Source organism: Rhinoderma darwinii, chromosome 3 (assembly GCF_050947455.1).
Source record: "Rhinoderma darwinii isolate aRhiDar2 chromosome 3, aRhiDar2.hap1, whole genome shotgun sequence".
In the NCBI taxonomy this organism is placed as follows: Eukaryota; Metazoa; Chordata; class Amphibia; order Anura; family Rhinodermatidae; genus Rhinoderma; species Rhinoderma darwinii.
Genome location: NC_134689.1, coordinates 350,389,560 through 350,677,917, shown reverse-complemented (window position 1 = coordinate 350,677,917; position 288,358 = coordinate 350,389,560). Strand labels below are relative to the sequence as shown.

The window sequence follows — 288,358 nt, the reverse complement described above, 5'->3', positions numbered from 1 at the left end:
TGAACGCCATTTCTTTAATAAACAGGTCAGTCGGTGTGTTTGGTGTAACTTTCTAATTCGTTTTCATTAAAAATTTGTTTTACTTTTAAAAATACAGCTGCTCTGAATTCTCTATGCACAGCTGCTGAATGTAGCGCTAAATCCTGTCTACATGTCCTTCTCAATTAATTAGAATATCATCAAAAAGTTAATTTATTTCAGTAATTCAATTCAAAAAGTAAAACTCATATATTATATAGATTCATTACACACAGAGTGATCTATTTCCAGCATTTTTTTTCTTTTAATGTTGATGATTATGGCGAACAGTTAATGAAAACCCCAAATTTGGTGTCTCAGAAAATTAGAATATTAAATAATTTCAAAAATGATTTTTAAAACGGAAATGTTGGCCTACTGAAAAGTATGTCCAGTATATGCCCTCAATACTTGGTCGGGGCTCCTTTTGAATTACTGCATCAATGCGGCGTGGCATGGAGACGATCAGCCTGTGGCACTGCTGAGGTGTTATGGAAGCCCAGGTTGCTTTGGTAGCGGCCTTCAGCTCATCTGCATTATTGGGTCTGGTGTCTCTCATCTTCATCTTGATAATACCCTATAGATTCTCTATGGGGTTTAGGTCAGGCAAGTTTGCTGGCCAATCAAGCAGAGTGATACTGTGGTTATTAAACCAGGCATTGGTACTTTTGGCAGTGTGTGCAGGTGCCAAGTCCTGCTGGAATATGAAATCAGCATCTCCATAAAGATTGACAGCAGAGGGAAGCATGAAGTGCTCTGGAATTTCCTGGTAGACGGCTGCGTTGACTCTGGACTTGAAATAACACAGTGGACCAACACCAGCATATGACATGTCTCCCCAAACCATCACTGACTGTGGAAGCTTCACACTGGACCGCAAGCAACTTGGATTGATGCCTCTTCACTCTTCCTCCAGACTCTGGGATCTTGATTTCCAAATGAAATGCAAAATTTACTTTCATCTGAAAACAGGACTTTGGACCACTGAGCAACAGACCAGTCCTCTTTCTCCTTAGCCCAGGTAAGACGCTGGGTTGCTGTCTCTGGGTCATGAGTGGCTTGACATAAGGAATGCAACAGTTGTAGCCCATGTCCTGGATACGTCTGTGTGTGGTGGCTCTTGAAGCACTGACTCCAGCCACAGTCCACTCCTTGTGAATTTTCCCCAGATTCTTGAATGGCCTTTTCCTGACAATCCTTTCAAGGCTGCGGTTATCCCTGTTGCTTGTGCGCCTTTTTCTACCACACTTTTTCCTTCCTCTTAACTTTCCACTAATATGCTTGAATACAGCACCTTGTGAACAGCCAGCTTCTTTAGCAATGTCCTTTTGCGGCTTACCCTCCTTGTGGAAGGTGTCAATAACTGTCTTCTGGACAAGTGTCAAGTAAGCAGTCTTCCCCATGATTGTGTAGACTACTGAACCAGACTGTTAGACCACTTAAAGGCTTAGGAAACCTTTGCAGGTGTTTTGTGTTGATTAGCTGATTAGAGTGTGACATCATGAGTCTACAATCTTCAACTTTCACCCAATATTCTAATTTTCTGAGAGACTAAATTTTTTGTTTTCAGTAACTGTTAGCCATAATCAACAACATTAACCTCTTCCCGCTCCTGGACGTACTATTAGGTCATAGTAACTGTATCGTTCGCGCTCCATGCTCTAATAGTACGTCACGGGAGGAACGGCCATTTCAGCCGTCTTCCCGACACATACAGGAGCTGTGACAGCTGCTGCCTCATACAGCAGTTGCCGCAGCTCCTATAGTGGGGACTGATCGCTGTGTCCTTGCTGATTAACCCCTTAAAAGCCGTGTTCAATAGCGATCGTGGCTCTTTAGGGGTTAAACCACCATTGACGGCCCGCTACATGATAGCGGGCAGCGATGGTTGCTGTGGCAACCAGACGCCTAACAATGGCATCCGGCTATGCCATCTAAGGAAGCCTAGTGAGTCCTGACAAAGTCAGGACCCACTATGCTTGCTGTCAGTGAGTAGCTGACAGCTCTAATACACTGCACTACGCATATAGTGCAGTGTATTAGAATTGCGATCAGGGCCTGCTGCCCTCAAGTTCCCTAGTGGGACAAAGTAATAAAGTTAAAAAAAGTTAAAAAAAAGTTGTGTAAAAATAAGAAAAAAAAGTTTTAAATGTAATAAAAGTAAAAATCCCCCTTTTTCCCTTAACAGTCCTTTATTATTATTGAAAATAAATAAACAAATAAACTATACATAATTGGTATTGCCGCGTCTGGAACTACAAAATTATTTCATTATTTATCCTGCGCGGTGAACGCCATAAAAGAAAATAATAATAAACCATACCAGAATGACAATTGTTTGGTCACTTCACCTCCCAAAAAATGAAATAAAAAGAGATCAAAAAGTCGAATGTACCTAAAAATGGTAATGATTGAAACTACAGTTCGTTACGCAAAAAACAAGTCTTGATGGAAAAATAAAAAACGTTATGGCTCTTAGAATAAGGTAACACAAAAAGTAAATGATTTTCTACAAAAAGTATTTTATTGTGCAAACGCCATAAGACATAAAAAAAAACTATAAACATAAGGTATTGCCGTAATCGTATCGCCCCACAGAGTAAAGTGAATATGTCATTTAAAGTAAAAAACAATAGTAGAATTGCTGTTTTTTAGTCACTACGCCTCTTAAAAATAGAATAAAAACTGATCAAAAAGTCTCACGCATCCCATGAAAACTACAATGAATTCCTCAAGGGGTCTAGTTTCCAAAATAGGGTCACTTTTGGGTGGTTTCCACTGTTTTGGCACCACAAGACCTCTTCAAACCGGACATGGTGCCTAATAAAAAGGAGGCGTCAATATCCTCTAGGTGCTTCTTTGCTTCGGAGGCCGGTGCTTCAGTCCATTACCACACTAGGGCCACATGTGGGATATTTCTCAAAACTGCAGAATCTGGGCAATAAATATTGAGTTGCGTTTCTCTGGTAAAAACTTTTGTTTTACAGAAAAAAATGGAATAAAAAGGATTTTCTGACAAAAAAAAAAAAAATATGTACATTTCACCTCTACTTTGTTTTAAATTCCTGTGAAACACCTAAAGGGTTAATAAACTTTCTAAATGCTGTTGTGAATACTTTGATGGGTCTAGTTTCTAAAATGGGGTGTTTGATAGGGGTTTCTAATATATAGAAGAGGCTGGACAGCAGCATGGAGGGCTTAACGGGAAGCCTCCATGACTGCCATAGGAGGGACAGCCGATAGGGGAAGAGAGGGTTAGTTGAGGCAGGGAGAGGGAGGAGATGGAGCGGGGAGGAGCTGGGGGTGTTTCTGTTCTTCCCGCTGTTTTCGGCATTGAGCCGGAAGCAGCGGGAGGAGCAGCAAGTAAAATAATCAGCTCCCCTGCTCCGGCTTACCTGATAGGCGAGCAGCAGCAGTGGATCACGATCCGGGCTGGCTGGAGGAATCAGGGGCGACGCTGGCCCGGATCCTTCAGGCGGGCCCGTCTTCGCGCCGAGCCCGGCGCTCTGTGTCGGCGGCCCACAGGGATGCGCTCCCCTCCCCCGCCCCTGTCTCAGACGCTGGTCACAGGGCTGTGGGGGGAGAGGTGAGGATCACTGCCCCTGCTCCAATAAAGCAGGGGGTGTCAGGGGAGCGGCGGTCACCCCGCCGCTCCCGGAGGTCCCGCCACCTGATCGGGTGAGTCCGGATGTGGCCCCCGCGGGCCCGCGTCGCAAGGGACACCCTTAGGGACGCTGTAGGCCAGGCTGCTGGGACGGGCGCCTCCTCCCAGGGCCTGCGTCCTGGCAGGAATCCCTGGCCGCGACGGAGCTCGGCGGTTAACAGGGAGTCGCAGGCCGGGCTCCCTGTCACACTTCCACAATCAGAGGCAGTTTTCGGCATGCAGTCCACGGCCGCCCCGCATGGTGATGTTCCGGCCAGGGGGCAGGCTTCCTCAAGAGCATCGGTGAGGACGTCAAGATCGGCGACGACGACGCGGCAACAGGTTCGGTCGGGAATCTGGGTCTCTGAGGTCGGGCGGCAGGTTGTCGGCCCCTCTGCCAGCGTGCCTGGATCCCTGTGTCGGAGATGTCGGTGCGAGTACCAATCGGCAGCAAGAGAGGATCTGTAAGATGGGGGAGCTGGATGAGTCGCAACGCGGTCAGAATTTTCCGGCTGGCGGGAATACAGCGCCTGGGCAGCCTGGTGAGTGTATAACTCTTACTCTACCGTATTCAGCAATTTTCATGTCGGGTGTTGGGGGTGGGGGCAGCGAGCGCGGAAGTATCGGATGTCGGTGGCGGATGCATACCAGTTTTAGTGGGTTGTTTGCGCGAGTTGGTCGGGCGATTGGATAGGGCAGCGGCGCCTGTAGTTCCAGCGGGGTCCTCGTGGGAGGTCCGTGACCGGATTTGGAGGACAATGTACGTGGTAATTTTCTTTTCTGCCGCTTGCTTAAGTCAAGTTGGAATGGCAGGCGGGATGAGAGTAAGAAGGGGGAAGAGGAACGTCGGCGGTATAGGCTTATCCCGCAGACGTTCGTCAATTGGTCCCAAGTTTTGCTATTTGGCAAGCGTGAGCGGAGAAAAGGTGCCGAAAAATTTCTCGGCGTTGTTTTTTATGGGTATGCCATCGGGTTGGCCTATCGGGCGTACGGGGGAAGGGAGATTGTTCAGGGGCATTGTACGGTGTACGTAGCTACCAAAACATGGCAGTCTCCACTTCTCGGTGTTGTCTTTTTGTTCTAGAAGTTGACTGGCCTCTATCCTCTTTTGCCAGGCTTGGTTGCGGCCCGGCCGGCGATCAGGGGATCAAAAAGGATACGAGCTACGGCCCGGTTAAGCAGTCCTTTCCCGGGAGCGTGGGCAAGGTGGTCAGTCTAGTCAGTCCGGACAGGGCTCTGGGTCAAAAGTTGGGGTTCTGATGGCAATTCCGCGATGGCCGATGTAAGTTTGGTGCCACATGTAGATTTGAGCGTGTCTGTGCGGAGCGCAACGGGTACTGGCATTGGGCCGGAAAAGGCATGCAGAAAGGTAGGCGGCTGGGCCCTCAGTCTCCTGCCTTTGGTCCAGGGGCGGCCGCCGGTGAGGGTGAAAAGGATGGCCCGGTATCTAAGTGAGGGTCCGGATAGAGGTGCAGCTAGGATAATTTACGAAGGGTTTTTGTGTGGTTTTTGTTATCCCTCCTCCTCCACACGAGGTTCCGGTTACCCGTCGCATCCTTGAATCGGCTTATTTGCACTCGGCGGTCGGCTCGGGTGAACTTTGGAAGGAAGTGTCGTTGGGTCGCGGGCCGGGCCGGTTGCCGATCCGCCCATAGAGAATCTAGTGGTATTCCCCTTAGGGTTTTGGGCCAAAGCGGGGCCTCATAAATTCCGGCTGATTCAGCATTTGCTTTCCCAGGGGATCGTACGTGAATGAGGGGATAGATAACGACTTATGCTCGGATTGTTTACGGGTTATTCGACACGGCGGTGCATTAGTGCGGTAGGCGGGGCCTGGGTCGGTGGTGGAAAAAACTGACCTATAGGCAGCTTTCCGGTTGCTGCCTGTACATCCAGGGAGCCAATGGCTGTTGGGTTGCTTCTGGAACGGGGGGTTTCATGTCGATAGGTGGCTTCCGATGGGATGCTCTCGGTCTGGCGCATGCTTTGAAGCAGTTAGTAGTTTCGTGGAATGGGTAACGAAAGGCGTAGCTGGGGAGGATTTATTAATACATTAGCTTGATGAGTTCGTGCGTCGGCTCTAGCGGTTCCCCTGTTTGCGGTAACGTATTGTATTCATCGCAGAAGGTTGTGACGGATTTTGGAATCCCTCTGGCGCCTGGTACAACCGGGGGCCCGGTTTCTACCATTTGTTTTAAGGGATCGAAATGCATTCAGTCGCAATTTAGTGTAGGCTTCCTGAAGGAAAAAATTACTGCCATTGCGGCAGGAGGTGAGGCGGGCTTGACGATTGAAGAAGATCATTTTGCGCAATCTCCAGTAGCTGCTGGGGAAGTTGAAATTTGCCTGTCGGATTATGCCAAGGGGTAGAATTTTAGTAGGCGATTGGCGGCAGCAACGGCGGGTATCCGGGCATCCCGCTATTTTTTGGGAGGATTGGTTTGGATCACAAGGCTGATCTGCAGGTCGGGGATGCGTTCCTAGGGCAATATAACGATAGATCGCTGTGGATGTCACCGGTACATGATATGGGCAAGTTGGAGCTGTTGACTGATGCGGCGGGGCCGGTGGCTTTGGCGCATAGGCAGGAGGTCAATGGTGTGCGGGGAACGGGCCGGATAGCTGGGTGACCAGGGTATTACGCGGAATCTGGCCCGTCTTGAGCTCTCCCCAGGGTGGTTGTGGTGACCATTTGGGGGGGGGGATAGGCCCAGGGATAAAAGGTTCGGTTCCACTGCAATGTATGGGGGTGGGTTAGCAATTAACAACTTATCAGCTTCTTCTCCACCTGTGGTTTCAGTTTTGTGTCATCTAGTTTTGGTGGCTTGTCTTAAACACGCGGGTTGTTGCGCTGCATGTACCAGGGGTTTCCAGTTGTATTGCTGATGCTCTTTCTCGCTCGCAGGGGGATCGATTTCGCTAATTGGCACCGGCAGTGGAGCTGTTCGGTTTGGTTTGCCCGGAGCATCTCTGGGATCGGGTTTTCGGTACCGGAGAACGGTTGATGGGGCGGTCGCTGGCTAGGGTGACTTGTAGCACTTGTTCGGCTTGTTGGCAGCAGTGGGAGGAGCGGGTGAGAGTTTGGGGTAACATCAGTACGGAAAAGGACCGGTTGGTAGCATGGTTGTACTGGGGGATGTTGGGGAGGTGGTGGGGGGGTCGCATCGGGGGTATGCGTCCCCCAAAAAAGGTACATGGTTTGAAGACTTCATTGGGTGTTATCCCTTTGAAGTGGTCTTCTGGTGGTTGGAGCCATCTGCAGAGGTGAGTGGGGCCTCCGAGCTGGTTCACGGCTGGAGGTAAGGTGTTGGTGGTGGTTGCAGATGGCTAACTCGAGGTAAAGCATATCTAAATAGTCGTTCCCTGGCCAAAGTGAGTAGTTTGTTGCTGGGGGGGCGTTTTGATTTAAATCACGGGGTTTCCAGGATGTTTCCAGGAGGTGTCCAAGATGTGACCCAGATGTGGGTCTGTGGGGGGATAGACTGGAGTTGTTTTGCGGCGGTCCAAGACTGATCAAGTGGGTCGGTAGTGTTTTGCCCTTCCGGGGTCGGCGATGTGTCCGGTTGCTTTTACGGTTGCTTTCAGCCATGCGGTGGGGTGCCGGAGTCGCCATTACTCCGTCATGAGAATGGCTCGATTTTGTCCGAGTATCAAGTTGGTGCTAGATGTTAAAAATGCTTGGCTGAGGTTGGCGTGGGGCAGGGGTATTACCCGTCCCACTCATTCAGGATCTGCGCTGCTACTGAAGCGGGGCGTTGGGGGTTGGAGGATGAGGGTGTTCGTCGCAGTAGCCGATGGGAGTCCGATAGGTTTCGGTCTTACGTGCGCCCTCATTTGTTGGGTGTGGGTAATGGTGTTTGATTGTTTTCATATGAGGGGTGCGCCCGTTTCGGGAGTGGGTGCGGGAGATTAAGCGCAATTTATTGTGTTTATGGGCATCTTATCCTCACCTAGTGATTGTGTGGTCGGACATAGTTCCAAGGAAGATTTGGCGTTTAGCGAGATCAGCCGAGAAGGTGAACAAAGCCCGCAGTAAGGTGAATCGGGCGGTGTCACGTTTTGTTGCCAAGAACGGGGGCATTTGTGTTTGTCACATGGACCTGGAGTCAGGAGTCGGGAATTATTTGGAGGGGTGAGGGGGTACATTTGACCGAGGTTGGAATTGATCCTGGCCTTAGCAGACGGAATTGAGAGGGCGGTGGTAGTTTGGAGGGACTCACAGGCTTAAGGTGGTCAAGGCCCGTTTCGCTGTGGCGGGGGGAGTCCTTGAGGTTGGTCAGTACAAAATGGTTGGGGGGTCGCATCGGGGGTATGCGTCCCCCAAAACGGTAGATCATTTGAAGACTTCATAGGGTGTTATCCCTTTGAAGTGGTCTTCTGGTGGAAGGTATATCACTTGAAGGCTTCATCGGGTGTTATCCCTTTGAAGTGGTCTTCTCGTGGAAGGTATATCATTTGAAGACTTCATCGGGTGTTATCCCTTTGAAGTGGTCTTCTGGTGGTTGGAGCCATCTGCAGAGGTGAGTGGTGCCTCCGAGCTGGTTTACGGCTGGAGGTAAAGAGTTGGTGTTGGTTTTCAGATGGCTAACTTAAAGGAAATCCGGTGTTAAAAGGGCTTCAAGGACTTCCCCTGCTCTGTTAAGTGTTAATAATGTTGATTGTTATTTATGATTCTGACCCATGTTGGGTCATGGAATTATAGGAGGAATTCTCTGGTTGAATTCCTAAGGGAGTTATCCGAATGTTTCGGATTAAATTGCATTAAAAAATAATGTCATTTAATAAACGGCTGCTGTGGCCATTTCACATCCAACCTCGGTTGTCACGTGTCTTTATGGGAAGGGAAAGGGGAATAAAAGGTTAACAGGGTCAATCAGCACAGGACTCTACTTAGGCCAGTCAAGAAGAGGCTGGACGGCAGCACGGAGGGCTTAACGGGAAGCCTCCATGACTGCCATAGGAGGGACAGCCAATAGGGGAAGAGAGGGTTAGTTGAGGCAGGGAGAGGGAGGAGATGGAGCGGGGAGGAGCTGGGGGTGTTTCTGTTCTTCCCGCTGTTTTCGGCATTGAGCCGGAAGCAGCGGGAGGAGCAGCAAGTAAAATAATCAGCTCCCACCCTCCCGCCCTGAATTAGGTGGTAATTTTGGGGGATCTGGATTGGTTTGTGGGTTTGTCTATTTTATCGTGCTTTTGAGGTATGCTTATGTAACTTGTGTTTTCTTTTATTTCTTTTGAGCAGGTCCGGGTGTCATGGCAGCTGGCGGGGGGAGTCCTTGAGGTTGGTCAGTACAAAATGGTGGGGGGGTCGCATCGGGGGTATGCGTCCCCCAAAACGGTAGATCATTTGAAGACTTCATAGGGTGTTATCCCTTTGAAGTGGTCTTCTGGTGGAAGGTATATCACTTGAAGGCTTCATCGGGTGTTATCCCTTTGAAGTGGTCTTCTCGTGGAAGGTATATCATTTGAAGACTTCATCGGGTGTTATCCCTTTGAAGTGGTCTTCTGGTGGTTGGAGCCATCTGCAGAGGTGAGCGGTGCCTCCGAGCTGGTTTACGGCTGGAGGTAAAGATTTGGTGGTGGTTTGCAGATGGCTAACTTAAAGGAAATCCGATGTTAAAAGGGCTTCAAGGACTTCCCCTGCTCTGTTAAGTGTTAATAATGTTGATTGTTATTTATGATTCTGACCCATGTTGGGTCATGGAATTATAGGAGGAATTCTCTGGTCGAATTCCTAAGGGAGTTATCCGAATGTTTCGGATTAAATTGCATTAAAAAATAATGTCAATTAATAAACGGCTGCTGTTGCCATTTCACATCCAACCTCGGTTGTCACGTGTCTTTATGGGAAGGGAAAGGGGAACAAAAGGTTAACAGGGTCAATCAGCACAGGACTCTACTTAGGCCAGTCAAGGCCCATCAAACTAACTTCAGAACTGAACTGGAACCTAAAAAAAAGAAAAAGTGGCAATATTTCGCTTCTTACATTATGCTGATAATGAGCAGTGCCCACCCCGAGATGACCCCAGTTTTGACCGTTTGTATAAACTGAGACCCCCATTAGACCATTCCAGTGCCTGGTTTTCCCAAGCAAACACCCCCGAGAAGTGTGTCTCTATTGATGAGTCCTTGGTACATTTTAAAGGGAGGCTTCAATTCCGCCAGTACCTGCCGAGTTAGAAGGCAAGGTATGGCGAGAAGATGTATAAGCTGTGCGAGAGTGCATCAGGGTATACCTACAAATTTAGGATGTATGAAGGGAAGGACACCAGTATTCAGCCCCCGGAATGCCCCCCCCCCCCCCTTACTGGGAGTTATGTAAAAATTGTGTGGGATTTGGTGCACCCACTGCTGGACCAGGGTTGCCACCTCTACCTGGATAATTTTTATACCAGCGTCCCACTCTTCAAGTGCCTCGATTCCAGAAGTACTGCGGCATGCGGCACTACTAGAATAAATCTGAGAGGCCTCCCTAAGACACTGCTTGGGCAAACACTCTGAAGGGGTGAGAGCAGGGCACATTCTAGCAGCAACATATTGTGTGTCAAGTACAAAAGATATGTCCTTGTATTGAGAACAATACATGGCCACACCAGTATCCATGTACCTGTACGAGGTACCAGTACAGAGACCCCCAAACCAGATTGCATCCTGGACTATAATAGGTACATGGGAGGGGTGGACTTGTCAGATCAAGTCCTGAAGCCCTACAGCGTCATGCGGTGTGGTATAAGAAGCTGGCCGTGCACATCATACAGATGGCATTGTACAATGCGTACGTGCTACGTCGATGTACAGGCCAGATGGGAACTTTCCTGGAATTTCAAGAGGTTGTTATCAAGAACCTAATCTTTAGGGACCAAGAAGGGGGGGCACCCAGTACTTCTGGAAGCGAGGCCACACGCATCGTACCAGGGCAACACTTTCCGAGAGAAGTTCCCCAAACTGGCAAGAAGGGAAAAGGTCATAAAAGGTGCAAAGTCTGCTATAAGAGGGGGATAAGGGAGGACACAATATATCAATGTGACACGTGTCCTGAAAAACCAGGGCTCTGTATGATAGTGTTTTAAAATTGATCATACATCCCTTGACTTTTAATCTACCCAAGTTTTACTTACCCTGATGCACTCCGCACAGCTCATCCCTCTCATCTTTCCCTTCTGAGCCCTGCTGTGTGTCCAGGCAGCTGATAACAGCCACATGGAGTGTATTGCCGTACCTGGGAGAACCCACATTACAGTTTATGGGGTGTATGTCTCTGGTCAAAATGCTCACTACACCTCTAGCCTTAAGGGGAGTCATCTTTAAAACGGGGTCACTTCTCGGGGGCTACAACTGTACTGGTACCTCAGGGGCTTCTGCATTCACGACTTAGCACCAGAAAATCCCCAGTAGGCCAAATGGCGGTCCTTCCCTTCTAAGCCCTGCCATGTGCCCAGGCAGCAGATAACAGCCACATGTAGGGTATTGCCGCACCCAGGAGAACACACATTACAATTTATAGGGTGTAAGTCTCCGGTGGCGCATGCTGGGCACAATATATTGCACACTGAAATGGCATACATATATAGAAAATTGCAAATCTCACACTGCACCATCTGCTACGCATTACCTTTTAGACAATACCTGTGGGGTCAAAATGCTCACTACACCTCTAGATGAATGCCTTAAGGGATGTAAATTTTAAACTAGGGTCGCTTCTTGGGGGTTTCCATTGCTTTTATACCTCTGGGGCTCCGTAAATGCAACATGGCACCCGAAAACCAATCCAGCAAAATCTGGACTCCAAAGAACACATAGCGCTCCTTTCCTTCTGAGCCCTCTAATGGGCCTAAATTGCCGTTTTTCACCACAAATGGGGTATTGCTGCACTCAGGACAAATTGGGCAACAAAATGGAGTATTTTATTTTTTATGAAAATAAGAAATTTTGAGGCAAAACTACATATTATTGGAAAAAAATATTTTTTTTTTAATTCACAGCCCAATTCAAATAAGTTCTGTGAAAAATCTGTGGGGTCTAAATGGTCACAACACCCATAAATGAATTCCTTGAGGGGTGTAGTTTCCAAAATGGGGTCACTTCTGGTGGGTTTCCATTGCTTTGATACTTCTGGGGCTCTGCAAATGCGACATGGCACCCGAAAACCAATCCAGCAAAATCTGCACTCCAAAGAACACAAAGCGCTCCTTCCCTTCTGAGGCCTCCCATGGGCCCAAACTGCCGTTTATCACCACAAATGGAGTACCGCCGCACTCAGGAGAAATTGGGAAACAAAATGGGGTATTTTGTTCCCTGTGAAAATAAGAAATTTTGATCAAAAATGACATCTTTTTTGAAAAAATGTCATTTTTTAAATTTCCAAAATGGGGTTACCTTTGGTGGATTCCTACTGTTTTGGCACCTCAACACCTCTCCAAACCTGGCATGCTGCTTAAAATATATTCTAATAAAAAAAGAGGCCCCAAAATGCATTAGGTGCTTCTTTGATTCTGGTGCTTGTGTTTTAGTCCACGAGAACACTAGAGCCACATGTGGGACATTTCTAAAAACTACAGAATCTGGAAAATACATATTTAGTAGTGTTTCTCTGGTAAAACCTTCTGTGTTAAAGATTTTTTTTTTATAAAATTGAAATTCAGCAAGAAATATGAAATTTGCAAATTTCACCTCCACTTTGTTTTAATTCCTGTGAAATGCCTATAGGGTTAAAAAAAACTTTCTAAATGCTGTTTTGAATACTTTGAGGGGTCTAGTTTGTAAAATGGGGTGTTTTATTGGGGTTTCTAATTCATAGGCGCCTCAAAGCCACTTCAGAACTGAACAGGTACCTTAAAAAAAGGCTTTTGAAATTTTCTTAAAAATATGAGAAATTGCTGTTTATGTTCTAAGCCTTGTAACGTCCAAGAAAAATAAAAGAATGGTCAAAAAACGATGCAAATCTAAAGTAGACATATGGGAAATGTGAACTAGTAACTATTCTGCAGCAGCATCAGCGTTTGCAGGTAAGTCAATGTAGCTACTTACCTGCAAACGCTGATGCTGCTGCAGAATCAACTGTAGCCTCTGGTGCCGATGTGTCCTCGCTCGTCTGACACGATGCAGGACCTGTGAGTGACGTCACAGCGTGATCTCTCGAGAACACGCTGTCTGCACTGCCAGAAGCTGGGCATTCTGAAGAGAAGTGGATGATACTTCTCGTCAGAACGCCCAGCTAGTAAAAGAAGTAAAAACGCCCCGATGTACGCACATAATACACGCCCAGTTGTACTTTTACTTTTCAACACGCCCAGTTGTACTTTTGCAAGCCTCATTTGCATAAATACAAAAATGGTCATAACTTGGCCAAAAATGCTCGTTTTTTAAAAATAAAAACGTTACTGTAATCTACATTGCAGCGCCTATTTGCTGCAATAGCAGATAGGGGTTGCAAAATCTGGTGACAGAGCCTCTTTAACCCCTTCCCGACATTTGCCGTACATGTACGTCATGGAAAGTACTGACTTCCCGCATCTTGCCGTACATGTACGCCAAATGTTTGGGACCGGCTCAGAAGCTGAGCCGGTCCCATCATCACCGGATCTCAGCTGTATCTTACAGCTGACATCCGACTGTAACGGCGGGGACCGAAATTAGCTTCGATCCCCGCCATTAACCCCTTAAGTGCAGCGCTCAAACGCGATCGCTGCACTTAAGGTGTTTGCAGCTCATCGGAACCCCAGTAATGAAATTGCCGGGGTTCCGGTGGCTGCAATGGCAACCGGAGGCCTAATACTGGCCTCCAGGTCTGCCTAGCACCGAAGCCGGTCAAGATCCGCCCGGCGGCGGAGCCTGATCGGCTTCCGTAGCTGTCGGCAAGATGGCGCCGGGTCAGGAGCTGATCCGGCGTCATCAGCGGTGGAAGTCAGCTGTACTGTACAGCTGACATCCACCTGTAACGGCAGGAACCGGAGCTAGCTCCGATCCCTGCCATTAACCCCTTCGATGCAGCAATCGAAAGCGATTGCTGCATCGTAGCGGTTACTAGCAGATCGCCAGCCCTGACAGGCAATCGGGACTGGCGACTGCTGTTATGGCAACAGGAGACACAATGGTCTCCTGCTCTGCCATTACGGAAGCCGATTTAGGCCCCGCCGGGAGGCGAAGCCTAATCGGCTTGCTGTCAGTGAATGACTGACAGATCTAATACATTGCACTACATAGGTAGTGCAATGTATTAGAAAAAAAAAAATCTGACCGTTGGAACTTCAAGTCCCCTAGTGGGACTTGAGAAAAAGTGTAAAAAAAGTATAAAAAAGTGTAAAAAAAAGTGCACAAAATAAAAGTTTGAAAACAGTAAAAGTTTCAAGTAATCAAATAAAACACAATCCCCCTTTTACTCTTATCAAGTCCTTTATTATTGAAAAATAATAATAAACCATATGTATTTGGTATCGCCACGACCGTAACGACCGGAGGTATCAAAATATTATATTATTTATTGCACGCGGTGAACAGCGTAAAAAAAACCGTAAAAAACGTTACCAGAGTTTCTGTTTTTTGGTCACTTTGCCCTACAAATATTAGAATAAAAAGTGATCAAAAAGTCGCACGTATCCAAAAATGGTACCTATAAAAACTATAGCTCGTCCCGCAAAAAACAAGCCCTCATACACCTCCGTCGACAAAAAAATTAAAAAGTTATGGTTCTCACAACTTGGCGACAGAAAAAATACATTTTTACAAAAGTAATTTTATTGTGCAAAAAAGTTGTAAAACATGAAAAAGTTCTATAAATTAGGTATCGCCGGAATCGTACTGACCCGCAGAATAAAGTTAACATGTAATTTATAACGCATGGTGAACGCTGTATAAAAAAAAACCGAAAAAAGCTGTGCCAGAATTGCGTTTTTTTGTTTACCTGGCATCCCAAAAAATAGGATAAAAGGTGATCAAAAAGTCGCATGTACCCCAAAATGGTACCAATAATAACTACAGCTCATCCCGCAACAAACCAGCCCTCATACCGCTACGTCTATGAAAAATAAAATTAGTTATGGCTCCAATAAGTCAGGAAATAAAAAAATATGCAGTTGTGCCCGAGGGGAACATTTCTTCTGTTTGAAGAGGCGATTTTTCAAGGACCTAAAATTAGGGAACCAGGAAAGGGAGGGCCCAAACATATCCGCTGGAAGCGACGGTGCCCGTATTATACCAGGACAACACTTTCCCAGCAAAATTCCCCAAACTACAAAGGCGCGGAGTGTGGACCAAAAGGGGGATAAGAAATGACACCATTTATCAGTGCGACACCGGCCTGTGCAGAAAGGATTGCTTCACAGCGTAACACACATCTATGGATTATTTTATTGTTTTTTTTTACCCCGTTATTATACCACCTGACTATGCCCCTTATATACTCCGCTCGGCTTACATATGCCCTACATTATAAACGGAAACACCAGTAAGACTCCAAACAAAACTACTACCAAGCAAAATCCACGCTCCAAAAGCCAAATGGCATTTCCTCCCATCTGAACCCTACAGCGTGCCCAAACAGCAGTTTCCTTCCACATATATGGCATCGTCATACCCGGGAGAACCCTTTTAGCAATTTTTGGGGTGTGTGTCTCCAGTGGCATATGCTGGGCACGACATATTTGCCACTGAATGGCATATCTAGGGAAAAATATAAATTTTTAATTTGCACCATCCACAGCGCATTCATTTATGGAAAAGATCTGTGGGGTGAAAATGCTCACTACACCCCTTAATAAATGCCTTGAGGGGTGCAGTTTCCATAGTGGGGTCACTTCCCAGGGGTTTATTTTTATTATTTCACATCTGAGCCTCTGCAGTTGTGAACCAATACTTTGTAAATCGCCAAATTAGGCCTCAATTTTACATGGTACGCTTTCACTCCTGAGCCTGGTCGACTGTCCAGGCAAGAGATTAGGGCCACACGTAGGGTGTTTCTAAAACCAGGAAACCCAGCATAATAATTAGAGAGCTGTCTTGTTATGGTGGCACAAGCTGGGCACCACATATTGTCCACATATCTGTGGAAAAAATCCCATTTTCACTCTGCAACATCGAGTTCACACTAATTTCTACAAAACACCTGCAGGGTTAACATGCTCACTACACCCCTAGGTAAAAGCATTGAGGGGTGTAGTTTCCAAAATGGGGTCACTTCTGGGGGGTTTCCACTGTTTTGGGCCCACAGGCGCCCAGAAACCAATCCAGAAACATCTGCACTCCAAATGGCGGTCCTTCCCTTCTGAGCCCTGCCGTGTGCCCAAACAGCAGTTTATGACCACATATGGGGTATTGCCGTACTCGGTAGAAATTGCTTTACAAATGTTGGGTTCTTTTTTTTCCTTTATTTGTTGCGAAAATGAAAAAATTTGCGCTAAAGCTACGTCTTATTGAAGAAAAAGGATTGTTTTTATTTTCACTGCCCAATTCTAATAAATTCTATGAAACATCTGTGGGGTCAAAATGCTCACTACGCCCCTAGATGAATTCCTCAAGAGGTGTAGTTTCCTAAATGGTGTCACTTTTTGGGCGTTTTCATTGTTTTTTCCCCTCAGGGGCTTTGCAAATGTGACATGGCCGCCGCAAACCATTCCTGCTCAATGTGATCTCCAAAAGCCAAATAGCGCTCTTTCCCTTCTAAGCCAAGCCGTGTCTCCAAACAGCCGTTTATTACCACACGTGGGGTATTGTTTTACTCGGGAGAAATTGCTTTACAAATTTTGTGGTGCTTTTTCTCCTTCAGTCCTTGTGGAAATGAGTAAAAATAAGCTAAACCTACATTTTCTTTGAAAAAATTTAGATTGTCATTTTCAGGGCCTATTTCCAATAATTTATGCAAAAAACCTGTTGGGTCAAAACGCTCACTATACCCCTAGATAATTTCCTCAATGGGCGTAGTTTCCGAAATGGGGTCACTTGTGGGGGGTTTCCACTGTTTTGTCCCCTCAGGGGCTTTGTAAATGTGACATGGCCTCCACAAACCATTCCTGCTAAACTTGAGCTCCAAAAGCCAAATAGTGCTCTTTCCCTTCTCAGCCTCGCCGTGTCTCCAAACAACCGGTTATTACCACATGTGGGGTATTGTTTTACTCGGGAGAGATTGGTTTACAAATTTTACGGTGCTTTTTCTCCTTTAGTCTTTGTGAAAATGAGAAAAAAAAATCGCTAAACCTACATTTTCTTTGAAGAAATGTTGATTTTAATTTTCACGGCCTACTTCTAATAATTTCTGTAAAAAAGCTGTGCGGTCAAAATGCTCACTGTACCCCTAGATAATTTCCTTGAGGTGTGTAGTTTCCCAGATGGGGTCACTTTTGGGGGATTTTGACTGTTTTGGCACCGCAAGAGCCCTTCAAACCTGACATGGTGCCTAAAATTTATTCTAACAAAAATAAGGCCCCAAAATCCACCAGGTGCTCCTTTGCTTCTGAGGCCGGTGCTTCAGTCCAGTAGCACGCTACGGCCACATGTGGGATATTTCCTAAAACTGCAGAAACTGGGCAACAAATATTGAGTTGCATTTCTCTGGTAAAACCTTCTGTGTTATAAAAAAAATTGTACTAAAAATTTATTTCTGCAAAAAAATATGAAATTTGTAAAATTCACCTCTACATTGCTTTAATTCCTGTGACATGTGTAAAGGGTTAAGACATTTTCTAAATGCTGTTTTGAATACTTTGAGGGGTGAAGTTTTTAAAATGGGGTGACTTTTTGGGGGTTTCTAATATATAAGGCCCTCAAAGCCACTTCACAACTGAACTGGCCCCTGTAAAAATGGCCTTTTGAAATTTTCTTGAAAATGTGAGAAATTGCTGCTAAAGTTCTAAGCCTTGTGAGGTCATAGAAAAATAAAAGGATGTTCAAAAAACGATGCCAATCTAAAGTAGACATATGGGTGATGTTAATTAGAAACAATTTTGTGTGGTATAACTGCCTGTCTTACAAGCAGATACATTTAAATTGAGAAAAATGCTAATTTTTGCAATTTTTCGCTAAATTTTGGTGTTTTTCACAATTAAATGCTGAACATATCGAGCAAATTTTGCCAGTAACATAAAGTCCAATGTGTCACGAGAAAACAATCTCAGAATCGCTTGGATAGGTGAAAGCATTCCGGAGTTATTACCACATAAAGTGACAGATGTCAGATTTGAAAAATGAGGCTCGGTCAGGAAGGTCAAAAGTGGCTAAAGAGGGAAGGGGTTAAGGTCCAAACTAGGCTGCATCCTTAAGGGGTTAAAAGAAAAAAATTCTGGAAATAGATCACTCTGTGTGTAATGAATCTATATAATATATGAGTTTCACTTTTTGAATTTAATTACTGAAATAAATTAACTTTTTGATGTTATTCTAATTCATTGAGAAGGACCTGTATAAAGTTACACCACACACTGACTAACCTGTTTTTTTTTTTGTTTTTTTTAATTGGCCTGCAAAGATGTACATAGCCTTTAAGTCTGTAGAAGTGAAATAATGTGTTTATTTTTTTAAAGTTGCAGCTATTTATTTTTTATTTTTAAAAAAGTTCCCCATGGGTAAATTTGAGTTTATGGTCAGAAAACTGGTAATAGACTAATACAATCTTCAGGAAGAGTGCAACCACCTCTCCCAGAGAGCAGTAGAGATGCATACAGAGCCTTATCTATGCATATAATGTATAGTGTTACTATCCTGCCTTTTTTAATTAAACAATTAGTGTATAGGTGATTAAACATTGTTCTAATTTTTTTTAATTTTTTTCACGAGTCACACGAGTCAGGAAATATTATAAATTAGATTCTAATTTATAATATTTCCCAGTGCTGGTCACTAGATGGGGCAATTCCCAAAATTGCAGCATTGCATGTGGTAAAGCAACCACATTGCTTTATGCTGCGAAATTCGAGACAACTCACTCGCTCTAGTGAGCTCTCAGAATCCCCCCCTCCTTTATCCTGGCTAGTGCCGGGAGAAACGAGGGGATCGAACGGTCAAACCTCCTACACTGTGTGTCGCCATTTTTTGAGCTAACACACAGTGTAGTAGGTTTACATACACTAGTAAACACACAGTAAAACACTTAAATACACAGAAATAACTTACCTGCTCCAGCCGCCGCCGCTCCCTCCAGTCCGTCCGCTCCGTCTGCTACCTCCCGCTCCAAGTGCACAAGTCCGGAAGCCGCGACCGGAAGTAGTAATCTTACTGTCCAGCCGCGACTTCCGGTCCACAGGAAAATGGCGCCGGACGTCGCACAGTTCAACTTGGACTGTGTGGGAGCGGCTCATGCGCCGTTCCCACACAGACGGCGTACAGCATAGTGGATGGAACGGGCCCCGTTCGCATTCACTATGGGACTGTAGCTGCCGTATTCCATGTCTGTATGTGTCGTTAATCGACACATACAGAAATGGAAAAAAAAATGGCAGCCCCCATAGGGAAGAAAAAGTTAAAAAATAAAAAAAAGTAAGACACAAACACACTAATAAATATAAAAGTTTTGAATAAAACACTAAAATCAAACTGATGTAAAAAAAAATAAATTTGTGACACTGTTCCTTTAACTTGCCCATACTCTAATGAGAATGAGATGACTCTGCTGACCCTCTGTCCCAGTTTGTGAGTGGCAGAAAACAGATGTCAACCTATTGTATGTGCTTTAGTGACCAGTGTGGAAACTGTAATATTTCAGGACTTTTTTTTTATGCATAGTCCTATATAAAAACAGAAAAAAACATCAACAAGAATTTTTAAAACATTTGTTTTATAATAAAGACCTGATTTAAATAATATGTCATTTTCTGATTATGCATTCCCTTTAAAGTGGTCATAGACAAAAATTGTCTGGCAAAACGAAAATGTGAGCATTCAACAAACATCAATCATCAACTTCTCATGTGAGAAAAATCTATTGCTGCATATTTGTCCATGGAACAATGTGTTGGGAACATGGGGCATGGGAGTCTGACAATGGGAAGATGTCTAACTAAGTGTAGGTGCCTGTAAGGCATATCAAGACATACGGACACTTTTAGGGCATGACCACACGTGGCGGATTTCCTCCGCAACTGTCCGCATCAATGCCGCACAGAATCTGCGTTGCAGATTCTGCTGCGGATCTGCACAAAATGTGCAGTAAATTGATGCGGACTAGCTGCTGCGGACTGCGGTAAAAGTACTTCCCTTCTCCCTATCAATGCAGGATAGAGAGAAGGGACAGCACTTTCCCTTGTGAAAGTCAAAGAAATTCATACTTACCGCCCGTTGTCTTGGTGACGCGTCCCTCCTTCGGCATCCAGCCCGATCTCCCTGGATGACGCGGCAGTCCATGTGACCGCTGCAGCCTGTTATTAGCCTGTGATTGGCTGCAGCCGTCACTTAGACTGAAACGTCATCCTGGGAGGCCGGACTGGAGACAGAAGCAGGGAGTTCTCGGTAAGTATGAACTTCATATTTTTTTACAGATACATGTATATTGGGATCGGTAGTCACTGTCCCGGGTGCAGAAACAGTTACTGCCGATCGCTTAACTCTTTCAGCACCCTGGACAGTGACTATTTACTGACGTCTCCTAGCAACGCTCCCGTCATTACAGGAGCCCCATTGACTTCCTCAGTCTGGCTGTAGACCTAGAAATACATAGGTCCAGCCAGAATGAAGAAATGTCAAGTTAAAAAAGCAAGACGGATCCGCAGCACACATAACATGTGCATGACAGCTGCGGACTTCATTGCGGAAATTAGAATCTCCATTGAAGTCAATGGAGAAATTCCGCCATGAGTCCGCCACTGCTCCGCAACAGACAGAGCATGCTGCGGACACCAAATTCCGCTCCGCAGCCTATGCTCCGCAGCAGAATTTTACGCCTCGTCTAAACGAACACTGCTAAATTAAAGTGTAAGTCAATGGACAAACGGCTCCGCTGCGGATTAACGCTGCGGAGTGTCCGCAGCGGAATTTAAGTGAAATTCCGCCACATGTGAACCCAGCCTTAAGCTGGCCATACAATTACGATAAAAAACTAGCTCTAACAGTTAGGGCATGACCACACGTGGCGGATTTCCTCCGCAACTGTCCGCAAAATGTGCAGTAAATGTGCAGTAAATGTGCAGTAAATTGATGCGGACTAGCTGCTGCGGACTGCGGTAAAAGTACTTCCCTTCTCCCTGTCAGTGCAGGATAGAGAGAAGGGACAGCACTTTCCCTTGTGAAAGTCAAAGAAACAGACAGAGCATGCTGCGGACACCAAATTCCGCTCCACAGCCTATGCTCCGCAGCGGAATTTTACGCCTCGTCTAAACGAACACTGCTAAATTAAAGTGTAAGTCAATGGACAAACGGCTCCGCTGCGGATTAACGCTGCGGAGTGTCCGCAGCGGAATTTAAGTGAAATTCCGCCACGTGTGAACCCAGCCTAATTTTCCCTGACTCCCCCATAAATATGCACACTCATTGCTTAATGCCATAGGGAGAGGGGGATAAGTTATTGCCAAACAAATGGTTAGAAAAGTGTTAATGGACTAATACAGTCTCTAGGAATAGATGAAGAACACCCACCATTCCCAAAAAGCAGTAGCCATTTTGTGATAATACATTCCTTTCAAAGTGGTCATAGACAAAAATTGTCAGGCAAAAAGAAAAAATTGGAGCATTCAACAAACATCAATCATCAACCTCCCATGTCGGCTGATTCATAGGGCAATTGCATACTTTTCCATGGAACAAAGTATTGGAATCATGGGGGTGTGATAATTGGAAGATGTCTAACTAATTGTAGGTGTATGTGAGACATCTCAACACGTACGGACAGTTAAGCTGGTCATACACATAAAATAGATAACTGGCCGTAACAGTTATTTCCCTTGACTCCCCTATAAACATGCACACTCTTTGCTTACTGCCATAGGGAGTGGGGCAGCTACCCTAAGGCATAAGCCCTGGAATTTTGACCCGGTGCCCTGGATTCCCAGACGACTGCCACATTCAATTGTATATGCATCTTAAAAATGCAGATACAATTAAATACAATGGTGGAGCAGGGAGCTGTCAGCTGTGTGCCCCACCATTTACTAGGCTACGGGCCACATTAGGCCTGCAGTCTGTAAGGCGCTGGGACAGAATCCCTATGCAGGTCGGCACACTGACATCACTGCATCACGTCGGCCTATGCAACAGTCCGATCTCGGCGTCTTATAGGCTGCAGGCTTAAATGTGGCTGAGGAGGCCTGCTGTGCAGATCCGTTCATCATGGGAATGTGGCTAGGTGAGTTTAGTTTTTATTATTTGTTTGGGGGCACCATTACTTAATGGGTATGCTAATTACAGGGGGCACAGTGTGTGGCACTATCTACAGAGGGAGTGTGGCACTATCTACTGGAGGCTGTGTGGCACTCTTTACAAGGGGACTGTGTGTGGCACTTTCTACATGGGGACTGTGTGAGTGACACTCTCTACAGGGGGCACTATTTGTGGCACTATCTACATGGGAGAGTGTGTATAACACTCTCTACAGGAAGGACTGCGTGGGGCACTCCCTCTAGGGGCACTGTGTGTGGCACTCTCTACAGGGGGACTGTTTGTGGCACTATCTGCAGGGGGGACTGTGTGTGACACTCTCTGCAGGGTGGAACTGTGTGTGTCACTCTCTACAGGAGGGACTGTGCGGGACAATCTCTACATGGACACTGTGTATGGCTCCCAGGCATAACTTTGCTTGTGGCCCAAAAAATTATAAATCTACCACTGAGGGTAAGTACAAGAATACTTACTGCTGGCACCCTGTAGCTAAGCCTATCATTTGTGATACTGTCTGCTGGGGCCATGAATCACACATTATATCACTATCTACAGAGGGGACTGTGTGTGGCACTCTCTGCAGTGGGACTGTGTGTGACACTCCCTACAGGGGGGCTGTGTGCGGCACTCTCTACAGTAGGGACCGTGTGAGACACTCTACAGGAGCAGTGTGTGTGATACTCTCTACATGGGGCACTGTGTGTGGCGCTCCACAGGGGGACTGTGTGTGACACTCCCTACACGGACACTGTGTGTGGCAGTCTCTACAGGGGGCACCATGTGTGGCACTCTTTACAGGTGTCCTTAAGGGCTCCAGGCATAACTTTGCTTGTGGCCTCAAAAAATGCTAAATCCACCCCTGAGAGTAAGTACAAGGATACACTTACTACTGGCACCCTGTATCTAAGCCTATCATGTGTGATACTGTCTGCTGGGCCAGGTATCTAAATCGGCAGCATCCATCAGGATTTACCTAAAGGGGTTTTCCCAAACTCCCAGAACCTTATTAAGATGTTAGAAGCATGCCTACTGTTTGATCTCTGTATTCCACAGCTCGCTCCTTCCTCACCAACGTGACTCCCTTAACTTTTTTTCGGTGCAGATCCTGAAATGGGTGTCCAGAACACTGAGTCACATGTCCCCCATTCAAATGCTTTACACTACATTACCCGTGATGGTGCATTTCTGCCCTACAGTCCTTCACAGTGAATGGTAATATGTCTTTCTCTCTTTTATTCAGAAGTACAGTGGCATCATTTAAATAAAAATGTACCAATACTAGGCAACTCCCTAGGTTCAATCTTATGGCGCTGCAGAGCAGAGATCCTGACAGGTTGAGTTCGGTGCTGCCGCATAGGACAGCGGCACTGAACTCTGCCTGTCAGATTCAAAGCCAGAAAGGATCAGTATCCAACGGAATACGGACGAGTGCAGCCTGAAATAGACCAGCAATGATATCCAGCTGCACAACAAATCACTGTATTTTGTGGCAATTACCTCAAAATCCAGTTTTCCCAAAATTACAGCAATGGCAACTGAAAACCGAGATTTGACCTTACTGCATGAATGAACCCTAGGGGTCTTTTGACACATGTAAAGTTAATCCCAGTAATATTGTCCAGCTGTAAATGCCTGTCCCATGATGCTCTTCCATGGGGCGGGGGCAGCGTAAGTTGCGCTGAGTGCTCCACTGCGTATGCCCACCCTGTACTTACAGGATAGAGCTACTGCACAGGTCAGATACAGCAATCCTCCGATAGATGGCACTGAAACGAGATAAGAATCTGAGCATGAAAGTGAACTACAGCTAGACGTAGCCAGTGGCAACGGGATCACAACAAGGATAGGATTTTCGGTACTTGGGGCAAGGATTTCTTTTTAATGCAGCAACTTTGTCTAATTTATGTGCATTGCAAATATACATTTTTTAAAAATGCTATTTATGAAGACATACAATTTTTTTGTGGGAATTACCATTTAATATGTCAGTTTTATCAGATGACGGATTCCAAATTGCATTTGATTACAGTTGATTGGTATTGTAAAAAATGCAACTTTTTATTGTGAAGCTGCTTCAATTATATTCTGGCCTTGTGTTTTATGTTTTCTGTCAATACCTCTCCCATGTAACCTGCCCCTTTCTATGTGAACATCTAGAACTGCTCCACCTGTACAGGTCAGGCTCCTCATAAAGTAAAATCTATAGAATGCCATGACAATAATATTTCTGTTTCAATATAACAGTTGAGACATCAGAAAATATATGTGAGCGATTCTACTCGCAGGTAGAAGTAAATAGTTAAAGTCTCAAATAATGATTAAACACTTAATTCCTATGAGTTTTAACATTTTGAGAAAATGGGAGTCAAAATAATATGGATAATAAAAGAAAGATAAATAAAATAAATAGCGTTCAGATGGAAAACATGTAACGTCCCGACCATTACAGACATCATTAAAAAAGTCAATACAAACTATCAATATGAATATATTTATGCCTGTAGCATACAAAGACATGACCAGTTCTGTACAGATTGGATGTGTTGGAATAACTCTGCATATGCCGTACCTCTCCATTTCTAGTGGGAGCTCATACGTTGTCTGTTGTATACATTTTATTTTTCTTTATGATGACCTGTATATGACAATAATATTTCAAGTGTGATCTCTTGGTCTCCTCAACTGAACTGCTGTGTTAAGATGTTTTGAACCCTATAATATCAAAGCCTCCATGGGAGAGTAATGTGAATGTAAGAGGTTTGGTATTTAGATCCAGTTTAACTGGACCGTCTTCCAGAAGTCATGTCAGGAATCTTATACTCTAACAATGCCGACTCCTGTATTTATTACAAGTCTGCACAGTGCACTCCCTCTGCCAAGCTTCGGTAATTTGGGGCCATAGAAATAACATCTAAGTACGTCTTGCGTCTGACAGGCCGCCCCTCCTAGTGACATTCCAGGAGTATACGGCACAGTGCTAATTATGGCAGTGGAATGACGAATATAAACAGAAGAGAAACGCAAGCTAACCTCTTTATTGTGATACCCAAATATGACTGGCTTTTTAATAATGTGTCTGACACGTGCCTGAGGTCACATGACACTAATGGGCACTTGAGAATCAACCATTTGACACCTTACTTCTATAGACAGACGTATCTACATCATCAAAAGAAAGTGCTTTCCACAGCTGTTGCACGGCCTAACCACGAGGTCCAAATAATCATTTTATTGCATCGATAGAAAATGTTTTCTATACAGTAAAAAAAAATGTCTCCATCATTCCTAAGCACCTGGCATGTGTTGAATTATTATATATTATAGATGACTTAGAGTAATAAAAAAGAATGCTTCCTATAGCGGCTCCGTCAGGACTCCTATGTTACACTGTCTGAGGACAGTATAGGATAGAGGAGAAGACGCTGAGCTCACGCATATATAGTTGTCTATTATTTTTATGTAAAAAGCTGTTTAAATGCTGTCTGGGCTTCTCTTCGTCCTCACATCGTGATTGACCGCTCTCCCTGTATGCAAACTTATACAGTATATATCCCCAAAAGGGGTATGGACTTTGTGCAGGGAATCTCCAGGTCATGTCCCCGGAGTAAGCTAAATGAAACAGATAAAAAAGCACAGAGCGCACATAGTGCATCAACCGGTATGGGGATGAGAAACAAAGCAGTGGTCAAGTGCGCTAACCTGGTTTGGTTGTGCTAGGAGCACAAAGTCCAGCACCTCGCCTCGTTTCATTTAGCTTACCCCGGGGACATTTGTCTAAGTACATCCAGTGGGATATGTATCCAGATGGGGCTGCAGCCTGGGTTCCGGTCTGGATCGAGATCGTCCAGATGCATATATTTAGCAGGTAGCTGAGAGAAAAGATCCAGTTGTAACCCTGGCACTGGCAGCGGTGGAAGTCCTCTTTCCATTCCGGAAGACCGAGGAGACTTCAGGTAATTTATTTATTCAAAGTTTTTTTAAATGTATACTGGTACGACGCGTTTCGAGGCTGGACCGGATTCTTCATCCAGTAATGATACAATCCGTGAGAACATTACACAACACACTGTCGTGTTAAATAATAGGTTCTAGATATTTAAATGCTTTCTTTCTAATGGCATGAAAACAATGATTGCCTCATTGGCCGGTTTGGACAATCTAATTCAGAAAGAAGTGGTGGCCTCAACAAGACCACCCTATTAGGATATAAGACAAACCTATTAGGACATAAGACAACGATATTAGGTCATGTCCCTGGAGTAGTCTCTAATAGCAACTGCTGACAGCATGCAGATGGTCTGGTACCAGGATCGATAAACACAAGCGGGGTCGTACATATCCGAGGTCAGGGCTGGCACAGTTCATGCTCATTTGATAAAGCAGATACAGGTCAGGAAAACCGTCCTGATCAAATCCAAAATAGCAAACAACAAGCACATTCACAAATAAATAGGAACTGCAGAACCTTGTTGCTCAGGCGAGGTGTGGCAGTTCTGAGCAGGTTTAAATAATCAGAGGTGATCAGTTGACATGTGCCTGTCCCTTTAAGATGGAGTGCCCGGCTGCAGTGAGAGCTTCTTGTATTGGGGTACTACTGGATGCAGGGCAAAGGACAATTACTCTATTCCATTTACTTACTTAATAAAGTCAATCATTTTATTTTTTTTATATCCGTATTTATTCATTTTCAAAAGGACATACAGAGTGGCCTCATGAAGAATTGTATGGCTTGTGACCACTCAAATGACATCCTGTTGTCTATCAATTTCACCAACCCCTTTGAACCCCTCCTCTTGCTCACCAACGAAACAAGAAATAAAAACTCCAAACTACAAATTTTAAATAGAATCTGTCAGGCCCCTAAACTGCTGAGAGCGATATAGAGGAGGGGGAGGGCATTGCAACCATACCTTTTATCCTGATCATGCAAGTTGCATGACTGAGAAATGTAATAAACTGACGTTTAATTTCCCGGTGTGGTGGACGCAAGTGCCACTCTCTCCTCTGAGTGACGACTTTAGCGGCCAATCAGGAGTCCGATAGAGCCGCCACTCAGAGCAGATAGACGGGGCTGGCAGCGTGCAGTGAGGAAAGCCAAGGAGCGCTTGCACATAAAGTACCCGCGTCAGTGGCACTTGTGACCGTCGCGCTTGGGGAATTAAACATCAATTTCTCGAACATGCAACTTATAGGACCAAGACAAAAGGTATAGTTACAATGCCCTCCTCTATATCACGCCGTCAGCAGTTTTCAGGTCTCAAAATATATGGTCCTAAAATATATGGAATAATGACAATATTACAGAATAATTCACAAGACATGATGTTTATAGATTAAAAGTACCTCAGGTGCTAAACACTGTGGTGTTGCAAGGTAGGGGGGCTGGTGGGGCAAGTGGGGCACCAACAAACCACTCTGCCATGGCCAAGGTATTGAGATAGAGGACAAGGACAGCAAACTAAATCTTTGCCCCAGGTGAGGGAGCTTAGCTGAAGCACTGGATATGTTTCCCACCCTGTTTGAAGTCAAGTCAATTTCAGTACATCAGACATATTTCCGTTTTAAAATGTCAAATTAAAAGGTATAAAATATTAAAAACCAAGAGGTCGCCAAAGTATTGGTAATATAAAACCCAAAGTTTAGACAGTCTATCTATCTATGGTCCAGATGGATGGTGTTTTTAGAACATTCCAATGAGTTTTGAATACCCTTGCTTTTTGTAATTAATAACTGTATATGGGTATAAATTCATTATTCTGTAAGGTTCATGAGGAAAAAATGCCCACAAAATTACTTTCCTGAGGTCAAACATTTGTATTCTGATGCTATGTCTAACGCCGTTGCAGCAAATGCTATTGTTCTGGAGCCCTAGATAATCTGGATTTTGGAATCTTCTGGCAAATTTTTTTTAATTTTTTACCTCACGACAGCAAAAATCATATATATATTTGGCAGGGACGTGGTGTCCGAGGCACAGTTACCTCTGCCCACAGCCCGACCTGCAAGAAGCCTGTGAGAAAGGAGATGTGAGTGCTCAGTCTGTCTGTTGTTTGTGCCTTTATTTGTCTGTGTCTCTGTGTTTGTGTGTGTATAAGTTCCAGTGTGTGTGTGTGTGTGTGTGTGTGTGTGTGTGTGTGTGTGTGTGTGTGTGTGTGTGTGTATTTACCTACAGGGGGCTGTGTGGCATTACCTAACCTACAGGGGGGCTGTGTGGCACTACCTACAGGGGGCTGTGCGGTACTACCTACAGGGGGGTCTGTGTGGCACTACCTACAAGGGGGGCTGTGTGGCATGACCTACAGGAGGGCTGTGTCAGTATCTACAGAGGGCAGTGTGTGGCATTATCTACAGAGGGCAGTGTGTGGCATTATCTACAGAGGGCAGGGTGTGGCATTATCTACAGAGGGCAGTGTGTGGCATTATTTACAGAGGGCAGGGTGTGGCATTATCTACAGAGGGCAGTGTGTGGCATTATTTACAAAGGGCAGTATGTGGCATTATCTACAGAGGGGAGGGTGTGGCATTATCTACAGAGGGAAGTGTGTGGCAGATGTACAAATGAAATGTATCTGTTTTTAAAACGGACAAGGAAAGAAACGGATGCAAAACGGGTTAAAAACGGAAACACGGGCCAGAACGGAAACGGAACGGATGCAAAACGAATGCAAAACGGCCGAGAAAAACGCACCAAATGGTCGTTTTTATCAGCCGACACTCAGACCCTGTCGTGTGAATAGAGCCTTACGCCTCATGCACACGAGCGTTGTGCCACTCGGGCCATTTTTGTCGGCATCTAAGTAGCATCCGATAGTCTTCACGGACCCATTCACTTTAGCGGGTGAATCGGGTCCGTGAAAAATGATCCGAGTCTCCAATCCGAGGAAAGATAGGACATGTTCTATCTTTCCTCTGAACACTGGCAAGACTCGGCCGGCGCACACGGTCGTGTGCATGAGGCTTTAGGCCTCATGCACACGACCGCAGTGATGTGCACATCACTAATTTGCGGAGTGTCACCCGCGGGCTGCCCGCAAATCGCGGGCCGTGCACATGGCCATGTAGATTCATTTCAATGAGCCTGGACCGCAAAATACGACCGTAATAAGACATGTCCGATGTTTTTGCGGTCCAGGCCCTCGGGCAATGCACGAATTGCGGTCTGCAAAAACACGTTTGTATGCATGGGGCCTTACATAGCACTGCAGGTAACATCTACATTATCTGTACTCAGAGAGTTATCACTGTGTTATCTGTGATGTTACATAGGACTGCAGGTAACATCTACTACATTATCTGTACTTAGAGAGTTATCACTGTGTTATCTGTGATGTTACATAGGACTGTAGGTAACATCTACTACATTATACCTTTACCCTGGGTGAATAATCTATTATTCAGCAAACGCTTACGCATTTTTCTTAAGTTTCAAATTTTGGTAATTAGGTTTTAAAATACACTTATATTTTTTTATAATATATTTTACAAATACTTATCATTCCTTTTTCTAGCAAACCCGTGTTTTCTATACTAGTACTAGTATATGCCGTGATAATTTGACTATTGCACCATCCATCTGTCGACTTCTAATGAGGAGACCGACACTGCTTTGTTCATAGTAATCTTGGCAGACGCTTGACCTTAGAAGTATTATTATTTAAATCTCAATGTCTGCCGATTATGCAGAGATATCATTGCAACATACAGTTCTAAATTCTGAATCACTCATCACAAATTCAGTTCTTGACTTTTCACCTCTGGTTATGGAAGTAGCCACTGTGGATGGGTGCTAGACATACAGCAGGTGCTAAGTCCTATTGGTGGAGAGACACAAGATTTGTCAAAGAACCCCATGTGGATTCTTATGCAAGGGGGTCAGTTGGGTGCTGACAGGACCCAGTAGTCCTGGTTTAGGGGGAAACTGGGGCAAATCGGTACTTGTCACTGTCACGATCTGTGGGTATGTGGACCCACTAGGCCGTACCGCCGTAGCGGGATAGCAGCTCAAACAGTGTACCAAGTCAATGTATAGATAGTCCAAACACAAGGGTACCTGTAGTAGTTCAGACAGTAGCAACGGCTAGGCTCAAGTGGAACCTTGGCAGCAGACACCAGGCGTGGTGTAACACAGCAGGCGTGACCGGTGGAACAACACGACTCCAACTTTCTAAGGCACAGGAACAAGGTAGCATGAGATACAGTATATAGGTAGCAGGTACGGGAAAACTGGAAACAGGATAACACTAAGGGACCATTTGCAAGACTAACACGGGTAAACACAACAACGCTCAGGCAATGATAAAGAGGCAGGGCACTTCTTATAGTCCAGGGTGCTCATGGGCTAATAGATGAATATTGTCATGTGCACACACTGGCCCTTTAAGGCCAGGCATGAGCCTGCGTGCACACCCTACGGGACACAGCAGAACGGAGCGGAAGTGAGCGCTGGCATCTCCTAGGAAGGAGATGTTGGCCAGCGCTCACAAATCCATGGCTTCAGCCGTCGGGGGGTGAGTAATCCCGACGGTACGCGGCCGTGGACGCTACAGTCACCAATGAGTATCTTTCGTTAACTAATAAAATGACTCTAAGGGGGGTATCAAGTGAATAGTTAATCTTCTGACCCTGCAGTCAATATTTTGCTAGCCAGGGAAAGAAAATCACAGGTGACAGCCAGCTCTCTGATGTGAAGACCCTGTGTAATGATGGGGTAGGGAGACAGACAGGTGAGCCCTAATCTACCCACCACTCAGTCCCTGCCTACTTGCACGGCCCGTCCTAGGCGACGGCGTACAACTGGGCGACGGTCCCTATGCTCAATAAGTGCACGACTGACCAACAGACAAGGGTACACAGAAGCTAAGGGAAATGGGGCAGTTGCCCACAGCAACACCGTGAGCAACAAGAGTAGTGAACGAGCCGAGTCAAACCAGGAGTGTACGAGGTACCAAACACAGAGCAGGACAGTAGTCAGTAAAGCCAGGGTCAATTTGAAGCAGAGGTCAATAGTATTAGCAGGAGCAGCAGAGCCAGGAAACCAGACAGAATCACAGGCAAAGGAGGAGCAGGAAATGAAGGTATAAATAGACAGAGGGCGGGAGCTAGCTCCGTCTGGCCAGGCTGTGATAGGTTCTCCCACTCCTCAGCCTCCCAGCCTGAGTGGTAGCAGATCGAGTCACTCTAACAGACCTAGGCACAGATGCAGGCTGATTAACCATGGGCGTCGACAAAGAAGCTGTGTCAGGCAAATCCATTACACCCTGCCCAAAACTCCTCATATCCCAGCTTTTTGGACCCCTGTGAGTATGATGGGGGCTAGTGAGACATTGGGGTTAACTGCAGTTAAACTTACATTTTAACTACCCCATTGAAACTTCATTAAATTATACTAGCATGTGACCAAGTAAACAGAAGTAGCAAATTACAAAGATGTCTATTGCTTCTAGACAAATAAATAATACTTTTCTGCACTCTGTAAATATAGCTTGGAACATCTCAAACTAGCAGACACTGACATGAATGATGAGGCAGTGGGCGTCTTAATTTTCTTATGTAGGAACAGACTATTTGATTTATGACCCCCATTTTTTTTTTATACCACCTGACTGCCATTCCTGGACCCTATGCTCCCCATGTGTTTCCATGACCGCTCCTTGGAAGTCGCACATAATTCTTTGGAGTTCTAGGTTACTATGAGAACCTGTATTCAGACACACTGACAACATTATGATGTCTTTGGACTTTATTGCTACAGCTCATAGTAGTGAAGATGAATTATACCATAGTACTTAATTAAGTTAAAAAGGGATGGCAGCATCATGTTGTCTGGGCACAGACTGCATCTCCATCCAGTGGCATCATTCACCATTCATTTATATTCCATTGCTTAGTATTTATTGAACATTAAAGGGAAGATATTATGAATATGCCCTAATGTGTCTCACTTCTGAGTTTCACACACAAAGTGTTTGCTATTTTTAGCTAAATCCCAATGCATATATATATATATATATATATATATATATATATATATATATATATATATATATATATATATATATATAATAGAGTCAGCCCTTGTGGCTGCAAGGTGCCCCATAGAGAAAGGAGCCTCATCTCTGGCTGTTCCCATCCATCTTTTCACCTACACAGGGCTCCCTCCTTCCAAAGACACCACAATGTTTTACGTGTATAGACAGATGACAAGCTTCTTAGAATTGTGCGCTATATTGCTACAACCTCATGGATTCAGCACTCGTAGCAGGAATACGTACATAGGCACATAAGGCCATCTACTGGGCACATAAGAGAGATACTTACTGCCTGCCTATACTTTCTAAAAAGCAGAAAAAAAATCCTGACACTAGTTTTGAGAAATGGTAGGATTAGTATGCCTTTATTTTACTTGAGAAATTGTAGAAAAGTTATGGTGTGAGGAAGTGTCCATAAATCTGACCATGCTTTTAATAAATAGAGGTAGGAGTCCTCTTTTCAGAATCCTCATCTCTTGGCTATATTGGAGAGTGGTTACAAAGAACGTCTCCTGCTCTGGTGGACCTGTCCTGTCCTACAAATCACAGACAACCCATTGGTTTAAATAGTAGTGTGTGGTACTTAATTTTCCCTGTGGTGGCGCCGCAGGAAAATGAACACTTATTGCTAGTTTTTCATTTTGATTACAGTCAATCACGGGGGGTTCCAGCAGGAAGAACCTTTGTAATCAGCTCATTGTTAAGGGATCCTTCTAACAAGTAGGTATTGGCCAAAGAAGACAACCGCTTTAATAAGATGATATAATATAAAAATAAAAGTGAACAATAACAATATAAATTAGTGAAAAAGTGTAAAATAAAAATTACATATTAGAAAAATCCACTAGCATAACTATTGTAGTACCATAATTTAGGTACACTAAAGTTTAGGGTTAAAAATGGGAAAATATTTTATAACTATATCACCATATATAGTCCTAATAACTTAATAAGAGCAGGTTTTTCTGTAAAAAATATTATACAGATATAAAGCCATATCAGCCCATAAATGGACACAGACTTGACAGTTATATACCTGCCCATCAGGGATGTAACTATAGGGGGTACAAAGGTTGCAGTCGCACCTCAGATCTGTAGCCTGAGGGGCCCAAAACGTCCCTCTGCCCCATATATGGAGACCAGTCCTATAAATTACAGTTGATAGTTGAGGGATCCCGTTACAGATTTAGCATTAAAGCACAAGAGCTTCAGGTTATCCCTCTCCCGCCCATGCTTATAATCATTAAGCTCTGTTAGGTCTGATCCAGTGGGGTACTGATAAAGGTCTATAAGACTAAGACCTCATGCACACGGCCATTCCTGTAATCACGGCCTACGATTGCGGGCACGGCCGGCCGCTGACGGCCGCCCGCATTTTCGGCCAGTGATCCCATACAAATTATAGGGGCACGGCCTGTAAGAAATATAGGACATGCTCCATAATTCCCGGCACGGACAACCATCCATAGCAATACGGAAAGGTGTCAGCGACCAATAGAACTGAATGGGTCTGTAAAAACCACGGACCATTTTACGGTCCGCGGTTTTACGTTCGTGTGCATGGGGCCTAAGAACCTGAAGTGCAGAAAGTTTTTACTATTTATGGGGTAAGCACAAAGGATGTTGCAATGCCCGTCAGCAAACCAAGCTCCCCTGCTTACCTGAGAATACAGGTTGCCAAACATGGTGTCCGTAAGCTGCTAATGGCACCAAGAGGGCATCAGCAAAGGACATTATACAATTTGTACTGATATTCCTATTACATGAATCATTCCTACCCATAAGGAAAGGAATTTGAGAAACAGATATATATTAAGGAATTGCTGATAATGCAATTCCTTAATATAAGGCTTATAGTGGCTTCAAAGTGTGTCTTCACTTTAAATTTTGACATCTCTGATATATGAGGTGACTTGCATTTTTAGGTCAATGTTTTTGGAAATATTAGACATGGATTCCTTATATAATTATTTAGTTATAATAAGTTATATAAAGTTATTTCTGCTCCATGTATCTGATTTACAAGAATAGTATCAAAGAACAGTTCTGAATTGTAATATGGGAACAGCAGAGCTGCTGGATTACCCAATTTGTGTGCAACATAAACAGAGAGTAATGAATGTCCTGATGTTAATTAATCAGAAGTGTTCTGGGAAAGTGCTATTTTGGGCCCTGACAAGCTTGAGTCTGTCGCCTTTTATGATGAAGATGACTATATTCACATACACACCCAATGTTGTACTAAATCTCACTGGATGCATGGGAATAAAAACTGGTTGGGATACATCTAACTCTGAAATTAAAAGGGCATGGAATTTTAAGTTTTATTTCACTTCAGCAATTGTACACACTCGAGTTTAATAAGTATTACATGCCTGATTAGAATAAAAGAGGACCTGTCACTAGGTCATATAAGTTGAACGGGTTAACTGACCTGAATAGCGCTGTCTCCCTGATTCCAGCAATGTTTTTCTTATTTTCCTGGACCCTCCAGTTCCAGAGATATAGCCCACTGCTGTATTAGTTCCTTGTATGCTAATTTTCTGTAGTTAGCCAATGGGGGTGGAGCTAGCTTCCCTGTCTCTGATGCTGACCAATCAGCATGAGGCAGTTTGAGGGTAGTTCACGCCTTTTTGGCTAACTACAGCAAATTAGCATAGAGGGAGCCAACACAACAGTGGGCAATATCTCTGGAACAGGAGGGTCCAGGGAAAAAAAGTAAAACAGCGCTGGAATCAGGGAGACAGTGTTATGTTTATTGCTTCTACACAGCATGCATTAGGTAGACTGTAGTGCTGCAGATTGCTTAACAACTCCATGACCCTGCCAGGTTGACCACCATTTAAGTACATCTTGATACATATGGTCACATGGAATTGTGTTAGATTCCTTCCACTCAGGCAACAGGGAGCATTTAAATATTTCACAATAAAAATCATTAAGCTAATCAAACATGCAAGATAAAAGAGAAAATACTTAGAAAGCAGAAATATTCATTCTATATGTGTGGTTTCTTCTGCACTCTACTCTACTGTGTCTTCTTGGATCTCACCAGAATTTGTTCCAGTTCAATTTTAGCTCCCAATTGTAGCAAAAGATCCAGCAAGGAACGGTATCAACTGCCTAAACTAGCCATACTCATCCTATTTTTATAGACCAATTTTACTAATGGGTAAAGTAGTGACCGGGCATAGGATAAACAAATGCTCCAGACAATCCGAAGCACACAATATTACTCACGTCAATTTTCCAAAATCTCTCTAAAGAAAAAAAATAGATAGTGTTCAAAGGGGACCAGGGTTGGGAAATTGTCTTACCAACCAACAAAAAAATATAGTCTAGCTGAGTAGATTACAGATGCAACCTTTCAAGACAGCATTGGGCATTGTGTGACCATGAAAGCTTGTAATCTACTCAGTTAGCCAACAAAGATATATTATACAACTATAAATCTTGTCTCTACAGGTGGCTAAGATGGTACAACACTAGTACCAACCAACAAAGACCAATATGTAAGCACCCAAATTCAAGAAGATATTTTATTGACACCAATGGATATGTGCCCATCTTTGGACCTCATATGCATGAGCAATGACCATCATCTGAAGATTGTGTAACATATTGGGAAGTCTTTTGTGTGATATTGAAAACTTTGGATAATCAGAAGGACATTGTGCCGCCCTCTGCATGGTGTAAATCTCTCTTGTTTGAAAGGGCGTAGAACCAAGTTGTGTATGGCTGTGTTACTTTGAAGTACATGAATATACAGAAACGGCTTCATTGATCATGTTCTTTAGTAAAATACAAGTGTAATTTAAAAACTTATCAAAGTACTGAATTTGGTTAATACAGTTTACTACACATCATTTGCTTTTATTAATAACATTTGTAATCTAAAACAAACATAATGGTTGCCCAGTATTGTAATATAACTCGGAAACCAAGACTGTTCCTTCATTACGAAATCGCCGGTCCCTAAATATTATCATGATGACAGGACTTGGTAAAAGAGTCAAGTGTCCTTTCTGTGAAGCTGATAACATTCCTAGGTTTAAACAAACAAAATATACACATAAAAAGCGAGTCTTAACAAACACAGTGTCACGTCGGGTTTCGTATCAGACATCCAAATGACTGGAACCAACTATATCTTGGTTACTTCAGACATTTCAGTCATCTTTACAGATTGCATCAATGATTGACCCATTTCCTGTGTGTGAATCTACACGGATGCTTATTATTCATGTTGACTAAGAGAAAAGTAGATACACAGAGAGCAGAATTGTGGGATAGCAGTAGATGTTGTGGAGTTTACCTTGAGAACCGCACCTGTCTGCTGAACTCAGGTCAAGGGAGGAACGCACCTTTTTTTACGCACAGATATTAGTGTGGAAATTTATAAAAATGCAAATCCCACCTACATTAACAAATCTGTTACATATGCTGGAGTTAATTCAATGTTATTGAAATATGGGTTATATATACCTTAATTGGGGGTCGCTTATTAGCATACCTGTGAATTGGGAAGGAGGAGAGGAATCCTTCTTCTTCTGCTGCTTCATTCCACCACTCATTACATGTAGAGGAGGACGTGGCTTTTTTTTTGCTTACTTTTTCTCCTCCATCACGGTTTGCTACAGTCCATTAATTCACTTACAGTTCATAAAAATAGGAAACTTTCAGCGAGCGTATGCAATAAAATATTAAATTGTCCATAATTTTATTAAACCTCATGGTGCTTTATTAAGAATGTTGGTGACCCTGCTCCCCATGGATTGTAGGGCAGCATTACCATTGGATTGCTTCACTCATCTCGGTATTTGTTAACATTGTAATGGCTTTAAAGGGTAACTAAACGTTCAACAAACTTCTGACCTGTCATTGTGACAGGTCAGAAGTATTGATTTGTGAGGGTCCGAGCACTGAGACCCCCACCAATCGCTAAAACGAAGTGGCAGAAGCGCTTGTGTGAGCGCTGAGCCGCTTCTTTTCCATTCTTCTTTTTCCGGAAAGCCGATGTAGCGGTGTACGGGCTCATAGACTTTCTATTGACCCCGTACACCGCTACATTGATTCCCAGAAAAAGCCGAACAGAAACGAAGCGCCTCAGCGCTCAATCGAGCACTTCTGCCTCTTTGTTTCAGCGATTGGTGGGGGTCTCAGTGCTCGGACCCCACCAATCAAAACTCAGCAATGTCACTATAACATGTCAGAAGTTTGTTGAATGTTTAGTTACCCTTTAATAATGAGTACATTTTCATATTATTTATAAAAATGTAATTTTCGTATTGACCTACATGGGAAATTCCTGGTCAACCTTTTCTACTCAAAGTTATTGTAGCGATAACAACTAGTGACCATGAATAATTTTTAATCATGTCTTGAACTTTCAGACTTTTATTGGTATGCTACAATTAGGTCTAAAGAGCTTCCTCTAACCACTAAATTTCTACAAAAACTGTTCAGGGTATATGTATCAGGGTGTACAATAAAACACAATTACAATTTCAAGCAGTTATATCCCAGGATGCTAAGCTAAATGAATTTCTATTGAAACCCAAGAAGAGGGAGAAGCTAGTTACTTATTTCCTCATGGTTGTCACCATTGAACTACACTTCTCAGCACTCACTGTTTTTCAACTTGTTTTCAAATAAAATGCTAACTTTATAGGCTATAAATTGGGGTGACATGTCTAAAGGTGGTTTTACACTGGACGATTATTGGGCAGACGAGAGTTCACATAACGCTCGTTGCTGATAATTGCCCTGTGTAAACGGGAACGATCAGCAGATGAACGAGTAAACGCTCAAGACGCGCCGCCGACATAATAATGTATGGGGACGAGCGATCGGAGTAACGACCGCTCATCACCATCCATAGCTCCGTGTGGCAGGAGCAAACGAGCACTGATTATCAATGTCTCATTGATCAGTGCTCGCTGCACCGGCCGCTTATCGGCCAATGTAAAAGGTCCTTAACACACCCTGATGGACCAATAAAAATTTGGTTTTGATATCAGATCATGTTTTACATTCTACGAGGAATAGAGCATATTTAAAGGTGGTTGTCCCAGAACTAATGAAAAAAAAGAAAATATAATGCATGACAATCTCTTTGTAAAAAAGCGAGAACCAGCCCAGAATCTTACATAGACACAGAGATCTCCCCATTTATTGCTCCAATTGCTCTGCTCCATTTTCTTCAGACTGGGAGTTCAGGAGGCGTGTCCTTTCTGCTGCAGCTCCTCCCCCTCCCTGTCATAACTTGTATAGGCAGATCCTTCTGTTTCATTGCCTCTGCCTCCTCTCTAGGAGATGCTTTATAAATATCACCCATTACATGTCTTTTTAGAGTGGGAGCCCAGTCCTATATAACTGAAGAAGAGGGAGAGCCTGCAGCTTATACACAGTGAGAGGATGAACAGAAATGGGGAGAGCGCAACATTGTATGTAAGCAGTGCTGTATGCAGGCTCTCTCCTCATCTAAACAGACTGCTGGCTCCCCTGTGTGTTTCTGACTGTGTGAGTCTCCATTCACACTACAAGCCGTGTTTCAGAATAAAATCTTCTTCTCTACTTCTTTACTGACAAGCAGAGAAGACATTTTCTATTGGCTGTTGCAGTTGGAGAGTGAAACTGAGCATGGGCCTCACTAATTCAGCTCAGTAGGAGGACGTACTATACAGATTGAACAGCAGGGGGCGCCATTATAATGAAGTAAAATAAATATCTTGCAACTGGAGAATTTTTGTAACATAAGGTAAATTACAAAATTAATACAATTTCAATTCTAAATTACATTGCAATAACATTTAATACTGGGACAACCCCTCTAAGAGAATGGGGATGGATCTGTCTCTGAGATTGACCCCAGAGAGAGCTTTAAGAGGGAGCAAAGGACTTCTTGGGACCTAATGACATAGAAATTAGACGCTGGAGAACTAAAATGGCTAACAGCCAATCTTATCCACTGAATTTAGTTTGGACTACACAATTCTTCTACAAATAGAGGTTAGGGGCATATTGGAAAAATTTGAATAAAAAAATAAAGTATCATTCAGAAACCTGTTGCTCAAAGCTGTGATCCAGCACGATATTATAAACCATCAGGTTGAATGGTTTCTATACATTGGCATGAAAAGCTCCCAGCATATACGTCTGACGGAAGCCTGTGACAGATGCTATACAGTGGCATCTATCACCCATAGGCTTCCACGTTAAAATTATATAGCACGCTATATGTTTTACTACTAGATTCTTTAGTATGGAATAAGATAGTCTACTACGCTATTACATACTGTATTTTTAGTGGTATGTACCAGCATATACCGGCCCGAGGAAGGCCAAAAGGACACTCCGTTGGGCTAATGGAGTTCTATGGATACGTCTAACATGTATGCTGGGAGCTTTCTCATCGTACATGCTAAACGTACATCACAAAAATGATGGGAATAGGACCTAACATGTAACTAATGGCAAAAAAAAACTGTAGACTTAGATATCAGTCTTTCACAAGGATGCTGAGAAATTGTAGCTCTCCTTAAGGCCCTTTTAGACCGACTGATAATCGGCCAGTGCAGCGAGCGCCGATAAACAAGACGTCGTTGATCGGCGCTCGTTTGCTCCGGTCACACAGAGCTATGTATGGGGACAAGCGGTCGTTACTCCGATCGCTCGTCCTCAGACATTATTATCATGCCGGCAGCACGTCTCCCTGTTTACACAGGGAGATGTGCTGCCGACAAAGATAATATTTAACTTTTTTAAAACTATACGACCAGCAGATGATCGAGCGTTTGCTTGTTCATCTGCTGATTGCTGCCCTGTTTACAGGGCAATTATCGGCAATGAGCGTTCTATGAAACCGTATGAAACTGCTTTAATTCAGACCCCTTTTCTATGCTATTTTACATGAAATACTTGTTTCCAGTACTGACACAGTATTTCTATTGGGTCAGGTATCTGCTTACTATCTCACTACCACCTCATTGTTTACGGCTGGTACGCTGTTCTTACTGTGGAGTCTTATATTTTATTTACACCCGATATAATGGGATCTGTTTTGTCCAGTGTTTCACTTGTGACCCATCTAACCATAGAACATAATCCTAAATAGTTGGGGGATTATGCAGTGTATTTTTTGCAAATATGAGATGAATATTGATGTTACTCACGGATAGCGATGGTGCCACGTAGGGTACGTGGACCCCTTGACGGAATGGCAGCTGGCCAACAGAACACAGTTGAAAGTTTATAGTTCAATTGGTGTACCTGTGGCAAATCTCAGACAGTAGCAGACAGGCTCAGACGGGACTTTGGCAGCAGGCAGGCACCAGGCTTGGTGTAGTGGAGCAGGCATAGACTCAGTGCAGAACGACTCCAATACTTCACGACACTTAGACCAGGATAACACAGGATACAGGTTACAGGTAGCCGGAACGGGGAACACTGGGAACTGGGAAACCATTTGCATAGATGAACATAGGTTAACGACAACAAAGCTCAGGTAATGCAGGGAGGGGCAGAGCCCTTCTTATAGTCCAGGGTGGTCTGGAAGCAATCAGCTCAATCTCACACATGTGTGTGCTTTGGCCCCTTAAGGCCTCGTGCACACTTCCATCACCGTTTTCCCAGCCGTGTTTGACGGATCCGTGTGCCCGTTTTAGTGGCCGTGTGATTTCCGTGTGCACTCCGTGTTTCCGTTTCCGAGCACCGAGCATGGTACTGTCCAGGGTGCTGAAAGAGCAGGGTTGTTCAGCGCTAGTCACTGTACAGGGTAACAGATAAAAACAAGGACATTTATTCAAAAACACCGAAAAAGGCCATACTTACAAATGGACACAGCCAGGTCTGAAACGCTGATGAAGGCGAGTGAGCAGGTGCTTTAAATAATAATAGCCACTCCCACTAGTCTTGAGGGGAGTGGTATGTGGTGCATGGGATGTGTAGTAAGAAATAATAAATGAATAATGAATGAATTGCACATACACTATTCATTTATTATTTCTTACTACACATCCCATGCACCACATACCACTCCCCTCAAGACTAGTGGGAGTGGCTATTATTATTTAAAGCACCTGCTCACTCGCCTTCATCAGCGTTTCAGACCTGGCTGTGTCCATTTGTAAGTATGGCCTTTTTCGGTTTTTTCACTGTACAGGGTGCTGAAAGAGTTAATGGGCTGCACTGATCGGCGGTAACTCTTTCACCACCCTGGACAGTGACTAGCGCTGAAGAATGACCATGCTCAGCGCTCCCTGCATTTTCCTCCTGTCCGGCCTCCTGGGATGACGTTTCATCCCATGTCACCGCTGCAGCAAATCACAGGCTATAGTGGCGGTCACGCAAGTCTGGATGACGTAAAAAGGCCGGCCTCCAGGATGACGCTTCATCCCAAGTGCCCGCCTCTGCAGCCAATCACAGGTTGCAGCGGCCACATGGACTGCCGCATCATACAGGAAGGTCGGACTGGAGGAAGAAGAGGTACTCGTCACCAAGACAACGACCAGGGTACGTACGAACTTCTTTTTATTTTATTTTTATCAGCAGCCTCTTCTCTCTATCAGTGATTCATAGAGACAAGTGGCTGTTGTTTAGGCCTCGTGCACACTTCCGAGACATTTTTCACGGCCGTTTGTGACGGATCCGTGTGGCCGTTTTAGCGGCCGTGTGCACTCCGTGTTTCTGTTTCCGTGCGCCGAGCATGGTACTGTCCATGGTAACTCTTTCAGCACCCTGGACAGTACCATGCTCGGCGCAAGGAAAATATAATTTTAATGTAATAAAAATTAAAAAAAATACATTTCATACTTACTTTCCTCCTGTCCGGCCTCCAGAGATGACGTTTCATCCATGTCGCCGCTGCAGCCAATCACAGGCTGTAGTGGCGGTCACGCACGTCAGGAAGACGTCAGAAGGCCGGCCTCCAGGGATGACGCTTCATCCCACGTGACCGCCTCTGCAGCCAATTACAGGCTGCAGCGGCCTCTGCAGCCAATCACAGGCTGCAGCGGCCTCTGCAGCCAATCACAGGCTGCCGCGTCAGAAAGGAAGGCCGGACTGGAGGAAAAAAAGGGACTCGCCACCAAGACAACGACCGGGTACGTATGAACTGATTTTTATTTTATTTTTAATCAGCAGCCTCTTTTCTCTATCAGTGGTTGATAGAGACAAGTGGCTGCCGATTGGTGTAATATTTCTGTTATGTTTTTCTGCCCGGCCGGCCGTTGCTAGGCAACGGCTCCGTCACACACGGAGGGCACATGGATGGCACACGGATGCCTTCCGTGTGCCTTCAGTTTTTTTCACAGCCCCATTGACTTGCATGGGCCTCACGGTCACGGAATCCCGGACCAAAGTAGGACATGCTCTACTTTGGATCGGAACGGAGCAATGGGACCGTCAAAAAAACTGAAGTGTGCATGGCCCCATTGAAATAAATGGGTCAGGGTGCTAGCCGTCAGAAAAGCGCCTAGCACCCTGAAGAAAAAGACTGACGTGTGCACGAGGCCTAAGGCTGGACTGAGCTCGCGAGCATCACCCTAGTGGTGGCTCCGGAACATGACGGCCGCATGTGCAGACATCTCTGGAGAGAAGGGCGTCGACAGGATGGGAGGAGTTCACGGACGTTACAGTATCTTACGCCCCCTCCTCTTGGAACCAGAACGAGAGAGAAACTTCTTAATGAGGGTAGGAGCATTGAGATTCTCCTCTGGCTCTCAGGACCTCTCTTCTGGACCAAATCCCTCTCCAATCTACTAAATAAAAGGTTCTTCCTCTTACTTATTTGGTGTCCAGGATCTCCTTAACCTCAAATATCTTGGCAGAACCGCTGGGCGCAACTGCAGGGCTAAGAGTCTTAGAGTAGCGGTTCAGGACCACCGGCTTCCGGAGGGAGACATGGAAGGAGTTGGGTATCTTGAGGATAGGAGGCAGCCGAAGCTTGTAGGCAGCAGGGTTGATCTGCTGTAGAATATTGAAGGGTCCGAGGAACCTGGGAGCAAACTTGTATGATGGCACTCTCAGTTGGATATTCCTGGAGGACAGCCAGACCTTGGTGCCTGGAAGAAATTGAGGAGGTTCTCCTCTCCTTCTGCCTGCCTTCTGTTTCATGCAGTCAACCACCAGCAGAATGGAGGATCGAGTCTGCTGCCAGATCTGCAGGAAGTCCCTAAAAGCAGAATCATCTGCGGGTAACTCGGACATAATGGACATCGAGAGAGGAATTTGTGGGTGTTGGCCATAGACAATGAAGAACGGTGTGGTTCTTGTGGACTCGCTAGTGTGATTATTGTACGAGATCTCGGCCCACGGAAGAAGCTGCACCCAGTCATCATGCTGCTTGGAGATGAAGTGGCGTAGGTAGTTCTCCAAGATCTGATTGATCCTCTCGACTTGACCATTGGACTGAGGATGGTAGGCTGAGGAAAAGTCCAATCTTACATTGAGTTTACAGAGGGCTCTCCAGAACCTAGAGGTGAACTGGACCACCTGATCAGACACAATATGCCGCGGCAAGCCATGCAGGTGGAAGATATGTTGGATGAAGAGGTTGGCCAGTCGATGAGCAGAAGGAAGGTCGGTCACCGGAAAACAAAGTGGGCCATCTTCGAAAATCGGTCCACCACCACCCAGACAGTACTGCATCCCGCAGAGGGAGGCAGCTCCGTAACAAAGTCCATTGCTATTTGCTGCCAGGGAGCATCAGGCACAGGCTGTGGTTGGGAGTGAGCGACCTTGTTAGCTGCACACACCGAGAAGGAAGAAACAAAGTCCATGATGTCTTTGTGAAGCGTCGACCACCAGAAATGACGGGTACCCGTGTGACCCGCCAGCCCAGTGCAGTGTCCCCAGTGGAGGATTTTCCCTCTGTCAGCCAGGCGCACAAAGGTCCTCCCCGGAGGAATGTCCCTTACTTGCAGAGGGTTGACAGAGACAATGCAATATGGATCAATAATATTCTGTGGAGATTCCATGGTGTCCTCTGTCTCGAATGACCGTGACAACGCATCGGCCCTCACATTCTTGACGGCCGGGTGATAATTGTAGCGTCCGTGGTCACTGACCACGAACTCCTTCCCTCAAGTCGACACCCTTCTCTCCAGAGATGTCTACACATACAGCCGTCCTGTTTCACAGTCACCACCACGATGCGCTCGCAAGCTCTGTCCAGACTTAAGAAACAAAAGTTCACGCAGGTGGCAGATTGAGCTGATTGCTTCCAGAGCACCCTGGGCTATAAGAAGGACAGTGCCCCTCCCTGCAATGCCTGAGAGTTGTTTGTCATATCCAAAGTTTGTCTTTGCAAATGGTCTCCTAGTGTTTTCCAGTTCCCAGTGTACCTGTATCCTGTATCTTGTGCTATCCTGGTCAAGTGCCGTGCTGAGCTGTAGTCGTGCTGTGCTGTATTCCACGCCTGTCCTGCTACTCTACGCCTGACGTCTACCTGCTGCCTAGTCCCAGCCGAGCCTGCCTTGCTACTGTACGAGCTGCCACAGGTACACTATACAAACTATAGACTGTGATCTGCACCCTGTTGGCCAGCTGCCATACCGTCAAGGCGGTATGGCCCAGTGGGTCCAAGAACCCAACGTGACAGTACGCTCAGGCCATGGACCTCGCTGGTCCATCCAAGACTAAGATGACGTCGCAAGAGATGCGGACGAATATGCTAGACCTCCGGTCTCGACAGGACCAACTCCTCCAGGCCTTGAACATTATCGCATGTCGGCAGGGGGCGCTAGCTTCCGTTCCTCCTACTGCACCTCCTGGCAGTATTGATCCTCAGACTACACCTCCTGGCAGTGTTGATCCCAGTTTTCTTTGCCACTTCCTGACCGCTATGATGGAGATGCAGGGACCTGTCGTAGATTTTTGAATCCGTGCCAAATCCACTTCAGCCTGTATGCAAGGGCATTTTTGTCTGATGGCGCAAGGGTCGCTTTCATTATCTCTCTCCTCACTGGTAAGGCCCTTGCATGGGCGAATACTATCTGGGAGAGACAAGGACCAGAGACCCGTGACTATCAGGGGTTCCTCCGGACATTTTGCACGGTGTTTGAGGAGCCTGGATGAGTCTCGTCTGCAGTGTCTTCCTTGTTAAACATACCTCAAAGAGACACCTCCATGGGCGAGTACGCCATCCACTTCCGCACCCTGGTGGGAGAACTGTTGTGGAACAATGAGGTCCTGGTGGCTACATTCTGGCAGGGACTGTCTCCTAAGATTAAGGACGAACTTGCCGCTCGAGATCTACCATCTGCCCTGGATGACCTCATCCTTTGGCCACCCGGTTTGATATAAGGATCCGAGAACAGCTCCAAGAAGCTCGTCGGGAGGGAGGCCTCCCTAGTCCGGTCTTTACCTTGCAGTGACCCCGGCTGTCCTCTGATGCCGACCCTCCTATGGAGTCTGTGAGAATGGACCAGTGTAACCTTTCTACCCAGGAGAGACAACGCAGACGCACTTCGGGACTCTGTCTATATTGCGGCCTCGGAGGCCATCTTGTGTGTCTGTGTCCCCAAAAGCCCTAAAGCCTAGGGTTGGTAGGAGAGACAACCTTGGGGAAATAAGGACTTCCGTCTAAATTATCCATCCCCGTGACCATAGTGTCCGGCGAGAAAACGCATCGGGTCTCTGCGTATCTGGACTCTGGATCCGCTGCTAATTTCATTTGTAGAGACCTGGTGAATCGTCTCCAATTGCCCACTACTCCTCTGGAGAGGCTGTTGGTGGTTGCATCTGTGAATGGACTACCTCTGCCAGACTCAGTTATTGCTGTGATCAAGCCGCTGAGGCTCCAAGTAGGAGCTCTCCACTCTGAGCTCCTCTCGTTCTTTGTCTTGTCCAAAGCCGTTAACCCCGTACTGCTGGGCCTGTGTTGGCTCCGACTACATGCCCCAGTCCTGGCCTGAAACTCTGGAGAGGTTCTCCAGTGGGGCCCCGAGTGTCACAACCTTGCCTGGTACAGATTAGTTCGGCTCAGCATCCTCTGTCTCAGTCATTGGCAGGATTACCTGGTCATTATGCTGCAGTTTCGGACGTCTTCAGCAAGAGGGAGGCTGAGACACTGCCCCCCACCGGGCGTATGACTGTCCTATCGAGCTGATTCCTGGTTCATCCCTTCCCTGTGGTAAGGTATATCCTCTCTCCTTGCCAGAGACTCTGTCCATGTCCGCCTATGTTAAAGAGAACTTGGAGAGCGGCTTCATACAGAAGTATTCCTCCCCGGCAGGAGCCGGGTTCTTCGTCAAGAAAAAGGATGGTTCCCTGCATCCTTGTATTGACTTCCAGGGGCCTCAACTAGATTACGGTGAAAAATAAGTATCTGTTGCCGTTAATCTCAGAACTGTTTGATCGTAATCGTGGTGCGAATATTTTCTCCAAACTAGACCTGCGTGGGGCTTACAACCTAATCCGGATTTGCCGGGGTGACGAATGGAAGACTGCATTTAACACCCGTGACGGAATATCTAGTAATGCCCTTCTGGCCTGTGTAATGCTCCCGCGGTCTTCCAGGAGTTCGTTAATGACATCTTCCGTGACCTCCTCTATATTTGTGTAGTAGTCCATCTTGATGACATCTTGATTTTTTCTCCAGATCCTATGACTCATTAGACACATGTCCGTCAAGTTTTGCTGCAGTTAAGGGAGAATCGTCTGTATGCCAAGCTGGAGAAGTGCATGTTTGAGAAAGATGCTCTACCCTTCCTGGGCTACATCATCTCGAATCGAGGTCTCGAGATGGATCCTGAAAAGGTAAAGTCCGTTGTGGAATGGCCACGCCCTCAAGGCTTGAGGGCCATACAGCGCTTTCTGGGGTTCGCCAATTTTTACAGACAGTTCACTACTTTTACTAGCTGGGCGTTCTGACGAGAATTATCATCCACTTCTCTTCAGAACGCCCAGCTTCTGGCAGTGCAGACACAGCCGTGTTCTCGAGAGATCACGCTGTGTCATCACTCACAGGTCCTGCATCGTGTCGGACGAGCGAGGACACATCGGCACCAGAGGCTACAGTTGATTCTGCAGCAGCATCGGCGTTTGCAGGTAAGTCGATGTAGCTACTTACCTGCAAACGCCGATGCTGCTGCAGAATCAACTGTAGCCTCTGGTGCCGATGTGGCTGACACGATGCAGGACCTGGGGCAGGAAGTGAGTGACGTCACAGCGTGATCTCTCGAGAACACGGCTGTGTCTGCACTGCCAGAAGCTGGGTGTTCTGAAGAGAAGTGGATGATACTTCTCGTCAGAACGCCCAGCTAGTAAAAGAAGTAAAAACGCCCCGATGTACGCACATAATACACGCCCACTTGGACTTTTACTTTAAACACGCCCATTTGGACTTTTGCAAGCCTCATTTGCATAAATACAAAAATGGTCATAACTTGGCCAAAAATGCTCGTTTTTTAAAAATAAAAACTTTACTGTAATCTACATTGCAGCGCCTATCTGCTGCAATAGCAGATAGGGGTTGCAAAATCTGGTGACAGAGCCTCTTTAACAGTTGGGCCACTCCTAGATTAATGGCATATAGAAGAACCGGAGTACAAAGCCATATATATATATATATATATATATATATATATATATATATAAAAATACAACAATTTTATTGACATGAAAGTTAAACAAACAATTAAAAATAAAATTGGTATCAAAACAGAGAAGACTCTATAAATGTTCACATGTACATGACAGGATGGCAGAACCTATAATGTAGACAAAGTATACTATAGTCTCCATATTAGAGATGTAAAGAGTAGGTGGTGCAGTAGCCTGAGAGTGGAGACACCCTATCCGCAAGTGCATGTAGTTTGGACAAAACAGTCCATATAAAGATAGGAGAAGGGTGTGGTATCAGGAATAAAATAGCACCTCACCCATCTCAGTGGTCCAAAAAGCCTGCATGTCATGTGCAAAACACCAACGCGCGTTTCGCGATCAGTGCTTCCTCAGGGGGTGTATAGTGTCCTGTTGCAGCGATTGCTATTTAAATAGGGTATGTCAGAGGTGTTTTGAATTAACAAAGCGCCAATGAGTACTCGGCGCATGTCCATTGGCGCAATCTGAAGCGAGGTATGCCTCACTACCGGCCCCCAGTGCTGTAGCGTACATCCGGGTTCCTGACGAACAAACAGAATGCGCACCTCATTGGTCGGCTGGAAAAGGTAAGTAAAAAATAGAGTGTTAATGGCCCAACCCCTCTCCTGACTCCTCCCACCTACTCAAAGAACGTATCTCAGTGCAAACAGAGTGCTACGTTGTAGTGTTAGTGATCTATGGAAAGATACATATCTGCATATGATTGGTGGCAACGTAAACTACAGAAAAGGGGAAAACGACAGAAAATATATAAAACTGCCTCCTCCACAGTGCTACATGTGTGATCATATTTACAAAGGTGAGAACAGGTTATCCCATAAGGATAAGTATTTTAAGAAAAACTAAGTGATATTACACAGAAATTTACATGTCATTCTGCAAAATTACATTCAAAACTACTTTCAAATATAGGTAAAATAGTGCTACGCAGTATCCATAAAAACTGTTGCTGTAAATAGACATATCGTTGCAATAAAAATACCATTGCAACAAATAAACAAAAAACAAACTGTGCTGTGTATAAATAAAAGTGTACAAAAAAAGAGCATATTATTTTGGGGAGGGTAAAATCAAGAAGGGAATAGTAAACCCATATCATCAAATACAATAACAAAGTTATTATCAAAGGATGTATATATATATATATATATATATATATATATATATATATCAGTAGTCCCAATCTTGATGCGAGGAGAAGAGAGGTTTTTTGTTTTTTTTTAAACATTACATTTTTATTGTTTACTGTACATATGTTATGTTTAAAACATCAGGTGAGGTACAAGGTACAGTCGGAACAGCATCCATGCATTAGAACAAACAAAACCAAACAAAAATAAAGCAGAAACAAAAAGTTACTTGTGACACTCCGACATCATATTACATAAGGTCAATTGTGTGAACTTGAAAGAGTGTTTAGAATGTGGGTCAGACTACGTATTTACTTGTGAGGTTCGAGATGTGTTATGTGACATAGTTGAACAATTATGAGTACTTGAGAGCCATAAATCCCATTGTTTGAGAAAAAAATCTTTTTTGTGAAAAGCGGAAGCGGACATACCTTCATACCAACAGTTATCATTGACTCTTTTTATCAAGTGTGATACAGACATGGAGGGATTCTCTTTCCATGTGGAGGAGATAATTTGTCTAGCAGCAGTAAGAATATGTTGCATTACTGTTTAAAATTCCCTTGGGTAAGTATCTAAGTCAATCGATAAGAGAGCTAGCCCTGGGTCCGGATTTATGTGTAATCCAAATAGGTCAGAAAGGAACTTAAATACTATAATCCATAGTGATTGAGCTTTTTTACAATTCCACCACATATGGAAGAGAGATCCGTCATGTGCACCGCAAGACCAACATGTAGGAGAAACATCAGGAAAGAATTGTGATAATCTCAACGGGGTGTAATGCCATCTATAGAATATTTATTTTGCAATTTCAATGTGGTTAATGCATTTAGAGTGCTTGGAAACCATAGTTAGAGCTGATTCCCACTGATCATTTGAAATTGATCCTGTTAGATCAGTTTCCCACCGGGACTTGATAGCGAGTAGTGGATCTGAGTTTGGGGTTATCAGGATTTTATAGCATTTGGAAATACCTTTGTTGGAAAGGGGGACTGAACTCAACCGAGTTTCTAAAGGTGATGGTAACTTTGTATTACATGGGGGTGGAGAAAGGGATGTTAGAGCATGAAGCACTTGTAAATATTTGAAAAAGTCTTGTTTAGGGATGTTATAGAGAGAGGATATGTGAGAAAAGGGAGACAAAGGATCGATTATGCCATAATTGATGTAACTTAGTAAGATTATTATTTTTCCAATTAGCTAGAGATAAGTTAGGAATGGCAATTTCTACAGGGTCCAAATTATCATAAGGATCCAAACGGACCAGTTGTTTTTTGTCAGATATGATCGGCCATAGGGCTGACATGGCTCGTATGGTAGAAAGTGAGTGATGAGAGTGTCCAAGATGCGATACAGCCACTAAAAAGTGTTTAAAGTGTTGTTTTCTTCATAGACTGAAGTTCGACTTGTACCCATCGTTTAGACATATCTTTAGACTATAAAGGACGAATCTAATCCAATATGGCGGCTCTATAATATTGTAGGATAGACGGGCAATTCAGGCCCCCTAGTCTAGGAGGTAAAAACAAAATATCCGCTTTTATATGTGATTTCTTTCTGTTCCAAAGGAACTGTAGGATTAGTTTTTGGAGATTTTTTAAATATGAAAAAGGAACAAAAATTGGGATATTACGAAACAGGTACAAGATTTTTGGCAGGACGATCATCTTTACTGCCGCTATCTTTCCTAACCACAATATACCGTGAGTGCGAAAGTTAGACAGGTCTGTTTTGATTTTTTCAAGAAGAGGTAAATAGTTTGATTTAAATAATTTAGAAGGGGGATAAATTAGTTTAGTACCTAAGTAGGTTAGTTCTTCTTTCACCCATTTGAAATGAAATTTGTGAGTGAGGTTAATACGTTGTGAATTTGGAAGGCCAAGGTCTAGAATTTGACTAATGGAAAGGTTAATTTTATAATATGAGGCATTACTAAAGTTTTGTTCAGGATAGCTTGTAGGGATATACTAGGATTGGAGACGGATATCAGCACAACATCCGCAAACAATCCTATACGGTGTTCCGCATCTCCAACTGTTATACCAGTAATAAGGGGAGAAGATCTTATATATTGTGCAAAAGGCTCCATCATAAGGGCAAAGATGAGGGGTGACATAGGACAACCCTGTCTTGTCCCATTAGAAATTGGGAATTTGCGGGACAAGAAACCTGAAGAGTAAACTGTAGCGCTGGGTGAAGAATATAAAGAGAGAATAGCTGAAAGAAAGGGACCTGAGAAACGAAAATGGCCCAGTACCATACGCAAATAACCCCAATGGAATCTGTCGAACACCTTCTCCGCATCCAGGGAGAGTAACAGAGAAGGCGTCCGACACGAGTGTACAATGTCAATGATATGAACAAATCTCCTCGTACCATCTAAGGTCTGCCTGTTTTTAATAAAACCCACTTGGTCGGGGTGGATTAGTGAGGGAAGAATACTAATAAGTCTGGACGTCAACAATTTGGAAAATATTTTCAAATCTGTATTTAATAATAAAATTGGTCTAAAATTCACAGGAGAATCTGGGGATTTGTCCGGTTTGGGTAGTGTAACAACTAATGCATGCAACATTTCTTCTGGAAATTTCCCGGATGAAATGATAGTTTGGAAACATTGTAGGAGATATGGGGCTAATGTATTTGAGAACTTTTTAAAGTATTCGTTTGAAAGACCATCTGGTCCTGGAGATTTGTTAAGCTTTATAGTACGTATAACATCCAAAATTTCATTTATGGAGAGATCTCTGTTGAGGGTTTCCAGCAGTTCAGAAGAGATGATTGGTAGGTTTACTCCTTTTAAAAAATTCTGTATGCACTTTGATGATGGTTGAACGGTTTGAGGGTCATCTTTAAAGGGAATGTGTCGCTAAAAATTTTTTTTTCTTTTTTTTTTAGTTAAACATTATTATTATTACTATTATTATTATTTGAGTGATTACACATTGTTTTAATTGTTTTAATTTTTTCACAAGTCAGGAAATATTATAAATTAGATTCTAATTTATAACATTTCCATGTGCTGGGCACTAGAGGGAGCAGTTCCCAAAATTGCAGCATGGTCAATGTGGTAAAGCAACCTCATTGCTTTATGCTGCAAATTTGGGGTAGACACACTCTCTAGTGTCCTCACACAATCCCCCCTCCCTTATTCTGGCTAGTGCCAGGAGAAGGAGGGGGTTTGAATCGTCAAACCTCCTACACTGTGTGCCGCCATTTTCTGAGCGACTGCCCAGTGTGGGAGGATTAGATACAGTGCTCAGCAGACAGTATAACACAGTATAACACAGTATAACACAAACATACACGAACGTAAAACACACATCACATATACGAACATAACTTACCTGCTCCTGCCGCCGCTGCCGACTCCGCTCCTATTCCTTGCGCCTTCGCTTCATTGAACACATGACCGGAAGCCGCGGCCGGAAGTCGTTCCCACCCAGACGGCGTCCGCTATAGTGAATGGAACAGCTCCCGTTCGCATTCTCTATGTGGATGTATGTGCCGTATTCCATCTCTGTATGTGTCATTAATCGACACATACAGAGATGAAAAAAAAATGGCAGCCCTCATAGAGAAGTAAAAATTAAAAAAAAAATTAAACGTAGAACACACAAACACAAATAAATACATTTTATTTTTTTATCATACTAAAAGCAATATGATTAAAAAAAAAAATAATGACACAATCCCTTTAAGGGCATGACCACACGTGGCGGATTTCCTCCGCAACTGTCTGCATCAATGCCGCACAGAATCTGCGTTGCAGATTCTGCTGCGGATCTGCACAAAATGTGCAGTACATTGATGCGGACTAGCTGCTGCGGACTGCGGGAAAAGTGCTTCCCTTCTCCCTATCAGTGCAGGATAGAGAGAAGGGACAGCACTTTCCCTAGTGAAAGTAAACGATTTTCATACTTACCGGCCGTTGTCTTGGTGACGCGTCCCTCTTTCGGCATCCAGCCCGACCTCCCTGGATGACGCGCCAGTCCATGTGACCGCTGCAGCCTGTGCTTGGCCTGTGATTGGCTGCAGCCGTCACTTAGACTGAAACGTCATCCTGGGAGGCCGGACTGGAGACAGACGCAGGGAGTTCTCGGTAAGTATGAACTTATCTATTTTTTTACAGATACATGTATATTGAGATCGGTAGTCACTGTCCCGGGTGCAGAAACAGTTACTGCCGATCGCTTAACTCTTTCAGCACCCTGGACAGTGACTATTTACAGACGTCTCCTAGCAACGCTCCCGTCATTACGGGAGCCCCATTGACTTCCTCAGTCTGGCTGTAGACCTAGAAATACATAGGTCCAGCCAGAATGAAGAAATGTCATGGTAGTAAAACGAATACGCTCCGCAGCACACATAAGATCTGCGGACTTCATTGCGGAATTTTGACTCTCCATTGAAGTCAATGGAGAAATTCCGCCATGAGTCCGCCACTGCTCCGCAACAGACAGAGCATGCTGCGGACACCAAATTCCGCTCCGCAGCCTATGCTCCGCAGCGGAATTTTACGCCTAGTCTAAACGAACACTGCTAAATTAAAGTGTAAGTCAATGGACAAACGGCACCGCTGCGGATTAACGCTGCGGAGTGTCCGCAGCGGAATTTCAGTGAAATTCCGCCACGTGTGAACCCGCCCTAAGGTTGTATAAAGAGGTATAGTAAGTGGCAAATTCGTTGGCGATTGCTTGAGTGTTTAGGATTTTGTGGTTATTGCTGTCCAAAATATATGGGATTCTTGACTTTGCTGCTTTTGTTTTTAATTTGTTTGCTAAGAGTTTTAATGCTTTGTTGCCTTGCCAATAATGTGTGACTTTCGATCTGTGAAGATACAGTTCGTAGTTATTTTGCATAATTAAATACAGCTGGTGTCTGAGAGATTTTATAGTTTTAGATATTTGGCTCGATATGTTAGTTTTGTTTTTATCCTCTAAATCTTTTATGTTATCTGTAAGATCTTTTATCTGGGAGATTCTATTTCTTATTTCTAAAGAAGCCATTTTAATGAAATGACCCCTAATCACCGCCTTATGAGCGCACCACAAAGTTGTTTTGGTGACATCTTCAGTGTTGTTAATTGAGAAGTATTCTAACATAAGGGATTCTAGTTTGGAGGTATGAGAAGAGTTGCTAAGCAAAGAGTTATTGAGTCTCCAAGGAGAGGACGGGTGTGAGTTATAAGCTTCTTTAATAAATGCAGATACTGGAGCATGGTCTGACCATGTGATTATGTCAATATTAGTATTTGAATTTTTTTTGAAGCAGCCATTTATCTACTAAAATTAGATCAATTCTAGAATAATTATTGTGCGGGTGGGAGAAGAAAGTAAAATCTTTCTCTGAGGCATGGGTGACTCTCCATACATCATATAGCTCCTCTTTATGTAGTAAGTTTCTCAAATTGTAGTTTTTATCTTTAGAATTAAAGGGATATCTATCCAATATAGGGTCTATTATTTTATTGAAGTCTCCGCAAATGAGTAAAGATCCTTCTTTGACTGTATGAACTAAGGAAATCTATTTTTTTAAGAATTTATGTTGATGGGTATTGGGTGCATATAATGTTACTATGGTGAAAGGTGCATTATTTAGGAGGCATTTGACTATTAAGTATCTACCATCTGGATCTTGAACAGTGGATATAAGTTGGAAAGCGATGGAATTTTTGAATGCTATCAAAACTCCTCTCTTTTTGTTCAGTGCAAAGGAAAAGAAAATGTTTGGAAAATTCTTATTCTGAATTCGAAAGGAATCACTATCGTTTATATGAGTTTCCTGCGCACAAATAATGTTGCATTGCTGCTTCTGACATTCCTTCCAAAACAGAGATCTCTTGAAAGGGCTATTGAGGCCCTTGACATTTAAAGTGCAAATTTTAAAAACCATCAATGCTTAGGATAAAATGCCATCAGATAATTAGGATTAGAGATAACATCAGCAGATAGTAGTACGATATAGGCAATAAAGGATATAAATAAATTGTCACATAAAGTATTAATGACCGTATATGGGACATAATGAAGCATATAAGTGAGTCACGAGTCAGTAACCTGCAAACTAATAAAAAATTAGAACAAAAACAAAATAGTAAAACTTTACAATAGAACAGTTCTGGTTCTAAGTGAACCTGTCTGGTCATTTAATATGACCTAGTGACTTTGAGGGTCGAGGAATACTAGAAAAATTGTGGTGGAAGGAGATCCAGCGTTTCGTTGAAAACTTCAGGGTTATTAGGAGACATATCCAATCCCAACATAGAGAATGTGGTAGGTGAGAGTTTCGGCATAGTGATCAAGTAATAGGAGATTGCAGAGATTTGTTTTCATCCACTTTTATCCATTCAGGTGGTATGGTCCCTCTTTTCCTAGGAGAAGAAGAAGTTGTGCTATCCCGAGAAAAGGTGAGATTCCACGTTGACAAAAGAGATTCTGTTTCTTTGGGTGAGGAAATGACATGGGTTATACCATCTCTTCTGATTACCAGCTTGACGAGAAATCCCCACTTGTAAGGGATGTTATGCTGGATTTGGCGAATTCCCTTGTCTCGCCAGGGTAGCTATAGAGAGATCGGCATATAGAGCAATTGTTTGAAATCGCTTTGGTAGGTCTTTATTGAAAGCGGCAGCTTTAAGGAGGGCATCTTTAAAATGAAAGAAATGCAAGCAAGCCAAGACATCCGTTGGAACTGAGGCAGATAGGTGTTTGGGTTTAGGAACCCTGTGGGCCCTATCAATTAGGAAGTCTCTTTCATAAGCATAGGGTACAATGGCAGCACATAAATTTGACAGGAATTCTTTCAATTCGGTATCTGAAATTGATTGAGGAATATTACTGAAGTGGACATTATTCCTCCTTGACCGGTCTTCTAAATCTGCCAGTTTCAATTTGATGAGTGATAAATCATCTTCAGCTGCATCATGTACATCTACCAAGCTGTTATGAGCTGTGGTGAAATCCTCCATTTTATTTTCAAGGTGCGCTGTGCACTGTGTAGTAGATATCGCTGTGTAGATATCGCTGTGCAAATTTCGCTATGTGTAGATTCTTTGAGGTCAGTCAGCAAAGATCTCATGTCAGATATGGTGACAGGATGATCAGGAGGAAAAGTAATGCGAATCGATGCATCACTCCCAGGAGAATGGGCATAAGTGAATTCATTTAATTAATTTACATGCTTAGGAATATCAGATGTAGTGAAGGAGAAAGAGCGTTTACAGATCTCACCTTGCTTGCTTTGAAGACCACTATCCCTTTCAAAAGCGTGTTCAGTGTTGGAAGTGAGAAATGGCTGCTCAGTTGTTGTTTGCAGCGTGGCTGTGGAGGGTCCTCCCTGACCGGCACCATCTTGGGAGGCTGCAGCACCAGTGAAGAAGGAGGTGAGTTTTGTCGGTCCTCCCGGTTTTCGTCGAGTCAATCTCGGCATGGCCAATGCCTGGTCTTTTTAGCTGTCCCTAGAGGGATTTTCTGTGTCCGGAGAAGAAGTTATGTGTCCGCTTTTAGCCGCTCTTGTCCCGCTGGTGCACGGAGCTCACCGCTAGTGCTGCTGCTCCGGTATACATCCTGCCACGCCCCTCACAAGAGAGGTTTTACTGCGACCTTCCGAATCTATAACATAAGCATCATATAAATTTCGGATGTTTGTATATTTCTTATGTAAGAGCAATCAAGCTGGAAAGAGTTGGTACATCAGATAACTAATAGAACATAATACAAGACACATAAAAATTAAAAAGCATGCTTGGTGATAAGGATATATTACTATAAAAATAGAGCAAAGCTGAGTTTCTCGTTGAGTCCAAAAGGTGTCATTGAACCCAATTTAACGATCCATCTGCACTCTCTCTGTGCCAAGACCTTTTTCAAGTCACCCCCTCTGATGCCACAAAGTATACGATCTATACCTCTAATTTTTAGGGACTTAGGATTACAGCCATGGTGTAATTTAAAATGCCTTGGTAGAGTTTTTAGTTGAGTAAAATCATCTATCGCACTGGCTCCTCTGATGTCCCGCACATGTTCTCTCATACGTAATCTAAGTTCTCTAGAGGTCAGGCCTATGTAGAAGCCACACACCGCGTAATAGATTACATGGGCCGTACTGCAAGAGATGTAATCTCTTATCTTGAAAGATTTCTTGCCATGAACTGAAATAAAGTCAGTTGCTCTAATGATGTTGGAACACGATATACAGTCACCACAAGGGTAACACCCTACTCTCGGTCCTCGTGATCCAAAGGGATTCGAGGCTTTAGGTATGTAGTGGCTCTTAACCAAGAGGTCTCTGAGGTTCTTACTTCTTTTGGCCGTCATCATAGGTCTCTCAGATATATTAAGAGCCAAGGTAGGCTCAGATCTTAATATTGGCCATTGACGCTCCAAAATTGCCCTCATTCTCTCCCATTGGCCATTATATGTGCGGGGCTTACATCTTAATAGGTCACTGCGTGGTGTTGTTTTAGCTCCAATATATCCTGCCTTTATTGACCTTTTACTATAGCCTCTATCCTCAAATCTAGACCGCAGATCTTCAGACTGTTGTTCAAAAAGACTATTCGTGGAGCAGATCCGCCTCATCCTGAGAAATTGGCCAACCGGGATGGCTTTGATAGTGGATCGTGTATGAGATGATGAGGCATACAGTAATGAATTCACGGATGTAGACTTTAGAAAAACGTCTGTTTGGAGATATCCACACTGATCAGTAAAGATCCGTATATCCAAAAATTTGATTCTATGTCTGTGGAAAGTATATGTCAATCTGACATTGAATTGATTTGAATTCAGGTACTGCATAAAACTCGCCAACTCAGACTCAGATCCTTGCCACACAAAGAGAATGTCATCTATGTAGCGTAGCCAGCACTGCACATGGTCCGCGGCATGGGCGCCGTCCCCCTGGAAAACCTGTCTCTCCCAAAATCCGAGAAACCGGTTCGCATAGGACGGCGCGCAAGCCGTCCCCATGGCAGTGCCCTGTGTCTGAAGGTAAAAGTTGTCCTTGAACACCAAAAAAATTATGGCTTAGAATGTATTATAGTAGTTCTAGATTTAATTCACACATCTCGCCATCCCGGTTGCTGGTCCCCAGGAAGAAGCGGACCGCCTCCATACCATCATGGTGTCGTATACATGTGTACAATGATTCCACATCTGCAGTCTCAAGATACATGTCTGCCTCTATCTGAATCCCATCGATCGTCCCAAGGACGTCCGTTGTATCTTTTATATATGATGGTAACTCAGTGACTAAAGGTTTACGATAGTAGTTAATAAATTTACATATGAGGTCACAAAGACCTCCTATACATGATACGATCGGACGTCCCGGGGGGTCAGTGAGATTTTTGTGCACTTTTGGCAGAAAATATATAGTTGGAATCTTGGGATCTGTGGTCAAAAGTCCTTCATAGATTTTTCTTGGGAATAATTCCTTTTTCCAAGGCTATATATAGGATTGTAGCCAATTCTGAGGAGAATGAGGGCAATGGATTATATGTTAGCTTTGTATATTTGTGTTTATCCCGCAATTGTCTGAATGCCTCCTTTTCATATTTGTCACTAGGCCAGACCACAATGTTGCCCCCCTTGTCTGCGGCCTTGATTACAACATCATCAAAAGATTGAAGCTCTTTCAGAGCTTTCCTCTGAGGTATGGTTAGATTGTCCCTATTCAAAAAGGTGGATAGTTGTTTAAACTCATCCACCACCATTTTTGTGAAAATGTATACTTGAGGGCACACAGACAAGGGGGGAAACCTTGTGGATCTGGGTAAAACAGACATTGGAAACTTACCATGGTTCGTATTGTGTCATTTTGCCACTTTCGGTTACAGGTCACAGGTCGCTGTCACAGGTGAGTTTCGGTTACGAGCTGTCACAGGAGAGTTTCTCACCTGCGATTGGTCTAGGGAGGTTTAAATGGCTTACTGTTACTCTCTGACACCACCCCCAGACGAAGGCTTCCGGGCCGAAACGCGCGTCAGGGTTGATGCCAGATAGTGTGGATCATGACATGGGTAAGGTGTTCTAATGCAGAGCTAATATATGATATAGGTACTATCACACCTTTGTTTAAACCTTACCATGTTCATTTGTTTACCTATTCTTGGATAAATCTGGTTGCTGTGACTACATTTCTTATGTCTAGATCCAACTAATACCCTGTGAGCAGGCTGTTTTTGGTCTTCTGTGACTCTAATAAAACATATATAGATGCAATGTGTTATGTATCACAGTCCTGCCCCTCTATTACCCATATAGCACCATCTATATATATCCTGTGCATTATATTTGCACACATCATTGTCTGGTGTCCATCCACACTGTGGCAATCATCTCTAAGTTTTTAATGTGTTTTATGTCATTTTTTGTATATCTGTTCCAATAAATTTATACCTTTTAATTTATTTCCGTTGTGTCAGACTCCAATCTTTAGGTTTTTGTTTCAATTAGCGGGCGTTCCATCGTTACCACCATGCTTATTATGGCCTTTCCCCTCCAGATATTATATACCAATAGGGACATACACTTATTATACATATTCTTGGGGATCATGAATTAATAAAATTAGTTTTTTTGGTGCTCATCATATAAGTATGACATTGGAAACTTACCTGTTGCCTCAACGCAGTGGCGTAGCTATAGGGGTCGCAGCGGTCGCGACCCAGCAATGTATTTTAAAGCATTGGTGGCAGCTCAGCGGTGAAATAGTCATTGCACGGAGGGGGAAGACTCTTGCCCGCCCACTGTGCTGTCCAGCCAATCAGCTCGCTTCTAGCTGTTTCCCTCTTCCTCGTGGCCTGTGCAGAGGGAAAGGAATGGCTACAGCAAGAAGATCGTGTGTGTGGCGGCTCCTCCCAGGAATCCTGACTCCTGCTGCTCTCTGACCCCACACCCGATGTATGTAAGTAACTGCTAGTAATGCAGCTATTAACCCCTTCATTGTGTATGTCTGTCATGCTGAGCAGTCACATGTCAGTGCTGACTGTTTAGCATAACAGACAAAGTATATCTATCTATCTATCTATCTATCTATCTACAATACATCTATCTATCTATCTCATATCTATCTATCTATCTATCTATCTATCTCATATCTATCTCATATCTATCTCATATCTATCTATCTATCTATCTCATATCTATCTATCTATCTATCTCATATCTATCTATCTATCTATCTATCTATCTATCTATCTATCTATCTATCTATCTATCTATCTATCTATCTATCTATCTATCTATCTCATATCTATCTATCTATCTATCTATCTATCTACAATACATCTATCTATCTATCTATCTATCTATCTATCTATCTATCTAACTATCTATCTATCTATCTATCTATCTATCTATCTATCTATCTATCTATCTCATATCTATCTATCTATCTCATATCTATCTCATATCTATCTCATATCTATCTCATATCTATCTATCTATCTATCTATCTCATATCTATCTCATATCTATCTATCTATCTATCTATCTATCTATCTATCTATCTATCTATCTATCTATCTATCTATCTCATATCTATCTATCTCATATCTATCTATCTATCTATCTATCTCTTATCCAATCGCGGTGTGACGGCGTTTCACAGAGTGAACAAGTGACCGGAATGAAGGGGAAGCAATGCTCGTACGAGAACTGCTCCCCCTTCAAAATAGCTGATTAGCCGGGGTCCCGGCGGGTGTCTGCTAGGCACTGTATCTAAGCCAACTACATGGTAGGCTTAGATACATGGCCCATGTGTGATCCTGTCTGCTGGACCCTGTATCTAAGCCTACAATGTGTGTTACTAATGTATTTTTTGTTTGCTTGTGTGTTTTTTTGCAGGTTCGGTCATTGGACTACTTTGGATTCCAGGACTACTTCAATGACAGCTTTTTTTATTTTGAATAAAATGGTTAATGAGGGTTGTGTGGGGGCGACAATTACGAAGGCGGTAGTAATAAAGTTTAAAAAAAATACAAATATACAGAAAAAATATTTTATTGAAATAAAAAAAAAACACAGAACCCTCATTAACCATTTTATTGAGAATAAAAAAACGGCGCCATCAAAGTAGTCCAACATCTGAAGTAGTCCAACATCCGAACCTGTAAAAAAACACAAACCCAAAAAGAATTTGTAACACAAAAAAGCAAAACAATTCTTATACTTACGTTTCCGGGGTCCAGCGCTGGAGCCGCAATGTCAGTAAATGGGCCCTGTATCTAAGCCTATCATGTGTGATACTGTCTGCTGAGCCAATGTAGCTAATCCTATCAATATCTATAGGGTCGTAGTGCTATAGATATGCTGTCTCATATATATATGTGTATATTGCCCCTGATATTTTAAGTCCTTAGTGACGCCCCTGGCCTGCTAGTGTTGCATCATTGAGTCACTTAGGAGACCCATTGATGCAGCTGAAAGCTGCGGAGCGTCGGCCATGAGAAGAAATTGGGGGGGGGCCCAAGAAGAACTTTTGCACCAGGGCCCATGAGCCTTTAGCTACGCCCCTGCCTCAACGGTCTGTTCCCGTAGTAAATACTCCAATCCTTGTAAAGCCTCCCTCTCCATTCCGCTAGTAATTTCCAATGACCCAGAGCCCCTACAATGCAGTTTTTTTTTAGCACCAATTTATGAGAGAATAAGTGTAGGTCCTTTAAGGCTGTAAAAAAATCAAATGAATTAGTGGGTGAAAAACTCAACCCTTTACTAAGAACCTCACATTGGGCATCAGAGAGGGCACGACAAGACAGGTTAATTACCTCCAGATTGCTGCCGGACCTTTTGTCCTGATGATGGTTGGGCGGGTTCTTTCGTTTAACGTGTCTATCGTAGTGCCTCCGTGGACCTTGAGGTCCCAGGTTGGTTCCAGTGTTTAAGCTGGTTTTCATTTCCCTGACTCTAACTCCTTCATCACCTGAGGTTCGGGATGATATAGAGGAGGATCTAGAACGGGATATAGATCTCGATCGATCTCGGCCCATACGCCACCTATATACTCTGTTCTGTTGATAGTCTTGTACATCGCGTTGAAATTTGCTTGACTTCACAGAGCATATATCCTTCTCCCATTTGACATATTCTTTGTCTAAATCCTCCTTTACTTTAGCTAGGGCCCCATTAGGGAGATCTTTTTTAATGATAGTTTGAGTCTCCTTTATATTTTTTTCAATTTCCACTAATGTGGTTTGATTGGACTGAACCAAAAGGTTCATAAAGCCCTTTGAGCAAGTATCAGAGAGGTCCTCCCATTTTCTTTTAAACTCCTCATTATCTGTTTCGAAAGAGGGAAATACCTGGACCCTCAAGCCCCTAGGTACAAGATTTCTAGAAATATATTTCTCTAAGAATGCTTTGTTCCACTACATTTTTGTTCTTCTATTTAGTAGAGATTTCAATTTATTGCTAAGTTCTCTAATGTCCCTATCACCAGCGTTTAAAAACAATATAGAGACTTCCTTAAGCATCTCGTGCAATTGCAAGAGCCATGTTTGATCACGAGCCCTAAAATCCATATGCTGGGAGCCAGTAGCTGTGAAAAACACAGAATATAATATTACAAATATATAAACTCCTAGAACAGTGTGATAACGGACTAAGTTGTGTTCGCCTGGAACACCTTCCCTTTCTTAATAGTTGGGCCACTCCTAGATTAATGCCATAGAGAAGAACCGGAGTACAAAGCCATACATATAAAAATCTAACAATTTTATTGACATGAAAGTTAAGCAAACAATTAAAAATTGGTATCAAAACAGAGACTCTATAAATGTTCGCATGTACATGACAGGATGACAGAACCTATGTTGTAGACAAAGTATACTATAGTCTCCATATTAGGGATGTAAAGAGTAGGTGGTGCAGTAGCCTGAGAGTGGCGATACCTTATCCAAAACTGCAAGTGCATGTAGTTTGGACAAAACAGTCCATATAACGATAGGAAAAGCCAATGGTATCAGGAATGAAACGGCACCTTACCCATCTCAGTGGTCCTAAAAGCCTGCATGTCATGTGCAAGACCCCAACGCGTGTTTCGCGATCAGTGCTTCCTCAGGGGGTGTATAGTGTCATGTTGCAGCGATTGCTATTTAAATAGGGTATGTCACAGATGTTTTGAATACACAAAGCGCCAATGAGTACTCGGCGCAAGTCCATTGGCGCAACCGGAAGCGAGGTATGCCCCACTTCCGGCCCCCAGTGCTGTAGGGTACATCCGGGTTCCTGACGCGTACCAGGAATTCCGGGCATGCACTGCACTATAGGAGGCAGGAACAGGGCAGATATCACCGCCGGCCACACACAAACAGAATGAGCACCTCATTGGTCAGCTGAAAAAGGTAAGTAAAAGATAGAGTGTTAATGGCCTAACTCCTCTCCTCACTCCTCCCACCTACTCAAAGAATGTATCGCAGTGCAAACCCAGTGCTATGTTGTAGTGTTAGTGATCTATGGAAAGATACATATCAGCATATGATTGGTGGCAACGTAAACTACAGAAAAGGGGAAAACTACTGTAAATATATAAAACTGCCTCCCCCACAGTGCTACATGTGTGATCATATTTACAAAGGTGAGAACAGGATATCCCATAAGGATAAGTATTTTTAAGAAAAACTAAGTGGTATTACACAGAAATTTAGAATAACATGTAAATCCTGCAAAATTACATTTAAAACTACTTTCAAATATAGGTAAAATAGTGCTACGCAGTATCCATAAAAACTGTTGCTGTAAATAGACATATCGTTGCAATAAAAATACCATTGCAACAAATAAACAAAAAAAGCAAAAAACAAACTGTGCTGTGTATAAATAAAAGTGTACAAAAAAGAGCATATTATTTTGGGGAGGGTAAAAACAAGAAGGGAATAGTAAACCCATATCATCAAATACAATAACAAAGTTATTATCAAAGGATGTATATATATATATATATATATATATATATCAGTAGTCCCAACCTTGATGCGAGGAGAAGAGAGGTTTTACTGCGACCTTCCGAATCTAAATCATAGGCACCATATATATTTCGGATGTTTGTATATTTCTTATGTAAGAGAAATCAAGCTGGAAAGAGTTGATACCTAATAGAACATATAATACAAGACAAATAAAGAGTTTCTCGTTGAGTCCAAAGGTGTAATTGAGCCCAATTTAACGATCCATCTGCACTCTCTCTGTGCCAAGTCCTTTTTCAAGTCACCCCCTCTGATGCCACAATGTATACGATCTATACCTCTAATTTTTAGGGACTTAGGATTACAGCCGTGGTGTACTTTAAAATGCCTTGGTAGAGTTTTTAGTTGAGTAAAATTATCTATCGCACTGGCTCCTCTGATGTCCTGCACATGTTCTCTCATACGTAATCTAAGTTCTCTAGAGGTCAGGCCTATGTAGACCTTGGGACAGCCACACACCGCGTAATAGATTACATGGGTCGTACTGCAAGAGAATTTTTAAAGATTTCTTGCTATCAACTGATATTATCGCCCGACTGACAAGAATGTGAGGGCCGATGCCTTGTCCAGATCTTTTGAAACAGGGGACACCATGGAAATGCCACAGAATATTATTGATCCATCTTGAATTGTCTCTGTCAACACCCTGCAAGTTGGGGACATTCCACCAGGGAGGACCTTTGTGCGCCTGGCTGACAGAAGGAGAATCCTCCGCTGGGTATACTGCTCTAGACTGGCAGGTCACGTGGGGACCCGTAAAACCCGAGACCTGATTGCCCGTCATTTTTGGTGGCCCACGCTGCCCAAAGACATTATGGACTTTGTTTCTTCCTGCTCAGTGTGTGCAGCTAACAAGGTCGCTCACTCCAGACCTGTTGGTCTGCTCCAGCCATTGCCTGTGCCCGATGCTCTCTGGCAGCATATAGCTATGGACTTTGTTACAGACCTGCCTCCCTCTGCGGGATGCAGTACTGTCTGGGTGGTGGTGGACCGATTTTCGAAGATGGCCCACTTCGTTCCGCTGACCGGTCTTCCGTCTGCTCCTCAACTGGCCAAACTTTTCATCCAACACATCTTCCGCCTGCACGGCTTGCCGCAGCATATTGTGTCTGATCGGGGGTTCAGTTCACCTCGAAGTTCTAGATAGCCCTCTGTGGACTCCCCGGTATGAAGCTGGACTTTTCCTCAGCCTACCATCCTCAGTCCAATCGTCAAGTCGAGGGGATCAATCAGATCTTGGAGAACTACCTACGCCACTTCATCTCCAAGCAGCATGATGACTGGGTGCAGCTGCTTCCATGAGCTGAGTTCTCATATAATAATCACACCAGTGAGTCCACAAGGAAAACACCGTTCTTCATTGTCTATGGCCAACACCCACGAATTCCTCTCCCGGTGCCGATACGTTCGAGGTACCAGCGGCTGACTCTGCTTTTAGGGACTTCCTGCAGATCTGGCAGCAGACTCGATCCTCCATCCTACTGGAAGTCGACCGCATGAAACGGAAGGCTGACACAAGGAGAAGAGAACCTCCTCAATTTCTCCCTGGCACGAAGGTCTGGCTGTCCTCTAGGAATATCCGACTAAGGGTACCATCATACAAATTTTCTCCCAGGTTCCTTGGACCCTTTGAGATCCTACAGCAGATAAACCCTGTTGCCTACAAGCTTCGGCTGCCTCCTACCCTCAAGATCCCCAACTCCTTCCATGTCTCCCTCCTGAAGCCAGTGTTTCTGGACACTAAAAAAGTAAGATTGGAAGGAGTTTGGTCCAGAAGAGAGGTCCTGGTATTTAGTAGATTGGAAGGAGTTTGGTCCAGAAGAGAGGTCCTGGGAGCCAGAAGAGAATCTCAATGCTCCTACCCTAATTAAGAGATTTCTCTCTCGTTCTGGTCCCAAGAGGAGGGGGCGTAAGAGAGGGGATACTGTAACGTCCGTGGTCAGTATGTCAATATGGATCAATAATACTCTGTGGAGATTCCATGGTGTCCTCTGTCTCGAATGACCTGGACAACGCATTGGCTCTCACATTCTTGTTGGCTGGGTGATAATTGTAACGTCCGTGTAATGTCCGTGGCTGCTGGCCGTCAGCTCCGATCTCCTCCTGACAGCCGCAGCCACGAGTCGGCAAGCGCTGGCCCCAGGTTCCTCCTCAGGAGATGCCAGCGCTCGCGTCCACTCACCTCAGCCGGATCCTGTATGGTGCGCGGCCACGCTCATGCCCGCTCTTAAAGGGGCAGCACGCGCACCGGTCTTCTGATGAACTTGAACCCGTGAGTACCCTGGACTATAAGAGGGCTCCAGTCCCCTGCTTCTATGCCTGAGTGTTGTTGATGTTTCCTAAGTTTGTCTATGTGATGGCCTTCTAGTGTTTTCCTGTTACTGTTCCCTGCATTCCATACTATCCTGGTCGAGCACTGTGCTGTGCCAAAGTCATGTCGTGCTGTATCCCACGTCTAACCTGCTTCACCTCGCCTGACGTCTACCTGCTGCCTAGTCCAAGCCGAGCCTGCCCTGCTGCTGTCTGAGCTGCCACAGGTACCTATATGAACTATAGACATTGACCTGTGACCTGTTGGCCAGCTGCCTTACCGCCAAGGCGGTGCGGCCTAGTGGGTCCACAGACCCTTTGTGACAGTACGCTCAGGCCATGGACCCCGCTGGTCAATTCAAGACTATGACGACGTCTCAAGAGATGCGGGCGGATATGCTAGACCTCCGGTCTCGGCAGGACCAACTCCTCCAGGCGTTGAACATTCTTGCACGTCGGCAGGAGACAAAAGCTGCCTTTCCTCCTACTAAACCTCCTGGCAGTGTTGATCCTCATACTACACCTCTTGGTACTGTTGACCCGCGTGTTACTTTGCCACTTCCTGACCGCTATGATGGAGAAGCAAGTACCTGTCGTGGATTTCTGAATCAGTGCCAGATCCACTTCAGCCTGTATAATATGACATTTTGGTCTGATGGCGCAAGGGTCGCTTTCATCATCTCTCTCCTCACTGGCAAGGCTCTTGCATGGGCGAACCCTATCTGAGAGAGACAAGGACCAGAGACCCGTGACTTCCAAGCCTTCCTCCGGACTTTTCGTATGGTGTTTGAGAAGCCTGGTCGGGTCTCATCTGCAGCGGCTTCTTTGATTAACCTTCACCAAGGAGTCACCTCCGTGAGTGAGTATGCCATCCACTTCCGCACCATGCGGGAGAGCTAATATGGAACAATGAGGCCCAAGTGGCTGCATTCTGGCATGGACTGGCTCCTAAAATTAAGGACAAACTTGCCACTCGGGATCTGCCATCTGTCCTGGATGACCTCATCCTTTTGTCCGCCCGGATTGATATACGGATCCGAAAACACCTCCAAGAGGTTCAACGGCAGGGAGTCCTTCCCAGTCTGGCTCCTACTTTGCAGCAACCCCTGCTGTCCTCAGATGTCGATCCTCCTAAGGAGTCTGTGATAATGGACCAGTGTAAGTTATCCACCCAGGAGAGGCAACGCAGACACACTTCTGGACTCTGTCTTTATTGTGGCCTCGGTGGCCATCTTGTGCGCCTGTGTCCCCAAAGATCCCAAAGCCTAGGGTTGCTAGGAGTGACAACCTTGGGTATGAATGGACTTCTGTCTAAATTGTCCATACCTGTGACCATAGTGTCCGGTGAGAGAACGCATCAGGTCTCTGCGTATCTGGACTCTGGATCCACTGCTAATTTCATCCGTAGAGACCTGGTGGATCTTCCTCAATTACCCACCACCCCTCTGGAGAGCCCGTTGACAGTTGCTTCAGTAGATGGACTACCTCTGCCAGACCCAGTTATAGCTGTGACCAAGTCACTGAGGCTCCAAGTAGGGGCTCTTCACTCCGAACTTCTGTCGTTCTATGTCCTATCCAAAGCTGTTAACCCCATGCTGCTGGGCCTGCCTTGGCTCCGACTGCATGCCCCAGTCCTGGACTGGAATTCTGGAGAGGTTCTGCAGTGGGGCCCTGAGTGTCAAAGCCGTTGCCTGGTGCAGATTCGTTCGGTTCAGCCTTCTCTGCCTCGGTCATTGGCAGGATTATCGAGTCATTATGCTGCATTTTCGGACATCTTCAGCAAGAGGGAGGCAGAGACATTGCCTCCACATCGGGCGTATGACTGCCCTATTGAACTGATACCTTGTGCATCCCTTTCCCGTGGTAGGGTATATCCTCTCTCCTTGCCAGAGACTCTGTCCATGTCCGTCTATGTGAAAGAGAACTTGGAGATCGGCTTCATACGAAAGTCTTCCTCCCCGGCAGGAGCCGGGTTCTTCTTTGTCAAAAAGAAAGATGGCTCCCTGCGTCCTTGTATTGACTACCGAGGTCTCCACCAGATCACGGTGAAGAATAAATATCCGTTGCCACTGATCTCTGAACTGTTTGATCGTATACGTGGTGCCAAGATTTTTTCAAAACTAGACCTGCATGGGGCTTACAACCTAGTCCAGATTCGCCAGGGTGATGAATGGAAGACTGCATTTAACGCCTGTGATGGACACTATGAGTATCTAGTAATGCCCTTTGGCCTGTGTAATGCTCCCGTGGTCTTCCAGGAGTTTGTTAATGACATTTTCCGTGACCTCCTCTATGTTTGTGTAGTAGTCTACCTTGATGACATCTTGATTTTTTTCTCCAGATCCTATGACACATGTTAAGGTTAAGGGAGAATCATGACCACTCTTCCTCCATTGCTGTTATCACAGTGGCCGGATGGACCCCTGACTGGACGCCACCTAACAACACAAAACCAGCAGATCTTAAAGGTACAGTCCAATATTATACTTGTATACTATTTACAATGCCACAAAAGGTCCAAAATGTAATCAAGCATGTAAAAAAACATTTCTCTGTGACTTGGTAATTTATCCCCCGCACTTTACAAAGTGTAAGAGATGTCTCATGGAGGCCTGCAATGTGCTGTACTTGTACGTTCTGTGTGGCTAGACAGTGTAGGATAGGACCACACCTTTAAGTCCAGTCACTTTTCTATAGTGTGTAATTACATTGCTGTAAGGAAAGTATGCAGACATTAGCCCATGCTCCACTTACAGGTTAAACACTTAGCCACAGATTAATCACAGATCACACACAGGATGGAGCGTAACTTCTACATTCCAACATAACCCAGACATAACTATCGACTTGTGATCAGCCTCAGTGTAACTGTCCTGTGCCCACAAACATCTAGTCGTTTATTTTCCTCATGGTGATATTATAGTTTATATTCGCATTTCGGTATATTACATTACAAAAATATAACGGGGTGTTCCATCGTTTTTAGCGGGCATGTAAGTGCCCTGATTACCCAAATATTGACTGAATTTTTAGTTTACTTTTACAGGGGTTGAATATCACAGTCCAAAGTGTCTGCCTGTAAGGGGGTAACCTCATATTCCTCCCTTTTTTATGGTAATTATTTGTGTTCCCCTTTAAGTTGCTTATTGCCCGTGCGATATATCCCTAATGCTGCCTGTTGTAGTACACTTGTTTGCCCTGTGCATAGTGATGTCTGGCTGGTCATTGTTTCCAGTGGCACCACATAGCCTTGCCAATGTCGCTAGCGTCCGGGAGTAGCCATCTTGCAGAAGGAGGAGCCCAGCGTCAGCACAGGTCCACGCAGGGCTTAATACGTATGTTCAGGGCAATATGATAGCGCAGAGGTGTTGCGCCAGGGCGCTGTTGTGTAGGGAGGGACCTATGCAAGAGATATAAGGAGGAAAAAGTCTACGCAGTAAGTGGGAGAGACTACGTGTGATGCCAGAGCAGACTGCTGCCAGTGGGCTGATGCCTGAGGGACTTTGGGAGCCATTGCCATGTCAGCAGTGGGCTGATTGAGTGCCCAGTATTGGAGTGTCCAGTGGCCAGAATGAGAGATTGGTAGCCCTGAGGCCTACAGAAGGGGCCTATTCCTCCAAGGGGAGGGGAGTCAGTGGACTGGTGAGGCAAAAAGGATCAAATTCAAGTCACAGTAAAGTGTTATTCATCCTACTGCGTATAAGTGTGGAAGTTTAAGTGTTGAACTGTGTTCTGCAAACAAAAGGCATCCTGTGTTAAAGTTCAAATTGAACTATTGCTGAAATCTTTGTTGGGCGGTCTTTTAAAGAGATGGTAACCCATTTCCAAAAATAACTTGTGTTGGCCCCTTTGTGACCAAGGACTGTACTCCTGTGTTGTGCAGGGTATTATGCAAAATGCCACCTTGGGGAGGTTGGGATTCAGCAAAATGCAGTGGCATAGTGGCCACGAGCACCCACAGAGTAATTCCTTTACTGGAACCTTGTGAGTTGCAAGTAGGTTGGGCAATCTGTAGGAGAGAGTAGCCTCTCAGAGACCCATAGTGCCACAGTAGGTTGGTCTGTGAGTTGACAGTCACTTTGGCGCAACCCGGCATGAGGGACCTCGAAGTAGTCGACAGCCTCGACCCAGGTTCTAGAACCGTTCAGTAAGGTTGTGCCACTGTTTCAAAGTTATTTGTTCCACTGCAACTGAATCGTTTGTGTCCTTAAAACTTGAGAGGAGAGCCACATTTACTAGTAACACCAACAATGCCATCTTTTGACTGCGGTGCTTGCATGTTGTGACATGGGCCAAAGACAAAGAAAAAAAAACCTTTTGAAAACTTCTACATCTGAAGGGGAGTAAAGAAAAAACTAAGTCCCCTGCTTCATCTGCAGTCCAGCCTTCCTGGATGACGTTGCAGACCATGTGAACGCTGCAGGCAATCACAGGCTGCAGTGGTCACATGGCCTGCAACGTCATCCAGAGAGGCCGGAGCGGACGTCAGAGGAGGGAGCGGGTAAGTATGTGAGATAATTTACGCAGCGGAATTTACACCCGAAAAAACGCACCAGTGTGGTTTTCGGACAGCATTTCCTGCGGTGTTCAGAGCAGATACGCTGCGCAGTTTAACGTAGTGTATCCGTCCTGAATACGCTGTGTGTGTTCGCACCCTAAGGAATCTTTCAGATTACCGAATAATTCATTACAATTGAAAACTCACATTTTACCAGAGTTTCCCTTTATAGGAGAATGGATAGGACCCTCTGTTGGGACAATGCCCATTCCCCCAAATAAAACAGATGCCAATGTTTGCCAAACCATCTGTACAACCCCATCTCTAAATAAGAAGCTGTTAGCGATCAGCTGATCAGTGCAGGTCCTGCAGCTACTGCAAGAGAAATGTGGTATTACATTGCACTAATTCAATGAATGGGCGACCATGTAATACATGGCCATGCTGAGTCCTCTAGAGTAGGAGCTGCTCTTTGCAGCAGATCACCACTCTATAGCTAATAGAATATGGAGTGAGGTTGTCTTAGGTTCACACAGAGTTTTTTGACACGCGCCAAAAAAACGGCCAAAATTGCCAGCAGAAAAAACCGCTTGCAGGAAAAAGAAGCGACATGCCCTATCTTAGGGTATGTGCACACACACTAATTACGTCCGTAATTTACGGACGTATTTCGGCCGCAAGTTCCGGACCAAACTCAGTGCAGGGAGCCGGGCTCCTAGCATCATACTTATGTACGACGCTAGGAGTCCCTGCCTCGCTGCCGGACAACTGTCCCGTACTATAATCATGTTTTCAGTACGTGACAGTTGTCCTGCAGCGAGGCAGGGACTCCTAGCGTCGTACATAAGTATGATGCTAGGAGCCCGGCTCCCTGCACTGAGTTCGGTCCGGAACTTGCGGCCGAAATACGTCCGTAAATTACGGACGTAATTAGTGTGTGTGCACATACCCTTAAGGTGTTTTCCGCCTCAAAAACCCCATTGAAATTTTTCATTTGCCTGTTGAAGAAATAGGTAAAAACAAATGCACCAAAAACCGCTTCCTATAACGTGACAAAAATCGCGTCAAAAACGCCTGTTGTGCAAAACCACTTTAAAAAAAACGGAGCAGATTTTTCCAGGCAGAATTTTCTGCCTGCAAAAAAACTCTGTGTGAACACACCCTTAATGTGACAACCCTTTTTACCAATTGTCTTTTTTGGCAGGAATCTAGTAATGATACAAGTCCTGTATATTTTAGTTTGCCACTATTATTATTATTATTATTATTATTACTATATTTTTTCATGAATAAGGAGCAAAAAATAGAAATGTTTTCAGTTACTTTCAGAAAATCCCTCCCTGTAATACTACTATTATGATGGGACCAGGTGGGCAGCAGGAGGTTAACTGTGCAGTGACGGATGCAATGATCCTGTTGTGGGTGAGTCACGCTGGTGTGTGACAGTTCAGAGGAATGCGGCTTTCATATCTAGGCATGTAAGGAACCAGAATCCACGTGGGCAATGGGAGCGTCCTGACAGTTTCAGGATCCAAGGAACCCACTCAAGGGCGGTATTCGGAAAACAAGAAACCACACCATGTCAGAGATATGGGAGAATAATGCAATGAGTGGGCTATAATACTAGGTTCAGTAGTGAAACATGATACATTCATCTCTCAGGGACAGTTGAAAGTGATCTGTTCTTTTTAGCTCATGTAGGTTAAAGGGGTTTTTACATCTCGGACATTTATGGCATATCTATAGGATATGCCAATTAATATCCGATAGATGCAGGTTCCACCTCTGGAGCAGAACCACCTGAACCCCGTCCTACATACTCCTGCTGTCGCTGGGTTCTGGCTCCTGAGTGGCCGAAATTAGAGAAATAGCCAATTGCCTTTTGCTGCGCTGTTTCTGGAACTCCCACAGAAGTGAATCGGAGTTAGGGTATGTTCACACGAGGTCATTACGTCCGTAATTGACGGACGTATTTCGGCCGCAAGTACCGGACCGAACACAGTGCAGGGAGCCGGGCTCTTAGCATCATAGTTATGTACGATGCTAGGAGTCCCTGCCTCTCCGTGGAACTACTGTCCCGTACTGAAAACATGATTACAGTACGGGACAGTTGTCCGGCAGCGAGTCAGGGACTCCTAGCGTCGTACATAACTATGATACTAGGAGCCCGACTCCCTGCACTGTTTGGTCTGGTACTTGCGGCCGAAATACGTCCGTCAATTACGGACGTGATGACCTCGTGTGAACATACCCTTAGGGTAATAGTGAGGCACAGCGCGCTATGTTGTTTCCGTAGCACCAGAGTTCTGGAGACAGAATAGCTCCCAGTGCTATGTTGTTTCCGTAATTTCGATGTACTTCTATGAGAGTTACGGAAACAGCATACCAAAACGCACTGGGCTATGTCTGGAAATCCTGGCCACCTCGTCAGATGTTTCTGTCCACCCTTCTGACCTGACCTTTCTCAAGCATATATAGGCATGCTTGCTGAAGGATTTCTTTTGGTATATTCTACAGTCCTTGGATCGGGATTACCTGATGTGCATCCTCTGCCGTAGTGGGATTTGCTAAAGAGTGCTGCAGCTGGACACAAACACAAACACACACACACACACATATATATATATATATACATACATACATACATACATACATACATACATACATACATACATACATACACAGACACAGTGGATATAAAAAGTCTACACACCCCTGTTAAAATACCAGGTTTTGTCATGTTAAAAAATCAGTACAAGATCATTTCAGAACTTTTTCCAACTTTAATGTGACCCATAATCTCTACAATTCCATTGAAAAACAAACTGAAATCTTTTAGGGTGGAAAAATATAAGTAAAAAACTAAAATAATGTAGTTGCATAAATCTGCACACCCTTAGGGTGGATTCAGACGATCGTGTTTTTCACGTGGTTTTCACGCGGCCTAGAGAAGTCTATGGGGCAGTGCAGACAGTCCGTGAGCTTTGCGCAGTTAGTCCACTGCGTAGAACTCGCGACATGTACTATGTGTCGGCGTTTTTCGCACATCACGCACCCATTGAAGTCAATGGCTGCGTGAAAATCACGAATGCCCCACGGAAGCACCTCCGTGGGTCAAGCGTTATTCGCGCAATAACAGTAAAATAATGAATGTAATCAGAAAAGCACCACGTGCTTTTCTGTTTACAAACATCCAAACGGAGTGTCATAAAGATGGCGGCTGCGCGAAAAGCACGCAGCCACGCATCCATATGAACAGGGCACACGGAGCTGTCAAGTGCCATTTGCGCACGCAAAACGCCACGGTTTTTGCGTGCGCAAAAACGGCACGTTCGTCTGAATCAGCCCTTAAACTAATACATTGTTGAATTACCCTTTGACTTTATTCTATCTTTTTGGGTAGAAGTCTGTCAGCATGGCACATCTTGACTTGGTAATTGTTGCCCACTCTTTCTTGCAAAAGCGCTCCAAATCTGTCAGATTGCGAGGGCATCTCCTGTGAACATCACTCTTCAGGTCTCAAATTTTCAATGGGATTCAGCTCTGGGCTATTCCAAAACTTTGATCTTCTTCTGGTGAAGCCATTCTTTTGTTGATTTGGAGGTATGCTTTGGGTCGTTGCTGAAAGGTGAAATTCCTCTTCAGCTTTTTAGCAGAGGCCTGCAGGTTCTGTGCCAATATTGGCTGATATTTGGAACTGTTCATAATTCCCTTCACCTTGACTAAAGCCCCAGTTCCAGCTGCAGAAAACCAGCCACAAAGCATAATGCTGCCTCCACCATTATTCACTGTGGGTATCGTGCTCTATTGGTGATGTGCAGTGTTGGCTTTGCGCCAAACATACGTTTTGGAATTATGGACAAAAAGTTCAACCTTGGTCTCATTAGACCATAACACGTTTTCCCACATGCTTTTGGCAGACTTGATGTAGGTCTTTGCAAAATATAGCCGGGCTTGGATGTTTTTCTTTGTTAGAAAAGGCTTCCGTCTTGCCACCCTACCCCACAGCGCAGACATGAAGAAAACTGGAGATTATTGTCACATGCACTACACAACCAGTACCTGACAAAGTCCTGCAATACTGCTGTAGCCCTCTTGATAGCCTCCCGGACCAATTTTCATCTTGTCTTTTCATCAAATTTTGAGGGACATCCAGTTTTTGGTAACGTCACTGTTGTGCCAAATGTAATCCACTTCTTGATGACTGTCTTCACTGTGTTCCATGGTATATCTGATGCCTTGGAAATTCTTTGGTACCCTTCTCCTGACTGATGCCTTTCAACAATCAGATCCCTTTGATGTGTTGTAAGCTCTTTACGGACCATGGCTTTAGCGGTCACATGCAACAAAGAAAACGTCAGGAAAATCCTAAAAGAGCAGCTGAACCTTATATGGGGTTACTCAGTACACAGTTGTCATTATTTAAAGTGATTCTAACTACTATTTAAAGAGAACCTTTCACCTCCCCATACATGTACAGCTGAGTGCAGCATGTAATGGGCAGGGCTGCACAAACCCTGGGGCACTTTACATTTTTTTTCTACCTCCCTCCGTTATTTAGATATCGGTGCCGTTATATTTGAACTGAACTGTCAACGGGGCGTGTACTGGCAAGGGGGCGTGTTACTATGGCTATGACACTGTCCAATCAGCTATGGATAGTGTTACAGCAAGAGCGAGGATAGAGCGTGTGCACAAGCGCGCTCTCACTCTTTAGCTTTCAAGATCAGTCTTCTGCCGTAGCCATCTCTTACACTGTCCGCAGCAGTGGCACGCCCCCTTGCCAGTTCGGAAGACAAAGTACAAGACTGATCTCTCGCAAGAGCTGAAGAGATGAGAGCGCCCCCTTGCCAGTTCGGCAGAAGACTGATCTTGAAGTCTGAAGAGTGAGAGCGCTCACACTCTCCTCTATCCTTGCTATTGCTGTAACACTGTAAATATCTGATTGGACAGTGTCACAGCCATAGTAATACCCCCCCCCCCCCCTTGCCAGTACGCACCCCGTTGACAGTTCAGGGGGTTATTTAAATATCGGGCGCCAACTAGGATGGCACCGATATCTAAATAACGTAAATAAATGTACAGTGCCCCAGGGTTTGTGCAGCCCTTCCCATTACATGCTGCACTCAGCTGCACATATATGGGGAGGTGAAAGGTTCTCTTTAACATGAGTTTAAATGTGATTGGCTAATTCTGAACACAACCACATCCCCGATTATAAAAGGGTGTTCAAACTTATGCAACCACATTATTTTATTTTTTTATTTTTCTCCTTTAAATGATTTCAGTTTATTTTTCAATGGAATTGTACAGATTACGGGTCACATTAAAAGTGGAAAAAGTTCTGAAATTATTCATCTTGTACCAATTTTGTAACATGACAAAAACAGGCATTTTAAAGTGGGTGTGTAGACTTTTTATATCATATATATATATATATATATATATATATATATATATATATATATATAAAATGGAAAAATTGTTGGGAAGCAGCACTCCGGTAAAAGGATATTAAATCACCAAAACATCAGCTAGCACGGCAACGTTTCAGTCTCTTAGGCCTCATGCACACGGCCGTACCCATAATCACAGCCATTATGGCCAGCATTTTCGGGCCGTTCTCCCTTACAAAGGAGGGGGCAGGAGGTGAGAGCTGGAGCAGAAAGAGGAGACACAGTCATGCTGCCCATATAAATCTAAGGAGAGGGGAGGGCCGCACGCATAGAATGAGAAAGACAGACAGAAATGTGCTGCAGTTTCCTGGTAAGTCTTATATTTAACCTCAGTTCCACTGCTCATTACTGCTGCATAGTGTCCTCCATGTTGCGGTGCATATATATATGCGCACTTTTGGGGTCAATAAAGCACCCACTTTTTTAACCATAAGCCTTTGTGAGTGCTGCCTATTTACTGCATGCATATATATATATATATATATATATATATATATATATACACTACCGTTCAAAAGTTTGGGGTCACCCAGACAATTTTGTGTTTTCAATGAAAACTCACACTTATATTTATCAAATGACTTGCAAGATGACTAGAGAATATAGTCAAGACATTGACAAGGTTAGAAATAATGATTTTTATTTGAACTAATAATTTTCTCCTTCAAACTTTGCTTTCGTCAAAGAATGCTCCATTTGCAGCAATTACAGCATTGCAGACCTTTGGCATTCTAGCTGTTAATTTGCTGAGGTAATCGGGAGAAATTTCACCCCATGCTTCCAGAAGGCCCTCCCACAAGTTGGATTGGCTTGATGGGCACTTCTTGCGTACCATACGGTCAAGCTGCTCCCACAACAGCTCTATGGGGTTGAGATCTGGTGACTGCGCTGGCCACTCCATTACAGATAGAATACCAGCTGCCTGCTTCTTCCCTAAATAGTTCTTGCATAATTTGGAGGTGTGCTTTCGGACATTGTCCTGTTGTAGGATATAATTGGTCCAATCAAGCGCTGTCCACAGGGTATGTCATGGCGTTGCAAAATGGAGTGATAGCCTTCCTTATTCAAAATCCCTTTTACCTTGTACAAATCTCCCACTTTACCAGCACCAAAGCAACCCCAGACCATCACATTACCTCCACCATGCTTGACAGATGGCGTCAGGCACTCTTCCAGCATCTTTTCAGTTGTTCTGCGTCTCACAAATGCTCTTCTGTGTGATCCAAACACCTCAAACTTCGATTTGTCTGTCCAGAACACTTTTTTCCAATCTTCCGCTGTACAATGTCTGTGTGCTTTTGCCCATATTAATCTATTCCTATTATTATTCAGTCTGAGATATGGCTTTTTCTTTGCCACTCTGCCCTGAAGGCCAGCATCCCGGAGTCGCCTCTTCACTGTAGACATGGACACTGGCGTTTTGCGGGTACTATTTAATGAAGCTGCCAGTTGAGGACCTGTGAGGCGTCTATTTCTCAAACTAGAGACTCTAATGTACTTGTCTTGTTGCTCAGTTGTGCAGCGGGGCCTCCCACTTCTCTTTCTACTCTGGTTAGAGCCTGTGTGTGCTGTCCTCTGAAGGGAGTAGTACACACCGTTGTAGGAAATCTTCCTTTTCTTGGCAGTTTCTCGCATGGAATAGCCTTCATTTCTAAGAACAATTATAGACTGTCGAGTTTCACGTGAAAGCTCTCTTTTTCTAGCCATTTTGGGAGTTTAATCGAACCCATAAATGTAATGCTCCAGATTCTCAACTAGCTCAAAGGAAGGTCAGTTGTATAGCTCCTCTAAACAGCAAAACTGTTTATAGCGGTGCTAACATAATTGCACAAGGGTTTTCAAGTGTTTTCTAATCATCCATTAGCCTTCTAACACAGGTAGCAAACACAATGTAGCATTGGAACACTGGAGTGATGGTTGCTGTAAATGGGCCTCTATACACCTATGTAGATATTGCATTAAAAACCAGACGTTTTCAGCTAGAATAGTCATTTAGCACATTAACAATGTATAGAGTGTATTTCTGATTAATTTAATGTTATCTTCGTTGAAAAAAACTGTGCTTTCCTTTCAAAAATAAGGAAATTTCTAATTGACCCTAAACTTTTGACCGCTAGTGTATGTGTATATATATATATATATATATATATATATTATTTTTTTTTTATTAGATAGGGGAGCAGGATTCACCTCTTTTCTATCTCTGTGTGCAGCGTATAGAAGACATCATAGTCATTAGGCTCAGCCCCCTAACCCAGAGAAAATGGAGAACTAGAGATAGAGCCTGCAGAGGAGAAAACTGCTAAAAAAAATGCAGAATACAAGTCATATAATGGTCAGAAATTGTGCTATTCCTCATATACACACACACATACGACAGCTTATTCTGAAAAGTTAGGCCTATAAAAAAATGTACCCCCTTGTTTGTTTTCTTGTGTAGAATAATAGTCACAGTGACTATTCAATTAATTTTTTTCAGATTGACCACCCCAAAAAATTATATATATATATATATATATTTTTTTTTTACAGAGTCTTAGGCACACCATACTGCACCATATGCTTATTGTGGAGGATACCACCATAATGCAGCGTGTGACGAAACATGTGATGATTTTTTTTTCCTCTATGGGCTTCAGAATCGAATATGTAGATATATAAAATAAATCATTAGACAGATCTCTGTACTGTCCCTTGACATTTTTGTACATAGTGATAAGATTACTATGAAAGGTTTTCTAAGCTGAATACCCCAAGTTTAATTACTTGCTTTAGTACTGCAATCCACCGGTTCCCTTAATTACCTTGGTTGCCCTCCTCTGCACCTGCTCCGATTCAGCTATGTTCTTCTTATACAGAGGTGCCCAAAATTCTACACAATATTTTACGTGTGGTCTGGCTTTTTAGAGGCAAAACAATTTTCTTTTCATGTGCATCTATGCCTCTCGATTTTATTTGCCTTGGCAGCAGCTGCCTGACATTGGTTGCTAAAGTTACGTTTTTCTTTCCACCAAAGTCCCTTTGAGATCAGCTTTAACATTGAATATGTAATTTATTTATTTTTTTCTCATCCCTCATGTATTACCTTACATTTATTTGCATCAAACTTCATTTTCTCACTTTTGTGCCTAGACCTTGTTTCTCAACTCTTTCTGCAATATTCTCTTCTGTGTAGACTACTTTATATATCTTAGTATCATCTGCAAATAATGACATTTTTGCAAGGCCATTAATATACATATTGAAAAAAAAATGTCCCAATACCGAAGCTTGTGGCACTCCACTTGTAACTGTGACCCAACATGAACATGTACCACTGTCGGTATATAGATCTTTTTTAAGAATGATTGTGCTCCCTGTAAAAGGAAAAAAAGCTAGTGAAAAGAAAGGTGAAAAGAGCGCCATCTTCTGGTCAGGAGTAAAGATGTTAGTGCTTTATAAAATTATTATTTATAATATTATTAATCCAGGATTCAAAACAACTGTCAAAAAATGTGTGATATTTCTAACATAGCAAGAACCACTGATGAAAACAGAAGGGATTAAAAAAACAAACAAAAAAAAAAACACAACCACCACAGGACCACATAGGAAAGTAAATTTGTTTAAAAAAAAAAAAAAGATAAAACCAGATTACAACTTTTTGGATCATTTCATTTGATGGATCACTTAGCGACTATGTACTACCACATGATACATTGCTATCACAGTCAACGTGACAGTTGCTGCAGCTACAATGTCCATGCTCATTTTCACCAGAAATTCATCCTCAATTCTACATATTCAACCATGGGAGAAAAATAAAATTCCACATAATTTAGGATTTACCAAATGGAGCCAGACATTAGTGATGGGCTCTGTACTGCATACATTCTCCTAAACTACGGACAGTATTAGTCCTATTCATTTCATCAGAAATCATCTGACGGGCCGAGACGAGGCCCAGACCCTGCTACAGAGCGCAGTATGGGTAACACCTCGATCACAATCTCATAAACACATCTTTAGGAGGTCTTTTTATCGGCTTCAGCCAAAGCCTCCTTCAGCTTCTTGGTCATACTGGGGATGAGGTCCATGTGGTCTTCTGCACACTTTATCACACAGCTCTCCAGCTGCGCTCTTGCTTGCGATTCTTTACTTCCATAATCTAGGGAATCCTTTGCTTTGTCGTTGCAGTGCATTGTACAGCGGCCCAGGCGATCCTAAGGTGAGGGGAACAAAGATCAGAGCATGGGTAAACAGCTGACTTTTAAATGTAGCTTTATATGTGAATGGAGAACATCACGTCGTATCTTAATATGAGAAGATATTGGAATCTATCCTGTTCTTTATTCTATTCTCTTGTAGCTGCCATTTAGAGAAATGTGACACCAGGCATGCTTCCATATTGATTGTCACTTATAAATTAAAGGGGTATACCACAGGATATACCATAATGCCTGATAGGTGCGGTGTGGCTCATTGGGGAGAGCAGTGGCAGCTCCCTTTAAGAGGCTGTCTCACAAATACGACGTCTTACCACATTGAAGCGGCGGAACTAGCTGATCGCTGCGGGAGCTGCATCCCACACCCATGGAAAACAGATGATGTGCCGGGTGATGTCGCCGTTGACTATTTTTCTCCTCTAATGCGTCGGCCGCAAAGGCAATAGTGAACTACATGCGTCCATTCAAACCAGAGTGACTGCCGCTGTTTGTTGCAGCTCTCCTTTTTGGCTCATATGGTATATCCTGTGGATACTGAACGGGACCCACCTTCTATGACGTTCATATACCCTAATAGGGCATATGGACAGAGGTTTGTCTTTCCTTATAGAAGTGCTTCTCAAACTGTAGAAGGGACCTCACCGTTGAGGAACCCCCCAGTTCTGACAGCTACGCAGAACTTTCTCTGGCTGCAACAATCTCTGGTTTATCAACATACGTACACACATATATATATATATATATATATATATATATATATAAACTAATTTTGTGCTATTTCTAATGTTATAATGGGTCCAGGAAACAAGTTAAATTGAGCAAAATAAACTGGAGAAGCCCTGCTTTATAGTATTGTCTTGGGGTCTATGAACATTTCTTACAATGGAGATTTGCTGCCCCCTACTGGATTAGACAGAAAGCCTTGAAATGGCATTAAATAATATTGGGATGATCTACAAGACTCACCTGAAATCTCTCCAGCTCATTGGTGACCAGACTTTGTGCTTGTGCCAGGGGGGCATGGCAGCGTTCTATGCAGTTGTGTACCTGCTGCATGGAGGCTCTTTCATTATCACAGCACTGGGCACTACACTGGAACATCTTCCCCTGCAAGAAGAAGCAGAGTGGAATGAAGCAAGTTCTTGGACACACAATATACACAGTTATAGTTTTGTGTATTAACATGGAACCCAAATTTGTGCATAATTATAAGAACCTTCAAAAGAAGAAAATCACTTCAAGAGTGACACAGACCACCCCTAACATCGACATAAGTCTGTTAGTCCCTGCAACCATAATGGGAACCTAATACATCAGTTGTAAAGGAGCCAGAAAAACTCTACTTTACCAATCTAACAAACCCCTCGCTCTATGCACATTATCACCTTTTTTTGTTCTACATTTCATCCTCTAGGTCATTCAGGTGTCCTCCTACCTTTGCCCAGGACTGAGCCCCATCATCCATAACGGCTTCTGGCTTCATGGTTGGAGCCCCCCTGTTCTGTCCCAGGCCCCTATGTGAATTATTGTCTGTGACCACAACAGTTATGTCTATTAGGTGACTAGACCGAATAGTCACCGAGACTAGAAGTGCGGTTAACGAGTAGCCATTGCTTCCGGTTAGTGACTGGGGTACCATGTGCTCCACAGACTCAAGTAGGCGAATGTCGGGAATCTCAGGGGAGAATGCTGCAGACCAGAATATCTCAAATAGTCAATGTTGGGCCAAATGCAGAAGTTGGGCACAGTGCTTCAGGAAGAAGCTTGCCAAGCACCCCTCCATATGGTTTCAATCGAAGAGAACAGATATTCACTATCAGGAATAACTCCAAAGGATGAAGATGTAAAGCTGGCCATACATGAGTGATTTCCGACGTTTTCATTCATTGTTGCTCCATGAAAATTTTTGTAAGTTAAAACGACAAATTGTCAATCAATTTTTGCCTTTATCTGTGGCATGGTCTGGGTTTCTTTTGATGGGATGCGTGAATCTATTATTTTAATAATAATGTGTACGAAGAATTGAGCATAGTATGTGGTGTGCACACCACTCGCCAGTTTCAGAGTTCTGGTGGGAGCATTCGAAACATGGTCTTGGCAGTAGGTAGAAATATACCATGAGCTGTCAAACCCTCCCGGTCATCAAATTCCTCATCAACAATTTTGACATTACAGTATATTAAAGATTTCACAATTTATGACATATCAAAATAGTATGCCGTGTTTGATCAGCGGGCATCTGACTGCTGGGACCCCCAACAAAACCCAGAATGTGGGCAGCTGGCCGTTTCTGTAACTCCATTCCCTATAATGTTAACCCCTTAAGGACACGGCAAATTTTGGCCTTGAGGACAGAACAATTTTTTTATATTTCCAGACGCTCATAACTTTTTTATTTTTTGTACGGCGTGGTTATAAAGAGACTTTGTTTTTTGCGGGACGAGTTGTACTTTATGTAGGTACCATTTAATGGTGCAAATATATTATGGTTTAATTTATATTATTTTTTATTTTGGCAAAAATGCAGAAAAAAAAAAACAATTCCGCTGCAGTTTTATTATTTTATTTTTTTACACCACACACCGATCATCACAAATAATTTTATACATTTGTTGTACAGGTCGTTACGGTCATGGCGATACCAAACACGTCTTCATTATTTCAAATTTTGGGACTTCTATTTGAATAAGTTTATTTATTGTAAAAAAAAGATTGATTGCTTACAGGTAATCGGTTTTTTAAGAACCTATGACAGCACCCCTGTAGACGTCCCATCCGCTGGACAGGAAACCTGAGGATATAAAAATGGACACACCTCTCCACACACCCAGTCTTTAGGAAGAACTCAGGATGAGAAGTAGTTTAGTTTTGTGGGTTTTTTTGGGGGTTTTTTTTGGTGAAAATCCCTCACACCTTTATATGTACGATATTTACAGAAGTGCTTAAATTAAAATTAGCGATCCAGCTTATGAGGGTAATTTACTACGGACATGGGAGGGTAACAGCGGAGTGCTGTCATAGGTTTTTGAAAAACCGATTACCGGTAAGTAATCAGTCTTTTACCTATTCACCTATGACAGCACCCCTGGAGATGTAAAATAGAAACCAATATTTTTAGGGTGGGACCACAGCTTGTAGTACCTTTCTACCGAAGGCCAAGTCAGAGGCTGTATGTAGTTGTAATTTGTAGTGTTTAAAGAAGGTGTGAGAACTCCATGTGGCAGCCTTACATATTTGGTCTAGGGATGAGTCTGCTCTCTCTGCCCATGAAGTGGACACGGCCCTGGTGGAGTGTGCTCCGAAAAACTCTGGGGGCTTGAGCTTTTGATTTATGTAGGCTAGTCGTATGGCCTGCTTGATCCACCTTGCTATGGTAGCTTTGCTGGCTGCTGAACCCTTGTTGTGACCCTGAAACTGGATAAACAAGTTTTCTGAGGATCTCAGATCCTGGGTAATCTTTAGGTACTGGACTAGGAATCTTCTTATGTCTAGGCAGTTAAACTGTTGTACCCTCTGATTCTTTGGGGAGTCACAAAAGGAAGGAAGGACGATATCTTGGTTTAGGTGAAAGGGTGAAACCACTTTAGGAAGGAATTCTGGCAGGGTTTTTAAGATGACTATCGTCTAGTAGTAGGGTATGTGGAGGAAAGGCAGAGAGGGACAGAATCTCACTCACTCTACGGGCTGATGTAATGGCTAACAAAAAGGTCATTTTGAGGGTCATCATTTTCAAAGAAATAGAGTCTATTTTTTCGAAAGGTGGTTTTATCATAGCCTGGAGAACAAGGTTTAAGTCCCAGGGAGGAACTGGGGATCTTATCTGGGGTTTAAGTCTGCAGGCGGCAGTTAGGAATCTCTTGATCCAGGGGTGTTCTGCCAATTTAAAATTGAAGAAGGAACTTAAAGCAGAAATCTGAACCTTTAACGTAGTAGGCCTAAGGTTTTTACTTAGTCCCGCCTGGAGGAATTCCAATATTAAGGGAATATCTGGCTTGGTTAAAGGATTAATATCCCTGCCTGCAAAATTCAAGAATGTATTCCATGACCTCAGATATATTTTTGAGGTAATCGGTTTTCTACTGGCTAGTAGGGTGGAAATGACAGAATCTAAGAATCCTCTTTGCCTAAGGATTATCCTTTCAGTTTCCATGCTGTCAGATGGAGTTTCTGAATGTCGGGGTGTAATACTGGGCCCTAATATAGAAGATCTGACATGTTTGGAAGAACCCATGGTTGGTGTGACGACATTTTTGTTAACCACGTCTTTTTGGCCAGAAGGGGGCTATCAGTATCACACTGGCCCTGTCTTCTCTGACCTTTTTTAAAACTCTTGGGAGGAGGTTCAGGGGGGGGGCGTATCCTCTCTCTTGATTCCAACACTGGGCGAATGCGTCTGTTACTGTTGGGTGGTCTGAAGGATTTAGGGAGAAGAACCTCTGGGTTTTTCTGTTTCCTTTGGATGCGAACAGGTCTATTGATGGGGTTCCCCATCGGAGGATGATTTCCTGAAATATTGTTGTATTCAGGCACCACTCTGATTGGTGAATCCTTTCTCGACTTAGGAAGTCTGCCACCTGGTTGTCTTTCCCTTTGAGATAAACGGCTGACAGAGTCAATAGGTGGTGTTCTGCCAGAGAAAATATCTGTGTGGATAAGTCCATCAGCGAGGCCGATCTCGTACCCCCTGCCGATTTATATAGGATACTGTAGTTGTGTTGTCCGAATAGATCTTTAGGTGCTGACCTGAGATTGCTTGTATGGATCCCTTCAGGGCCTGAAGAACTGCTGCCAGTTCCCTGAAGTTGGAGGATCTCTGAGTGGTCTGCTGGTCCCACTGACCCTGAAGAAAAGAGGAGTCGTAATGAGCTCCCCACCCCCAGGGACTCGCATCTGTGGTCATGTTGAGAGTAGGGGTTATCTTCCATGGAATACCCCTCGTGAGGTTTTCGCTGTTTAGCCACCATCTGAGGGATAGTCTTGCTGTGGAAGAGATATGTAAGGGTTGGTCCAAGGAGAAACTGCTCCTGTCCCATTGATTTAGGATGTCCCACTGCAATGGCCTGGATTTGAAGTGGGCCCATAGTACGGCTGGGATGCATGATGTCATGAGTCCCAGGACTGACATAGCCTCCCTGAAAGATGTCGTATGGCTCAGGTAGATCTCTGATATCCTGCTTATCAGGAGCCCGATTTTTTCTTCTGGAAGCAAGGACATCTGATTGGAGGAGTCCAGCAGGGTTCCTAAGAATACAGATCTTTTTGATGGAGTTAGATTTGAATTTTTTAGATTTATGTTCCATCCTAATTTTGTTAGAATATCCCGGACTATTTGTATATGTAGGGTCAGAGTTTGAACGGTCCCTGCGACCAACAGGAAATCGTCCAGATATGGAATCAGGAGAATGTCGTTCATCCTGATGTAAGAGGTCATTTCCGCTATCAGTTTGGAAAATACCCTTGGGGCTTGTGAGATGCCAAAGGGGAGGGCTCTGTATTGTAGGTGAGATATGGACCCGTTGAGTGTCACTGCTACCCTTAGGTATCTTTGATGACGATGACATATGGGTACGTGATAGTAGGCATCCTCTAGGTCTATTGAGGCCATCACGCAGTCTCTGGAGAGGAGGTTTATAGTTGACGTGATGCTCTCCATGCGGAATTTTTTGTAGGTCAGATAAAAGGTTTAATTTTTTTAGGTTTATAATGACCCTGTGTTTGCCTCCTGGTTTGTTCACAAGGAAGAGAGGGGAATAAAAGCCCTGACCTATCTCTGTGCTTGGAACCTGGATTAGGACCCCTTTTTTTTATGAGTGACAGAACTTCTATTTCTAGAATCTTATGTTGGTCTGGGTTCCTTAGGGCCCTTGTGGGAAAAAAATCTGTCTGGGGGGAAGAGATCTGAACTCTAGTACGTACCCGGTTTTTAGGATTCCTAGAATCCAAGGATTTGCTGATATATTTTGCCAATCTTTGAGAAACAGGGAAAGGCGACCCCCCACTGCCCCCGTGACGTCATTGTTGGTCCCTATTTTTAGGGTCCCTCTGGGGCCTGAAGAGAAAGGACTTGTTTTTCCTAGGAAATCTCGAGGGTCTAAATTCCTGTGCCCTAGGGTTAGCGTACCCCCCTCTTTTATTACTGGGCCCTCTGGGACGAAAGGACTCTCTTGTGGGCCTTGCTTGTGCCGGGAACCCCTTCCTACTATCCGATGCCTTTTCCAGCAGGTCATCAAGTGGGGACCCAAAAAGGTAATCTCCTGAGCAGGGGATAGCGCACAGCTTCCCTTTGGATCCGGTGTCCCCTTTCCAAGTCTTTAGCCAGATAGCTCGTCTAGCCGAATTTGCCAGGGCTGATGATCTGGCGGAAAGGCGTACAGCGTCTACTGAGGCGTCTGCCAAGAAGTTTGCTGCTTTAGAAAGTGTTGGGAGGGAGGCTAGGATCTGATCCCGAGGGGTCTTGTCTTTCAAATGTAACTCCAGTTGTGCGAGCCACACTTTCAGGGATCTAGCCACACAGGTGGCTGCGATTGCTGGTTTAAAACCCCCCGTAGAGGCTTCCCAGGTTTTCTTAAGGTAGAATTCGGCCTTCCTATCCATAGGAGCCAAGATCTTCAAAGGGAAAGGAGTGCTTCCTTGATATCTTGGCTACTTGAGCGTCAAGCCTGGGGATGTTGTCCCAGTCCTTGCATGCGTCCTCCTCAAAGGGATACTTCCTTTTGAGAAATTTGGGAATACTTGTTTTCCATTCCTTCTTAATAAGGTTAGATATGTTCCTATGGATGGGGAAGGCCTATGTCCTCAGTTGGGAACAGATTCCTTTCTCCCTCCTCCTCAACTGAGGAATCATAGGAGCTGTACTCCCCTTCTTCACCTAGCAGGGGATCCTCTTCAGCTGAGGAATCGGAGTCCATCCGGCTAGAAGAGGCGACCTAAGGATCTCTTTTCTTTTTAAGGGATTTTAGTGAGTTCCTAACTTCAGCCCTTACAATATCCTTAATGCTTGTGGCTAAGTTTGTGGACTCTTCTGAGATGATATTATCTAGACATTTTTGACAGAGTCTTTTGTTATAGGAAGATACGAGTTTCTTTTTACATATCGCACATTCCTTGTTATGGGCCTTATCCTGTTTTTTTCTAGGACAATCCCTGGCCTAAACATATGCACAAGAGAAAGGGAACAGTATTAAGCAAGGAGGGGGGTTTTCTTTCTTACCCCATATCCTGGCGTCCTCAAGTACCGGACTGGAGGACTTGGCATCCGAGCGTTCAGTGCGTCCTGGTGCTTCTCCTGGCGATTCCATAATGGAGGAAGAAGACTGGAGGACAAAGCTCCTGCTGTTTCTGGCCTAAATAGGCCATGGATTGGCTGGGAGGCCCTCGGCTCCCCACGTGGGCCACCTGAACACCGCCCCCTGGAGTGTTGGACACGTCACCGTCCGGAAGAGACGCGTCGCGTCGACCGGACATGCCAGTGAGAGCGCCGGAAAGCCCCCAAAGCTGGGTATGGTCCGGCCCCTTCCCGAGCCGAACGAGCCCCGGGAATCCGCTCCCCGCCGGAAGAAGGCCCACCGTGTGGACCTTAAACCACCACCTTGCCTTGCAGCAGGAGGGGGACGATGGACCGGGAGAGGAGGGAGTACCTATCCAAGACTAAGGTTGCTCCCTCCGAAGGAGACTTATACCTTTCCAGAGCACCCCTAGTGGAATAAGGTGAGACCTTGCTAGGGGGACTGCAACCCCGGGAGAAGTGTTTTTCCTCAGGACAATCTTCCATCCATAGGACAGGAAACCTGACTGGGTGTGTGGAGAGGTGTGTCCATTTTTATATCCTCAGGTTTCCTGTCCAGCGGATGGGACGTCTCTCCAGGGGTGCTGTCATAGGTGAATAGGTAAAACAAAGTGTATTTCTGTGTATTTTTTAACTATTTTTTTATTTTTATTTAAAGAGGCTCTGTCACCAGATTATAAGTGCCCTGTCTCCTACATAGTCTGATCGGCGCTGTAATGTACTGTAGATAACAGTCGTTTTTATTTTGAAAAACTATCATTTTTTAGCACGTTATGACCAATTTTATATTTATGCTAATTAGTTCTTAATGGCCAACTGGGTGTGTGTTTTACTTTTTACCAAGTGGGCGTTGTAAAGAGAAGTGTATGACACTGACCAATCAGCGTCATACACGTCTCTTCATTCATGCCCAGCTTGTTTCACTGAACAGCGTGATCTCGCGAGATCACGCTGTGATGGGACTTCCTCCCACTGGTCCTTCACCGGAGCGATGGAAGAGTCAACAGACATCGCCTCCAGCCGTGCCAGGACGTTTATCCGAATCCGAATCTGCAGCGGCTGGAGGCAATGTCTGTTCAGTCTTCCATGGCTCCGATGAAGAACCTGTGGGAGGAAGTCACTTCACAGCGTGATCTCGCTGTGCAGTTAAGCAAGTGGGCTTGAATGAAGAGAAGTGTATGACTGATTGGTCAGCATCATACACTTCTCTTTACAACGCCCATTTGGTGAAAAGTAAAAAAACACTCAGTTGGTCATTAAGAACTAATTAGCATAAATATAAAATTGCTCATAACTTGCTCAAAAATGATCGTTTTTCAAAATAAAAACCACTGTTATCTAATTTACAGCGCCGATCAGATTAGGTAGGAGATATTATAAACTGGTGACAGAACCTATTTAACATTAATTTTTTTTTAATTAATGTAACTTTTTTTTTTTATCCCATAGAGGGATTTTTAACTGTAATGTACTGCCATATATCTATATGCCAGTACATTAGCCTGTGTACTGATTGTTACGGCACAGATATATGGTCAGACAGCTCTGGGGTCCTTCAATGGACCCTGGGCTGTCTGGCCATGAAAGTTATGGGCTTTGATCGCGTCACAGGGATTTTCTGTGATGCGATCAAAGGGCAGTCGCCCCTTCTCTTATTTACAATGAATGCCGAGATCAGCTTTGATCGCCGCATTCAAGGGGTTAACGGCGGAGAGGTTTCTCTTCTCTCCGTCGTTAGAGCAGGGCTGCGGCTGTGTATTACAGGCGTCACCCCGCTCCCGATCACGCAGGGACATGGCTGTCACAAAGGACGAGAATACTCGTTCTAATGTGCAAAGTACCCGCCGCTCAGGACGAGTATTCTCGTCCTGTGTTGGCAAGTGGTTAAACTATTCCCTACGCTGTTGGACACCGCTCAGCTAGGTAGGAAGACCAGATACCCCTGTTCTCAGGTTTGGTAATCCTATTAATATCCTATGAATGTCTAGGACAACAAAACCTACTGCTATTTATGTTATTCCTAACTATATTGAAGTGCTCCCAAAGGTGGGGCTTCAATTTTAATATCTAACAATACAAAGAAAAGACCGGATTCCTGCAGGTGAATACACATAGATAGCATCATGACAACCATTAACCAGAGAGTCAATAATAAAGGACAGGACGTTCATGACTTTTTGACAAACAGAGCACAGGTCACTAGTCCCGACTAGAAGGTGCTGCCTGTTATTAGAAGAATAATGCTGTGCCTAAGAGGCTCATTACTGCTAATATAATGACACCGTTCAGCCATTACATTAAAACCACTGACAGGTATAGTGGATAACATTTATTATCTCATTACAATGGTAACGGTCAAGCGTAGAATATATTAGTAGTAAGTGAACAGTCAGTTCTTGAAGATAACATGTTGGATGTGGAAAAATAGGCAAGTGTAAGGATCCAAGTGACTTTGACAAGGGTCAAATTGTGATGGCTGGACGAATGGGTCAGAGAAACTCCAAAACTGCAGGTCTTGTGGAGCGTTCCTGGTATGCAGTGGTCAGTACCTACCAAAAGTGGTCCAAGAAAGGACAACCGGTGAACCAGGGACACAGTTGTGTGTACCCGAAGGCTGAGCGAATTCTAGTGCGTCTGATCCTATTTCACAGAAGAAATACTACAGCTAAATTGCTGGAAACATTAATTGCGGCTATGAGACAAAGGTGTCAGAACATACAGTGCATTGCTGCGTTTGTGGCTGAGAAGCTGCAGACTGTCTGTGCTGCCCCCTGTCCACTGCTGAAAGTGCCTACAATGGTTATGTGAGCATCAGAAACGGACCATGGGGCAATGAAAGAAGGTGGTCTGGTCGGATGATTTACGCTTTCTTGTACATAATGTGGACGGCCGAGTGCTTACCTGGGGATGAGATGGCACCAGGATGCACTATGGGAAGAAGGAAAGCTGGCGGAGGCGGTGTGATGCGCTGGACAATGTTGCACTAGTGAAACCTCGGGTCCTGGCATTCATGTGGATGTTACTTTGACATGTGCCACCTACCTAAACATTGCTGCAGTACACCGCTTCAAGGCAATGATTTTCCCTAAATGCCGTGCCCTCTTTCAGCAGGATAATGCGCCCTGCCACACTGCAAAAATTATTCAGGAATGGTTTCAGGAACATGACAAAGAGTTCAAGTTGTTGACTCGGCCTCCAAATTGCCCAGATCTCAATCCGATTGAGCATCTGTAAGATGTGCTGGAAAAACGAGTCTGATACATGGAGGTCCTCGCAACTTACAGGACTTAAAGTGTCTGCCGGTGACATCTTGGTACCAGATACTACAGAACACCTCAGAGATCTTGTGCAGTCCATGTCTCGACGGGTCAGAGCTGTTTGGGCAGCACAAGCGGGACCAACACAATATTAGGCAGGTGGTTTTAATGTTACGGCTGAACAGAGCAGATTAGGAAATTGCCATTTACATTTAAACTCAAATCATGTTTTTTCCTTCCGTCTGAAGTATACGTCGGAAGGAGCCCAGACGTATGCCTCCAACGGAAGGTACCAACGTATCCCACTGAATAGGCATACAGTGTGATATGTCACCCGAACTCCCTGGGCACAGTGCTACTTAAAGCAGCGATTCCAGGGAAGCCCCTGACGTCACGGTCCATATATGCAGTGACAATACGAGCATAAAAACCAGGAATCCACGGCCAGAGAGTCGGCAACGCTCTGACTGGGAATTCCGCTCCTAAAGGAGCCTCTTATGTCACTGTCCATATATGGACAGTGACTTAAAGGGCTTTAAACTACAGCGTCCCTGGCCAGAGCATCGAAAGCGCTCTGGCCGGGACGTGTGGGACTGGAGAAGCCCCTGACGTCACTGTTCATATATAAACAGTGACGTCAGGAATTTCAACAGGGCCGGAATCCCTGCGCCAAGCTCTACCTCATGTTCTATCCGGGGAAAGCCCCTCAAGGTATACCTGTGATAGGTGCCATACAGTGGCATCCATCACACATAGGCCCACCCCCATGTTAAAAAAAAATGTATACTGCGCGGTACAAGGTTTTTTTGCAGGACCCCTCAGGATGGAATAGCTTAGTTTACTATGTTACCCCAGCCTCCAAAAAAAAAGTAAACCGACATATACCAGCAGAACGGAGGCCTAAAGGCCACGCTTTTGGCCTAAGTCAGGCTAAAGGAGCCCTATGGACACGTTTAGAGTGTACAGGAGGTAGCTTTAGCAATGTACACGCTAAATGCAGGACCAAAAAGTGATGTGAAATGTGAACAGGCCCTAATATTATATGTGTATATATATATTGTTTTATGCATATATGTGGTTTTACTACTTTTAGGGAGCTTGAGACCTAGTATTCCTGTGGGCTCTGCAGGGTCTCTGGGTTAGGCCTCATGCACACGACCGTAAAAACTCCCGTTATTACGGGTCGTGATTACGACCCCTAATAACGGGCTCATAGACTTCTATTGGCGACGGGTGCCTTCCCGTTTTCTCACGGGAAGGTGCCCGTGCCGTTAAAAAAGATAGAACATGTCCTATTTCAGGCCGTAATAACGGCACGGACAGTCCATAGAAGTCTATGGAGCTCTCGTAATGACGGGTGGCTACATGTGTGCACCCGTCATTACGGCAGCGTTGCTAAGCGACGTCAGTAAATAGTCACTGTCCAGGGAGCTGAAAGAGTTAACTGATCGGCAGTAACTCTTTCAGCACCCTGGACAGTGACTACCGATCAGTATAAAAACCTGTAAAAAATAAAAATAAAAGACTTTCATACTTACCGACAACTTCCTGCTTCCTCCAGTCCGGTCTCCCGCCCGTTGCCTTGGTGACGCGTCTCTCTCGACATCCGGCCCGACGTCCTGGATGACGTTTCAGGCCATGTGACCGCTGCAGCCAATCACAGGTCAATCACAGGCTGCAGCGGTCACATGGACTGCCGCGTCATCCAGGGATGTCGGGCTGGATGTGAAGAGAGGGACGCGTCACCAAGACAACGGCCGGGTAAGTATGAATTTCTTTAACTTTTATTACAGAAAAGGCTGTCCCTTCTCTCTATCCTGCACTGATAGAGAGAAGGGGCTGCCGATTAGTGCAGTGCTATTTTGCTGCCAAAAACGTGCTCGTAAATACGGGTGGAATACGTGTGACACCGGACCCATATTTACGAGCACGGGTTCGTAAATACTGGTGCAAAACGGGTGGAATACGTGTGACACCGGACCCGTATTTACGCCAGTATTTACGGGTGGGAAAAAATACGGTCGTGTGCATGAGGCCTCAGTGAGCTTTCTCCTGGTAATAGACCCTACACAGCGAATCAAATAGGTAACTAGAAACAACTATTGTTGACAATAATCACATTTATTTAAAGGGAACCAATCACGTTGAAAATGAAGTCCACTCTGCGGGCAGCATGTTATAGGGCAGGAGGAGCTGAGCAGATTGATATATATCTTGTGGGTAAAAAAATCTGTATAACTTGTGTCGGTTTAAGAGTCAAGTAGGCAGTCCTACATAGTGATTGACTGCCTTCCCTGTATGAGTGTGAATAGAGAGCTGTCAATCAGTAATTAGGACCACCCATTGGACTCCTAAGCCCAGAACAGATTCCCTTTAACAACGAATAGGCTAAAAAAAATGAAATATCCCACTACAAAGCGATTAGTCTAAACACTTTCTAATCTTAGACACGGTCACACCATTGTCATCCACTAATGCATAAAGTCACAAAATGAGCAGACCAATTGCTGCCGTAGTGCTGACATGATAAACAGGACTAACCCTTCTAAAGAGCGGTCTTTACTCTGGAGGACCCCCTTCATCTGTACATTATATGGGCAGCCATTGATTTTAATGTAACGCTTAATTTCTTTAGTAATGTCGGTGCAGGGAATGTCACAACCCAATGACTAGCTGTATGCTGAAGAAAACATCACATGACTAGCGGCTGTTTAAAGTGGACAATCCCTTTAATGAATAATTACAATGGCGACTCCTGTATTGCCTTTTATATTAGAAGCATCCCATGAGCACATTTGATCAGTACACTGGATGCTCTTGTGATGTGAATATATGTCTGGATGATATGTATGTGTAACACGTCACATACTTCTTCCCACCTGCATTTTTCTTATATTCTCCCTCTCCAGATTCTTGACCATAGAATCCACCGCATTCTGTAGCCGGTTCTGATATTCCTCAGCCATTTCTGTATGACAGCATGCGCCAGCATGGGATCCAAGGGCATGAAACCAAGCTTCCGCCCTTCTACGTCACTTCCTGTATCCTAGGACGCCTCCGAATCACAATCCGCCATATTTGTTTTAGGCAGAAAAGGGCATTCGTAATATGTATAATAAAACTGACCAAAGTTGGCACGTATAATCTCAGCTATATATATTGTAATAAATGTGTGCCCGAAATTACAGTGTATTTTATTTTATATTCCTGTCGCTTACATTTTAGGTTTACTTGCCCAAAACAAATATGGCTGACCGGCCCAGTTGTTTCCGCCTTTTCCGCTTCTCCTTACGTCAGTAGTGTGCGTCTTTTGTATTACGTCGCTGATTTTCTGGCGGCTAGAGGTGCTGTGTGATACGAGCCGGCCACACGAGGAAGGAAGATGAGTAAAGCGCACCCGCCCGAGTTGAAGAAGTAAGATACGCCGGGGAAGGGCTCTGGGGTTTAACTGAAAGGAGACGGGTCTCTGCATGTTCCGGTCAAATCATTCCTATTATATTCCTGGTTGTCCTGAGGCCCGTGGTGAGGGAACAGCGGCAGTGCGTCTACATGACGTACAATAGGGGAGAGCAGTATCAAAAGTAGTGCCCAATCAGGTCACAGCTTTCATTCCCTATAGGATCTGTAAAAGATGAGAGCCGGAATCTGATTGGTCATTTGCTCTAGTTTTAATACATCTCTTCCACTGTGCTACATATGCGTGGATTACTGTGCAGGACTTGTCAGATGTGGGATCCGTTCCTGCACCTTCCAGGCATCACGACTAGTGCAGACATAAGGTGGAGAAGTTACTTGCCCTTAGCTATCTATATAGTTAGGGTTAGAGAATGAACTAGTGTTCGTTTTTCAACCATATTCCCAAGATATAACATAAATGTATGGCAGGTGCCCCCACCTATACAAAGAGAAGGGTTACTCTATTTCCTATGCAGAAGCTTCTGCCCCTCATGTCGGCTTGAACAGGAAGAATGTTCATGTAGTATGGCAGTTCAGGGTTGTCATAGGGGCGTGGGAGGTGGAAAAGAGAGCAGCTTTTTTTCCCAAGGATGAATGAAAGCAGAAATGTAATTGTTTTCTGAGGGCATCTATTCCAGGTTCTTATAAGCCTAAATTGTAGGTCTCCAGATAACCATCCACATCAGTGTCTACTAATTACTGTGAACCGTGATAGTTATCATGTGGACATCGCTGATAGTGACTTGGATTGGGGAGATGGATCAAAGCTATTGTAAGGCAAAATTCTGTCAGGTTTGCTAAATCTCCCCCAAAGATACTATGACAACACTTAGAGGGGTTCTATGGGACTTTTATATTGATGGCCTATCAATGGCACCTTTGCCGATCAGCAGACGGGGCCGTGGCGATAAATGCCGCGGCCTCTTCATAGTTAACCAGCCACAGTGCCGTACACTTCCGGAGCCGCTGTGCTTTGAACTGCAGACGCTACAGAAGTGTACAGTGTTCTTGGTAAATTATGAGCGCTTCAGTCAGCTGATTGGTGGGGGTGTTGGGAGTCGGACCCCTACCGATCTGATGTTGATGACCTATCCTGAGAATGTCATCAATGTAAAAGTCCTGGAAATCCCCTTCATCTGCCAGGGCATGCTGGAGAAAATAAGCTGCAGGCTTCAGGCCTTGAATCTCCGCTGCCGGTTGAGCGCAGGTTGCATGCACAGTTGCTCTACATTGAAATGAATGGGCGTTGTAGAAAGTGTCGTCACTAAATGTGGTGGGAAACCTTAGCTAGTTTGACACAACCGTTATACGTGCACAGAAATGAGTCCATATTCCGCTTGTGTGAAACTGCCCTAATGCCTCATGCACACGACCGTTGTGCCACTCGGGCTGTTTTCGATGGCATCCGAGTGACACCCGTTAGTCTTCACGAACCCATTCACTTTAGCGGGTGAATCGGGTCCGAGTCTCCGATCCGAGGAAAGATAGAAGACGTTCTATCTTTTCTGGGATCACTGACGGGAATCGGACGGCACACTCGGTCGTGTGCATGAGGCGTAAGGCTTTAACGATACGTAATAGTAATACCGCAATGAGTAGATGTTACGTATATAAGTACACACATCTGTCCTTTATACATGATTAGATTATGTCAATTTTATCTTCCATGTATTAACTCTGGCTCTGTCTTTTTTCCAGGTTCATGGACAAGAAGCTGTCATGTAAGTGTCAAAATATAAACCGCGGAGGCCGCATGAGGTGGCACTGTAGAAATGGTGGTAGAATCTCACCTATCAATTTTTTTTTTATTTTTTTTTTCTTCATTTAAGCGTCTTCCTTTCCATCTTATGTCTCTTGGTTGTGTAGGACTGTGGATTGTCATTTCTGTTTATGTACATACCTATGTATTTTTTATCATTTATCTTACAGTGAAACTAAATGGCGGCAGACATGTACAGGGAATTCTGAGAGGGTTTGACCCATTTATGAACCTGGTTGTAGATGAGTGTACAGAGGTGTCTGGAAGTGGGAACCAAAACAACATTGGCATGGTGGTAAGTGTGGCAGATCCTCAGGCCTGTGACTTTGATGGGATTATATAAGAGAATTTCTACCTATTTTCATTGCTTCCCATAAGGCCTCATTTACACAGCAAAGTTCTTGTAGTACGTGTGTGCTGCCATATGGTGCTCCGTGCAGCACTGTATTTCATAAATATTCTACTCTAGAAGCAATGCTTCTTGGGAAGACTAGCTCTCTAAATCATCGTCCAATCACAACATGGCACAAATGTTTTTCTGTCAAATTTATGTGGAACAAAACAAAACCAGCTACTTCTGTTTTGTTCGGGGTTTATTTCTCCCTGCAGAGCGATGCTGCCAGCCACACGCTGTGCAGGGGCTACAACCCAACCGCATCTATTTGAATGGAGTTTTGTTGCCGTCCCCTGCATAGGGAGTGTTCTGGGTCGCTGTGAACTGGGGAGGGTGGGAATTGCTAGGGGGTCTCAGAGGTTGGAAATGACCCTTCAAATGTCCACTAAACTTCAAAAAACTTCTGTCATGTCCGAGGTTTTGATCGGTGAGGATCCGAGCACTGAGACTCCCACTGATCGCTGAAATGAAGCTGCAGGAGCGCTCGGGTGAACGCTGAGCCGCTTGATTTCTGATCAGCTTTTCTGGGAAACCTGAGCAACTGTACGCGCTGAATAGAAAGTCTCAGCCTGTACACCAACTGCTCGGCTTTCCGAGAAAAGCCGATCAGAAACAAAGCGGCTCAGCACTCACCCGGGCGCTCCTGCCGCTTCGTTTTATTGATCTGTGGGGGTCTCAGTGCTCAGACCCTCACCGATCAAAACCTCGGACATGTCAGAAGTTTTTTTTGAAAGTTTAATTACCCTTTAAATCTCAAGCTGAGAAATTCCAAGCTGATCTTGCTATTGTTAAATTTTTAGAAATCTCTAGGGGAGACCATTGGGAAGATGTAGGTGGGAAAACACATCCATAGAAACGGTCTGTCTACCAAATATAACGCAGGTACCTAATGCAGTGATTACTACTTGTGATATATTATCCATGCTTCTCATTTCAGGTTATAAGAGGGAACAGCATCATTATGTTGGAAGCCTTGGAGAGAGTATAGCATTGTAGATAGACGCGTGGACACCTGGAAGATCTCCGCTCTGCCTCAGCCAATACACAACCGGAATCCTGAATGAGTGATGTGTGTGGAATACTCTTTACTTCTTTGTATGACTTCTGCTTTTTTTTCTTTTTTGTATTAAAATTTTTCAATTAGATGTTTGAGTGTTGTATTTTATTACATACTGTAAATGTCAAAATAGCACCAAAAATATATCCTGCTGCCAGAAGCAAATGTGCCAATGTTTAATATTTCAGTGTAAAAGAAACATGTGGATGGTTCACTCTGAGCAGATGTCAAAGGCCCTGAATGTCAATGCGCACATACATTGTGGATTGACTGGCGTTATTTCAGTGCTCCGCGACATGTGACTAGAGCTGGAAGTTCACATGGCTGACCGGAAGTAGCCGCTTCTTGTGTCCGAAACTGGAGGAAGCCGAAATCTGCATCACTAAGGACAAAACTTACAAGAAAACACTGATCATACAAATTTAGGCATCAATCACACAACCGGTTTTGTTCTGCGGACTGCAAAATGCGGATCCTAGTGCTTTTTGTGTGCTGTCCGTTTTTTTTGTTTTTTTTTCACGGACCATTCATTAGAATGGGTGAGTCAGCACAAATATGGACAAGACTATGACCTGTTCTATTATTTGCAGAACGGACACACTGATCTGCAAAAAAAATAAATTGTGTATTGGCCCCATAAAAATGAATGGTTCAGTATGCTATCCGCAAAAAAACCACAGGACAGAAAGCAACGGTCGTGTGCAGGAGCCCTCAGGAGAACTCTCAAATGTTTGTTTGGGACTGAGGTTTACCTTCAGTTGTGACGTTGATGGCCTATTGCCTATCCTCCCATTAGCAGAAAGAAGCTGGTGCCGGTTTTTTTCTATCCCTTTTCAATGATTTGATCCAGTATCTTCTTGTAAAAAGCTGTTTAGCTGCTGCCTGAGAGTCCTTCCCCTGCCCACGGACTGACCGCTTACCCTGTATGAGTTTTTATGAGCTGTTAAAGGGACAGGCCAAGCAAAACAATGTAGTTCAGGGCCTGAAGGGGGTGGTTACACTGGGCATAACATTGTATCTGTTGTTTTTACGAAGTGTTCCTTTAGGCGCGGTTCACACAACGCATGTTTGTTGCAGAAGCTGAACCAAAATTCTGAAACCAAGTACAGTACAATGTGAGGAGGGTTTTAACAAACCCCATTCACTTACAGCGTAAAAGATCTGCAGCATACCCTGTCTGTAGCAGCTTTCATCCATTGCTACGGGCGAAACCTGCCTGCAGGTATCAATGCGGACTTCACCCACTGCATAGAAGTAGTATAACACGTAGATTTCCAGGTTGCTTTAACAGCGTTCTATTTGATGCGTTCTGTCTTAATCCGCAGGATGTAGGTGGGGGAGCAGGACTTGCAGGTTTCCTGGTATCATTTATAGTATACTTTATACCGAGTTATATCTCACCCCAGTGATCGAGATGTGAGAGCAGGCTTCCCCTCTTCTGTGTGCAGTGTATAGAAGCAATGATGGCCCTTAGGCTCTTTACACTAGCTCAGAGACAGCTGAGAATTGGGGTATGTTCACACGCAGAGTCAAAAATGTCTCAAAATACGGAGCGGTTTCAAGAGAAAACAGCTGATTTTCAGACGTTTTTTGTGCCACTCGCGATTTTCACAGCGGTTTTTACGGCCGTTTTTGGAGCTTTTTTCAATAGTCTATGGAAAACTGCTCCAAAAACGTCCCAAGAAGTGTCCTGCACTACTTTTTCGCGGCCGCTTTGTTGCGCGTAAAACGCTCCGTCGGATCCGAAGCCGTTTTTCCATTGAAATCTATGAGCAGATGTTTGGAGGCGTTCTGCTTCCTATTTTTCGGGTGTTTACGGACCGAAAATAGGCCCTGTGAACATACCCTTAGAGACAGACCATGCATAGGGGAAAACTGCTAAATGCAGAATTCAAGTCCTGTAACGGCCAGGGTAGATTTACACGCGGCATATTTGTTGCAGAAATTTCTGCGACTGAATCTGTTTCATACATACATGTAAATGGGGCTGTTTCTGCATCATATGGATGGATTACTCCAAACCCTATTTAGAAGAATAGGAAAGTCTGAGAAATGTCTTCTGCCATGTGTGAATGTACCCTAGGGAGAATAGCTGGTCAAGTATAGCCGACCAGAAGCCTCTTCTTCCAAAGCCCTGTTCATTTATATAGGAGCTCTTACAAATACTGAATCAAATCATGAAGAACATGTATATCCCTGAGCTCCGCATCTGCCAGGGCCAACAGTCACTTCTATTGTATTCGAGGTCCATGGTTTATCCGATCTCAATTTTGTTAGATCAATAGTTGTTGATGTCGGATGATGTGTCGGACTTGTTTTATCATGTTGGCTGCTGGTTTCAAATAGAAAAAAATATTGTAGCAATAGGTTTCATGCGGAAGTGAACTGCTATATTAGACTGATCTCAAAGGAAGCCATGTAACTCTTCCCTCCAGCAGCACTGCAGGCAATATGAAGATGTACGTTGCAGTTCCGCTGCTGATATTGACTGATGGCGCTGGGACATGGCAACAGGACCCCTAGCTATAGGTATGCAGCCCAGGGTCTGGCAAAAAAGGAAAAGGGCTTCCAAAGTAGACAACTTCTTCATTTCATATCCTTAGTGTACATCAGGGTTAAAAGTGCTGGACATTACATTTTAGAGAGAGCATTAACCGCAATTCCCAAATATATTCACAAAATAGTCACACTGCAAGCAAAAATAGAGGTGAACAGACCATTATATAAACCATTTCTCATGTTTTTTGCGAGTTCGGCTCTGCAGATTTCATTTTGGCCCTACATTTAGAGTATGTTCACACGGCTTATTTTCGGGCCAAAAACGGCTTAAAAATCGGAAGCAGAACGCCTCCAAATATCTGGCCATTGATTGCAATGGGAAAACGACGTTTTGCTCCGACGGGCCGTTTTTTTTACGCGGCCGTTTTGGAAAAACGGCCGTGAAAAAAGTGCATGTCACTTCTTCAGCCGTTTTTGGAGCCTTTTTTCATCGAGTCCGATGAAAAACCGCTCCAAAAAACGGCCGTAAAAAATGCGAATTGCTAAAAAAAAACAACTGAAAATCAGGAGCTGTTTTCCCTTGAAAACCGCTCCGTATTTTCAGAAGTTTTTATTTTGTGTGTGTACATCGTGAAGGCTCTTGACGTCCACAGAAAACATGTTCGTAGGGCTATATTAGCCGGACTGAGGACAAGTGTGCTTTTGGCCTCTGTCCAGCTGGTTTACGTTGGTATACGGTTTTATTTTGGAGGATGGAAAAGTGTTGTAGACTGCGTCTCCATCCACAGGGATCCCACAAAACACGTTTACCACTCTGTGTACATATATATATATATATATATATTTATTTATTTATTTTTTAAACATGGGAGTCCACGGGTGACATATGCCACAGATGTACATTTAACGTATATGTCATGGACTTTTCAATAACATTTCAGGATATATATGTTAAACGGATGCCATTATAGTCTATGGGCGATGTTTGGGTTAAATGAATGAATAATAGTAAAATCCATAGACTATAATAATATCAGTTTATATACATATACGTCCTGACTTAAACGCACACTATGGTGATGGATACCACCGTTAGGCCGGATTCACACGAGCGTGTGCGTTTTGCACGCGCAAAGAACGCTGTGTTTTACGCGCGCAAAAGGTCCATAACAGCTCCGTGTGTCATCACCATATGGTGCGCGGCTGCGTGATTTTCGCACAGCCGCCATCATTATGACACTCTATGTTTGTAAACAGAAAAGCACATGGTGCTTTTCTGGTTTCATTCATACTTTTTACAGCTGTTGCGCGAATCACGCGCGTCACACGGAAGTGCTTCCGTGTGCTGCGCGTGATTTTCACACACCCATTGACTTCAATGGGTGCGTGATGCGCGAAAAACGCACAAATATAGGACATGTCGTGAGTTTTACGCAGCGGACTCACGCTGCGTGAAAATCACGGACTGTCTGAGCGGCCCCATTGACTAACATAGGTCCGCTCGAGGCACGTGAAAATCACGCGCGTTGCACGGACGTATTATACGTTCGCCTGAATAAGCCTTTAAGGTATCAGTGACCGCCTACATTTTACGTATATGTTGGGAGCTTTTCCTAGCCTATAAATTAAAACGTTGGCCAAAAGATGTGCACAGAGTCTTACGATCAGCAGATGGTATGTCGCAGGAAATGGATATCCTGTAAAGACAATTCCCTAATATTTGATGTAAATCGGAGATACTACTTATTGCGGTCCTCCAGTTAAAATACTTGCCAAGTTTTATTATTTATTGCTGTTGCCTATATAGGGGAAACGTATTCCGTAGCGCTGTATGGAGGTTGTCATCATTCACTGGCCCAAGTGGGGCTCCCAATGCGTGTGGGAGGAAACAGAGTACTTGAATCTAACACACAAACACGGGGAGAGCATACAAACTTCATGCAGATGTTGTCTTTGGTCAGATTTGAATCCAGGACTCCAGCACTGGAAGGCTTCATAAAAAACGCCTGTGGGAACTGAAATGCCGTTTTTCCCATTAAAATCAATGGGCAGATGTTTTGAGGCGTTCAGCCCCTATATTTTCAGACGTTTTTACGGGCATTTACGACCTGAAAAACAGCTAAAAATAAGCCGTGTGAACATACCCTCAGACGACAGTGGTAACCGCTGAGCCAACCATGCTGCTCATCTTTCTACCTGTGTCCTGCATATCTTCTACGCTGCAATGTTAAACAGGTTGAATGTATTTCACTATATGCTTTAATATTGCAATGGGTTCTGACTGCAAAACCTCTTAATATACTGAAGTTGTGCTTGTTATCACACTACAGCAGTAGATCCGCACCCAGGGTAGAATAGAAATGACCACTAGGAGGCAGTACAGTGCTGTTGTTCAGATCACTGGCCTGTCCTTACATAAACCCTTGCAGATACTGCATTACTATATGTATTGTACCTGCTTTATGTACTCCAGCAATTTCCTGTCTGGCGTAAATAGCCCTATATGCAAAAATATGACCCTCTACGTCAGGGGTCAGCAACCTTTGCCACCCCAGCTGTTGTAAAACTACAATTTCCAGCATGCCCTGACATCCTTTGGCTGGAATAATAAAGCCTTTGACTGTCAGTGCATGCTGGGAGTTGTAGTTTTACAATGGTTTCTGACCCCTGCTCCACATCATACCAAAATCTAGTTGTCGTTATGTTAGTCTGTCAGGGCTCTACACAATGAAAATGACTACAAATCTCAATACCATTTTGTTGAGGATAGGCCTCATTCATACGGCAATATTTTGCATCAGCATTTGCCAGCCAAAACTAGGAATGAAAAGATGCACACGACCGTAGTGTTTTTCTGGTCCGCAAATTCCCAGACCATGGTCCGTATTTTGCGGATGAAATGTCATCTGTAGTGCATCCGTGTTATCCACAAAATGCGGATCATATAAAAAAAAGTGCAAGGAAAACAATGATGCTGATTTCCTGTCGTCGCTTAGCAACACTTCCGCAAATTACGTATGTCACACAGAGGTGTATCTGCAGTTTCCACGGGCCCCTTGACTTCTTGTCCGTAGCGAATTTGCGCGCCGTTCTAAGACATGTCCTGAGTTTCTACGGCTCATATTTGCGGTCCTGGAAGGAACCGTGAAAACCACGGTCGTGTGCATGGTGCCATAGCAATGAATGCGTCTGCAATTCTCCCGCAGATTTGCGGGTGAATTACGGCCACAAAAACACGTTCGTGTGCATGAGGCCTTACACCTCTTTTGTCAGGGGCCCCCCAAGCTACGAGCTTGGGGGACACATGGTCACATGAACCCCAAAAATATGTGTTGACAGTTATTTTATATGGTTTTGTGTTGTGTATTTATCTTCCCCTTTCCCTTCTTTTTTCCATATGTATTAGAATGGTACTTACCATACTGATGTCTCCTATGTAAGCTGTACAGGTGGTACGAGCAGGTTCCAGAGGTTTCTATCTCCAGGCAGATGTTTCCTGGAGATCAGCTGATTGGACGAAGGTCAGCTGTGCCTTGGCACGAGCAGGTTCCAGAGATTTCTATCTCTAGACAGATTTTCCTAAGGACAGCTGATTGGCCATTGGAATTCCTAAATGGCGGGAATCCAAACTATAAATGACCGTGTTTATTTGTGGTCAAGCAGTCGTCTGGAAGCACGGACAGTCGCCGACCCACCCTCCCTATTATGTGTATTTCCTTCCTGTGGCGATGTTTATTAGAGGGGTTTTGTCGCCCAGCTAATGCTGGGCGGACTTGGTCTTTTATTAATTAAAAGCTGGAATTTTATTGGTGATTTTAATTTATGGTTATTTATATATTTTAATTATTATTTATTTGATTACCCTTAATAAACATCGTGGCCATTATTATCCAAAAATTCTGTGTTGTGTGTTTATTTTGGTTTATTATTTTGTGGGTTGTGTGCTACCATGTGTTTTGGAGCCACTCCAGGTTTTGGCTTACAAATACTGATGCAGAATACTGACCGAAATATTGCCGTGTGAAATTGCGTTTGTTTTTTTTAAATGCCCAGCATGCTCTATCAGATATATAGAGAAATTGATCAACTAAGGCCTAATTCCGTGTGTGTCGGCCGCATTTCCTGGACCAAACACAGTGCAGGGAGCCGGGCTCCTAGTATCATAGTTATCTATGACACTAGGTGTCCCTGCCTCGCTGCCGGACAACTGTCCCGTACTGTAATCATGTTTTCAGTATGGGACAGTAGTTCCGCGGAGAGGCAGGGACTCCTAGCGTCGTACATAACTATGATGCTAGGAGCCCGGCTCCCTGCACTGTGTTCGGTCCGGGAAATGCGGCCGACACACGGACCGTATATCACGGACTGAACACGCTCGTCTGAATTAGGCCTAAAGGCCAGTATAAAATGAGTAAAGCAAAGTATTTGCAAAATGTCATAACATAAGATGTAGATTTTAACAAAAAATTAGGTTTGAAGATGGAGTTACGCTCTTATTTTTTCATTGGTCTTGTATAAAAGTAGTTGAGAAGCTGTACATGCAGAACTTTGAACTGTATGTGTATCATTTGGATTTCTGTATTAAAACATCGCTATTTTATGTGATATATCTGTAATTTATTCACTGAATCAGTAAGAGATGATTACAGCTTTTATAGCTTTTTCTGTGACCCTATTTGAGATTAGTCACCGTTTTAAATACTACTACCTTATCCTGAAGTACAACACCTGCTATAGGTTAGCTACGCAGTTTTTTTTATAAGTTATGCCCCTTGAAAAAGGCCACTCCCACTTTTACCAGGACCCACTCACAGTTTCATCCCATGAGGGGCTCTCCAGGTTAACATCTCTGCACACAATTTTATTTGGGCCACATACATACTGGAATTCAGTAACCGGCCAAATCAGCAGTGCTTTCAGGGGAATTAGTACAAAGAACCAGTGGCGTAACTATAGGGATCGCACCGGTCGAAATTGCGACCGGGCCCCGAAGCTAGGGGGGCCTGCAGCCACCCGCAGCACATCAATGAAAAGTTACTATAGTAACTGGGGCCCATGTAATAAACAACACGGGCCCCCGTTACCATGGTAATTGACAGTACTTACATTCCTCCTTCTGGAGCTCAGCGCATGACGTCACAACGCTATGCTCTGCGTACAACATCCCGACCCTGGGTGAAGTCATGACCTGCCTAGGTAGAGTCGTGTGTTAACCTTAACCATACTATCCCCCACCCCCATTTAGTAACGACACATGACACCGAGGTTGGATGTGAAATGGCCACAGCAGCCGTTTATTAATTTCACAGTTTTATAAAAACAATTTAAATCCGAAACATTCGGATAACTAGTTAGGAATCCACCAGAGAATTCCTCCTAATAATTCACATGACCCAACATGGGTCAGAATCATAAATAACCATTAAACGTTAACATTAACCCGAGCAGAGGAAGTCCTTGAAGCCCCTTCAGATGTTCCTTTCAAGAACACACCGAATTAGCCATCTGCAAACCACTAATTACCTCCAGCCGTAAACCAGCTCGGAAGCACCGTTCACCTCTGCAGATGGCTCCACCCACTAGAAGTCCACTTCAAGGGGATAACACCCGTTGAAGCCCTCAAGTGATATACCGACCACTAGAAGTCCACTTCAAAGGGATAACACCCGATGAAGCCTTCAAGTGACATACCTTCTACCAGAAGACCACTTCAAAGGGATAACACCCGATGAAGTCTTCAACCATGTACCTTTTTTGGGGGACGCATACCCCCGATGCGACCCCCCCACCATTTTGTACTGACTGGCCTCAAGGACTCCCCCCGCCAGCTGCCATGACAACAGAACCTACTCCGGAAAAAAGAAAAACATGTTAAATAAACACACAAAATAAAACACAACGCTCATATACGGACGTACAGAAGACCTAAGGAGTAACAAAACAAGGGTGGGAGGGTGGGAGCTTTGCTTCTTGTGTACTACTCCTCCCGCTGCTTCCGGCTCAATGCCGAGAAACAGCGGGAAGCGCAGTAACGGCCCCCCCGTCCCCCCTAGCTCCTCCCCGTCCCTCCTTCAGCTTCTTCACCTTTCCCTCACCTCTTAACATTAACCCTTTCCCTACCAGGACGGTCATGTCGGCTTCCCTCAAGCCTGCAGCTGCGTCCAGCCTCTTCTTGACCTGCCTAGGTAGAGTCGTGTGTTAACCTTAACCATACTATCCCCCACCCCCATTTAGTAACGACACATGACACCGAGGTTGGATGTGAAATGGCCACAGCAGCCGTTTATTAATTTCACAGTTTTATAAAAACAATTTAAATCCGAAACATTCGGATAACTAGTTAGGAATCCACCAGAGAATTCCTCCTAATAATTCACATGACCCAACATGGGTCAGAATCATAAATAACCATTAAACATTAACATTAACCCGAGCAGAGGAAGTCCTTGAAGCCCCTTCAGATGTTCCTTTCAAGAACACACCGAATTAGCCATCTGCAAACCACTAATTACCTCCAGCCGTAAACCAGCTCGGAAGCACCGTTCACCTCTGCAGATGGCTCCACCCACTAGAAGTCCACTTCAAGGGGATAACACCCGTTGAAGCCCTCAAGTGATATACCGACCACTAGAAGTCCACTTCAAAGGGATAACACCCGATGAAGCCTTCAAGTGACATACCTTCTACCAGAAGACCACTTCAAAGGGATAACACCCGATGAAGTCTTCAACCATGTACCTTTTTTGGGGGACGCATACCCCCGATGCGACCCCCCCACCATTTTGTACTGACTGGCCTCAAGGACTCCCCCCGCCACCGCGAAACAGGCCTTGACCACCTTAAGCCTGTGAGTTCCTCCACACCACCACCGCCCTTTCTATGCCTTCTGCTATAGCCAAGCTCCAAATATCAATGCCAACCTCGGTCAGATGAACCCCGTCACTCCTCCAGAAATTCCCCAATCCTGACTCCAAATCCCTATGCCTCACGCAAATGCCCCCGTTCTTTGCCACAAAACGGGACACCGCCCGGTTAACTTTTATCCGAGCCTTATTGACTCTCTCCACCGATCTAGCTAACCGCCAATGCTTCCTTGGGACTATGTCCGACCACACTACCACCAACTTGGGATAAGATACCCACAAACACAACAAATCATGTTTGATATCCTGCACCAACTCACGAAAAGGGCGGACTCCTAAGTCATTCCCACCCACGTGCAACACTAAAACCTCCGGAACCCTATCAAGCCGCACATATGTCTGGAATTCCGCCAACACCCTGTTCCACGACATACCTCTAAACCCCAGCCAATGCACAACCGCATCCTGTCGCGGAATGCGCAACTGGCGACCATCCGGGCGGACGTCCGCCCTCAAAGCCCCCCAGTGCACGTACGAATGACCCATCAACCACACCAGACAAGGAGGCGAATCTGAAACGGAAAACACAGTTAGGCACCACCATATACATTTGCAAGCATAAACAACAAAATTACAACATATGGGGGCGGACATAGGACTTAAACCTTTTAGACTCCCAACGACCAATACGCCTCACCCCCTCATCATCCAACCCCCAGCGCCCTGCTTCCGTTGCTGCGCCAATCCGGAAGGAATGAGATGAATATGAGCCTGCCGCAACCCCAACCGCCGTCAAACATTTTTTAAAAACAGCTCCAAACTGAAACCTGGACAAGAACGACCCATCCACATGACATAACAAAGGCAAATCTGGAGACCCCCTGTTTTTTGTAAAACCACGCATGCACTCTACTGGGCACATGACCGACCCCGGGAGAGCGAACAAAACTATCAGTTTTCCCTTCCCTAATTGGTCAGTTTTTGATCTACGCAACCATACCTCCAACCGATCTGCAAAAAGGCTCACCTCCCCAGATCTCAGCCCCCCTGCCTGTTTAGTACTTGGCGACACCAACTCACCTATTCTAAATGCTCCGAAGAACGCCAACGAGAAAGCCAACCGAAACAAATCCATTTCCTCTGAAGAACGACATACCGATGCCAATGAACCACCCAACAAGCCCAGCAAAGCAAACGACACCGGCCTTCTACTATCCGCCTCCACCCTACCTCTGCGCAACCCCTTCAAAGCCTGCGATACCAGAAATTCCTTCGATACATCCCGCAAGCCCCGCAACTTAAGCCCAAACGCCACCGCGGATATAAACCGGTTCACCTTCGCTACTGAAAACCCCGCCTCCCAGGCATCCCCTAACCAATACAAAAGTGCCACCAACCTGTCTCTATCCGTATTGACATCACCCAACTCTCTTACCCACTCCTCCCACTGCCTCCAACAAGCAGCATAAGCCCTCCACGTCGTGCCCGCCAAAGACCTTTGTAACAGCTGCTCTACGGGACCGATACCAGATCCCATAGATGATCCGGACACGCCAAACCAATACGTTCCGCTCCCGGAGCCAATTGCCGAAACCGGTCCCACTGCGAGCGAGAAAGAGCATCAGCAACACAATTCCGTACACCCGGGACATGCACCGCCACCACCCACGCGTTCAGCGACAAACACACCAACACTAAATGTCGCAACAATTGAACTACCGGAGGAGAGGACGCCGTGATGTTATTAATGGCAAGCACCACACCCATGTTGTCGCAGTAAAAACGGACCTTCTTATCCCTGAGCCTGTCCCCCCAAATGGTAGCCGCCACCACGATGGGAAACAGCTCGAGCAGGGCCAGATTCCGCGTCAATCCACTGGACACCCAGCTAGCCGGCCATTGACCTGCGCACCACGGACCTCCCCCGTAAGCTCCAAAGCCACCCGCCCCAGCCGCATCCGTGAAAATATTCAGATCACTCGTATCCTGCGCTGGGGCCATCCATAGCGAGCGACCATTGTACTGTCCCAAGAAGTCATCCCAAACCTGAAGATCAGCTCGGTGCTCCTCCTTGAGCCTCACAAAATGATGCGGCGCCCGCACTCCCGCCGTTGCCGCCGCCAACCTTCTACCAAACACCCTCCCCATCGGCATAATCCGGCAGGCGAAATTCAACTTCCCCAGCAGCGACTGAAGCTCCCTCAACGACATTTTCTTCCTTCTACAAGCCCGTCGCACCTCCAGCCTCAAAGCACCTAGCTTATCCGCCGGGAGCCGACACTCCATTGCCACCGAGTCAATTTCGATTCCCAAGAAACAAATCGTCGCTACCGGGCCCTCCGTTTTTTCCGGCGCCAAAGGGATCCCAAAATCCCTCGCCACCTTCTGCAGGGCATGAAGCAAGTTACCGCAAACCGGCGAACCCCCCGGGCCAACGCACAAAAAATCATCTAAGTAATGGATCAACGAATCGCCCCCGGATACTCCCCTCGTTACCCACTCCACGAAGCTACTAAACGCCTCGAAGTATGCACAAGAAAGAGAACACCCCATCGGAAGGCACCGATCCACGTAAAAGGCCCCATTCCAAAAACAGCCCAACAGCCGTTGGCTTTCTGGATGCACCGGCAACAACCTGAACGCCGCCTCGATGTCGGTTTTTGCTAGCAGCGCCCCCGGACCCGCAGCCCGCACTAACCCCACCGCCTTATCGAATGAGGTATAAACTACGGAACACAACTCGTGATCAATCCCGTCGTTTACCGACGAACCTTTGGGATACGATAAATGTTGAATCAAACGAAACTTTCCGGGCTCGCGTTTAGGGACAATACCCAAAGGGGACACAACTAAATCTTTCACCGGCGACTCCACAAATGGCCCCGACATGCGCCCCAACGAAACTTCTTTTAACAACTTTTCCGACACGACTTCCGCATGCACGTAAGCCGATTTTAAATTTCTCCGCGTAACCGGAACCTCATAAGGAGGCGGAGGAATAACAAAACCAACACTAAACCCTTCATAAAGCAACTTAGCCGCCGCCCTATCCGGATACTCATTTAGATAAGGGGCCATCCTTTCCACCCTCACCGGCGACACCCCCTTGACCAGCCCCGTGCTGGTTCCCGGACCTCTTTTTACGCAGACATTTTGCCGCCCCGTGTGATGCACCATTACACTCGGAGCACACGTGCTTGAACTTGCACGTGGCCCCGAACTTACACTGGCCTTCATTGAATTGCCAGCAAAACCCCGCCTTTCCCCCGCCGCTTGGTCCACTCTGACTAGTCTGGCCTCCCTGGCCACCGCTCCCGGGAAAGGGCTGCCTAACCGGAACCGTAACCCGTAACCAGAGAGCAATATCCTTCTGGTCCCACCGAATCGCCGGCCGAACCGCCTTCCGCTGACGGAATTGCTCATCATATCGCAGCCACGCCTGACCCCCATACGCCCTATGAGCCTCCCCAATAGCATCAAAATAACAAAATAACGCCGAACAATTTTCCGGCGCCTTTTCCCCTATCACACTAGCCAATATGGCGAACGCCTGCGACCAATTAACGAACGTCTGCGGGATAAGCCTATACCGCCGCCGTTCCTCCTCGTCCTTTTTACTCTCATCCCGCTTGCTCTTATCCAAATTGAATTTAGCCAGCGGCAAGAGAGAAAAAATTTCAACATATTCATCTTTCCAGATCCGATCACGCACCTCCTGCTTTAAATGCGCCCCCAACGGACCCTCAAAACAAACATACACCTCCCCCCGAGCACGATCGTCCATGCGCACTCGATCGCCGTCCTTCTGTGCCTCAGACTGCACCGACACCGCGACCGCCTCTCTAACCGCCACCACAGGACGCGCCTGCAACGATCCCACTTCCCTGGAGCCTTCCCAAACTACCGCAGGGGACACTTCCGTTACTACCGGCGCCGCGGCCCTATCCAGGCGCCCCACCAGCTCCCGTAAGCAACCCACTAAATCTGCCAAACCCGCTCCGTCGCGTCCGCCCGCGCCACTACCGGCCCCCGATGCTATGCTAGCAGCCCCCCCGCCGACACCCGACATAAAAATCGCTGGATAAGACAATAAAGGAGTTATACACTCACCGGGCTGCACAGGCGCTGTGTTCCCGTCAGCCGGACCATCCTGACCTCGACGATAGACGTCCAGTTCACCTTCCTCCAGTTCTTCTCTCGCCGACGACTGTCCCTCCCAACGACCTCTTCGGAAAGGGGATGAGGACGCGCTGACCGATGGGCCGGCAACCTGCCGCCCGACCGCCGGGACCCAGACTTCCGACCGGACCTGTTGCCTCGACGTCGCTGCAGATCTAGTCGTCCGTCTAGACGATCCTGACGAAGCCTGCCCCCTGGCCGGAACATCACCATGCGGGGCGGCCGTACCTTGCTCTTGACATCTTCCATCTGATGGGGGAGGGGTGACAGGGAGCCCGGCCTGCGACTCCCTGCTTACCGCCGGACCCCGTCGCGGCCTGGGATTCCTGCCAGGACGCAGGGCCTGGGAAGGGGCGGTCCTCCCAGCTGCCTGGCCTGCAGCGTCCGGGATCGGGCTCCCTCTGCGACGCCGTGTCCGCGGGACTACCTCCGGACTCAGGCGCTCTGGAGGTCGGGACCGCCGAGAGGGACGGGTCGACACAGCCTGCATCGCCGTCACCCCTGCTACCGCTCTCTGCCTGCCCAGCGCAGGAGCGGTTGTTGCCGACTCCCCCCCCGCCGCCATAGCCATGCTCGTAGGGGGGCCGGGGGAGGGGAGCCTGTCCCTTACAACAGACCCCGAACGCCGTGCCCGACGTGGCGAAACGGCGTCCGGGATCCGCGTTAATGCAGCCACGGTCTCCTCCAGCCATCCGGGACCGTGGTGCACAGCAGCGGCACGCAGCCGCTCTAAAATCAGGGCCTCTGCCATACTAAAAAGCCGGGCAACGGGGAGCTTTGCTTCTTGTGTACTACTCCTCCCGCTGCTTCCGGCTCAATGCCGAGAAACAGCGGGAAGCGCAGTAACGGCCCCCCCGTCCCCCCTAGCTCCTCCCCGTCCCTCCTTCAGCTTCTTCACCTTTCCCTCACCTCTTAACATTAACCCTTTCCCTACCAGGACGGTCATGTCGGCTTCCCTCAAGCCTGCAGCTGCGTCCAGCCTCTTCTGGACCTCCGCTGAGGCCAAAGAGGAGGGCAAGTTTAATACCAACGTCTGCTGGAGCTGATAGGTCAGGGTCCGACTCCCGGGACCCCTGCTATCAGCAGTTTTGAAGGGGTGCAGCACTCGTACGAGCGCTACTTCTTCATTCCGGTCACTTTCTCACACTGTGAATCGCCGACATGCAAGTAAGGAAAACAAAGGGGAAGTAGAGTTCGTACAAGCGCTGCTCCCACTTCAAGACACCTGATTGTTGGGGGTACTGTATAAGATTACTGTCTGCCGGACCCTGTAACTAAGCCTACCTTAGGCTTAGATACAGGGTCCAACAAACAGTATCACACATGCACATGGGCCCTGTATCTAAGCCTACCATATTTGTTCGGCTGTATTTACATCACCATTGCCCTTCCATTGAGGGGTTCCGTTGGAGGTTTCTGTTGAGTAACCCCTCAACGGAATGGCAAACTGAAACCGCAGCTTCCGTTTCCCTCACCACTGATCTCCATGGTGATGGAAACATTGCTAAAGGTTTCCGTTTGTCCCCGTTGTGACAGGGTTCCGTTGTTCTTCACGCAACCAATAGCGCAGTCGACTGTGCTATTGATTCTGTAAAAAAAACGGAACCCTGTCACAACGGGGACAAACGGAAACCTTTAGCAACGTTTCCATCACCATGGAGATCAGTAGTGAGGGAAACGGAAGCTGCGGTTTCAGTTTGCCGTTCCGTTGAGGGGTTACTTGACGGAAACCTCAGACGGAAGGGTAGCGGTGATGTGAACAGGCCCTTAACGTTTTTTTTTTGTGTTTGTGTTTTTTTAAGGGTTTGGTCGTTGGATTCGAGGACTACTTCGATGACTGCTTTTTTTTTAATCATCAATAAAATGGTTAATGAGGGTTGTGTGTTTTTTTTTTATTTCAATAAACCTATTTTTTATATGTCTTTGTACTTTTTTAAAACTTTATTTCTACTGCCTTATTAATAGCTGCTGGCTGATTGACAGCGTCCATTACTAAGGCGGGGCTTAGTGTTAGCCGGTGCAGAGGCTAGCACCATTATTAACCTGGTACCAACCGCCACCAGGGGCCGGTACGATCCAGTACCCAAACATCTGTAGTGATGGTCGGTCACTGGGTGGCCGCAGGCTGGTATTATTAGGCTGGGAAAGGCCAGAGCTGTACCTGGCTTGTAATATAAAATGGGGGGAACCCCACGTCATTTAAAAAAATAATAATAATTGGAAAGAACATTGTGGGGTTCCCCCATATTTATAACCAGCCAGATACAACACAGCAGCAGCCTAGCATTACCAGGGTGGGAAGGGACACTGTTTTTGGGCTTTCCCAGCCAAATAAAACCAGCTGGCGGCCGCTCCAGTGCCCAACCATCACTACAGATGGTCGGGTACTGGATCATACCCGGCTCTTCTCGGTACCCCTGGTGGCGATGGGTACCGGGGTAATAATGGGGGTCAGTTATAGCCTCTTCATGTCTAACATTAAGCTCCGCCTTAATAATGGACGTTGTCAATCAGCCAGCAACTATTACTAAGGTGGTAATAATAAAGTTTAGAAAAATACAAAAAGACATAGAAAAAATATTTTATTGAAATAAAAATCCAACACATCCCTCGTTATCCACTTTATTGAGAATAAAAAAACGCCGTTATCGAAGTAGTCCTCGAATCCAACGTAGTCCAACAACCGAACTTGTAAAAAAACACAGACAAAAATAATTAGTAACACAAAAAAAAGGAAAACAATTATTATTCTTACCTTTCCTGGGTCCAGCGCTGGAGCCGCAATGTCAGCGAGCTGAGCCCTATATCTAATCCTATCATATGTGATACTGTCTGCTGGGCCCTATATCTTATCCTATCATGGGTGATACTGTATGCGGAGCCACTGTATCTAATCTTATCATGTGTGATACTGTCTGCTGAGCCACTGTATCTAATCCTATCCATAGCTATAGGGTCATAATGCTATAAACATGCTGTCTCCTATATACACATATACATGCATGCACACACTTTTTTTTGGGGGGGGGGGGTATATGTATTGAGGCTATTTCCCCTTGGTGATTATAAAAAATGTTTAAATTGACTTTTATTAAAAATTTTGCTTTCTATGTAGCCTCTATACATAGATGCTGTGTTGTTCTCTATGAGTCGGTTCCTTCAGTTGAGCGGGTCCTGTGCGTCTGTCTAACACACAGGACCACTATAATATCGATCACATCTAAGCACACAATACCCCCATAATATCGATCACATCTAAGTTCATGAACTTAGATGTGATCGCTATTATGGTGGTCCTGTATGTTAGACACACACAGGACCTGTTCTCAGCCAATCTGTCAGTTCAGCTAAACTTGTAAGAGTGGGTAAACCGGATTTTTGGTGGTTGTTCAGGAAACTACGCAGAGACACAGGCCGGTACGTAGCGTTGCGGTAGCCATGGCAACAACCTCTAATGCTGGGAGCCATGATTCATGTGCTCCTGTGCCAGAAGACAAGGAATTCTCGTGATGCAGAGACGTGTGGGCGGCAAGGAGGACTAGAAGTGTCGGCACGAGAAGAGAGAAGGGCGCGAAAAGAGGAGGAAGCGGAGTAGATGCAGCGTGGTGGAGGAGTGGAGTTGCAAGGCAATAGGACGGCAGTGAGAAGGAGGAAGAGTTTGGTGCCCCAGGACCACAGCTCAGTGGTGATTAGAGGCCGATAAGGAGGCAGTGAGCAATATCGGAGGACCGGACCAGAGTGGAAGATACCAACCACAGCAGTTACAGGTACTGGGCACTGCCCAGCATAACACCCTGATAGGGAACCAGAGGGCTACAGAGTCTGTACCAGTCCTGCAGTCAGGGGCCCGCTGAAGATAGTGCCGTCCCACGCCACATTTGCACAGCACCCTTAGTATACACGTTTTAGGAGAAAGACACGAAATAACCTGTATATTGGGCCAAGTACAGACTTACTACCTCACTTCTATTGCCATTACCTGTGTCCCTGCTTTTACCCAAGAGTGCATGCCTTCTGTAGTCACCACCCTGTAAGGAATACTTATATATGTACGCTGTTGTGACTAGGAGCAGACAGAAGGAACGGTCAGGTTGACAAAATCTTTATGGACTATTAACAGAACATTGAACGAGCAGTACTTGTCAACCTTGACTGTTTAGTTGCGTCCTAGGCGTGTCCAACACTTGGGCTGCCGACTGAGGAAGAGAGAGGGCTGGTCACGAAAGATAGCGTGGACCCGTGGCGGTGCCAGTAGGTATGGGTAGTCCACTGATTCCCACGACGCAACCCCTGGGGGCGAGAGTGTGACTCTTACCTGAGGGTATGACACTAGTGGGTAGCTCCCACCGTGACTGACAGCGGTGTGTCGCTGCAGAGCTTGGCAATGTGGGGATCAGGTACGACCTCCCTCAGGGGGACCTGCAGCAGGCTCGACGTCCCCAAACTCAGTGTCCCTGTCTGCTCCGCAGAAGCGAATATCCTGTTTCGATTGCCTTATAGTAAAAAGTTGAACCAAGAAGTTGTGTCTCCTCTCTTGTAATTCGAAGAATGGTCACCTACCTTACAAACTGACGGAATCATGTCCTGGTGAACTATACATTGTCTATGCATATAGGGATGAGTAGAAGCTGCATCACAAAAACTAAGCAACATTTTTAATAAAAGTCAATTTAAAAAATATGTTTTAAATCACCAAAAACATTGAGGTTTTTTTCATTTTTATTTTTTAAAATCCTTTGTGCCATGCATGGCATTTTTTAAAAGTGTAGGAAAAAGTGGCCATAGAATACGGTTTGTTCGGGAATTAGACACATTTATGAAATGCAACTTTTTTTCAGTCACATCTCCACTACACACTGGACATTGTATAGAAAAAGTGTAAATCTCTGTTTGCTGTCAGTAGAACAATTCTTTACAGTCGAGGGCTAAAAACCTGTCCTGACATAGCCCAACAGTAAGGGCAAAGCCCCACGTGGCGGAATTGCTCTGGAATTCCGCTGCGGACACTCCGCAGCGTTAATCCGCAGCGGACCCGTTTCTCCATTGCCTTACACTTCTTTTTAATAGGCTTCGTTTAGACGAGGTGGAAAATTCCGCTGCGGAGCATAGGCTGCGGTGCGGAATTTGGTGTCCGCAGCATACAATGGATGTTGCGAACGTGTGGCGGACTGGTTGCGGACTCATTGCGGAAGTTTTCCATTGACTTCAATGGAGATTCTAAATTCCGCAATGAAGTCCGCAGATGTCATGTACATGTTATGTGCGGATGCGTATTGGTTTTTTAACATGACATTTCTTCATTCTGGCTGGACCTATGTATTTCTAGGTCTACAGCCAGACTGAGGAAGTCAATGGGGCTCCCGGAATTACGGGTGACTACGTGTGTGCACCCATTATTACGGGTGACTACGTGTGTGCATCCATAATTACGGGTGACTACGTGTGTGCACCCATAATTACGGGTGACTACGTGTATGTGCATCCGTAATTATGGGAGCGTTGCTAGGCGACGTCAGTAAATAGTCACTGTCCAGGGTGCTGAAAGAGTTAAGTGATCGGCAGTAAGTGTTTCAGCACCCTGGACAGTGACTACCGATCACAATATACATCAACCTGTAAAAAAAAAATAGAAGTTCATACTTACCGAGAACTCCCTGCTTCTTCCTCCAGTCCGGCTTCCCAGGAGGACGTTTCAGTCTAAGTGACGGCAGCAGCCAATCACAGGCTGCAGCGGTCACATGGACTGCCGCGTCATCCAGGGAGGTCGGGCTGGATGCCGAAAGAGGGACGCGTCACCAAGACAACGGCCGGTAAGTATGAAATTCTTTTACTTTCACTAGGGAAAGTGCTGTCCCTTCTCTCTATCCTGCACTGATAGAGAGAAGGGAAGTACTTTCACCTCAATACGCAGCGGCTAGTCTGCATCAATTTACTGCACATTTTGGGCAGATCCGCCACAGAATCTGCAACGCAGATTCTGTGCGGCATTGATGCGGACAGTTGCGGAAGAAAACCGCCACGTGGGGCCATGCCCTAAAAGTCTGTCACGATGTATCAATGTAGGCAACATTTTTTAACCTGGAGTACTGGGTAGGATAGCACTTTGTGCTGCTGTTGTATTTAGCTCCCATAGGTTTGTCAACCCTAGAGTAATACATTTTAACAAAGCATTAACTGCACCCTCTTAGGCTGTATTCACATCACCGTTCCTTTCCGCTGAGGGGTTCCGACTGAGGTTTCCGTCGGGTTAACTCCTCAGCGGACTGCGCTATCGATTCCGTCAAAGCAACGGAATCCTGTCACAACGGTGACAAAAAGAAACCTTTAGCAATGTTTCCGTCACCATTGATATCAATGGTGAGGGAAACGGAAGCTTAGGTTTCCGTTTGCCTTTCCGTTGAGGAGTTAACCCGACAGAAACCTCCGATGGAACCCCCCCCCTCAGCGGAAGGGCAACGGTGATGTGAACTGGCCCTTATAGAGGGAGTGATACATTTTATATACGTTTACAAAATTGGAGATTTATCAAAAATGGTTCAAAGGAAAAGTGGGGCAGCTGCCCTTAGCAGCCAATCAGCTTCCAATTCTTATTTATCAGCAGCAAATGAAAGCTGCAACCTAATTGGTTGCTAAGGAATAAGCTTACCTTTTCTTTTTTTTTCCAATTAACTTTTCTTTTTTTCTGCACCCTATGCACCCCCTATAGTTTTACCCATCGTAATCTGGAGTCTGAGGGTTCCACAAAGATCCCTCTGCTACATATGAGTAGACCAGTTAGGAATGACATGTTGAACTTACATATGTTTCATTGGGGCCCAACACCATCACATTTTGCCTCTCCCTTTTTCATCAGTGGCTCAGATTGCTTCTCTGTCCTTTCCTTATACTTTATACTACAGTTCTTCTTTGCAACTGGATTTGCTACGTAACATACTATTCACAAAGTTAAAAACAAAGTAAAATGTCTCAATTTCAATGTTGTTCACAAATCTATTAGAATTGTTTCATAAATGACATTCATATTATAGAAAACAAAAGCCAAAAGAATCACCATTCAGGTAGTGATTAATAAATTCACTAAAAAATTGTTACACAGTTTTAGGGGTTATCTTGAAGCCCATACTATTTTTCGATCTCCCAAGAAAGTAAGGTCTGCAGAATGTTAGACACATACAGAAGAATGCGTTTTATTAAAATAGTAAAACGTTATTAATCCAGAATATCAAACATGAACAAATTCTGTTTTAGGGATATTTAGGTTCCCTAGACAACATGATTGGCCCTGATTGGTTCCTTTGAGTAACAAGGCCACCATTTAGATATAAGAGACTCTTAGGGTATGTTCACACGGCCTATTTACGGACGTAAATCGGGCGTTTTTGCCCCGAATTACGCCCGAAAATAGTGCCTCAATAGCGCTGACAAACATCTGCCCATTGAAAGCAATGGGCAGACGTTTGTCTGTTCACACGAGGCGTATATTTACGCGCCGCTGTCAAATGACGGCGCGTACATAGACGCCCGCGTAGAAGAAGTGACCTGTCACTTCTTTGGCCGTAATTGGAGCCGCTATTCATTGACTCCAATGAATAGCAGCGCTAATTACGGCCGTAATTGACGCGGCGTTCAAGCGCCTGCACATGCCGGTACGGCTGAAATTACGGGGATGTTTTCAGGCTGAAACATCCCCGTAATTTCAGCCGTTACGGACCCCCGCCGTGTGAACATACCCTTACAAACATGGCACGAAAAACATATCCTATTTGAAATAGCTGTTAAATAAACAAAAACTCTAAGGCCAATTTTTACACGTGCATAATACCGGCACATTTGTATTACGTCCACAAATTGGGGTGCAGAAATGCGCAAGTATTACACTCGTGTGAAACTGGCCTATAATAGTCATTGGCTTAATCCTTGAATATCTGTTAATGGAGTTAAGTGTATATAATTATGGCTAAAATTACATGGTACATATAGCGCTGTGGTGGACACAATTTCACCAAAGATTGTCATGGTTGGCGACCGCGGTCATATGTTGTCAGCCACTGATGCTGCAACAGGTGAAACGCAGCAGAATTAGTACTAGGAGTATAACAAAAACCTTATTGCTTTTCTATTGAGACAGCATTTAAAGGGGTTGTATGGTTTTTACAAACCATTTAAGTTAGAAGGTACCTGGTAAGTAAGCTGATCACAAGTGTTCCCGTTGTTGGGAATACCAGTGATCAGCTGTATTATGTGAGGGAACACAGCAGCAAGTGTTCACTTTCCCTGCAGCCCCACCACAGGAGACATAAAGAATTGCATTGTACCCATTGAAATAGGCAGTCGTGTAATGCACAGATGTGCTAGGTCCTCCAGAGAGTTACATAGTTTGTACGGTTGAAAAAAGACACATGTCCATCAAGTTCAACCAAGGGATGAGAAAGGGGAAGTAAAAAAATTCTATACATAGGAGCTAATATTTGAACTCTTTGTAATTGATTGTGGTCTCCCTCTGTTCGCATTAAGGGATTCTAAGTTGTTTTTGAAAATGGGCTTTCTAAACCAGACAATCCCTTCAAGGGTTTTTTTTTTTTCTTTTTAAATGTATTAGAATCTCGGGAAACCAATGTAAGAATATGATATTAGGCTGCTGTTAATTCCACTATGCTGTGTACGAATGAGATACAGACCACTGACAGAAATCAAATGTCCCCAAGCTGCCAGGCTATATCATAAACTAGAAGGATATCTGATAAAATTATTATGTATTCATGCTAGTGATTTGAAACACATTGGGTCTCATCTATCAAAACTAACATAAAAACTGGTCTTGTTGCGTATGGCAACCAATCAAAGCTCAGCTTGTATTTCTGAAACCGTTCTGGAGAAATTAAAGCTGCACTGTGACTGGTTGCTATGAACAACAAGGCCAGCTATTCTGTTCATTTTGATAAATGAGGCCTAGTTTGTCTTTTGCCATGTTGTTATTTTATTTGTTCACATCAATTTTTATTCTAATTTCATGTATATGCCCTGTACTATTTTATAACCGTTACAATGTATGTGTTTAGTTCAGAGTGTAAATATATCCATGAATATTGTGCTAATATTTTAAGATTATTAAGATTTTTAGTTTAGGATTTTTTTTTCAAAAGTATCTATTTATTCTTCTGTATTCACTATTCGTTATAAAACTTGTAGTCCCCCGGCTACCAGCTGAACATTAAGGACTGCTGCTAGCAACTACTGTGATCACATCTTATTGCTCTTATTTATAGCTTGCTTTTGTGATTGCCCTTAGTGGTCAAAATACTTGTAGCATTTATTTTTTTGGGCCAAATTCCACCATTTTTAGGTCGAATTTAGATGACCGTGGTATACGTCCGTGAGAAGGCCTTAGGGTATGTTCACATGCACTATTTACGGACGTAATTCAGGCGTTTTACGCCTGGAATTACGGCCAAAAATACTGCTTGAAAGCGTCGGCAAACATCTGCCCATTCATTTGAATGGGTTTTACGATGTACTGTGCAGACGGTCATTTTTTTTTACGCGCCGCTGTCAAAAGATGGCGCGTAAAAAAGATGCCCGCGTCAAAGAAGTGCATGTCACTTCTTGGGACGTAGTTGGATCCGTTTTCCATTGACTCCATAGAAAAACAGCTCCAATTCCGTCCGTAATGGACGCTGCGAAAAACGCCTGCACATGCCATTACGTCTGAAATTCAGGAGCTGTTTTCACCTGAAAACAGCTCTGTAATTTCAGCCGTAACGGACGTGCACGTGTGAACATACCCTTAAAGTGATTTGCCAACAATCTTAAAGTCTATGTCCACCTTTGCAACCATTTTTTTTTATTTCTCCAATACATCTAGATTTAGTAGATTAGCAAGAAGTAGGGGACAGATGGACAGGAGTATGACTGTAGGATCAGTCTAAGGCCGGATTTACACGAGCGTGTGCGTTTTGCGCGCACAAAAAACACGGCGTTTTGCGCGCGCAAAAGGTACTTAACAGCTCCGTGTGTTAGCCGCGTATGATGCGTGATTTTCACGCAGCCGCCACCATTATGACACTCTGTTTGTATGTTTGTAAACAGAAAAGCACGTGGTGCTTTTCTGTTTTCATTCATACTTTTAACTGCTGTTGCGCGAATCACGCGCGTCACACGGAAGTGCTTCCGCGTGCTGCATGTGATTTTCACGCACCTATTGACTTCAATGGGTGCGTGATGCACGAACAACGCACAAATATCGGAGATGTCATGAGTTTTACGCAACGGACACACGCTGCGTGAAACTCACGGACAGTCAGCACAACCCCAGAGACTAACGCGCGTTGCACGGACGTATATCACGTTCGTCTAAATAAGCCCTAAGAGGGTCGTTTATAGCATGTTACCATGAAGACACATAGGTCTGAATAGGAGCTATAGACACAATACAGTAGATTTTTAATCAAAACTATTTGCAAAGTTGCTTCATTGTTATATTTTAGAAGCATTGGCGCAAAGTCTATGAAAACCGATTGTTAGGAGAAAAAAAAACACTACAGTTTTTTGTCCAATTACATTTTTCCCACTAGATAAAGGGTGCAAGTTGTGTCTGATAGTTGCTTTTATACCCCTTGTTCCATAGAATAACATGCATATTCGTCCAAGGTCAATGTGTGTGTTTATATAATTTAACATAGTAGTTGTCTGCAAAAAGATTTTTCAGGCGAAATTAACTTTTCCATGTTTGATCGAGGGTTGTTGTAATGCCCACGGTTGCTGATTGCCGGCATCCCCTACCTACCGGCAGCCGCGAGACTGCATCTCTCCACTGCTTCTGCTAGGGTAGCGCGTGCTCGTTCCCGGTCTTAAGGGACCAGTGCGGCACAAGTAAAATTGTCTCTGCCCAACCCCAACTCACCCTGGACATTAAAAAGGACTCTGACACTTCCTCCTTGCCTGAGCACATTTGTGTCAAGTGTCCGTGTCAAGCCAAGTGTCTGCTAAGTCAAGTGTCTCCCAAGACTTCTAGCCAGGTACTCTTGTCCCATAGACTATCTTTGACTCCTGTTAGGCCATTAGCTACTCCGCTACGGTGGAGCGACACAGTGGGTCCACATACCCCAGAGTCGTGACAGTTGTAATGATTATAAGCAACACAGAGACAATCTGGATGCATGCGTTAAAACACACTGCAAATGATGACCTAGAACAGGGCTCAGCAACCTATGACACAGCTGTCACGCGGGGCATATTTGCCTGGCACGCTGAGTCGTAAGTTCAGCAAGTGCTCCCCAGCCTAAACCAAAGCTCCTTGGTTTGATTAATAAGAATTTTAGTGAGCGCCGACGTCATTGGTTTCTTCAGGGCCAGTGGTCGCACAGCGTTTGCGTGAGATTTTACTATAGAAACCCGTGACGTCTGCACATTCTAGTGCCATCAATCAAGCCAAGGGGCGGCGTTTGACCAAGATGAAGGCGCCAATCCTATGTACGCAGTGCAATTTTTCTATGAACAGCGACTGCAGCCCCTAATACAACATGTCCACGTATCCTTCATAAGCCACATAAGCCATGGAAGGAACAATATCTGTGTGAGCAGGTCGTCGTCTCACACATGAATTCCATCCTCAACCCCTCATGAAGCAGGCTTACTGCAGAGCACTGTGAGGCCGAAGCTCAGCTCAGTCACCTTGTATGCACCACAGGGATCATCTATGCAAAGAAAGTCAATTACTGAAACGTAAGTTTGATTAATTGATTAAATGGTTTATGTCACATACATAGTAACAGTGTGTGTTATATGACTTTCTTGTTACATGAGTTGTGCAGCAAAAAAGATGAGGGAATGGCGGCGCTCCTCCGAGACTATATAAAAGAGGTGGAAAAATTTATGTTGCCGGCTGCCACCCACTGCAGTCCCTCGGTACTAATTCCTTGGTGCCTGGGACAAGATATATATAGGAAAGCAAAAAAAAAATTGCAGTCTAAAGACGGGCATCGGCACCAGGCTCAAGAGGATAAGGAACAGTCAGGTAAGTACTTACCTGACTCTGTTCCTTATCCTCTTGAGCCTAGCGCCGATGCCCGTCTTTAGACTGCAATTTCTTTCTTACCTTCCTATATATTTCTTGTTACATGGCACACTAAGTACTTTTTCTTTGATTTATTTATTTTTTACATTTTTAAATCGGCACGCTGTACAAAAAAGGTTGACCCCTGAGCTAGAAAAAAATGTGACGACTATACAGTATAACAGGGGCGGTTTAGCAGTACCTTGCACTTATTTACCAGGGACATGATACTTACACACTGGGATCATCTGCACATTTTAGGTAAATTATGTCAAAGGGCTATTCCCATCTTACAATATTATGGCATATTTGCTAGGATATGCCATAGGGTCCGCCCTCTGCAACCCTCACCAGTCCTAGTCCCTTTAGCCTTTTCCCTGCACAGCTGTGCAGAGAACTGCAGCACTGCTCCATTCAAGTAAATCCTGCACAGCGGAAGGGCAGGATTGCCTCTGAAAAGCTGTGAAGGAGCCGCAAAGATTAACTTCATATCACATTACAGGGAATGTATGGTATCAGAAAAAAAGGTCTTAATCCCTAATATACCCTTTTTACAGAAATGAGTAATTCTGATAATAAGTCACCAAGGTGTTTATTCAAAAAAATTAGACTGCTGTTGACAGATCCTGTATTCTGTTTGGGCAGATTACAGAGGTCAAAAACGATAGATCCCTGGCAATGAGTCTACAATTCAGACTTAAGACGCTCTGCTAAATCATCTTGATCAACGTGGGTGTCCATGTCGTACCACCGATGGTAAGATAGAAGTGCCACGTTCTTGGCAGAGACTGCACAAATCTCCATGGCACTTGCTGCCCACTCTATACTGTTCACGTAATAAATCCCATGATGCAGCATTATAGGGGGTAGTTTCTCTGGAGCATTGGTATACTGGGGATAAGCTAGCCACTTTTTAGCACCAACTCCTTCATAAGACTCAAAGAGAAGGCCCAACTGGTCATCTGTGAGCAACTCTGGAGAAAACATTCTCCAGATTTCATAGCCAGAGGAGTTGGAAAGATGTGATTCGGGGACAAAGGTGACTGGAGAAATGCGGCTAATGCTACTCACAAAATGTTTGGGGTTATCAGTGGTAAATATTTCAGAAACACCAAAATGGCATGGCTTTGAACATCCAAAGAAAGAAGCATTGATTTTACCATGAACAACTGTGGTCACGACCTGTATATATGGCTTTGAAAATGTTTCTATGGGTGGATTGAAGCCCTGGAACTCAATCTTTGAAATCGCCTTGTTAAGTGGTGTTGCGATGATTATGATGTCATAGAAATCCTGTCCAGCGCCATTGCTTGTTTGATACCTCACTTCATACAATCTTACTGTATCTCCTGGAAATAAGGGAGGTGACAGTTCATCAGAATATTCAATATCGGAGGAAATTATTTTACAATATAAAAGTGTAAACTAATCTCTAGGAGTACATTAAAGGCTATGTACACCTTTGAGGGGCATTTTTATTTTTTTAAATAAACAGTTCAGTGTGTTTTATGTAACTTTATAATTAGTCTTTATTAAAAAATTAGTTTTACTTTTTGAGATACAGCTTCTCTGTATTCTCTATGCAAAGCAGCTGTATCTTTCGTTTTGACCTGAATCCATCAGTCCCGCGGATCTGATGGATTCAGTGTCAGCGGGTCCTGAATGTCTCTCACGCAGGATCCACCTGTAATCCATCACGTCTAAGTTATCCAACTACCGGGACCCCCCGCCGATCAGCTGTTTTGAAGGGGATGCAGCGCTCGTGTGGTGAATGGGAATGGGAGAAGGCTGTGATATTGTGAACCGACGCTACTGCTGTGTCAGCAATTTACAGTACGAGCAGTGACCGGAATGAAGAAAGTAGCGCTCGTACGTGCACTGCGGCCCCTTCAAAACAGTTGGACTCCGAGCGATCAGCTATTGATGGCCTATACGGAGGCTAGGCCATCAATTTTTAAGGACTGGAAACCCTTTTAACAGTTGCTTCCGCCACCCATATGCTGTTATGGCCTCCGTTTAATATATATGTCATGAGCTTTTTATAAAATATACGTTAAACAGGAGCCATAATAGCTTATGGGGACGGATGCCACTTTATGGCATCCGTCACGCATACAAACACAACATTTTTGGCTGTGATACATCTAATACACGTCTACACCTGCCAAAGAAGTTCATAAACATCTTACTTACTATTTTCCTTATTTAAAGGGATATTTCCATCATACAATGTTATGGTATATTGCTAGGACATATCATAACATTCTGATCTTTGGGTGTCCGACCTGTTGTACTCCTGGCCACCTGATGTGTAGGGCATTAAAATGGCCACAATTAAGTGAGTGGGGCCGTGTTGTAGCCCCCCGCATTTAGCTAGCTAAGGATCAGGGGGGCTCCTGGAAGTCAGAACCTCACCAATCAGTAAGTGATGGCATATCTTAGTGATATGCTATCACTCACTATGGTGGATAAAAATCCTTTTAAAGAGAAGGTGTCGCGAAATTTTTTTTTTTTATATAATATTGCTTTTAGTATGTTATTAAAATACATTTTATTTATTTGTGTTTTACTTTTTACTTTTTTCTCACTTTTACTTCTCTATGGGGGCTGCCATTTTTTTTTCATCTCTGTATGTGTCGATTAACGACACATACAGAGATGGAATATGGCACATACATCCCCATAGAGAATGCGAACGGGAGCCGTTCCATTCACTATAGCGTAAGCCGTCTGTGTGGGAACGGCGCATGCGCCGCTCCCACACAGATCAAAAGGAAGGTCTTCGGCAGAGCGAAATCCGGCGCCATTTTCATGTGGACCGGAAGCTGCGGCCGGACAGTAAGATGACGACTTCCGACCATACGCGAAGGCGCAAGGAATAGGAGCAGAGGCAGCAGCGGCAGCAGGAGCAGGTAAGTTATGTTTGTGTATAATGTTCGTGTTATACTGTCTGATTACCACTGTATCTAATCCTCCTGCACTGTGCATTCGCTCAGAAAATGGCGGCACACAGTGTAGGAGGTTTGAAGATTCAACCCCCTCCTTCTCCTGGCACTAGCCAGGATAAGGGAGGGGGGAATGTGTGAGGACACTAGAGCGAGTGTGTCTACCCCAAATTTGCAGCATAAAGCAATGAGGTTGCTTTACCACATTGCCAATACTGCAATTTTGGGAATTGCTCCCTCTAGTGACCAGCACATGGAAAGGTTATAAATTAGAATCAAATGTATAATATTTCCTGACTTGTGATAATTTTTTAAAAATTAAAACAATGTATAATCACTTAGATATACTAACTGTTTAACTGAAAAAAAAAAAATAATTCTAGCGACACATTCCCTTTAAGTTTAAGGCAAATTCTTTTGCTCACAAACATCATTAAATAGGTCATCTAAGAACCCTCTATTTTTGATGAAAATGGAAGGGAGCTGGTCATAGCCCCATTAGCTTCCTGCTTCTACACTGAAAACAGCTCTTCTGATCATCAGATCCTTAGTTATTCCATACATTTCGTAGGCCGTAGCCACAAGGGTTTTTCTAATGAAAATGCTGTCGTTCTTATTAGTTTTTTTCCATGGCAAATGTCATTTTTCTTTAACTTTAGGAATTTTACCTGTGGGTAGGCTGATCACATAAAGCTATAACAACATTTTTATTCTCTGTGATTAAAAGAAAAGGCTCTCATCTGACAGCCACTCTGTGATCTGATATAGGATTAGAGGCTGGCATGTAACAAGGGCATACATATCATAGAGGCAGAACATGCAGCTGCTATAGGGCCGCTGGAGAGAGGGGACCCAGGCTTGTTTGGCTGTATCCCTTATTTTAATGGGTGGTGAGAACCTATGTGGAGATCCCCTCTGCACAGGTTCCACAGGACACCCCACCTTATCATGTACCATATAGTGCCCAAATACCATTGTTGGAAGGCAAATAACACTGTCCAATCAATAAAATAGGGAATGTAGCTACAATATGTGCAGCTTCTTTTCCATAAGTACAAAGTGTGCAATGGGAGGCCCTGGCGGTAGTGTTAGCCGGCACCAGAAGAGGGCTACACTTTAATCTTTGCTATGGGCTCCTCACCTCTATTTACGCCCCCTGAAATAACTGCTTATTTATCCGTGTATTTTTTAGCAGCGCCATTTGGATGTCCCATATTAAACTATTTATAGCTTTTGATCCTGATACCATGTTGCAAGATCGCTTGTGAAAGACTGCAACAAACAGCGGTAATCATATTGGTAATCCGTAAGTAAATGAAGTATCATTCAGTTAGGGTAGAGAAACTTACCAGATTTTGTAATATGGACGTTCTCCTGCACAGAGGTGACAGAGCCCTGAATTAGCTGGGCCTCAGATGCATCAATTAATCGAGAACAAACCAGCTTGTTCCCACCTTCCACTGCCCATTGACCTGGGTCTAAGCAAGACATAGACACCGCCCCTACAAAAAGCAAATAATATATTCAAATACACAATATGACTGTGTATATAGAACCTGTCAACCAGGGCAAAATAAGTCATGTGAATAACAGTGGAGAGAAAATGTAGTGTATTTATAAAAGTTATTTTTTAAAACAAAAATGATTTAGTATGTACCCCTTACATTTTCTGTTGATTAGACAATACCCCACCAGAATATCTTTACTATAGATGGACTGGCGGATTCCTTTTGAGAATATGCTATTTGCTGCAGAGGGAACCATAGTGTTATTTCTTGTTTTAAAAAAACAAAATACAAAAAATATTACTGTTTTGTGCATACAGCTCTTATGCAGATCTATGTATCACCATGGTTACATTCTACAAACAAATAATGTGTTTAATCCGGTACTGCAGCCATGTATTCATTTACACATGACCAGTGGCGTAGCTATAGGGGTCGTAGCTGTCACAGTTGCAACCAGGCCCCTAAGCCTTTGGGACCCATGGTGCCCCCGTTGCCATACAGCATGCTGGTTAAATACATTTTCTGTGCCGTGAAGCCGGCACTTCCTGGTTACGGTCACATGGTACACTTAGTGTACCATGTGACGTGACGTCACTGAACACGGCTTCCAGCCAGTGCAGTGGAAGAGCCGGTGCGGAGGACTCTAGGTGAGCTGCAGAGTCTGTATTGTAATGTATTGTGTTGTTGTAATGTATTGTGTTGTATTGTGCCGTCTGTGTTTGCGGTGGAGATCGGAAGGGGGGGGGGGCGTTAAATTACAGCCCCCCCTCCTCTCTCCACCACAAACTGCACAATACAACACAATACATTACACACTGTGGGTTGCGTCCCCCTAGGGGTTCATGTGAAGACCTCGGGGGGGGGGGGGAATCGCAAATCACTCACCGAGGTCCCGGTTCCATTCAATGCTGGAGCAAGGAGCTGACGTCTCCTTGCTCCAGCATTCACTGTGCCCTGAGCGGCTCGACGCAGGCAGGCGCGATGATGTCGCTACATCTGTCTGCGCCAAGTCACTCATAGCACAGACTGGAGGAGGAGAAGGATCCTCCACCTGGCGTGGGAACGGGGATAGGTAAGTAATTATGTTATTTTTCTATTATGCACATATGGGGGCATTATACTGTATGGGGGGGCTGATATGTCGGGGGGTATTATACTGCATGGGAGCCGATATGGGGGCATTATACTGTATGGAGAGCGGACATGGGGGCATTATACTGTATGGAGAGCTGATATGGGAGCATTATACTGTATGGAGAGCTGATGTGGGGGGGCATTATACTGTATAGGGAGCTGATATGGGGGGGCATTATACTGTATAGGGAGCTGATATGGGGGGGCATTATACTGTATGCTGGGCTGATATGGGGGCATTATACTGCATGGGGAGCTGATATCGGGGCACTATACTGTATGGGGACCTGATATCTGGGCATTATACTGTATGGGGAGCGGATATGGGGGGCATTATACTGTATGGGGGCTGACATGGTGGGGCATTATACTGTATGGGGAGCGGATATGGGGGCATTATACTGTATGGGGAGCTGATATGGGGCGTTATACTGTATGGGGGCACTATACTGTATGGGGCAGCTATGTGGGACATTATACTGTGGGGGCTGATATTGAGGAGCATTACACGGTATAGGGCAGTTATGGGGGGCATTATACTGTATGGGGCAGTTATGGGGCATTATACTGTGTGGGGGCATTATACTATGGGGGCTGTTGGGCAAGGCGGCTGGGCAATGGCGCGCGCAGGGGTCTGGTGATGGTGGTGTTGGGGGGGGGGCAAAGCTGAATTCTTGCACCCGGGCACATGAGCCTTTACTACGCCCCTGCACATGACTGCAGAATCATGCTACACAGAGTTTGTGTGTAGTCTGTAACCACGAAAACACATAGATCTGCACAGGAGCGGTGTACAAAACAGTGGAATATTGTTACTCAATACTAATTGTAGGGTTGCTTCATTTTTTTTTATTTTAAATGCATCAAAGCAATAAAAATGTTTGCAAAATTATACATAGACTACTGCTTTGAAACAGTTCTATTAATTTCTATTGTTAAAGGTTTAGACATAACCATTATGCCCCTTTGAGTACAGATATTTTGCAATAAAGCAAACAAGGTAAGACTAGATGGACCTACTGGTTCTTTTCTGCTCTCTCCATATTTACTTTTTGGCATAGAAGGAACTTTGAGATATTTTACCTAGATATGGTCTGGCATCATCTAAGGTGCGAGTAAACCAATGCCCGAGAGGTTGTTAGGAGGTTCTGAAATAAAAACACAGCAAGTTTGAAAGTAACGCTCACCAACAAAGCTGTTTACTTCCACCCCTTGCCCGTAGTTGATTCTCATAGTTGGAGTCACAATATCATCAATGAACTTCTGAGAGAAGCCATAATTCTGCATAGCTTCACTGAGGGTTGTGTTCAGCTTGGATGAGAAGTCTTTACCTCCCAAAGCATGAAACATGGATTCCATACTGGAGAATGAATAGTCAAATCTCTGATACTGGTAGATCCTGCCAATAACAACGAAATATGTTAATGATCTCTCCATAAATTCTATACATGTACTATGTGCAAAAACTATATAATGCATTTAATGTCATAAGAATAAAACTTTATGACAATCACAGAATGAAACATCTGCAATTTACACATTTCATTGACAAGGCAAGGTGCAATGACAAGTCAAGTATGAAACCAGAGAAGGGCTTACGTTGGGTGGTGCCATGTGCGCTACCTTCTGTTGCTGCCCCCCATATGATGTACTGTCAAACAATCAGTGGCAGATTAAGTAGACCATAGGCCCTGGGCTGTTCCCCAAACTTGGGCTTCTCCACCATCACCCTGCTGCGCCGTGTCTATAGTTAACACAACCTTTTTGTGTGGGCATTGACAAATAGGTGTTTCAATTCCCCTTGTCAGAAGGGCTGTGTCCCTACATACTGACAGTCTCCAACCACTACTGACAGCATCACGCTGTGTAGGGACGCATCCTCCTGACATGGGGAATGATAACACCTTTCTGTCTATAAGTCCTGGGCTACACAAAGACTTTTTGTGGAATTCAAGGTTTTCCTATAACAGACATGTCAGGAAAGGTGACATATTCTCTATAAATTCAATGACTCACAGGTAACAACTTCTCGAATTCTTTTTCTTTTTTCTTCTCCATCAGGCCCAGACCTTAATACGACTTTTGCCAGCCATGACTATTTTCTGCAGAATTTGCCACTCAGATGTCTACGACTGCTCACAATTCCAACATTTCCGCACCTATAAACAAAGATAAAATGCTCATGGTGCCAAAAACTATGGCCCTAAATATGATCGCACCATACACTACGTTCCTGAATATAATCGTACCATACACTGTGCCCCTGTACACAATTGTGTCAAACACTGTAAAGTGAAGCACCACACACACACACACACACACACACACACACACACACACACACAAATACAGTGCCTCCTGTAGATAGTGCCCCATATAGAGCCCTCTGTAGATAGTGCCCATCATAGAGCCCCCTGTAGATAATGCCCCTCAGAGCCCCTTGTAGATAGTGCCCCCGATAGAGCTCGCTGCAGATAGATTATTCTCAGCCATTTTGGTCATTTAAAAAAATGCTGTGCTATTGGCTTAACATATTGCTGCAAATGTGAGTCTGTGTTGTCTGTGAGGTCATAGAGAAGCGAAATGCGGACATGTTAGTAGATGGGTTGATCTTACCAAACCTTCCGGATTTCTTCTGAATCGGGGGCTTTGCTTGGCTCGAATGCTTATCTTTTATCGGCCAATACACCTCCCCAGACTATGATTTCACAAGAATCTATGAAGTCTGGCACGCTGACATCGGCCGAGTGCATGAGTCCGAAGGGTCTGACCCTCTTTTCATCCCTATTAATGCCAACTAATGTTTAACTTCTAATGACCATGACAAATATGTCAACATATCTTATCTCAAAATGTCCAGATTTCCTATTGCCAGGACTCGTTAGCTTGCCATTTTCACAATCTCTGCTTGCTGACACTGGATAAAAACATTTGTGGTTATATTTAGAGGATGAAAACCTCTCATTGTAATAAACTGCAGCTGATTTAGCTGCATTGACAGTGTATCAATAAGAGCAATTCCCCTGGAGCCCATGACATGAGATTTGTCCAGCTACTGTGTTTAGTTCACGGAGGACGGCTTACACTAGTACCCTGTAACAAAATCTCAGCTGTGTGAAAGCAGGAATGAGTCAGGAAATGTCTGCAACCTCTAACCTAGAATGTTTACTAGCCAGCCAAGATCTTGAAAATTTTCAGAAATTGAAAAATAAAGTCTATTAGAATTTTTTTTAAATATATTTCACATGTAATTTAGTATATGCCATTGACTTACATAAAGGCACCATAGCAAGAATAATAATAATGCATTACCCCTCCCCACATTCTTTCCCTTTCATCCCTTGTAATAGAAAATGTATGAACCTCCTCTTGTTTGACAATATCTGCAGAGGGTTCAATGGGACCAACCAGAGCTGCAGCTGCCCTCTCCATGGGCCCCATAGTAGACGCAGTGGCTGCCACCATGCAATGTACGCGCTTGGCATAATAATTAAGCCCCTAAGTATACATTTCATTAAGTACAGGTAAAGAAAAATGAAACAAATTATTACCACATACCTCATGAATTTTTCCAGAATGTCTTCGACCCACATGCTTAAACGCAGGAAATTCATCCCATATTTCCAGACTTTATTAATTATATTCATCAAGAAACATTCACTTTCTTGAAAAACAAACTCATCCCCATTGTAAACTCCAAGCTGATTTTTGGGGAGTGATAGAGCAGTAAGGCCTGTAATACAATGAATGTTCATGTATAAATCATCCTGCCACCTATATTACATGATATACGAATATATAAAACTTTTACCATTACGGCCTAGTTCACACTGAGTTTTTTGACAGGCAGAAAAAAATGTGCCTTAAAATTCCTTAGAAGCAGATTTTAAGTTGGCAGCGTTTTATTACGCTACAGATTTTTTCTGCCTCCCGTTGATTTTAATGGGAGGTCAGGGGCGGAGACCACTCGGAGAAGAGCACACCGATTGGTGGGCGATTTGGGCTGTTTTATGGCGCTGATTCCGCATCAAAATCAGCACCAAAAAACGGTGTGAACTGACACTAAGGGTATGTTCACACGGCCTATTTACGGACGTAATTCGGGCGTTTTTGCCCCGAATTACGTCTGAAAATAGAGCCTCAATAGCGCTGACAAACATCTGCCCATTGAAAGCAATGGGCAGACGTTTGTCTGTTCACACGAGGCGTATATTTACGCGCCGCTGTCAAATGATGGCGCGTAAATAGACGCCCGCGCCAAAGAAGTGACCTGTCACTTCTTTGGCCGTAATTGGAGCCGTTATTCATTGACTCCAATGAATAGCAGCGCTAATTACGGCCGTAATGGACACGGCGTTCAAGCGCCTGCACATGCCGGTACGGCTGAAATTACGGGGATGTTTTCAGGCTGAAAAATCCCCGTAATTTCAGCCGTAACGGACGCCCTCGTGTGAACATACCCTAAAAGCAATAAAGGGGAACTCTCAACCAAAAATGGCATATGAAAGTCTATTTAATATATTTAAAAAATTGAAAACTTATTTTTAACTTACTTTTCTCTTGTATCTTTACCAATGTAACAGGCCCTGTGTGAGAAGTGGCTCCGCCCTGGTATGCCTATGACTACACTTCTGTCCCAGTTCTCTGGTGGTTCAGCATTGTCTCAGGCCTCATGCACACTGCCGTGCCCGTTATCACAGTCTGTGATTATGATCACGGCCGACCGATGGCGGCCGTGGACAGCCACCTGCATTTTTGGCCCGTGTTCCCATATAAAGTATGGGAGCACGGTCTGTAAATAGCAAAAGATAGGAGGCTTTCTACGGCCCAGATACTTTCCTGCAAATATACGGGAATGTGTCTGTGGTCAATAGAAATGAATGGGACCGTAATTACGGTCCGCAATTACGGAGGAAATCTACCGCCGTGTGATTGGGCCTTAGGGATAATCTACACATCCAAATCACCAGCCACATTATCGTAATTTCTGCCATTCAAATAATTTATAATGTGAACACTGCAGTGTGGATGTACAAAATATCCCTCTGACAACACTGCGGGCAAGGGCCACAAGTGTTGTCATAGTAAAACCAGGGCAGACTCCTTTTCCTAAAGTCCCCCCCCCCCCCAAAAAAAATCAAAGAACACCTACCTAGATCCTTAACAAAAGCTTTCATGTGGAGATTCAGAGGGTGGATAATGGACCCCCCAGCCTCATAGTGATTTCCATCCACCTCCACAGTAGAAAGTCGACCGCCCACAACTCCCTTCTCAAATATGTCAATCCGGACATCCTTCCCAAACTTCTGACGTAGGAAATACGCTGCAGAGGTGCCTCCAATTCCAGCTCCCACAATCGCTAGAAATGACATAGTAATGTTAGATTAACATCATTATAATATCAAAATGCTCAAAAATAAGCTTGGTGCAAAGGGTGGAAACATTCAAAAACATAGAAGCTGATATTCTATCATATAGCAAGAGGCCCGGTCACCCTGTGCTGTGTTAGGGTATGTACACACACAAACTCAAAAACGTCTGAAAAAACGGAGCGGTTTTCAAGGGAAAATAGCTCCTGATTTTCAGATGTTTAAGCCACTCGCGATTTTCGCTGCGTTTTTTTTGCAGCCCTTTTTTTTTAGCTCTTTTTATGAGTCTATGAAAAACGGCTCCAAAAACGGCTGAAGAAGTGACATGCACTTCTTTTTCCCAGCCGTTTTTTTATGTGGCCGTTTTGAAAAACGGCCGCGAAAAAAACGGCCCGTGGGAACAGAACGGCGTTTTTCCAATTGAAATCAATGGGTAGATGTTTGAAGGTATTCTGCTTCCGATCTTTCAGACGTTTTTCGGGACGTTTATGGGCCGAAAAACGGCAGAAAACACTCTGTGTGAACATACCCTAATTGCCAATGAGAGATCATAGAGCACCCTGATCTCCGAGATCATCTTATACGATTGCAGGGGTGCTCCTCTCTCACAATGCAATGGAGGAAGAAGAGAAGCATGACACTCCAATTACCTGTACTTCCTCCTGCAAGCTATACAGAAAAAGAGCATTGACTGGTGGCAGCACTAAAGTATGGGACAAAGGAAAGATAAATTATTTTGCCTCCACATGCGAAATGCTGACCTGTGCTTGCCTGAACACATAGTCCTCACTGCCTCTTAACACATCACAACCATAGTATACACCTTGCTTTAACCCCTTAATGGCCGGCCTATTATAAACCTTAATGACCAAGCTATTTTTTGCGTTTTTCCATCGTCGCATTCCAAGAGCTATAACTTTTTTACTTTTTCGTCGACATAGTTGTATAAGGTCTTGTTTTTGCGGGACAAGTTGTATTTTTGGGGTACATATAATTTATTGATTAACTTTTAACTTTTTTTGTGTGGGTAATGGAAAAAAAAAACATAAATTTCGCCACACTTTTTAGCGTCTTAGATTTATGCCGTTTACGGTGTGGTATAAATAACCTAATAACTTTATTCAGCGTGTCATTACGATTGTGGTGATAACAAATTTATATAGATTTTGTATGTTTTGCTACTTTTACACAGTAAAAACATTTTTTTTTTAAAAATTGTTTTTTGCGGGACTTCTAGTTTTTATTGGTACTATTTTGGAGTACATGCGACTTTTTGATCACTTTTTATCACATTTTTTTGAAGGCAGGATGAATAGAAAACAGCAATTCTGGCATTGTTTTTTATTTTATTTTTTACGCCGTTCACCGTGCAGGTTAAATAACGTAATCGATTTATAGGTGGGGTCTTTAGAGACGCGGCGATACCAAATATGTGTAATGTTTTTCTTTTTTTTCATATTAAAGTATTTTATAAGGGAAAAAGTGGGTTTTGAATTTTTTTTATTTGGGATTTTTATTTATTTATTATTAACTTTATTAAACTTTTTGATAACTTTCTTTTTAGTCCAACTAGGGGACTTCACTGTGCGATCTTCTGATCGCTTTTATAATTCACTGTCAGTGTAAAACTGACAGGCACCTGCTAGGTCATGCCCAGTGGCGTAGCTATAGGGGTAGCAGCGGTCGCACTTGCGACCGGGCCCCTAAGCCTGGGGGGCCCACGGGCCCCCGTTGCCATACTGTATGCTTCCAAAAAAAATCTTCTGTGCCGTAAAGCCGGCACTTCCTGGTTACGGTCACATGGTACACTTAGTGTACCATGTGACCGTGTTGTCACGTGACACGTCTTCCGGACAGTGGAGTGGAAGAGTCGGTGCGGAGGACTCCAGGTAAGCTGCAGTCTGTGTTGTGTTGTAATGTATTGTAATGTATTGTAATGTATTGTGATGCCTTGTAATGTATTGTGTTGCATTGTGCTGTTTGCGGTGGAGAGGGGGGGGGCCCGTTAAATCACAGCCCGTCCTCCTCTCTCCACCGCAAAATCCAACACAATACAGTATAGTAACACATGACTATGAGAGCGGGGCTGCGGCTGTGTAACACAGTCACTGCCCCGCTCCTGAGTCCTGACATGTGCGCGCTGTCAGGATGATGCGATGCGGACAGCGCTGCACTAATGATCTGCGGCACTGAAGACAGAACATGGCGGGCGCGCTACAAAACACCCCCATGTTCTGTCTTCAGTGCCTGAACCGCCGCTCATTAGTGCAGCGCCGGCCGCATCTCCTCATGCTGACCGCGTGCGCACTTACTGTCAGGAGCGGGTCAATGGCTGTATTACACAGCCGCAGCCCTGCTGGCGGAGATCAGTGAAGCCTCTCATCTCCGCCGCTATTCCCCTGAATGCTGCAATCACAGCGGACTGCAGCATTCAGGGGAATATGAAAAGGGGGGATGCCCCTGGATCGTGTCACAGGGAATTCCTGTGACGCGATCGAGGGCCATACCATATATGGGCAGACAGCCCAGGGTCCATTGAAGGACCCCAGGGCTGTCTTACCATATTTCCTGTTAGGGCATACTTAGGTATGTCCTAACAACTGCCTGTGTACTATCAGTGCACAGGCTAATGTACTGGCACATATCTGATATATGCCAGTATATTAAAGTTTAAAAATAAAGTAAAAACAAAGTAATGTTAAATTTAAAAAAATACACCTTTTTTACAATAAACATTAAAATAAGTCTCAACACATAAAATATACACATATTGGGTATTGGCGCGGCCGTAATAACCTGCACAACTATTTTTTTGCATTATTTGTGATGTGTACGCTGTAAACAAATAAAATAAAAACTGCTTTCTATCACTTATTGTGGGGCACGAGGTGCGATGATTAATTTAACCTCCACGTGCCTCACATTAATAGTAATTAACCCCATCATGTTCCTTACACATTAACCCATTATGACTGAGAAACATGACGGAATTAAATTACTATTAATGTGAGGCACATTCAAAATTCAGCATCACACCTCGCGCCTCACATTAGAAAACGAAAGAACTTTTTATTTTTATTACTGTAAATGAAGTATCGGTATCGAAGTCCAAATTTTGTTATCATGACATCCCTACACTGTGGGTCGCGTCCCCCTGGGGGATCGTGTGAAGACCTCCGGGGGGTCGCGAGTCACTCACCGAGGTCCCGGTTCCATTCAATCCTGGAGCAAGGAGCGGACATCTCCTTGATCCAGCATTCACTGTGCCCTGAGCGGCTCGACGCAGGCAGGCGGGATGTAGCGATATCATCGCGCCTGTCTGCGCTGAGTCATTCATAGCACAGACCGGAGGAGGCGAAGGATCCTCCACCCGACGTGGGAAGGGGGATAGTTAAGCATTTATGCTATTTTTTTATTATGCACATATGGGGGCATTATACTGTATGGGGGGCTGATATTGTGGGGGGGGCATTATACTGCATGGGGGGCAGATATGGCATGGGGGCTGATAAGATGTGGGGCATTATACTGAATGGGGTCTGATATGGGTGAATTATACTGTATGGGGGGCTGATACGTTATGGGGCATTATACGGTGGGGGCAGCTATGGGAGCATTATACTATGGGGGCTGTTGGGCAAGGCGTCTGGGCATAGGCGCACACAGGGGTCTGATGATGATGGTGGTGTTGGGGAGTGGTATGGGGGCCCAAGCTGAATTCTTTCACCCGGGCCCATGAGCCTTTAGCTACGCCCCTGGTCATGCCTCAAGCATGGCCTAGCAGGCATCCACTACAGGCAGACCTGGGGGCCTTTGTTAGGCTTCCAGCTGCCATAGAAGCCATTGGCACCCTGCGATTGCAATTGCAGGGTGCCGATAGGGTGAGAGAATGAGCACCCTCCCTCCAAAAGCACTTGGATGCGGCGTTCACTATTGAGCGCCACATCTAAGGGGTTAAACGGATGAGATCAATGTTGAAATCGATCCCGCCCATTAGTGCAGGTGTCCGGCTGTCTGCAGACCACCGGACACCCACTTTAGCCGGCACAGGACACATGTGCCAGGCTTATGTCAGAGCGCCGTGAAAAGGCGGCGCTCTGGCATAAGTACCCTTAACGGCCGGCGTGAAAAGGCGTACTGGTGGTCGTTAAGGTGTTAACATTTCCAGATTCTATTTACTTTGAAGATGACAACAACCAAGATCCAAATACTGACAGGTGTATTTCAGAATGGCCAATTATCATCTGTCCAGAGAATATGTCATAATTGTCCCATCGCTGGGTGCCCCACCACTGGGACCTGCACCGATCACTAGAACAGGAGTTTCAAAAACCCCCATTCCTCCTCACTGCACCCCTGTAGTGAGGAGGAGCTTCAATGGAGCGGAGGACAAGGATGCTCCCTGCCGCTCCATTCATTGTTTATTAAACTGACGGAAACCGCCAAACGCTGTACTCCGCTGTCTCCGTCAGTCCCATAGACTTTGATTGGAGAGGCACTGTATATGCTCTACCGCTACTCCATTCAAAGTTATCCTCAGTGTAGGAGCTCTCAGCAATCAGGCACTTATGACCTATCCTGTGGATAGGAGGTGATAATGGTCCATTCTGGGAATACCCTTTTAACATATCCTTATTACCTATATTAGAATATAAAAACAGAGCATATAAAACATCTCACGAAATCTCAAAAGTTTGCACGCAGTGCAATAAATTCAATCTGTAGAAAATGTTAGAGACATAAGAACAATGGTAGGAGGTAGCCTCCCAATCAAACATAAAAAGGAAGGAAATAATCATATCTTATGGCAAGTAACAGCACAATAACCAAAGCAAAAGTAGTGCAATATGTAGGGAAACCAGTCCCAAAAAACAAGCAGTAATGACATTTTTAAGTGTTAATTTCAACACAAAGTTACACAAACACAAGACAACAGAGGGAAACACAAATGGACAAAAGCACACAAAATTGGCGATATGAGTGTTCAAAAGAGGCCATCCAACCAGAGAGGCAGACCAACCCCGAAATCCGGACCACACTGACCAAGTTTGAACAAAGATCTCTGATTTACCCCGATCAGCAGACATCAACTTCTCCATTCTCATAATCCCATTCATTTCAGTTACCCATTCCTGTAAAGAAGGCACAGTACTGGACTTCCAGTGACGTGGGATTACAGTTCTAGCTCCAGTCAGAAAATGCCTAAACACACCCTTTTTGAGGTGTGGGAATGATCCAGGAACCATGGAAAGCAATCCAATAGAAGGCGATGTAGGAACGTTCAAAGTGTCAAAAAGCTTGTTTCCGAGATCAAAAAATTTTCCCCAAAGGGACGGAGCTTAGGGCAATCCCACCTAATATGCAACATAGTTCCAGGAGCCTCCCCACACTTCCAACAATCAGCAGACACATCAGTAAATATCCTATGTAAAAAGGGAGGACAATGGTACCATCCGGTAAGTATTTTATAGTTTTTCTCCGGAGCAAAACAAGAAGTCGGCAACTTATGAGCCAAGAAGAAAGAAGTCCCCCAATCCTCCTCAGAGTGTCGAATCCCCATTTCGTCATCCCAAGCTGTGGTGAATGTCAACTGAGAATAAGGCCTCATTTACACGAGCGTAATATACGCACGTGCGTCGCGCGTGCTTTTCACGCGTGTCGTACGCACCTATATTACTCTATGGGGCAGTGCAGACGATGCGTGAATTTTGCGCAGCGCGAGTGCGTTGCGTAAAACTCACGACATGTTCTATAATCGTGCGTTTTTCGCGCATCACGCACCCATTGAAGTCAATGGGTGCGTGAAAACCACGCATGCCGCACGGAAGCACTTCCGTGCGAACTGCGTGATTCGCGCAAGAGCTGTCAAACTGAATGTAAACAGAAAAGCACCACATGCTTTTCTGTTTACAAACATCCGAACGGAGTGTCTTAGACATGAGCGAAACGAACCTTACCGGGTTCGGCCGAACTCGTTTTGACCGAACCCGGCAGGAGACAGTCACTGTGCAGGGTGCTGAAAGAGTTAAACTGGTTCAGCACCCTGGACAGTGACTTCCGATTACAATATACGTGAACGTGTAAATAAAAAAAAAGTTCTGACTTACCGAGAACTCCCGGCTTCTTCCTCCAGTCTGACCTCCCGGGATGACAATTCAGTCCAAGTGACGGCTGCAGCCAATCACAAGCCTAGCACAGGCTGCAGCGGTCACATGGACTGCCGCGTCATCCAGGGAGGTGGGGCCAGATGTCAAGAGAGGCGCGTCACCAAGGACGCGTCACCAAGGCAACGGCCGGGAAGTTCTCGGTAAGTACGAACCTCTTTTTTTTTAAACAGGTTACTCGATATGGTGATCGGAATGCACTGTCGAGGGTGCTGAAAGAGTTACTGCCGATCAGTTAACTCTTTCAGCACCATGGACAGTGACTGACGTCGACTAGCCTCATCTCTATGATGGCGGCTGCGCGAAAATCACGCAGCCGCGCATCATACACGGATGACACACGGAGCTGTCAAGTGCCTTTTGCGCATGCAAAACGCAGCGTTTTTTGCGCGCGCAAAACGCACACGCTCGTGTAAATCAGGCCTAAGAGTAACCAGGTCGGAGGATCCCATGTAAATAGGATAGCATATGAGAAGGAGCAGAAGTCAAGGACAGATAATGTTCCAAAGGAGTCTTATCCTGTAGCAACACAAGACAATCACCCATGGAAGAGAGATAACAACGCAGCTGAAAATAGGACCACCATATTGATCGTCTCCCCGGGCAGGCCTCAGAGACAGCAGTAAGCGACAAAATTGCACCATCAGGTATAAGGGTCTGAGCCAAATATCCGCCGTCCTGTCTCCCCCAACAGAGGAATGTGTCCACACCCACCGGCGGAGGGAGGGAAGAGTTATCAAAAAGAGGAGTCAAAAGGACCCGGACGGTGAGCAAGGGCCAGAGTACCAATGATCCGCTCCCATACTACAAGAAACTGACGTGTGAGGAAAGGCAGAGAAGAAGTTGGTCGCTGGGAGCCAGTCAACCAAGGCAAAGAGGACAATGTAAGAGAGGACATACCTTTCTCAATGCGCACCCATTGCTTACCCGCATCTGAGCGGAACCAGTCCACCAATCTCATGAGGATCGCAGCTTGATGGTAGCGTTTAAAGTCCGGCAAACCATCGACCACCTCCACTTTCGGCCGGCTAAGGACAGAAAATCTAATGTGAGGCTTAAAGGAGCCCCACACAAATTTAGTTATGGCCCTATGTAAGGTCTGGAAGAAAACCGCTGGCACCACAATAGGGACAGTCTGAAATACGTACAGAAATTTGGGCAATATATCCATTTTAACAGCGTTAATACGCCCAAACCACGACATGTGACTCCCTCCATACGCCACCAACGCCCGTAAGGTACGCTGTAGGACAGGTGTGTAATTCAAGGCAAACAAATCAGACAAATGTGTGGGGATATGTATCCCTAAGTATTTTAAGGACGTGGATTGCCACTTAAACGGGAAAAACTGAGTAGGATGAGCAGCAAGAGGAGCGTCTAGAAATATATTCAACCCCTCCGATTTAGAGTAATTAACTTTAAAATTACTCAAATGACCAAATCGCTCAAACTCTCCAGTCAAAGATGGCAAGGAAATCATAGGAGTCGTGATGTACACGAGAAGATCATCAGCGTAGAGTGCTAATTTGTGATGCTGTGCACCAACACAAATGCCATTGATGCTAGGGTTATTCCGCAGTGCCACAGCCAGGTGTTCCATGACCAAAACATATAACAGAGGCGAGAGTGGGCACCCCCGTCTCGTACCATTTGTAATAGGCAGACAGTCAGACAAAAGACCATTAACTCGAACTCGAGGCCCGTGGTATAATGCCATAATCCTATCCACCATAGTGGTGCCAAGTCCAACCTGAGTCAAGACACTACGGAGAAACACCCAGTGCACCCTATCAAAAGCCTTTTCGGCATCAACCGAAAGTAAACACATCGGTATCTTGCGTGCCTGGCAATATGTTAAAAAAGGGTCTTGTTAGTAATATCCCGAGCTTCTCCATCACGTACAAACCCCACCTAATCATCCATGACCAAGACAGGCAATAACGGTGAGAGGCGAGAGGGAATACATTTCACAAAGAGCTTCACATCTACATTAATCAACGAGATGGGCCAGAAGTTTTTTCGCATGTCGTTGGATCCTTACCCGGTTTTGGTAAAAAGGTAATATGAGCCTCGAGGGACTGAGGCGCAAAAAGACAAGTTGATCTGGTCCATAAGGTCCTGGACTTTTGCCCAAGGGAGAGTCCCCAATTGCACACTGCACTTCCGATTCCAAAAAAATCCTCCTCAAGTCCCAAAGCCTCCCCATCCCCCAAAAGACGGCACAGCAGTGTCATGTACAGAATGGTCAATTTTGAACCGTAACACATCAGCCTGCATATTATGAAAACGTCCTTTGAGATTATACAAGGTAGAGTAATATGGTCTGAAACAGTCAGTGATGCCGACCGGATCATGAACCTCACCGCCATTGGGAGATGTAATTTTAGGAATGTAGGACGCTTGTGTACGGGGATGTAAAATCCTTGCCAAGGACCTGCCACATTTGTCTGCAAATTCGTAAGAATGCTTCCACATCCGATCCCGAAACCTAGCATGCGACTGGTCTAGCAGAGAACGAAACGATTCTCTCGCTGTAGTAAGTTCCGAAAAAACCTGTGAGGAAGGAATGCGTTTATGACAGGATTCTAAATCCCGTATCTGAGCAAGGAGCCGCGCAATAGCTACCCCTTTTTCCCGCTTTAATCATGTCCCCTGCTGTATTAGGACACTTCTAACCACACACTTCAATGCCTCCCACTGGAGTGGTAGAGGAGTAGAGTCACGCGCGTGTACATAAAAAAGAACGTTAAGCGTTTCCTTAAGAGCTGACACACATACCGCGTCGCGCAATAGATTGTCATTAATTTTCCAAGACTGGAAATTGGGCACTGAATTAGGAAAGGTAAGTGACAAAAAGACTGGAGCATGATCCGAACAAAACATAGGACCCACCTCAGACGTAGGGTACCAGGTAAGCAAGTGGTGGCTAACAAGAAAGGCATCTAATCGACTGTACATATTGTGTAAGGGGGAGAAATAAGTATACTCTCGTACCTGAGGATGGAGAATCCTCCACACGTCAATCAATTGCATGGAGTGCATCGTAGTCTTCAAGGCCGCCAATTGTGACTTAGGAACAGCAGACCTGCCCGAGGAGGTGACAAGTCTGGAATCAAATGTCAAATTGAAATCACCTCCCACAATTAAAACACCCTCCGAAAACTCCTCTAATTTTCTCAGAAACAATCCGCACACCCGAGCCTGATCCTGATTAGGAAGGTAGAAATTAGCCAAAGTGAAGACCTTATTCCTAATGGACAGTTTAAGAAAAACATACCGACCACCCGGGTCAACAAGGACATCTATGGTTTTATGAGAAAGCGATTTGTGTATACAAAAATACTAGCACCCTTGGACTTGGATTCCGGGTTGGCACTGTGGAACCAAACTGGATAATAGCGATTAGTAAACTGTGGTGTATGGCCCACATGAAAATGAGTCTCTTGTAAGAACAAGATATGTACCTGCATGTGCATGTTATACAGTAACTTGGCCAAAAATGCTCGTTTAAAAAAAACAAAAAACGTTACTGTTATCTACATTGCAGCGCCGATCTGCTGCAATAGGAGATAGGGGTTTGAAAATCTGGTGACAGAGCCTCTTTAAGCCCTCTAACATTAAAAGGTACAGACTTCGGGGCGTGGCCTAGCAGCAGATGTAAGCAGACGTGTGTGGCTGGGGCTCCTGCTGTGCCCATCCTGAAAATCACGTTTATCCCTAACTTACACGGGTAATACTTACCGACTTGAGGGCTGTGAAGCTGGAGGAGACGGTACCGATCGGCTCGGCTGCAATGACCCGCTCAAAGAAGCAAAAAACGCCGCCTGCGAGTCCGGGGCCGGGAATCCAAGATGGCGCTGAGGAGAAAGACTGCCGGAGCAGACACATGCGCTCTGAAGCAGCAGACTGGCTGGAGAGATTTGCACGAACACCCTGTGTGAGCAGTTCGGCAGCAAGCAGGACACCTGGGGCTAGCAGTGGAAAGACAGGCAGCCTGGCTTATGGCTCACGATACTCTGTGCTGGAGGAGGACACGGTGAGTGAAGAGGAGCAGAGCTGGGTGGTCAGCGGCGGGAAAGACATAATGATGGTGGCAGAACGCATCACAGGAAAGAAAAGGTGCAGGAGCCGTCCCTCATGGACATACTTGCAGCAGTGAAGCAGAACTCCTCAATTTTATCCATGCTGACTGGGCAGATGGGAGGCCTGAAGGAGGACATTTTACTTTTGAGAAATGATTTACAGAAAGTGGCCGAGCGTACAACAGTTATTGAGGGGAGAGTGTCTGAGGTCGAAGATGTTATTCCAGAGCTCCGACGTGATGTACAGTCACATTCATTGGCGGTGGTGGCCCTGCAGGCTAAGGCGGATGATTTAGAGAATCGGCTACGCAGAAACAACGTGCGCCTGGTTGGAGTGCCTGAAAAAGTGGAAGGCACTAACTCTGAGGAGTTCTTTGAAAAATGGCTGCTGGAACAGTTTGGCCGGGAGGAATTGTCTCCTTTATATGCTGTCGAGAGGGCACACAGAGTACCTACAAGACCGGGACCGCCGGGGAGACCCCCGAGACCGGTACTAGTGAAGCTGCTGCATTATAAGGATAGAGATCGGATATTGCGGAAGGCAAGGGAGCGGCAAGATATCTCCATTAATGGCGTTAAAGTGTCCTTTTTTCCGGATTTCTCTGCGGAAGTGCAGAAAAAGTGGTTGCAATACTGGGATGTTAAAAAACGTCTGAGAGACCTGAACATTCAATATTCTATGATGTATCCGGCTAAATTGCGAGTAGTTGCGTTTGGGACGGCTTCATTCTTTGAGACCCCACGGGAGGCTGCCAGATGGTTGGACTGCAACGAGAGTCGACTGCGGAGATCGGCTGGAGAGGAGGATGCGTGAAAGCCCGCGTAGGCGGTGAAGTTCGGAGCCATGCTGTCTTTTGCGGGACTGTAGTATCCTACATTATGTTCTGCTGTTTTCATGTGTGCGAGCACCCTTAACTCGTGCTCAGCAGGGTGATCTCCTTTAAAAAGCTGCCGTACTTGATGGAAATGGTATTATGGGATAACTACTGGGTGACTAATGTTTCTGTAATATCTGCGGATTGTGTAGGATTGTTTATCACCTATACATAGCAGTGGGAGTCACCACTTACTGAAAGTGGTGAGAAAGTTACATTGTCAGGTTGCAGGTGCCTTTAAGGCATGTCACACGTTCACACTCATGTGTGCTTCGGTTGGATAGGAGGGACAGTACATGTCGCTCTGACCCTTTTCGGAGGGGAGGTTTTGTTGAGGGGGTAGGGGGAGGGGGTGCACAGCTCAGTATCTCGGTTGAAGTAGTCTGGCTTAGTGGCAGATTTCTCTATGTTATGATGCCCGATGGGGTCGGTTAAATGTTAATCCTGGAATGTCCGGGGAATACGGGAACCCAGGAAACCCCAGGCGATTTTAGACTGTGTTAAACAACAAAGTGCCCTGATTGTGGGGTTGCAAGAAACGCATTTGACTAAAGATTCGGTGTCCTTGCTACATAGAGTGTGGATCGCACATGGTTTTCACTCCTTCCATACAACTTATTCTAGGGGGGTGAGTCTGCTGATACATAGGAGTCTTCCCTTTGTTTGTCACTCTTTCTCTGATGGGGAGGGGAGGTATGTGGGAGTGCATTGCACCATATATCATTGGGAATGCATTTTAGTGGTACTGTACATCCCTCCTCCTTATTCTAGCACTGTACTTAAAAAAGTTACGGAAAATCTTTCCATGTGGCCTGAGGTACCGTTACCCCTGATGGGGGACTTTAATGCGGTGATGTCTGAGGGGCTGGATAGATTTCATAGGGGAGGGGGGGGACAAGGGGTGGAGATGACAGCATTTGGGAGGTTAATTGTGGAAATGGGATTACAGGATGTTTGGAGGGATAAACACCCAGAGGTGCGCCAGTACTCATGTGCCTCGTCCACGTTTCAGTCTCTTTCTCATATCCATTTGATTGTATGCTCAGCATCAGCAGTGCCGTATGTTGCGCAAATAGAATATTTACAGAGGGCGTTGTCGGACCACTCTCCTGTGGCGGTGACGATGGAAATGGGTGAACGGCCTGTCAGGAGTTTTGGAAATTGGAAGCTGAATGCGTTTTGGTTGAAATTGCTGGATGGCAAGGAGATACGAGACCTGATAAGGGAATATTTCAATTTTAATGCGGAGTCGGTACCGCAAGGGGTTTTATGGGACGCTATGAAGGCATGGCTGAGAGGAGTCTTCATTCAGTATATTAAATGGATAAAAACGAAGTCTCGGCAATTGGGGGACAGTCTGAGGGAACGGGTGGCAGAAACAGAAGGGAGACACGTGGAAGAGGGTTCAGAGGACACACTTAGTCACTGGGTTGAGGCTCAGATGCTGTTGAAAAGTCACCAATTAGTGACGGCTGATAATAAAACGACTATTCCTTAAGCAGAAATACTATGAAGAAGGGGAGACTGCTGGGAGGTTAATTGCTAGGATGGCACAGCCACAAAGGGGTAATAACTTCATTCATGGCCTCATGGGGAAGTGGGGGGGGGGAGGGTGGAGACAGACACGGGGCAAATTTTGCAAGTGTTTAAACAGTTCTATACTGACCTTTATCCCTCAAGAGCGCATTACACTACACAGCAACTGGAGGATTATCTGGGACACATTCGTATGCCTACCTTGGGCTCTGAGGCCAGAGATAGCTTGGAGACACCTATTTCCCTGGAGGAGTTGGAAAGCGCGATAGGGGATATGGCGAATGAGAAAGCTCCGGGTCCAGATGGTCTGCCTGGGGAAATTTATAAGGAGTATGGGACGGAATTAGCTCCACAATTTCTAACCACTTTGCTGGACAGCTTTGAAAGAGGCAAATTACCAGACTCCCTATACGAAGCAACGATAGTGGTACTACCTAAGGAGGGGAAAGATAGCCAATTTCCGGAATCCTACAGACCGATATCTCTGCTGACGTCGGATGTTAAGATTTTGGCAAAGGTTTTAGCGCTACGGTTAAATAAGGTGGTACAGCAGGTTGTGCATGAAGACCAATCGGGGTTCATGCCATCCAAATCAACGGCTGTGAATCTTAGGAGGTTATTCCTTAATCTTCAGGCAGTACCGGACGTCCCTGAGGGGAGAGCTGTGCTAACGTTAGATGCCGCAAAAGCGTTCGACTGTGTAGAATGGGGGTATTTATGGAAGGTTCTGGGGAAGATGGGTTTTGGCCCTAACTTTGTGAAATGGGTGCAGTTGCTGTACGTGGCCCCTACGGCCCGCATACAGGTGAATGGAGCACTGTCTGGAAAGTTTTCGTTGGCTAGGGGAACGCGCCAGGGGTGCCCATTATCACCTTTGCCGTTTGCTCTGGCGGTGGAGCCATTAGCGTGTCTCATACAACAGGAGGAGCGCATACGAGGCTTGCAATATGGGGAATTGGAGGAAAAAAATCTCTCTATATGCGGATGATATTTTGATATATCTGACAGACACTGAAAACACTCTGACGGTAGTACTGGACACAATCACAAGTTTTGGCGTATTTTCGGGATTAAATATTAACTGGTACAAGTCAGCTCTTATGCCACTTGACCTGGTCAATATTGTGGACACTGGAGTGGGACCCCGGGTTCCAGTAGTAACAGAGTTTACATACTTAAGGGGTTAAGGTGACGTCTCTGGTTCACGACTATATGACCTTAAATGTTCTGCCACTGCTGCCCAAGGTTAAAAATAAGGTGGAGACCTGGAATAGACCTAACCTAATCAAGATGATTCTTATGCCCCAAATACTGTACATTCTCCATAATTCCCCAGTATGGATACCCAAACACTGGTTTAGACGAATGCATAATCTCTTTAGGGATCTGGTCTGGAAAAAAGGGGTTCCAAGAATAAAATTGGAGAAATTGCAATTGCCAAAAGATGAAGGGGGTGTTGCTCTGCCGAATGCTTGGATATATTATTTGGCTGCTCAGAGCCAACATTTTAAAGGATGGGAGGATGCAGAGAAATGGGGATCTAGTGCACGCTTATTGTCATACATGGGGGGAGGTTTTAACCCGCTGGAGGGGCTGGAAGCGCATACCTACAAGAGATTGGCGAGTACTAAACCAACATTGCTCCTGATACACAAAGTCTGGTGGCAATGCAAACAGATCTTAGGTATAGGAATGTGTACTAAATATACTCCCATATGGCATAATCCGGTTCTGTGGGAATTGTATCAATTGGAGGGCATGCAAAAATGGGAAACGGCAGGGGTCGGGCGACTACATCACCTGTATGATGATACCATACTACGGTCCTTTCAACAGTTGAAAGACCAATTCCAACTGGAACACAGCATGTTCTATCTTACAGATACGTCATGCCCTACAGGCGCAGGTGCCTGTGGTGGATCTGACGGTATGTGCTCTAGGGGTCCTAGACTATGTGGTTAGGGTGGACACGTCTAAAGGTCTGATCTCGATGGCATACAAGAGCTTGTTATCCAAACACCTGGGAGATCCGATGGAGCTGGTGAGGGTGAAATGGGAACGGGATATTGATCCCTTGCCCAAAGAGGAGTGGGAGGAGATATTAGCGTCATCGTGCCATCTTTCTCTCAGTCTGGGCGCAGAGGAGATCCCAACTTTTCTTGATACATCGAGTGTACCGCACCCCGTGGGTGTTAAAACAGATGGGTGTCAGACCAGATGCTAAATGTCCTAGGTGTACAGAGGAGAAGGCAGACATATCACATGTTCTGGACGTGTGGGGCCTTGCGGACCTTATGGGGGAGATATTGGAACTGATAAAACAGGTATATGGTCTGGCATTGGCGGCAGATCCCAAGGTCTTGCTGCTGGGGTGGGTGGGAGAATTGGAGTGTGACAGGATGGAAGGTCTGGCAATTGCAAAAATTTTATATCAGACTAGGAAGTGTATTGCTAAACATTGGCTGGACGCGGAACCACCCGTGCAGAGGGAAATTGTGGGAATGCTAAATCATAACATTCTGATGGAGTATAAAATATTTGCGAAAAGGGGCAATGAGAAGAAATTTGATAAGCAGTGGGGCAGATGGTTGGCCTGTCCTGGGGTGGTGTCCTCTGAACTGAGCAGAATACGGATGCAAGTCCTCTAAGGGAACAGCAATGGTCACTTTCAGAGCAGATGGGGGGTGAGGAGGGATATTGCTAATGGAACGGTTTTCTTTTATGTATCAAGTGTTACTGTTAGAGATACTGTTGGGGGCTGTGCTGGGGTTGGGGGGGGGGAATGTTGGGTTCTTTCTTTCTGTCATGCTGGAATTATTGTATATGATGTTGATACAAATGATGTATGACTGTCAATGTCTTATTGTTCGTGTTAATAAAATTCGATTGATTTAAAAAAAAAAAAGGTACAGACTTTCGACTATGCCATCTCCACCGCACTCAGAATAGTCAAGCCAATAATATTCACTAAAGCAGCGAAGAAAAAGACAAGACAAACAAGGAAGTGAAACCACAACAACAAAGACAAACAAACGGGCGAACGATCACCCACTCCTTAATCTAATCAAGGAGAAACAATCCAATATACACCGGATACAACCAGTGAGTCCCTAAGAGGAGAAGTGTCAGGACAAGGTCTAGCCAGCACCCCGCACCCCTCAGCCCAGCAATAAGATGAAACATAGCTAAATAGAGATATAAAAATAAAAAAGGAAAAGAAACTAAGGTATTTGGGATTATATCCAAAGATAAACGACAAATGACATATGGCATAGTCAGGAACATAGAGAAACCCCAACAAAGAACCACCCTAAATACATTCATTGTCAGCATAATTGTACATACAGGCAAATAAAATAAAAAATAAACATTCACGTTGAAGTAGATCCTATAGCCCATCGGCAGCAATCCGCCACCAGCAAGTGGCCAACCTGTTATCCAGAAGTATCCACGTAGAACAAAGGAAAAAAAACAGGCGGCATTCTCTACATTTGAACACAGCAGACAACAGCCTTATATGATTAATGCAAAAAATAAAGTCCAACAGCAGACCGCAGAGGAGACATCCGGAAGGAATCGAACCGGTTCAGCATGACGACCACCATGACGCCCCATAGGAGATGCAGGAGAGCGACCACGCCTGTGTGATCGCGGACGTGGGGGAGGAACATAAGGCCATTCAGGAAGAGAAACTCGAGGCAAATGGAGAGCAGCACAAAAATCCAGAACATCCCCCGGGTCTCTAACAATCAGCAACACTCCATCCTTGCGAACCTGTACCTGAAAGGGGTGACCTGAGTAAGAAATCTCATGCTCTCTCAGCAAATCCAGCAAAGGATGCAGCACTCTGCGTTTGTCCAAAGTCATCCTGGACAAGTGAGACAGTAGTTAAATCTTGACACCATTCAATAGAACTTCGCCTTTATCACGGGCCTTCCTCAAAATCTGTTCTTTGAGAGAGAAGAAATGAACACGGCATAGAACATCTCTAGGTCTATCAGGATCTGTATTACGAGGACCAAGAGTCCTATGAGCTCTATCCAGCTCCAGAGGTTCACCAGCAGGACGCTCCAGCAAGGAGTTAAACAGTGACTGTAAAGCGGGTATGAGTTGCCCAGGAGAAACATCCTCAGGAATGCCCCGAAGCCGAATATTATTACGGCGATTACGATTTTCATGATCCTCAGCCAAATTAAAGAGCATATGAATCTGATGGGAGTGTTGATCCAAACGATCTGCATGTGAAACCTGCTGTAGTGAAACAGTTGAGATATCACCTTCCATACACTGCACTTGATCAGACAAGTGAGAGAGATTAGTAGTGAGAGATTGAATCACTGATTTATAAGTGGTCTCCAAGCGGTTAACATAACGCTCCATGTCCTGTTTAGTGGGCAATGCAGATAACTTGTCTCAAGCCCTGTAAATCACCCCCTAGGACAGCTGCTCCAACTGGATGGTGAGATAAATGAGCATCCTGATCCCTGGGAGAGATGGTAGGCAGCAATGCAGGCCCCAGCACACGAGGGGAGGAAGAAGGAGAGACCAGGACGCCATGACAGGCACCACGTGGCGAGCGGTCCAGAGCAGGAGGCGCCATGACAGCCCCAGAAGAACACATCTCTTCCCCAGCCAGCAGGGAAAGAAACTGCCCCAGAGGACTAGAAGCAGAGGAGGGGGTAGGGTACAGTCGGTACCTGATGCAGCAGTGGCGGCCGCAGATGAAATCCCCTCTGCAAGCGGAGTCCCGGCGCCATCTCATCTCCCCTCCAGCGGCGCCATCTTGGAAGGCGCTCCAGCAGCAGCGTCCTGGAGGAAACACTGAATGGAGCTGGCTGAAGACATCTGCCTCGTACAATAAGGCTGGGTTCACACGACCTATTTTCAGACGTAAACGAGGCGTTTTACGCCTCGATTTACGTCTGAAAATACGGCTCCAATATGTCGGCAAACATCTGCCCATTCATTTGAATGGATTTGCCGACGTACTGTGCCGACGACCTGTCATTTACGCGTCGCTGTCAAACGACGATGCGTAAAAAAGACGGCTCGTCAAAAGAAGTGCAGGACACTTCTTGAGACGTAATTTGAGCAGTTTTTCATTGATTCCAATGAAGAACAGCTCCAAATTACGGCCGTAATTGACGCCTCGCAAAACGCGAGTACATGCAATTACGTCAGAAATTACGGAGCTGTTTTCTCCTGAAAACAGCTCCGTAATTTCAGACATAAATGCAGTTATCGTGTGCACATACCCTAAGGAGTCCCAGAGGTGGCCTTGGATTTCCTGACCATCAGGTAAGTGAAATTCAGCTGTTTAATGTGCTAATGTTCGGGTTAGGGAAGCGCAGGAACGGAGCTCTCAAGCAGCACGTCTGGTCAGCGCCATGTCCAAGCCACGCCCCCCTTTTCTCTCTTTTTTTTTTTTTAATACTGAGCTCCAAATCCCCTGTCTAGACTATCTGTAGTCACCGCTAGGCAGAGCTTACATAGACTGTTTTATTATTGAATTCAATGAATAAACAGTATGCAGTAAGCTCCCCCTAGTGGCACCAGCAGGCCAACTTTTTGTTTGTACAGAGGATTTGAAGCTCTTTATCAGAACAACATAAATCCAACTTCAATTAAAGGAACAGTGTCATCACAAATTATTTTTTTATATGTTAAAGATGTTAGTGCTTTATTAAAAACGTTTATATTCATTTGTGTGTTTGTGTTTTACTTTTTCTTATTTTTACACTTTTTCTTCCCTATGGGGGCTGCCATTTTTTGTTCCATTTCTGTGTGTGTCGATTAATGACACATACAGACATGGAATACGGCAGCCACAGTCCCATAGGGACTGCGAACGGCTCCCGTCCCATTGACTGCAGTGTACGGCGTCTGTGTGGGAACTGCGCATGCGCCGCTCCCACACAGTCCTATTCGAAATTGGCGCCGTCCGGCGCCATTTTCCTGTGGAGCGGAAGTCGCGGCCGGACAGTAATATTACTACTTCCGGTCGCGGCTTCCGGATTTGTGCACTTGCACCAGCGGCAGCAAACGGAGCGGACGGGCCGGAGGGAGCCGCGGCGGCAGGAGCAGGTAAGAGATTTCAATGTATGTTCGTATTTGTGTGTGTTTACTACTGTATGTAAACCTACTACACTGTGTGTTAGCTCAAAAAATGGCGACACAGTGTAGGAGGTTACACCGTTCAAACCCCTCGTTTATCCCGGCACTAGCCAGGATAAAGGAGGGGGGGATGCTGAGAGCTCACTAGAGCGAGGGCTTTTAACCCAATGTTGCAATGCTGCAACATTGGGAACAGCTCCATCTAGTGACCAAAAATGGGTAGTATTATAAATTAGAAATAATTTATAATATTTCCTGGACTCGTGCAAAAAAAAAAAAAAAATTTGAACAATGTTTAATCACCCACACACTAAATGTTTAATTTTTTAAAAAAAAACATGTTTTTCTGGCAACACATTCCCTTTAAAATACACTAAACTGAAAACTCACGTTTAGTTATAAATTTATTCTCCTAAAGCCCTCCTCCCAAGTACTTACCAGGGCTCTACATATCTGATATCAGGTCAGCGCAACATGCCATGACACCCATTGCTTATGATAAGTATGAATAATACAAACTTTTATTATTCTTTCCATCTAGTGATTTTTACTGGCTGCGTTTAAAGCCCTTCGTCAGATGTGATTCAGAAGATATAAATAGAAGTGTAGTTGGCAGCAGTGATCTGAAGAAAAAGCTATATAAAATCAGAGAAGTAATCAGTTCCTTCCTTCCTCAGCCATTTGTTCGGATTTTTACTTTTGTTTTTTCCTCCCCACCTTCCAAAAGCAGGGGCGTAGCTAGGAGGGGCAGGCGGGGCACGTGCCCCGGGCGCAGCTCAGAGGGGGGCGCCAGCGCCCCCTCCTCCTGCACTATAATTGTACCTGTGTCGCAAGGACACAGGTACAATTAGAAGCAATGATTGGCCGGGCACGTTCCGTGCCCGGCCATTCAGCGCCTTTCCACGAATGAAGCGACTGGTACCTTTTGTACCAGTGACGCTTCCGTCGATGAAAGGCGCTGACTGACTGACAGGGAAAGTCATCCTGCCCAGCCAATCAGCGCCTTTCATAGACGCCGCGTTCAACCCCCTGGAGACCTGCGCAGAAGAGAGCAGGTCTCCATGGCTGCCGGACGGCGTGGGAGCGGGAATAAGGTGAGTTTGAAATTGGTTTTTTTGGGGTTTTTTTAATTGTAATAGACGTGTGGCTGTATCTGCAGGGGGGACTTTGTCTACACGGGGGGGACTTTGTCTACACGGGGGGGGGGCTGTCTATCTACAGGGGGACTATATCTACAGGGCTGGGCTATATACAGGGGGACTATATCTACAGGGCTGGGCTATATACAGGGGGACTATATCTACAGGGCTGGGCTACATACAGGGGGACTATATCTACAGGGCTGGGCTATATACAGGGGGAATATATCTACAGGGCTGGGCTATATACGGGGCTGGGCTATTTTCTACAGGGCTGGGCTATATCTACAGGGCTGGGCTATATACAGGGCGACTATATCTACAGGGGGGCTATATACTGTGGTGGGCTATCTATAGAGCACCATATACAGGGGTGGGCTATATAGTATATAGCCCCCTGTAGATATAGCCCACCCCTGTATATGGTGCTCCATAGATAGCCCACTCCAGTATATAGCCCCACCTGTAGATATAGTCGCCCTGTAGATATATTCCCCCTGTATATAGCCCACCCCTGTAGATATAGCCCCCCTGTGTATAGCCCACCCCTGTATATAGCACCCCTCTGTAGATATAGCCCCCCTGTGTATAGCCCACCCCTGTAGATATAGCCCCCCTGTGTATAGCCCACCCCTGTAGATATAGCCCCCCTGTAGATATAGCCCAGCCCTATGTATAGCCCAGCCCTGTGTATAGCCCAGCCCTGTGTATAGCCCAGCCCTGTGTATAGCCCAGCCCTGTGTATAGCCCAGCCCTGTGTATATCCCAGCCCTGTGTATATCCCAGCCCTGTAGATATGGTCCCCCTGTAGATATGGTCCCCCTGTAGATATGGTCCCCCTGTAGATATGGTCCCCCTGTAGATATGGTCCCCCTGTAGATAGCCCACCCCTGTAGATATAGCCCACCCCTGTATATAGTATCCCACAAATAGCTCCCCCTATAGTGCTCCACAGAAAGCCCACCCCTGTATATATCCCCCTTGTACATATAGTACACCCCTGTATATAGTGCTCCACAGATAGCCCACCCCTGTATATAGTGCTCCACAGATAGCCCACCCCTGTATATACTATATACAAGGGTGGGCTATCTGTGGAGCACTATATACAGGGATGGACTATCTAGTGGAGCACTATATACAGGGGTGGACTATATGTACAAGGGGGGGCTATATGTGAAACACTATATACAGGGGTGGACTATATGTGGAGCACTATATACTGGGATGGGCTATATCTACAGGGGGCTACATACATGGTTGGGCTATCTGTAGAGCTCTATATACAGGGGTGGGCTATATCTACAGGGGGCTATATACAGGGGTGGGCTATCTGTAGAGCACTATAGGGGGGAGTTATTTGTGGGACACTATATACAGGGGTGGTCTATATGGGGGCACTATCTACAGGGGGCTCTATGGCAGGCACTATCTACAGGGGGCTCTATGGCAGGCACTATCTACAGGGGGCACAGTGTGTGTGTGACACGGTGTATGGTGCTATTATAATTAGAGGTGCAGTGTATGGCGCTATTATATTTAGGGGTGTAGTGTGTGGTATAATGATAACTTTATATTTATTTATAGGTGTAGAAATGTTGGAAAAGTGAGAAGCTGAAGACATGTGAGCGGCAAACTGCAGAAATGGTCTGTGACCGGGAGAAGTCATCATAGAGGTCTGGACCGGATGGAGAGAAAGAACTAGAATCGGAGACGTCACCGGTGAGTCACTTAATGTAAATGTCTATTCTGCCTCTAATCAGTATTGTAGTCACTGTATGATCTGCAGTGAGATGATTATGACAGGATTTATTTTTTGTGAAACGGCATCTCCCAGCATATCCTTATCATTGTTCGGGCCATGCTGGGAGCTGTAGTTTTACGCCGTACACACCTATACAGCAGGGGTTGCACTAAATTGAGCTGTATTTGTGCTGGTGTTGTATATATTTTGTGAGCTTGCTTCTGGGGCCGTATATATGTAGTGAGCTTGGTTCTGGTGTTGTGTATAGAACCATATTGCTTGTGAAATGTACAAATAATTTTATGCTCGCGTTACATAAAAAGAAATGACACGTCGATTGGTAGCGAAAACAAACACGGCGAGGGTGAAGGAGATGTTGGGGGGGGGGGGGCACCAAACTGAATCTTTGCCCCGGGTGCTGGAGAACCTAGCTACGCCTCTGCCAAAAGCTATATATTTTTCCGTCTATATAGCCATGTGAGGGCTTTTTTTTTTGCGGGACAAATTGTAGTTTTTCATGGCACCATTTATTGTGCCACACAATGTACTGAGAAGCTGAAAAATTTATTTGTGGGGTGACATGGGCAAAAATCAGCAATTACGCCATATTTTTGGGGGTTTTGATTTTACGACATCCATCAGGCGGTAAAAACTACATATTCATCTTATTCTACAGGTCGATACGATTACGGCGATACCAAATTCATATGTTTTGTTTTATCACTTAAAAAAAATACAACTATTTGCTAAATTAAAAAAATATTTTCAATTTTCCATCAATTTAGCGATGTGAGGGCTTAAATTTTGCATGGCGAGCTCTAGTTTTCACCGATACCATTTTGGGGTATATCCAACTTTTTGATCACTTTTTATTTAATTTCTTTGGAGCACTAAGGTGACCAAAAACCAGCTATTTGCGTGATATATATATATATATACCGTATATGTCGGCGTATAAGACGACTGGGCGTATAAGACGACCCCCAACTTTTACCCTTAAAATATAGAATTTAAGATATACTCACCATTTCGTGCAGGAGCGCTTCACTATGGCCATCGGCGGCAGGACCCAGGACTCTCTGTCTCTTTGAACTCGCGCATGCGCAGATAGGCTGCTTCATCGTGCGAGATCTGAGAGGCAGGGAATGAGAGGAAAGGGCGGGCCAGAGGATCTTACAGAGATGTTCCCTGGCGGCTAATACCGGCTTCCCTCAGATCCGTGGCGGATTCCGTGCATCCCGGGAGCCTGTGTACCGGACTGCAGGCTCCCAAGGTAACACACAACCTGTGTGTAGACAATATGTAGACTAGGGATGTCACGATACCAGAATTTGGACTTCGATACCGATACTTCGTTTAGTATTGCGATTTCGATACCAATTTCGATACTTTTGCCAACAGTAATAAAAAAAAAATCTTCCGTTTTCTGATGTGAGGCGCGACGTGTGATGAATTTTGAACGCGCCTCACATTAATAGTAATTAATCCCATCATGTTTCTCAGTCATATTGGGTTAATGTGCGAGGTACATGATGGGGTTAATTACTATTAATGTGAGGAACATGGAGGGTAAATTCATCGCACCTCGCGCCTCACATTAATAAGTGAATGAAAGCCGTGTTTATTTCATTTTTTTTACAGCGTACACATCATAAATGATGCAAAAACATTGTTGTCCGCGCCATTACTGAATGTGTGTATTTTATGTATTGAGACTTATTTTAATGTTTATTGTAAAAAAGGTGAAGGTGTATTTTTTTAAAAATTTAACAATACTTTGTTTTTACTTTATTTTTAAACTTTAATGTACTGACATATATCAGATATGTGCCAGTACATTAGCCTGTGGACAGATAGCACACAGGCAGTTGTTAGGACATACTTGGGTATGTCCTAACAACATGAAATATGGTAAGACAGCCCTGGGGTCCGTCAATAGACCCTGGGCTGTCTGCCCATATATGGTATGGCCCTCGATCGCGTCACAGGAATTCCCTGTGACGCGATCCAGGGGCATCCCCCCTTCTCACTTTCCCCTGAATGCTGCAGTCAGCTGTGATCGCAGCATTCAGGGGAATAACGGCGGAGATGAGCGGTTTCTCTGATCTCCGCCGTTATAGAGCGGGGCTGCGGCTGTGTAATACAGCCATTGCCCCGCTCCTGACAGGAAGTGCGCGCGCGGTCAGCATGAGGTGATGCGGCCGGCGCTGCACTAATGAGCGGCAGTTCAGGCACTGAAGACAGAACATGGGGGTGTTTTGTAGCGCGCCCGCCATGTTCTGTCTCCAGTGCCGCCGCTCAATAGTGCAGCGCTGGCCGCATTGCATCATCCTGACCCCGCGAACTTATCATGACTCAGGAGCGGGGCTGTGGCTGAATTACACAGCCGCAGCCCCGCTCTCATAGTCATGTGTACTATACTGAGCTGTGCGGCTGCAACGTGCATCCCTAATGTAGACAATATCCGGCATATAAGACGACCCCACACTTTTGACATTTTTTTAAGGGTGTAAAAAGTCGTCTTGTACGCCGATATATACGGTACTTACTTCTCTGTGCACAATGCAAATAAATATATATAATTTTGACAATGTGATTTTCTTTTTTCTATAATCTATCTCTCACTAGTAAAATTAACCTAGCCTAAAAATTCTAGACTGTTCATGTCTTTGACAGTGGGCAAACTTACAAAATCAGCAAGGGATCAAATACTTATTTCCTTCACTGTAGTTATTGCAAAAAATATCCGAAAGTGTTTTTGCAATTACTGAATTTTGCATGAAAAATTTTCCTTCCTATAGGGTCCTATTGAAATTGCAGGTGATTTTATGCATTATTGTAATGCGGATATTATTTTTTATCTCAAAAAGAAGGAACACGTTTTCTGCAATGTGATATTGCATAAATCGCGATGTACTTATGGCACATGAATTCATGCTGCGAGCTTGTTCGAGATCACAATTTAAGACATCGAATGCTATATATCGCTGTGAAGCCCCAACCTTAGATGGAAGGAATTACTGGTGTAGCCATACAGGCAGGGACATAGCTATAAAGGGTGAAGAGGTAGCAGCCTCACCTGGCCCGAGAAGTCCCAGACGCCCCTCCACTACACAAAAAGGCACCAGTATTATGGTAGTATTAAAGGGGTTATGGGGGAGGGGGACCAAAAATTATCAGTGTACTCACTGCAGTATGTGAGTACACTCGCAAATACACATTTCATAGCGCTGCCGGGGGACCGGAAGTCTAGTTGCACAGCCTTCTTTGATGACGATATGACTCTTCATCACGTGACTGACCCCACTGTACTCTATGTAATCGAAGGTACTACTGCTTGTACATAGAGTACATTGGCGTTGGTCACGTGATGAATAGTCGTATCGTCATCAAAGAAGGCTGTGCAGGGGGCGTGGCCTGGACATGGCGCTGGTGAGACGTGTGGTGTGAGAGCTCCGGCGTCCCGACTGACTTCCAGCCCGATTAATAGCGTCTGACAGCACTTTACATCGCACTAATGCGAAGGGGAACACGCGGTAAAGCTACCACACCGGCAAGAAGAGATCAAGGGAGAACGAGAAGCGGCATTCCTCACTACTTTACAGACCCTGGGTCGCCTGCTTCCTCGCCTCAGCAAACCAACATGGCGGGTCGGGGTGCGGCCGCATCTGCAGCACCTTCAGGAGCGAGGTCGTCCTCGGAGCTGACACAGGACTTTCCAGCTCTTCTGGTCCGGGGTGAGTCTTCCATGGTCCCATCACAGGGCACTGAGCGGGGTCCCGATATGCAGGCACTCACATCACAGATGGCGGCCATTCCCACTAAAACAGACATGGAGGGATATGTCTCTTGCCTTGAAGCGGTGTGTAAAACAGAGATACGTTCTCTGAAAGAGGACATTCACCATATTAATACTGCTGTGGCGGCCATTGAAGTAACCACGCAGACACTCCAACAGCAACAGGTTTCCCAACAAAGTTTATTAGATCAGCATTCTGCCCACATTCAATTATTATTTGATATGGCTGATGACGCTGAAAACCGCAATAGAAGGAATAACATCAGAGTTAGAGGTATCCCTGAAGCTGCAGGACCCCAAGATCTCATTCCTACACTGATTGGGATTTTTAACACGCTATTGGAAAAACCGGTTGACTCCCGGTTGGAAATAGATAGAGCGCATCGTACCCTGGGTCCGAAAAGCACAGATCTGGCGAGACCACGTGATGTAGTGTGCAGGATACATTTCTTCCAAATTAAAGAGTCCATTATGCGTCAAGCGCGTAACAAAGGTGTTTTGGACTTTGACGGTGCTCCGGTGCAATTGCTGGCAGATCTTTCCCGCTCTACGCTGGCTAAACGGAGAGCAATGAGGCCGCTACTAATGGTACTTCGGGAGAAAGATATTCCGTATTCGTGGGGATACCCGTTTCAATTGCAAGTTCGACGAGGTTCGGCTACCTACTCGGTGTACTCCCCAGATGACATCCCCGAGTTCACAGCAGCTCTGGACTTGCCTGCTATTGTTATTTCTGATTGGCCGCTCTTCCCGCCATTACCACAGCGCCCGCCACGTCGTAACTCCAGGGTGGAAAATTATTCAGCTCCGGTCCGCCGTAGACGACTTCAGGCGCCGATGGTCCCGGAATCAAATCGGTTGGAATCATGATGCAACATTAGCTTCTCCCATAGCCTCGCAGGACTTCCTTGAACGTGATGCTGTTTTTTGAGGCTAGGGGCAATGTGCGGACATGGTCCTGTCCTAAACATGGTATTTATTATGTTGCTGCTTTCCTACTTTTCCCCAGATTTTGAGTTACAAAAATGTTACAGCATGGTTTTACAGGCCCGGAGAGGGAGCAGGAGCAGGAAGGTATAGCTGGGGCGCGAGCATAACTTGCTCTTATTGGTAGCCAGGCCCTAAGATGAAACAGTAGGTGGGAGAAGCCCGGGTTGTAATTGTTCATAGCCTCGAATTTCTTAATTCCTCGAAGTTCTTAATCCCTCTGATGCTTTCTGGGGAATGTCTATTTATAGCTGTTCCCTCCACCTTTCTAGCGGGGCCTGATATATTATATTATAGTATACATTATATTGCTTTATGTTATGGTTCCTTCCCTTGAACGTGATGATGTCATGCATGTGTGTGGTTCTTTTACAGGTGCCCTTTAAGGGCTAAACATATCGTTATCCCGCCACAGTTTCTCTGTTTTCTCTTAATATGGCGGTTGTTTATATCAATGATATCGGGTTAACGGAAGTTGGTTGGGATCATCCTTCTTCCATAGTTCAGTCAACTCCGTACGTAGGTGGTGTTCTGCTACGCAGTGAACACTTTACATATACCTCTTTCCCCTCAACTTAGTGGTTTTGGGGCTGGAACACCGTCTGTGGTGTTTTCCATAGTGTCTTAATTGTTTTCTGTCTCTCTTTGTTAATTGTTTCTCCTTTTCTCCCTCTCCGTCCCACTCCCTTCCCCACTTGTCGCCGTCCTCATTCCTGATGGAGTCTCTCAATTGCTGCTCGTTGAATGTGCGTGGATTTAACACGCCGCAGAAACGCTCTCAGATTTTGTATAATATGCACAAGCAGCGTGTCCAGATTTTGTTTCTACAGGAGACGAATTTTAGGAGTGAACATGTGCCTACTTTGACTCATAGGTAATATACACAGTGGTTCCATAGTACCAACCCGGAAGCTAAGTCAAGAGGAGTGAGTATTGCGATACATAGATCTCTGCCGGTGTCTATTGAAGAAACCCGATCTGATGCTCATGGGCGCTTTTTGTTTGTGAAACTTCAGGTCTGTGGGAAAATGTTCACAGTGGCCAATATGTACCTCCCTAATCATGATCAGGTGCGCACTTGCAGGAGCTACTTGACAGAACTTGCCAACTTCACAAAGGGCCTCTTGATCACTGCAGGTGACTTTAACTTTGTCTTAGACCGAGTTATGGACTCATCTTCGGGCAGGTCCTCGGTAGCAGCAACACAACTATCTGCTCTTAAGGCTAAACTTTTTGCAATGCAGCTGGTGGATGTTTGGAGGATACTTAACCCTCAAACAAGGGATTATACCTTCTATTCTGCGGTCCATGACATGTACAGCAGGATAGACATGTTCTTTGTGAGTCATCACCTATTGTCCTGCGCTCCGGCATCTCGGATTGGTTCGATGATCTGGACAGATCATGCGCCAGTTTCTCTCACTACGGTTCCCTGGGGGGGAGGCGAGGGAATGGCATTGGAAGCTAAATCCTCTTCTTTTGAAGGATTCGGTGTGTCGAGCGGCTGTTACCCGTTCGATCTCAGAGTTCTTAGATCATCACAACCTAGATCCCACCCCCCTACCGATACAGTGGGAAGCGCTGAAAAGTGTAGTGAGAGGTATCTTTATCCAACAGGGCTCCAGGCTTAAAAAAGAGAGAGCTTTTAAAATGAAGAAGTTACTGTCTTGTATTCAGTCCCTAGAGTCTGCACATAAACAGTCGAGACAGTCTCAAACGTTAGCGGAATTATCAGAGGCCAGGAATTCCTTGAGAGAGTTGCTGGATCAGGCTCAGGCCTCTTTCAGAGATCGTGCTAGGGGTTTCTTTTACCAACACTCTAATAAGTGTGGCAGAGCACTAGCCAGAGCACTCAAGCCACGGGTCCCCACCTCTTATATTCCAACGATTAAGTCATGCTCGGGTGACATTAAACATAAGCCAGAAGAGATAGTGCAAACCTTTCGGGAGTATTACCACTCCTTGTATAATCTCAGGGGACCTTTACAAGATATGTCCTCTGCTGCTCTGCAAAAGAAAATTGACCAATATGTGGCTAAAACAGCACTGCCATAGCTGGAAAGGGCTGAGACCGAGGAGTTGAGCGCAGATTTTTCTGATGAAATCCAGGGCGTTATCAAGTCCGCTCCGTCAGGTAAAAGTCCGGGCCCGGATGGTTTCCCGACGTCCTTCTACAAGACTTTTCTTCCGCAGCTCCTTCCCTTTATGACTAAGGTATTCAATTCGGTCACGTCGTCAATGCCCTTCACGCCGCAAACGTTGGAAACTACCATTATGGTTATTCCTAAACCAGGGAAAGACCATTCTGTGCCAATTACCGCCCAATTTTGCTAATAAATGTTGATGTTAAGCATTATTCCAAGGCAATTGCAAATAGATTGGCACCTCTGCTCCCGGGAATCATCCATACTGATCAAGCGGGGTTTGTCCTCTGGAGAGAAGCGAGGGACAATACCAATAAAATTCTTCTCCTGATGTCCCACGCGAAGAAAAAGTCCATACCCACTTGTCTGATCTCAGTTGATGCAGAGAAAGCTTTCGACCGAGTCCACTGGGTCTTCTTGAGATCGGCCTTACAACAAATGGGAATTGGCCCGGTAATGATAGAAAGGATCTTTGCTCTATATCAGAAACCCACGGCTAGAGTCAGGGCCAATGGCATTTACTCCGCAGCTCTACAGATTGCTAACGGAACCAGACAGAGGTGCCCGCTGTCCCCATTACTATATGTGATCACAATGGAACATCTGGCAGTGGCGATCCGTACATCTCCAGATATTTCTGGGATTAGGGTAGGTGGTGAATACCATAAGCTGGCGTTATATGCAGACGACCTCTTATTGTTCATTACTAATCCTGTTATTTCCTTCCCGGTGCTTATTCGAGAATTTGAAGAGTTCGGAAGGGTCAGTAATTTCAAGGTCAATTACACAAAGATGGAAGCGCTAAATTTATCGCTTCCACAGGAGTTGGTTGATCTTCTAAGATCATCCTTCTCTTTCAAATGGCAAGCGACATCTATCAAATACCTGGGGGTTCAGATTTCTGGCACTTTAACGGATCTGTACTCCCTTAATTATCCTCACCTAATGCAATGTACGCTGAAAGATCTCCAATCCTATGACAGAGCACAATTGTCATGGTTTGGACGTATTAATGCCATCAAAATGGATATCCTCCCTAGGTTCTTGTATCTATTTCAGGCAATCCCTGTTATGGTTCCTAGGGCGTATTTTAAGACATTGGAGGCAGCGTTTCGTAAGTTCGTCTGGGGCACTCTGAGGCCTCGCATTAGTATGAGCTCATTGTCTCGCCCTAAGCTGAAAGGGGGAGCGGGACTCCCAGATTTGGGGTTGTACCACCAAGCTGTAGTGCTTTCTAGAGTGATAGATTGGTTTCATAATGACACCAATAAACAATGGGTGGGGATTGAGAGGTCCTTGGTGGCGCTCTCTCTGAGATCGCTGCCGTGGATTCTGCCGGATCATCGACCACCCCTCTCGACCCTTCCTATGCTTACCCATCATTTTCTCACTCTCTGGGACAGATTGATGGTTCGAAAGGGGCTTTCCCATAGACCAGGACTTCTTAGCCCTCTGTTCGATAACTCTGAGTTTCCACCAGCTGTTCACAAAGCTACCTTTTTGAGTTGGACCGCTTCAGAAGATACTAGGCTATGTCAGGTGATGTCGGATGGGGGTCGCCTCCCTCCGCTACATATGTTGAGAGAGACCTGCCCGGAGAGGACTCTTTCATGGTTGGAATATGCACAATTGTCTACCTTTTTACACTCGGCCCTGCCGGACGGTATCTGCATCTCAGTGACCACGTCCTTTGAATCATTGTTGCTCTTACAAGAGCCACCTCGTGTGATCTCCAAGATGTATGCCATCCTATTGGAGACTTCTGTCAATCAGTCCCCTGCATATGTTAGCGCATGGGAAGAGGACCTAGGTTTCTCCATATCTCTGCTTGATTGGGACAGGGTTTTCCTCCTGACCCATAAAATGCCAATGGCTTGCCACGTTCAGGAATTTTTTTTTAAAATACTGACCAGATGGTACCGTTGCCCACAGATTCTACATAAAATGTACCCAGAAGTATCAGATGTCTGTTGGCGGTGTAGCAACGAGACTGGCACGATGTTGCACATTTGGTGGTCCTGCCCATTGTTGCAGACTTTTTGGAAAGCGGTGTTCGACATCTATGCATTGATGGAGTGTGCTCCTATCATACCCACTCCTCAGATGGCTCTGTTAGCCTTGATTCCGGGTCCTCTGTCAGGCATAAAAAAGGGCCTACTCAGACATTTCCTGACAGCAGCACGGACAGTAATTCCTAGACACTGGAAGACTTCTGCGGTGCCTACGATTGGTGAATGGGTTGTGGAAATGGACCTACTGTGTAGAATGGAGTCTCTTCTTGCAGAAGACAGAGGCAGCTATGACGCGGTGCTTTATCTATGGAACGCATGGTCATCCTTCAAATCTGGTCCTCATTTGGCAGACTGGTTGAGCCAGAGTATTCCATATGGTGGTCCTGATATAGGTCCTATATAGCTAGGTCCTGATTGGGCTTCATCAGAAATGGAGGCGGTACAATATTCCTCTTGTGGTAATGTCTCTGCTCCCAGCACTCATTAAGATTCCTCATTTTCTTTCCCTTGCTCTTCTTTTGTCCGTCTTCTCTTCCCTTTCTTTTTGTCTTCTTTTGGTTTGTCTTAATCTTTCCTCTTCTTACCTGTTCGGGGGGGGGGGGGGGGTCACTTTTCATAATATGTGTCAAGTCAGGGAATATGTGCCTTGCAAATATAGAAAGGCATTCTCTACCTCATGTGCCATGTGCCCGACTGTATATTTTTCTAAATGCAGGTGACAACTGCCCCGGAGTAACAAGGATATTGATGTACATAAGCGTTTGCTTCTATCTATATGATAGGATTTGTTTTGATTTGATATGTTCTGTTCTGATCGATTACGAAAGTATTCACGCACTTTATTCTTGTTCTCGTGTGTTTGTAAACTTTACAATAAAAATCTAAATTATGTAATTGCAAAAAAAAAAAAAAAAAAAAAGAAGGCGGCTGTGCAAATAGACCTCCCGCCCCTCAGCAGCGCTATACAAATTGATGAAAAAGGACCAGAATGTATATTATCGAGTGTACCCACATACTGCAGTCAGTACACTGCTAATCATTTTTGGTCCCCACATAACCCCTTTAAGGACTACAAAAGGAGTCTGCAACCCGTGGCCCTCCCATCCAGTGGCGTAGCTATAGGGGTCACAGCGGTCTCAATTGCGACCGAGCCCCCGAAGCCAGGGGGCCCGCGACCCCCCACACCACATCAATAAAAAGTTACTATAGTAACTTGGGCTGCGGGCCCCTGTTACTATAATAATTGACAGTACTTGCCTTCCTGGCTCCGGAGCGCAGCAGAGGTCTTGACGTCACATCGCTGTGCGCCGTGCACAACATCATGATCCTTAATAGCTGATGTGTTGGGGTCCGACTCCCGGGAGCCGGCCAATCAGCTGTTTTGAAGAGGCCGCAGCACTCTTACGAGAGCTGCTTCCCCTTCATTCCGGACACTTGCTCACACTGTGAATCAGTGTCGGCGATTCACAGTGTTAGCGAGTAAGTGAAACGAAGGGGAAGCAGCTGTCGTACGAGCGCTGCGGCCCTTTCAAAACAGCTGATTGGCCGGCTGCCGGGAGTCGGACCCCAACACATCAGCTATTAATGGCCTATCCTGAGGATAGGCCATCAATGTTTAGGGACTGGACAACCCCTTTAAGCCTACGATGTAGCAGGCTTAGAGGGCCCATGAGACAGGATCACAGATTGTGTGATGACGTCTGCTGGGCCCTGTATCTAAGCCAATCACATGGTAGGCTTAGAAACATGGCCCATGTGTGATGCTGTTTGCTGGGCCCTGTATCTAAGCCAATCACATGGTAGGCTTAGATGCATGGCCCATTTGTGATCCTGTCTGATGGGCCCTGTATTTAAGCCTACAACACGGTAGGTTTAGATACAGGGCCCCAGCACAAAGTAATCTTAAACTGTATAAGATTACTGTCTGCTGGACCCTGTATCTAAGCCGACCTTGTGCTAGGCTTAGATACAGTGTCCCACAGACAGTGTCACACATGGGCCCTGTATCTAAGCCTAACACATGTAAATCATACTAAATAGTTTTTTTTGTGTTTTCTTACAGGTTCGGTCATTGGACTACGTCAGATTCCAGGACTACTTCGATGACAGCTTTTTTTATTATCAATAAAATGGTTAATGAGGATTGTGTGTTTTTTTTTGTTTAAATAAAATATTTTTTCTATGTCTTCGTGTTTTATTTTAAACTATATTACTACCGCCTTAGTAATGGCCGCCGGCTGATTGACAGCATCCATTGCTAAGGCGGGGCTTCGTGTTAGCCGGTGCAGAGGCGAACACTAACCCCAATTATTACCCCGGTACCCACCGCCACCAGGGTTGCTTGGAAGAGCCGGGTACGATCCAGTACTTGACCATCTGTAGTGATGGTTGAGCAATGGGGCGGCCACAGGCTAGTATTATCAGGCTGGGAAAGACCAGAAACAGCGGCCCTTCCCATCCTGGTAACGCTGCCTGCTGCTATGTTCCATCTGGCTGGTTATGAAAAATGGGGGGGGGACCCCACGTCATTTAAAAAAAAAAAAAATTGGAAGGAATGATGTGGGGTCCCCCCCCATTTTCATAACCAGCCAGATACAACACAGCAGCAGGCAGCATTACCAGGGTGGGAAGGGCCACTGTTTTTGGCCTTCCCCAGCCTAATACTGCCAGCCTGCGGCCGCCTCGGTGCCTGGCCGTCACTACAGATGGTCGGGTACTGGTTCGTACCCGGCTCCCCTGGTGGTGGTGGGTACCGGGGTAATAATGGGGGTTAGTGTTCGCCTCTGCTCCTGCTAACATTAAGCCCCACCTTAGTAATGGAGGTTGTCAGCCAGCCAGCAGACATTACTAAAGCGGTAATAATAAAGTTTAAAAAAACAAAACACAAGCACATAGAGAAAATATTTTATTGAAATAAAAAAACAACCCCCATTAACTATTTTATTGAGAATAAAAAAACACTGTCATTGAAGTAGTCCAACAACCGAACTTGTAAAAAAACACAAACACACAAAAATAATTAGTAACACAAAAAAGTAAAACAATTATTATTCTTACCTTTCCTGGGTCCAGCACTGGAGCGGCAATGTCAGCGAGCGGAGTCCTGTATCGAATCCGATCATGTGCGATACGGTCTGCTGAGCTACTGTATCTAATCCTATTATCTGCGATACGGTCTGCTGAGCTGTGTATCTAATCCTATCATGTGTGATACTGTCTGCTGAGCTGTGTATCTAATCCTATCACATGTGATACTGTCTGCTGAGCTGTGTATCTAATCCTATCACGTGTGATACTGTCTGCTGAGCTGTGTATCTAATCCTATCACGTGTGATACTGTCTGCTGAGCTGTGTATCTCATCCTTTCATGTGTGATACTGTTTGCTGGGCCTTATATCTAATCCTATCATGTGTGATACTGTCTGCTGAGCCACTGTATCTAATCCTATCATGTGTGATACTGTCTGCTGAGCTTTATATCTAATCCTATCATGTGTGATACTGTCTGCTGAGCTGTGTATCTAATCCTATCATGTGTGATACTGTCTGCTGAGCTGTGTATCTAATCCTATCATGTGTGATGTCTGCTGAGCTGTGTATCTAATCCTATCATGTGTGATACGGTCTGCTGAGCTACTGTATCTAATATAATCATGTGTGATACTGTTTGCTGAGCCACTGTATCTAATACTATCCATAGTTGATAGGGTCGTAGTGCTATAGATATGCTGTCTCCTATACACACACACATTTTGGACACATATGTATTGGGCCAATAAGAACTTTTGCATCGGGGCCCATGAGCCTTTAGCTACGCCCCTGCCTCCATCTGTGCATACCTGAATTTGTATTTCAGAATTATCATCGTGCCCTTTCTTGGCATTTAGCACTAAGTGTACATGCCCCACCAACCGCCTAACTTTGCCTCTGCTCTTTCCTATAGGTAGTTTTAATGCCATTAACGCTGATCCTGTTCACATTGCCTTGCTTTGTATTACTCACCTATCTTGCTCGGTGGACTCCTCGGCTCTTGAGTCAGTATAACTTGCAGACTGCTAAGTATAGCGACAGCGATAAGAAGTATCTGCTGCATGATGTCTGCTCAGCCTCGCACTGGTCACAGTGCAGGTGACACCCCCCTCTTCCTCGCACTGGTCACAGTGCAGGTGACGCCCTCCTCTTCCTCGCACTGGTCACATTGCAGGTGACGCCCTCCTCTTCCTCCTTCTCCTCCCCCTCCTTCTCCTCCCAGTGACTTCTTGGCTACCTGCCCACATCTATTCCATGTATGTCTGCCAGTACAATCTCCCCCTACAGTCCTTTCCTGTCAATGCATTTCTATTAGCTTTATGCTTTACTGAGTTTGTATCAATAATATGTAGTAAATGAAGTCAATTATTTCTCTACATAAGAAGCATGTGTTCACAGGTGCCGTCAAACAAACATAAATACTAATGAATAAGACACAAGAGACTTTTTTCAGATTTTCATTTTCGTTTTTTCCTCCCCACCTTCCAGAAGCCATAACATCTTTATTTTTCCGTCGATATAGTCCTATGAGGGCTTCATTTTTGCGGGACGAGTTTTAGTTTTTTGTAGCACCATTTATTTTGCCATATAATGTACTAGGAAACGAGGAAAAAATTATTTGTGGGGTGGAAAATGAAAAAGACAGAGATTCCTCCATGGTTTTTTGCGTGCAGTTTTTACGGAATTCACTGTGCAATTAAAACAACATGTTAACTTTATTCTCTGGGTCAATACGACTACGGTGATACCAAATATATATCGTTTTTCTATATTTTACTACTTTTATACGTAAAAACCTAAGTGTAAAAAAGAAAATTTATTTTGCGCCGCCAAATTCCGAGAGCCCCAACTTTTTTATTTTTCCGTCGATTAAGTCGTATGAGGGCTTATTTTTTGCGGAATAAGCTATAGTTTTTAATAATACCATTTTGGGGTATGTGCGACGTTTTGATCACTTTTTATTTCATTTTTTGTGGGAGATGAGGTGACCAAGAAATAGAGATTCTGGCGTTTACAAAAAATTTTTTACCACGTTCGCCGTGCGGGTTAAATAATGATATATTGTAATAGTTCAGACTTTTACAGACGCGGCAATACCAATTATGTTTATTTCTGTATTTTTTTACTATGCTCTAGGGGGAAAATGGGAAAAGGGTTGTTTTTTTTTACTTTTAATATTTTTATTTTTTTTTACACAAAAAAAAACCTTTATTTAACTCATTTTTACTTTTTTTATTAGTCCCCCCTAGGGGACTTCAACCAGCGATCGTTAGATCGCATGCACGATATACTGCAATACTAAAGTATTGCAGTATATCGTGAATCTGACAGGCAACTATTAAGCCGAAGGCAGGGCTTAATAGGTGTACAAAGATGGCGGACCCGGGGCCTTCATTAGGCCCCCAGGCAGCCGTAGCAACCATCGCCCCCCCCCCCCGCGCGATTGCGTTGCTGGGGGCGCGATGAGCTGTTAGAGGGAGTCCCCAAAAAAGTAGTTTTATTTAGTAAAAGTGTCAAAACAAATAACACATACACATATATTGTATCACCGCGATCGTAACAACTTTGAAAAAATTAAGTAAAAATATTTCAACCGCCAGATGAACGGCGTCCAAAAAAGACACAAAATTCCTTTTTTTCTCCCATTCCCCCCATAAAAAATAAAATAAAAGTTAATCAATAAGCCCCATGTACCCAAAAATAGTACTAATGAAAACTACACATCGACGGAAAAATAAAAAAAAGTTACGTCTCTTGGAATGCGGTGATGCAAAAACAAGTAAATTTTATTTTATTGGGTTTGTATTGTGCAAACGTAGGAAAATATAAAACCTTTATATATTTGCTATCCCGTAATCGTGCCGACTCATAGAATAAAGGTAACATGTTATTTACACTGCATAGTAAACGGCCTCAATTTATAACTAAAATCAATGCTGGAATAGCTGCTTATTTTCAATTCTCTCCTAAAATAAAGTTCATAAAAGTTAATTGATATATCACATGCATCCAAAAATGGTGCAATTGAAAAATACCCGTCCCGCAAAAAACAAGCTATTATACAGCTATGTCGACGGAATAAACACAAAAATGACATCTTATGGAATGCAACCGTGAAAAAAAAATAGAAAATCCTTGGTCATTAACGAGCAAAAAGGGATGACGTTTCATCTCATGTGACTGCTGCAGCCAATCACTGGCTGTAATGGTCACATGGGCTACAGCATCATCAAAGGAGGCCGGGCTGCACAGAGACCAGATTGACACATCGCTATGGCAACGCCAGTGGAGGGAAGCATTGGCTTTTTTTTCTTCTGCTCTTCTTTTCGCAGTGGCGATTCCGGACGAAAATGTGCACTTCAATTTGGTGCGATCTTTCCGCCGGAATTCTCTGCAGGTTCTAGGTCGGATACGCTGTGTACCTGTGCGAACATACCCTTGTAGTGTTTGGTGGATTTACTGAACATATTAACCGTTCAGAAAGAGCAGAAATAGCGTCACTCACTCCTTCAATTGCTTTATTTAGGTTTCAAACACCGTTTTGTTGTGGCGTTTTCAAGGCATTTTGGATTTTTTTTAGCTGAAAACCACTGCAGCCAGATGTTATTTTAAAGTCTATTGTGAAATATTCAAAAGTCTACATCCACAGCGTTTTGCTTTGTGTTTTTTGTGTCAGCAAAATTGTTTTACAAAACGCAGCATGCTCTGGGTATGGGCTTCTCTATAGAACTTGAAAAAAGCCACGACAAACACATGTACAAAGTTACACTTAATAAAAATCGGTATCAAAAACGTATTTAAAAATACAATAAAAAAGCACATTATATATACACAACTAAAAACACCGGACAAAAACCCTGTGTGAAGGAAGCCTTAGGCCCACGTAGATAAATGCTGTGGAATTTCCGCAACAGAGTTTTGTGTGGAAATTCTGCAGCATTTACAGTAGCAGCAAAGCAAATTAGATTTAGAAAAACTCTGATGCCCACGATGCAGAAAAAAACCGCAGCATAAACGTTAATAAATTGAACTGCAGTACAGAATTTAATTCCGCAGCATGTCAATTTATGCTGCGTTTTTGTTGATTTTCTGTTCTGCGTTTTCCCCATTGAATTCAATGGGGATGAAAAACCCGCAACAGAAAGCCAAGTGTGGCGACTTTTGCGGCGTAATTGCAGTGATTACCCCGCAAAAATCGCAACTCGGGAAGAAAAACAAAAAAACTTACACAGTCCGGTTTCCTGGGATGACGTTTCATCCCATGTGACCACTGCAGCCGATCACAGGCTGCAGCGTCACATGGCCTGCAACGTCATCGTAGGAGTCCGGACTACGCGCAGAGAAGACGGAGGGGGTATGAGCACTTTCTTCCGCAGCGGAAATTCCATTCGAAAAACCGCACCACAGCGTATCCAGCCCAGTGGGAACCCAGTCTTTGGATGCATTTAAAGGCAATGTATGACTTATTTTCTCAACAGTTTTGATCGCATAATTTTGGTTAGACAAGAACACTTTATTTTACAGTTGATAGCCGACCAGAAGGGGGCAATGTTATCAGTTTAACCAGATGAGTGTATGCGCCCCTCGTTTACCAACTCCTCCAGCAAAAGATTGAACACTGAGGGTAGAAGTCGTGAAGTAAGGCCGGCAACCTCTACCATAAAGTGAGAATTTTGTAATTTTTCGCCTGTAATTTGCAGGAAATGGAGGACTTGTGGGTTAAGACAAATGCCTTAATCCACTCCTTAGGAGAGGTTTGTTGCAATTCCACTTCCCAAGTGGACATAAATGGGGTATGGTGTAACCACAAGATTCCCTTAAGAGTAGCTTCTCCCCCAAAAAAATAAGTGTTAGGCCTAATTCACACGACCGTGTTCGGTCCGTGATATACGGTCCGCATGTCGGCCGCATTTCCCAAACCAAACAGTGCAGGGAGCGACGCCAGGAGTCACTGCCTCTCCGCAGAACTACTGTCCTGTGCTGAAAACATTACAGTACGGCAGTTTTCATGCAGCGAGGCTGGGACTCCTGGCGTCGTACATAACTATGATGATAGTAGCGTTCCTCCCTGCACTGTGTTCAGTCCCGGAAATACTGCCGACATGCGGACCGTATATCACGGACCGAACACGGTCATGTGAATTAGGACTTAAAGTTGTCATCTTTTGTCAATTTGTTAGACTTCTTTTCAGCTTTTTATGGTAAAGCTTAGTGAGAACATGGTGCCGCCATTACAGCTCCTACAGTTGGTGTCGACCAGCTCATTCATGAATGAAAACCTGTCTTGCTGTGCTGCAGGTTCCAGGAATGTATCATTTCACAACTCTACAGATTTCTAAAAAAGCTAATAAAATAGTAGTTGCGCCCATATTAGTTGTCACCTACCCAGACCACAAAATCTATGATACTAAGTATCATAGACAATTCCAATTAATTACAATTGGACCCGTGCACGATAATCTCCGGGCATCACAGTTGCTACGGCAACAGTACCGTCCAGTGTTTAAGAGCTTCTCTCCCCGCCCGATGCGAATTCAGGTGTTAGAGTAGAACTGGACTGACATCTTAAATGGAACGTGCGACTTTGATAGAATTATTGAATCTACTGAGATGTCAGAAGATATCAAAGCCCCCACAGATCATAGAATCAGAGACAGCTCATAGCTGTGAGATTTCCATATCTCTGAGCTATGCATTCACATCAATAGTGAGTTCATCTGCATGTCCTAAAATTGAAAGAACCGTTCAAAAAAAAAAAAAAAGGTACAAATACCCCAAAGTGGTCGTATGAGAATTTTAAAAAAACAAACAAAATAAAAACAAACGACCATGGTTGTTTTCGTCTAAGTGGTATTGCATCAAAGCAATTGGGCTGAGCACTGCATTATCAAATAGAGCCTGTGGAAGAAAGCGGCCATGTTTTTCTATTCATGAACATCCCTTTTAAGATCGGTCTTGTTGCCCTGTGCAGTGGCATGGCTTAGAGATTCTGGGCCACCCCAACCATCATGTGCAGTAGCTCCAGTTTCGGATCGGCCTTAACGGTGAAGTTACTTTTATAGTAAGATAGCTGTATGTATTATTACATTTATCATGGTTACATGTTATTGTGCAGTTATCATTAACCTGCCATTACAACACTGCTGTTCCATTGGGTCCCCCTCAGGTACCAGGTTCAACTTCTGCACCCCTTCTAGCTATGCCACTGTCTATTCCAGTAGAATACAACTATTTTTACCCAGGTATTTTTTCGTAATTTAAGACTGAAAATAGTACTACTGTAGTGTTCTTTATTTCTAATCTCTTATTAAAACATTTTCTATAACACAAATTTATAATATAGACAAAATTCAGGAGATATAGAAAACTATATTACAGGACGCCCAGGAAAATGTCTGCCCCCATAGCCACAGAACCTCCAGGAACCTTTACATACATTTGTGGGACGGATATTGGCAGCTCTTTTGCTTTCAACCATAGGCTTAGCGCTCCTTTAAAAGCCTCTATATGTCACTTCTTTGTATTGTGTAGCAACCATTTAGACAGTGTTCGCACCAAGGAATTCCAAATCCACCATTACCCAATGTGCCACCAAGGTTGCTGCGTTAACAGTGTTTATTAATGAGCAATGTTGTCCTGCCACGAGCAAATATCAAAGATCAGGAGTCGAGGCCATTATTCCACGGTTAATCTTCTCGCTAGGCAGGATCAGCTGACTGTGCTATCAATAATGGTTGGATCGGAGCCAGTATAGTCTAGTTAACCATTTTTTAACTCATATGTAGTGATCATTTTGAGCAAAAAAGTATTGCATACAAGTGACTGACAAGAGAACTAATAAATGGGGAAAAAAAAAATAAAAAAAAATAGTGTGGAAAATGCGCTTCCAGCATCAATCATTATGCCTTCATAAGGACTGGCGGGTTTATTGGCAAAAATCACAGTTCTGGTAGCAAAAATTTACAAAAACAAAATTATAACTCAGACTTGAGACGTTCTGCTATATCTTCTTGGTCAATCTGTCCATCCTTTCCATACCAGCGATGGTAAGATAAAAGGGCAACATTCTTTGCAGAGATGGCACTCATCTCCATGGCACTGGCTGCCCACTCTATACTGTTGACATAATAAATGCCACGGTGCAGTACTACAGGAGGTAGTTTTTCTGGTGGGGAGTACTTGGGATAAGCCAACCATTTCTTTACAATGACTGCATGATACAACTCAAACAATAGCCGCAACCGTTCATCTGTGAGGGGCTCTGGGGAGAAAACTTTCCAGACTTTAATATCGGAAGCTTTGGAAATTTCAGATTCAGTTACTGGTTTCACTGGAGACACAAGGCCAATGCTATTGATGAAAAGGTTAGGTTTATCAGTGGTTAAGATTTCTGATAAATAAGACTGACACGGCTTTGGGCAACCAAAGAAAGAAGTGTTGAGCCGTCCATGCACAAAGGTGGCCACCGTCTGATGGTAGGGCTTGGAAAAAGTGTCAATTGGTTGGTCAAAGCCTAGGAATTTAATGTTGCCAATTTCTTTACCAAGTGGAGTTGCGATGACTACAATATCATACATGTCCAGTATGGGGCCTCTGCTGGTCTCATAATTTACTTCATACAGTCTCACTGTACTTCCTGAAAAAAAGGAAAAAACAATTACAGGTATAGACTGATAAAAAAAATATATACATTTATAAAATACTCACATGGCTTGTAATAAACAAATTCATAATTCACATGTATGAGATTCAGCTGCAAACGGAACCATAACTAACCGTCATGCATAAAGTGGTTGTCTCCGTATAGACATTTATGACATATTACTAGGACATGCCAAAGTCTAATTGGCATTGGGCCGACCGATAACTTTCCCACTTGACAATCTCTAGCACGAAGCGGCAGTGGCGCTAGGAAAGCCGTGCCTTTTAACATCCACACATGCACTTTTGACCGGTGATGTTATGGTCTAATTAGATACCACATGACCCATGTTTCTATTTAAAATCGGCTTGAACACGTAATTAGTACCGCTGGAGAAAGCTATTTACGCAAAACGCACATTGGGGTGCTACACTGGGCGGTTTGAACAACTGATAAATATAGGTAAGACTGCACTTTACTATTTGATCTGTCCGGACCTTGTGGGTTTCCACAAGATCCTTCTTAAAATTGCATGTCTGTGATCTTATTTTAAATGATACATAATAAAATAGATTTTTATAACGATACCGTGGAGAGTAAATGACTTCCTTTTTTTTTTTGGTCAAATGTAGATTATATATTGGATTTTCTATTTGTTACGGTGAGTTACTATGGAGGAGGGGAGGGGTGGTATGACACAAGTATGAAGCACCCAGCCCAAATATTAAAGAGGCTCTGTCACCACATTATAAGTGCCCTATCTCCTACATAAGGAGATTGGCGCTGTAATGTAGATAACAGCAGTGCTTTTTATTTAGAAAAACGATTTTAAAACACTTTAGCATAAAGCTAAAAATCGCTCATAATGAGTTTCTGAAGGCACAAGTGGACGTGTTTTACTGTAGACCAAGTAGGCGTTGTACAGAGGAGTGTATGACGCGGACCAATCAGCGTCATGCACTTCTCCACATTCATTTACACTGCACTAGCGATATAGTTATATCGTTATGTGCAGCTACATACACAAACACTAACATTACTGCAGTGTCCGGATAATGAATATACATCACTACCAGCCAGGATGTGATGTTTATTCAGAATCCTGGCACTTCTGAATCTTTTCTGTGAGATTCCAGCAAGGCAAGTGTAATCTCGCGAGATTACGACGTAACCTGTCATTTCAAACGAGATTACGCTTGTCTTCCTGGAATCTCACAGAGACGCTACAGACATGTCAGGATTCTGAATAAACATCACATCCAGGCTGGTAGGGATGTATATTCATTATCAGGACACTACAGAAATATTAGTGTTTGTGTATGTGGCTGCACATAGCGATATAACTATAACGCTAGTGCAGTGTAAATGAATGGAGAGACACGTATGACGCTGATTGGTCAGCGTCATGCACTCATCTGTACAATGCCCACTTGGGCATTAAGAAACTCATTAGCATAAAGCTAAAAATCGCTCATAAAGTGGTAAAAATAAATCATTTTTCGAAATAAAAAGCATTACTGTCACCTACATTACAGCACCGATCACATTATGTAGGAGATAGGGCACTTATAATGTGGTGACAGAGCCTCTTTAAAGGAACAGTGTCATCACAAATTATTTTTTTATATGTTAAAGATGTTAGTGCTTTATTAAAAACGTTTATATTCATTTGTGTGTTTGTGTTTTACTTTTTCTTATTTTTACACTTTTTCTTCCCTATGGGGGCTGCCATTTTTTGTTCCATTTCTGTATGTGTCGATTAACGACACATACAGACATGGAATACAGCAGCCACAGTCCCATAGGGACTGCGAACGGGGCCCGTCCCATTGACTTCAGTGTACGGCGTCTGTGTGGGAACTGCGCATGCGCCGCTCCCACACAGTCCAATTCAAAATTGGCGCCGTCCGGCGCCAATTTCCTGTGGACCGGAAGTCGCGGCCGGACAGTAATATTACTACTTCCGGTCGCGGCTTCCGGATTTGTGCACTTGGACCAGCGGCAGCAAATGGAGCGGACGGGCCGGAGGGAGCCGCGGCGGCAGGAGCAGGTAAGAGATTTCAATGTATGTTCGTGTTTGTGTGTGTTTACTACTGTATGTAAACCTACTACACTGTGTGTTAGCTCAAAAAATGGCGACACACAGTGTAGGAGGTTACACCGTTCAAACCCCTCGTTTATCCCGGCACTAGCCAGGATAAAGGAGGGGGGGATGCTGAGAGCTCACTAGAGCGAGGGCTTTTTACCCAATTTTGCAATGCTGCAATTTTGGGAATAGCTCCATCTAGTGACCAAAAATGGGTAGTATTATAAATTAGAATTAATTTATAATATTTCCTGACTCGTGAAAAAAATAAAAAAAAATTGAACAATGTTTAATCACCCACACACTAAATGTTTAATTTAAAAAAACAAAAACATGTTTTTCTGGCAACACATTCCCTTTAATGCTTTGTCCTGTGAGATTTAGGTTTATGATTCCCAAGCCTTTGTTGTGCCAGGAGATAAGCTGCTGCCAGAACTATCTGATAGTGGTTGGTCTTCTGCCCTTTAAGATAAACATGGGAGGATGAGGGAGAACGCGGTCAGCTAACAAGTCTTCAAACGACAACTACATAATGTTTATGGCCAGCTTTACAGAAACACCCAGAGGTTTCCCTTACTACCCCTATAAATATTCATGGAGCCACGTTGATTAAGATACACAATTAAAATTCAAGAGTATAACAAACTATCCCCTACACAGTGCAAAAAATTTATTATCGCATTTTGGTATGGGTGGTTCAAAAACATTCATAAAGACCATTTTTTTCAATGTTCTTTAAAGAGGATCTGTCACCAGATTATCAAATCCCTATCTCCTATTGCATGTGATCGGGTGAATGGCCCACTTCCATATGAAAAAGTCCTATATCACCACCGTAAATGTCCTACCAAATTCGATAAGATATGGGCTCCCTGGTGCGCCGTCTCTGACACTACTAACTAGATGACTGAGCGGATGTAACGCGACTGTTATACTTATATTGCCAATTTCACATGTATACTTGCTATGCTAATGTATCTGAATTGTAAGATGTACACGGAGTTGACTGTTTCTGTTGATTGTTAGGTGGTTTTGCCTTTGTATTTGTAACTAAATATTATAAATAAACCAAATTTAAAAAAAAAAAAAAAAAAAAAAAGGATCAGTGGAAAGTTTGTATATGCTGTATGAGTGAATGGGATATTCACAAGTCCAATAAAAATTGATAAGTTAAACACTAATATATATGTACCCAAAACTAGTGTCTAAAACATCTACAACAAGTCCTGCAAAAAGCAAGGCCTCATATAGCTACATTAACCTCTTAAGGATGCAGCCTAGTTTGGGCCTTAAAGAGGCTCTGTCACCAGATTTTGCAACCCCTATCTGCTATTGCAGCAGATCGGCGCTGCAATGTAGATTACAGTAACGTTTTTATTTTTAAAAAACGAGCATTTTTGGCCAAGTTATGACCATTTTCGTATTTATGCAAATGAGGCTTGCAAAAGTACAACTGGGCGTGTTGAAAAGTAAAAGTACAACTGGGCGTGTATTATGTGCGTACATCGGGGCGTGTTTACTACTTTTACTAGCTGGGCTTTCTGATGAGAAGTATCATCCACTTCTCTTCAGAACGCCCAGCTTCTGGCAGTGCAGATCTGTGACGTCACTCACAGGTCCTGCATCGTGACGGCACCAGAGGCTACAGTTGATTCTGCAGCAGCATCAGCATTTGCAGGTAAGTAGCTACATCGATTTACCTGCAAACGCCGATGCTGCTGCAGAATCATCTGTAGCCTCTGGTGCCGATGTGTCCTCGCTCGTCTGACACGATGCAGGACCTGTGAGTGACGACACAGCGTGATCTCTGGAGAACACGGCTGTGTCTGCACTGCCAGAAGCTGGGCGTTCTGAAGAGAAGTGGATGATACTTCTCATCAGAACGCCCAGCTAGTAAAAGTAGTAAACACGCCCCGATGTACGCACATAATACACGCCCAGTTGTACTTTTACTTTTCAACACGCCCAGTTGTACTTTTGCAAGCCTCATTTGCATAAATACGAAAATGGTCATAACTTGGCCAAAAATGCTCGTTTTTTAAAAATAAAAACGTTACTGTAATCTACATTGCAGCGCCGATCTGCTGCAATAGCAGATAGGGGTTGCAAAATCTGGTGACAGAACCTCTTTAAGGCTCAGAGCCCATTTTTTAAATCTGACATATTTCACTTTATGTGGTAATAACTTCGGAATGCTTAAACCTATCCAAGCGATTCGGAGATTGTTTTCTCGTGAGACATTGGGCTTTATGTTAGTGGTAAAATCTGGTCGATATATTCAGTGTTTGTGAAAAATTACAAAATTTAGAAAAAAAAAAAAAGCATTTTTTTGAATTTAAATGCATCTGCTTGTAAAACAGATGGTTATACCACCCAAAATAGTTACTAGTTCACATTTCCCATATGTCTACTTTAGATTGGCATCGTTTTTTGAACATTCTTTTATTTTTCTTGGACATTACAAGGCTTAGAACATAAACAGCAATTTCTCATATTTTTAAGAAAATTTCAAAAGCCTTTTTTTAAAGGTACCTCTTGAGTTCTGAAGTGGCTTTGAGGGGCCTATTAGAATCCCCCATAAACATTTTTTAACCCTTTAGGCGTTGCAAAGTGGAGGTGAAATTTGCAAATTTCATTTTTCTTGCTAAATGTCAATTTTATGCCATTTTTTTCTGTAACACAGAAGGTTTTATCAGAGAAACACTACTAAATATGTATTGTCCAGATTCTGCAGTTTTAAGAAATGTCCCACATGTGGCTCTAGTGTTTTCGTGGACTAAAACACAAGCCCCAGAAGAAAAAAATGCACCTAGTGCATTTTGGGCCTCTTTTTTATTAGAATATATTTTAGGCAGCATGCCAGGTTTGATGAGATGCCAAAACAGTAAAAATCCCCCAAAAGTGACCCCATTTTGGAAACTACACCCCTCAAGGAATTCATTTATGGATTTTGTGACCATTTGGACTCCACAGTTTTTTTTCACAGAATTTATTTGAATTGGGCTGTGAATTAAAACAAATTTAATTTTTTCCAATAAGATGTCTTTTCGGCTCAAAATTTCTTATTTTCACAAGAAATAAAATACCCCTTTTTGTTGCCCAATTTGTCCAGAGTGCGGCAATACCCAAATTGTGGTGATAAACTGCCGTTTGGGCCGATGGGAGGGCTCAGAAGGAAAGGACCACCATTTGGCCTACTGGGGATTTTCTGGTGCGAAGTCATGTATGCAGAAGCCCCTGAGGTACCAGTACAGTTGAAACCCCTGCAAAGTGACCCAGTTTTAAAAACTACACCCCTTAAGACATTCATCTAGAGGTGTAGTGAGCATTTTGACCGGAGACATACACCCCATAAACTGTAATGTGGGTTCTCCTGGGTATGGCAATACCCTACATGTGGCTGTTATCAGCTGCCTGGGCACACAGCAGGGCTCAGAAGGGAAAGACGAGGGGGGATAAGCTGTGCGGAGGGCATCAGGGTAAGTAAAACTGGGGTAGATTAAAAATCATGGGGTGTATGATAAATTTTAAAACACTTTCATACAGAGCCCTGGTTTTTCGGGACACGTGTCACATTGATATATTGTGTCCTCCCTTATCCCCCTCTTACAGCAGACTTTGCACCTTTTTGACTTTTTCCCCTTCTTGCCGGGTTGGGGAACTTCTCCTGGAAAGTGTTGCCCTGGTACGAGGCGTGTGGCCTCGACTCCAGAAGTACTGGGTGCCCCCCTTGTTGGTCCCTAAAGATTTGGTTCTTGATAACCACCTCTTGAAATTCCAGGAAAGTTCCCGTCTGGCCTGCACTTCGACGCAGCACGTACGCATTGTACAAAGCCATCTGTATGATGTGCCCGGCCAGCTTCTTATACCACACCGCATGGCGCTGTAGGGCTTCAGGATTTGATCTGACAAGTCCACCCCTCCCATGTACCTATTGTAGTCCAGGATGCAGTCTGGTTTGGGGGTCTCTGTACTGGTACCTCGTACAGGTACATGGATACTGGTGTGGCCATGTATTGTTGTCAACACAAGGACATCTCTCTTGTCTTGTACTTGACACACAATATGTTGCTGGTATAATGTGCCCTGCTCTCACCCCTTCTGGGTGTTTGCCCAAGCAGAGTCTTATGGAGGCCTCTCAGATTTCTTCTAGCAGTGCCGCATGACTTCTGGAAGCGAGGCAGTTGAAGAGCGGGACGCTGGTGTAAAAATTATCCAGCTAGAGGTGGTAACCCTGGACCAGCAGTGGGTGCACCAAATCCCACACAATTTTTGCATTAACTCCCAGTAAGAGGGGGCATTCTGGGGGCTGAATACTGCTGTCCTTCCCTTCCCTTCATATATCCTAAATATGTAGGTATACCCTGATGCACTCTCGCACAGCTTATACATCTTCACGCCATACCTTGCCTTCTTACTCGGCAGGTACTGGCGGAATTGAAGCCTCCCTTTAAAATGTACCAGGGACTCATCAATAGAAATACACTTCTCGGGGTGTATGCTTGGGAAAACCGGGCACTGAAATGGTCTAATAGGGGTCTCCGTTTATACAAACGGTCAAAACTGGGGTCATCTCGGGGTGGGCACGGCTCATTATCAGTATAATGTAAGAAGCGAAGTATTGCCTCATTTTTTTTTAGGTTCCAGTTCAGTTCTGAAGTTGCTTTGGGGAACCTATATATTAGAAACCCCTATCAAAACCCCATTTTAGAAACTAGACCCCTCAAAGTATTCACAACAGTATTTAGAAAGTTTATTAACTCTTTAGGTGTTTCACAGAAATTTAACGCAAAGTAGAGGTGAAATTTACATATTCATTTTTTTTGTCAGAAAATCCTTTTTATTCCTTTTTCTGTAAAACAGAAGGATTTACCAGAGAAACGCAACTCAATACGTATTGCCCAGATTCTGCAGTTTTGAGAAATATCCCACATGTGGCCCTCGGGCGGTAATGGACTGAAGCACCGGCCTCCGAAGCAAAGGAGCACCTAGTGGATTTTGAGGCCTCCTTTTTATTAGGCACCATGTCCGGTTTGAAGGGGTCTTCTGGTGCCAAAACAGTGGAATCCCCCCCCAAAAGTGACCATTTTGGAAACTAGGCGTGCATGCCACACTTTGATCAGTTTAGTTTTTATTCTATTTTTAGGTGGCGTGGTGACTAAAAAGCAGCGATTCTACTATTATTTTTTTATTTAAAAAAATTTACAGCGTTCACCATGCGCTATAAATGACATTCACTTTATTCTGCGGGGCGATACGATTACGGCGATAGTTTTTTTTTATGTCTTATGGCGTTTGCACAATAAAATATTTTGTAAAAAATCACTCACTTTTTGTGTTACCATATTCTAAGAGCCATAACTTTCTTTTTCCATCAATAATGCCGTGCGAGGACTTATTTTTTGCGTAACGAACTGTAGTTTCGATCAGCACCATTTTTAGGTACATGCGACTTTTTGATCTCTTTTTATTCCATTTTTTGGGAGGTGAAGTGACCAAACAATTGTGATCCTGGTACGGTTTATTATTATTTTCTTTTACGGTGTTTTATCGCGCGGGATAAATAACAAAATAGTTTTATAGTTCAGGCCGTTACGGACACGGCGATACCAATTATGTATAGTTTGTTTATTTATTTTTAATAATAATAAAGGACTGATAAGGGAAAAAGAGGGATTTTTACTTTTATTGCTGTTAAAACTTTTATTTTCTTATTTTTACACAACTTTTTTTTTTCTTTGTCCCACTAGGGAACTTGAGGGCAGGAGGCCCTGATCGCAATTCTAATACACTGCACTACATGCGTAGTGCAGTTTATTAGAGCTGTAAGCTACTCGCTGACAGCAAGCATAGTGGGTCCTGACTTTTGTCAGGATCCACTAGGCTTCTGTAGATAGCATAGCCGGGCGCCATTGTTAGGCGTCCGGTTGCCATAGCAACCATCGCTGCCCAATGTCATGTAGCGGGCGGTTGATGGTGGTTTAACCCCTAAGAAGCTGCGATCGCTATTGAACGCGCCTTTTAAGGGGTTAATCAGCGGGGGCACAACGATCGGTCCCCGCTATAGGAGCTGCGGCAACTGCTGTACGAGACAGCAGCTGTCACAGCTCCTGTATGTGTCGGGAAGACGGCCGAAATGGCCGTTCCTCCAGCGACGTACTATTCCGTCATAGAGCGCCAACAATACAGCTACCATGACCTAATACTACGTCTGAGCGCGAAGGGGTTAAGGTAACAATTTAAAAAAAAAAAAAGTTATACCCCAAAACCACATTTATACTATATTAGCGTGACTTTTCAAATCCTTGTTGGTTAATTGAATCACCTCAGCCATGGAGTCCTCCGCAAAGGATATCGAAACTTACCTGACTTTGAGGGACGAACCTTTTCTTGCACAGAGGTAACAGTGCCCTGAATTAGCTGGGCCTTTGAAGCATAGAGAAGCCCAGAGCAAACTAACTTGTTACCCCCTTCCACTGCCCATAGTCCTGAAGAAGTACCAGCTAGAGACACTGCCCCTAGAAGAGAAAACATTTAGGAATAACAAGATAAGTAAAATAACCAAAATAAAAAGATCACTCAGCATATCAAGTGTTAAAACTTCTATTAGTATGGTAATATCAACAGTAATACTTAGTTTAGTACAGATTTTCAGTCTCAGTGGTAAGCAAAAATATTTCAATCCACTGACCGCTTGCAAAGGTTTTAAAAATTGTAAGTATTTTAAATACAAGACTTTAATTACTAAAAGTATATTAGAAAAATTAAGCTTTATTTAAATAAGATTACACAGCCCCTTCGAAGGTAACACTAAATATAGAAAATACCCCTCTCACAAACTCTGAGGGTAAGGCAACTGGCTGCAGCAGGAGCTCTCCGCCACTGCTGTGATATCAAACCAGGCACACTAAAGGTACTTTTACAACGGCTAAGTTTGGCAGGTGCAACAAGCGCCGATCAACGAGACAGCTCAACGGTCAGCACTCTTTTGCTCCTTTCACAAGGAGCTAGTATGGGGACGAGCGATCGTTACTCCGATCGCTCATCCCCATACATTTGTATCATGTCGGCAGGTCGTCTCCCTGCTTACACAAGGAGATGTGCTGCCGACAACGATAATATTTTACACATTTAAAACGATACAATCAGCTGATCACGGATTTGCTTTATTTTGTAGGTGTAACTTTCCCTCTGGTTAGAACTCTTACCAACAAAGCCGTTGACTTCAGCTCCTTGTCCATAGTTAACTCTCATAGCAGGAACCACTATTTCATCGATGAACCTCTGAGAGAAACCAGATTTCTGCATAGCTTCATCTATGGTCCTATTTACCTTTGTGATGAAATCATTTCCACCCATGGCATGAAGCAAAAATTCTGTGCTGGAGAACGAATAGTCAAAGGTCTGATATCGGTAAATCCTGCCAACAGTAGAAACAGAGATCAGTCATGTGCTTAACTCAACTACATCTTCAGGCTGGGAAAAGTTTCCAATTCTCAAAAAGAAACACAGTTTTCCGTCTGGGTATCCTACCCAGAAAATTAACTAGAACAAGGTCTGCTGGGCTATGTTATGGAAGGCCAATTCACACAAAGAGATTGCCAAAAAGCAATTGCCAAGTAGCAATATAGTTTTGTTTGTTCAATACTTCTTGTATGTAAAGAAATAACATTTCTAAATATAATTCCATCAAAGATGAACTATATGGTTAGTGATAATTTTGCTGTTTGGGCTATGACCTATCTAAAAATACTTAGAATTATTCGTATCACAACAATAATCTTTTCAGGTTACCAGAATTTTACGTGGTTGCAGAGACACGGGGGGAACTTATAAAGACTGGTGTTTCATATGCCAGTCTTAGGCCGGGTCCACACAATGTAATTACTGAAAATTTTCTGCAACGTATTTCATTGTGGAAAATCCACAGCATAATGCAGTAGCAGCAGAGTGGATGACATCTGAACAATTCTCAGTCACACGCTGCATAAAATATCAGCTGAAAAAACGTTCAGAAAATCGCCCAGATCGCTCTCCTTCTGCGTCCAGCCCGGCCTCCAGGGATGACGTTTCATCCCATGTGACTTCTGCAGACACATGGAATGAAACGTCATCCCATGAAAGGATGGGCCGCAAGACGTCAGAGGGACGCGTCGCTATGGCTAAGGGGAAGTATAGACTTTTTTTTTTTTTACATGCAGTTTGCTGCAGTGGACATTCCAGCCAAAAAACTGCAACACAATTTGGTGCAGTTTGTCGGCCAGAGTTCCCTGCGGGGACCAGGGCGGATACCCGGTGTACTTTTACGAAACATATCTGCCCTGTGTGAACATACGCTTAGGGTAGGTTTCCACAGGCAGGAGACGCTGCAGAATCTTAAAAAAAATGGTTTTAAAAAAAGTGCAGGTAAATCAGTCACAGAAATCTTCGGCATATATGCACAGCAAAAGAGAACTATTGCTGCAAAAATGCTGCGAATTTTCCGCAGCGGTTTTAGCATGAAGAATTATAGAAAACTTTATGTTCACCTGTAGATTTTCTTCATTTTTTACTGCGATTCCACAACAGAAGTGATGTACATACTGCAACACAACTAAACTTGCGATTAAGTGCGGAATTTTTGATGGACAAGTCTATGGACAAAACATGCAGCATCTCCGCACAGAATCTGCAGCATTAAAGGGGTTTTGCCATGAAGAACATTTATGACATATCCACTGTACATCCAAAAAAAAGGGAGTGAGGCAGCACAGGTCCCGAGTCAAAGAGATGGTCCCACGCTGTCAAAATCGGACGAGCCAAATCCGATATGTTGCAATAATCATGGAATAAATGTGTAGACAGCAGCACACATCACGAGGAGTAAAGTCAAAAAGGTAAATCTATTGTCAAAGCATCAGACAAGCAACATATCTGAAGCTTCAGGATTGAGAAAGACCCTTCACATAATATGGGTCGAAACGTTGCTCGTCTGATGCTTTGACAATAAATTTACCTTTTTGACTTTACTCCGAGATGTGTGCTGCGGTCTACACGTTTATTCCATAATTATAAAATGGTTCTAGCGATCAGTGGGGGTCATAGCGGCCAGACCCCTGTAGATGAGACACTGGTGGTATAACCTAGCAAAATAGCACCAGTGTCTATGAGAAGACAAGTTCTTTAAAGAGGCTCTGTCACCACATTATAAGTGCCCTATATTGTACATGATGTGATCGGCAATGTAATGTAGATAACAGCAGTGTTTTTTATTTAGAAAAACGATCATTTTTGACGGAGTTATGACCTATATTATTTTTATGCTAATGAGTTTCTCAATGGACAACTGGGCGTGTTTTACATTTTGACCAAGTGGGCATTGTGGAGAGAAGTGCATGACGCTGACCAATCAGTGACCAATCCGCGTCATACACTTCTCTCCATTCATTTACACAGCACATAGCGATATAGCTATATCGCTATGTGCAGCCACATACACACACTATAACGCTACTCATGTGTCCTGACAATGAATATACATGACCTCCAGCCAGGACGTGATGTGTATTCAGAATCCTGACCACTTCTCTGCGAGTTACAGCATAGCAGGCGTAGTCTCCCGAGATTACACTGTAAACTGTCATTTACAGCGAGATCTCGCTGTGCTGCAGTCTCACACAGACGCTACAGAAGTAGTCAGGATTCTGAATACACATCACGTCCTGACTGGAGGTAATGTATATTCATTGACAGGACACTGCTGTAATGTTATAGTGTGTATATTTGGCTGTACATAGCGATATAGCAATATTCGCTATGTGCAGAGTAAATGAATGGAGAGAAGTGTATGACGCCGATTGGTCACTGATTGGTCAGCGTCATACACTTCTCTCCACAACGCCCACTTGGCCATATAGTAAAACACGCCCAGTTGTCCATTGAGAAACTCATTAGCATAAAGCTAAAATAGGTCATAACTCCGTCAAAAATGATCGTTTTTCTAAATAAAAAACACTGCTGTTATCTACATTACAGCGCCGATCATATCATGTACAATATAGGGCATTTATAATCTGGTGAAAGAGCCTCTTTAAATGACTTAGCATTTGCCAGTTGAAGTGAAATGCCACATTTAGCGCCACGTCAAAGAATAATTCAGGTGGTTTTAATACACAGTCGGTCAGTCAGATAGCAACGTACAGATGCGTTCCAGCAACATCAAACAATGCAAGTTATTCTGTGTGTATATGTGGGTGTGTATATATAAAATGTATACCTCATGAATTTATCCAAAATGTCTTCCACCCACATGTACATCCGCAGGAAGTTGAGACCATAGTTCCAAAGCATTTTGATGACATTTACCAAAAACCATTCACTCTCTTGAAAAACAAACTCATCCCCATTATAGATCGCAACCAGATTTCCACTCGGTGAGCGAGTATTGAGACCTAGGGGCAAAAAATAATTCATAGGTTACATTCTGGTCCTCCAGCCGGTGTCCTCAGACCTCCTCACATGGGGTTTTCGGTTTGTCAGTCTGCACCAAGGACAAGAGGCCGTGAAGACTCATTAGCTGGACATCTTATTACCTGAAATCCAAGTTTATTACCAGCCCACAGACTGCAACTAAACATAATACACTATGACAGTGTCCAGAAGGACTGGATTATTGAAAGGGACATAAGGAGGGTGTCTGCTGCACAGGTGTGTGTATATATATATATATATATATATACACACACACACACACACACACACACACACACACACACATATATACACACACCGCCCATTTTGAAGCAGATGTTCATTGGCTCAGGGTAGTGCCGATATATAAAGCAGCCGCCCAGCGATTTTGCCCCGGTCTGTGACTGCGCTCACTACCACTTATTATAGACTATAGTTAGACTTTTATGTGGTACTCACCCAGCTCCTTTACAAATGTTTTCATGTGAAGATTCAGGGGGTGTATCACTGCCCCCCCAGCTTCATAATGGTTCCCTTCCATCTCTATGGTTGACAGACGGCCTCCTACATCTCCCTTTTCAAATACGTCAATCTGGACATGCTTTCCAAACTTCTGGCGCAGGAAATAAGCCGCGGATGTCCCGCCAATCCCAGCTCCTACAACAGCTGTAAGGATAAAGCATATTGGATTCTACATTTCAGTATATGCACCAAACTGATGAAAATAATCCCCACAGTGAAAAAACTCAATTTTACTCTAAAGGCTATGACCACTTTCGCAACCATTTTTTTTTTTTTACATTTTATTGTTCCAATGCAATAAAAAAAATTAAGCATCTTTGCAAATAGTACTAATAAAAATGTATTCTAGCTTTGGGCCTACAGTTCCTATGCAGACCTGTGTGTCTCCATGGTAACAGTCTACAAAGAAACCTCTACATACATTTGGTAGGTTAACAAGTAGTAAGGGACAGATACAGTCAAAATGACTGCATGGTCAGACTACACAGGGCTTGTTTGTAGTTGGTTACCATGGAGACACATGCTTAGCAGCTGTAGACTCAAAACGAAGATCTTAAAGTCTATTTGCAAAGTTGATTCATATTTCAGTTTAGATGCATTGGAACAATAAAAAAAATGGTTATGAGATCTACCACAAGATCTACTTTATTTTAAAGATGACAAATCTTATTTATAAACATTGATGAATCTGATGACCGGGCAGTAAAGCAGCCTCAGGCTTTGATCCTGTAAGGCCTCATGCCCACATCAGTAGTCTGGTCAGAATTTTGCTTCAGTATTTGGAAGCCAAAACCAGGAGCGGGTCCAAAACATGGAAGAGGTGCAAATCTTTCCATTATAGGTTTTCTCTGTTTATGTTCCACTTCTGGTTTTGGCTTCCAAATACTGACGTGTGCATGAGGCCTTACTTCAAGTGATCATTGCCCAGCATAGAAATGTTTTTCACAGTTTAATGTACCCTTAAGTGCCTTTTATAAAAAAAAAAAAAATTAAGGTAGGTCTTAAAGGTAGGCTGCTGCAATAAGCGGGGGTTGGGCTGAATCAGAAGCTCTAGATCAGGAGGGAGTCTATGAGATCAGTAAGGCACTCCCTTTTCCCCATTTCAGGACAGTACAGAACTGCTGTGAATTTGTCAGCCAAGTCCCAGAACTATTAACTCAGCTCATTCAGGCCCTGACGTGTAACGTTACAGTATATGTATAATCAAAGGAGGACTCCAACTAACTTGTGGCAGCGCTGAAGGACAGAATTATTCTATACTCATTCCACGTTACACCAAAACACGTCGTTTTATATGGAGAAAAACTTTCAATGCCCAGGTTACATTATCCCATATAGGAAGCCCTATATGGTGACGACTTGTCCGTACTGACGTCACGTGACTGATCTACAAGTATTAGTCAAGTGCTATTATATGGAGAGCTCATGTGACATCACGATGGACAACGCTGAACCCCACGACTGTGGAGGGTTAAACATAGGTGACTGGCTGAGTATCTGTAATAAATATACAACATAAATACAGATCGTGCAGATTTGTTGTATCCAAAAATAATAATTCCTAGAAAACAGTTAAAGATTAAATTAAATAGTGGCCTTTTAGCAATTGTATCGTCACGCGCCAGCCACTATTCTACACATTAGAAAAAGAATCATTGAACTCCGGCGGGTTTCCCCATAATGTCCTGCAGACCGCCTTCCCAAAATGCACTGCAGTTATCCTTACCGCTACCCATATACACTATATGGACAAAAGAATTGGGACACAACTCTAAATCATGGAATTCAGGTGTCTGGAGAATGACAGGAGAACGTTACCTGTCTGATGTTATTGTGCCAACTGTAAAAAGTTTGGTGGTGGAGGGAGAATGCTATGGGGTTGTTTTTCAGGGGTTGACCTAGGCCCCTTTGTTCTAGTGAAGGGAAATCTTAATTATTCAGAATATCAAGACATTTTGGACAATTGTAGCTTCCAACTTTGTGGGAACAGTTTGGGGAAGACCCTTTTCTGTTCCAACATGAATGTTCCCAGTGCACAAAGCCAGGTTCATAAATACATATTTGGTTGATTTCAGAAGAACATGACTGACCCACACAGAGCCGTGACCTCAGCCCCAAACACTTTTGGGATAAACTAAAACAAAACAAAGTGTCTGACCTCAAAAAGAGTGCAAGCTGTTTTAGCTGCAAAGGGGGGGGGGGGGGACACGGACCAACTCCATATTAATGCCTATGGATTTAGAATGGGACGTCATAAAAGCTCCTGTAGGTGTGATGTGTATGTGTCCCGATACTTTTCTCCTTATAGTCCTATGTTGCGGTCTCGTTTATATTGCTAATGCTGGCGTAATGTTAAAAAAACTTGAAAAGGGGTTTGATACAGTCCTAGAAAACAGAGTCAGGAATGAGTTTTCAGGGCACTTGCTATTTGTGGCTAAATTTGATTCGGAGAACCAATTTGACCGTATCGGACCCAAAAATTTTTGGGTAAATTCGCTCATCCCTAGAGGTGACCCACGACACACTGTTCCACCATCTCCTCCATGTTGCAGAAGTTACTATCTTATATTTCCTATAGACAATCAGCTGCCAGTGAATACTTATCGGGGCAAACATCAGAGGAGCCTGAGACTGAAGTATCTTTTAGGTGAACTGTGCACACAGCGTATTTGTGGTGGTCTTTCAGATCTGGAGTCCACACTGAAAATCCATAGCAAACTACAGTACAATGCAAGTAGGTGAGGTTTTACAAAACCCAATTTAGATACATTGAAAAAAGTAAGGCCTCATGCACACGACCATAGCCATGATTTCCGGGTCGGCCGGCTGTGGGGTGTCACCCGCAAGCAGCCTGCAAATCGCGGGCCGTGCACATGGCCGTATGCATTATTTTCTAGGAGCCTGGACCGCAGAACACGTCCGTAATAAGACATGTCCGTTCTTATTGCAGCCCAGGCTCCTGGGCCATGCACGGACCGTGAAAACCACGGTCGTGTGCATGGGTCCATTGAAATGAATGGGCCCGCAAATCACCCGTGGATTTTCAGGGAAATTGCAGCCGCAAAAGCACGTTCGTGTGCTTCAGGCCTAAATCTGATTGTAGGTACACATACGTAGCACATTACTGGCATTTTCAAACACAAAGCATTGCCTATTTGTTGCAGAATTTTGCTGCAGACTTTACCCATTACAATACCAAGAGTGAAATCAGTGGCCAAATCCACAGGAATCTGCAATCAAATCTGCCCTATTACCTCAATCACTCCCACTTGTAAGTCCTTGTGCACACAGTACAGATTTTCTGCAGATTTTGCGTGCGATTTTTAAGCAAAAAAGGGAATAGGAGAGCAGACCTATAAGGACTTCCTTTATCTATTTCTTTTGTTTAGGTTCCGTTCCTGGCTGGAAAAAACAAAAATACATGAAAAATCTGCGGCAAATCTGCACTTTGTAAACAAGACCTTATGAAGAAAAAAAAAATCATAGTATGTTCAAGCACAAGCCGCGTCACACAGGGATTCTCCACTAGAAGAATCAAGCAGGCACCATACAGCGGCACAAACTGCCTACAGGTGTGCAAGAGGGCACAGCTACGCAAGAGGGCACGGCTACGCAAGAGGGCACAGCTGCGCAAACTGCCTACAGGTGTGCAAGAGGGCACGGCTACGCAAGAGGGCACGGCTATGCAAACTGCCTACAGGTGTGCAAGAGGGCACGGCTACGCAAGAGGGCACGGCTGCGCAAGAGGGCACGGCTGCGCAAAAGGGCACGGCTACGCAAGAGGGCACGGCTACGCAAGAGGGCACGGCTGCGCAAGAGGGCACAAGTCCACAAGAGGACAAAAGGTCCATGCACACAGGTTTGGTACAGATCTGACCACAATTTTTTGGACTTGTTTGGGAAATCTATTCTATTTCCTTGCTTGACATATTGTTGTGGTGTCATGAACTCTGGAGTTTGTGGGTTTTCAGTATATTGAATGTGCACACACATCATTACAAAGAATTGCTTACTAACTTTAGAAGAGAAACACATATGGGATTGTTTACACTTGACAAAAATTCTTCCATCTATGACCGGATTTGTCCCCTGGATCTCAACGTATCAGAAAAAAAGAGGAACAATCTCCCCCAGTACATGAAATACCCTTTCCATGCAGACCACTGAGATCTACATAACCCCGAGCATTGCTCCATTCTCACCTATCCTGTTGGGTGGATGCCGCAGATCCTGTAACGCTACAGCCCGCAGGCTGCACAGGATGAAGCCGGTCAGCATGGAGGGCACAGCGGCTGAGAGCTTCATGGCGTCTCCCTAACGTTTCCTAGTCCATTAAAATAGTGCGCATGCGCGACTCTCCCACCTCTAGGTGGCGCTGTCAGTCTGGTGTACGTCCTGTGTACTTTGATCCCGCACACGTAACGCACAACACGCTGTATTATTAATTCACCTCCTCAGAAATATCGGGAGCTTTGTGAGAGCAACATACGTGCACTGTAGGAAGGGTCAGAGCTTTTCCCTTTATGATTTTTTTATAATAGATATTTTATTTTAAGAAACTGTTTTTAGTCGGTGGTATACATAGAGCAGAGGGGGCCCCAAAGCTAAACCCCAAATTAGGCCCTGTGCGGATATAATCACACCCAACTGTCCTGAATTAGGAGGGCACCGAGCAGGTTGTCCCCTCACTTCCCATCTCTTGTATGAGGGGAGGGCAGAATTACCCTCCTGCTGTTCCCCTTTCACTTGTTTGGTAAAGTTGCTGTGATGGTGGACAGGAGGAGGAAACGAAATAGGGTGAGAACACACGGCGCGGCGGCTGAAACCGCGCCACATGTGGTAGCAAACAGCCAAACTGATATTGTCGGTAAAATCGCATGCCAATTCACCACCGCCTATGGGCATGGTTTCAGCCACATGCAGCCGCCTCCCCATGTGTTCTCGCCTATAGGGCTAGCCTAAAGGCCATTCGATTAGCCAATTACAGTCACGATTCTCTAGTTTCCAAACTATTGTAGCCATAATTGACCAGTGTGAATAAAGCCGAAGATCAATGATAAACTAAAACGTAATCTTCATTGTTTGTGCCGCCCAAAAAAACTATTATCAGTGACATAATCAGTTTTAATAAGGGAAATCAAACGCGTCTGGTTAGTTTAAAGGGGTTTTCCCATGAAGGATATTTCTGACATATCCACAGTGGCTACTCCTTCAATGGAATCCCCGTTGCCGACTCTGGCCGAGGATTCCGCTCCAGGAGAAGCTCCTGATGTCAATGTCCATATATGGATAGTAACGTCAAGAGCTTCCCCGAGTACAGCGCTTAAAGTAACGCTGTGCCCGGGGAGTCCTCGGCGACCGGAGAAGCTCCCTCTGCTCCTCCGCTATTAACTAATTCTGAAGCAGGGAGCTGATGATTCCCTGCTTCAGAATTAGGTTGAAAGCGGGACATACCTTTGGCCGCCTGGGCAGAGGGACACTGCCCGGAATCCGGGACTGTCCCGCTGAATCCGGGACGGTTGGGAGGTATGTTTATGTACGATATTTTGCAGCTTTTTAGGCTACGTTCACATCTGCGTCGGGACTCCATGGGTTCCGTCAGAGCTTTCCATCAGGGGAACCCATGAACAGAATCCAAACGGAAACCATAGGTTTCCGTTTGTCACCGTTGTGTAAGGGTTGCGTCATTTTGACGGAATGAACAGCGCAGTCGACTATGGTATTGATTCTGTCAAAAGAACGGAACCATTACACAACGGCGACAAGCGGAAACCATTTGCACCGGATCCGTCAGCATTGAAATCAAAGGTGAAGCAAACGGAAACCTACGATTTCTGTTTGCTTCAGTTGGGATTCTGTTCATGGGTTCCCCTGATGGAAGGGTCCGACAGGACCCATGAACGGAGTCCCAACGCAGATGTGAACGAAGCCTTAGGTGTACCATATGGCGACGCTGTCCAGTTGTACAGTATGACAGTATTTTTAAGGTGTGCATGTCCACTATTAAGGGGTACAGTTTAGGTGGGCAGAAGGGTGGCATTGTTTATTGGTACACTATAGTAGCATTGTTTACATATAGCCCAGTATGGCTTTGTTATCTGTACTTTTATTCTTAGGGGGCTCTGACTAGTAAGTGCCTGAGTGTTCGCATCCATGTGTATTTGTAAGGGGTGTGGTCGGTATTTGGGGGGTGGGGCTTATGCATCAGTCTTAAAAGTTGCCAACCATGCCCACACATACAGCATAGATACATTTTCAATTACATTGGAAACAAAATGAATAGAGTGCAGGACCTGTCCCACGGCGGACGCGAACAATGCCAGACAGTTCCGTTGTTTTGATGGACAGAATATTGCGGATTGAAGTGGGTCTCGATCTCTCCTCCAGCTCTAGATGGATATTTTTTTTTATATAACTTGAAAATAATAATAATAAGTTGCTTATATTTGCCTCTTTGTCTGTCTAACCCAGCTGAGTGACATGCTCATTGGCATGGTTACAATACAGACGTCCTCTGTGGCGCCGCTGGTGTAGTGGTATCATGCAAGATTCCCATTCTTGCGACCTGGGTTCGATTCCCGGGCGGCGCACATCGGTTTTGTCCCCATATTTTAGTTTTGACGCTAATTACCACCTCGTTGTTGCTGCTGGCGCAGTTATGTGTGGTTCTAGAAGGCAATATTGCCATTATTTTCATGTAACCTGTTCCGATGTATATTGTATTGACTGCTAAAAGGCATTTAGAAAGGACAGCCTTTTCCGGGGTCCTTGTTCTGCGCATGCGCGGTTCTGCTTCGCCGCCATCTTGTGGTGACGGTTTCTCTTGCATTGTTCCAGGCCGGGGCGGTGAGAGGCTTTGGAGTGCAGCACGTAGCGGGTAGATAGAGCGGCAGACGTCGGTGTCCGGTGTTCTTTATCGTCGCTCACATCTCCGGCGACTCACCTGTCCAGCTCGGACTTAACTCACAAGACGCTTTCCCGCCGGGTCCCTTAGGACAGAGAGGGACCCGGAGCTTGGAGTCATGGAGGACGAGATGCCCAGGACCCTGTGAGTTTCAAAGGCCGCAGAGCCTGCTGGTAGATTTCATTATACAATGGCCGCGGAGGGCTGAGATAATATTGCGCGCTAATAATAGTGAGGCTATAGGTATAACATGATGTAGATATTAGGCCTCATATATGTATAAACGGACAATGGAGCGTGTTTTTTTTTTTAATATCAACCAATAGTCTCACTGCTTTCTTTGTGTAACTTGTGCGTGTGAAATGTTAGCTTGCATCTGATTGGTTGTTATGGGTAAATGCTTTAAGCAATGTCTGTGCCTGTTCTTCTACATAAGATCCAGTGTGGTGGTGTTGTATAGGCCGCACTGTGTGTAGGAGGTTCTGATAGTGGCATCCTTATGTTATACCAGCAATATCTGATCAGTGGGGGCCCTACCCTTGGAGCCACCACAATGCCTAGTTATAAAAGGTTTTTTTCATTACCACCACTACACATTCATAGGTATTTCAGCAGCATTGTCCCAATCACTATAAAGGGACTGTCGCAATTTCCTGTACAGTGCTAGGTCAGGATGGCCCTGTTTCGGGAAGAAGGCTGAGCAATGCTTTATTGGGCCCCCCAACCACTGATCACATATTGATGGCAATTCCCTTCTTTGTTAGTCTGTGATTTTCTATGCAGCTTTTTTTTTACTTTTCCTACTAAAAATATGTGGTATGTTTAGATTCTCTGGGGCCTCCAGATCAGAAAAAAATTCTCATGGCCAAACCTGCAATGTCAATACGATGGGTTTATGGCCCCGTATTATTGTCAATCAGAAGTCGGCACATGTAATAGTTGTTTGTTTTTCTACAGTTGCCTTTTATTCAGAAGTGACCGCAGGGTCCACTGCTATATTGGTTGTTGCCTCTAAACTTCTATCTCCGGGTCCCTTTGCATGTAGCAATAAGGCCGGGTTCCCACGTAGTGTAAATGCTGCAGAATTTCCAGCGTAAACGTTAACTTGACCTGCGGTGAGGTATTTAATTCCGCAGCATGTCCATTTATGCTGTGTTTTTGTTGATTTTCTGTTGTGGGTTTTCCCCATTGAATTTAATGGGGATGCAAAAACCGCAACAGAAAGCCAAGTGTTGCGACTTTTGCGGCATAATTTGTGTTTACGTCTCAAAAATCACAATGCCGGGGAAAAAAACCGTAACCAGAACGCCTTCCTAGGATGACTTTGCATCCCATGTAACCGCTGCAGCCAATCACAAGCTGCAGTGTTACATGGTCTGAAACGTCACTCAGGAAGGCTGGAGCGGACGTCAGAGGAGGGAGGGGGTAAGTATGAATGGCTTTCTTCCGCAGCGGAATTTCCGCCTGAAAAAATTGCACTTGGTGCGTGTTCTAGGTCGGACACGCTGCATGGTCTTTACGCAGCGTATCCATCCCGTGGGAACCCGGCCTAAGTGTTCTGATCACTCGCAAATTAGAGTTTGTGTCAACATGACAACCCCTCTCTAGTTTGAAGTCGGCCTGATGTTCAGCTTTGCTAATCCAACCCCATCACCCGCCATGACAATCGGAAGTTGCAGCCAGCCAGATGTACCATTAGGCTGGACTCACACGAGCACATTACGTCTGTAATGGACGGAACGTATTTCAGCCGCAAGTCCCGGACTGAACACACTGCAGGGAGCCGGGCTCCTAGCATCATAGTTATGTACGAGGCTAGGAGTCCCTGCCTCTCTGTGGAACTACTGTCCTGTACTGAAAACATGATTACACTACGGGACAGTTGTCCGGCAGCAAGGCAGGGACTCCTAGTGTCGCACATAACTATGATGCTAGGAGCCCGGCTCCCTGCAGTGTGTTCAGTCCGGGACTTGCGGCCGAAATACGTTCCGTCCATTACGGCCGTAACATGCTCGTGTGAATCCAGCCTTACGTGGTGGGCGAAATAAATGTCCATGAAATAGATGGATGGGCCGAGTTCTCCAGAGAGAGCTTCTTCTTACAGTGACTCTCAGCCCGGGCCAATACACGGGGTCCTGAGCTGGTAGCCTCCCTCCGATGTCCATATGACATAATATGGATAGATATTGTCATAAGACGACCCCTTGTGTAGATCTTAATGATTGTCCAGTGTAAATGCACAAAAACATCAGCAATGAAATTGCCACTTATTGTTGATCAAAAATGATTTTGCCTACATAAGATTTTCGAAGAAGAGGAAAAAAAGAAAAGTAGATCCAGAGTTTTGTATATAAAACTCCGGGTCTACTTTTCTTTTTATATATATTACGGAGCATCCCTTAAAACAAGTCTGGATGGTGGACTTTACCTTTCATCATCTACATAAGATTTCCGTCAGTGCGATCAGTATATGTTGCTCATCCACTGTATGTTGGAACTTGTATTGTAGAATGCCGGCTTGTGTGCCGTATGTACTGGGGGAAATGTCTGTCATATAAAAAGATGCTCATAACATTCTCAGAAATAGGTTTATCTAACTAGATTGTTCATCGTTGGTATGGAAAATAGCTACGTCAGAAACTGATGACAACGTGTCACGCACTGAAAAGATAAGTGACAGCCTCTATGGGGTGACGGACACTTGCCACTTTTGAAACAAACCAAAGAATAATGGCAAGAAAAATATGGCTGAAACAAAAGAAAAGAAGCCAATAAAAATCATGTTACCAATCCTTGGCTATGGATCTTAACGTTTAATTTACTAATATCTAATAATGATCTTTTGGGTGTAAATCCTCTGTCACGCCTCAATATTATTTAGAGGGATTTCATTATTATCTAGTATGAGTCCAGAGATTGTCATAAATCTACCATATTACCATTAGTTGCAAACAATGTGCACAGGTTCTTGCAGTTGGGCTCTGTTCACATCATGTTATGCAAACATGGTTGGTGTATGTGCCAGGAAAGCTCCCGGCTTATATGCTGGACCAGGGGCATAACTAGTAGAGGTTGGGCTCCATAACAAACCATTGAATTCCCCCCCCCCCCTCTCTCATGACCATTATATTAATTATGTAATGTGTCTATGAACACACAAGTGCTTCAAGTCATGTGCGCTCTCCTCCAAGTGCCGTATCCTGCACTCCGGGCCCTGCCAAGTATATGTAATATATTTCCTGTATTACTATTCTAGCGATTGCGGGTTTAATCCTAATATTAATACGTTTGGACATTACTGGTTAATATGTATGATATTGTATTCATTATGTAGTTTGTGTGTGTGTGTGAACCCACAAGTGCTGATATGTATGTATACATATATCACACACACACACACACACACACACACACACACACACACACACACACACACACACACACACTCTCTGCAGGCTACAGCACCTTGGAGGGGAGCGGCATGCATTGTGGAATTGCTGAATATTTTCTGTCCGGAATCGCGTGTGGAAAATACGCCGCAGAATATAGTAGCAGCATAGGGGGTGAGATTTAACAAATTTCATCCACACAATGTCACGAAATTCACTTGCAGTGCGTTTTGTTTTTTTCATTCCGCAGCCTTTAAATTGCTGCTGCGGAAAGTGGACTGAATTGCTGCGTTTTTCAGAGGAAGTATCGCCGTCTCACAGACTTGGGAAAAAAACACAGCAAAATCTTCACCATTTTATGCAGTAAAAAACGCAAGAATTGGGAACGTCTGCTAGTTTTAGCGGAAATGCTACAGAAATTTTCTGCAGCAATTCGGTTACATGTGGACAAGCCCTTACACTTAGGCCCGCTACACACGGCCATAGCCTTAATCCCAGTTGGTGATTATGGCTACGGAAGGCCGCAGACAGTAGTCCGCATTTGCGGGCTGTGCTCCCATTATAAAGTATAGGAGCACAGTCCAATAAAAATGGGATATGTCCAATTTTTTTACAGAAACTTTCTATGGGACCTACGGGAAGGTGCCTGTCGGCCATAGAAATGAATGGGTCTGTAATTACGGATGGAATCTACGGTCTTATGCATGGGGCCTTAGGGTATGTTCACACGGCTTATTTACGGACGTAATTTGGGCGTTTTCCGCCTGGATTTACGTCCGAAAATGCGGCTCGATAGTGTCGGCAAACATCTGCCCGTTCATTTGAATGGGTCTTACGATGTTCTATTCCGACGGTCATTTTTCTTACGCCCCGCTGTCAAAAGGCGGGGCGTAAATAGACGCCCACGTCAAAGTGCATGTCACTTCTTGGGACGTAATTGGAGCCGTTTTCCATTGACTCCATGGAAAACCAGCTCCATTAACGTCCGTAATTGACGCAGCGAAAAAGCGCCTCAACATGCCATTACGGCTGAAATTACGGAGCTGTTTTCTCCTGAAAACAGCCCCGTAATTTCAGCCGTAACGGACGCTGCCGTGTGGACATACCCTTACTCTGCTTGTCCTGATGGAGGTAACTAGTCACAGTGCCACTTCTGCTGACTTCCCTCAAGAAGATGTCATTGACCTCCCACCATCCGCTTCTAGCTGAAGTGCCACCGCCGTCCGGCCGCACCGTTTTTTCCTCCTCTGAACGTCCTGATGCTTACTAGCGCAGGTAGGACTATGTGTTTATATAACGGGCTCCCCTTGTCTCGCAGACCCCAGAGCAGCCTCTATAGCTGCAACACTAGAAGTTCCACCATTGTGCTGAACATAACCATACACCCAACGGAGGCCAAAAGGTTGTCCTTTCGAGCTCTATTCAGCATTCATTGCCTATACAGTAAGCCACTGCAAAAAAAGTATACCATGCAGAATGCGTTGTTTTTTTTATTATTATTTTGTGGCCAAAGAGCAAAGTATCAACAAAAATGTATCTTAAGCACCTATCATACCACCAGATATAATTATCAATAATCAATGATCCAAAAATATACCTGATGCTTAAATAATCTCAAATAAACAGCAAGAGTACCAAAATATATCTTTATTGTCCCAATAGGGAGAACATTACCCACAAAATACAAACATTTAAAATACAGAAAATTTAAAAACACCCCGGATAGGAATGTCCACCGTATCCCATAGAAATGGTCATACTATATACCATATAGCGATAAGGAAATGTATAATCCTAGTACAGATTCCCCCAGGAGATCAGAAGTCTAGAATGATCAACTGGGTAGGCGTAGAAACCTCATATAACCCATATGTGGGAGTGCAGAGACAAATCTGTATCAAAAAAATGAGCACTTAATTACCTGGGGTGGACATGATGAAAAGAAGACCTAATCCGGGGAACACCTCGACGCGCGTTTCGCTTCCTGACGAAGGAAGCGAAACGCGCGTCGAGGTGTTCCCCGGATTAGGTCTTCTTTTCATCATGTCCACCCCAGGTAATTAAGTGCTCATTTTTTTGATACAGATTTGTCTCTGCACTCCCACATATGGGTTATATGAGGTTTCTATGCCTACCCAGTTGATCATTCTAGACTTCTGATCTCCTGGTGGAATCTGTACTAGGATTATACATTTCCTTATCGCTATATGGTATATAGTATGACCATTTCTATGGGATACGGTGGACATTCCTATCCGGGGTGTTTTTAAATTATCTGTATTTTAAATGTTTGTATTTTGTGGGTAATGTTCTCCCTATTGGGACAATAAAGATATATTTTGGTACTCTTGCTGTTTATTTGAGATTATTTAAGCATCAGGTATATTTTTGGATCATCAAAGAGCAAAGTATGCCACTGTATGGCAATATACTTCTGACTTACACCTCCGATGTATTGTTCTGACGTGACGTGAACAGAGCCTTACTTGCATCTCTGCACAAACAACAACAATAATAAAAATCCGCCTTCAGGGCAGTTCACTGAGCTTTTTGGTGATGATTTTGACACGGTAAAGGTATTTTCACGGCCTATGTTCACACGGTTTTATTTTTGGCCTTTTTTCGTGGCGTAAATGCCCGAAAAATTGGAAGCAGAACGCCTCCAAACATCTGCCCATTGATTTCAATGGGAAAAACGGCGTTCTCTTCCGACGGGCCGTTTTTTTGCGCGGCTGTTTTGAAAAAACGGCTGTGAAAAAGTGCAGGTCACTTCTTGGGATGTTTTTTTTAGCTGTTTTTCATTGACTCTATAGAAAACCGCTCCAAAAACGGCTGTAAAAAAACACAGCGAAAATTGCGAGTGGCTTAAAAAAACGTCTGAAAATCAGGAGCTTTTTTCCCTTGTAAACAGCTCCGTATTTTCAGACGTTTTTGACTCGGCGTGTGAACATACCCTAACCGTGTCGGAATCGGCACCAAGAAACGTCCGAAATGGGATGCAGGGGCTTTTCTTTCCCGGGGCAGCTTTTGGCCTCTCGCCTGAAAAAAACAAAACAAAAAACTGCATGTTCTGTTTTGGCCTCTGACCTCTCTTTGAAATTAATGGGGGGGGAAACAAGAAAAACATGGCGGCCGAGAATACTGGAAACAATAATGTAGCATTCTGTGCTATTTTTTTCCATTAAAACCACAGACACCCCAATAGAACCCATTGAAGTCAATGGGTTCTGTTGGTCGCCAGTGGTGACCATGGTGCAATGGAATCGGCGCTTCCAGGTTTTCCATTGTTCAAATATTACACTAAGCAACTAAGGGTATGTTCACACGACCTATTTTCAGACGTAATTCATGCGTTTTACACCTCGAATTACGCCTGAAAAGACGGCTCCAATAAGTCTGCAAAGATCTGCCCATTGCTTGCAATGGGTTTTACGATGTTCTGTTCAGACGAGCTGTCATTTTACGCGTTGCTGTCAAAAGACGGCGCGTAAAAAGACGCCCGCATCAAAGTGCATGTCACTTCTTTGGACGTTTTTGGAGCTGTTTTTCATTGACTCCATTGAAAAACCGCTCCAATTACGTCCGTAATGGACGCTGCGAAAAACACGAGTACTTGCAAAAACGTCTGAAATTCAGGAGCTGTTTTTGCCTGAAAACCGCTCCGTAAGTTCAGACGATTAAAAATAGAATTTTATTAAGGTAAATCAAAACCCTAAATCACAGGCTAAATAGCCAGATTACTAAACAGGTGTAAGCAGTGACCAGAGAGGGGGGTACAGAGCAGGTATAACACCCCTGTGTGCACCTCTAGTATTAATACGTCGCTCCCCCTTCTTGTTGATATAATGCCCTAGTCTCACATGCCAGTAGAGATGTCACATACCAGAATTTGGACTTCGATACCGATACTTCGTTTACTTTGCCAACAGTAATAAAAAAAATACAAAAAAAGTTCTTCCATTTTCTGATGTGAGGCGCGAGGTGTGATGATGAATTTAACCTCGATTTGCCTCACGTTAATAGTAATTAACCCCATCATGTTTCTCAGTCATAATGGGTTAATGTGTGAGGTACATGATGGGGTTAATTACTATTAATGTGAGGTACATGGAGGTGTTTTGTAGTGCGCCCGCCATGTAAGGCACAAGGCGTGATGAATTTAACCTCCATGTGCCTCACAGTAATAGTAATTAACCCCATCATTTACCTTACACATTAACCCATTATGACTGAGACACATGATGGGGTTAATTACTATTAATGTGAGGCACGTGGAGGTTAAATTTATCATCACACCACGCGCCTCACATAAGAAAATGGAAGAACTTTTTTTTTTTTTTTTACTCTTGGCAAAGTATCGAATTGGTATCGAAATCGCAATACTAAACTATCGGTATCGAAGTCCAAATTCTGGTATAGTGACAACCCTAGATCCGACCATAACCCATTCCTCTGGCTATGGTCCGGAAAAGACACATCCCGACTAGTATGGCGTTGTGGTCGCTTTCCATGTTCTCATGAACGCGCTTTATTTAGTTTGCACTCGGGAACTTCCGTTTATTCCCGAGTCCTAGGATGTCTTGCTGCTATGCTATTGAGCTGTATTTGTGTATATAACACAGCACCAGTGGTTGGGTGCAAAAAAATCCTCTCCGGCTAATACAAGACATAAAGAATTGAGGCAGCGCTCCAGTTAGTGAATAAAGTAAAAGGTGTGTTTATTCACCCCAACAGTGACCTTTCCATCCAACTCACTGAGATCTTTCTCAGGCCTGAGAAAGATCCCACCTTTTGAGATATATAGTCCCTGCCAGGACACAATGACTACAGCCTAAGTGGTGAATAGGGGCCTCTAGTGTACATTGCAATTGTCAAATGGTTGTAATATTTCAATGCTGAGATATGTTACAGGCCCAAAGCGTTATGATTTATCAGTTGCCGTGTTGTCATAGATCCAGATCACCAATTACAACAATATCTGCCTGGCCCGGAGATTTGTGTTTGTGGGAAAACCAATATGGTTGAGGATTTTGTCAGCCTTCTATTTTGGTGCGGTCTATCAGCTGTCTAATGTTTGGAGGCTGCCGGATGCAGCTTTTAACATCTAAAGGAGTTTCCTGTGAATTTCTATATGTCCAGTTATCTGGTGGCTTGCCTTGGCTTCCAATGGTTTCCAAGCATTCCACGGATCTATTTTTGTCTATATGGGTTGTATATTTAAACATACCTTTCTACTTAGAGGCGGATAATTGTTTCCATGCTCCAGCTGGTAAATTTTCGTGTCTATGTATTGATGCATGACCATTTGTCTGGTTTATGTTCCTTTTGTAGATAATTGTTGTTGTTTTTCTTTTTAGTTATGTGGGAAACCTGTCTAGAGATGTTACCGAAGCTCTGATTCTTCAAGTGTTCAGCCAGATCGGTCCGTGCAAAAGTTGCAAGATGATTATGGACGTGAGTTGACTGTTATAAAGTAATGAAGTGTATGATCTGCAGGGGCAGTTCACTTCAGGTTAGAGAGGACCTGTCACTAGGTCATATAAGTTGAACTGGCCTACCACTGTCTCCCTGATTCCAGCGCTGTTTTTCTTTTTTCCCTAGACCCCCAATCCAGAGATATTGCCCATTGTTGTTGGCTCCCTACATGCTAATTTGCTCTAATTAGACAACAAGGCGTGTACTACCCTCAAGCTGACTTGTGCTGATTGGTCAGCATCAGAGGCAGGGAAGCTAGCTCCACCCTATTGGCTAGCCACAGCATATAGGGAGCCAACACAACAGTGGGCCATATCTCTAGAATCCCCCATATCCTCAAGGATAAAATAAAAAAAAAAAGCTATGGAATCAGGTCCTCCTTTAAGTTCTGTAAAGCATAATAGATTTTGGGTGACTTTACACGCTTTAATAATACACACGATCTGCAATTTTGACTATTGAATTTGGTTGCCTATTAGTATTTACACAACACGATCAGTGACATCCGTCACCCTGAAGGCTAATCTAGCATCCGTTTAATGTATATGCCATGAGAGCTTTTCATGATGTTTACGTTAAAAGGATGCCATTATAGCCTATAGGTGAGAAATGCCACTGTTAAAGAGAACCTTTCACCTCCCCATACATGTGCAGCATGGGGAGGGCTGAACAAACCCTGGTGCACTTTAAAAAAAAATTCGACCCTCCTCCGTTATTTAGATATCGGTGCCGTTCTATTTGGTGCCCGATATTTAAATAACCCCCCGATACAGTCAACGGGGCATGTTACTATGGCTGTGACACTGTCCAATCAGATATGGACAGTGTTACAGCAAGAGAGAGAGAACACGCACGCACGCTCTCACTCTTCAGCTTTCAAGAGAAGTCTTCTACCGAACTGGCAGTCACTGCTACGGACAGTGCAAGAGCTGTGGAGAGGAGAGCGCTCATCCCTTGCGAGAGATCAGTCTTGTATTGTCTGCTGAACTGGCAAGGGGGCGTGTCACCGCTACGGACAGTGTAAGCGCTCCCCAGCTTACTATGTCCGTAGTAGTGACATGCCCCCTTGCCAGTTCGGCAGAAGACTAATCTTGAAAGTCTTTGGAGTGAGAGCGTGCGCACGCGCGGCATACCCTCTCATTCCTCGCTCTTGCTGTAACACTGTCCATATCTGATTGGTCAGTGTCACAGCCATACTAACACGCCCCCTTGCCAGTACACGCCCATTGACTATTTAGGGGGTTATTTTAATATCGGGTGCCAAATAGAACGGCACAGATATCTAAATAACGGAGCGAGGCAGGAAAAAAAATGTGAAGTGCCCCAGGGTTTGTGCATTCAGCTGCACATGTATGGGGAGGTGAAAGGTTCTCTTTAAAGGAACAGTGTCACCAAAATATTTTTTTTTTATATCCGTTTTATGTTAGGGTTTTATTAAAAACGTTTATATTTATTTGTGTGTTTGTGTGTTACTTTTTTCTATTTTTACACTTTTTCTTCCCTATGGGGGCTGCCATTTTTTTTTTTTTCCATTTCTGTATGTGTCGATTAACGACACATACAGACATGGAATACGGCAGCCACAGTCCCATAGGGACTGCGAACGGGGCTCGTTCCTGTGTGGGAACGGCGCATGCGCCACTCCCACACAGTCCGATTTGTAATGCGCGCCGTCCGGCGCCATTTTCCTGTGGACGGGAAGTCGCGGCCGGGCAGTAAGATTACTACTTCCGGTTGCGGCTTCCGGACTTGTGCACATGGAGCAGCGGCAGCAGATGGAGCGGATGGACCGGAGGGAGCGGCGGCGACTGGAGCAGGTAAGTGATTTCTATGTATGTTCGTGTTTCAGTGTGTTTTACTACTGTATGTAAACCTACTACACTGTGTGTTAGCTCAAAAAATGGCGACACACAGTGTAGGAGGTTACACCGTTCAAACCCCTCGTTTATCCCGGCACTAGCCAGGATAAAGGAGGGGGGGATTCTGAGAGCTCACTAGAGCGAGGGATTTTTTCCCAATTTTGCAGCATAAAGCAATGTGGTTGCTTTACCACATGCAATGCTGCAATTTTTGGAATTGCTCCATCTAGTCACCAGTGCTGGGAAATATTATAAATTGAATCCAATTTATAATATTTCCTGACTCGTGAAAAAAATTAGAACAATGTTTAATCACCCACACACTAATTGTTTAACTAAAAAAAAAAACATGTTTTGCTGGCAACACATTCCCTTTAAGCATCTGCTACAATCATCACCTGTAGGGTATAATGGCATCCGTTTAAATGTATACATCATGGAAATCTCACGTCTAGTCCTGTTCTCGGCTAAGAAGTCGATACAATTGTATCCAGTCCAGGCACTTCATCCTGAACTCCAGACAGTTTTCTAAAATGTATCTATCAGAGATTCGTGCTGCTGATGTGTTTAGCTCACAGAGCATGCATTGCCTAGACTGTCCCTCAAAACGCATGTATCCTGTATCCCAGTGATAAGGAGAACGGGGGCCTGAAAGTCCCCCAAAGTGCTCCATGAGAAGCCTGGGGCTTCCGGGGTCTGTCTCTGGCTTGTGTGTCCGGCAGCTCCATAGAAATTAATGGAGCGGCGGTCAAGCATGCGCACAAGCGTGACCCGCGCCCCATTCATTTCTATGGAGCTTCTGGACACACAAGCCAGACAAAGTCGCTAGAAGGCCCAGGCTTCCCATAGAGCACTTTGGGGACTTTTTGTCCCCCATTCTTATCACTGGGGGTCCCAGCGATCACACCCCCAGCGATTACACGTATCCTGTAGATAAGGGTATACATGTGTTTTGATGGACACCCCATTTATGCATTATTAACCTAAAACTATATACCCCTTTTACATACTGCTGCAGTAGTGATCGCCATGATTGGAGCAGAGGAATGTATGTAGGTCTATGAAGGATCAAGTACGATAAATCAGAACATTAAAGGGGTTCAAATTTGTTGTACTAAATGTTAAATCACAAACTTAAGAAAATGGAGGCATAAGCCAAGATCTCGGGACTTGCATTGTATGGCTGGTGACTCAAGTGCCACTCCCCAACATCTTGGCTCTTGGACCCAATTTGCACAACAAGAATTATTTAACACTTAGTGTTCTGTATTGTGCAGTACTGGTCAACTTATCACATACCCTGCAGCCTTTCTGTCGTGAAGAATAGCGCAGTGACCTCTGAAATTAGCGGGCACCGGTGCAATGCACAGCGAAAGACTATCCTGTCAACGGCTCTTCACTGTAGCTTATATTACCGACGGGGTACCCTCCATATGCTCTACTAGGAGTTATCCAAAAGAAAACACATTCATTATCCTTTTAAGACATTTAAGTAGTCCTAGATAGGGCTGAGCGATATATGGCCTAACTCGATTTTAACAGATTTTCCTATTTTTACAAAAATCAGAATTGTGGCGAATTGAAATGGCAAAATAATTTGATCGACCAGACCTAACTCCATTTGTAGTCTCCTGCCTGAACTGACGTTGAGATGCTCCTTCATGCTGGGGCGTACGGCGCCCGGATAGTGTTGTGCGCTGTTTGGACCTGTGTGAGATACTCTGTGTGTTCTATGCTTGCCTGGCTACAGAAACACCCAGCAAGCTGGAGCATCTTGATGTCAATTTAGGAGGGAAGAGTACAACTAGAGCTACACGTTTTGCTTTGGCCACAACACTGGTCGTATGGCCGTAAACAAAGTGAACGTGGCTGCGTTGTTACCCGCTGGTGCCCGCATCGCACAGCGATCTTTACCTGTGTTGCATCCAAAGTCGCTGTGTAACCCTGGCCTTACTTACTCAAAAGAATTGTGATACGCTAGGACCCCTGAGAACTAGTGGGTGTTTTGGCTAAGGGCCTATTTAGTGGATGCAATTCTACTATTCTAGCACTATTAGGATATCACACTGATGTATGATAGTGATAGGTTCTCTTTAAGCACATATTGTTCTAATCTGTGGCCCCTGCGCTTTCTCTTGTCTCTGTTTTCTGATAGACTGCTGGTAATGACCCCTACTGTTTTGTGGAGTTCTTTGAACACCGCCATGCCGCGGCATCCCTAGCTGCTATGAACGGTCGCAAGATAATGGGCAAGGTATGTTTGTTTACACTCTTATTTCTGCTATAGATGCAGTGCACAGGTAGCGCTGAAGGTAATTATTTTGTGATAATCTACATTTTCTGTCATTTTTTTCATTCACATAGGAAGTCAAGGTCAACTGGGCAACCACTCCTAGTAGCCAGAAGAAAGATGCAAACAGTAAGTTTCCCTCCAGCTCTATCTGATGTACATTATTACAAAAGCAACTTGAACTGTCATTTATTAGTTGAAAACTTTGATAATTGTTAGATCAGCGTTTCTCAACCCATATATTACTCTGATGTAGGAGAAATCCTGTTTAGTCATTCCCTGTTTCGTTGGCCTTCAAACGTTGCATTAATTATATCAAATAAATGTTAAGAAACCGGTTATGGAGGCACTTGGTAAAAGATTTTTTTATTTTATTTTTTAAAAAGAGGATTGCGAAACGCTACTTTAGATAACTTGTTTTGCTGTGTTTGTGCTATAATATATTTAAGAACAAATCTAATCTTTGTCATCAGGTAGTTCCGTTGTCAGCACACTGCGTTCTCAAGGTAATTGTGTCTTCTTACAGATAAAAATTACATCTCTTTCAGGTGGCCAGCAAAAGTCAGACTTTTCCTATCCACTCCTCCCTTCTGCCATCACCCACCTGAGCTGCTTTTTTTTCTTTTCAGTTACTTTGGCAGCTCCGTGATCATTGAGTAGATCCACAGGACGCAGCAAGTCCTAGCTAACCTATTGTGTAATAACTTTGGTGTCTGGAGTAACTACCACCATACAATGCCATATTACAACGCAGTGATGGAGCTACTATTGAAGGGATAGTTGTTCACGTGCACCTGTAACCTTTTTAGGCTATGGTAGAAGTCCTTTTGTATTAAAGAGGAGCAATTCCAAATTCCTAAAAATATTGACTTGAAGCAGTAGAGTTGACATATTTCTAGCTGGTTTTAATGCTCAGAATGGGAGATTTGAGTAAAATAATTAGTTATGTTGCCCATTTCAACCAATCAAACCACAGTGGTCTCACAATCCTCATCATCCAAAAGCAGATTTTTTTAGTTGCAGGTGTAAAAAATGTCAACACATTTGGGTGATGACTTGCTATGAACATTCTTCAGCCTTGGCTGCTTTTGTAGTACAGCTCTCAGCAGCGTAACGTTCGTTCATCGGCTGATATGCTCGTTTATGTAGCAATAAATAGTGTTGTCGGTAGCACATCTTCCTGTGTGAACTGATGGAAATGCATGGGGGCAAACGATCGGAGTAACGAGTGCTCATCCCCATTCATTGCTTCTTGTGAAAAGAGCAACGATCGCTGATCAACTAGTCTGAGATCACTCTCCTGTCTTATCAGTGGCTTAGACTGATTCTCTCTCCCTCCCTTTATACAAGTCAGCCCATTATGAACCATAAAGTGCTTTTATGCCTCCGGCGCCATATGCAAATGAGTACTAAGGAATCCTGCAGTCCAGGAACGGTCCTGCGTTCTAATCCAAAAGCATGTAGAATGCTTTCTGGATTGCAGGACTTTTCGTGTGCCATATGCAAATGAGCACTGGAGGCATAAAAGTATCACCCTTCCCAATATAGCGGTGTTGGCCGTAGATAAGGTCATGACAAACTCCCTTTAAATACCAAGCGGCTGCCCTCCCTCTCTTAGGCGGGATTCACACGACCGGGTCGTTCCCGAGCCCGAGTGTCGGCCGGTAAAATCGGCCATTTTGCCCGGCCGGTTTGCATAAAGTTATGCATCCGTGCCTGGCCGGGCCGGGCAGATCCGGACAGTGACATCAGCGGCAGCTCCTGAAGGGGAATCCCCATGTGTTCGGGGATTCCGCTTCAGGAGTTTCCCCTGATGTCACTGCCCAGATATGGACAGAGACATCAAGCGCTCTGTCCAGGAGCGGAATCCCCGAAAACACGGGGATTCCGCTCCTTCAAGGAGCTAAAGTGCGGCTAGCACATAGCAGAGCGGGGAGATACCTCCCTGCTCTGCTATAGTGGCGTCGCTACAGTAGTAGCAGCAGCAGCTGCTGCTACTACTACTACTAGCGGCGCCATCGAAGGTGTCGCCGAGCCAGGGTGCTTTTAACAAGCAGGGGAAGGGAGCCAGCGCAGCGCTCCCTTCCACCTGCTGTACACCCCGGCCCTGCAACACAGTGTACAGCGATGCCATTCGTCAGAATGGCATCAACTCCTCCTCCTCACATGCACTCTGCGCTGTGAGGAGGAGGAGATAGAGCGCAAGCCACGGGAAACCCGGCCATCACTCGGAACACATTCCGGTGATGGCCGTGTAATACCCGGCCCCATAGACTTCTATGGGAGCCGGGCGGCCGGGTGCCCGGGCAAAGATAGAGCATGTCCTATTTTTTGACGCCCGGATTTTCCGGCCGTCAAAAAATCGGTCGTGTGAATAGCCCCATTAGGGGTCTATCATTCCTAATGCAGCCGGGTGCCGGCCGATTTATGAACGGCCGGCACCCGGCCGGGAAACCCTGCCGTGTGAATGAGGCCTTAAAGAGATTTGATTAACTGTTAAATTTTAAGGAATTGCTTGTAAAACATTTCCCTAATACTAAAACCTAGTTTGACCTTTGGTGAACGTCTACAATGTTGCAATAGGTCGGGATCCCCCAGTTTAGCCTCCTCTTCTAGTATGGAAAGACTGAGAAATAGTAATCCATTGCTGCGTTCATAGGCGCTGTCATCATATTATATTTGACCTTGATATTTGATGACGACCTTTACAGAATTATTACTATTTAATGGCTTTTTTTAAACCGCTTCCAGTCCACCAAACCTTAATCTGTGAACATTCAGCCTCTATACTCTGAAGCCTGCTCGCTCTACAGAATGGCTCTGCCACTGCCTAGATCTCTCCAGTACCCGTGGGGCCTTACTAGCTCTTCCCTCTCTTATTCATCTCTCGTCTACTTTGTAACAACTTGCCACCTCTGGTTTGTAAAGAGTGATAAGACTGCTGTCTAATTTGGGGCTAATATCTTGATATTGTGAATTTCCCTACTGGCTCCTTGGGGTTTCCCAGTAAATATTCCTCTAATATCGTACTGTTAGTACAGCTAATGATGGAGCTTTTTACAAGTTTAAGCTGAATAGACGTGTGATCTGTCAGATTTGTAAATGTGGAACTGTTGTTTTCCCCTTTCACCCTGTTCCCATCTCCTTCTCCCAACAAGATCATTTCCATGTTTTTGTTGGTGATTTGAGTCCAGAGATCACAACCGATGACATAAAGGCTGCCTTCGGACCTTTTGGGAGAATATCGTAAGTAAAAAAAATAAAAACATAAACAAACTGTTCAGCTTTTGCTGTGTAACTTGGATCTCTTCTAGTTACATACTGCGTTCTCCAAACCGCTCTTAGAATAATTTTCACTATGCATTTTTATTTTATTACTGTTAACTGGTTTTAATATTTAATTTCTCAAAATTTACAGCTGGCCACAGACCAAAAAGGGGGTTAACGCATTGACCTGAGAATTCAGTTAACAGGCCACGTATGCCCTTTTTTTTTAATTCCTATTTTTTTTTTACATATATATTTATATCATTTTTCCTATTTTCCGTTTTATTTACATGAAGTAATTTTAGAATGTGTTTGCGATGACCAGGATGAAAATTGCATGGTTTAACTTTTTCACAGCTGGCGTGGTCTGCAGAGCACCATTGTTGCAGGTCCCTTCTGCACTGAAAGAGTTAAAGTAGAAGTCATTGACTCCAGAGGTGTACAATTAGGATTAAAGGCCCAATTTTCAGCCGCTTGCTTTAGCCCATGCTTGATGTGGAAGTAGCCATGTTGTGAGTGGGATCCGCTGTAGTATGTGTCAATGTGTTGTTAGACCTGGTTAATTTGCATGTACACCTGATTACGTGTCATCTCCCCCTCCCCCTCCTGCTTTTAGAAGGATTAGTCTTAGCTTCCACTGAGAGATGTAAGAGGACTGCTTTCCAATTTTTCATTTGCTGACGCTTCCTCCTTTTGGCTTTATAATAAAAGATGGAAGAGTAATTTAAGGGGCACTGTATGGTCTGTTGTGATTTCGCTTCCCTTTTTATCTGTATATGTTTCTCCAGTTTTGATTTCATAGGTAAACGGTGTGTGTTTTTTATTTCAGAGATGCACGTGTAGTGAAGGACATGACCACAGGAAAGTCTAAAGGCTATGGATTTGTGTCCTTCTTCAATAAATGGGTAATTTTTTTTTTTCCCTTTTTTTTTTTTTTTTTTGTTTTGTTTTTTTTTGTTCTTTTGACCTATCTTTATTCCAATATATTTTTTCATTGGCACAAGAGCAGTATTTTCTAAATGTCATTATTACCTTATTTTCTATTTTGTTCACAGGATGCAGAGAACGCCATTGCACAGATGGGAGGGCAGTGGCTTGGAGGTCGCCAGATCAGAACTAACTGGGCCACAAGAAAACCACCCGCTCCAAAGAGCACTTATGAGTGTAAGCATACAAAATCATTCAACTTGTTTGTAGAGGAAATTCGTGCTATTTCTTTTGAACTTTTTAGCAACTTTTATATTTGTCCAAAGAGGACAGCCTAGGTATTCCTAAGCCTAGACCGTTACGTTTTTTTCATCCTACCCCTGGTAAATACAACCTTTTCTATGTGTCTAAACGTATTGCCCTTTTCAGTGAAGTTCCTTGTATTGAAAAAAAAATGTTTGCTTCACTTTCAGCCAATACAAAACAGTTGTCATATGAAGAAGTGGTGAACCAGTCCAGCCCCAGCAACTGCACCGTGTACTGCGGAGGCGTTACATCCGGGTTAACAGGTATGCTCCCTCATTTACATTCCTGGCTTATATTGTCCATGTAAAAGGTCTTTGTTCCTAACCTTGGGTCTCTGTCCTAGAACAACTCATGCGTCAGACCTTCTCGCCTTTTGGCCAAATAATGGAAGTCCGTGTCTTCCCAGATAAAGGGTACTCGTTTGTACGGTAAGTTTCACACACTTTTTTTTTTTTTTTTTTTTTTTTACCTTTAAATGAATATTCAAATGTGTTTTATTCTTTTTGTTGAAATTGTTGGCCAAAAAAGTACATTTACATATTGGCACAGTCGTTTCCTTCCATTTTTCTTACCAGGAAACAAAAGTTATGCCCATTGAAAACTGGGTAAATATGTAGCTATTTTGATGGCTTATTTGCCATATAAACCATTTATTCTGAATATACCAGTTTGGACCCCAGGTCCATTTTTGGTCATTGGTAAGCGGAGTTGGGCTAGGCTCCCACCACGTTTTTGCATCCGGTTGAAATCTCCGTTTTTGTATTTTTTTTTTTTATGTTTGTTTGTTATGTTTTTTTAGCTTTAAAAAAAAAAAACACTTTTTTTTTTTTTTTTTTTTAACCCATTACTGACTGCCAATACGCCTTTTCACAGTGGTCACTAACGGGCTTTATTCTGATGCAGTAGCCTTTTTACGGCGCTGCATCAGAATAAAGCAGCACCGCCAGGAGCAGTTAAAGCTCCCTGCTCTCCGCTACCGGAGGTACCTGAGGGCTTGTAGCAGACCTGCTGGAGCGTGCGGGATCTAAATAAACATCGCTGCTGCGCCTTTAACCCCTCAGATGCAGCGGTCAATAGCAACTGCCGCATCAGTGGTTTTAGAGGGAGGGGGCTCCCTCTCACCCCATCGGCACACATGCGATCAAACAAAGGCACCCAGGTCTGCCTTTATTGAATATACTGGCATGGCCTAACAGATGCCTGTCCGTTTTACACTGACCGGCAATAATACACTGCAATACAGAAGTATTGCAGTGTATTATAAAAGCGATCAAATGATCACATCGTGAAGTCCCCTAGTGGGACTAAAAAAACAAACACAAAAAACACTACGTTTAACAAGGTTAACCCCTTCACGACTGCCATATGGCTATATACGTTCTAACTGCCGATGCTCGTGCAGTTGGCACGTATATAGCCGTTGACAGCCTGGAACGGGTTTAATGAGTGCAGTGCTGCTTCAGTGTGAGCTGCTCTGCACTCATCTATGTGCTGGCTTTCTTTACAAGTGCTGACACCTCTTTGACTTCGTTTCATAAAATAAACGTGTTTTTTTTTATGAAACTAAAGTTAAAAGTGCAGCTACTCACAATGAAGCAGTCTAGAAAATTAAAACCTCAAGTCTTGTAAATATAGTTAAAATAGTCAAAGCGGATGCAAAGATATTATCGTTTAAAGAAGTTCACATCAGAAATGGAAAATTTGACCTGGATACAGGTATCAATGACCCTTGGTCATGAAAGGGTTAATAATAAAAATCCCAAGATAAAAATATTGTCCAAAGCCTGCCCTACAGGGTGTTGCAATGCAGTCTGTTCCAACACTGGTTATAGAATCAGAGGGTTTGAAACTAATCTCCAAAAGTTGAGACACCTGTAGGAATAATTTGCTTCCAATCTCAAACCATAATTTTCTTTCTGTGCTGCAGAGCAGCTGTCCTTAATGTCTTCCCTGAAAAAAGCCCTTTGGTTAACCCCTATCCGCACGAGTAAGTTACAGTACGTCGTCGCGGGAGGTTACTTCCCACACGACGACGTACAGTTACTGCGTTTTTCCCGGTGCACACTGTCGGCGACAGTGTGCATCGAAAACCAGGAGGTCAGCTGTCGCCGACAGCTGACACTCCACTCTTGCCAACCAGCGGTCCTTTGCCGCTGATTTCGGCCAATTAACCCCTTAAATTTTCTAACATAAGGTTTCTAACATATCGGCAGACCCTGGTCCGAAATCGCGGGGTTTGCCGATAGTATGGCAAACGGAAGCCAAACAATGGCTTCCGTGTCTGCCATGGACGGAAGCCCATCAGGACCATTCCTTCGGCTGGTCCTGATAGGCTTCCTGTCAGAGTGACAGGAAGTCACTGTGTCGTTCCCGATGCACACTGTCGGCGACAAGGTGTGCATCGGGAACTTGGAGATCAGCTGTCCCCGACAGAAGACACTCCAGTGTTGCCGATTAGCGGCTCATCGCCGCTGATTTCGGCATTTAACCCGATACATGCGGGGCTCGATTACGATCTCCGCATGTAGGGGGTTTGTAGCCCATCAGCAGCCGCCATGCAATTGTGGGGGCTGCTGATGCTTGTGATGGGATCCGGAGGCCAGGCAACGGCCTCCGGGTCTGCCATGTATGTCAGCCTATGAGGATTAGCCTCTGGCAGTTGGAATCACATTACACTACCTAGGTAGTGTAATGTATTCTAGCAGCGATCAGAGCTGCAGGTACAAAAAATTAAGTGTAAAAAGTTAATAAAAATGTTTTATAAAAGTGTAAAAATAAAAGGTTTTGTTTTTCCTAGAAGTCATTTATTATAGGGAAAAAATGAAAACGTTAAAAAAAAAAAAGTGCACATATTTGGTATCACCGTGTTTGTAACGACCAAAACTATGAAACTATAATGTTAATTTTTCCACACGGTGAATGCCGCAAACGAAATAAATGGAAAACTGTCAGCATCGATATTTTTTGGTCACCCCTCCCAAGATATAAAATAAAAAGTGATCAAAAAGTTGCATTTACCCCAAAATGGTACCAATAAAAACTACAACCCGTCCCGCAAAAAAACAAGACCTGCCACAGCTTTTTTGACGATAAAATAAAAAAGTTACGGCTCAGAATAGCGTGTCCCAGAAAATAAATTATTTTATAGAAACGTAATTTTATTGTGCAAACGCTGCAAAACGTAAAAAAAACTATACACATATGGTATCGGCGTAATCGTACCGACCGGCAGAATAAAGTAAAACGTAATTTATTGCGCACGGTGAACGCTGTAATAAATAAAGAATTTAAAGCGCCAAAATCGCTGTTTGTCACCTTCGCTCTAAAAAAGATCCTGTGGGGTCAAAATGCTCACTATACCCCTAGAAAAATTCCTTGAGGGGTGTAGATTCCAAAATAGGGTCACTTTTGGAGCGCTTCCACTGTTTTGGTCCCTCCGGGGCGTTGCAAACCCGACATGACACTGAAAACCAATCCAGCAAAATTCGCTCTCCAAAAGGCGCTCCTTCCCTCCTGAGCCTTGCTGTGAGTCCAAACATCAGTTTATGACCACATATGGGGTATTGCCGTAATCAGGAGAAATTGCTTTACAAATGTTGGGGTTCTTTTTCTCCTTTATTTCTTGTAACTTGTAAAAATGAAAAAATTCTATGTTTCCACAGAAAAATAGGTGATTTTCATCTTCACAGACTAAACTAAATTCTGCAAAAAAACTGTGGCGTCAAAATGCTAAATATTCCCCTAGAAAAATGCCTTGAGGGGTGTAGTTTCCAAAATGGGGTCACTTTTTGGGGGTTTCGACTGTTTTGGCACCACAAGACCACCTCAAACCTGACATGGTGCCTAAAATATATTCTAAAAAAAGAAGGCCCCAAAATCCACTAGGTGGTCCTTTGCTTCTGAGGCCTGCGTATCAGTCCATTACCGCACTAGGGCCACATGTGGGATATTTGTAAAATATGCAGAATCTGGGCAATAAATATTGAGTTGCGTTTCTCTGGTAAAACCTTCTGTGTTACAGATTTATTTTTTTTATTACAAATGAATTTTTGCAAAAAAAATGAAATTTGTAAATTTCACCTCTACTTTGCCTTAATTCCTGTGAAACGCCTAAAGGGTTAAAATACTTTCTGAATGTGGTTTTGAATACTTTGAGGGGTGCAGTTTTCAAAATGGGGTGATTTATGGGGACTTTCTAATATATAAGGCCCTCAAAGCCACTTCAGAACTGAACTGGTCCCCGAAAAAATGGCCTATTGAAATTTTCTTGAAAATATGAGAAGTTGCTGCTAAAGTTCTAAGCCTTGTAACATCCTAGAAAAATAAAAGGACGTTCAAAAAACGATGCAAACATAAAGTAGACATATGGGGGATGTGAACTAGTAACTATTTTGTGTGGTATTACTATCTGTTTTATAAGCAAATACATTTAAATATAGAAAAATGCTAATTTTTGCTAAAATGTGACATTTTTCACAAATAAATATTGAATTTATCGACAATTTTTTCACTAACATAAAGTCCAATGTGTCACAAGAAAACAATCTCAGAATCGCTTGGATAGGTAAAAGCATTCCGGAGTTATTACCACATAAAGTGACACGTCAGATTTGAAAAAATCATCTGTGTCCACAAGGCCAAAACAGGCTGTGTCCTGAAGGGGTTAAAATTAGAAGTTCAGACTATTATTGTGTTTTGAGGTTAAAAAAATCCTATTTTGTTTTTAACTTACTTTTGAACCTTTCACGTTATTTGCTGTACTAGAACTGTATTAATGTAAAAAATAGCTGGAAAAATTGGTGTTCTAAAACTTTTGACCGGAAGTGTATATAAATGTGGAATCCTCACAATCGTAACGACCCACTGGGTAAAGTTATGTTTATATGGTAAACGGCGTAAATTTAGTACGCAAAAAAATAGTGGCGAAATTGCTTTTTTTTTCTATTTCCCCCTCCTCCCAAAAAAAGCTGATAAATTTTATATGTACCCCAAAATGGTGCTATTAAAAATACAACTTATCCCGCAAAAAACAAGTCCTCATAACAGATATGCGACGATGGAAAAGCTTTAAAAATAGCTTGGTCATGAAGGACTAAAATAGGCTGGTCACTAAAGGGTTAACAGAGAACTAAAAGCTTTTTGAACCCCTTTTTTTCTTTTTTTTGACTGGTCAGTTGTATCGGTTTCCAAATGGATATGTTATGGTAAAAATGCCGGAATGAGCAGCGCTATTTCTTCCGGTAAAACACCCAGATGGAAATCTGGCGGAGCCCATTGAAGTCAATGGGTTATGTCAGGCGCCATTAGTGTCGGTCATGTAATTGCTCCGGCACTTCTGTTTTTTTTTTTTGTTCTTCCAATCCTATGGCCGAACAGAATCGAAAAAATTAACGCAGATGTGAGCCTTGGGCTGTGTTCACATTTTGTGTTGTGGTATGATCTGAATACATAGGTTTTGGTACTCCTACTAGTCTGATACATTTATATCACAATTTCAGTCATTGGTGAGGCAGGTTTTTTGGGGGGTTTTTCTGCAGTTTCTCTTTGTTATTGGAGCGAAGTGGATCCCGTGAACATCTCATCAGAAATTACAGGGATTACTCTGATTTGAATTTTGTTTACTTATGGCTGAAAGTGAGAGAAATTACCAAAAGAATCAGGACTCGCGAATCCTTTCCCGCGGCGATTCAGCGCTGACGCTTTGGCGGCACTGCACGCATGTGACCGCTGCAGCCAATCAGATGGCTCAGTGGCGAGTGATCACATTTCTATCATAAATACAACATATGACCGCTCAGCACTCTGACTGAAGCCATTAGCAAACAAAATTTCAGAACCCGGATAATTTAACTGCAGGTTTACATATGAACAACAATTTACTATTCATACGTAGGTCAAATCTACAGACTAAGGCCTTATTCACACGGATATGTCCGTTTTGCGCGCGCAAAAAATGCTGCATTTTGCGCGCGCAAAAGCTCCGTGTGGCATCAGCATATGGTACGCAGCTGCGTGATTTCCGCGCAGCCGCCATCATTATGACACTCTGGTTTTATGTTTACAAACCGAAAAGCACGTGGTGCTTTTCTGTTTTGATTCATAGTTTTTACTACTGTAGCGCAAATCACGCGCGGCACCCGGAAGTGCTTCCGTGTGCCGAGCGCGATTGACTTCAATGGGTGCGTGCAGCGCTAAGCCCGGGCAAATATAGGACGTCATGAGAAATTCACTGACCGGCTGAACGGCCCCATTCATTAACATAGGTCCGTGTGACGCGCGTGAAAATCACGCACGTAGCACGGACGTATAACACGTTCGTGTGAATAAGGCCTAAGGCCCCATGCACACGACCGTAATTTTAATTCGTAATTACAGATGGAATCGCTGAAAGGTTAGTTTCTATTGGCCACGGACACCTTTCCGTATATTTACGGATGTGTGTCCGAGCCGTACAAATGATAGAACATGTCCTATTCTTGTCTGCAATTGCAGGACGGACTCGCCCTTAGAAGTCTGTGGGCGCTTCCGCAATTGCGGACAGTTACGGATGTTTATCCATAGCCATCGGATCCGTATCTGCAGACAGTAACAACCCTTCCGGTCGTGTGCATGAGGCCATAGTATTGTTGTCTAGAGATGCGTTCTCTGTTCTGCCAGTTGCTATTGGAAGCAGTCGATAAGCTTGTCAACACACCACAGTTTAGTTCTCCCTACATCCGATTAATCCAACCATCTAAAGGGCCTGGTATAGACTTCACAAAGTGCTGTGCCAACATGGCATGCTGGAGATTCCATCTCTGAAGCCTACGAGTTGTGAATACTGCTCTGAACCATAATACAGGCTGTAACTAGCCGGGGTTGTATTTTAAATGCGTTCCTTTTAAGGTGATTTTTGTTTTGTACATTCTCTTGGATCACCATTGAATTTGGCCTTCAAGTGCCCCAACGAGTAAAAAAAAATAAAGCGAGGCCTCTGTACTTTTTACAATTATTTTTTTTATTAAGGCAATTCTTTTTACATGTCCTAATGGCCAGTATTATCAGTTCACATGTTTAAGCAGAAACCTAGGTGTGATTTACCAACATTTAATGTTTGTGTCTACAGGTTTAGTGCTCATGAAAGTGCAGCTCATGCCATAGTCAGCGTGAATGGAACTACCATTGAAGGTCATGTGGTAAAGTGTTACTGGGGCAAGGAGACACCGGACATGCTCAATACTGTTCAACAGGTAAGAACAGGAGAAACCTTTTCATGATTTGCTTAATTTTCTGGAAACCCAATTATATTGCATTTCTCACTGATTTCTTATGTCTTTTTTTTTGTTTTGAATTATTATTTTTTTCTGTGACCTCAGCAGAGCCAAATTAGCTTTCCGCCTCCCTATGGACAGTGGGGGCAGTGGTATGGAGGAGCCCAGCAAATAGGCCAGTATATGCCCAATGGTTGGCAGGTGCCTGCTTATGGAGTATATGGACAAGCATGGAATCAGCAGGGATTTAGGTAAGTGTTGATTGTGTAATATGATGCTTATATCAATTGAGTGCTACGTCTGACCAGGTATAGGAGCCAGCTCCAAGAGTTCGGGTATGTGCACACACACTAATTACGTCCGTATTTGACGGACGTATTTCGGCCGCAAGTACCGGACCGAACACAGTGCAGGGAGCCGGGCTCCTAGCATCATACTTATGTACGATGCTAGGAGTCCCTGCCTCGCTGCAGGACAACTGTCCCGTACTGAAAACATGATTACAGTACGGGACAGTTGTCCTGCAGCGAGGCAGAGACTCCTAGCATCGTACATAAGTATGATGCTAGGAGCCCGGCTCCCTGCACTGTGTTCAGTCCGGTACTTGCGGCCGAAATACGTCCGTCAATTACGGACGTAATTGGTGTGTGTGCACATACCCTTAGAAGCCAGCAACAACCTCCTGTATACCTGGGTCCACACACCCTGGTTAAGGAGCTTTTAATGCACCAAAAACACTGATGTTTTCCTCCCGTTAGTCGTTCGCTAGTTAAGGCTGTGTGCCCCCCCCCCCCCCACTACTAAAACGTGTGCAGCCCCCACTCTCCCCTCCATTATTGTCAAAGCAGCCCCTACTTTGCCTTTAGTCATAGCAAGGATTCTCATCCCTCCACACATGTAGTCCTTGCCTAAGACGCGCCCTCTATAGCAAGAAGCGACATAATATTAATAGGCTGCTCATATGCTGTTTTTTTGCATCGGTCACCACTAACGGAGAATATGACAGCTGTTATGTGCGCTTACTTTGCCCTTCAGAAATGGTCTGTGATCGCTTCTTCTGGGAGAGTTTTTCTTGATGCTGTCCGTGACAACTGTGCCATGCATTACGCACCTAGATTTCGTTCAGTCCTGTCGTATATATACATTTGAGGGTTGTACATATAGGGAAATAAGTTTATGTATGTGCCAAGCTAGACTTATCTAATCCAGGTTTAAAGCTGTTAAGTGCTGTTTTAATAAAGTTTATTGTATTGTGTATTGACTTTGGGGTTAAAGGGAATGTGTCGCTAGAAAAAAATAAATATATATATATATTTTTTTTAGTTAAACTGTTAGTCAATAAATGATTACACATTGTTCTAATTTTTTACATTTTTTCACAAAGTCAGGAAATATTATAAATTAGATTCAAATTTATAACCTTTCCATGTGCTGGTCACTAGAGGGAGCAATTCACAAAATTGCAGCATTGCAATGTGGTAAAGCAACCTCATTGCTTTATGCTGCAAATTTGGTGTAGACACACACTTCCCTAGTGTCCTCACACAATCCCCCCTCTTATTCTGGCTAGTACCAGGAGAAAGGAGGGGGTTGAATGGTCAAACCTCCTACACTGTGTGCTGCCATTGTTTGAGCGAATGCACAGTGTAGGAGGATTAGATACAGTAGTAATCACACAGTATAACACAAGCATACACAAACATAACTTACCTGCTCCTGCCGCTGCCTCCGCTCCTAGTCCTTGCTTCTGAACATATGGACGGAAACCGCGACCGGCTTTCCGGTCCACATGAAAATGGCGCCGGATGTCGCTCGGCCGAAGACCTTCCTTTTGGACGGCATGCGCCGTTCCCACACAGACGGCGTACGCTATAGTGAATGGAACGGCTCCCATTCGCATTCTCTATGAGGATGTATGTGCCGTATTCCATTTCTGTATGTGTCGTTAATCGACTCATACAGAGATGAAAAAAAACATGGCAGCCCCCATAGAGATGTAAAAAGAAAAAAGTTAAACACAAATAAATAAAATGTATTTTAATAACATACATACGAAAAAAATATTTTTTTGACACCTTCCCTTTAAAGGGGCGCTCTACTGGGTTTTTGTGTACATTCATAAAAACTGTCTACCAAGTTTTGTTTTTATCCATAGCATCAAATCAACTCCTCACTGCTCTAATTCTAGAATATGTTCTGAGGATAAAATGAGAAATCTGATTTCTATAGGCAGAACCAATACTTCTTTTTTTTATAAAGTACTTGTATGTAGGAGGGTCATTGTTCTTTGAAGGTGTGCAGGTCTTTGAATTTTAGGCTTATGTAAAATCTTTGTTAATATTCACAGTCAAACACCATCATCTGCAACCGCATGGATGGGACCAAATTATGGCGTGCAACCTACCCCCGGGCAGAACGGAACCTTGATCACAAACCAAACAGGCTATCGTATGGCTGGATACCAAACACAATGAGAGGAAGGACTCCCAGCGCACCCCAGCAGTCTGTTGCTGGCCCATTTGTTTACTTTGATACCATTCTAGAATCATGTCAGTGCAGATGTCAGAAACAGAATATTTATTAAAACAACAGAAAGTAACATTTTTTTAATCATGACATTCTCATCCACTCGGTTAAGACATAAACTTCAAAAAAAAAAAAAAAAATACTAGAGATGCTGGATGTTTGCCAATTTTTGCCTTCCTTTTTTTCATTTTAATTTTTTTTTTCTTTTTATATGTATATGTAACTGTTACTTAACCCGGTCTCTCTTGAAGAGAACAGCCAAGCCTTGCTAGCCAGATCCTTTTGGCAGTGAAAGGGTTAAGATCCTTTTGAAATAATAAAAAAATACAATGCAGGGATCACTGCCATTTTGGGCAGCAAATTGCACAAAGTCTATTTTCTTTTCTTTCACTGAAGTAGTGTGCAGTTTTAGCGTGCATTCCTAGTATGATTTGAGATGTATTATAAATTTAACTGTACAAAATTTGTGCCGCTGTGTTTGTGGAGGTTAAGTTTCTTTTTCCCTTCAAATGAAGCCTTCGATATGAGGAGAAAAAAAAATGCTTTCCTATTGTTCAGATTGTATACACTGTCTAAAATTCTTTACCCCCTTTTTTTTTTTTGTTTACATTCATGTGAATAATGAGCATTTTTAAAAAAAAAATTTTTTTGTTTTGGTTGCCTTAGAAAGTTGTTGAATGAAAGGACGGATTCGATCACTCTGATTGAAGGTATAAGACGCTTTTTCATTAGGAAAACAAAAATGTGACATTATCTGAGCCTGTATGTGAAAACCAATATCTCTGATGGTTCTAATTCCATATGTTCTGTCTTTTTTTTTTTTCTTTCAAGAAGGTGCCTAGGAAAAAATCCTTACTGGATTTATTTCTCAAGGAATTTTATCTTCTGTGATAAGCAAGTTATTTGGGAACGGACGGGAAGTATTATATTCCTGTGTAATTAAATGATTTCAAAAAACAAAACTAAAAAAAAACAAGAAAAACAAAATGTGAAATTCTTAATGAACAATCTGATGATGCGTCTTAAATGTTTGGAAATATCCTGGAGAATTTTTTTTTGGGCATAATGTAAATGTCAGTATCATTATGTTGGTCTTACAAGTCCTGGCATTAGGCTGCAGGGGGCCTTGACTCTTCCGCTGTCGGCATCCAAGATCATATCGAGGTCTTATCTGTGATTCTGTATTATTCAAACAGATAAAAAAAAAATTGCATTCTCCATCAGGCGTTGTATGTACAGAGCGTTGCTGCCCTAGTAGCGTTGCTGCCCTTCTAGAGGAGGGCAGTTCTGTACATATGGCAGCACACAGCCTCCAAGCCCCATCCAGGAGGCCTCATTCAAGGTTTCTGTGATCCTAGTACAAAGGAGAAGGGAAACATTTCTTTAAGGAACACTCCAGGGAAACTACTCTGTCGTATGGTGGAGGGGAGGAAATCTGCTCATTGTCTAATGTTTATTGGTTTCTCCCAATGGCAGATGTCGTAGATAAAGACGGATTGGCATGTTGGATTTCAACTTTCTTTGTTCCCATGGTTCGGGCAGCGGCACATTTCCCTTCTCCTCTGCCGAGCGTGTGTTTATGGTGGAGTCGGGAGGAATAGCTGTGGAGCCGCCCGCTATCTCATATGTTTGACCAGCTTTATGCATGGTACTGCCCCTGCACGCAGCATAACCCAGTTTTCCTGGACGCCCTACCTTTTCTTTTATGCAGAATTGTTACCACTTTTAATGGAAAAGAGGTAGAGCAGCCCCGACAAGTGTAGGGTGAAGGCAGCCCCGACAAGTGTAGGGTGAAGGCAGCCCCGACAAGTGTAGGGTGAAGGCAGCCCCGACAAGTGTAGGGTGAAGGCAGCCCCGACGGCTGTAAATATAACGGCTGTCCACACCGCAGGCATCACACACTGTGGTTACGATTGATTTATAAGCGGAGATGGACGCCTGTCCTCCAGTGACCGGTAATACAACTGGCGTGCCAAATTCAGCTGCTTTCAACCCGTGTAGGGTGATAGCCATGTGCCAAGTGATGGGGTATTGGTTTTTGTTTTAGATTATTACATTGAGACTTTTTAAGGCTCTGTTCACCTTACCATCAGGTATTGTACATCTAGTAAATGGCATACTGTCCTCTGTGCCGCAGGATTAGGGGTACAATGCAGTAGTTTTAACACATCTGACAGTATTTAGTGTGAACATTGCCTTAAAAGAAAATGACGGAGCCAATGGTTAGATTTGTTTAACTATTCATATTTTTCTAATGCGGTCGATAGTGTTTCATGAAAGGAAAAAAATATATATATATATTTTATATAAAACACTATTTAGGTTAGGGAGTAACGGCAATATTTGACTACCAGTTGAGGTAAAATGTCAGCATTACCAAGAAAAAGTTTTGGGTCTAGTGATTGTTTAGTGACTTCTTCATCCGCAAGGGCAATATTGAAGTTGTGGCACTGCTGTGATTTTACTATGGGGGGGGGCAATCAAATGTCACTATTGGCCTAGTCTCAAATGGAAGCGGAGGTTGGCAAGTACCTTCCATGCCTGAATATATATACACACACACAAATGTGTTTGGCGCAAACGTGAGCGGAGGATTTGGAAGAAGGTGGAAATTCTGCTGCAGATTGTGATACACAGTCTGCCTTTTCTCCAAGGATATCATCGACTTACTAGAAGGGCTAAGGAATATCGAGGAAGTGAAAGAAGCGTTCAGGATGGAATTGTCACAGGAAATGAAGAGTTCTGTTACGTGGAAATGTTATGTGGAGGATGGGATTAATAGCACTATTTCTATTTTTGCAGATGACACCAAGCTATGTAATATAGTTCAGTCTATGGAAGATGTTCATGAATTGCAGGCAGATTTAAACAAACTAAGTGTTTGGGCGTCCACTTGGCAGATGAAGTTTAATGTAGATAAATGTAAAGTTATGCATCTGGGTACCAACAACCTGCATGCATCATATGTCCTAGGGGGCGCTACACTGGCCGATTCACTTGTTGAGAAGCATCTGGGTGTACTTGTAGATCATAGACTAAATAACAGCATGCAGTGTCAATCAGCTGCTTCAAAGGCCAGCAAAATATTGTCATGTATTAAAAGAGGCATGGACTCGCGGGACAGGGATATAAAATTACCACTTTACAAAGCATTAGTGAGGCCTCATCTGGAATATGCAGTTCAGTTCTGGGCTCCAGTTCATAGAAAGGATGCCCTGGAGTTAGAAAAAATACAAAGAAGAGCAACGAAGCTAATAAGGGGCATGGAGAATCAAAGTTATGAGGAAAGATTAAAAGAATTAAACCTATTTAGCCTTGAAAAGAGATGACTAAGGAGGGACATGATTAACTTATATAAATATATGAATGGCACATACAAAAAATATGGTGAAATCCTGTTCCATGTAAAACCCCCTCAAAAAACAAGGGGGCAATCCCTCCGTCTGGAGAAAAAAAGGTTCAACCTGCAGAGGCGACAAGCCTTCTTTACTGTGAGAACTGTGAATCTATGGAATAGTCACCGCAGGAGCTGATCACAGCAGGGACAGTAGATGGCTTTAAAAAAGGCTTAGATAATTTCCTAGAACCAAAAAAATATTAGCTCCTATGTGTAGAAATTTTTCCCGTCCCTTGGTTGAACTTGATGGACATGTCTTTTTTCAGCCGTACTAACTATGAACCAGTTCAGGACTGGGCTATTTTGAGCCTTCAGGACCAGACACCGTTTAGCCATTTTTAGCACGTGTTCGTTAAATGGCTATAACGTTTTTATTTGTTGGGCTAACGACGTGATTTTTGAGATTTTTTTTTTTTCCCGTAGACATTGCAGGTTTCTTTTTTTTATCGTTTTTATACACATCCTTTTTGCTATTTTAGAATTTTTATTCATAAAGTTTGAAAATAGTAAAAAAAAATAAGCTTTTTTACATTTCTGCTATTTTTCTTTGGTAATAACATGGTTTTACCCTAAAATAGACCTTTTATTTGTGATTGTCATTGTCTACCGTAAATTTTAATATATTACATGTCTATATTAGGGTAATTGGGTCCGGGCTAGCGTTACAACAATGATTGGCGGGGGGAACGTTTTTTTTTGCACTTTACTTTTATTTTTTTATTACTATGGTCTGTCCCTCAGAGGTCAAAAAAGACCTTTGGGGAACTTTATATATTTTTTTTTCTTTCTTTTACACCATGTTTTTACACTAACTGGGGCTGCACAGCAGCCCCAGTTACAGGGGAAATCAGCCCTCTCATAGTGACGATTGTCACTAATAGGGCTGTGCTGGGTCTAGTAGCAGTCAGTAACGGCTGGGTCAGTAACGGCACCCGCCGATCATGTGACCAGTCACATGATCACCGGGAGGACTAGAGACAGCGCCGCTGCGGCTGTCTCTATTCCTATACACAGCGTTCATTGAGCGCTGTGTACAAGTGATCAGAGAAGACAGAAGCAGTGAAAGCTGCTTCTATCCTCTCCTCAGGGTCCCCGGCAGTCACTGACAGTCGGACACCCGACATTCAGCTGCCCGATCGCGCGGGCATCAAGTTAAAACCCGAGCCGTGAACAGTCTATTGCTTGGGTTTTAAGGACCCGTCCCTGGCCGTAAAAACACAGCGGTCGGGAACCAGTTAAAGATGCTCCAGGGTTGTTTCATGTGGGAGTATTTTTTATATTACTATTTTTTTTTATATTTACTAAGGCCTCATGCACATGGCTGTGCCCGTAATCACGGCCCGCGATTGCTGGCACAGCCGGCCGCATTTGAGCCGTGATACCATACAAAGTAAATTACGAAAAGTAGGACATGCTCCATAATTCTGGCACGGACACCTATCCGTAGCGATACAGAAAGGGGTCCCCGCGCCCAATAAAACCGATGGGTCTGTAATTACGGGCTGCAATTATGGAGATTTTTGACGGTTGTGTGCATGGGGCCTAATGCAGATATGTCTGGAGAGGTGACAGGTCCTCTTTAAGGAATTGTTTATGAAAATAATCGGAGAACCCAGAGAGGTGGTTGACCATCTCAAAAGTGGTGACAAAATTGGTTCCCGTTTGAAGACGAAGGAGCATAGCATTTTTAGTTTTTTCCTATAATGTGTTAAAAAGAAAAAAAAAATGTATGGGGAGGAATAGAAAAAAATCCCAGCAATTCCTCCATTTTTGGGAGGGTTGGGTTTTTATGGCGTATAACATGCTGTAAAATGACATCTTAAATTTTTCTGCGCAACAATAGGATTACAGTGATAACAAATTTCTATAGTGTTTTTTTTTAATAGTTGCTTTTAAAGGGAATGTGTCGCTAGAATTTTTTTTTTAGTTAAACAGTTAGTATATACATGATTAGACATTGTTCTAATTTTTTTAATTTTTTCACAAGTCAGGAAATATTATAAATTAAATTCTAATTTCTAACATTTCCCTGTGCTGGTCACTAGAGGGAGAAATTCCCAAAATTGCAGCATTGGCATGTGGTAAAGCAACCACATTGCTTTATGCTGCAAAATTTGAGAAGACACACTCGCTCTAGTGAACTCACAGAATCCCCCCTCCTTTATCCTGGCTAGTGCCAGGAGAAAGGAGGGGATTGAATGTACAAACCTCCTACACTGTGTGTCGCCATTTTTTGAGTGAATGCACAGTGTGGTAGGCTTAGATACAGTGGTAATCACACAGTAAAACATGAACATACACAAACATAACTTACCTGCTCCTGCTGCTCCCTCCGCTCCTAGTCCTTGCTTCTGAACACATGTCCGGAAGTAGTCATCTTACTGTCCGGCTGCGGCTTCCGGTCCACAAAAATGGCGCTGGATGTCGCTCGGCCGAAGACCTTCGTTTTGGACTGTGTGGGAGCGGCGCATGCGCCGTTCCCACTTAGACGGCGTACACCATAGTGAATGGAACGGCTCCCGTTCGCATTCTCTATGGGGATGTATGTGCCGTATTCCATCTCTGTGTGTGTCGTTAATCGACACATACAGAGATGAAAAAAAAAAATGGCAGCCCCCATAGTGAAGTAAAAGTTAGAAAAAAGTAAAACACAAATAAATAACATTTATTTTAATAACATACTAAAAGCAAATTAATCTAAAAAAAATTTTTCTCGCAACACACGTCCTTTAAGGTAGCTTCGCACGCAGCATTTAAAGGGAAAGTGACACTTTTTTAGGCGGTTTTACTGTGTTCTTTTTGCGACTAAAAACTGGCGAGATGTTAGCTTGAAGTCAATAGTAGATCGTTTAACGCACTACCAACTTTTTTTGTGCCGTTTTTTTTATTACGTCTTTCGGGTTTTGGCTTTAACCCCTTAATGACCAGCCTATTTTAGACGTTAATGACCAAGCTATTTTTTAAGTTTTTCCATCGTCGCATTCCAAGAGCTATAACTTTTTTATTTTTGCGTCGACATAGCTGTATAAGGTCTTGTTTTTTGCGGGACAAGTTGTATTTTTTAATAGCACCATTTTGAGGTACATATTATTTATTGATTAACTTTTATTTAGGGGGGGAATAGAAAAAAAAATTTAAATTTCGCCACTCTTTTTTGTGTCCTAAATCTACGCCGTTTACCGTGTGATATAAATAACACAATAACTTTATTCAGCGGGTTGTTACGACTGCAACGATACCAAATTTGTATAGTTTTTGTATGTTTTACTACTTTTACACAGTAAAAACGCTTTTTTTTCAAGATTATTTGTTTTTGTGTCCATATTTGAAGAGCCGTAACGTTTTTATTTTTTCGCCGATGCGGTTGTATGAGGGCTTTTTTTTTGCAGGACGACTTGTAGTTTTTATTGGTACCATTTTGGAGTAGATGCGACTTTTTGATCACTTTTTAATCACATTTTTTTAAAGTCAGGATTCACAGAAAACAGCAATTTTTCCATCTTTTTTTATTTAATTTTTACGGCGTTCACCGTGCGGGTTAAGTAATGTAATAGCTTTATAGTCGGGGTTGTTACGGACGCGGCGATACCAATATGTGTAACTTTTTTACTTTATTTATGTTTTTTTAATACTAAAGCAGTTTGTAAGGGGAAAACTGGGTTTTTCATTTTTTTTCCATTTTTTTTTAATTTACTTTATTAAACTTTTTTTTTAACTTTTTTACTAGTCCCATTAGGGGACTTTAATATGCGATTCTAATACACTGCAATACTTCTGTAATGCAGTGTATTATGCCTGTCCGTTTAAAACGGACAGGCATCTGCTAGGTCATGCTTGCGGCATGATCTAGCAGGCATTCATTACAGGCAGACCTGGGGGCCTTTATTAGGCCCCCGGCTGCCATGGGAGACACAGACACTCGGCGATCGTATCGCCGGGTGTCGGTGGGAGAGAGAGGGGGCTCCCTCCCTCTCTCCAAAACCACTCAGATGCGAAGGATTAAACGGGTGAGATCGATACTAATATCGATCTCACCCGGCAGAGCAGGGACGCCCCCAGCCCTCAGCTAACTCTGGCAGCTGAGAGCAGGGAGATTTGACAGCTCCCTGCTCTGTTTACTTATGCCGATGCCGCGACGTAAAAAGTCTATGGCATCGGAATAAGGCCCGTTAGTGACCGACGTAAAAAGACTATGGGCCGGTCATTAACGGGTTAAGGTGCTTTTTCAAAATTGCCGCAAGCCTGCCTTTGTTTTTTTCCAGCATTTAGCAGAGTTTTTCTCCCATAGATCTCTATAGGGTTTTATTTTGCCTTCTCTAAATATTGTGTGTGACTTTTTTCAGAATTAATCATGTGCTGCAAAAACGAATCTTTGCATTACATGATCTTTTAATCACGTGGAAAACGCCCAAAACATAAACGCAGGTAGTGAAATACTATAAGGTTATGTTCACACGCAGTGTTTTCAGGCGTATTTCGGGGCGTTTACGCCTCGAAAAACACCTGAAAAAACGGAAGCTGGTACGCCTACAAACATCTGGCCATTGAAATCAATGGGAAAAACAGCATTTAGTTCATACAGGGCGTCTCTTTACTCCGCTGTTTTAAAAAACAGAGCGTTAAAAGAAGTGCATGTCACTTCTTGAGGTGGTTTTTGGAGCTGATGTTCCATTGAACACTGAAAAACGCCTCAAAAGAAGCTCCAAATTAAAAGAAGCTTAATTTTCAGCTTCAAAAACGCCTGAACATCAGAGGTTTTTTTCTCTGAAAACAGCTCCGTATTTTCAGATGTTTTTTTGTTAAGCGTGTGAACATACCATTAGTATAAACCGCCACCAAACATGCCATAGAAAAAAGATTGATTACTTACCGATAATCTGTTTTTCATGAACCTATGACAGCACCCCTGGAGAGACGTCCCATTCGCTGGACAGGAAGCCTGACGATATAAAAAAGGACACCCCTCTCCACACACCCAGTCTTTAGAAAGAACTCAGCATGAGAATTAGTTCTCTTTTATTCATATATACACCGTGTGTGTATAGACACACACCTGCATTTATTTATCATATTTTTATTTTTTTTCGCGCCACCTTGGTGAAAATACACCCCACACCATAAATATATATTTATAGACAGATATATACTATATACAAGTGATATCAAGAAAGTTTACTGAAGGGGGGAAACTAGGGGGTGCTGTCATAGGTTCATGAAAAACAGATTACCGGTAAGTAATCCATCTTTTACCCTTTCACCTATGACAGCACCCCTGGAGATGTAAAATAGAACCCCAGTTTTAGGCCTGATTTACATGAGCGTGTGCGTTTTGCATGCGCAAAAGGCACAACAGCTCCGTGTCTCATCAGCGTATGATGCGCGGCTGCGTGATTTTCTCGCAGCCGCCATCATTATGACACTCCGTTTGGATGTTTGTAAATAGAAAAGCACGTGGTGCTTTTCTGTTTACATTCAGAGTTTGACAGCTGTTGCGCGAATCACGCAGTTCGCACGGAAGTGCTTCCGTGCGGCATGCGTGGTTTTCATGCACCCATTGACTTCAATGGGTGCGTGATGCGCGAACAGCGCACAAAGATAGGACATGTCGTGAGTTTTTTTCAGCGCACTCACGCTGAGCAAAACTCACGGACTGTCTGCACGGCCCCCATAGACTAATATAGGTGCGTACAACATGCGTGAAAAGCACGCGCGTCGCACGCACGTATATCACACTCGTGTAAACGAGGCCTTAGGGTGGGACTACAGCTTGTAGAACTTTCCTGTCAGTGACAATGAAACTGTAATCTATAATGCTTAATAAAGGTGTGGGGTGAACTACATGTAGCCGCCCTGCAAATGTGGTCTAAAGATGCGTTGGCTCTTTCGGCCCAAGAAGTAGCTACAGCTCTGGTGGAATGAGCTCCAAAGATCTCTGGGGGATCAGTGTTCTGGCCCACATAGGCTAGGTGTATTAATCCACCGTGCTATTGTCGGCCTGCTATCTGCCGAACCTTTATTTGGACCCTGGAACTGAATAAGGAGATTCTCTGAAGACCCCCAGTCCTTTGTGACCTCCAGGTAGTGCACTAAGCAACTCCTTACGTCTAAACAATAAAATTCCTGTTCCCTTGGATTTTTCGGGGGGTCACAAAAGGAGGGAAGAATAATCTCTTGGTCCTCATGAAAAGGGGAAATTACCTTTGGCATAAAACCTGGTAAGGTCTTCATAATTACCCTATCATCCAATACTAAAGAGTAAGGGGGAAAAGCAGAGAGGGCCTGAATTTCACTTACCCTCCGTGTGGTGGTAACCGCTAGTAAAAACATAATCTTAAAGAGGCTCTGTCACCAGATTTTCAAACCCCTATCTCCTATTGCAGCAGATCGGCGCTGCAATGTAGATAACAGTAACGTTTTTTTTTTTTTTTCAAAAACGAGCATTTTTGGCCAAGTTATGACCATTTTTATATTTATGCAAATGAGCCTTTCTTATGTACAACTGGGCGTGTTTAAAGTTATGTCCAAGTGGGCGTGTATTGTGTGTGTACATCTGGGCGTTTTTACTTGTTTTACTAGCTGGGCGTTGTGAATAGAAGTGTATGATGCTGACGAATCAGCATCATCCACTTCTCTTCGTTACCACCCAGCTTCTGGCAGTGCACAGACGCACAGCGTGTCCTCGCGAGATCACGCTGTGACGTCACTCACTTCCTCCCACAAGAACTTCATCGCGTCAGATGAGCGAGGACACGCTGTGTGTCTGTGAACTGCCAGAAGCTGAGTGGTAACGAAGAGAAGTGGATGATGCTCATTCGTCAGCATCATACACTTCTATTCACAACGCCCAGCTAGTAAAACAAGTAAAAACGCCCAGATGTAACACATAATACACGCCCAGTTGTACATAAGAAAGGCTCATTTGCATAAATATAAAAATGGTCAGAACTTGGCCAAAAATGCTCGTTATTGAAAAAAAAACACGTTACTGTTATCTACATTGCAGCGCCGATCTGCTGCAATAGGAGATAGGGGTTTGAAAATATGGTGACAGAGCCTCTTTAAGGGTATGTTCACACGCAATGAGCAAAAACTTCCGAAAATGCAGAGCTGTTTTCAGGCGAAAATAGCTCCTGATTTTCAGACGTTTTTTTAACAACTCGCGTTTTTTACGGCCTTTTTTGGCACTGTTTTTCAATGGAGACAATGAAAAACGCCTCCAAAAACGTCCCAAGAAGTGTCCTGCACTTCTTTTGACGAGCCGTCATTTTACGCGCCGTATTTTGATAGTGACACGTAAAATAAAGGCTCGTGGGAACAGAACATCGTAATTCCCATTGAAAGGAATGGGCAGATGAGGCATGGCGGTGTGAGGACGCTAGTGACTGCAGCTCCGGACTCACCCGCGGAAAATCAACCCGACCGGGCAAACTTACCAGCCGCCTGACTCAGCATGACCAGGGGGAAACATCGTCGGCACCTCCCGGACACCTCAGGCACCCCGTCTCCGGTCAGCGCAGGAAGGCACTCCACAGCGGTCCTCCTCGTCCCCTCCTGTAGGCCGCATCCAGCCTCCGTCGTGGGCGAACCCCGCCTTCCTCCCCCTCCGGCCAGCTACAGACCGGTGCCTGCACCAGAGGCCCTGGAGGAGAGATGCAGATGGCAGACAGAGGTCAGTGTGGGGCAGAAATCACAGGGCCAACTCCACCGGCCCCGACAGGTAATCCCCCTCCTCCATATCCAGCCCCAGCATGTCCCCGGACGCGGGGCCCCTAACCTGGCACCGATGGGCAGGGTACATGAGGCGCCGCTAACACCACCTGTACAGAGCCCGGCAACCGTGCCAGATAGCCAGCACAGCCAGGGTCTGCCGGTCATTTTCCTGGAGACCCTCTCCCCCACCCCGCCAGTGCCCTCGGGATCATCACGCAGGCCTGTCCTCGGGCCCCCCACTCTCAATGGAATGGACCCTGACAGAACTTTGGGAGATGGTCAGGGTATTGCCCACAAAATCTGACTTGGACCTCCGCCTCGCCCGGCTAGAGGAGAAACACGACAGGGCCATTGGTGAGGTCACACAAGAGGTGCGTGCCCTGGCCGCGCGGGTAGACACATTAGAGCGCCAGAATTCAGTGTCTTCTCTGGACATATCGGTCCTCTCCCAGTCCTTGGCTACCCAAGCTACGCAACTCTGAGACCTCTCCCTACATTTGGATGATGTCGAGAATAGGGGGCGGCGTAATAACCTGAAACGGGTTTGCCCGAGTCTGTACCCCCCCGATAGACTTTACGATGCTGTGACCCACATTTTCAACAAGCTCCTGGAGCGCACGCGGGATATGCCCATAGAGATGGACAGAGTTCACAGACTGGCAGGCCCTCGGAATGGAGACGGCAACGTGTCCCATCTTCCGAACAGGAGCGGAGCCACGCGAACTCCGACTCTCGGAGCGTCGACTTCCACGCAGAGATTGCGGGTCAAGGCCCGCTGACACTCATCCTCCTGGACGACGTTCACCGCGGAGGGACTGAATGTTCTTCGGTACATCTATGTGGACTTTTTCCTGTACTCCTTCTCACTTTTTTTTTTTTTTTCCCATAGGGTTCTTGGAGGACAGTCAAGAACATATTGCTGGTACTGCCATATAGCCAGTTGAATTACTGCGGGTCTGGGGGGAGGGAAGGTTCTTGCCTGTTGGGGGATGTTTTAACTGTTCTAACTGTTTCACCTGCCTAATCAGTGTCACCATGTAGGGGAAGGTGGGTTCTGGAATTGTTAACTGTTGATAGGGTGAGTCCGGGGCTTCAATGCACTTAGGTTTAATTGAAATACCTAGTTGACACTTGAATTGCTGACACGCTGTTACTGCACTACTGTCTTTCCTCGTTCCCTATTAGGGTTCCGTGTAGCTGTGTCGTGTTTGAAGGCCTTCTGCGGGCGACACAGCTCACGTTGAGTAGTGGAGAGGTATTGTGCTCCGACTTTAGAGAACTTGCTCTTGATACATTCGGTTCAGCTGCTCCTGTGTAGGAGCTCGTTCTTTTTCTTCTTTCTCTTTTTCTTTTCCTTATCCCCTTCTTCCCCTTCTGTCTATCCCTAAAAACTCTGCTACCATGTCTGACATTACCGTTGTCTCCCTAAATGCGCAGGGTTTGAATGTTCCGGAAAAGAGGTCCTCCATTCTCCGTCTTCTGTGGAAAAGAAAAGCGCACGTGGCCTTTCTGCAGGAAACTCACTTCCGGGCAGACAGCATCCCAAAGCTCACAGACGCTAACTACCCCGATGGGTATCATAGTGCATCACCTGATTCCAAGACCAAGGGAGTCTCCATCCTGGTCTCCCGTTCCCTTCATTGGGAGCACGTGGACACTTGCACAGATGAAGCGGGACGGTACCTTTTCGTGAAGGGTAAGTTGGATAATGCACTGTACACACTGGCCTCATACTATCTCCCTAACTCTGGTCAGGTGGCCTACTTGGACAGAGTGTTGAGGGCGCTGGATGGCTTTCTGGAAGGCACCCTAATACTGGGGGGGGATTTAAATGTCACCCTAGACCCCATCTTAGACATCTCGCGAGGGAACTCCTCTCTACCCAGGGCAGCGCATCGTCGTATACGACGATTGCTGCATGAACACCAACTTGTTGACGCGTGGCGGGTATTGCATCCCTCAGTCAAGGACTACACGTATTACTCGGCACCACACAATTCCTACTCTAGGGTAGATTACTTTTTCCTGCGTCATGCACATCTCTCTAGCCTTACATCATCCTCAATAGATGACATAACGATATCTGACCATGCCCTTATTACGCTCACCTTAGCCCGCCCTACGGCCCACCCTCATTCTTGGCAGTGGCGACTGAACGAGTTGCTCCTGCAGGACTCGACAGTGGTCTCCGAGGTACGCAGGGACCTGGTGGAGTACTTTGACAAAAACAACACACCAGGGATGGATCCTTTTTGTATTTGGGAGGCGCACAAATGTGTGGTGCGCGGGTCCCTTATACGAATCGGAGCCAAACTTAAGAAGGAGCGGACAGCTCACCTCAGAGACTTACTGTCCCGAATACACGGACTGGAACAGTCCCATAAGGTATCGCAGGACCGGGTATTAGGGGCAGAACTGGGACAATTGAGGGAGCAGGTACGTTCACTCTGTCTTGCCAAGGCAAAGGCCACCCTAGTTAAATGTAGATTTTACGAATTCAGTAATAAACCCAGTAGGACCTTGGCCCGTGCCCTCCGGAAAACCCGCTCGCGTACATACGTCCCACATATCCTAGGCACACGTAATGAACAACTGCAACTCCCACACGACATTTCAGAGACCTTCCGTGCCTATTATCACTCTCTCTATAACCTCCCAAAGGCACCCTCCTCACAGGACGGTGGTAGCCAGCTGGAGAGGATCGAGCAGTATCTTCGACCCTCCGGGATGAAATCCATCCCACTAGATGATATTGCAGAGTTAGAGGCCCCCATCTCCCCAGAGGAGTTGTCATGGGCACTGAAGGACTCACCCACGGGGAAGGCCCTGGGACCGGACAGCCTGTCCCTGCCATACTACAAGACCTACTCAGACCTGCTCACACCCCATTTCATCCGGGCCTTTAATTCGCTCACCGAGGGGGGCTCCATCCCAGGAGACACGTTGAGAGCGCACATCACGGTCATACACAAAGAGGGGAAGGATCCATCCCTATGCCAGAGTTATCGTCCTATCTCTCTACTGGATGTAGATTTGAAACTCTTTGCGAAGATCCTGGCATATCGGTTGTCTCCGCTCCTCCATAATGTGATACATACAGACCAAGTGGGTTTTATGCCCCTACGGGAAGCGAGAGATAACACCACGCGGGCAATTAACTTAATGTACCAGGCGGCCGTTTCGTCACTCCCCACTTGTTTTTTTGTCAACGGACGCGGAAAAGGCCTTCGACAGGGTCAGCTGGGACTTTATGTTGGCCACCTTACGACATATAGGAATAGGGACTCATATGATGTCCTGGATCTCCGGTCTCTACTCCTCCCGTCAGCCCAGGTTAAGGTCAATGGGCACCTCTCATCCTCATTTAGGATCACCAACGGTACACGACAAGGCTGCCCCTTATCTCCACTGATCTTTATTTTATGCCTGGAACCCCTGCTGTGTCATATCCGCTCCAACCAAGATATTACGGGCTTGGACCTGGGTGGCAGATCCCATAAGGTTGCCGCCTACGCGGACGATTTATTCTTCTTCCTCACGGCCCCTAGAATTTCCTTGCCCAACCTGATGGCGGAGCTGAGTAGATACTCGAGATTATCCAACTTCAAAATAAACTACCATAAGTCAGAGGCTCTGAACATCTCGCTACCACAGACTTTAGTCACTAACCTGTCGGAGTCCTTTTCGTTCAAGTGGGCAAAGGACTCATTTAAATACCTGGGAGTCCGACTTCCTAGTGATCTATCTCGCCTTTATGTGGTGAACTTTCCCTCACTTCTTCAACATATAAAGGCGGACCTGGACTCTTGGACATTGGGCACTTTCACATGGTTTGGCAGGTGTGCGATTTTTAAAATGAACATTTTACCACGGATAATGTATCTCCTACAGGCCCTACCGATACATATCCCACGCCCGTTCTTTCAATCCCTGCTGTCCCTTGTACACAAATTCATATGGGCAGGGAAACCGGCGCGTATCGCCCGATCCTTGCTATTTCGTGTAAAGAGGGAGGGGGCATTGGTCTACCGGACTTTGTCTCCTACCATCACGCCTCCCACTTGGCACGAATTTTAGACTGGTTCCGACACGGCGGGATAAAAGAATGGGTATCTATGGAACAGGCTTTTATGACGGTCCCCTTACAGGCACTACCGTGGTTGGGTAGACATGTTCCCCTGGCCACACAGACACACCCGACAATAGGTCCCACCCTTGCAGTCGCGGCACGGGTGTTTCCTCGGGCGGAGTTCTCGTCGTCCCCCTCCCCGCTATTTCCGATCTTAGGCAATCCTGCTTTTCCACTGGGACTGGATAGTGGCCCATTCCAAGTATGGTTGAGGGAGGGTAAGGGACAGGCAGTTCATTTTCTGCAGGATGGCAGGTGGATGTCGAGTGCTCAACTAAGGTCTTTGTCGTAACCGGTCCCTTTCTCGGCGTGGCAGGTTACCCAGTTGCGACATTTCCTGGTGTCATTAGAACATCCTGGGGCGCAACTACGAGGCTGCTCCGCGTTTGAACTCCTATGTACAGGTACAGGCCCGATCCGTCACTCGTTGTCCAGACTCTATACGCTCTTGATCTCACCCTCCAATTTGCCTCCACCCCCTTACCTGCTTAGCTGGGAGAGGGACTTGGGCGAGACATTCACCCCTGAACAAAAGGACCGCCTATTCACCATTACACATAAGTCCTCTTTAGCCAGTAGATTTCAGGAGGCAGGGTTCAAGATTCTGTCTCGTTGGTATAGGGTGCCTTCCAGATTGCATGCAATGATCCCGGCGGCCTCGCCATTATGCTGGAGATGTGGTGACCATGTGGGTACAATCATGCATATTTTCTGGGACTGCCCACTCCTGACTGGGTTCTGGTCCGAGGTGTGACGCATTTCCTCAAAGTTTACGGATTTCACCCTCCCGCGTTCCCCGGGCCTCTTCCTGCTCCATTTGTGTGAGGTACCTCTGTCTTCGTATAGACTCTCGGTAGTTCGCCACCTGGTGAACGCGTCTAGGGCGTGTGTTCCTGCACTGTGGAGACAGTCCTGTCCCCGACAGTGGGCATGTGGTTTGGCAAGATTCAGGAGATCATGAGAATGGAGGACCTCACGGCATCAATGAAGGGGACCCATGCCTCCTTCCTAAAAACATGGCGTGAATGGATCCGATTTCAAACAATATAATATAAGACCATCATGGCCTCGTGAATTCACACCTAGACCCGGTGTGTCAGGTTAGCTCCCCCCCCCTCCTCCTCCCCTTTTTTCCTTTCCGTTTTTCCTCTCCCTCTTACTGTCTCTGCTTCTCTTTCCTCCTCTTACTGCTCTCATGCTCGCTTCTGGAATATCATACACGGCTGCGGGTTCAGGGTGCATATCAGAGATTCCATAAATATCTGTTTCCAGCGACATGGTACTTTCAGGCGACACCTTACACTTATGTGATGCTGATAGCTGGCCTGTGGCCTTTTGAATGTGTTGCACTGCCATTTTCGAACTGTGTTATGTATATTTTGAATGCTTTGTGATACAAAATAACAAAATGAAAATAAAAGAATAAAAAAAAAAAAGGAATGGGCAGATGTTTATAGGCGTATTAGGGGCGTTTTTTTTCAGGCGTAATTCGAGACGTTAAACGCCCGAATTACGTCTGAAAACACTGCGTGTGAACATACCCTTAGAGCAGTGGCTCCCAACCGGAGAGCCTTCCAGGGGTACCGCGGCACTCCGCTCATACACTGCAAATTTTTTTTAAAAAAAAACAACATTTTTTTTTGCTACAAGCTCCGCCCCCGACATAGCAGACATGACGCGCGGACGTCTGTTACGAGTACCGCCCACCACTTCCCACTAGAAGCCTGACGGAGGGAGAGGAGCCATTAACACTGGGCAGGGTGTCCTTTTTTTTTTCTTTACTTTGTTAGCAGTTGTGTGAGAAATGGAGCCAGAATACTGGAAGTTGTAGTTCTCTCCTCTTATACCTCCTCTCTGTAATGTCCTCTGATATCCCATATTAACGTCCTGGACATGCTGGGAGTTGTAGTTCTCTCCTCTTATACCTCCTCTCTGTAATGTCCTCTGATATCCCATGATAACGTCCTGGACATGCTGGGAGTTGTAGTTCTCTCCTCTTATACCTCCTCTCTGTAATGTCCTCTGATATCCCATAATAACGTCCTGGACATGCTGGGAGTTGTAGTTCTCTCCTCTTATACCTCTTCTCTGTAATGTCCTTTGATATCCCATAATAACGTCCTGGACATGCTGGGAGTTGTAGTTCTCTCCTCTTATACCTCCTCTCTGTAATGTCCTCTGATATCCCATAATAACGTCCTGGACATGCTGGGAGTTGTAGTTCTCTCCTCTTATACCTCCTCTCTGTAATGTCCTCTGATATCCCATAATAACGTCCTGGACATGCTGGGAGTTGTAGTTCTCTGCTCTTATACCTCCTCTCTGTAATGTCCTCTGATATCCCATAACGTCCTGGACATGCTGGGAGTTGTAGTTCTCTCCTCTTATACCTCCTCTCTGTAATGTCCTCTGATATCCCATAATAACGTCCTGGACATGCTGGGAGTTGTAGTTCTCTCCTCTTATACCTCCTCTCTGTAATGTCCTCTGATATCCCATTATAACGTCCTGGACAGGCTGGTAGTTGTAGTCCTCTCCTCTTATACCTCCTCTCTGTAATGTCCTCTGATATCCCATAATAACATCCTGGACATGCTGGTAGTTGTAGTTCTCTCCTCTTATACCTCCTCTCTGTAATGTCCTCTGATATCCCATAATAACGTCCTGGACATGCTAGTAGCTGTAGTCCTCTCCTCTTATATCTCCTCCTGTAATCTCCTCTGATATCCCATAATAACAGTCTGGACATGCTGGTAGTTGTAGTCCTCTCCTCTTATACCTCCTCTCTGTAATGTCCTCTGATATCCCATAATAACGTCCTGGACATGCTGGTAGCTGTAGTCCTCTCCTCTTATATCTCCTCCTGTAATCTCCTCTGATATCCCATAATAACAGTCTGGACATGCTGGTAGTTGTAGTCCTCTCCGCTTATACCTCCTCTCTGTAATGTCCTCTGATATCCCATAATAACAGTCTGGACATTCTGGGAGTTGTAGTTCTCTCTTATATCTCCTCTTGTAATGTCCTCTGATATCACATAATAACATCCTGGACATGCTGGTAGTTGTAGTTCTGTCCTCTTATACCTAATCTCTGTAATGTCCTCTGATATCACATAAGTCTGGACATGCTGGTAGTTGTAGTTCTCTCCTCTTATACCTCCTCTGTAATGTCCTCTGATTTCCCATAATAACAACCTGGACATGCTGGTAGTTGCAGTTCTCTCCTCTTATACCTCCTCTCTGTAATATCCTCTGATATCACATAATAAGTCTGGACATGCTGGTAGTTGTAGTCCTCTCCTCTTATACCTCCTCCCTGTAATGTCCTCTGATATCCCATAATAACAGTCTGGTAGTTGTAGTCCTCTCCTCTTATACCTCCTCCCTGTAATGTCCTCTGATATCCCATAATAAGTCTGGACATGCTGGGAGTTGTAGTTCTCTCTTATATCGCCTCCTGTCATCTCTGCTATTCCATAATAACAGTCTGCACATGCTGGTAGTTGTAGTCCTCTCCACTTATACCTCCTCTCTGTAATGTCCTCTGATATCCCATAATAACAGTCTGGACATGCTGGGAGTTGTAGTTCTCTCTTACATCTCCTCCTGTAATCTCTGCTATTCAATAATAACAGTCTGGACATGCTGGTAGTTGTAGTCCTCTCCGCTTATACCTCCTCTCTGTAATGTCCTCTGATATCCCATAATAACAGTCTGGACATGCTGGTAGTTGTAGTTCTCTCCTCTTATACCTCCTCTCTGTAATATCCTCTGATATCCCATAATAACAGTCTGGACATGCTGGTAGTTGTAGTTCTCTCCTCTTATACCTCCTCTGTAATGTCCTCTGATATCCCATATTAACGTCCTGGACATGCTGGGAGTTGTAGTTCTCTCCTCTTATACCTCCTCTCTGTAATGTCCTCTGATATCCCATGATAACGTCCTGGACATGCTGGGAGTTGTAGTTCTCTCCTCTTATACCTCCTCTCTGTAATGTCCTCTGATATCCCATAATAACGTCCTGGACATGCTGGGAGTTGTAGTTCTCTCCTCTTATACCTCTTCTCTGTAATGTCCTTTGATATCCCATAATAACGTCCTGGACATGCTGGGAGTTGTAGTTCTCTCCTCTTATACCTCCTCTCTGTAATGTCCTCTGATATCCCATAATAACGTCCTGGACATGCTGGGAGTTGTAGTTCTCTCCTCTTATACCTCCTCTCTGTAATGTCCTCTGATATCCCATAATAACGTCCTGGACATGCTGGGAGTTGTAGTTCTCTCCTCTTATATCTCCTTTCTGTAATGTCCTCTGATATCCCATAATAACGTCCTGGACATGCTGGGAGTTGTAGTTCTCTGCTCTTATACCTCCTCTCTGTAATGTCCTCTGATATCCCATAACGTCCTGGACATGCTGGGAGTTGTAGTTCTCTCCTCTTATACCTCCTCTCTGTAATGTCCTCTGATATCCCATAATAACGTCCTGGACATGCTGGGAGTTGTAGTTCTCTCCTCTTATACCTCCTCTCTGTAATGTCCTCTGATATCCCATTATAACGTCCTGGACAGGCTGGTAGTTGTAGTCCTCTCCTCTTATACCTCCTCTCTGTAATGTCCTCTGATATCCCATAATAACATCCTGGACATGCTGGTAGTTGTAGTTCTCTCCTCTTATACCTCCTCTCTGTAATGTCCTCTGATATCCCATAATAACGTCCTGGACATGCTAGTAGCTGTAGTCCTCTCCTCTTATATCTCCTCCTGTAATCTCCTCTGATATCCCATAATAACAGTCTGGACATGCTGGTAGTTGTAGTCCTCTCCTCTTATACCTCCTCTCTGTAATGTCCTCTGATATCCCATAATAACGTCCTGGACATGCTGGTAGCTGTAGTCCTCTCCTCTTATATCTCCTCCTGTAATCTCCTCTGATATCCCATAATAACAGTCTGGACATGCTGGTAGTTGTAGTCCTCTCCGCTTATACCTCCTCTCTGTAATGTCCTCTGATATCCCATAATAACAGTCTGGACATTCTGGGAGTTGTAGTTCTCTCTTATATCTCCTCTTGTAATGTCCTCTGATATCACATAATAACATCCTGGACATGCTGGTAGTTGTAGTTCTGTCCTCTTATACCTAATCTCTGTAATGTCCTCTGATATCACATAAGTCTGGACATGCTGGTAGTTGTAGTTCTCTCCTCTTATACCTCCTCTGTAATGTCCTCTGATTTCCCATAATAACAACCTGGACATGCTGGTAGTTGCAGTTCTCTCCTCTTATACCTCCTCTCTGTAATATCCTCTGATATCACATAATAAGTCTGGACATGCTGGTAGTTGTAGTCCTCTCCTCTTATACCTCCTCCCTGTAATGTCCTCTGATATCCCATAATAACAGTCTGGTAGTTGTAGTCCTCTCCTCTTATACCTCCTCCCTGTAATGTCCTCTGATATCCCATAATAAGTCTGGACATGCTGGGAGTTGTAGTTCTCTCTTATATCGCCTCCTGTCATCTCTGCTATTCCATAATAACAGTCTGCACATGCTGGTAGTTGTAGTCCTCTCCACTTATACCTCCTCTCTGTAATGTCCTCTGATATCCCATAATAACAGTCTGGACATGCTGGGAGTTGTAGTTCTCTCTTACATCTCCTCCTGTAATCTCTGCTATTCAATAATAACAGTCTGGACATGCTGGTAGTTGTAGTCCTCTCCGCTTATACCTCCTCTCTGTAATGTCCTCTGATATCCCATAATAACGTCCTGGACATGCTGGGAGTTGTAGTTCTCTCCTCTTATACCTCCTCTCTGTAATGTCCTCTGATATCCCATAATAACGTCCTGGACATGCTGGGAGTTGTAGTTCTCTCCTCTTATACCTCCTCTCTGTAATGTCCTCTGATATCCCATAATAACGTCCTGGACATGCTGGGAGTTGTAGTTCTCTGCTCTTATACCTCCTCTCTGTAATGTCCTCTGATATCCCATAACGTCCTGGACATGCTGGGAGTTGTAGTTCTCTCCTCTTATACCTCCTCTCTGTAATGTCCTCTGATATCCCATAATAACGTCCTGGACATGCTGGGAGTTGTAGTTCTCTCCTCTTATACCTCCTCTCTGTAATGTCCTCTGATATCCCATTATAACGTCCTGGACAGGCTGGTAGTTGTAGTCCTCTCCTCTTATACCTCCTCTCTGTAATGTCCTCTGATATCCCATAATAACATCCTGGACATGCTGGTAGTTGTAGTTCTCTCCTCTTATACCTCCTCTCTGTAATGTCCTCTGATATCCCATAATAACGTCCTGGACATGCTAGTAGCTGTAGTCCTCTCCTCTTATATCTCCTCCTGTAATCTCCTCTGATATCCCATAATAACAGTCTGGACATGCTGGTAGTTGTAGTCCTCTCCTCTTATACCTCCTCTCTGTAATGTCCTCTGATATCCCATAATAACGTCCTGGACATGCTGGTAGCTGTAGTCCTCTCCTCTTATATCTCCTCCTGTAATCTCCTCTGATATCCCATAATAACAGTCTGGACATGCTGGTAGTTGTAGTCCTCTCCGCTTATACCTCCTCTCTGTAATGTCCTCTGATATCCCATAATAACAGTCTGGACATTCTGGGAGTTGTAGTTCTCTCTTATATCTCCTCTTGTAATGTCCTCTGATATCACATAATAACATCCTGGACATGCTGGTAGTTGTAGTTCTGTCCTCTTATACCTAATCTCTGTAATGTCCTCTGATATCACATAAGTCTGGACATGCTGGTAGTTGTAGTTCTCTCCTCTTATACCTCCTCTGTAATGTCCTCTGATTTCCCATAATAACAACCTGGACATGCTGGTAGTTGCAGTTCTCTCCTCTTATACCTCCTCTCTGTAATATCCTCTGATATCACATAATAAGTCTGGACATGCTGGTAGTTGTAGTCCTCTCCTCTTATACCTCCTCCCTGTAATGTCCTCTGATATCCCATAATAACAGTCTGGTAGTTGTAGTCCTCTCCTCTTATACCTCCTCCCTGTAATGTCCTCTGATATCCCATAATAAGTCTGGACATGCTGGGAGTTGTAGTTCTCTCTTATATCGCCTCCTGTCATCTCTGCTATTCCATAATAACAGTCTGCACATGCTGGTAGTTGTAGTCCTCTCCACTTATACCTCCTCTCTGTAATGTCCTCTGATATCCCATAATAACAGTCTGGACATGCTGGGAGTTGTAGTTCTCTCTTACATCTCCTCCTGTAATCTCTGCTATTCAATAATAACAGTCTGGACATGCTGGTAGTTGTAGTCCTCTCCGCTTATACCTCCTCTCTGTAATGTCCTCTGATATCCCATAATAACAGTCTGGACATGCTGGTAGTTGTAGTTCTCTCCTCTTATACCTCCTCTCTGTAATATCCTCTGATATCCCATAATAACAGTCTGGACATGCTGGTAGTTGTAGTTCTCTCCTCTTATACCTCCTCTGTAATGTCCTCTGATATCCCATATTAACGTCCTGGACATGCTGGGAGTTGTAGTTCTCTCCTCTTATACCTCCTCTCTGTAATGTCCTCTGATATCCCATGATAACGTCCTGGACATGCTGGGAGTTGTAGTTCTCTCCTCTTATACCTCCTCTCTGTAATGTCCTCTGATATCCCATAATAACGTCCTGGACATGCTGGGAGTTGTAGTTCTCTCCTCTTATACCTCTTCTCTGTAATGTCCTTTGATATCCCATAATAACGTCCTGGACATGCTGGGAGTTGTAGTTCTCTCCTCTTATACCTCCTCTCTGTAATGTCCTCTGATATCCCATAATAACGTCCTGGACATGCTGGGAGTTGTAGTTCTCTCCTCTTATACCTCCTCTCTGTAATGTCCTCTGATATCCCATAATAACGTCCTGGACATGCTGGGAGTTGTAGTTCTCTCCTCTTATATCTCCTTTCTGTAATGTCCTCTGATATCCCATAATAACGTCCTGGACATGCTGGGAGTTGTAGTTCTCTGCTCTTATACCTCCTCTCTGTAATGTCCTCTGATATCCCATAACGTCCTGGACATGCTGGGAGTTGTAGTTCTCTCCTCTTATACCTCCTCTCTGTAATGTCCTCTGATATCCCATAATAACGTCCTGGACATGCTGGGAGTTGTAGTTCTCTCCTCTTATACCTCCTCTCTGTAATGTCCTCTGATATCCCATTATAACGTCCTGGACAGGCTGGTAGTTGTAGTCCTCTCCTCTTATACCTCCTCTCTGTAATGTCCTCTGATATCCCATAATAACATCCTGGACATGCTGGTAGTTGTAGTTCTCTCCTCTTATACCTCCTCTCTGTAATGTCCTCTGATATCCCATAATAACGTCCTGGACATGCTAGTAGCTGTAGTCCTCTCCTCTTATATCTCCTCCTGTAATCTCCTCTGATATCCCATAATAACAGTCTGGACATGCTGGTAGTTGTAGTCCTCTCCTCTTATACCTCCTCTCTGTAATGTCCTCTGATATCCCATAATAACGTCCTGGACATGCTGGTAGCTGTAGTCCTCTCCTCTTATATCTCCTCCTGTAATCTCCTCTGATATCCCATAATAACAGTCTGGACATGCTGGTAGTTGTAGTCCTCTCCGCTTATACCTCCTCTCTGTAATGTCCTCTGATATCCCATAATAACAGTCTGGACATTCTGGGAGTTGTAGTTCTCTCTTATATCTCCTCTTGTAATGTCCTCTGATATCACATAATAACATCCTGGACATGCTGGTAGTTGTAGTTCTGTCCTCTTATACCTAATCTCTGTAATGTCCTCTGATATCACATAAGTCTGGACATGCTGGTAGTTGTAGTTCTCTCCTCTTATACCTCCTCTGTAATGTCCTCTGATTTCCCATAATAACAACCTGGACATGCTGGTAGTTGCAGTTCTCTCCTCTTATACCTCCTCTCTGTAATATCCTCTGATATCACATAATAAGTCTGGACATGCTGGTAGTTGTAGTCCTCTCCTCTTATACCTCCTCCCTGTAATGTCCTCTGATATCCCATAATAACAGTCTGGTAGTTGTAGTCCTCTCCTCTTATACCTCCTCCCTGTAATGTCCTCTGATATCCCATAATAAGTCTGGACATGCTGGGAGTTGTAGTTCTCTCTTATATCGCCTCCTGTCATCTCTGCTATTCCATAATAACAGTCTGCACATGCTGGTAGTTGTAGTCCTCTCCACTTATACCTCCTCTCTGTAATGTCCTCTGATATCCCATAATAACAGTCTGGACATGCTGGGAGTTGTAGTTCTCTCTTACATCTCCTCCTGTAATCTCTGCTATTCAATAATAACAGTCTGGACATGCTGGTAGTTGTAGTCCTCTCCGCTTATACCTCCTCTCTGTAATGTCCTCTGATATCCCATAATAACAGTCTGGACATGCTGGTAGTTGTAGTTCTCTCCTCTTATACCTCCTCTCTGTAATATCCTCTGATATCCCATAATAACAGTCTGGACATGCTGGTAGTTGTAGTTCTCTCCTCTTATACCTCCTCTGTAATGTCCTCTGATATCCCATAATAACAGTCTGGACATGCTGGGAGTTGTAGTCCTCTCCTCTTATACCTCCTCCCTGTAATGTCCTCTGGTATCACATAATAACAGTCTGGACATGCTGGGAGTTGTAGTTCTCTCCTCTTATACCTCCTCTTTGTAATGTCCTCTGATATCACATAATAAGTCTGGACATGCTGGTAGTTTTAGTTCTCTCCTCTTATACCTCCTCTCTGTAATGTCTTCTGATATCCCATAATAACAGTCTGGACATGCTGGTAGTTATAGTCCTCTCCTCTTATACCTCCTCTCTGTAATGTCCTCTGATATCCCATAATAACAGCCTGGATATGCTGGTAGTTGTAGTTCTCTCCTCTTATACCTCCTCCCTGTAATGTCCTCTGATATCTCATAACAGCCTGGACATGCTGGAAGTTGTAGTTCTCTCCTCTTATACCTCCTCCCTGTAATGTCCTCTGATATCCCATAATAAGTCTGGACATGCTGGGAGTTGTAGTTCTCCCCTCTTATACCTCCTCCCTGTAATTTCCTCTGATATCTCATAACAGACTGGACATGCTGGGAGTTGTAGTTCTCTCCTCTTATATCTCCTCCCTGTAATGTCTATTGATATCACATAACAATAGCCTGGACATGCTGGGAGTTGTTATTCTTATGCCTCCTTATTTATTCCTTCCCCAGGGGTAAGCACATTTTCTCTCTGTGATGGTCACTTTACTGGAGGGGCAGATGTTCATTTTATCGGGGGGGGGGGGGCGGGGGGGGGGACGGGGGACGGGACGGACGGGGGGGGGACTGAGGCTGATGGTGGCTTTACTGGAGGGGGCTGAGGCTGATGGTCACTTTACTGGAGGGGGCTTATGGTCTCTTTACTGAGGGGTCATTATACTGTGAGTGGGGGGCTGATGGTCATTTTACTGTGAGTTGGGGGTAGATGGTCATTTTACTGTGAGTGGGGGGCTGATGGTCATTACGGTGAGTGGGGGGCTGATGGTCTTCGAGTGGTTTCCGCCTCTGACCTCCCATTGAAATTAATAGGAGGGACAAAAAACCTGTGGCGCTCGTTTGGTGCTTTTTTGTCTGCGGTTTTTACATTCGCTTCAACGGCTTAAAAAAAAAGTGGGCAAAAAAAAAAGTCAAACAACGCTGTCAATTCAAAATCTGCCTCAAAATTCCTAAATGAATTTGGAGGCAGATTTTTAGTTTCTGCCATACAAAAAAAACGTGTGAACATACCCTAAGAGTGTAGTGATTGTTTTTAGCCATTTTTTGTCGTTTTGTAAACAATTTTTGGTAGGGGTGCCCTGAGAATTTTTTTTTTTTCCTGGGGTGCCTCAAGCCTGAAAAGATTGGGAAACTCTGCCTTAGGGCTTATTCAGACGAACGTTAAATACGTCAGTGCAACGTGCGTGATTATCACGCGCGTCGCACGGACCTATATTAGTCTATGGGGCCGTGCAGACAGTTCCGTGATTTTTATGCAGCGTGAGTCCGCTGCGTAAAGCTCACATGTCCGTTCTTTGTGAGTATTTCGCGCATCACGCACCAATTGAAGTCAATGGGTGTGTCAAAATCACGCGCACCACACGGAAGCAGTTCCGTGGGACGCGTGTGATTCGCGCAACAGCAGTGAAAAGCATGAATGAAAACAGAAAAGCACCACGTGCTTTTCTGTTTACAAACATACAAACGGAGTGTCATAATGATGGCGGCTGCGCGAAAAGCACGCAGCCGCGCATCATATGGTGATGACACACGGAGCTGCTAAGTGCCTTTTGCGCACGCAAAACGCAGCGTTTTGTGCGTGCGCAAAACACACACGCTCATGTGAATCCGGCCTTAGAGTGAGACAGGGAGTCTAAAGGATGAACCCATCAAAGCAGTAAGGACTAAATTTAAGTCCCAAGGTGGGACTGAAGACCTTATTTGGGGTCTTATCCTGGAGGCCGCAATCAGGAACTTTCTAATCCAGGGGTGTTCTGCTAATCTGGAATCATAGAAAGAGTATAGGGCAGAAATCTGTACCTTTAAAGGGAAGGTGTCGCTAGAAAATGTGTTGTTTTTTTTTTTAGTTAAACAGTTAGTGTATACATGATTAGACATTGTTCTAATTTTTTCACGAGTCAGGAAATATTATAAATTAAATTCTAATTTATAACATTTCCCTGTGCTGGTCACTAGAGGGAGAAATTCCCAAAATTGCAGCATTGGCATGTGGTAAAGCAACCACATTGCTTTATGCTGCAAAATTTGAGAAGACACACTCGCTCTAGCGTCTTCAAACAATCCCCCCTCCTTTATCCTGGCTAGTGCCAGGAGAAAGGAGGGGATTGAATGTTGAAACCTCCTACACTGTGTGTCGCCATTTTTTGAGCGAATGCACAGTGTAGTAGGCTTACATACAGTGTTAATCACACACACGAAAACACGAACATACACAAACATACACAAACATAACTTACCTGCTCCTGCCGCCGCCAATCCCTCCGGTCCGTCCGCTTCGTCCGCACGCTTCTGAACACATGTCCGGAAGCCGCGACCGGAAGTAGTCATCTTACTGTCCGGCCGCGGCTTCCGGTCCACAGGAAAATGGCGCCGGATGTCGCTCGGCCGAAGACCTTCCATTTGGACTGTGTGGGAGCGCCGCATCCGCCGTTCCCACACAGACGGCGTACACCATAATGAATGCGAACGGCTCCCGTTCGCATTCTCTATGGGGATGTATGTGCCGTATTCCATCTCTGTATGTGTCCTTAATCGACACATACAGAGATGAAAAAAAAAATGGAAGCCCCCATAGAGAAGTAAAAGAAAGAAAAAAAAAAGTAAAACACAAACACAAATAAATGAAAAAAAATTTAATAAAACACTAAAAGCAAATTGATATAAAAAAAATTATTTTTGCGACACTCTTCCTTTAATGTACTGGGCTTGAGGTTTTTGTCTAGCCCTGCCTGGAGAAAGACTAAAATCAGGGGAATATCTGGATCTGCTAATGGATCTATATCCATTCCTGAAAAGGTAAGAAAAGTTTTCCAGACCCTTAAATATATCTTAGAGGTAACCTGTTTCCTACTTGACAGTAAAGTAGAGATGACCATCTCAGAGATACCTCTTTTCCTGAGGATTACCCTCTCAGTCTCCATGCTGTAAGATGCAGCCTGGAGATGTCTACTGGGCTCTGGGACAGGAGATCTAGTCTGTCTGGAAGGATCCATGGTTGGGTTACGGACAACTTCCTCAGCCAGGTGAACCACGGCCTTTTTGGCCAAAATAGAGCAATCAGGATTACAGAGGTTTTCTCTGATCTTTTTTAAAACTCTCGGAAGTAGACAGAGAGGGGGAAAGGCATAACCCCTGTTCCAGGCTCCAACTCTGAGAGAGAGCATCTACTACTACTGGATCTTCCCAGGGATCTAGGGAAAAGAATCTGGGCACCTTCTTGTTCTCCCTGGTAGCGAACAGGTCTATGGAAGGATTCCCCCACCTGGCCACAAACATCTGGAAGACGTCCCGATTCAGGGACCACTCTGACTGCAACAACTGTCTTCTGCTAAAGCAGTCTGCTACCGGATTGTCCCTTCCCCTTAGATGGACAGCTGAAAGGGACGATAGATGCAGCTCGGCTAGGGAAAAGATCTCTGTAGCTAACTTCATCAGAAGCACAGATCTCGTACCTCCCTGATGGTTTATGTATGCTACTGTAGTCGTGTTGTCTGAAAGAACCTTTAGGCTGGGTTCACACGACCTATATTCAGGCGTAAACGAGGCGTTTTACGCCTCGATTTACGCCTGAAAACACGGCTCCAATACGTCGGCAAACATCTGCCCATTCATTTCAATGGGTTTGCCGACGTACTGTGCCGACGACCTGTAATTTTACGCGTCGCTATCAAAAGACGGCGCGTAAAATGACAGCCTCGTCAAAGAAGTGCAGGACACTTCTTGGGACGTAATTGGAGCCGTTTTTCATTGAATCCAATGAAGAACAGCTCCAAATTATGACCGTAATTGACGCCTCGCAAAACGCGAGTACGAGCAATTACGTCTGAAATGCAGGAGCTGTTTTCTCCTGAAAACAGCTCCGTAATTTCAGCCGTAATTGTCGTTATCGTGTGCACATACGCTAACCCTCTTTCCTAAAAGTATAGGAATTGTGCTTTTTATTGTCTGAAGTACTGCCTCCAGCTCCCTGTAATTGGAAGATCTTATGGAGATCTGAGGATCCCACTGACCCCGAAGGCAGAAGGATTCGCCATTGGCTCCCCAACCCCAAGGACTGGCATCTGTTGTAATGTTCAGGGTTGAGGACATTTCCCTTAAAACACCCTTCCTGAGGTTCTCTACTTTCATCCACCGCCTGAGCGAGAGTCTGACTACTGAGGAAAGGAGCAGGGAGTGATCTAGTGAGCGCTTGCTCTTGTCCCATTTTTCTAGTATGTCCCTCTGCAAAGGTCTGGACCTGAACTGAGCCCACATTATGGCCGGGATACAGGAGGTCAAAAGGCCCAGGACCGACATAGCCCTTCTGAAAGAAGTCAAATGATCTAAAAAGAGGACTGAGACTCTTTATATCAAAGGCTGGATCTTTCCCTGAGGGAGAAAGGACATTTGTCTGAAGGAGTCTAGAAGGATCCCCAAAAAAATGCATCTTTTGGATGGGGTTAGGACTGATTTGTTTGTTTATATTCCAACCCAGATCTATGAAAGTCGATTGTACTGACCGTAGATGGAGTCTGAAAGTCTGGGCGGTGTCTGCCACTATCAAAAAGTCGTCTAGGTAGAGAATGATCAGAATGTCCTTTGTTCGTATATATGATGTCATCTCTGATATAAGCTTGGTAAAGACTCGGTGCCTGAGAGATGCCAAACGGGAGCACCCTGTATTGGAGGTGGATTAGGGAGTCGTTCAAAACTACTGCCACCCTCCTTACCATACTTCTGGTGAGTGATGCAAATAGGGACATGGTAATAAGCATCCTCCAGGTCTATTGATGCCGTCATACAATCCCTGAAAAGAAGATTTACTGCAGAGGGGAAACTCTCCATCCGAAATTTTTTTGTAAATCAGGAAGGAGTTTAGCTGCTTTAAATTTATTATGACCCTGAATCGGCCCTCTTGTTTTTTTTACCAGAAAAAGGGGGGAATAGTAGCCCTTCCCTATCTCTGGTCTTGGGACTGGTACCAGAACCTCCTTCCTGATAAGAGAAATAACCTCTGACTAGGGCCCGCTGTTTCTCTGAATCCTTTTGCCTCTTCGTGGGGAGGAATCTGTCTGGAGGAGGGGACATGAATTCTAGCTTGTACCAAGTTTTTATGATATCTAGAACCCATTTGTTCAAGGAGATCCTTTCCCATTCTTGATAGAAAAGGGATAAGTGACCTCCTACCCTGCTCCCTCTGGCGTCATTGCTGGTGATCTTTATTTTTGGGATCGTTCTGAGGCTTAAACAAGAAACCCCTGTTCTTTTTAGGGAATTTAGAGGATCTAAAATTCTGTCCCTTGGAAATGGGTTTTCTATTAAATTTCCTAGGACGAAAGGAATCTGGTTTGCCTTGGGTAGGAAACCCCTTCCTCCTTTCGGATGCTTTATCCAGTAGATCATCCAGAGGGGGGCCAAACAAAAAAAATCACCTGAACAAGGGATAGAACAAAGTCTCCCTTTGTAGCCTACATCTCCCTTCCATGTTTTTAGCCATATTGCTCTTCTGTCTGAATTGGATAAGGCTGCGGATCTGGCTGCCAGACGGACCAAGTCCACTGAGGCATCAGCCAAAAAATCTGTGGCCTTAGACAAAACCGGGAGGTAAGCCAGTATCTGATCCCTAGGAGTCTTGTCCCTGAGATGAATCTCCAACTGAGCTATCCAGATTTTGAGAGACCTGGCTACACATGTAGCCGCAATACCCGGCTTAAAGGCCCCCCGCAGAGGCTTCCCACGTTCTTTTAAGGTAATAGTCTGCCTTCCTATCCATAGGATCGGGGAGAGACCCAATATCCTCAAACGGTAAGGCATTCTTCCTGGATATCTTCGCTACCGGGGCATCCAGTCTTTACTTAAACCCTCCTCAAAGGGATATTTTCTCTTCAAAATCTTGGGAATGCCTAATTTCCTGTCAGGGTTCTTCCATTCCCTCTTAATGAGGCTGGATATATTCCTGTGAACAGGAAAAGTCCTCTGTTTCCTAGGACCCAGGCCCTCAAACATAATGTCCTGAACAGACCGGGGTTTCTTGGGGTCATCGATATTCATAGTGGCCTGGATTGTTTTAAGGAGTTGGTCCTCGTCATCCACTGGGAACAAGTTCTTCCCTCCCCCATCCTCGTCAGAGGAAAACTCAGAGGAGCCCAGCTCCCCTTCCTCCTCAAACCTTTCCTCTTCACTAAAGGAATTAGAAACGCCTAGGTCTTGCCGTGTCTTGCCAGACGAGGTGCTAGGACGATCATAATTCTTTCTGAGGGATGTAAGGGAGCTCTTAACCTCTGTACGCACTATATCCCTTATGTATAGAGCCAAGGCTAGGGGATTCTTCTGCCAGGATCTTATCCAAAACAAGGTTGGCATAACCGTTTTTGATAGGAGGCTGCCAGCTTCCTACTACACACGGCACATTCTTTGTTGCGAGCCTTGTCCACTTTTTTCCTGGGAAGCTCTCTGACCTAGGAAACATGCAATATACAAGGAAGGACAAAATTAATAATGTGAAAAAAAGGTCTGTCGTACCATGCTTCTAGAAGATCCCATGCAGTCTAAAGTACCGGACTGGAGGACCTTCCTAGGTCTGATTGCTCAGGTCGTTCCATCCATCCTGCTGCTTCTCCTGGAGCTTCCATGCTGCTTGCTTTGCTGGAGAAGGAGCCGTTCTGGTTCAGGCCTAAAAATAGGCCTAGGATAGGCTGAGGAGGCTCCCAGGCCACGATGCACTGTAGCCCCTCCTCCCCACATGGACCGCCGGAGCACCGCTTCATGGGACATCCGTGCGTCATTCCCACCGGAAGTGGTCACTGCAGTGCGCCGGAAGCGTCCGAACGCTGGGTCAGGAGACCTGGCTCTCTGCCTGTAACCGGAGCCAGGCCTGACCACAGGAGAGTGTCTCCCCCCCGTAGAGGGAAGCGGTGACCGGGAGAGGAGGGAGATACCAGACCCAGACTACGGGTTGCTCCCTAAGAGGCTTATACCCTCAGAAAACCTCCAGGAACACAGGTGAGTACCTGCTGGAGGGTCTGCAATCCTGGAGAGAGTGTCTTGCCACAGGACAATCCCATGCAGAGGACAGGAAACCTGACTGGGTGTGTGGAGAGGTGTGTCCTTTTTTAGGTGAAAGGGTAAAAAACTAGCCATTTTACAAAAAAATAATAACATTTTAAAAATCACACAAAAAAGTGTGAAGTCATTGACCCTGTGGGTTAAATTTACATATTAAAATAGCTTGAACTTTTATGGATGTGGCGATAAGATTATGATTTTTTTTCACTTTGCATTAATGTTTTTTTTTAAGGTGTCTGTCCAGTTATACTCTCCACCTGAAGACTTTAAGGGTAAAGCCACACAGAGTGACCTTGAACCGACAACGATGCAGTCAACAACCGCGCCGGTACCATGTTCGGCCCGGCTCTCAAACATCCTGTTAATGGCTGAGCATTATTGCGGGTAAAACGGCCTTTACCTGCAAAATCGTGCGGCCATAAAGGGTGTATTAATTCACACGATTTTGCAGGTAAGGGGCCGTTTTACCCGCAATAATGCGGGGCCATTAACAAGATATTTGATAGCCGTGCCAAACACGGTGTCGGAGCAAATGTTGGCCGGGTCAGGGCCGCTCTGTTTCGTGTGGCTTTACCCTTAGGCTAGATTCACAGGAACGTGTCCGTTTTGCGCGCATAAAAAAATTAAGCGTTTTTCTTGCGTTGCAGTTCCGTGTGGCATTCGTGTATGGTGCGCGTCTGCGTTTTTTTTATGTGTGTATGTTATGCATTTTTTATGTCTGCAAAAAAACCTGAAGTAGGTGGGTTTTTGTTTCTCATCATTTCTTTAGCAACTGGTGCATGAAAAATATGGACATCACTAATGTAGTCCGTGTGTTGTCCGTTTTTTTCACGCACCCATTTATTTCAATGGGCTGTTTGGTGCACAAAAACGCACCAAAATAGGACATGCAGTGTGTGACACACACAGCGTGGAAAACAACACATGTCTGAATAGCCCCATTGAACTTTATAGGTCCGTGTGACGGCCGTTATTTGAATGTAAAGCATTCAAGCATTGGATCGTTGGTACAATACACTGTAATACTTATGTATTGCAGCGTATTGTGCTGTTTACCGCCTCCTGTTAAGGCCCCATGCACACGACTGTACCGTATTTTTCATGCGTAATTACAGACACCTTTCCATATTTTTACAGATGGCTGTGCCGTAGAAATTATAGAACGTGTCCTTTTTTTTTCCCGTAATTACGGCACGGACTCCCCATAGAAGTCTATGTGCGCTTCTGTAATTACGGGCGACTATGGATGAGTAGCAGTCTGTAATTACGGAAGAGTTGCTAAGCAATGCCAGGGGATTACCTAAGATCCCCCCTCCCTGTTCTTTTGTGGATCTGTAAATACAGATGTACTACAGACCGTATTTACGTACACCGTTCCGTATAGGTGGATGATTTACGGATGACTATGGATCCGTATTTACGGATGGATGAAATCTACGGACGTGTGCAGGTCTTAAAGTGGTATTCCAAACTTAGGCCTTTTTCAGTCAAATTTAAACTACGTCCGTGTGCTGTCCATTGAAATAACAGACAGCACATAAACCCATGCCAAACAATGGCGCTATTCACACATTTGTTTTTTCACGCAGCGTGTGTCTGTTGCGTGAAACTCACTGAATGTCCCGTTTTAGTCTCTTTTGGCGGACCATGTCGCCCATTGAAGTCTATGGGTGCGTGAAAAACTCGGACAGCACACGGATATCATCTATGTGCTGTCAGTGTTTCAAGCAAATTTGCTAAAGAAATGAGAAAAAAATAAACAATAAGGCTATGTTCACACGCTCAACAAAAAACGGCTGAAAATACGAGGGTGTTTTCAAGAGAAAACAGCTCCTGATTTTCAGCCGTTTTTAATCAAACTAGCATTTTTCGTGGCTGTTTTTCTATTGAGTCAATCAAAAACGGCTCAAAAAGTGACATGCGCTTCTTTTTACGGGGCGTCTTTTTACGTGCCGTTTTTTTAAAATGAGACGTAACAGAACGCCGTATTTCCCATTTAAATCAATGGGCAGATGTTTGTAGGCGTTCTGCGTCCGATTTTTCTTGCTCGGCTAGTTCCGTAACGCCCATTGAACAGAATGGAGAGAGCCGTCTGCATGGCCAACGTCTCCCCTAGTCCCGGAATCAGTGGCCGTTGCAACAGGCGAAACAGGGTTTGGGTGACCACCGTTCTTAACATAAGTGCTGGTCCTGTCCTGTATGGCATAAATGTTGGGAATACCCCTTTAATAGGTGCACCAAGCTGGTTGACCTGGAGGCGTACGTTAGGCCCTCAGGCTGCCGGTGACAACCATTGGTACCCCGCGGGGCCCCCCCTCTTTTTAACGCCTTAGATGCCACTAACGCTAGACGGCAGCTAGGAGGAGTTTGAATAGAATGGGGCTGGGCATGCGCATTGCCGCTCCATTCAAAATCTATGGCACTGATGGAAGCAGTCGAACGAGCGATGTGCTGGGCAGCTGTAACCTCATCATTCACTGAGCTGATAGTCCGTCTTGTCTTGAGAAGGAGTAACTTCAGAGTGAGTGAAGCTACATGCACATGTTGCATATTTTGCTGCGAAAAATACACACCAAAATCGCAGCAATACGAAGGAAATTTGCAGGTAAAAAACGCACCTAATCGTGCGTTTTTCATGCTGCGGGTTTTGGTGCAATTTTGCACAGCACTAGACAAGATAAAATTCGCAAGTGGAAACGCAAGATAAATAGACAAGATGTGGATTTTAAAATCTGCACCGCAGGTCAATATCCGTCCTGAAAAATAATGCAGCATGTACATGAGATTTCCTGGAATCTCATTGACTAGGCTGGTACTATATTACGCTGCAGATTTGCCCCACGCAAATCTGCGCAGCAAAACCGCACGTAATACGCATCGTGTGCACTGAGCCTTAGACTACATTCAGACGAGCGTGTCCGATTTGCACGCGTATAAAACGCCGCGTTTTTCCTATATTTCATGTGCGTTGCGTATTGGCATCAGTGTGCTTTGTGTGTGGCATGCGTTTAGCACTTTTTTTTTTTACATTTATTTCTCTGCTTTTTACATGTATTTGATGCATGAAACACAGACAGCAAACAGATGTTGTCCGTGGTTTTCCTGCACCTATAAACTTCAATGGGTGACTAGGTTCGTGAAAACGCACCAATATAGGACATGCAGTGAGTTTCACGCAACAGACACTCGCTGCACAGGTTGCATATTTTTCTGCGGAAAATACCGCAGGTGCACAATTTATTAGAAAGCTAGCGCCTTTTAATAGATTTGGCGCAAATCTCACCAACTATCGCCTTTCCTAAGACTGGCGTGAGATACGACAGTCTTAGTAAATGTTAGCCAAAGTGTCCTACATTAGGGCTCGGTTTGTTTGGCGGAAACTAAAGTGTAGGCAAAATCAATGGGGAGCGATTTCAGATGTTTTTTTGCCGCTGATTCTGACGCGGTTTCCATGTCAAAATCAGCACCAAAAACCTCCATGTGAATAGGACCTAAGAGTTGCCATGTCTGTGTTAGAAACCATGACCTCATATAATGTGCGTATAAAACCCCTTCTACATTGAAAAGGCTGAAATCCACAGTAAACATGGAGGAAAGAATGGGCATGCTCTGATTTCCATATGGAAAATGTTCAGCAGCATGTGGATGAGATTTGTCCAAATCTCAGCCACGTGGCGGGGACTGCAATTTGCTGCAGAGTTTCCGAACAGAAGATCCACAGCGTTTCCGTCCCGTGTGGATCCAACCGCACATATAAGACCACATGCACACGATGCGTATTACGATTTCAAGCAATCTCATCTACACGTTGCTCAATTTTTCCGCACGTAAATTGATCTGCGGTACAAATTCTGCATCATGTCAATTTATCTTGCGTTTCCGTCTCAGAATTGTAACTGACAAGTTTATAAAAACCTGCATCAAACCCGCACCTATATCCGCGTCCAAATGTAAAACACGCACCAAAAAAACGCAATATTTATTCACACGGACGTGTTAAACATCCGTGTGGCGGCTGTTAAAAAAACGGCCGTCACACGGACCTTTATCATTCAATGTGGCCATTCACAAGGCCGTTGTTTCAACGGAGCGTGTGAAGGGTCCGTGAGAAAATAGGACATGTCCTATTTTTTCACGATTCATGCATCCCTCCATAGGCTCTAGTCTATGGGGGATGCATGATATCGCATTCCGCAGCGCAGAGCACGGATGCACCTCGGACGTGAAAACCGGCTGTTTTTCACGTCTGAGATGCGCAATGCTGTGTGAATCCGGTGAAATTACCTGCGTTTATCTGTGGATTTGATGCAGTTTTTCTGCATTATATTTCGCAACGTTTGCATGTAGCCTAAAGTGGACAAAAAACATAGAATCCGATTAGAGCCAGGAGAGATGTTTCCGGAATTTATACATCCAACAGGAATTGACCCGTGCTTTTTTAAATCCGCAGCATGTCAATTGTATTTGCGTAATCGCTGCTTCTGCGTTGTGTGATTTCCCTATTGAATTCAATAGGAGGGTAAAACCTGCAACGAAATGCAGATATTTAAATTTTTGCAGCGGAAAAGCTGTGATTCCGCCGTAAAAATTGCAAATCCGAAAAAAATAATAATCCAGAATTCTGTGCTTCTTCGTCCAGGCCGGCCTCCTGGGATAATGTTTCATCCCATCTGACCGCTGCAGCCAATTACAGGCTACAGAGGTCACATGGGATGAATTGTCCTCCCAGGAGGCCGGACTGAGGGACGTCAGAGGGATGTGTCGCCATGGCTACAGGTAAGTTTTTTTTTTTTTACATGAAGTTTTCCGCAGCGAACATACCAGCCAAAAACATGCACAAGTAAATGCGTTTTTTCGTCTGGAATTCTCTGTGATCGCCAGGACGGATACGCTGTATACCTTTATGCAGCGTAACTGCCCTGTGTGAACTTACCCTAAATGTATGGAGGTATTCTCCCCAGAAGAATTGCGTCCCATTGTGCATTCATTTAATCGTGTCGAAATGGACAATTTTAACCAAAACGATCGTTCATCTGGTATTTTAGATGACCGACCGTTATTGCCTGGAAAGAAGTCAGCCGTGTTTAAAGAGAACCTTTCACCTCCCCACACACGTACAGCTGAGTGCAGCATGTAATGGGGAGGGCTGCACAAACTCTGGGGCACTTGACGTTTTTTCTACCCTCCTTCGTTATTTAGATATTGGTGCCGTTATATTTGGCACCCGATATTTAAATAACCCCCTGAAGTGTCTATGGGGCGTGTAATTGGCAAGGGACATGTAACATCGCTGTGACACTGTCCAATCAGCTACGGACAGCGTTACAGCAAGAGCTGGAGAGAGGAGCGTATGCGCGTGCAAACGCTCTCGCTCTCAGCAGACAAGGACAAGACTGTGTGACCTCTCACCAGAGATCACAGTCTTGTCGTTCTTGTCTGCCGAGAGCTGAAGAGTGAGAGCGTGCCTTCGCACACGCTCCCCTCTCTCCAGCTCTTGCTGTAGCACTGTCCGTAGCTGATTGGACAGTGTCACAGCGATGTTACACGCCCCATAGACAGTTCAGGGAGTTATTTAAATATCGGATGCCAAATATAACGGCACCGGTATCTAAGTAACGGAGGAGGGTACGAAAAAATGTCAAGTGCCCCAGGGTTGGTGCAGCCCTCCCCATTACATGCTGCACTCAGCTGTACTTGTATGGGGAGGTGAAAGGTTCTCTTTACGTTTTTTGTCGGTAGTACTTGACTGTAAATGGTGCATTCGCCATTAGGGTATGTGCACACGATAACGTCAAATATGTCTGAAATTACGGAGCTGTTTTCAGGAGAAAACAGCTCCTGAATTTCAGACGTTTTTACAAGTGCACGCGTTTTTCGCGGCGTCTTTTACGGACGTAATTGGAGCTGTTCTTCATTGGAGTCAATGAAAAATGGCTCCAATTACGTCCCAAGAAGTGACATGCACTTCTTTGACGCGGACGTAATTTTACGCACCATCTTCTGACAGCGACGCGTAAAATGACAGCTCGTCTGCACAGAACATCGTAAGACCCATTGCAAGCAACGGGCAGATGTTTGCCGACGTATTGGAGCCGTCTTTTCAGGTGTAATTCGAGGCATAAAAAACGCCTCCATTAAGTCTGAAAAGAGGTTGTGCACCCTTACACTTACAATTGTTCCATGAAAGAATGTTCCACACCAAAAGGTTGTTATCCTTTGCCCGGTGTCATCGATCATGTATGACCAGTTTCAACAACTGTAACAGACTATAAAATGTATACATATAGGTGCGTCAGCGTTCATGAGATGATCGTTTGATCACCTACTTCTGTATGTCCACTTTAAGGGTATGTTTACACACGACGGATGGGAGACTGAAAAATGAATTCCATACATGTGAATGGGATTGTTTCTGCAGCAGGTGCAGGGATTTTTGCAAATCCTATTTAGATGAATGAAACAGTCAGCAATATTTCTGCAGCAAACCTGCTGAAATGTATGTGTGAACATACTCTAAGGAGGGTTTACACGTCTTGGTTTTTCCATTGTTCTGCTCTGTCATAGGAGCAAAACGCCAAAAATACCGGAAGTGGTATTTCTGTTGTACCACAAACACAGCCGGCGGCAAACAGAACCCAATGACTTTACTGGGTTCCGTCAGTGTGTCCGTGGCTTTCCCAAAAGTGCTATTGTTTCTGGTATCTTCGGCCAGATCTGCGGCAGAGGCTCTAAACGGAGCCTACAATGCAGATGTGAACAGGCCCTTAAGGTGTATTCACACAGTGAGGTTTTCGGCCACGCAGCAAACCGCACCGTGTGACTAGACCCTTACGAGTTCTTTCTGGTTGTCACAACCCAAAGCCAATAAGCTGTAATAATTGTGTGAAAGGTCCTGGCGGAGTTATGGTGAAGTTTACCAATGTGGTAGCCATGGTTCGATGTTAGATTGCCATGGAAACCATTGACAACATTATTTTTGTGGCTTTGTGGGCTCTTGAAAAGACCAGATTTATATCATTGCATTCCCTGGTCTATGCTATGTTCAGTAACACTTCACAAAGTGGATCTATCTACACAACCCCCAGTGTGCCAGAGCTTGCTGGGACTAGTAGTTGTATACTGCTTTGATACCTCAGTACCTTCCTCCCCTGCAGCACCCACTCAGCAGAACGCTCTAAAACGGGACTACATTTCCCATCATCCCCTAGTGACGTCTCCTTCCACGTGATTAGCACCGTTCAATCACTCCCTCTGTTACAGAGCTCGCTGCGTTTGTAAGGAGCTCCGGCGAAGGGTCTGGGGAAAGACAAGGGCCCTACCGATAACAGAGGGGCCCCAGGCGGTATCCATGTTGTAGGTAAGAGGAGAAGGAGGAACAACAAAATAGTTGGTATCTAGCAAGGGGGAGGCGATAGCAGCGGGTGATATATAACGGGACTCGGAGGGACCGGCGGCGGGCTCGGGGACCGGAAGTGACGTCAGCCGGCGGCTCTTCTGCTCCAGGCTCTTGAGTAGGCGCAGGGTAGTTATATGGAGGAGGGGGGTTCTTCTATACAGCTGCATGACGTAAAAGAGAAAACTGCGAGGTCCTATATATACTGTGTGTGTATATAAATAATTGTACAGTGTCTGCATCATGTTTCTACTGCAATAAACATTTAGTCATTATATATTTTTTTTAAATTAAAATGTTCCTTATATAATAGAGTAATGAAAGGAGAAACCAAATGCCAGTGATAGGCGGCCTCCATCTCCTTATACACGCTTCCATACTGTGCCGGTATTGGTATACGTCTTATGGTTGCTATGGGTTACTCCCATGATATGGCTATTGTCAGCAAATCCCAACCAAAACTACAGGTCACACCACAAAAAGAACAAATCAATGTATTCAGGCTCCGTCACAAATGATGTCAAATTTGACAAGAAAAATAGGATTACTTATAGCGCTATTTTTCCTGTCAAAACGACGCACACCTCAGTAAAACGTAACAGCCGGTGCTATGCTGAAACAACGGCCGCGTGATTGGCCCCATTGAAAAAACATGCGTCCGTGTGACGGCCGTTGTTTTAAAACAGACGTATTAAATTTTCGTGTGAATCAGGCCTAAAACTAATATAAATGGGATATGAAAATAAAAAGCAAATTGATAGGGTGATCTAGAAGAAGGGGCTCATTCATCCTATAATTTTCCCAATAGGCATTATATGCCCGCTCTTGCTGGTATTTTATTAAGAAATATTCTTGCCCTCGTTTTTCCCTCGTACCCTTTTCCCTAATAAACACACAGCTTACTTTTGGTGGTGTACGCCAAGGCAAAATATAAGGGTATGTTCACACGACTTATTTTCAGCCATTTTTCGGGGTGTAAACGGCTAAAAATGCTGGGGGCTGAAGCCTCCAAACATCTGCCCATTGATTTCAATGGGAAAAACGGCGTTCCGTTCCCACGGGGCCGTTTTTACGCGGCCGTTTTTTAAAAAGGCAGCGTAAAAAAAAACGCCTCGTAAAAAGAAGCGCATGTCACGTCTTGAGCTGTTTTTGGAGCCGTCTTTCATTGACTCAATAGAAAAACAGCTCCAAAAATGGCAGTAAAAACGGCTGAAAATCAGGAGCGGTTTACCCTTGAAAATAGCTCCAGTATTTTCAGCCGTTTTTTGTTAAGCGTGTGAACATAGCCTATGAATCCAAGAGAGGAGGTCCATTCTTGGTTTATAGTACATAGTAAATGACGGAAAAACTAATGGTGTTGTCGTTTCAGGCTATAGATCAGTATGGAACCAAGTCCTGTGAGGCCAAAAGTACCCGACTTCCTCTCCAACTTGGGAAAACCTACCTTGCGAGGTGTTCGGAAATGCCCGCACTGCGGTACTTACAATGGAACCCGTGGCCTGAGCTGCAAAAATAAGAGCTGTGGCACCGTGTTCAGATGTCGAAACAACAAGCCGCCACCTCGAGATGCTGTGAAGCTCCTTACTGGCTCTGACATGCAGATATTCTCAGTGAGACAAAGGGACAGGGGTCCTGATCACAGATGTCTGGTCGTTCTGGGTATTTCTGAGACCACCATACAGACTGCAGAAGGGACAATCATCACTCAGATTAGCTCTGGCCGCTGCTTTGCGCCATCTTGTCTTAAAGCAGCAGTTCGAGGGGTGGTGGAAAATCAATGCCAGCACATTAAGCAGGCCGTAAGCTGCCATATCGAAGCCGAGCCACTGCCACTTAAAAGCTCAGTGTTGAATGCTATGCAGATCCCAACAGAAATCAAGCAGGATATCTGGGTGCTAGCGAATGAGTGCATGGGGCCGTTAGTTCAGAGGGTGAACAAATCTGTACTGGTGGTGCGTTGTAAGCCTAGCCCACAAAACAGCCTGGGCTACATCCACGTGTACTTCACCCAAAAATCTGGCATTCAAAAAGGATCCAACCACGTTTTTCAATGTTCCTGCGAAGCTCAGAAAACGGCCAAAGCCACATCGTCCAAGAGTGAGAATGAGGAGAGATGTGTGCATTTCTACACCTGCCTGGGGGCTTTTGCCAGCGATGACAGCCTTACCGAGGAATTCACCGAATATTTCTACGTCATGTCGGAAGGTAAGAGAATAACCGTGGCACAGAGACATCTGGGACTTCTTTCTCCTTTTTTTTAAAACTCTTATCCAGATGAGGACTGTCGAAGGGTAGTTAACATTTGAGGAAAGGATTCATTTACTTTCGTATTTCTATAACTAAAGGGTTAATCACAGGATAGGTATTGGTGTCAGTCGAAATGTTCTGATCTGTGAAACCCCCTGATGACAAAGGAGCAAAGATGCTCAGTAAAGCGCAGCAGCTTCTTTAGCTTTTTTTTTCTGTCGTCGTTTTTCACTCACTTGGATGTGGTTGTATTAGGGTATGTTCACACGGCAGCGTCCGTAACGGCTGAAATTCAGGAGAAAACAGCACCGTAATTTCAGCCGTAATGGCATGTTGAGGCGCTATTTCACTGCGTCCATTACGGACGTAAATGGATCTGTTTTTCAATGGAAAACGGCTCCGTTTACGTCTGAAGAAGTGACCGGTACTTCTTTGACGCGGGCGTATTTTTTACACCCCGCCTTTTGACAGCAAGGCGTAAAAAAAATGACCGTGTGCACAGAACATCGTAAGACCCATTCTAATGAATGGGCAGATGTTTGCCAACGCTATCAAGCCGCATTTTCGGACGTAAATCGAGGCGTAAAACGCCCGAATTACGTCCGTAAATAAGCCGTGTGAACATACCCTTAGGGTATGTTCACACGCAAAGGCAAAATACGTCTGAACAGCTCCTGAATTTCAGACGGTTTTGCAAGTACTCACGTTTTTTGCGGCGTCTTTTACGGACGTAATTGGAGTCAATGAAAAACGGCTCCAAAAACGTTCCAAGAAGTGTCCTGCACTTCTTTGACGCGGGCGTATTTTTATGCGCCGTCTATTGACAGCGACGCATAAAATTACACCTCGTCTGAACAGAACATCGTAAAACCCATTGCAAGCAATGGGCAGATATGTGCAGACATATTGGAGCCGTCTTTTCAGGCGTAATTCGGTAATTCGAGGCGTAAAACTCCTGAATTACGTCTGAAAATAGGTCGCGTGCACATACCCTTACAATTAAGCACCTGCTTGGGAGTGGCGCTGTTTCTGGAAAAAGCCAAAGTGAAGATCCCAGTAGTTGGACACACATCTAATCATGGTGCCATCAATTTATATCTGAGAATAATCCCTATCTTTTAAAATGGTTTTAACCCCTTCCCGACATTTACCGTAAATATACGTCATGGAAAGCCAGTGCTTACCGCAAAATGTCGTATACTTACGCCAAATGTTTGGCACCGGCTCAGAAGCTCAGTCAGTGCCATAATCGCCGGATCTCCGCTGTATCTGACAGCTGACATCCGGCTGTAATGGCGGGGACCGAAATTAGCTTCGATCCCCGCCATTAACCCCTTAAGTGCAGCGCTCAAACGCGATCGCTGCACTTAAGGTGTTTGCAGCTCATCGGAACCCCAGCAATGAAATTGCCGGGGTTCCGGTGGCTGCAATGGCAACCGGAGGCCTAATACTGGCCTCCCGGTCTGCCTAGCACCGAAGCCGGTCAAGATCCGCCCGGCGGCGGAGCCTGATCGGCTTCCGTAGCTGCCGGCAATATGGCGCCGGGTCAGGAGCTGATCCGGCGTCATCAGCGGTGGAAGTCAGCTGTACTGTACAGCTGACATCCACCTGTAACGGCAGGAACCGGAGCTGACAGGCAATCAGGACTGGCGACTGCTGTTATGGCAACAGGAGACACAATGGTCTCCTGCTCTGCCATTACGGAAGCCGATTTAGGCCCCGTCGGGAGGCGAAGCCTAATCGGCTTGCTGTCAGTGAATGACTGACAGATCTAATACATTGCACTACATAGGTAGTGCAATGTATTAGAGAAAAAAAAATCTGTCCCCTAGTGGACTTGAGAAAAAGTGTAAAAAAAAGTGCAAAAAATAAGTTTGAAAACAATAAAAGTTTCAAGTAATCAAATAAAACACAATCCCCCTTTTACTCTTATCAAGTCCTTTATTATTCAAAAATAATAATAAACCATATGTATTTGGTATCGCCACGACCGTAACGACCGGAGGTATCAAAATATTATATTATTTATTGCACGCGGTGAACAGCGTGAAAAAAAAACGTAAAAAACTTTACCAGAGTTTCTGTTTTTTGGTCGCTTTGCCCTACAAATGTTAGAATAAAAAGTGATCAAAAAGTCGCACGTATCCAAAAATGGTACCTATAAAAACTATAGCTCGTCCCGCAAAAAACAAGCCCTCATACAGCTCCGTCGACAAAAAAATTAAAAAGTTATGGTTCTCACAACTTGGCGACAGAAAAAAAACATTCTTTTTACAAAAGTAATTTTATTGTGCAAAAAGTTGTAAAACATAAAAAAGTGCTATAAATTAGGTATCGCCGGAATCGTACTGACCCACAGAATAAAGTTAACATGTAGTTTATAATGCGTGGTGAACGCTGTATAAAAAAAACGAAAAAAGCTGTTCCAGAATTGCGTTTTTTTGTTAACCTGGCATCCCAAAAAATAGGATAAAAGGTGATCAAAAAGTCGCATGTACCCCAAAATGGTACCAATAATAACTACAGCTCGTCCCGCAACAAACCAGCCCTCATACCGCTACGTCTATGAAAAATAAAATTAGTTATGGCTCCAATAAGTCAGGAAATAAAAAAATATGCAGTTGTGCCCGAGGGGAACATTTCTTCTGTTTCAAGAGGCGATTTATCAAGGACCTAAAATTAGGGAACCAGGAAAGGGAGGGCCCAAATATATCCGCTGGAAGCGCCGGTGCCCGTATTATACCAGGACAACACTTCCCAGCAAAATTCCCCAAACTACAAAGGTGCGGAGTGTGGACCAAAAGGGGGATAAGAAATGACACCATTTATCAGTGCGACATTGGCCTGTGCAGAAAGGATTGCTTCACAGCGTAACACACATCTATGGATTATTTTATTATTTTTTTTTACCCCATTATTGTACCACCTGACTATGCCCCTTATATACTCCGCCCCGCTTACATGTACCCCCACATTATAAATGGAAACACCAGCAATACTCAAACAAATATAGTACCAAGCAAAATCCGCTCTCCAAAAGCCAAATGGTGCTCCCTCGGCTCTGAACCCTACAGCATGCCTAAATAGCAGTTTCCTTCCACATATATGGCATTGTCATACCCGGGAGAACCCTTTTAACAATTTTTGGGGTGTGTGTCTCTAGCATCATAAGCTTGGCATGACATATTTGCCACTGAATGGCATATCTAGGGAAAAATATAAATTTTTAATTTGCACCATCCGCAGTGCATTCATTTATGGAAAAGACCTGTGGGGTGAAATTCTCACTACACCCTTTAATAAATGCATTGAGGGGTGCAGTTTCCATAATGGGGTCACTTCTCAGGGGTTTCTTTTTATTATTTCACATCTGAGCCTCTGCAGTTGTGAACCAATACTTTGTAAATCGCCAAATTAGGCCTCCACTCCGCATGGTACTCTTCACTCCTGAGCCCTGTCATATGTCCAGACAAAAGATTAGGGTCACATGTAGTGTGTTTCTAAAACCGGGAAACACCGCATAATAATTAGAGGGCTGTCTTGTTATGGTGGCACAAGCCGGGCACCACATATTGGCATATCTGGGAAAAAAATCCCATTTTCACTCTGCAACATCGAGTGCACACTAATTTCTACAAAACACCTGCAGGGTTAAAATGCTTACTACACCCCTTGGTAAATGCATTGAGGGGTGTAGTTTCCAAAATGGGATCACTTCTGGGGGGTTTCCACTGTTTTGGGCCCACAGGCGCCCAGAAACCAATCCAGCAACATCTGCACTCCAAATGGCGGTCCTTCCCTTCTGAGCCCTGCCGTTTTCCCAAACAGCAGTTTATGACCACATATGGGGTATTGCCGTACTCGGGAGAAATTGCTTTACAAATGTTGGGTTCTATTTTTCCTTTATTTGTTGAGAAAATAAAAAAATTTGCGCTAAAGCTACGTCTTATTGAAGAAAAAGGACTGTTTTTATATTTTCCCTGCCCAATTCTAATAAGTTCTATGAAACATCTGTGGGGTCAAAACGCTCACTACACCCCTAGATGAATTCCTCAAGAGGTGTAGTTTCCTAAATGGAGTCACTTTTTGGGCGTTTTCATTGTTTTGTCCCCTCAGGGACTTCGTAAATGTGACCTGGCCTCCGCAAACCATTCCTGCTCAATGTGATCTCCAAAAGCCAAATAGCGCTCTTTCCCTTCTCAGCCACGCCGTGTGTCCAAACAGCCGTTTATTACCACATGTGGGGTATTGTTTTACTCGGGAGAAATTGCTTTACAAATTTTGCGGTGCTTTTTCTCCTTCAGTCCTTGTGGAAATGATAAAAAATTAGCTAAACCTACATTTTCTTTGAAAAAATTTAGATTGTCATTTTCAGGGCCTACTTCCAATAATTTATGCAAAAAACCTGTTGCGTCAAAACGCTCACTATACCCCTAGATAATTTCCTCAATGGGTGTAGTTTCCAAAATGGGGTCACTTGTGGGGGGTTTCCACTGTTTTATCCCCTCAGGGGCTTTGTAAATGTCACATGGCCTCCGCAAACCATTCCTGCTAAATTTGAGCTCCAAAAGCCAAATAGCGCTCCTTCCCTTCTCAGCCTCGCCGTGTCTCCAAACAACCGGTTATTACCACATGTGGGGTATTGTTTTACTCGGGAGAAATTGCTTTACAAATTTTGCGGTGCTTTTTCTCCTTTAGTCCTTGTGGAAATGAGAAAAAAAATCGCTAAACCTCTGTTTTCTTTGAAAAAATTTAGATTTTAATTTTCACGGCCTACTTCCAATAATTTCTGTAAAAAACCTGTGCGGTCAAAATGCTCACTGTACCCCTAGATAATTTCCTTGAGGTGTGTAGTTTCCCAGATGGGGTCACTTTTGGGGGATTTTCACTGTTTTGGCACCGCAAGAGCCCTTCAACCCCAACATGGTGCCTAAAATATATTCTAACAATAATAAGGCCCCAAAATCCTCTAGGTACTCCTTTGCTTCTGAGGCCGGTGCGTCAGTCCAGTAGCACGCTAGAGCCACATGTGGGATATTTCCTAAAACTGCAGAAACTGGGCAATAAATATTGAGTTGCATTTCTCTGGTAAAACCTTCTGTGTTATAAAAAAAATTGTATTAAAAATGTATTTCTGCAAAAAAATATGAAATTTTGTAAATTTCACCTCTACTTTGCTTTAATTCCTGTGAAATGTGTAAAGGGTTAAGACCTTTTCTAAATACTGTTTTGAATACTTTGAGGGGTGAAGTTTTTAAAATGGGGTGACTTTTTGGGGGTTTCTAAATATATAAGGCCCTCAAAGCCACTTCACAGCTGAACTGGTCCCTGAAAAAATAGCCTTTTGAAATTTTCTTGAAAATGTGAGAAATTGCTGCTAAAGTTCTAAGCCTTGTAAGGTCCTAGAAAAATAAAACAATATTCAAATACTGATGCCAATCTAAAGTAGACCTATGGGGAATGTTAATTAGCAACAATTTTGTGTATTATAGCCGCCTGTCTTACAAGCAGATACATTTAAATTGAGAAAAATGCTAATTTTTGAATTTTTTCGCTAAATTTTGGTGTTTTTCACAATTAAATACTGAACATATCGAGCACATTTTGCCAGTAACATAAAGTCCAATGTGTCACGAGAAAACAATCTCAGATTTGAAAAATGAGGCTCTGTCAGGAAGGTCAAAAGTGGCTAAAGAGGGAAGGGGTTAATACAGGTACAAAGTGCTTCTTACACCAAAGACGAGATGTGTGGTTGATGCACTTTAAAAAAAAAAAAAAAAGATTCATCTCAATAGTGTCTCACTGAATAGTGTGTATCCTGAATACTGGATAAGGTTACACACATACATCATGCTGACCCCTACTTTACTGAACACCCCGGGTCTGACATCATCCCAGCACAGTGTAGTATTTCTGGCACACTTGGTGGAGCTCTCCAGTTGTAATAAATGATACTATTAACCTTTTCATCCTTACAAACCTACAGGCATTAAAGAGATAACGGTGTTAGAGACGGACAGTAAGATGGATACTGTAGAGACTGTGGTGCAGATACATGAAGAATCCTCCCCAATGCTGAAACCCAAGAAACCCAGAAACGAGGAGTCGCCAGGTAAAGATACTACACAACGCAGTTCCAAAAGTCCTATTGCGGTGCCGTGGAATCTGAGCGCTCGGTCTTATCCGTGTACATTAGGATGTTGTATGCATAGAATTTTGTTGGGAAAGCTCCATTACAAATTTAGCCAAAAACGTAAAGAAACACTGTTCTTAAAAGCATAATAATAAGACCATCAATTACAGTAAGTCTTGCAGTGTGGTCGGGTATATGGTGATCCTGAAAGCTGATAATCCGTAATGTGGAGGTGGTGTGAACTGCATCCTATTCTGTTCTGGGGCCTCCAGCCACTGTATACTGCTCCGTTTGTTCCGGTAAAGGTATTTCTCTGTAGAGGAGCACATGAAAGCAATAAAGTGCTCTGCATTCAGGTACAGGATAAGCCTGAAGGAACACAATTCACAACACTCCTCATTTGCCACCCATAGTTTATGTAATGACCATCCCAAAAACTGCAGATCTGTAGAGCGGATTGTAGTTCTCCACCATTTATGCAATGAAGTTTCAACTTTCCTATGTATTTTCCTTGTGTGTCAGGTGCAAACTCTTTAGTCCAGGATGCTGTAATTCAAAGTCTGAAGAAAACTACCCCGAAAAAGCCATCGATCAACTCTGCTACCAAGAGACCAGGTAAATGCTGGATTATTATTATATTGGCGATAACCAGGCAGTCCACACAGTTTTTTTGGTGGTGATTTTGATGTGGAAACCGCGTCGGAATCCGCGCCAAAAAACTTCCAAAATCGCCCGCCATTGATTAAAATGGGAGGCAGAAGCGTGTTTTTCCCAAGCGGCTCTTGGCCGTTTACGGAAAGAAAAAAGCGACATGTCCTTTCTTGCCGCGGTTTCCGCCTCTGACCCCCCCCCCTTGTTAATCAATAGGAGGCAGAAAAAAAACTTGTGCTCGAAAAAATGCCGAAAAATACGTGCAGGCAGTTCAAAATCTGGCCCAAAATTCTTGAAGGAATCCTGAGGCAGATTTTTTCTGTGTGTACAGGGCCTTAATATGGCTAAAGCTGTTAAAGAGGCTCTGTCACCACATTATAAGTGCCGTATCTCCTACATAAGGAGATTGGCGCTATAATGTAGGTGACAGCAGTGATTTTTATTTAAAAAAACGATCTATTTTTACCACGTTATTAGAGATTTTAGATTTATGCGAATGAGTTTCTCAATGGACAACTGGGCGTGTTTTACTATTGACCAAGTGGGCGTTGTACAGAGGAGTGTATGACGCTGACCAATCAGTGACCAATCAGCGTCATACACTTCTCTCAATTCATTTAGTCCGCGCATAGGGATCCTTTTAGATCAGTATGTGATGTCTTATACTAACACATTAACAATACTGAAGTGTTTAGACAGTGAATAGACATTCCACGGTATGTCTATTCACAATCCCTGCACTTCGTTACTGTTTCTGTGGTAGTTACAGCAGAGCAAAGCGTAATCTAGGCGTGTGAACATACCCTAATAGTCAGAACATGTATATTTGTTTATGGCTGGTTTTTTTGGGGGGGACAAATAGCAGGAGAATCATTGGTGGCAGTGTTAGTTCAGGACTGAGAATAGTACAGGATAGGGATTGGATGGTGTCTTCTCACTCTTCTGCTCAGCGATGCCAGCGGTCCGTCTATTCCAGGTGTAGTCAGAGGTAATCGCAGTCAGAAAGAAGAGCCGAAACATCGTACTGCACACATTAATAGTAGTTAACCCCATCATGTACCTCAAAACATTAACCCAATGTTGCCCATTGCAACTGTGAGCGAGGTACTCTGAAAACATGATTACACTATAGTACAGTATTCCCATATGTAGGCAGTGACTCACAGCAGCATGGATGACTATGATGCTAGAAGCCGGGCTTTCTGAACTACGTTGGATCCAGTAAAAGCAGGCGACATATGGTCTGTATCTCACACATTAACCCAATGGTGCCCATTATATTCATTATAGTAAGTGATCCCATCGAGTACCTCGCTCACAGTTGCAATGGGCAACATTGGGTTAATGTGTAAGGTACATGATGGGGTTAATTACCATTAATGTGAGGCACATAGAGGCAGTAAATTTATAACACTTTGTGCCTCACATTAATAATAAGTGACTTCATCATTTCCCTCTCATAATGGCAACATTGGGGTTAATGTGGGTCATATTAACCCCAATGTTCCTCAGTGTTGGCTGCAAAAAATACTAGTGCCTTTATTTAAGTCTTTTATTCTGCTGTAATACCTGCCTGGGACTGGTCTGTAACTGTATACTGCAGCATGAGCGACACCGGCACGTCATCAGGAAGCCCGTGCGGCTCGCAACATCCCTGGCTCCTTTCTCACATTCTCAGATTATCATTGGTGGCAGTAGAGAAAGGAAGGAGGAGCGTTCCTCCCTCCCACTGTGACGCAGCCGGCACTAAGGACGAGCGGGGTGCTCGCTGAAGGAAGAGAACATTGCGGGTGCTGTACAGTGCGCTCTCCATGTTCTCTTCATTTATTGCGGTCACACCGCTTCGTAACGAAATGTACAAATTGACGGTATTGAACCGTTTCAGGGTGCACAGTATCGAAATTTCGATACATCCCTAATGATAATTGGCTGTGTTGGATTTTTTTTAATTTTTGAACGATGCTATCTTGTCTTCACCCATAATGGGTGTCACTGAGAGAAAGCATGCACATTAGAGTGAGCTGAACGTGCATGTGAATAGAGAGGAAGGGCGTCTAGTGTGATTATCATTTATATTAATACCTCACTATGTGTACTTCCCATCTCATTGCCTCTTATCCAACTCATAACCTTAAAGGGAACCTGTCACCAGCATTTCACCTATTGAACTTTACTTATTCCTCACTGGCCGCTGCTATCAAAAGTTCATTGCCGTTATCCCCTCTCCTAAACTCCTCCTCCGACTGTAAATAACGGTCTGCAAACATTTTGCGCCTTTTATCGTAATAATCCGGTGTCACTTTGTGCGCACACACCAGAAGAGGACCTCAATGCACAAGCGCCGGATTTTGTGTGCTGGGGGGAGGTGAGGAGCTGTCAATCAAAAGTAAGGAGGCGGGGTAAACTCGGAAAGACTTGAGGAATGAAGATATGACTCTTTTCTGCTCATTAGCATACGGTGTGGGAACACTAAAAATCTGAATACTAAAGCTACAGAGCCGACTAAAGACAATTCTAGGTTATATAAAAACGATTTTTGACCCACTACCACCTGATGTTGGTGGTTTAATATGTGAAATGCTGGTGACAGGTTCCCTTTAAGCAGGTCATACACGTTAGATGAAAGTCTACCAGCCGGGGAATGAAGGATCGGGCATGTTGGATTTCAACATGCCCAATCCTTTGTTCCGATGAGAAATAATCCACTGCCAGAAGAGTCTAGAAGCGGCATTTTCCCCTCTTCCCATTAAAACCACATGTATATGGGAGGAATAGCATGCTCGGCTGATGGCTATCTAAAGTGTCAGGGCAGCTTTACAGTGTCTTCTTATATCATCACATGAAGCAAAGATGGTTATCATGCTTCTTCACATCCTTTCCTCAGTGCCAAGTCAGATGATGATTGAGAGTCAGGTGTCCTTGACCTTCATAGACTGGTTGGCCAGTGTGACCGAGAGGATCCATCAGACCATGCATTTTCAGTTTGATGGTAAGTGGCTATATACATGTGGGTGTAAATGTGCCAAATTTCTTATTTAAGGGTATTTCTCATTTTGGGCATAATTATCTACATGAACATACATGGCCACTTATGAACACCATTTTACAGATAAGGGGCATAGCTATGTGGCCCAAAGGCTCCTCTGCCACATAAGACACCAATATTACAAATGGTAGGTGGGGGAACTGTTACAGGTTTTGCATTGGGCCCATAAGCATCAAGTTACCCCTTTGGTCTATATATAGAATTAATCTACATAAAAAGTTAGAAATACATTGCATTACATAGTCCAGAGTTACAGCTTATAATATAGTCCAGTGCTGCGTTTGAATATCTCCAGGCTTCAGAGCTGAAATCTTCCAACCTTCTTTGCTTGCTCAATGTCTGCTCAGATCTTGCTGGTGATTTTTTATTATGTGAATTGTAGTGTTTACAACAAACACTATGCACTAATCTGATGTAGATAAAAATGAACTGTCCCACTGCATTATATTGCTCCTCTGTCCAGTAACAACCAGCTGAATTGTGAATGCAGCTCTGGACTAGAGGCTCTAATCAAGGAGCAGTACAGGATAAGCATTGCAATGTATTTACAAATTCACTCAGCATGTTATGTAGGTTTTTTTATTATATAAACTGTAAAAGGCTCTGTTCACATCTGTATCAGGGTTTCTATTACTTTTGGCTGCACAAATAAAGCAGCATGCGACACTATTGAAATTACGGAACTCTGACAAATCCCTTTATGATTTAATGAGATCTGTCGGCAACCGTTTGGATCTATCGTACGACAGATCCGTCACAGCGACAAGGCCTTCATTATAAACGGAAGCCATGACACTAGTGTAAATGCCAAAGACCGTTTTCTTTCTACAGATATGTTGTTTTGAGGAGGAGATTCCTCTCTCTACTCTCTTTAACATCTTGTTCATTCTCTAAGGTAAACCAGAGCCGCTGGTATTTCACATTCCCCAATCTTTCTTTGATGCTCTGTCACAGAGGCTGTCCATGGGAAATGCAAGGATGCGTCTTCCCAACTGCACAACAGGTACTAGAATGTCCTGGGCAACCATCACACAGCGGCAGCATATGTGCATAGAGTTACAGAATTCAGTTTAATATTGCAGATTCATCTTACAATGTAACATCTAATCACACCCTGTGCCTATTCATGCCATATGTCGACTAGATCACGTGAATATTACCGGCATGTGGAGGAGAGAGATTTTTGGTCTCTTTAGTTGTGATTTTGTGAAAATATGTGCATGTAGACATAGGTATAAGTGGCATGTATGAACTCTGCACATCTTCACTTTTTAGGACATGTTGTGCGCCTCAGGCTCTACTTGGGTCAGACCTTAAGCCGCAATCATGATCTTGTATGACATTTTTACAAAGTCTTCTGATTTGATGCAAAATTACATAAAGTTCGCCCATGAGAGCAAATTGCTGGGTGGCATTTTTGCAATGTGCCTGGTGTCTTTCAGAAAATATATGGGTTTGGGGTATAACATGCCTTTTTTTTTTTTATTTATTTCATAATTCAGGTGTTCTTTGTGTATTTTAAAAAGTATGAGAATTGTCCTGAAACCCCTGGTCTTCCAAAGGTTTAGTAAAGAGGAACGTTGCAATACTTGTTAGGGGAAGAAGACTCTAGACTGGTGCAGGGTTGTTGCCTCAACACAAATGTAAACAAATGTCTATATTTCAGCCTTTGTAAGAAAAGATGCTCTTCCTTTGGGGACTTTCTCCAAGTATACCTGGCACATCACTAACATTTTACATGTTAAACAGATCTTCGACACACCAGAGGTAAGAAATGATGACTGTTTAACGCATACCTATAGTCACTACTTAGACCGCTGTCGAGTTTTGTGTGTCTAACCTGTGTTTTCGGGTCTTTTACCCTTCATCTGCATGTCTGCTGAGTGTACGGACACTTCCTTGAGTGATACTTGGGCTGTACTCAGAAGCCTGAGCCAATCAATTGCCTTCCCACTTCTCCACCCCTCCTCTCTGACAGCAGATAATCTCACAGACCCAAAAAGAAAAACTGCAACTGCATCCCCCTCCTCCTTGTCTTCTATTTACTGTGTTGCTGAAGACAAACTTTTTAGTGACTGAGGAGGTATCAGAACATTTCCAGAGAGCCTGCATGCAGGGCAAGGGGGACTTAGGGCTTCTGGAAGTTGAGGAAGATGTCATTTTACCCTAATAACAAAGTTCTTTATGTATTTATTTCTGATTGGTTGGCAGGTTAGAGGCAAGAGACAAATAATGTCATGTTGTTCCTTGCAAAGCAAAGCTGTTTACCTTTTTTGTTAGCAGTAGCAGTTGTAGCATCACATATGCGGCGAACATTCAGCATACACCGACCAGCCATAACATTAACGCCACCTGCCTTATATTGTGTAGATCCCCAAAGTGCCACCAAAATAGCTGTGACTTGTCAAGGCATGGACACCACAAGAACTCTGAAGGTGTCCTGTGGTATCTGGCACCAAGACGTTACCAGCAGATCCTTTAACCCCTTCCCCACCGTCAGGTTCCCAGTCTACAACGACGTCTTTTGGCGTCGCTGTAGATCAGGCTGATGAGCGCTCGTGTGAGCGCTTATCCTCTCAGCAGGAGCTGTAACGAACAGCTCCTGATCTCAGAGCAGCCTCCTGAACACAGCTGGGGTCGGAAAACATTCCAGCTGTTTAACCCTTTGATTGCCGCTGTCCGTGACCGCGGCATGATCAAAGGGAATTCCCCTGTTTGATCGCATCACCAGGTCTTGGTGATGCGATCAAAGACCGGGGAGTCCCTCTGCAGTCAGCCCTAGGGACCTACAAAGGACCCCAGGGCTGTCTGTTTAGTTTGCCTTCTGTTAGGGCACACTATGTGCTGCCCTAACAGCGTCCTATGTCATAGTCACACAGTGTAATGTATTAGCATACAGGAGTATGCTAATACATTATTAGTAAAAAATAAAGTTATAAGTAAAGTTCTCCATTAATGGGATTAAAAAAAAATTAAAAATTAAGTTATAAAAAAGTCCATTATTTTGCATAAAAAATATTTTATTGTCCCCACATTACATAAAAACAAAAACGTACACATATTAGATATCTACACGACCGTAATAACTTGAAGAATTAATTTAACGGGTTATTTAGCGTGAAACGTGAACGGGATAAAGAAGAAACAAGAAAAACAATACCGAAAATCGCTTTTTCCTAAATTCACTCCGTAAAAAAAAAATTCTTTTACCACCAAACTGCGGAGGAGAAAAATACTATTTCTCTCGCATAAAACAAGGCCTCATACAGCCACGTCAACTAATAAAAAAAATAAGTTATAGCAGCTGAAAGGCAGAGAGGCGAAACCAGAAAAAGAAATAGCTTTTAAATTAAGGGGTTAAAGGCTATGTACACCGTTTGAAATATATATATATTTTTTTTAATAAGAATGTCTTTTAGTGTGATTGGGGCAACTTTCAAAATAGTTTTTATTAAAAATTATTTTTACTTTTTGAGATACAGCTGCTTTGTATCCTGTAAACAGAGCAGCTGTACCTAGTCATGAACCCTGTATCTGTCAGGTCAGCGGGACTGATGGGTTTATTGAAAGCGGGTCCTGCGTGTCTCTGACACACGGGATCCACCTGTATTCGATCACATCTATGTTATGAACTTAGATGTGATCAATAGCAGTCCTGTAAGTTGCGAGGTAGGACCTTCTATGGATGGGACATGTTTTTCCAGCAAATCGCACAACTGCTCAGTCAGATTGAGGATTGGAGAATTTGGAGGCCAAGTCAACACCTTGAACGCTTATCATATACCTCAAACCATTCCTGAATAATTTTTGCAGTGTGGAGGGCACATTATCCTGCAGAAAGAGGTCTCTGCAATTATGATATACTAGACGGGGTGTACTTGGTCTGCAACAATGTTTAGGTAGGTGGTACGTGTCAAAGTAACATCCACATGATGCCAGGACAGCAGCACATTGCCCAGGGTACCACACTGCCTCCGCCGGCTTGCTTTCTTCCCATAGTGCATCCTGGTGCCATCTCTTCTCCAGGCAAGCGACACACACGCACCTGGCCATCCACATGATGTAAAATAAATCTTGATCATACTAGACCACCTTCTTCCATTACTCCTTAGTCCAGTTCTGATGTGCCCAGTGTAGGTACTTTCAGTGGTTGACAGAAGTCAGCATGGGCACACTGGTCTGCTCTGATGTGCCCAAAGACTTTCATTACCCAAACGTATGCCAAAAAGCGTACTTTTGTCATACATTTGGCAGGTATATGGCAAGACCCAAGTTGCCTCAACTGTATGGCAAAGTGGAAACGACTTTTTCTTCTCTGCTCAGATGCCCCTAGAAATTACCCGAAGTTTTGTCCAGAACAGAGATGGAACATTCGACCTATTCAAATGTCCTAAAGTGGAAGTGGAGAACATTGCAGAAGCATATGGCAGACTGGAAAAGCAGCCTATACGCCCCCTCGAACTGAAGACCTTCCTGAAAGTTGGTATGTTGTGGGAATTATTGCTCATCAATATAGAGAGTATAGAAGTGAGGTGCATTCTGTGCTGAGATATTTTAATGAAATCTTCTAATTGAAATTAAACTTCTAAGTTCTTTCACTTAAACACTTGAAAATGTACCTGACCATTTTATAAATTGGCAAGGCAGGGGGTTGAATCCAGCGATGTAGAGGATAAAATGGAAATGTTCCAAGTTTACTAGGTATCAAGGTTAAAACAGGGTCCAGAAAGAAGGAATCCTGGTGTGCAGACAGGAGAGTGTATCGGTCCAGTCTTGGGGCCTACGCGTTTCAGACGTTGTGCACGTCCTTAATCATGGCTATTAACCCCCTGCCTTGCCTGTCTTCACCCATCGTGTGCCGACACGAGATTCCGTGCGATGTCCACGACACACATGCCAAGTGTCAGGTGAGCTGGAGGATCTCTCCCATATCTCCTGCATTTTATAAATTACTAGTCTATGTACCACCTTTGCAACCAATTTCATTTTTTTATTTTTTTTTAAAGAAAATTTACAAATCGTCGTAACTAAATATATATTTTTTTTAAAGAGGAATATTTGCAAAGTTGTGTCATATTTTTTTATTGTTGATTCTTTAGAAAGGTTTTTGTTTTGTTTTTTTTGTTAATGGATTTCTTTTTACACTTTTATATAAAATCATTAATTTAGCATTGTGCCGTAATTATTTACTAGTAGTCCATAAGGAACTATAATTAACTATGCACGCTGATATTGTATTCCGTTCCGTTAATTTCTAAAGTCACCGCCTGCCTAGAACGATTAAAAGTAAATTTATTAATTATATTCTAAAATTGGCTCTTGAAGCCCAAATTCACACATACAGGCTCAGACAGGTGGGCAGAACTGAGAAAAGTCTATGGGTGATATGATCCCACTCCTAGACCACGATCTCTCCTTATTATAGAATACACTGAAGCCACGTGCGGCCATTGCATTAGAGTCGTGCACGTGCCGGGAGGTGGAATTGGCACAAAAACAGTGCTAACCGACACCAATACTTTGATCCCTGATGACGTATCACGCTAATTTATGATATTGAAACGCGTAGGATTACTCTCCAGCAAGTGGCTTCAGTGTATTCTATAATAAGGAGAGATCGTGGTCTAGGAGTGGGATCATATCACCCATAGACTTTTCTCAGTTCTGACCACCTGTCTGAGCCTGTATGTGTGAATTTGGGCTTCAAGAGCCAATTTTAGAATATAATTAATAAATTTACTTTTAATCGTTCTAGTCAGGCGGTGACTCCATAAGGAACTGCTCTCTTCCCAGCATGACAGGGTGTGCTTTACCATAGAGTCATTAGAGTCTGGATATGAAGATAGGCAGTGACATAAATCAGTCCTCCTCCGATAACCCTGCTTTCTCACCGCGTGTCAACTGTCTCTATTCTTCCCTTTAGTATTGTTGGCATGAAATCTTTTTACTTGAGTCAAGCAGGAGAATACATCCGTGACAACAAATTTTCACTGTAGGCTGTAAAGTGAGATGCCTTTTATTTACCAATCTGGAGTTTAGGCTGTTTGGTCTCCTAGATGTCAGCACATGTAATAATGTAATTTCTATATAGATAAACAAGACAAATTAGAAACTGCTACTTTTTGTAAAAAATGTAATTATGCTAAAAATGTCAATTTTTGATGATATCTTTTTAAGACCAGGTCCATACAATGTGGAAAAAATATGCAGCTTAAAGGGAGTTTGTCATCTTAAATTTGCCTATCAGTCCAGCAGCGTAGTAATATAGTGTAGCCTTACCTGAATCTAATGCTTGTTTCACTTTTCAGCTGAGTGGCTCCGTTGCAGCGATAGTAACTTTATTCATAGAAGGTAGAGCCCTCGTTGCTCTAAATAGCTCATTTGCATATAAGGAATAAAGTTATTATCGCTGTAACGGAGCCACATAGCTGAAAAATAAAAACCGCGTTATATTCAGGTTACACTAGAATACTGTGCTGCTGGTTTTCTGCTAATTTCTGGTGACAGACTCCCTTTAACCCTTTCAGGACTGAGCCATCTTTTTCGTTTTTTACTCCCTGCCTTTCAAGTGGCATAACTTTTTAATTTTTCCGTCAATAGAGTGGTGTGAGGGCTCATTTTTTGCGGGAGGAGTTGTAGTTTCTATTGGCACCATTTAGGCCCCATGCCCACTTCAGTCTTTTTCTTCAGGGTTCTAGCTGTTTTTCTGACGGCTAGCACCCTGACCCATTCATTTCAATGGGGCCATGCACACTTCAGTTTTTTTGACGGTCCCGTTGCTCCGTTCCGACGAAAGTAGAGCATGTCCTACTTTGGTCCGAAATTCCGTGACCGTGAGACTCATGCAAGTCAATGAGGCCGTCAAAAAACCTGAAGGCACACGGAAGGCATCCGGGCGGACGGGCAGAAGTACATTAGAGATATTACATTAATCGGCAGCCACTTCTCTCTATCCAGCACTGATAGAGAGAAGAGGCTGCTGATAAATTAAAATAAAAAGCAATTCATACATACCCCGGTCGTTGTCTTGGTGACGAGTCCCTCTTCTTCCTCCAGTCCGACCTTTCTGTATGACGCGGCAGCCTGTGATTGGCTGCAGAGGCGGTCACGTGGGATGAAGCGTCATCCCTGGAGTCCGGCCTACTGACGTCATCCAGTCTTGCGTGACTGCCACTACAGCCTGTGATTGGCTGCAGCGGTGACATGGGATGAAATGCCATCCCAGGAGGCCGGACAGGAGGAAAATGCAGGGAGTTTTGGGTAAGTATGAACTGATTTTTTTTATTTTTTTTCATTAAAATTGTATTTTGCGAGCATCGGGCATGGTCCTTCTTCAGCGCTAGTCACAGTCCAGGGTGCTGAAAGAGTTACCGCCGCTCAGTGCAGCCCATTAACTCTTTCAGCACCCTGTACAGTGACTAGCGCTGAACAACCCTGCTCTTTCAGCACCCTGGACAGTACCATGCTCGGCGCTCGGAAATGGAAACACGGAGTGCACATGGGAGTGCACACGGAAACCACATGGCCGCTAAAACGGGCACACGGATCCGTCAAAAACGACCGCTAAAACGGTGAAGGAAGTGTGCACGAGGCCTTAAAGTACCATTATAATGTACTGGGGAACTGAAAAAAAATTAGTTGTGGGCTTAAAATTGGGAAAAACTGTGGTTCCTCCATTGTTTTTTGGGTTCCGTTCTTATGGCTTTCACCGTGCGGTAAAAACGACAACTTAACTTGGTTCTGCGGTTCAAATACATTACGGTGATTATATATATATATATATATATATATATGTATATATATATATATATATATATATATATATATAAAAAATTTTTACTACTTTTACAAAAAAAACTATTTTTGTTCAAAAAAAAAAAAATATTGTTTCACTGCATTCTGAGAGCCATAATTTTTTATTTTGTTGATTGAACGGTAAGAGGGCTTATTTTTTTGTGGGACGAGCTGTAGTTTTTATCAGTATCATTTTTGGTACATACAACTTTTTGCTCACTTCTTTTATTACATTATTTAAAAAAAAATGTTTTAAACTAACGTGACCAAAAAACTGCGATTTTTTACAGTTTTTGTTTTTTACACGTCTGGTTATTTTGACCGAAACGTCACATTGTCTAAGTCTGTGGATTGCAAATAAAATTATCTTTCAAAAACAAAGCATTTTTGGAATGCCAGGTTTTCTTTAAAAATACTACGGTATATTGTAATAGTTCAGACTTTTTACGTACGCAACTATACCAATTTTGTTTATTTTTTTACATCACTTTAGAGGAAAAATGTAAAGGTTTTTTTTGTACATTTAATATTTTAAAAAAAAATTTTTTTCACTTCTAATAACTTTTTATTTATTTATTTATTTAATCAATTTTTTAGTCCCCCCTAGGGACTATTGAATTGCAGTATATTGTAATTTTTACAGCTTCTGTTAACACTGCAAGAGGCACAATTGCTGTTCCTGTCCGTTAGTCCCAGGTGTCAGCTGTAATACACCGCTGACACCCGCTCCATACATAACTCCCCGCACCAGGACATGCCATTGCGTCCAGGTGCGCGAATGGGTTAATCCGCATGTATTTACAGATTATAGGGGGCCTATCAGTTCTGAGAAAACTGTAAAAATTGACAGTAGATTAAATTCTATAAATAATTTTTTATACATATCATTAGAAGAACAATGGATTTCCCTCAGTATTACAGGACACAGTTTCTAATTTTATTGTAGCAAAGTGAGGTTCAATTTTCATCAGATTTTTTTCCTCTGGAAGGAACCATCTGTGCGGGGAGGAGCTGATTCTATACAGCATCCGAATGGTAAAGTTGAGCCCTGTACTCCGATCTGGCCAGGATTAGGGGTGAGAGAATCAATTCTCCTGTTTGCTGGTCCAGTGGGAGAATCGATTTCCCTATTCGTTTTATAAATTCCCCAAAAAAACGAATCCTAAACTTGGTGAATTAGTTATCTAATGCATCGAATCAGCGAGGCGCGAATCTAGCAAAAAAAATGTCTCGCCTCCAGCCAGGAGCCTGAACTTTATTTCAGACTGAATATTGTTATTTTATCAGCCCTGTAATAAGATTTCCCTATGTATTATGCAGCCCAGCTAGAGGAGGAGACAGCTGCTTGTAAATGGTTAATCTGAGTCTCTCACTACATGCACACGGAGGAGAAAGCTGTGACTGGATTTACCTCTGCTGCTGCTATTTCTTCCAGCCTCCTCCTCCATAATAAACTGGAATCCATCTTACATTGCTGCTAATATGACTACATCCATCAGATAGCATGAAGTAAGATAGCAGCAGAGATCTTCACCGTACTCCTGCTGCGTACCCACAGTCCCCCCCTCACGGTAGACTCTCCCGATCCGAAGCAGGAAATCTCACATAGCAGTCTATGAAATGTTGACTGCTCAGTGCTTCTAACTTCTTCCCAAGTAGCTCCTGATTATCACTAAATTAAGGAGGACATTAATTTTACTAAATTATATATACAGTATTTGAAAGGTTTTATATTTTGGTCTTTTCTTACTTCGTGAGGTTTTCCAGGAAGTGATTGGTCCTCTTTAATTTACTGTAGATTGCCACCATAACATTACAGTGGGTGAAATATTCTCCTTTCTGCATGAAATTCGTGATACAGCATGCTTGTGGCTGTGAGAGGTACACACATTGACATTTAGTGTTGTTTTGGAGTGCTAACCCCTTCCCGACATACGTCGTGTATATATATGGCGCTGTCGGGAAGGTGTTCCGGCAAACCTCAGTACAGTTACATCGCGGTGATGGTGCGGTCTCAGAAGCGGCCCGCACGGCCAGAACCGGAGCTATTCTCTGATCCGGCCGATTAACCCCTCAGATTCTGTGCTCAATAGAGAGAGCAGCATCTGAGGAGTTTTTACCCGACCGGCAACCCAGGGATGTAATCACTGGGTTGCTATGGCAACCAGAGGCCAAGTAATTGTCTCTGTGTCTGCCTTGTACGGAAGCCGATTCGGATTTAAAAAAAATAAAAACACAAGTTTTATGGAATGGTGACGAAGGGAAACCATTAGCGATGTTCCCGTCACAATTGCTATCAATGGTGACTGTAACGGAAGCTGTGGTTTCACTTTCCGTTGCGGGGTTCACCCGACGGAAACCTCCGACCGAACCCCGGAACGGAAAGCGAACGGTGATGTGAACTTACAAGACGATACATTTTAAATTTAGAAAAATGCACATTTTTGCAATTTTTCCTCTAAATTTTGGTGGTTTTTTTTACAATTAATTACTGAATGTATCGAGCAAATTTTATCAGTAACAAAGTCCTGAGAAAACAATCTCAGAATCGCTTGGGTAGGTGAAAGCATTCCCAAGTTATTACCACATAAAGTGAAACATGTCAGATTTGAAAAATGAGGCTCTGTCAGGAAGGTCAAAAGTGGCCACAGCGGGAAGGGGTTAAATACATATAATATTTGTTTTTTGGGTAGTGTTGCATTGCTAAAGGTGGCATTTGGTCTGGTCAGGTGGGGGGATTTATTTATTTTATTTTTTTAAATATATACATTTTACTTGAATGTGGTTGTAGTGAGACTCTTAACGCTCTTTATGTTTGCAGGCAACACTTCTCCAGACCAGAAGGAGCCAACCCCATTCACTATTGAGTGGATCCCAGATATTCTGCCTCTGTCTAAGATTGGGGAGCTGCGCATTAAATTTGAATATGGCCACCATCGAAACGGACCATTACCAGAGTTAACAGATCCTGCCCCCCACACCCTGGAGCACACCCTAGAGATCACACCTCTCACCACCATTACATTTGATTAGTTCTGTACAGTAAGAACCATCAGGATGACTTATGTTGCCAAATGAGGAGGGCCTGATCCAGTGCCACATTATCAGGACTATGGACGTTTCTCCTGCATTAATATATGCAGGGATTTTCTTTTTTTATCCTTTTTGCTGCTATGGTACGCTGTCTTTTGTGTGTATTTAAATAGAGTGTCCGTGTCTTCATGAAACAGCCAATGTTGTTTTAAGGACAAGAGTCCAAGGATGGAAGTTTAAGAATTCAACCGATGGTTTGCAGTGGGGTGTAGATCATCACCCCATGGTTTTGGGCAGCAGTGTTTTAAATATAAATGTTTTGGGAGATTTGATTGTCAGGGCTCTATGGGCGCTTCAACTTTAGCTGTGATATAGTAGCCTGGTCATTTGGCTTGGCCTCCTTGGCAGAGGGTTTACAGCTGTCGGCAAATACTGATATCAGAGGGACCATTTTCTGATGGAGACCACCTAGTGACAAGAGAAGATCCTCACCACAAGCAAAAGTTTTTCCTCTGTTTAAGCCTTTTATAGATTTCCCGTCTGTCCTTTTATCTGCCTGCCTCTTTAACTCCTCTGTTATTGTTTTTTTTAACTCCAAAATGTATATAGTTAACCCTTTGAGGGCAATTGTATTTGATCAATCTGATGGAATGACTATGGCTGTTAGCTTAACCGGACAAAGAAGCATACAATCCCTGTGAAGACTAAATATGAGATTGAAAAAAAGAGATGATCTCAACATTGTCCTTCCGTTATTTTGTCTATTTCAGGGATCTGGATATAGTGTCTGTGCAAGGCAAAGGTTGTGTGAGCCGCTTGTGTCTGATTCATGTCTTATATTTCTTGGGCTACTCTTGTCCATGGGCTGTGAATGGGGATGAGCTGCAGTACCAGACACTGCCCATGGACTAGAGTGGAGCTCTTTCTGGAAGCAAGCAGCAAATTATTATTTATTGTTCACAAATATTTTACATGTGTCCTTTTTTCTTTTACACCCAGCTATAAGTTTTATTAATGCAAGATGAATGCAACGCTTTTACCCATCGTCACAGTTTTATGTTATTTCTTTCAGAGTAGTACAAAGTGTTTCAAGTCTTTTAATAGACCTCTTTGGGTCCCCTTTGGCCCTGTTCACACTGAGTTTTTTGCAGGCGGAAAAATGTGCCTCAAAATTCCTTTGGGAATTTTGAGGCAGATTTTGACCTGCCTGTGCTTTTTTTAGCATTTTTTTGCAGCGTTTTTCGGCCGTGACTATTGAGCACCGCGGGCCAAAAACGCAGCGAAAACCGCTTTCCCTGCCTCCCATTGATGTCAATGGGAGGTCCGAGACGGATACGCCCGAAGAAATGGGAGGAAATTTTGGGCTTTTTTGGCGCTGTTTCCGATATGGTTTCCCTGTCAAAAACAGTGCCAAAATAGTCTGTGTGAACACCCCCTTTAACATATGAATAGATGAGCAGTCAGAGAAGGATGCTGGGAAAGAGTGACAAGTCATTCTCTTAGGGCAACGATCAGCCAATGAAGGAGCAAACGCTTGCTCATCAGCTGGTCTGTTAGTTTATTCAGCCCATTAAAAGGTCGCTAGTCCGTAAACAGGGAGATGAGCTGCTCACATGATGGAACTGTATGGGGACAAATAATCGTCCCCATACATAACTGATCAGGAGCAAACGAGCGCCGCTCATATCAGGCCATGTAAAAGGAACATTTAGCATGACATATTCTCTGAACGATTGTTTAGTCCAAGTCGACTCAAGTTTTAAGCCCTTAATGACTCGGCCAATTTTTGTTTTTCCATTTTCGTGTTTTCCTCCCCGCATTCCAAAAGCCATAACTTAAATTTTTTTTGCCTACATAGCCGTATGGGGGCTTGTTTTTTGCGGGACAAGTTGTAGTTTTTCATGGCACCATATAATGTAATGGGAAGCTGAAAAACCATTTCTGGGGTGAAATGGGCAAAAAACAGCTATTGCGTCATTTTTGGAGGGTTTTGCTATTACGGCGTTCATTGTGCGATAAAAACTACATGTTTACTGTATTCAATGGGTTGATACAATTATGGCGATTCATGTTTTTTTATGTCTTACCACTTTTATAGATAAACTATTTGTTTAAAAAAAAAATTGCTTTGTGTTGCCACATTTTGGGAGCCATAACTTTTTTTTTTCTGTCGATTGAGCGGTGTGAGGTCTTATTTTTTTGCGAGGCGAGCTGTATTTTTTATTGGTACCTGTGACTTTTTGATCACTTTTTATTAAGTTTTTTTTCTTTTAGAACTAAGGAGACCAAAAATCAGCAATTTGGGTGGTTAAAATGTTAAAAAAAATGTTTTTCTTTGCTGCGTTCACCGAGAAGGTTAAGTAACGTTATGCTGTAATAGTTTTGACTTTCACTGACGCGGCAATACCAGTTATGTTGTTTGTTTTTTTTAATTTTTAAAACTTTTTTTTAATGCGAAAGGGATTCTTTTTTTTCATATATATATATACAGTGAATGAAATAAGTATTTGATCCCTTGCTGATTTTGTAAGTTTGCCCACTGTCAAAGACATGAACAGTCTAGAATTTTTAGGCTAGGTTAATTTTACCAGTGAGAGATAGATTATCTAAAAAAAAACACAGAAAATCACATAGTCAAAATTATATATATTTATTTGCATTGTGCACAGAGAAATAAGTATTTGATCCCTTTGGCAAGCAAGACTTAATACTTGGTGGCAAAACCCTTGTTGGCAAGCACAGCAGTCAGACATTTTTTGCAGTTGATGATGAGGTTTGCACACATGTTAGATGGAATTTTGACCCACTCCTCTTTGCAGATCATCAGTAAATCATTAAGATTTCGAGGCTGTCGCTTGGCAACTCGGATCTTCAGCTCCCTCCATAAGTTTTCGATGGGATTAAGGTCTGGAGACTGGCTAGGCCACTCTATGACCTTAATGTGCTTCTTTTTGAGCCACTCCTTTGTTGCCTTGGCTGTATGTTTCGGGTCATTGTCGTGCTGGAAGACCCAGCCACAAGCCATTTTTAATGTCCTGGTGGAGGGAAGGAGGTTGTCACTCAGGATTTGACGGTACATGGCTCCATCCATTCTCCCATTGATGCGGTGAAGTAGTCCTGTGCCCTTAGCAGAGAAACACCCCCAAAACATAATGTTTCCACCTCCATGCTTGACAGTGGGGACGGTGTTCTTTGGGTCATAGGCAGCATTTCTCTTCCTCCAAACACGGCGAGTTGAGTTTATGCCAAAGAGCTCAATTTTAGTCTCATCTGACCACAGCACCTTCTCCCAATCACTCTCAGAATCATCCAGATGTTCATTTGCAAACTTCAGACGGGCCTGTTCATGTGCCTTCTTGAGCAGGGGGACCTTGCGGGCACTGCAGGATTTTAATCCATTACGGCGTAATGTGTTACCAATGGTTTTCTTGGTGACTGTGGTCCCAGCTGCCTTGAGATCATTAACAAGTTCCCCCCATGTAGTTTTCGGCTGAGCTCTCACCTTCCTCAGGATCAAGGATACCCCACGAGGTGAGATTTTGCATGGAGCCCCA

At 44.3% G+C, this 288,358-nt stretch overlaps 6 protein-coding genes, 1 long non-coding RNA gene and 1 other non-coding gene across 13 annotated transcripts; 4 read left to right on the top strand and 4 right to left on the bottom strand.

Moving 5' to 3' along the window:
* Positions 1–78,980: 78,980 nt before the first annotated feature.
* On the bottom strand, positions 78,981–93,860 carry FAM136A (family with sequence similarity 136 member A). 2 transcript variants are annotated; one of them, XM_075858511.1, is made up of 3 exons: positions 93,575–93,860; positions 81,120–81,260; positions 78,981–80,150 (listed from the first exon to the last, which is right to left on the bottom strand). In XM_075858511.1, the coding sequence occupies exons 1-3, from the start codon at positions 93,659–93,661 to the stop codon at positions 79,953–79,955; spliced, it is 426 nt and encodes a 141-aa protein (XP_075714626.1). In that variant the 5' UTR covers positions 93,662–93,860; the 3' UTR covers positions 78,981–79,952. The 2 variants fall into 2 exon arrangements, with proteins under 2 accessions (XP_075714626.1, XP_075714627.1); XM_075858512.1 differs by having other exon boundaries at positions 93,565–93,648.
* A 137-nt stretch (positions 93,861–93,997) lies between these two features.
* SNRPG (small nuclear ribonucleoprotein polypeptide G) lies at positions 93,998–97,449 on the top strand. Its single transcript, XM_075858513.1, has 4 exons — positions 93,998–94,109; positions 95,850–95,872; positions 96,081–96,205; positions 97,242–97,449. Exons 1-4 carry the CDS (start codon positions 94,078–94,080, stop codon positions 97,290–97,292), a joined length of 231 nt encoding a protein of 76 aa, XP_075714628.1. The 5' UTR covers positions 93,998–94,077; the 3' UTR covers positions 97,293–97,449.
* A 20,615-nt stretch (positions 97,450–118,064) lies between these two features.
* On the bottom strand, positions 118,065–122,935 carry LOC142749917 (uncharacterized). The gene is made up of 2 exons (XR_012882505.1): positions 121,138–122,935; positions 118,065–121,097 (listed from the first exon to the last, which is right to left on the bottom strand). It is a non-coding gene; the product is annotated as an uncharacterized LOC142749917 (long non-coding RNA).
* A 594-nt stretch (positions 122,936–123,529) lies between these two features.
* LOC142749916 (prenylcysteine oxidase 1-like) lies at positions 123,530–168,647 on the bottom strand. The gene is made up of 6 exons (XM_075858510.1): positions 168,509–168,647; positions 133,694–133,900; positions 132,100–132,274; positions 129,729–129,940; positions 127,249–127,401; positions 123,530–124,303 (listed from the first exon to the last, which is right to left on the bottom strand). Exons 1-6 carry the CDS (start codon positions 168,597–168,599, stop codon positions 123,639–123,641), a joined length of 1,503 nt encoding a protein of 500 aa, XP_075714625.1. The 5' UTR covers positions 168,600–168,647; the 3' UTR covers positions 123,530–123,638.
* Positions 168,648–173,809: 5,162 nt separating this feature from the next.
* PCYOX1 (prenylcysteine oxidase 1) lies at positions 173,810–192,556 on the bottom strand. Its single transcript, XM_075858508.1, has 6 exons — positions 192,438–192,556; positions 188,173–188,379; positions 187,520–187,694; positions 184,473–184,684; positions 183,630–183,782; positions 173,810–175,172 (listed from the first exon to the last, which is right to left on the bottom strand). Exons 1-6 carry the CDS (start codon positions 192,538–192,540, stop codon positions 174,511–174,513), a joined length of 1,512 nt encoding a protein of 503 aa, XP_075714623.1. The 5' UTR covers positions 192,541–192,556; the 3' UTR covers positions 173,810–174,510.
* A 2,198-nt stretch (positions 192,557–194,754) lies between these two features.
* On the top strand, positions 194,755–194,825 carry TRNAG-CCC (transfer RNA glycine (anticodon CCC)). The gene has a single exon. It is a non-coding gene; the product is annotated as a tRNA-Gly (tRNA).
* Positions 194,826–195,036: 211 nt separating this feature from the next.
* Positions 195,037–223,415, top strand: TIA1 (TIA1 cytotoxic granule associated RNA binding protein). 3 transcript variants are annotated; one of them, XM_075858506.1, is made up of 13 exons: positions 195,037–195,283; positions 203,886–203,982; positions 208,018–208,116; positions 208,227–208,281; positions 208,626–208,658; positions 211,311–211,398; positions 212,249–212,324; positions 212,475–212,583; positions 212,820–212,915; positions 212,996–213,080; positions 219,758–219,881; positions 220,011–220,153; positions 222,250–223,415. In XM_075858506.1, exons 1-13 carry the CDS (start codon positions 195,258–195,260, stop codon positions 222,374–222,376), a joined length of 1,158 nt encoding a protein of 385 aa, XP_075714621.1. In that variant the 5' UTR covers positions 195,037–195,257; the 3' UTR covers positions 222,377–223,415. The 3 variants fall into 3 exon arrangements, with proteins under 3 accessions (XP_075714621.1, XP_075714620.1, XP_075714622.1); XM_075858505.1 differs by having other exon boundaries at positions 195,038–195,283; positions 220,008–220,153; XM_075858507.1 differs by lacking the exons at positions 195,037–195,283; positions 203,886–203,982; positions 208,018–208,116; ... (1 more) ...; positions 208,626–208,658; positions 211,311–211,398 and adding an exon at positions 211,612–211,630 and having other exon boundaries at positions 220,008–220,153.
* A 38,342-nt stretch (positions 223,416–261,757) lies between these two features.
* C3H2orf42 (chromosome 3 C2orf42 homolog) lies at positions 261,758–285,548 on the top strand. Of its 3 annotated transcripts, none has more exons than XM_075858502.1 (9): positions 261,758–261,864; positions 263,270–264,105; positions 270,134–270,259; positions 270,803–270,895; positions 273,816–273,920; positions 274,873–274,980; positions 275,644–275,744; positions 278,301–278,460; positions 284,593–285,548. In XM_075858502.1, exons 2-9 carry the CDS (start codon positions 263,283–263,285, stop codon positions 284,802–284,804), a joined length of 1,728 nt encoding a protein of 575 aa, XP_075714617.1. In that variant the 5' UTR covers positions 261,758–261,864; positions 263,270–263,282; the 3' UTR covers positions 284,805–285,548. The 3 variants fall into 3 exon arrangements, with proteins under 3 accessions (XP_075714617.1, XP_075714618.1, XP_075714619.1); XM_075858503.1 differs by lacking the exon at positions 261,758–261,864 and adding an exon at positions 261,943–262,018; XM_075858504.1 differs by lacking the exon at positions 261,758–261,864 and adding an exon at positions 262,057–262,109.
* Positions 285,549–288,358: the final 2,810 nt, after the last annotated feature.

Excerpts from the sequence above, each read along its gene's own strand:
- FAM136A (XM_075858511.1), bottom strand. The coding sequence starts at position 93,661 with ATGGCTGAGGAATATCAGAACCGGCTACAGAATGCGGTGGATTCTATG. Across the intron at positions 81,261-93,574 it reads AGAATATAAGAAAAATGCAG|GGGAAGATGTTCCAGTGTAG; the intron begins GTGGGAAGAAGT and ends TTCTTCTTGCAG. Across the intron at positions 80,151-81,119 it reads ATGAGCTGGAGAGATTTCAG|GATCGCCTGGGCCGCTGTAC; the intron begins GTGAGTCTTGTA and ends CCCTCACCTTAG.
- SNRPG (XM_075858513.1), top strand. The coding sequence starts at position 94,078 with ATGAGTAAAGCGCACCCGCCCGAGTTGAAGAA. Across the intron at positions 94,110-95,849 it reads CACCCGCCCGAGTTGAAGAA|GTTCATGGACAAGAAGCTGT; the intron begins GTAAGATACGCC and ends TCTTTTTTCCAG. Across the intron at positions 95,873-96,080 it reads CATGGACAAGAAGCTGTCAT|TGAAACTAAATGGCGGCAGA; the intron begins GTAAGTGTCAAA and ends TTTATCTTACAG.
- LOC142749916 (XM_075858510.1), bottom strand. The coding sequence starts at position 168,599 with ATGCAGCAGATACTTCTTATCGCTGTCGCTATACTTAGCAGTCTGCAA. Across the intron at positions 132,275-133,693 it reads AGCTTTTGTTAAGGATCTAG|GCCTTACTGCTCTATCACTC; the intron begins GTAGGTGTTCTT and ends ATTGTATTACAG. Across the intron at positions 124,304-127,248 it reads CGTCCATATTACAAAATCTG|GAGATACAGTAAGATTGTAT; the intron begins GTAAGTTTCTCT and ends CCTTATTTCCAG.
- PCYOX1 (XM_075858508.1), bottom strand. The coding sequence starts at position 192,540 with ATGAAGCTCTCAGCCGCTGTGCCCTCCATGCTGACCGGCTTCATCCTG. Across the intron at positions 188,380-192,437 it reads GCATCCACCCAACAGGATAG|CTGTTGTAGGAGCTGGGATT; the intron begins GTGAGAATGGAG and ends TTATCCTTACAG. Across the intron at positions 184,685-187,519 it reads ATTTTGGATAAATTCATGAG|GATTTACCGATATCAGACCT; the intron begins GTATACATTTTA and ends TACTGTTGGCAG.
- TIA1 (XM_075858505.1), top strand. The coding sequence starts at position 195,258 with ATGGAGGACGAGATGCCCAGGACCCT. Across the intron at positions 195,284-203,885 it reads GACGAGATGCCCAGGACCCT|TTATGTGGGAAACCTGTCTA; the intron begins GTGAGTTTCAAA and ends TTTTCTTTTTAG. Across the intron at positions 212,325-212,474 it reads TGTCCTTCTTCAATAAATGG|GATGCAGAGAACGCCATTGC; the intron begins GTAATTTTTTTT and ends TTTTGTTCACAG.
- C3H2orf42 (XM_075858502.1), top strand. The coding sequence starts at position 263,283 with ATGGAACCAAGTCCTGTGAGGCCAAAAGTACCCGACTTCCTCTCCAAC. Across the intron at positions 264,106-270,133 it reads TTTCTACGTCATGTCGGAAG|GCATTAAAGAGATAACGGTG; the intron begins GTAAGAGAATAA and ends ACAAACCTACAG. Across the intron at positions 278,461-284,592 it reads GAAGACCTTCCTGAAAGTTG|GCAACACTTCTCCAGACCAG; the intron begins GTATGTTGTGGG and ends TTATGTTTGCAG.